We start from the raw sequence: 266821 nt of genomic DNA on the forward strand, positions 1-266821 counted from the left end.
GGGTTAAATGTCCGATGTGAAAAGGGGTCACTTATACTCTGCAGTTCTCTTCGTCTCTATTCAGTGTTTAATTGTCTGTCAGCTAATTGTTTTGATTTTATGGCCAGCAACTTACTGTTTTGGTCTGTTTGCGTTCATCACTTCGCCAGAAACATGACTCCAAAGGAACGCTGACATTGGTCAGAGTCAGAGTCTGATGTGTAAAGAGCACGGTGACCAAATTCTCAAACCACCAAACCAGGATCCTAAAGTGTAGCCTACTGCACGCTCATGTACATTAACATTCATGTTCAATGATTGTATTTGTCAATGTGCACAAGTGCAGGCTGTCACACATTGTTGGCCAGTTATTGTATATAGCTGATATACCGTCTTATTGTTTTTTTACATTGGCCTTTCCACCGAACTCTTGCAGTGTGTGCAGAAAGCAGCATTTCCGTTGCTGAGTACTTTACAAAGGAAGGAGTAAGCCTGGTGCAGCTCTCACACCATTCTCATACAAGATTGGATGGTTGGATGAAAATATTAAACTGAGGAAGGGGGACGAAGAGTGGAAAAAAAGGAATCCTACACCAACCAACATCGGACTGGCTCGCTCCTGAGAGTATGAGGGGGATTCCGAATGTTTAGCCGTGAACCAAACCTGCGACAAATCCCATAAAACACCAAGGTCCTTTTTCCTTTTTTGTAATAACAAAATCATGGTTGACCTTGCCATCCTGGCCTGTGCTGATGTCCCTGAGTCTGCCCTCATCACAAACATCCTCTGTTATTAAAATTATAATTATTTGTTTTTTCCCCTACCTTTTCTCTTTTCTTTGTCATTACTTATTAGCCGACAGCCATCCTCGTTAAAAACCTACATGTCACATCACAAACACTGGCAAAACGCAACCTCCCACTTTATTATAAACTGTATTGGTGTGCTGTACTTGTCTAAATGTCCTAATGTCTGTATGTTTTAACACCGTGCAATTGTCCTGTCTTTTGTAATGCTATATTGCACTAATATAAAAGGTAGAGTGTCTACAGACACCCAACTTTATGTAATAACTTGCAGCAGAATTTGTCTAACAGGAGAGTTGATTTAATCAGGGAAGCTGATTTGATTTGAGGCTGCGATAAGGCTACTTTGCCCACTCTTTCAGTCCTTTCAATCACACAACTGAAAACAAATCAAACAACCAAGAAACATTTCCCTTCATGAATGAGAAGAGATTCAAATACGATTTGAAATAAGCTGTCACAAAATGAATTACCCCTCTTTGGGACTTGATGGTGGATATTAAAGGAAGTGTAAGCTATTTCTTTGGAGTGAGTGAAAACTACTTGCAGTCCATCCATCAAACTAATGTGTGCTGTCGGATGTTCTCAGTTGTCTCAAATAGTTTTCTTTTTGGAAGTGTAACCCAGTCTTTTCAGTGTGTTTTAGATTTGCGTGACACTTTCAAGTCAAGGTCTTTAACTAAATAATAAATACAAAAATGACAAAAGGATGAATTGAGCTCTTTTGTCTGCTCTCTAATGGAGATTATTCTGAACTGAGATCTTTATTCTTGGCCTTTTTAAAACATTGCCAATTGAAGAGATTTCACTAAAGATTTAACTAAAGAGGAGAAATTGTGATTTTCATGCGAATGCGCCCCTGTTTTACCTTTGAGAATGCATTTTTTAAGTTTCACAGTCAAAATAATACCCCAAAGGCTGGAATATAGCCCACTTCTATCACATACGTACATTTCACCCCATCAGGGTTTAACCCTCAAATGTTCTCGTGCCAGCGCTGTTTATTATGCAAAAAATATCTCAAAATAATTCAACTTTATGACAAGTGATATGAGCCCAATTACCTCATTCCAGCTGTGGTAACAGTGTGGACTAGTGCTGCATTGCACTGTAAGGTTTGGGCACTGCAAATATCAGGATATTTGCAGAACCACAGCATGTTTCCTCTAATAAGGATTACGCACTCCGACGCACAGTATGTAAACAGCTCATCAGAAAAAAAAAAATAGCTCTTTTGATGCACTGCTAAATCATTTGTGTTAGTCCATCTTTTATTGCCCTGCAGAGATTGTAGCTGGAGTACAAGATGCTGTATAGATAGAGTTAACTCTGAAATTACAGTGCAGTCAACTGTTTGAACAAATTTGTAAATACAGAGTAATCCTTTACACTGTGTCTGTGTAAATTGTTTCAGGCAAGAATGGTCACGGCTTGAAATGGCCTCAAATAATCTCCTGTCTCAATATAATGCTGTTTGTTAATCTGTCGCTCCCTGTCTGTACTACACTACCCACAAATAAGCAACACCGGTTGCATCAGGGGGATTTAGAATGTATATTACAGCACTGCAAATCAATTGGTTGACCGCAGGCAACGCAGTTATCTGAGTGCAGCTTGACACCAATTCCAAACGCCATGCCATCTTCTTGCACGTCTCTCCCCTTTTTTGTAACCGCTCCCGCTGGGCCTGCGATCTGCATTCAGCTGTTCGGGACAGGATATGAATATTCTGAGCAGTACACACACGGCCAAAGCAAAGCGAAGCAAAGCACCCTCCAAAAACATTCTTGTTAGCCGTGGCATTTGCTAAAAGATGCCGAGAGGCAACCAGTTGTCGGAGAGCTCGCTTCTCAAAGAGACGGCCCACATTGCACACCCATGTGGCGCCTCCACCCAGGGACCCGTGTCTCTGTGTGAATGATTGACGGGTCTACAGCACTGTACCAGCAAGGCCTTTACCATGTACCATATTTGCGGTGAAAAATCGCCCCCTTCGTCCTCCCCCTTCATCTCCTCCTCCTTCTTGTTCCTTCCTAATCTGCTCTTATGGGTCTCAGCCCGTGGCGTTTTAAACCCCTTCGTCTCCAACAGCTGCTGAGGACAGGGAGGTATAGAGAGATTAAACGAGTCTTTGCAGCCCCCTGAAGGAATCCCACATGCCTCTCCGCCTCTAGCCCCTGCTAATGTCTTTGATCCACTGTGTTTTTCCAAACCAGTCAAGTCCCACTGGGTGCATGGGTATCCTACACATGCCAACCTACATACAGACGTCTTCAGACGTCATGAGTTGTTTAGTTAGGCAGATAAAAGGCGGAAAAGCTTTCAAACTCATGGCACTGGAGGAAAGCAGCGCATTGAGAGAGTCTTGCCTGTGCTCCATGCTAAGTAGAGTTTTGTCAGCCTTTTTCACTGTATATGCCGGTGCTTATGGACCTATCGCTCATGGGTGTCATTATTGAAACCAATTCAATGTTGGCCATCTCTAATAGTCATGTAAAGACCTCTCTGCACATAAATGCATCCAAGTTGAAACCTAACTTCCAGATGAGTGTGAAAATGAATATCAAGCTCTAATAATACCAACAGACGTCAACATCTACCATATTTCTGCACTATGATACATTTCTAAGAATGTTGTTAATGTATGAACATATGAAGTCTGGCTAGCAGGTAATATACAATATTGCAATCTATTCTGAAGAGATGATGTTTAAGCCACGCTATGGAACACATTTCTCCTACATACAATAGACAGAGCAAAGCCTCACTAGCTGGCGCATGATGGAAATTGAAGCAGTGCATATGAAATCTCAGGGATGCTGTAACCCTGGTAACGTTCAGAGGGAATTTGGAGGATGGGTGATAGATTATTCTCAGTGAGCATCCACTAAGCTAATACAGTCTGTCCCTCGAGTGTGTTTAATTGTCACATTTGGTCCCCATACAAGCCTCCCATGGCTTTTAATTTCAGTTTACTACTGCTGAAGTGAGCCTAGATAACTGGGAAATAATATGTGGCAATTGAGTAGTCAGTGCACTGTAAATCCTCCAATATGTGTTGTGTATATTGTCATATCTTTCATCTTAGCCTCCCTGACTACATTTGATATGATGCATTTCAAATCTTTCATTTCTGAATAATGCTTATTTTAGAAGCAATGTTGTTGATAGCCTTAATTGTGCTCTTGTAGGCTACAGATCATTTTCTTCAAGTACCCCTGGATGAACCTGTGTGCTGGAAAATAGTGCTCTGCCACATGTTGCGTGGGTGAACATGTGTAACTACAAACACTACACGGTTATGCCAGGGGTATCAGTAAGGAAGCTGGCAGTGCTACTGCTTTGTTTCATATTAGGTTCAGTACTTTTTATTGCATTATAGTTGACTCTTTACATTTTCTAAACTTTTAAAACAAAGTCTGATGTGGAAAAAGCTGTCTTAGTAGTCAGAATGCAACTGCAGGATCTCAGTATAGTTTAAACAAAATATTGGCTACCTGCAAAAACTTTAATCCAAGCAAATGAATATCAGTATTGGTTAAAAACTATATAGAAAAATATTTGTTGAAATATATAAAATATTTGTATATATTAGTTGTCAGTATGAATTTAAAACAATCATTACAATTTGCTTGAGTAGTGATGTTTACGTGTTCTGGACAGTTTGAGTGCTGTGTTTTTGAACAGGACACTCGGCTTTGTGGTCCTGAGGATTTCCCGCTATAGAGGATTACATGGACGCAAGGCCTCCCTTCATATCCTTTGAGTTAACCGGTCACAGGAACCCCTGACCTAAAGGTGCTCTCCATTTTTTGCCAGATCTCCCGATGTTAGTCCTCAGACCCCAGAGCCCCATTCGCCCAAGCTATCGTGACCATCGTTACATTGAGTGCAAAAATACATTAGCCCTTACTAGGAGCCACTAAGCTCAGCCCCATCTGCTGCTAGCAGGGGATTAATTAAAATATTCTGCATGGCCTGTTGCCTTGTTATACTTTTTGTCATCTGTTTGGCGAGGATACACAGATTTGAGCATATACATTTTTTTTCCTGAATATTCGTGTTACTAATAGGTTGCATGTATTTGTGGAGGATACAGTTTGCATTTCATTTAACTTGGGCTGGTGTAAGCAAATGAATACAGGGTGTCTAGGAAACCATTACTGAAGGATAGTGTGATTCATAAGGGGCAGTCATTTATTATAGTTTGTCGTTATGACAGAGGCCTTATGGAAGTCAGTAACAATCAGGTTTGTATATCTGAGTACATTATAAGCTCCATGTCGTTCCTGTGTATTCTGTGCTTTGTTCCACCACGCTGTGAGGAATACAATCAGTCATCATTATGTGCAGCGGCCATGTTCTGCCAAGACTCAGCACCGGTGCCTGTTTACCACTTGATGGATGTTATACAGGAGTGTGAATAGTTCTCTGCTTACTGCAATTCACTTTAAGGGTTAGGAATAGGCTGTCACACCAACAAATTGTTTCCTTTTGGTCAGTAGTGTACGCTAATGTTTGTTTGTACGATTCAAACAGCACAGTTACAAGCAAAGCAGTAAAGAAAAGGCCACGTTACAGAGAAAACACTGGTTTTGGTAAACCATCAGATCACTTTAAAGACATTTTGGGAAATAATTAATAAATGTATTTGCTTTCTCACTGATCGATGCCACTATCATATCTGTCCAATCAATATTAAGTTGGAGCTAGCAGCTAAGCTTAGCATAAGGACTGAGTGCATGGCAATCAGGTTGCCTCTGTCTAAAGGTAACAAATTCACCTGCCAGCACTTCTAAAGCTTACTAACAAGTTATATCTCGTTTGTTTTTAACCTGTACAAGAAACTGTAGTAGAAAAGAAACAGGCTAATTGTTTCTTTCTGTTTCCAGTCAGTATGCTAAGCTAACAGGCTACTCGCTCAAGCTTCTTCTCTCTGAAGTTATGGTATCATTATATCATTTGGTTTAGAGCCCATTCCCACTCCTAAAAATGCCTAAAAAGCTCAACTGGGCTGATATCAGCGTCATGCTGTTATCAGGTGTAATAATATGGCATGTTTACACACGGTTCAATAAGCAGAATCTCCAGAGTTTGCGTATAGGCTGCTTCAAAAGTACCTCCAAAGAAAACCTTCCAGCCTCCGTCAGCCATGAGGCTGGAGGAATGAAACAGGAGGGCTGACAGCGAGGATTCTGGCGGATTCAATCTCAAAGCACCTCGGGGGCATGGGCATTATTCAAATGACTTTTACGGGCTAGTGATAAGAGAACTTCAAGGGTTTCCAATTAGCACAGAGCCTTTCTCTTTGAAATCTTGTGATCAGATAATGTTGCTCTTTTTGACTGCAGTCACTTGGTCAAAAAGAAGAGGATGGTCCATTTCCTTTTTGTTGCACCCTCCACGGTTGTGGGTGTTCTTTAAGAAAAGCGTATTGGCAGCAGATCTATAAAACAAAATGTTTTTATTTTTATTTCTTTTATATTTAAATGACTGAGAAAATGGTCAGGCCGAAGGGAGAGAAATATCCTTCCGGGGGAGGGGGATGTTCTTTGAGGAGAGCAGAAACCCAATTTTACAGTGATGGAGCTCAGTATTTAGATCCATGCATCAGAATGCAAGCGTGCAATTCTAATTTGGGCTTAATTTGATTTGGTTTGGAAGTGCCACTGCTCCCCAGTGACCATGTTACTGAGCTGCCATATAGGCAGAGGATGCTCCCAGCCGGCTCCTGCAGACCTCACAAGAGTCGTTATCCTCTCAAGGAAGTTAATTCAATTAATGGCTGATTGGTTGATTGATTTTGCAAATCTAAATAGATTAAATAGTTGAGTGCATTTTTCTTTATTGTTTTTCAGCTGTTTCTTTTCGAATGGATTAAGCAGTGTCCTAGGACTTGCATGCATATATGCATCTCATGATTGACATTAGCACATTATAGCATAACTGTCATGCAGGAAACTGGAGATCAGCATTAATGTGGATGGTTTATTAACCAAAAGCATAACCATACACTTAACTATTTTATATTAGGCTCCATTTGCAAATATTGTAGAAAGCGAGAATTTAAAAAATGGTGGTATTGTTTGTAATAAAAGAAAGAAAATTGGCATTGATCTCAATCCATGGTTTTGCCGAAACAATCTTGTCTGCTGATGAGGTTAGAGCAGTGTGCCTGACTGAAGGGCTTTCTGGGGAGGATAGCAGCTCTCCTGACCAATGGAAGAGCCGGCACTCTAATGCGCACAAACCTACATACACATGGGTGATGAGTGAGGTGGAAGCATTGTATTTTAGGTGGTTTAGATATGACCTCTTGTTGATCGTGAAAATCTATAAGCTCAGCTTTTTTTTTTTTAATAAATCCTGTTGTCATATGCCTTTTAAGTAAATGCAGTACTCGGGTTGGTCATGTGCTTACATATATAGCATCATCACTGTGTGTATATGTGCCATTGTGTGTGTGTGTGTGTGTGTGTGTGTGTGTGTGTGTGTGTGTGTGTATGTGTAAATGAGCTGCTGTCTAAGTGTTAGAGATTACTCGGTTTAGTGAAAAGAGCTAATTATAGCAGACTGGGACCTGCACTCAATGCCTAGATCACACGTACACATACACACACACACACACACACACACACACACACACACACACACACACACACACACACACACACACACACACACACACTCTTTCTCTCTCCCTCACTCACTCTGTCCCATACAGACACGCAAACACACTTATACGGAGTAATTAAATAACTAATTGAGACCTGTAAGCCTTCTTCCGTGTAAAAGTGGAGCTACATTGGACATCAGCGTCACTTTGCGAGTCACATCGAAACCAATAATGCCTGCCACCTGTGGGCCCCCTCTTTGTTTGTATGGCAGGATTGCAATATGCACTGAGTGAGCCATATTAAAAGCTTTGACTGTATATAGATTCAAAACGCCTATTCAAACTCCAATTTAAAAGAGAGGCAACTTGTGTAAGCATCATAACCAACAGAGAAAATAATGAAAACCGAAGCAAGGTGCTGAACAACTCCAGCTTTCACTTGTTGTGATTATAGGATTTTATTGTGGACTGCCTTGGTAGATACTTCAGTTGGAGTATTGTTTTCTACATATGCCTGTTCAGTCTGTTCTGATGGGGAGTCTGGCCTTTGTACTCCTTGGAGACCCTGAGGCCATATGTGTTCCTCGCTTCTACAGCTGGACTGTGTCCTCTAAAAAAAAACTCTCCAAAAATACAGCAAGCTTCTCAATAAAACCTACCTATTCCCCTGGGGGAATAATCAAGATACTTTAGAAAATAATCATAAACTACAGTACAAATTATTGTAAATCCAAATGTATGATAGTCTAGAAATGTAATAAAAAAAAAGAAGCATACTGGGAGCCAGATTCAGTGTGAGCAAATACTCCTTTTTTTCCCAGTATTGGGCTACGTCTTTCTGTGTGACCTCTGTAATCCTAAAGCTGTTGACCAATCCCCAGCGTGGCTCAAAGCCCGTTCCTTCGCCCTCGGTGACAAGTCGTTTAACAACGCTGATTCTGACTGCGGCCCTCCTGTTTGCCCAGCAGCCATCGGTGTGGCCTGTCTGGAAATATCGAGGTCAGGCTAAGCCACTCGGCAGCGGTTTCTAGGGCACGACACACATCAGAACTGCGGTAGAGTTGAAATCTAGTTCAAACAGCAGCTGGGGGAGGTACGTGACGTCACCTAAGCCCCCCAAATATGAACGCTGCCGCCTCCCTCCACCCCGCCCACTTCATAACCAGCGTGTCGGCACAAATGGCTCGCCCTGGTGGGGTTATTTTCTGAAACGTGCCCATCAGTCGGACCTGCAGGAGGCTGCGTGCTGTTGGATGAGTGGTTAAGCTGCACTGTGGTATTGAACCCGTCACAATGCTATGTGATAGCACCTACAAGTGCAGGGGAGTGAAAGCGAGCAGCTGGGCTGAACCCTCTTCGGCTCCAGGGACAAGATGTGTTGTGCCTCTGTGCATTAGCCACTCAGATTGTTCGCCGATTAAAGCTCCTTATTTCCCTGCACACACTTCGATCCGACTGCAGTTTTTAAATAACACAGAATCTGCTTATTTTTTCATGAGCAGGAGTTCTTACGCTGTCAGCTTTTTTTATGGTAACATAAAGTGTTATGTAAGGAACTTAACTAGAAAGAAATATGGTCTTCTCCCTTGCTGCTATTGCCATTTTTTTTTACGAGAAAATGAAATGGCTTGACACTTGTAAAATGCCAAAATGTGACTACCAGCCGGAGGTGGAAATAGAGAACACACTGTGGCGTCAGGCCTTAAGGGACAGCAGCTCACAGGTTATTATCACCCTGTGAAAGGTTACAAATCAATACTTGTCATGACAGCAAAATCCTCTTTTTTCAAATACTGCTCGACTATAAAATGAGAATCTCTAATCTTTTCTTTCTACCCTCCTCCTTCAAAGATTTGTACACTATAATCTGACAGAGAGCCTCGGGATATTTTTTTCTTCTTTTTGAGACAGTATGTGGATTTTTGGATTTGTGATATAACTACAGTCTTGGTACAATATAACCAGGACACTGACAAAGCAGATCTGGTGATTATCTGACAGTATCCGGGAGAGTGTGTCAGATGTGTTAACATACAGGAAGAGGTATAATTTAGACATCATCATTTCGGGAGGACAACCAGAATTATGAATATTGATTTTTCATTTTTCTATCGAGTAGTTTTCCCCCTTTGCATCTTTCTGTCACACTCCACATCGAGCCCCACCAGGTTGGATTAGAGCAATGATTTTAATCATCATTTATCTTTTTTTTTGTGGTTTCATTAAACTCATCACCTGGTTTGTAAAATGTCAGAAAATGGTGAACAATTTTACCAAATTTGGTCTTTCATTAAAAAATACAATTAACAAAATGAATGCTCCTCAAAATGAATATTCGTGGCAACAAGTATATATCGATATTTCCTTTACCCAATTGCAAATATGCAGAGACTGCTATAACATTGTACTGAGAATGACTTTTACGTCTTCAGTGTCTGTCATCTCCTTCATGTTCATGTCCTTTAGCCCTTCCCCTCTCTTTCTCTCCACCTCCATTGTTGCCAGAGCCACACTATCATCTCTGGAGGAGCCTCTGACATATGGGAGGTGATCACGTTTAAATGACTTATCTCACTCAGATGAAATCTTGCTGCACAAGGATTTTCGTCTTAACACAGCGCAAGGATTTGCTTGCCTGTACAGTTGATGCTATGTTCCCCGCCTTTGCATTTCCTTTCTATCTGTCTCACTGTAAATTCGCTGAGATTCTTTTATCGCCCTCCATGTTCTCCATCTCATTTATCCGCTCTCTCACAGTGAAGAATGTGATGTTCTGGATGGCGCTACGTCCTGGCTCACCGAGGTTAGGCGATGTGTTTTGATGTAAGGATTTATGTCGAGCTTAGCCGGCCGGCTGCAAAAAGCAGGATTAAATGACCAATACAAGGAGGAAATATTTAAAGGTTTTAAAATGCGGCTGGGATATTTTGGACATCATTTATTTTGGGGGATATTTTCCAGTTTCTTTTAATAAACTTCCCATAGTCAGCGGAGGTGTGATGATTATAGCGTTGGTGCGCGGCTGAGAGCCAGGCCAAACTGACAGGTGTAGGAGTGTTAAGGAGAGCCTTGGACGAGTTAATTGGGATTAACCTCCTTGGCACGGAATGGGAGGCATTTTCACTGAAGGCCATCTTTATGCAGGATTCAGCCTGTGACAACAGCAGTCATTGATGGAAGGGGGTGGGGGGGGGGGGGGTGGTAGTCATGGCCGTGTGCTCTGCGACTGACAGGCAAACTGGGCAGGACTGACTGAATTCATCTTTACGGTACATTATCATTTATTATGCATGCTTCCCATATTTAAGTATATAAACTCACCTGCAAAATCGACCCCTCCCCCCCCCCACACTCAGATGTATCAGGAAATAATCAACTGTTTTTATTTTGTGCTTTTTGCTTGTGAGGGACTAGGCAAAGCCTCAACAGCTCCTTGTCCCTGTGCGTCCATCCACCCATAGCTGATGAGGCAGTGTGAGTGAGGCAGCCCGTGACTCACCTCGCCTGCCTCCTCTCCTATGAAATGTCCACAGTTACTTTCACCTGCATTCCTTCTGGCTATGGGTGCCTGTTTGAAGTTGGTGGTGCATGGGACTGTTTATGGCCAACTATTTTAGGAGGTGCCTTCCTGAATTCGTCATTATTTGGATCTGAGTGAAACATCAGTTACTAGACTGGTTGCTGGCACATGCAAAGACAATAGCATGCAAGCTAAAATAACTCTTAAGCAGTTAAAACTGCATTAATGTATGTTTTTGGCAAACAGAACACAACACATACACATTATCACCTCGTAAAGTTGACAATGGATGTGTTAGCTAGAAGTTGCCTATACGTCCAACAGACACTGAATAAATTAGCAATCTTTTTGAGTCGTGTTTTCGCCCATGTCTTGCTGTTTAGCAGCTAAATGCTCCTCTATTTTCACCAGCTGGTCGCTAGCTGTTGTCCAATGGTGGACCGGTAGCCTACAATGTATTAGTCTTTTATTCAGCTTTTCACTTCAAAGCTGTGTTAAGACCAAATGTGAATTCAAACACAGTTAGATGACATAACTGAGGTGAAGATGCATCCATGCAAGATGAAAATCTTTGGAGCAAATTGAGACTTCATGACCCTAGAATTTCTTCTCAAATGCACATAAACTAGAGGGAAAATGTGAGCGAGACAGGAGTAACATAAGGGAAAGAATGAGTTCCTGGTGAGGTCTGAGATCAACTGCCACACAAACACATACAGTTAGTTGTTAGCCAGCTTCCCCGTAACGTCTATCCAGTCAGTACATTGACTGAACATCTGGCTACTGTGGCTGAACAACGTTAAATCAAACCAGAACAGTACAGTTCAGGCCAGAAAACCAAAATAGTGCGCTAAAAGACAGAGTTGGGTGATTTGGTTCATCACCAGCAACACCATTTACATTACACATAGTTACTTAATCCACCGTTAACATGAAAACATGGCAACTTTTAGGTGATTTTTAAGCTCATCATCAACAGACAATTTGCGTTTCCAATTACATTTAACATTTATGCCAAATCAGCCTGTCAGATTAACTACTAAATTAAAAGTGTTCCATGGTCTACCAGCATTTAAACGTTAAATCCAAAGTGAGTGATTCATATGGCTCTGACTCAACCATCGTTGAATCTGAATGAGTTTTGCTTTTGGTTCTTCTGTTTTTTTCCCCCTCTGAACTGCTCTGCCCACCTGCTCTTGTGTACGCTGATAAACAGCTGTACACGCTCAAGACATCTGGCAGCTCAACAGGTTCAAACCCATATCCACTGTATACTATTCTTGTGAAGCTGAAATGCCCTAACATAAATGACCCGTTCATGCTTTCGTCATCTGTTTCTCCAACGCACAATTTGTTATAGTGATAGTGTTACATGTGATTGAACATTTGTAGTATTCTATGTCAGGTATATAACAGATGTTCATTGAGCGTTCTGTTGTTGAGCTTAGAGAGAGGGAGAGAAAAGATAGAGACCAGAGTTAAAAATAGATCAGACAACCAAGGGTAAGAAAAAGGAAAAGGTGTGCGTTATGTGTGTTTAAATTGTTGATTTAAAAAGAAAATGATAGAGCTCAGAAAGAGTAATGGTCATTTTCTATAACCTTTATGTAAAATGATGCAGGCTTTTGTGATAAATGACGTTAGCCTATCTGGCTAAAGGTTCTGACATATCAAGTATTAAAACACTATTTGTAGCAGAGTTTTGGGTTTATTAAAATATTAATGAAATGTTGGAAACTTCTGTGTAAATGGATGATTTCAATATTGACGATGAAGCCTTGGTGCCTTTAGAGATTTGAAGGGTTGATTAAAATGTCATGAAATATGAAAATGTAAAACCCTGGAGGTTGTAGACGTGGTGGAATATTTTGCAGGATGACTGTTTTGACCCCTTCCAACGTGATATTTGAAGTGTTGTCTTAGCCACCAGTTTTCTCTGAGGATATACTTTCCCTGTTGAACTTGGAACGGGCCTCTGCATATTTCTGAAAGAAAAATACATTGGACGTATGTTTTTCTAGAAGTAATGTAGTGTAGGTCATTATATTCGTCGTAGAACGCGGGGTTATGTTGTTTTTGCATTTAAGATACTGGCTGTAACATTAGGTATGTTTACATTTAGATGATTTCTCAGTGATTCAAAAAGCCAAGTTGTTTCGGTTTGTGCTTCCAATTTTTCTACATATGAAAAAAAAAAAGATATTTTTCATTTTTCACCGTATTTCATTTTGGATGATGGTAATGAAGACAAAGCAGCAGTAAACATGTCATCTACCACCAGCGATGCGTTTACCCCCTGGGCTGTGTAGGGAGAGCTGTTTTTCAAGGAACTGAACATAGTGGGAATCCTGCAGAGTACAGTGGTAGCCCTGCACATGCTTTACAATTGAAATACCTCTGAATCTCTCTCTGCGGGGGATATTTGACCTTTAAATAGAAAACCCCCTCAAGTCCAATCAGTGCCTTTTGTTTTGAAAAGCATTGTGCGACTTATGGTAGTGAGGTTCATCACTCACCTCAGGTTGTACTACCACTTGGTCAGAGAGTGTTGCATGGATAAACACACAAACAAGCAATGAATGGACACCTGTACATCGTCCCTGTCTGGGTGTTAGAGTGGTGTCAACACACGTCAGGAAAATAATTGCTGCTGCGTCCTCACAGCTCTCTCCCTGGATGCCCGTATTGAGAAGTACTACAAACGAATACATAAGATGCTCTGATAACAGAAATAAAACGGGACATTCCAGCAGAAGTAGTAACATGATACAACAGAAAAATGAATACATTGATCTAAATATATACATTAGATACAAACATAATGCTGCAGTGATTTTTGTGTTTTTTGTTTTTCTCCTACTTAAAGTGAAATGTATTGGTTGTCCCCCTTCTGCCTTAGTGGGTCACGTTCCCATCCATGTACCTGTCACTCATCCTGATGAGTTGTGTGTTGAGACCGTGTGTAGCCAAGGGCTGAGGTAACCTCTATAAATAACAGACACTGAAGCCAACACTGAAACTGCAATAAAAAATAAATAAATCAAAGCTCGTCATATTTTTCAAGCAGTTTAGTTTTCTTCATTCTTCACTTTCAACACTGTTGTTGACATGGCTCCCTTGTGATGTGGCCTTTGCACTTCTCCTTAACCAGCATATATAGTTCTGGTGTGTTTTTCTCTGTATGAAGACCAAAACCAGGTCTGTAGCCAATGCTTGATATGTTACTCCTCTGTGCCATAGATCTCCATTGTTGTCCAAAAACATAAAAACACATCAATGAGCCACACAGTTGCACTATTGTTCCTTTATTACAATGAATACACACACTGTAGTCTATTTAAATTGATCCTGCGGGTACCTAATGTACCTAAAGTACTCGTTTAGCACATTTCAAATAAACCAACTTCAATTTAATACATTTGATAACAAATGAGCATTTCTCAAAAACAGGTAAATGCTGTTTTCAGCATGTCACACATGTGCTACAATAACTCAATATCAAGAAATATGACTGACTTACCTCATTTATGTAACAAGCAGCTTTATTGGAAGAAACTTCACACAGCAAACAAATTATAATGTTGCATGTTGGCTTAATAGGGACATTTACCCTAATGAACTGTGGAAGTTCCATGGTGATAACTATTAGTTAAATACCTTATTCACCTGTAACTTCATGCAAATATATAATTTTACAACACATATGTTTTAAAGGTCGTCTTCTCAAAATCAGTTTTTTTTGTCATATTCTGAGCCAGAGATCTCAGCTTCAGTAGCAAGTACATACACCAAACTTTCCAATTTCATTCCTATCTATATTCTACGTAGTTGTGTGTTGATATATCATTCATAGCCTGATTTATATGATATTTTATTTATAAAAAACATGGCCAAAATACATATTTTGTTTAGGGCTGTTGGCATTATTTTCTTATAGAGTGAGGCAAAGAGAAATCCAAAATTCCCTCAGCACAAAATGTTGTTTCCAACATGTTGACAAAATGAAACTTTATCCAGTGTTAAGATTCTGGAAATATCTGCAAATTAGCTAATTAGATTTAGTGAGATAATAGATAATTTGCATATTCAATCATAACGTTTCAGAACAATTGTAAAACAGAAGAATAACTGTTTTAATATAAGTAATCAACTGGGGAAGTTTCATGATGATATCTGTTGGTTAAATGTGTCCCCTATTCACCTGTGTCTCCCCTGAATCCACCACTGAAAATAGTCCTCAACAAGAGTACTGTGTAGAGGGCATCCGTGACCTGTTTTTTAAGATTTACGTCTTCAGTTGGAACGAATGGGGTGACTAAACTGTTTATATATATACAGTGTCACCTTGTTACAAGGCAATGAATAACATTCAGCTACACTTCTATGTGGGTTGTGAGAGTTGTCAACAAAAAGCGCACATGTAATTACACATGCTGTGATGCTTTCTCTGGATGTGTGTTTGTAACTGTGCTCCTATAGAGGTATTGTGGGTGTCGAGTGTGTATTTGCATGTATCCGTGTGTGTTTGCGGATGAGTGAATGACGAGCGAGCTAGTGAATGGGAAAAAGAGTGAAAAAGCAAGTGCCCGAGCGAGGGACTTGGTTGAGTGTGTGGGTAAGCGAGATGAGTGTGTGAGTGAGTGATTCATTATTATTGATGCAGTGTGTTTTCTCTCGGTGTTGCTGTAAGTGTGGCTGCAGTGTGGTTAGTGTTGTCTCGCAGCCAAAGGTCTGCAATCCGGTATAATAGAGCATGTTGTTGCAGTAACCGGTGCAACAGTCTTAGTAGCTGCTGCTCTCAGCCTCACTACACGCTGCAGTGATCTCTGCTCACACTCCTCTCTTCTGAGAGACGCTCTGGGAGATCTTCGCCACGGATGAAGGGGCAGGAGGTGCACCAACCAGGGCAGAGCGTCGTTCCGTTACCTGACTCCTGCGACTCTAATGGGGGAGTTTATACAGCTTTCCTGACACTGGTTTGAGGGAAAATGCTTCATTGCTGCTCGATATGCAAAGTGGACTGGTAAAGTGCCAAACTGTATTTCAGTATTGTTCGGGTGAACACAGCATATCTTCAGTCTTGGGTGTTTCTTCTTTTTCCCACTTAAATGCACTCTACTGTTATTTTAGGCATCATAACAGAGCTGTATTTTACATTCTTATCTGTTCATATATAATTTGATACAGTAGTATTACGTACAGTTCTACAGGGTCACAGCATGTATCCTTGATCTATTTTTTAAAGTTTTTTTGGGGACATTTTCGCCTTTTTATTGTACAGTAAAGATACAGACAGGAAATGGGGAGGAGGCGGTCGTCGGCTGAGATAGGACCAGCGACTTTGTGGTTTACGTGGCATGTGCCGTAACCAATCGGCTACCACGGCTCTCTAAATGATCTTAATTCTTAATTTTGAAATGCAAGTTTTCGTGTTTCCATTTGAATTATGCTCACAGTTTATTGCAGTCATTTAACATCTTTATGATCTTTTTTCTCCAACTAATTATTCCACTGGGCCTTTGTTAGTTGTTGTTTGTTGACCTTTGTTCCAAACACAGCACAGAATGGAAAGTATCACTTGAAAGCTAGAAATGTCAGTTTGTTGACCCAGCAACTATTTCAGCCGGTTACAGATATATTATGGTTAATTTGTGCACAGGACAATAAAATCACAATTAGTTTGATATGAACTTCGGAAAGCATTTTGACACAGAATGTTTATATGATTTATATTGGAAGCAAGTTGTGTGATCTCTTACTGGTCAATATGAAAGTGAGGAATGATTACACAGCAAACAAAACCTTTTTCAATGTATATGCATGCACTCCTGATTAACAGACTTGAAAAATTGTGAACCTATCCTTTACGTATCCTATTCTTTCTCCCGTCTGCTTGCGACTCAGTGTTGAACGGTTCAAAGGTCTGGTGCCCATACAGTCCGGTGATTGAGCCACCCATGCATTGATGGGCTGCCATGTTGCATAATTTAGCTCTCAGTTTTCGAGGACGGCTTTTTAGGTATTTATCTAATAGTAAAATGTACACTGCAATGTACACAATATTGTACTCGTAAGTCTGTATATATTATAGAGTGTAATATGGAATTACTTTGTTTGTGAACTCAAATTCTGATCTGAGATAAATGGCAAGAATGGCACTTCAATGTTCAATGATCAGTTTAAAAAAGCACATGCAGTAACATTGAAGTAGTAGCTATAGTCATATTCCAGCTTTCCTGGTCATCCCTCTTGATGTGTTTTTTTCCATTAAAAAAACCAAAACATCTTCTCTGAAAACCACATCATGACCAGCTTTGACATGGTAATGAATGTTTGAGAGATGGGGATCTTATATATTCCTTTCATCCTCTCACGTCTTTGCTGGATCACACATCACAGGCGCGTTGGGTGTGATCAGGGGGAAGACCTCTGAGTCGCTGGGAGGATTCACATTCAGCCTCCCTCCAGAGCTACATGCTCCCTACATCTCTAGAGGCCTCTGTGGTGCAGAGGAGAAGCCAGCCGCCTTTGAGATATGAGCTGCAGCCTTCCTCTGGCCCTTTTTAAAGCTCGGACATTGTACACACAGACCCATTTGTTTGGCCCTGCTCTATAAAAAAGTGCTGTGTGTTTTCACCTTGTTTTTTATGGTTTGTGTCCTCAGCATGGGGCAGCGTAGCGAGGACAGTGCTTAGAAAAACACTCCCTTTCCTTGTGCTATATTGCACTTGGCATGCGAAAGCACAGAATTTGAAGCTGGAGATACTAAAGCCGAGTGTGGTGGGGGTTAAGAGCATATTCCACAAGAGTAAATACCTCACATTCCAAGCGAGGAAAATATGTGGTACTGCACTGAGAAATGCTCATTTGCCATGCTGCAGGAGCCACGTTTGATGACTCTGCGACATTAGCAAGATAAGCCGACTAATTAGTGTTTAACACCTGAGCTCCAACGTTCCGTTTCTTCCAGCCACGATGCAGCAGCAGCAGAAGAAATCAGAGCTGCCTCTCTCTGCCAGTGTGTTGAATGTTTTCACACCCATAGAGGGCAGCTGTGCTCTCCACATTCTCCCCTCTCGGACTAATAGAGTAACATGCACAGAGAGAGGGAGAGATAACAAGTTGTAGAGGTGCTGTGTGTTTCTGTGCGACTGGCCTGGCAAGCTCAGAAATGTCCATTTCTTCCATGTTGTTTATGGCTTCAACCTATTGGAGTGTGTGTGTGTGTGTGTGTGTGTGTGTGAAGCAGCATGCAAGTCCCTAATGAAGTCAGGCATCTGCCAGAGACGATACACAAGCTTGTTTTGATGCTGAACTCTCTTATACCCACTTTGTGTCACCCTCTGTCTCCCCATATCTGAATCGTTCTCACTTAAAAGCTTTTTAAAAGCCATCAACATGGCGCGGCCTGCAATGCCGAAGAGCAACCATTGATTACCACTTGCCTTAAATGACTTGGGGTAGTGAATCATAAGAACAGTGAATGGTTGGTCCCTAACACTGAGGCATTCAATGCAGGCTCCTTGCAGAGCATGGCAACAGCTGAGCTGTTGTTCTCTGGCAACACAGTTGGTTCAGGAAAAAGACTCTTGTAGATGTAATATGTTTTTGTCAAGCAGCCGAGGAAGAGAAAGAGAGAGAGACAGAGCGTAAGCTGGCATGAAATCAGCCCTCTATAGCTGTAGTCCGGGTCCTTGCACACACTGGATTGTAATAAACGAAACAATTTCACATTAACACTCAAGGCCCGCCATTAATGGGCACAGCTTTGGCCAGCAGACGATATTACTTACACACACATGTGCGCGCACACTCTTAGTGCCCACTGTCTCTCCACTGACTGTTTAATTCCGCGGCTGATAATTATAACTGTTATCTGTTGCCTCTGAAAAATTATCGAGCTTGTCAGCACCAATTAATTTGCTCTGTATCATAAATTAAGTGGAGCGGGCTGTGTTTTATCCCCGTCTTGCTGGAGTAAATGGAGGCAGTTTTTCCAGAGGCTAAGTCTGCTTTACTGTACTCTACGTCACACGTGACAGACTTTTGTTCTGCCTCTCCGTAGTTTAAAAGCCTGGAGAAAATGAGTCGGAGATAAATTAGCTACAGTGAAATGTGTGTGCAAAACTGGAATGAGGATGCGTCATCTAATCTGAGCGTTGGAGCTGTGGGTTTACATGCAAATAAATAAACTGTTCCCTTGTTAGCCACATATATAGAGCAAGAACAATACCTATAACTGTCTGTTTTATGATCTATGTCACGGAAAGTGTGAAACTATGAAAAACTATGAAACTATGAAACTATGGCAGAATGATCGCTTCATTCTGCCTTGTGTTGTTGTCCAAAACCTAAGCTGCAGGAAGCATTCATCAGCAACCAATCTCCTGCCCAATGTCGTCGCTACATGTCCTGCATGCCTGTTGCTGCAACAGGATGAATCGTGTTCCTCAAATCAGCCATTGAACAGCAGGAGAACCATGTGGCTACCTGCAGGAAAGAAAAAACATGATTTATGGGGTCCTATTGCGTATTGTACTCAGACACCGCGTTGTGCATCCATCCACATCCGTCTCTGACAATAGCTGTCAATCAAAAAGTGATAATGCTTACTTCCATGTACATGCTGAGTGCCTCTAGTTGGGAGGGGACAACAATCCTGACCTTTTGAAACCTCAAAAATGCTCAAATTGTTTCACGTGTACAGTGTCTATCTCAGGGTTTCGCACATCAGGACAACTCAACGTACATGTCTGATTACTTGCTGTGCCACCTCCAACATGGAGGATTAAGACCTATAGTGAGTGTAACAACTTATCCCATTCTCCCAACTTTGTGGGTCTATTTAGAAACGAGACTGATAGATTAGTTTATTGCAGCTATATTTGTGTCAGTGTACATGTCAACCCGGTTTCACTCCCAACTCTTCAAATACTGACGGTTGTTCAGTTTCCCTCTGCGTTTGATACTGATGCACAGGGATTCCAACTCACTCCATGTCTGCCTGCAAACCAAGTTTCTTTCGGGATAATGATCAAGTTGAAGTTAAAGCCGAGATACCAGAGAGCATTGACAAGTACGTCTCTCAGATGTACACCCTATGAAATAGAAATCCCATTCACTTTAGAGTAGAGTTTTTGGGCTTATTAAAGTGAGCATCTGCGTGGATAATAAAAGTGCATGGTGCAAAACTTAAGCTACAATTTTGGGTCAAAGTTCAAAAAGTTTAACTAGATGTGAAAATTTGTTTGGGATTTACTTTGCCCATGCAAGTCAGTAATATGGCGATTATGTTAGCTTGAATGGATTCCCCTGTGAAATGTTAAGGTTTTAAATGCTGGTGTGACCTTATCTTGAATCTAGAATTGGTGCAGTCAACTAGCACAGACCCGTCTAGCATCGTAGTTGCCGAATATTTAACAATACGTCAGATATCTTTTAAATGTGTGCTTCTTTTGGGTTGAGAGTGAGTGAGCAGTCTTGAATGATTTTAGATGGATAAACAACCACAACCCTTGTTTCAAGAGAGAAGGAGAGCGCTGATGCTGTTTGACAGCAGCACAGTCAGCCTGCCACAAAACTCCCTCACGAGGGAGAAGCCAGAGATGTGGAAGTCCACTACTGCTACTCAAATCCCTATCAACATTTCCATTATCCCTCTTTATGTACTTATTCCTTCTCTCCTTTTTCCCCACCATTGTTTCCTTTTCTATCTCTTTTCCTCTACTCCTGTCTCCTCTACCCTCCCTTCCCACCTTCTCTTATTTCCCATCCCATCTTCTGGAAGCCTAATAAAGGCCATTTAAATTGGATGTAACTTATGTGACTGACGACACCAACAAAACTGAAAGTCAAAATATTAATTCAAACAGACGCGAGTGTCACATCCTGGCTGTTGTGGGGAGATGCTGGGCTGTTAGCGGCATAGTGACTGGAATAAGCAGGTCTAAGTGTGCGTGCGCATGCTGGTGTGGTCCTGTATCCAAACTTGTGAAGCTCATTATCTGAGCAATGTGCTATGATTTCCGGAAAAAGGCTTGACAGCTGCTGCGAGACATCACCTACCACACTTTCTCTACATTTTGGTCCGCTTTGCTACTCGGCAAAGGAAGGCATTGTTGAAGACTAAAACTTCACAGCTCACTTTGAGCAGCTTGGCCCATTTTACCTCTGCCATCTTCCTGTTCCTGCTTTCTTATTGCCTCCTCTTTGTGTTTCCTTCTCGACAGCGCTCGGCCGGTTCTCTGCCACAAACTAATAAAACCCCAAATCCCATTATTATATCATTTGATGAGCAGAGCAGCCTCAGTCAGTTTATCCACCTGCTGCAGTACAGAGCTGATATGATTTGGCACTATGTGGTTTGTTTATCTTTATGTAATAGTTTGGGCTATTTATGCAGCTTCAACTTTGGAAGCTGCCACTATGAATACCAATCTGTGTTGCTTTGCAGCACCGCTGCCTCTGCATGGGTATTTACCGCTCCTGGATGGGTCCCAGACTCAGATATATGGCTGAAGGCTTAAATAGATGTCAGAAAGGTCTGCACTTGCACTTCTATTGGGAGAATTCAATGTGGTGTAAGTTTGTTGGGTGTGAAAAAAGAGGTGAGGTGAAGTGGAGCCGATGATATAAATGGACCGAAATGCTCTGAATCTGCAAAATATTTGGGACATGATACGGCATTGCTGCCCCTTTTTTGTGCAATTTAAAAATACAACTTGCCTGCCTCTCTTTTGTGATAGTATGGATTTTGCAAGGGAAGTCAATAAGGAATAATGTCTTTTACCTGAGTTCAGCTCATCTTTGTACTAATATTTTGTAAATGTATGTATTTGACTATCACGGCTGCTGCGTCCGAGTGTTTCCAATTCCAAATTCCAATCAGCAGGGGTGACATGGCAATTAAATATTGAATCTTAAACGTAGGAAGCCAGACAGCCTGGGAGCAAAACGAGGGTTGGGTGTGAGTGTGAGAATGAGTGTGTGTGTGTGTGTGTGTGTGTGTGTGTGTAAAAACGCAAGGACAATGCAGTTGGTTTTTGTTTGCATTTTTAAGTGGCACAGATAGAGGGTCAGTGCGGGAAAGAGATTCCATTGAGTATTAAATCCGACTGAATGGGTTTACATTCTGTCATAGTGCTCCAGTTTTCATAACAGTGTTGAATCATCATTTCCATTCCTCTCATTTGTTCCATCTTTTGTCTCAGGCAGCAGACTTGGCAACTATTGTTTGACACATTGCCTGTGTCAGAGAAAGCTGTGTTGGTGTGTGTGTGTGTGTGTGTGTGTGTGTGGGAGAGTTGCGACTGCTAATCCATAAACTATAATAGGAGACTGCGGCTTTTAATGCCATATCAAGTGGAAGTGTCCACATCTCTCTTTGCCTGTGTCCATTTTACATCAGATTGGAGGTTAAATGGAAAACATAACAGTACTTTAATTTGGCTGCTGTCGCATTGATTCAAAATAAGTAAAAGCATTAATTTGGACAATCATGCATTTTGTGTTTGTATCATGTGTTGGGATTTGTGAGGCCTTCGAGTCAGGAGATGATGCTTAAAGAACTATGTTAATTTAAGAGCAGAAAAATGAAATGAGTGTTTCGAGGATTTTCAGCAACAGCAGCAATAGGCTTTTTATTAATCCGTGCGCCGAGGATAAATGAATATTTTATGTCTGAGGAAGGAGCAGGAGACAATAGGTCATAAAGTCAAACGTAGACGTACCTGTATTAAATCTGTTCTATTGTTGAAAGATTGGATCCACTGTCTACAGAGAGTCATTTCTACACCGAAGGAAATCACGGCCGGAACTTTTTAACTTCAAAACCATTGAATCCAGCCTTTGAGGCACTTTCACTAGTTCCCATTATGCCTCAGCTGAATTATTTTTTAGGAAAATCAATTCCATCAAGGTGAGCTTTGGAAGAGGTGCTTTAGTATTAACATTCACAAGAATATCAATCAGCCAGCTACTGTGAGTGGGTGAAAAGACGAGGGAACAAAAGTTCTGATGGTTTTTCTGTCACCCCAGAGGGGCTTCAATTTTAATTCTGGTTGTTTCTCCTCACGGACATCCAGTAAGATGAAAAGGTAAATATTCTCTTGTCTGTGTGTTAAAAATGAAGGTAGAGCCAGGGGAGTGTTTGCTTAGCTTAGCTAAAACTCACGAGACACGGGTTAAAAGAGCTAGCCCGCTGAAACCCCCGGACTTATTGATTGTACGCTTCAGTTTTTGTACGAAACAGGATAATGTGTTGTGTGAGCTTATTTTGTTACTGTTGGTCAGAACAATGCTAGCTTAATGCTTAGCTAAGCTAAGCTAAGCTAAGCTTCTGGCGGCAGCTTCCTTTTTTAGCATACAGCTATGAGGAAACAACAATCCTCTAAAATACACATATTTTCCCAACATGTGGAATTTTTGCTTTTATACTGTCATATCATCAAAAAAACTGATCTTAAGTACACTATAGTTAAGCTAAAAATGAAAGGTGATAAGTCCCACTTTTGTATCACAGAGAAATAGCAAAGTTAATTTACATCATTTACAAATTGTGGCCTGGATTTAGTCATTAGCCCTCTAACACATGTCCATGTGGGAACGAGAGCCTTCTGGACAGAATCACATCTGTCAACTCCCTCCCTACTGTGTGTGTGTGTGTGAGGAGTGCCGTCATTGATAAAGAAGCCAGATCTCCCGGCAAATGACTTCCACGCTACGTCATCTGTCAGTATCAATTAACCTCCAGCCGCTAAGTCTGAAGAGGTCTGAAGCCAAGCTCTGCCGAAGCCAGGAGCCGCAGACAGTGAAGATAATCAGGGGAGGTGTTGCTGAAAGGCCAGAGAAGGAGACATGCTGCAGGTTTGAATCCTGTGGCACATGGGAATATCAGTGCCGTGAATGTGGAAGATTATCTGTCTAGTAATCCGTCTCAGTGGTGTCTTTTTATTTGGCCTGTAAATTCACACAGTTTAAAAATGGCCGCTGACTGTGTGCTATTTGTTAGTCTCCACCACCACCACTTGTGTTCCTATGGTAACAGAGAATGTACCCTCTGGCACTTCAAAATAGTGTTTATGTTTTAGCTCTGCCACTGATGTGCCCGGTGGATCTGGATCGGAAATGTCTACAACTAAACGAGCTACAGCTATGAAACTAAAGGACCGGCAGCGTGAAGAAATGACTTCAAGTCAATTGACAGGGATGTTGTCCTTTTGGTGTGAGTGCAAATCTTATTTACAATACATTTTTATGAATCTCGGACATTCAGTTTTTAAGATCCGTCAAGATTCTTTTTACGGAACACTAACTTTTCTCTTTTTACTCAACTGACTACAATCTGGGACACACAGATCATTTTGTAGTCTGTTATCAGTGACGGGAGGCTCGCCACTGGGCCAATCTCCCGAAGACTGGGCCAAAATATGGCCCTGCCGGCCTGCCTCCCCTCCTCCTATATTATCTTCACCCAAGCCTCTGTTCCCAGCAGGTGATCAGACACACGTACATAATGTGTGGGGGTTGCACTGTGTCTATGTACAGTACTTAACACACTGAATTTACAGGTATTTGTGCAATTTATTTTCATTTTCTACTGATTATTTTGTTGATTAGTTGATAAAGTATTTCTTCTTCGAGAAATTGTAGTTGTAATTCATTACACCACTCATTATTGGAATACAAATTATAGAGTAATTTCTTACTCCCCTCTGACATCACATACCACACCCTTCCACAGCATCACAACTTAGAGCTGAAGGAATGTTACGTTAGTCGATCTAAACTGTGTTTTGCAGTAATGTCTTTATAGGCAGGTGTTGGTCCAGCGCACTCTGACTACTGAATCAAATTCCTGCCTCTTCTGTGTTTGTGCTGTGTGGTGTTCTGTTCCTGTTTGTCTTAATCCAGTTTCTGTTTCAACTTCCTCAAAGACACTGTACGTTAGAACAAAGTCTTAAGTTCTCTGTCAGACGAGCAGGGGCCGCCTGGAGGTTTCTGCCTGGTCGCCTTCCAAGTGCCCACCAGACTGTAACCAAGGCTCGGGCTTGGGAGTGGAGACTGTGTGTATGTGTGTGGTGGGGAGGCGGGCTCCTCCGACCCCTCAGAGCTCCATCTGGACTGTGGGGGGGGGGGGGGGCTGTCATTTAGGAGTACAGGGCCTGAGCGGGGGAGCAAATTGCTTTTTAATCGATCATATTCCTAGTAAAAGCCACTCCCAGCAGCCACTTGCCTACTTTCCATTCTATTTATGGAAGCTGCCTGCCCCTGTCTTGTGTGTGTGTGTGTGTGAGGGAGGGAGAGGGAGAGACAGCAAAAAGAGAAAGTTAGGGTGAGTTTTGTTGACTGCTTCACGTCAGTAAAAACCGAATCATGTTTTCCACTCTTCTTTTAAGTCGAGCCTTGTTCGTGGATGTATTTTTTCTCATTAAAATCAGAGAACTACAAGGACCTTGCAATACTCATGTGGTTATGGATGACATGAAGGCTGATAGCAAGCTGTTCCTTTGTATCTGCATAAGGCGGCGCTTCCAGGGCAGTGAAACATGAGCATCAGACACTGCTCTATTAACAACACAAGGAGCAACCTCCCCACCATTAGACACTGCAGAGCGACAGTCAAACATGTCATGTGCTTTCATAGAAGCCCAACAATGCTGTAATGTGATCGTTTTCCCAGCTCCACTTCCTTGCATCTATTTTCAGTCTGATGCCCAGTGTCTCACACTAACAAGCGCTACTGTGAAGCGTGCATGGGTAATAAATTATGACTCAGCCCAATGCTGCCGCTGATTGTTGGATCCATTTTCTAAGATGCTGTTGTTTCCAACTAATCTGGCCCTTGGGGCTCTTGAAAAAGGAAGTTTAAGTCTGTATTTGCTTGCAACAATTTTTTTTGTCCTTTTCATAAAGCACTGAATCACTCCCTTTGTAAAAACAAAACAAAAAAAACTAATGGGTGTCACATAAAAGATCTTGCAGAATGAGCAATACCAATGAATAAGGCCTTCGCTTACAAGCACTCCTGTCACTTCTGCTTTGCAGGCCTCCCAGGATTTGTAAGTCCGCTGAAAATTAGTTCCTGGGTGTGCTTCTCTTTCTCTGCAGTGCAGTACGACTGTTTAATCTTTGTAGGAGTTGCAAAGACAGGACCTAAATTAGAGGATACAACAGTTATGAAATCTCTTCTAATTGTTTTGAGCCGTATATGTTTTTTTACAGTGCTGAAAGCACACCGCAACTAATGAAAATGTTAAATGAAGAACACGACGGCACCAATTTCACAACACATAAACTGCTGCCAATAAAATGGGAAAATTGTGAAACAATTGCTTCGTATGGTGTCAAAGTGACGGAGATTGCCGAGGATTTCTTCTTTTGCTTGTGTTTTACTTATGTTTTCTGTAGTTGCAGTGCGTGTTGAGCTCTCGGGGTTTCTGTTGCATTTTATTTCATTGTTATGGATGTCTGCAGCATCTGCCGTGGATTCAATCTAACTGTGGCCTTGGCAGTGAAGAGAGACAGAGAGAGAGGAAGGAGGGATGGAGAGGTATGTCAGGTACCCAGCTGGAGGTCCTGCATCCTCTCTGTCAGTATCTCGTCGTGGTCTCGGCCCCTGACCACACGGGACATGAGCCTCGCTGCCTCATGCTGCTGTCTGGCTCTGCTGTTGTCCTCATGTACCACTCAGCGCTTTTATTCAGGCAGTTCTTTGTTCTTTACTGCTCATCGTCCCTTACGGTGTTTTTAGGCGTTTAACATCTGCCGGGAAAGTAATATATTATGATATGTGTAAATTAGTGAAGAAGTTAAGTTTAAACAGGCAGAAATGGCCATTTATTTATTTTCTATTCATAGCCTAAGTGCTGCCTTTAAAAGAATATGATGCAGATGTAGATCTAAGATATAAATGTGTCTAATCTTAAGATGTAACAAACAGAACAGGCAGAAATAAACTATTAGCTTTTGTGCCAATAGGTCACGACAGAGATAGTTTTGCTGAATTTAGTCGACATCTTGTGTTTAACCTAGGATTTGCAATGTACATACGGTGTAATGTATAAGAAATATGCTCAAGCCATACTTTATTTAAAAAAAATCCCTGTGGGCCATTTAAAAATGTGCAGCGGGCCGCAGTTGCTCAGCAGCTTTAGGATGTAAAAAGTGCAGTGAAACCTACCTCACCCTGCCTAAAGCCAACAGTAAAACAATGAACTGGCTTAACTAAATCAAAGCGTTAGCTTTGATTCACTGCTTTTTAAAATGAATTCCAAATGTGAAAGAAGTATCCCAATGGTCATGGACATTTTCAAACCACACCTGCAGCATAATTCTCAGTATTTCCAAACACAGGGGGTTTTAACGCGCTGTCCTATCCGAGCACACTCATTGTGTAGAGTGAACCCGCCTCCAGCTTGATTGTTGGTTTTAACTGCGATTGTAATTGAGAGAGAGAGTCACCATCGTAATCAGTTGGTGACCTTTTTATTTTACCCATCAAAAAGCCTCAGTCACTGTTCTATGCTATTGATTTGTGTTTGTCCCATAGGTGTGCTGTGCAATAATATGACTTAATTTCACTATCCCGTTACATTTGTATTTAGTATTGATCCTGACTTATATTATATATTATATGTATATTTAAATTGAGAAGAAAACGACAACACTTTTACTAGAATTTAATTGGATAGATATTCCTGTTTTCATTGTCCATACAGTAGTTTCCTTGTTTTTGTTAGTAGTTAGGTAGTTATATTCCCCACAGGTGTTTTGGACTGCTCACCAAATAGCAGACATGGAAACTTGACTTTGATTCTCAAGAGCAAGGAAGTGGCTACAGTTGGATACTTTTTACATGAAAGAGTCTTTGCCATAAAGTTAACACACCTGCATGCTTAGTTACATTAATACAGTTGGAATCTTCCTCTATTTAACGGGAAAGTTTGACATTTTGGGAAATACGCTACTTTACTTTCTGGTCAAGAGTTGGATGGGAAGATTAACGTAGTTTAGCCCAAATACTGAAAACAGGGGGGGGGGGGGGCAGCTAGCCTGGCTCCTTCCAAAGGTAAGAAAACCCACATACCAGCACCTATAAGGCTCACTAATAAACATGTTGTACCTTGTTTGTTTAATCCAAAACTGGAATCTGAAAATGACAATGTTACGTTTTTATTGGGGACTATATACCAGAATCTTTCTTGGCCAGTTGCCAGGCAACCAGCAGGCTCCAGGACGTTACTGGTCTCACTGAACCAGCTCTTGGCCCCTTTTCCAGTCTTTGTGCTGAGTTTAGTTAGCGGACTGCTGGGGGGAGATATGTATGAGAGTGATATCAATCTTCTCATCCTTCTCTCAGCCAGAAAACAAATAAGCATATTTCCCAAAATGTCAACATTTCCTTTTATTACTTATATTTACCGGGGTGACACGGTTTTCTAAAAGGTATTCTCTCTGTTTTTCAGGTGTAGCATCTTAAGTGTTGTGGCTCTGCTGTGATAAATGTCAGCCGGTCCTGATATTTGTATGGGTCTTTCTCCTCAACCGAAGGTGAGTTCATCCTCTTGTGTTGTGGTTCACTGTTACCAGTGGATTTATTGAACTGGTGCTACACTAACTACTCAAACACACATATCATCTGCAATAATGCTGAAAGTCCCCAGAAAGCTGTAAAAGACAGCACATCAAGAGTCATAGTAATGGATTACAGTCACAACATGTGGTTTAATGACTGGGGAAGAGACAACTTTGGTGTCATGTGTTATAGTGTGGTACATTCATGGGTGAATTTCTAAACTTTTGAGATGTAGTTGATTTCTAGCTTGGATTATCTGAGTTGCTATTACCTGTTTTGGCACGATGGATCCCTGTCTGCCATTGAGAATGCAGCGAATCAGTTGGTTCCTTGTGCTGCCCTACTTAACATCCAGATTAAAGACAGTGTGTAGGATTTGGTGGCAACTAGTGGTGTGGTTACAGATTGCAACCGAATGAATTGCCCCCTGTAGAAACGCTGCCTGCCGGGCAGCCATCTTCAGAGGCCCTCCATCCCCTAATATCTACTTTAAGAGCAACAGAAGTCAGATGGTTGCTGGCTGTTTGGCCTTCTGCGGTTCACCTGACTGCAGTTTCACAAGTGTGTCGGAGAACTACGGTGGCCTTCAGGTAACCGAAAAACATGAAAAACATGAAACATGGCAGTGCAACATGGCGGGCTCCGTGGAAGAAGACCTGTTTCTATGTAGATATGACGAGCACATTCTCAGCTTCAGGTGAATACACACTAATGACAACATAGCTATGCATTTTATATTCCATTTCTGCTAATAGATCCCAAGAATTACTACACACTGGTCCTTTTTAAAGCAAAAGACACAATCTCCACCTTTCTATTGCATATTGGGATTTCTTACAGCGAAGTAACTAACTGCTGTATGCGCCCAAGATCTTTTCAACAACTTTCCAGGGTTGCCCTTGCTTTCACTGTCTTCCAAAGTGCTGATGTTCTTCTTTCAAAGAGTAAAAGTTTGGTTGCCACCTGACAAACAATTCAAGCCTTGATGTTGGTTGCCCGGGAGCTGTAAACTGAAGTTGAACCTATTTATGGAAGCTCTGTTTCCAAAAAAAGAAGAAAAAAAAGTTCAGCAAAACAGTCAGCCTTTTCTTTGGTCACTTTGACAAGAGGACTCTCTTTAGCCGTTGATTTACAAGAACGCTGAGTCGCTACATTATGTTGTTCCTTTTTGCTACTGAGGTAAATCTTGTGTCTGGCAGCTAAAGCCGGTCATTTACGTAGTTTGGCTGACAAAAAAGTGGATCCCCACTCCAGCTCGTGTTTTGTTTCTGCCTCGGTTTTGTACTTTTTGTTTGATGGGACTGAGCTGCGCTGGCTGCTCTTGAGGGAGCAGTACATCACCAGAGCTGCATCTACGCACCTCGACCAGGAGTGACGGCCTGGCCTCGGATGAGATGTCAGCTTTAAAATTTGACATGAGGGCTGGATTTAAAGACCTGCAAAAAAAAAAATCCTACAAAATGGTGAAGACAGCCAGGCTCTGACATGCAGTTATTGAAAGCACTGGTAGGGGAGATTAAGCCGACTCCACCACCTCCCTCGGGCTATGATTCTCCCCCGGATGGTGCCTTCCCTGATATTCCTCTGAGAGGCAGAGCTGCTCGGACAGAACCACACTCCCATTCACTATCAAATGCTGCCTCACTGTCTGTTAGCATTTTAAAGTTCAGTACAGCTAAAAGCACAAATGTTGTTAGTTTGCTTATTATCTCATATTTGTTTTTCTACCTCTCCAAAGCCCTAAAGATCCTGTCTTTAGGATTAACCAAGGTGGGAGTAAGTGGCCATCTGTGGATGGCTGTAAGAGGGGTCAAATCACGGACATGCCCGCAATTGCTCCTTAAGCAGCCTACTGCTCAACCAGGTGTCAATCCATGGATGATGCTGGAGAACTTTTTGAATTAAAGCCTGGTCAAATTATTGTTATTCCTTTCTCTCGTTACATGACTTACTTTGCAAAATAAGGTTGTGATTTCTGAACCTAATTGTTTGAATATGACTCCATCTTACTCAGGTGAGTAATGTTTAGTAACATCTTCTATTTTACTCTCTGAACGATCAAGCAGAGCAATCACTTTCTTATATCCATATTATATTGACTTTTTCATAGTTATAAAATAAATAATATTGCTCGTTGTGACCTTTGAAGCTCTTGTTAAGAGTGGCCAACACACAGCTGCTGTTTGAATGTGAGTGTTGTATGTTTCATCACAGTTGTATGGCATCTTACCCAGGGACATTTTTCTCTTTAAATACCATGTTCAGTGTGCCCTTTCTCAGGAAAACGTCCGCCGCAGCCCTTCAGTTCTAGATAATGTTGAAATCAGGGATTAACAGGTTCAGCTTGAAACCCGTACCAAATAAATGCTAGTCAGAAAAGGTCAAGTGCACCAACATAAGCACAGTGCTGCGGTGTTCCATCCACATTCCTCACAATTTTTTCCCTAAATCCTTGGGCTTCCAAAATGACATCGGTTTAATTAACTCTCTGGAGCTTCAATAAGAAATGGACATTTTAATAGAATGGAAGCGCATATTAATCGACTGGCAAGGGACCAATTATGTCACTGTGAATGCATGCGTTGTGATTAAACTCTCATCTTCTCAGGTTTAATGTAGTTCAACTTCAAAATATAAAATATATAAATATAGGAAATATAAAATATAGGAAAGCAACTTGTTAAGTATCATAGATGAATATATTTCAGACTTTTATTAGCAAATTTATTGTACATTTAAAAAGAAAATGTAATATGGCATTCAAAAAGTGACTGCTAACTAACAGCAAGGCAAAAATACGCAAAATTCGACCAAACTTCTATAGTCTTCTCATGTGGAGTCGGCCTGTAGATTGTTAGCCATCTGTGGGTTTGTGCCACTGAGTTGAAAGTGGCAGTAAGTACAAACTTACCCACACCTTCATCTTGTCCAGGAGACCACCCAGCTGGGCTCTGAGAGACAGACCTCTAGTTAGCGGCCACAGGAACTGAGATTCAGCCAGCACGAACCCCAGCGCCACGAGTCTAACCTTTGTAAAGGCATCAACAGAAAGTTTGCTGATCCGGCGGGGCGTCCGGCCCGTCGGATCAGACCCCTGGTGCTGTGGTTTGTACAGGCCAAACTCGAGCAATGACTCTCCAGGTGCAAGACAGGACGGGCTGGAGCCAGCTGGTCGTCTTTGACATAACATCAACACTGTAACCTCTTCACTTTCTGTAGATAATGTCAGTTCATTTTTTAAATGTTTTGAACACATATTACACATTGTACCTCAGTTTCGGATACATCAAGTCCAGTTATACCTGTAGCTAATATTGAGCAGAACAATGTGATGCTAACAGTAGCTTGCCGGACTTTCAGTTCCCGCTGGGGTCACCCTTGCTTATTTTTATAAAAGTAATCACAGAATGACATACAAAAAGTTGGCTCAGCTCTGTCCTGCTCTTCAGCTGAATGGAAACAAAAATCGTTCCATAAAGTTTTGAAGATACTTTCCATGAGAGTGGTGTTGAATGTGCAGAGGAGGACTTTTAATAAGGCAGCTTCAGCCAGGAGTCGCACAGACTGTCTCCAAGGGCCAGCAGGCCCATAGCCATGAACCACCAGCTTTCTCACTAATGCTCCACTTTATTCTCTTTCTCTCTCTGTTTCTCTCTCTCTCACTGACACCTTTGATGATCTCCCGTTTTGCTTTTGTGTTTTGAAGAGGTACCACTGGCCCGCAGCCCAGTGATCCGCATTGGCCTGTTTTCAAAATAATTAAGATAGATGAGAATTTGTTAAAGCTAATCATGCTCTTTGATTTTATTTTATTTTGGTCCCCTTCCTGCCTATTTCACATTACATTTTTTTTTACATGATAAATAAGAACCATTACACAAAATAATTGCTACCAAGTGACATTTAGACCATGTCACCTTTTTAAAATAATTTCTTGTCATCCAGTCTCTCAACTTGATAAAGTCTTTAGATGTTGTTTATCACTCATTTTGATTTATTAAGTGTAAGAATGAGCCGGAGGCCACTGTTTATCATTTCAAGCACTGAAGGCATATTAATGAGCCAGGAAAAACGACTTTAAGAAGTTAATGTACAACAAGTGAGAAGAGCTTTTTTATGACTGGATCTGGCACCGTGAATTGATTGAGACAGCGGGTAAAATGGGTTTGCAGCCGTGCAGTTAACTCTAGTCCACAGTTGAATTTGCAATCTTTTTAGGAAATTACAGGTTGTAATGATAAAGCCTTCAAGTTCTTCCTGGCTATATTTACCACAGTAATGAGTCTAACGCGACTTGTAACATGCCATTTCCAACATTTTATCTGCGGAAAAGAACCTACAGTGCAAAAGAGGTTTTAAGAAGATTGCACGTTTGACCTCAGAAATAAAGGAGAGTGGAGCTGTAGGTGTGGCTGGTGTAAAGCTGATAGTTGCAGAGGCTCCAGACATGGATGTGGTCGGGTTTACAAGTCTGAACCAAGGTTCCTGTGTATTTGCCACACAGTCAACCTGCCACTTTGAATAAACTCCCTTTCTGTCACTGGCACCACATTAGTAGGACTATAGAAATGCTTTGGGACCAAATGGCCCTTTCAGTGGAATTATATTGTGTAGCATTGAGGCATATGTTTATAGCTGCTCTCAGTAATAATTACATCCTCCAGAGTTGTGCACTAAGCTCTAGGGGCCTTGCTTTGTGGGGGACAATGATGGGTGTTTCTATATAAATGATCCCAAATTATGGTGCGACCCCAGGAGGACCGCTGTCTTTAGTTTGGTACATTACCACACTTTCTTTGACTGTGTTGCAGCTTTTGTCTTGTAGTATTGGTATGGAGAGTTGGAGAGATTGTTAGTCTGGTGGCAGAAAAGATCACCGTAAAACCTGACTGTGTTTCTAATTTATTCTTCCTTCAGGGCTTTCTTCAGGCAGCAATAATAATAAAACGGAGCAAATAAATTGGTTATGAATACAGATATAGAAAATGGGTTGCAGTGAAAATAATCCAGCTATAATTTTCCAACAGATCAAGAGCATTAAAAGTCTGCTAAAGTATTGTGAGCTGTGCGCACATATAGGGGGTCTAAAACAACAGTTGTTTTTGTACATGTATAGAAAAAGTACAGTATTTTGTGGAAAATGTCAAGTAAGAAGTGGAAAATATGAATAAAGAAAGCTTCCTGTTAGCTCAGACTGCATAATTAACTATTAGCATACACCTATATTTCAATAAGACGATGGAAAGCGGTTTTATATGACGCAGTCCATATCAATAATGCATGCTTATGACTGTTCAAAGAAGATTGCAAAGTTATGTCAGACAAGGCTGTGGTGACATGTGTTAACTTGACATGTGGGTGTCAGCTGATTGAGGTTGCAGACTAAGGGCTTTGGATGGAAAATGCGTCACGTTGAGAAAAATCACAAACAGGTGTGCAGAGTCTCTTCAATGATCAAGTGTGATTTAAAGCAAGATATTTATATATATATATATATATATATATATATATATATATATATATATATATATTTATGTATATATTTTATCTCTGTCTGTCTGTGAGTATGTCCTTCTCTTATCACGGGAACCAGATATATAAAGTATTCTAGCTATGGTTCTCGTGGGGTTAAGCAATCGTTCCGCTCACTGGGTTCAGAGGGTTGTCTGGTAACCGCAAGGTCGACGGTTCAATCCTTGGCTGGGACGTGTCCTGTGTCGAAGTGTCCCTGAGCAAGACACTGAACCCCAAACGGCTCCCCGGGCGCCTGTCATGGGCAGCCCACTGCTCCCTATATATAGGGATGGGTCAAATGCAGAGACACCCCTATACACATAGTATAATAAAAAAACAAAACAGGCTTGTACTCCGAATGGCCACGCCCCGAACGGGCACTGCACTTGTACTTAATAAATCCTCTGTTGCAGGAGTATTCGATTAAAATTCAGTTCCAGTTAAAGAGAATTTCCTCATACAAAGGTCCGGAACATCACAAAAATGGCTAATTTGCGTTATGATTTAGTGCCATAATTATTGAAGTGGCCAACAGTTGTATTACCGTCTGTATGTAGTCAACAACTGACTGTCAAATCAAAAAAATAAAGTTAAATTGAATAATATCTAAACAATAAATACATAACAGAAAGCTTTAGAAAAATGTATTTAACTCATTTGTTCTTGCAGCATTAAATTCATTAAATTCAGGTGTGAAGTGATGAAGCCAAGATGTCCATATTATTCTCATCTTCTGAAAAGAGAGAATTGATGGGAGGTAGTGCAGCATTGCCCTTGCTGTGGTGTTGTGAGACTGTATTTGGATGCGTGGCGGTGAAGCAGCAGAGGGTGGCAGCGGCAGAGAACCGGCGAGCGTGACTAATCTGGGATTCGCCTGTGTGGTGTGTACGGCTGGCCGTCCTTCATGCCTCACGCCTGCCTGATGGGGGCCGCACACCCACTGACTCACACGCCAATAGAGGGAGGGTACGGTACAATTTGGAAGGTAGCATTATAGATCGCAGTGCATTATCACCACATATAGTGTAGTTTAGACTTTCATTAAGGGGTCCAGCAGGTCGTCTAGAAAGTTTGAGGTGCTTTTAGTGACACTTGTATTTTTCGTTTCTTCTTTATAGTTGGTACAAAGTCATGAAAATGCATCTGCTTTTCTGCTCTGGTTGCTATAACTAATGTATTTGCACATGATTCGGGTATATCTGTCTTTGTGCTTGTGTCCCCATGTCCTCACAGACAGCAAGGTTGTCCCTCTCAAAGCAGGCTATGGGATCACAGTTTACTGCCATTGTAGCAGCAATTCTTCGGTGCACTTTTTGTAGCTTGACCAGATGCTCCACAAAAACACATTTGCCAGTTTTCGTAGGTTGTTGGCAAGCTGGTGAGGGATTGTGTTGAACCTGTTTGTCTGTGATGCCCTCCAGGTGAGTCCATTATCCACAAAAGTATCATTTAAATGTTGTAAGATAATTTGAGATGATTCATTTTAAAAATGTATGTTTTAATGCCATCCGTTAGATTAGATTCATTATACCAAGTCTGTAACCCCTTTTGACTGCACAGCCTCCACTTTATATAAATTCACTATTATAGTACAGCCCTACAGAGACCTGCTAATTCTGTTTTAGTGTCGCAGTTTTCATTTTGACTGTCATTACAGAAATGACAAAAATGATGAATGAGCACTCTGAACACAAATCCTCGGCTTCTTATGTGCCAAAGGAGAGAAATTGGGAACGTACAGTGCTCTGTATTAATAGGATTGCTTTGTTCTTATTCAGCTACAATGAGAGAAATTAAAGTTGTCTTCTTCTGAATTGCCTCCCCGCTGGCTTGAGCTCCTCCATGTTTTACACCGGTTTGGGGCTACTAATATAATCATTGCTTGTATGTGAAAGGGAAAATAAACCCAATTCAATCCAACTGAATCAAAACTTTTGGCACAAACTGTTATTGTTGCCAGAGACACTTTGTAGTGCACAGAGAAACAACAGACAGGTAACAAAGATCCACGGCTCAGTTCAAATCTAGGAAGACAGTTACCTGGTTCATTTAATCTTCTGCCTTTAAAACATTTTGTTTGTCTTTTCTTATTTTGTTAACATATAGGTTATAATAAACAATATTTTATATTAATAGCATAAAACAGTATGTGCAAACCCACCAACAGAAGCTCTAAACTACACCATACAAAATTCACCAGTATAGAGAAACAGCATTGAGCTAACTTTAATGGCATTGAGACATCTTTTAATTCTCAAATATGTTTTCACCATATTATATAACATACATATGGCAGCATTCATTAGAGTTTTGTTTCTGGCCACCTGATGAATGTAAGTCTCATATTTTCTCCTCTTTCTACTTCGTTTGGTCAGAAAAATAAACGGTAATAGCAAAGGTGCGGGTCATAAAACCAAAACAATGAGAAGGAAGATGTAGACCTGAGGGACACTGATCTGATCTGCTGAGTGTGATGATGATTCTCTTGTCACTACGATTGACATCCTTAAGTCGTTTAATCCATTGATAATATAAAACGAATATAAACTTTAGCTGTAGATTACAACTTTATATCCATCATATTAGGGGGATCAAACTGAGTGACTGCGTTACTTGATGAATTATTTAATGAAATGCCATTTTTTTCTTCTGTATCAGTCAGTCACCCACTTAATTAAGCGTACGAGGAATTCTCAAAGTAAACACACGGATGTCTGTAGAAAAGGAAAACGTGTGAATGAGTTTGTTGCTTTTTCTTGGTCTCTTTTAAAACTTCTACGAGGACGCCGATAGCTCCATATGTTCCTCTTTTTCACTGTTTCTCAGAAGACAGAACAACTGATTGAAGCCAGGACAGAATAACGCTCTCTGTGCTAACCCTGTCCATGTCGTGCTCCAGATACAGCCAGCGACCTTAATGCTTCTTTATATGTGAAATCTATATCACAGCTGAACACTGTGTGCTTTCATCTCTCACTACAGGCCTGCGTGTGTGTGTCCGTGTGTTATAAATGTACTCTTATCGTGGGTATAATTAGCCTGTACAGTATGTTTGCTCGAGCATATACACTGTATTTAAATGTGTGAATATGCAGTGTGTGTTGGGTATCATTTGTTTCTTTTAATATATATGTGCTTTCAAATGTGTGTGTGTGTGTGTGTTTGTGAGAAGGAGGAAAGGGGAAGGAAGGGAGTTCAGCCTGCTGTTCTCTGGCTGCAGAAACACTGTACTGGAATGTTAATTGGTATGACTGGTCTGCCTCACAGATAACACACAAGGCCGCTTTTAATAATCCAAAGATCAGGATGTCCCACTGTCTCGCCCCGCTGAGACAAGAGAGGAAGAAGAGGGTGTGTGTGGATGAGCATGGATGTCTGTTGGAATCCCTCCTTCTCCTTTCCTGCCTCTCACCCATGCATCTTGTTGCCTCATAACAAAAAAAAAACAGAAATATTGAGCGTGTGGTGGTTCATGTGGAGACTCAAAGCGCATGTATTATTAAGACTGGAGCGTCGCGGTTTTGAAGTTATGCTAATGAGAAGCCTTTTGGTGCAACAAATCTAACTGTCACTTGAATCATTTCTCTGCCCGTCCCTCCTCTTCTCCCCCTTCTCATCCGTTCTTTTTCTTCTCCGTCTCATATCCGTTCAAGGGCGCAGCGTTGGCATGAAACCCTGCACATGCTGTTTAAGGGAGGTGACGGTAGATTAGACTACCGCTACAGAAAGTCAACACAGACCTGTGACTGGAGGCTTCTCCTCCCACATGCAGCCTATAATAAAGAGCTCATTTTAATTTTCACCTCCTCCTCTTTGACATATATACATTTCTCATACAGAAAGCATTAAAGAAATAGAGATCTGTTTGGATGCTCTGTATGTATGCACAAACCCATAACCACTCACAATCCTCCCATTGCTCCGGAACGGAACAGAATCACAGCATCTAACTCTAAAAATAAACATGATGAATCTTTATGATTCTGAGTGGTATCTATCATATAATACTGGTGACATCGTGGCAGAAGAATTTGCATCTGTGTGATGCTGCATGAGTGTTCGTGTGTATTAATATTGAACCAATAACCCAGTAGACACCAAGTAGAGACTCTGATATTGTGAAATGAAGCACACTGAGAATTGCAACACATTACAAGTATTCACTGTATGTACCCCAGACTTTTATTACACTTAACCGCTTCAGGATGATGCAACTACTGCTACTGAATTATTCATGAATACTTCTGATTGAATCGAACAACCGCATCATATATATCAGAAAAGGTTGATGTTGACTGCCTGAAAGTTATTGTTTAAAAAGAAAAAAAATCTACAAAACAATAGGTTTGTGCAGGGATGCCAGGATCCGTGAAATACTGCATAGTTGTACCTCTGTGTTCTAGTTAAAACCCTGGAGACAGAGAATGGACTGTAAACAGGATAGATTTTTTTTGCAGATGCCAGAGAGCAGGGAGTCCCAAGAGAGCAGAAACCGGAATCTACGAAAAACCTGAAACCGGCTCAATATGTGAAAAGGTCTAATCTTTTAAATGTTTCTAATACGTAGGAAACAGCATTGTACCTTTTAGATTTGATGTGTTTGTTCTGTCTGAAGCTGCTGCCAGCGATGACACCCTGAGTCTTCTGGTGTGTGGTTACAGATAGTCAGGGTTGCATCCAAATGTAGCACAAATTGTAACCGCATTTTCATGTGTCCATTCACTGCTGTTATGCTATATTAGGCGTTGGTCTATCGAGATAAACAGTGGGAGGCACTAATTCTCCAATCAGGTGCCATTACACCAGTGCAGAAGAAGAGATGATATTAATTAAAAGAGTGCCAGCTAAATTTTAAAAGCAAAAATCATGATACAATTGTAAAGTTTATGTTTTTACACTGTTTACGTTGAGGAAGGTTACAGTCTCCTCATAGTTCCACACAGATCTGATGGTTTTCATCTCTTCAGAGGAGTAAAAGCATTATTGGACATTTAAGTTACATGCTTCATGCATGTCATGGTGCATTTATTTCTGTTTCCATTGCACTTGGTTACATTTAGATTTTATTGATACATCAATTAAGACAATTTGTGGATACGATATTTGCACGTTCTGGACCTATGATTAGCATCTCTGTTTTACTGTAGGATATTCTTAAAGATCCACTTGTGGAGACAATGGTGTGCACGGTCACAGCTTAAAATAAAAAGTTTTCATACAATCCTACATAGTGTGTAACGTGCAACAGGAACAAACGTACCAATCACCCCCCACATACAGCCAGATTCCTGGGCTTCAATAGTCAGTCTGTAGTCTAGTCATGGTGGTTCCTATATCATTACACTTCACACTGTGTAACTCTCCCCACACCCAGAGGCAGAATGCAAGGAGTTGAAATAACAACAAAATAAATTGTGTTTGGATACTGCAACCTTCCAGCGCTTCCCGTGTCAATAAGCTTTCCCACATTAGATTTGGTGAGCTCCACAGGTTGTTCTGAAGCACCGGAACTGACTGCTCTTATTGATTTATGTGAACGATGGCCAGGGATTATACTGTTGTAAACACAGTCTAAACTTGAGGCATGGATGAGGCGTGCCTCGATTGTAAGTAATAACTAAAAATAGCTGGTGCTTGTTCACAGATGCTGAGGTGCAATCTGTGTGTTTGTGCGTAATTATTTGTTCATTCAGTGTTATTTTATCCTACTTTATCTTTGTGAGACCAATATGCAATATTAATTGTAATTCGCTTCAACTTGTCTTAAATTGCTGCTAAACTCAATTTGGAGAATTCTCCTGTCCCATGACGAGACAGCTGAATGCCGTTTATGACACGTTCCCACAAAGCTGATCATAAAATTCTTTGGAAAGCTATTGAGGGCAAAGTATATAAATTTTAGTCCATTAGTATCGCATTTAAAAACCCTCTTTAAAATTATATAGCTTTTTACCCATTCCAGATGTCCATAAAACAGAGGGATATATAGAACGTTGTTGTTGTTATTGTCTTCATTTATTTTAGGGGTAGTATTTAGTTTCAGGTTAAAGGAATATTGCTTATGTGAGTTTGAGTGTGAGCTGAAAAGACGGATGCCACTCACCTGTTTATATATTAAGTACAGATCAGACGGCTAGCTTTGTTTAGCAAAAAGATTGGAAACATGGGAAAAGAGCTAGCCTGGATCAGTCCAAAGTAGGAATGTGTTAATCATTAATCATAGTGTTACAGTCATTTGTGAGTGTTAGCTTGGTGCTCTGTCCAAGGGTAACAAAATCCATCTACCAGCATCTCTGCCCCCTCTCCCCCGTATCCAATCTGTGTGCTAAGCTAAGCTAACCGGCTGCTGGCTGCCTCATATGTAGCTAATGGACAGACACGAGACCGGTGTCGACCTTCTCATAACTCTCATCAAGAAAGCAGATAAGCTTCTTTCTCATAATGTCAAACTATTTTTATTAACTGACATCGTTATGGCGGCATCAGTTACCGCAAGGACATGAAGGTACATTCGTCGATCTGCATGTAAATATACAGGTGTGTGAGTGTGTGTTTGTGCGATGTGAAATTGGCAGTTCTTTGTCACCCTCTCATAGCTGTAATTGCAGAGAATAGAGAAGGAGGCCCCCTCAAGTACATGACCTCTGATTTCAACAAGCTCAACACGGAGGTGACCTGCAGACATATCCTCAATTATGTAGTGGAAACAACACAACAATGCAGATGAAGTGCACTTTATACGTTAGGGCACGCATATGGGTCGAGAATGACTTTCACACTGCCATGATGATGTATCATGTGACTCACTGCAGTTTGGCTACACACCTTAAAATATTAGATGTAGATGTATTCTTTTGTATTAATGTATTTACTTATTTACATGAAAGGAACTGACCAATACAAGCACAGTTTTACTAAGCAGCACCACTGTTGCAGTCAGTTGGTTATGTGCTTCAATGAAGGATATCTTAACAGATACAGAGGGAGGTGAGAGTATTTTTAGTCTATTCCTTCCCCCTGATAAATTCTTCAGTTATTTTCTGCTGTCTGATTTCTGGCTCGATGCCTTTTTTTTTAAACAGACAAGGGAGGATCAAAATGTCAAACCGTGACGTTTTCCAGGCAGGAGCTGATTTTGTTTGATTGCTGACGGGTGACAATTTCTCCCTTCACTGACTCCCAGTATGGGCCCACAGTGAGACCTCCGGGCTCCAGAGAGACCACACATGGAGGTGGAAAGGGGAGGTGGAGTCTCTGCCTTACAGTCATTGATCTCTGTCATCCTTTTCAGGTCGCGTGTAGGCTGTTGGTTTCAACGCTTCCAACCACAGGGAATACACAATCCGACTGTCTGCCAGAGGTTGCAACCAAGATTGTATTGGACCCATCTCACACAGTGTGACATGCAATGAACATTGAAGATTGGTGCTATTGCACAGTGTATAGGGGCCATCTCTGAGGTTATATTGGTCAGATTTAGCCTTAAAGGTCGATCTGCGTTATTTTAGTAGAGAAAAAAGCAGTGACGCAGATTTCCATCTAAGTTATCAGTGGTAACCACCATATGAGTGCAGTGTAAAGTTGCGGTGGGACTAAAATACATTCTCAGTTAAACAATTAGCTAAGCAATTATTTTTCATTGATTAGTCTGTTCGTTTGATCAAACTCCGTAAGGCATCGCTAACGTTAGCTGCAGTAGACGACAATGGCTGCTCGCCAAACAGTAGAAAACTGTGCATTTCTGCAGATGTAGGTTCTGCTTGTTGGCCAAATATTTTGATAAATTGCTGGTATTACCTCCCTTACTTTTGAGGGTTTTTTGAGGGTTTTTTGATACAACGAGAGTTCTCAGCATCTACTGGAGTAGAATGTAGCCACACTTCAGATCTTTTTCTTCTCTCTGCCATGATGTGCGTCTCCCGCTGTACTGAGCCGGAGTCGGTGTGTGTGTCAGAGTGAAGCATGACTCCACCCCTGAAAGACAGACACAGAGACAGAGACAGGAGGTTTACAACGCGTTTTTTGTAAGCGAAGATCTCACTCTGTAACTTCTAAAGGACCGATAGAAGAACCGTTAACCTGGATATCGGGGGGTTCATCCCTATTGATGACATCATCAGGGTTATTTTGTCAGACTTGACAAAGGTAATTTAGAGCCACCAAAGGCATTATAAAACTGTTATCACAGGCTGAGTAGTACTGCCAATGACGAGTAATGTGATCTTATGTGTAAAAATTGGTGGAGGACAAAAAAGGAATTACCACAGACAACCAGTGTTGTGATGCATCGTATCCATTTCAGTGGTAATATCCAATATATGTAGAAAGGCCAGATGATTTCTGTTCTCCACAGTCAGATGATTTAGAAAAGTTAGAGTGCAGGAATGGCTGCTGTGAGTTAAATAGAGTAAATGAGACTCGGGTTCTCTGACTAAAAGACCCCTCTCTCATCCTCTCTCGTCCTCTCTCCTTCCCTCTCATCCTCTCTCCTTCTCTCTCCTTCTCTTCTTTTCTCTGAATAAGGGAAGCGGAGCCTGGCCAGGGTTGACCACTCCTTCTGTTCCTCCTCACCTTCATTGTCCTCCCTTTATTCTCTCGTTAAACACCACTGACGGCATCACCGCTCACATAGATCCCCCCTCTGTTCTCCTTGTCCCTAAAGACCGGGAGTGGCCACTGAACAACCGGGTCGTCAAAAGAAGAGGAAAACAAAGTTCGGAAGTATTAGTGTTACTTCCCCTCATCTCCAGGGATACAAAGGGAGAATCAATAGTTTTTCATTAACCTGTCTTCCTCCCTGTAAACGAGCAGGTATGGCCTCGGGTGCCACAGTAAATGCTTATAGTGTTGGGGTGGGGGGGGGTATATTGCTCTCTGTTTCACACAGTACACACCCGTCCAAACGTACATATTTTTACCTGAATCTATCTCTCTCTCTCTCTCTTTCCCGCTCTACCAATTCAAGTCACTTTCATTGAGAAGTGCCGAACCGAACCGGTTTAGCTCATTTTCATTTTCAACCAAAGTTTATGCATTCCAACCATTCTGAGATCATGAATTCATGAAGAAATACATTTTATACATTGACTTAACAGCTTTTATCTACCACAAAGACATCAAATGATGACAGTAGAATGAAGTGAATTAATATATCTCAAAGATCTTTTAGTATTTCTCTGAAGTGCAGATGGAATTAAACCGAATTTAGTCTTGTGATTACAAGCCAGATTTTTGGTAGAGATATTTTCACAACCAAATGTGAATCTTTGCCTATCATCTATAATGACGTAAAAGCAAAAATAAAAACAACAAGACAAGATAGTAACAAACCATCAAACCTAGCTTGGAACAGTGTCTTCATCGAGCTTTGTGTGTTGCTTTCTCATCGAGTACATTCCTCCTCCTCTCCCTGACAGATCTACAGTATCTCACATCTCTGTCTCTAGACACAATGTAGCCAGTGTTTGGGAATGACCTTGCTCCTTGCACGGTGCCAACCTCCACTCTGTAATAGATTAATCTCTCGTTTCCCATGCGGGGTTGCACACTGTGTCCGATGTGTTGCATACACAAGGTGAGACTGTGCTGCTTTATTTTGTATATTCTCTGTTAATGTTGTGTGTTCAGCTCAAGGCTCTCCAAGGAGCGAGCGGCACGTGTTCGAGAACGGCATCTGTCGTGGGGAAGTGGTGTGTTTTGTTCATGCACACCTGCCGTAGTTGTTGCAGCTGGCATCGTCAACAAGTGCTGAGGTGCAGCAGAATGGGTTTCATCTGTGTATGCATGGCCACCCCTGCTTTTCCTGTCATCTGCCTTGTAAGCACGTCTCTACTGAGGCCATACAAATTGTGAGTGCTGAACAGGAGCTGGCCAGATTCCCATGTCTGTTCCATAAAAGTGAGGAGAACAAAATAAAACAGTGAATCTCACTATGTTGAGAAGCCAAACCATGGAAGTGATGCAGAGGCCGAATCATTTCTCACGGAGAGCAAGTGGTGCAATAATGAGTTCAAATCATCCAAGATGGAGAGCTGATTCAGAGGAGGTGATTATCTCAGCCAATGAAGGCTGAAATTGAGCAAATGATTAGGAATGAATACATTATTGATGCTTATACACGTGTGTGCAATGCAGGGAGTTATGCTGCTTGTACAAAACCTTAGTCTCAGACCACAAAGGCAACCGCAACAACAAGGGATCAGGGAACCTCCTTTGACATGGAGCCCACAAGTCAATAGAGAAGGAAGCTACACTGACTCGTCCAGCCTTCAAAATCTAACCAACATGTTGAATATTTTGCCAATCAACTAGATTCTTTGAATAGAAGATAACCTCTGAATGAGATTGGTGACCTGCCACAGTGGCTGGTAGAGCAGACAGATTCACTGGCCGCATCCGAAATTGATCAGCATTTGGCTGGTGGTCATTTGCTGCCCTGAAGGGGAGATGAAGGCAGGATGACTGCCATGGCATCGCCTGGATCCAGATGGCTCAAGACAGAAGGGGATGGATGCAAGCACTTTATCAGCAGCCTATGTTCCATGAGCCACTCAAAGGCTCAAGTACAAACAAAGGCAACTCTCGGTGTGCCAAAGTTTCACCATTCATTTCACTTTGTGCACTGCTGCCTGTTTGACAATAGAACAGTGTCCGTTGAATGGTTGCGGAGTGTTACTTTGTCATATTGCCATGGGGAATAAATTATCTTTCAGAAGTACATTGTGCATCCTTTATCCCATTTTAAGGGCAGTTTGGGAGACATTTATTGAACTATAAAGTAACACATTGTCTGAAAAGTAATTTGTTCTGCTGATTTTTACTACTTAATTTCGTCATCACACGCTTCACTTATTTCCCACTGGTGTAAACGGCTAATAGTGTGTACAGAGGAACAGTTGGTTTCCCAACACACCTCTCATCTACAATACTGGTCAATGTTCATGTTGAACACAGATTTCAATTTTTTTTTTTTGAAAGTTGCATGGTGCCAACATGAATATTCGACATATCAACAAGTACATTGAGAAGAGATTTCAATGTTAAAAGATGTTCTAATTACCTGCTTACTCTTTGTAATCAAGGCAAGGCAAGTTTATTTATGCATTTCATACAAAAGCCTTGCTTACATATATCACAATATTTCACAATGTAATGAATCATAAACCTGTATCGTGATACGTATTGTTGCACCAGATTTCTTGTCAATACACAGCCCTATTACACAGTTCCATTGCATGAAATGCGAGAAGCTGTTGTGTTTGTCTGTATTAGCTGTAGCTGTAATGACCCTGAGACTAATTCCTGTATGTTTACAGTGCGTGGTGTTTACAGTGACTCATGTTTCTATTTTAAGTGTCTGATCCCATGCAGCGTGGAGACCCAAGGAGTCTCCTTGTTTTAAGGTATTTTGGCAGAAAGAAGGGTGGAGCAGCCTGACTCGATGGGGCATCTTCGGGGATCACATGCAGCATGAACTCACCTCACAGCTCCCAGAGAGATCAAGCCGGTGTGAACCAGACTGCACATCAGTATGGGTAATCAGACTTCTCCAGTCATGCGCCATACTGCTCTGTGCGGTGCTGTGCCCTGGAGGATGCCCCAAAATAAGACGCCTGAGTGTGGAAAACAAGCGCGGGCGTCTGCTAATGCATGCCAGATTCAACCTCGCTCGACTGATGCTGCGAATCTGAATCATTGCAACCTCCGTTGTTTCACACACCCTCTGTGATCTTAACGCTAATTAGGAGTTCTTTGTTTGTATCAACTTACGTTTGGGATTTACGCAGTCTGAGAAGTTGCAGATTTAACTGTCAGCACTTTGATCAAAGTGATTAGAATGAGGCCTCCTGTCTAAGCAAGCATGCTCTCACTCCTTCCCAGCTAAGACATTCAGACACGAGTCTAGTTTTTGTTTTGTTTTGGTGAACCCTACAGCTGCCGTCTCTCAACCAGCGGAAGAGCCTCACAGTAACGGGCCATTCTCGCTGTGGGCGTCAACTGTGATGAGGATGCTGTACATACATCATTTTGTAATTGGATGGCCGTGTCCTTAGTTTGCCTTTATTTCCCCAGACAGTTCTGTAATTGCCATTCCCCAAATGCTCTTTGATTACTGCTACCGTGTCGGGCAGCTATGTGCTATTGATTCCATGTCAGGAATCATTTGGCTCGTTTACTCTGCAAAACAATACAATCCCAAATTCCAGAGCATATTGTCTGCCTGTTGTTTTTGAAAGCATGAAGCATGTCAATCTTTGTTCTGATTTGATTGTGGTAATACGATACAACGATGAAAGCTGAAAATCTGTGTTTGAACATTATCTTTGTCATCAGGAGCGAGAATCAGCTCATGTGATTGGTTCTGTGTGAAACTTGAATGACGTGTTATCTCTGCTCTGTTAGACCTATTTCACTGCCATTTGCGCCACACAGACGCCCTGATCAATACAGTACATTGTGTGTGTAATCACGTTTCTTGTAAAACATTGTCACAGCACTAAAAAAAGAGCTTTCCAAATCCAAATGTGGCAAATGGCCTCCTTAAGATTCTGTCAATACTCACTATGCACCTGTTAAGTGTAAATCTTTGATTTCTAGCTTTGTTTTCTGCCGTTTGGTTTTCCCTTAGGGTTTTTCACAGATGTTGCTGGGATGCATGCAGCATTTCTCATCGTCCACAAGCGTGTGGCGGGTTATCCTTGTTTATGAATGAGGGCGGACATGCAGTAGTTCAATCAATGCCTCTTAACGTCTGGGGCTAATTTCTGTCTTTCTCCTCCACCTTCTCCTCTTCCGCCTCCTGTGGGTTTTCTCCTCTTCCTCCTCCTGCCTGTGCAGGATAACAGTGGCTTTGCTAATACACACACAGAGTAATCCAGCTATTGGCCATACTTCGGTGAAGGTCTTATTTGGATTATGCTGTTTACGCGTATCTTTGATACTCTGTCGAGTCTCACCGTAGCTAAAAATATACCAATTATTGCAGTCCATCCTTCCCTATTTGAATGTGTAGTGGTAACCTATAACAAATAAGTAGAAGAAAATAGAGACTTACACTGTAATATGTACAGAGTCGACTACATTTTCTAAATGCATCAAGTGTGCCTTAACACAGTGATGTTGTTAATAAAGGTACGCACAAGATTCCAACTTTCTTAATTAGCTATAACGTGTGTGAAGCTTCACCTTGATTAAGGTCATCTTGAAGCTTCAGATTTAACTCTGAAGGTAGACTTTTGCAAGCTACACATTGCTAAGTATGTTTGATGCAGTAATTGCCCTGTCTCCCAGAAATTGACACTAATTTGCAGCAGCATAAATATTCCAAATACCTATGACATTTCTTTTTAACATAATGAATATGAATAAGGCATAAGGAAAAGTTTTAATGAATTTATCCACAAGTTCTACAATGTTCTTACAGAAAATCACATTCACTGGTAATGTAGTTTTCAGATACTTTCAGTTTGTTCTTGCAACATGTGAGGAAGCCTGACTGGTGTGGAAAGTGGTAGGAGGCGGATTCAAGAAACTTCGTACATAAAAAGAAACAGTTAACTTGGCTAAACTGAATAAAACTCAACTGATACTAAAGGTAACTTAGCTTAACATAACATCCCGTGCACACAACTACACACTGATGTCTATCCCCTGTGACAGCCAGATGTATTTGCTTAAATAGAGCCTTGCATCAGCAGGATCTAGTTCGCACTATGGACGCAGACGACACTAATTATATCAAGTAGAAAACACTTTTAGATAGTTAACTATTTGTTATACAATTGTAACCATACATAACGGATCACAACTAAGCTAAATGCGGCCTTCACATAATCCCCCCCATACTACATACCATGACATCAGCGCTGACGTCATCCAGTGTATAAATAGAGGAAATGGTTGAGCACATCCTCCTTTAATGAAATGCAGAACTGAATTACAAACGAACCCGGTATAGTGTCTTCAGTTACAGTTCATGATGGAACTATGGAATTCTGTGCGGTGCAAAAAGTAAGAATTTCCTCGATTCAAATGACGTTTCCAATGAACATAACCAGCAATTACAGTACATTTACACCAAATCTGTATTGCCTATTTTCACATGCCAAAAGGCAAATATTGTGTAACGATGAGTCCATGTGAACACTTTTCCAGAAAGGAGTCAAACAGCTGCTACTATACCGATTGATGAAGCCAACAATGTAACAGACTCCTTGTCTAAAAAGGGGTAAAAGCAATTATTACTATTTTTGACAGTAAAAAGTAAAACTTGAGTTTGCTTGAGGAATATGCTGCAGCAACAACCGGTAAAGGAAAATAAACACCAAACAATGAGTCAGTTCTATAATCATGTCAAACACGGGTCCATTTTGTTTAAATGGAGTTCCTATAAAACGGTCACTGCTGAATTAGGCTTGTAACTGGGAGCAATACACACTGTTCAACATTCATTAGCTTAATTCATCTCAAGCTTACTTGGGATCTTGGTAACCTCAGACTGCATTTGTGTTAATTTATTCACTTTGAGTGTAACTCCATTAATTCTGTGTGCGTGCGTGTGCGTGCGCATGTTTATATTTGTTGCCAGGGCGCCAGTCCCTTTGGAAAGAGCAGTGAAGCATTTTATTCCAGGAGGGGGCAATGCTCTGACCCCAGAGGGGAGCCGAGGCAGTGCTGGGTCAATCGAGATGTACCACCTCAGCTGCACAATCTGACAGACATAATGAAGCTATTTGTAATGGTATTCGCTCCCTTCAGTTACGGCCCTGTTATCAGTGGCCAAGCAAGCTCGCTGCAGCAGGGCCGAGGCCAGCTCATCAGTACACCGCTCCGTGTCTTCTGGGCGCCGAACAAATGATCACATTAGGCTGACTAGATTGTGGCTGCAAGACTGTTTGTTACAATACCAGATAGATTATTTGTAAAGAACATTGCTGTCAGCGTTATAGTCAATCAAGTGGTAAATGACACCATATGGGGATGTCTTTCAAAGGAATATTTAGCCATCTGGGGTAAAACACTTTGCTTTCTTGCGTAGAGTTAAAGGTGCAGTGTGTAGGATTAGTCGTCATCTAGCAGGGAGGTTGCAGAATGCAACAAACTGAAACTTCTCCCGTGTGCCAAGCATGTAGGAGGACTATGGTGGCCGACACTAAAATGTGAAAATGTGAATGGCCCTAATAGAGCCAGAGTTTGGTTTGCCCGTTCTGGGTTACTGTAGAAACCTGCCAGCTCTGTGAAGAGGATCAGCTCATTCTAAGGAAAAGAAAATACAACGATTCTTCTTTTCAGGTGATTATACACTAAAGAAAACAGACCTATTAATATGATATTCCATTTCTGCCAATAGTTACCCCTAAATGCTACACACTGTTGTTTTAAATGAAAAGTCTCACGTACATTCAGCAAATATGAAGCCACAGTGAGCAGCTGATTAGCTTAGTGCAAATACTGGAAATGGGGAAACATTTAGTATGGTAGCACACAAGTAATATTGGGTCAAAATAAGACAGTTTATTACGTCATTATTGTTATGACCACAACAGGCTATGAAATGTTCCTGTTGTCTGTTTTCATCACCACTGACCGGGTTTATAGTCGTGTGTTCAGGCCTTTGTAACTTTAAATTACGGTCGCTCTACTGTTTATTTTTACTACTGTATATTACCTCACTTGCTGGGACCGAATACAAAAATGTCGACATTCAGCGTAACCGTGGTTTGCAGAAACGTACACATTTTGGGTTTTCTCCAACACATTTATCATGCCGGGAGATTGTTGAAAGTGAAGAAATAATCTGCTTTTCAGTAACTCATATCTAGCAAAGTCAACTCCACTGAAAACCTTCTCACTGCGATCCCCACTCTGTCAGTAAATAAAATAACTTGAACATGGCGCTTGCATGTTGGTAGTCTCCTATTCAATAGTGAGAAAGCTTATGATACAACCATAATGTAATTATTAGATCAAATTTAAAGTCTAAGTGCTTTGCTGCTTTGAAAGGATGTTTTATCTCTCAAGAATACGATTCAATATGTAATAGCTTTGAATACTCTGCGATGCTTAGGAAGTATTGATTCACATCAACAACCCCCCTAACCCCTTACAGTTTGAGATTTGAATGTTTGTGTGTTTCCGATATTCGGTTCTTTTTCTCTTGTGAGGTCTTTGCCTACCTTCATGAGGCTGTGCACATCTTTGAGATTAATTGCAGTTCCCAGATCGCCAGCCGAGGAACCACTTTTTATTCACCCAGATAGCGCCGTGAGATTCTTCCGGGCTTTGCACAGATTAAGAGGACATTACCTCGAAATGAGGGAGAGAAAATACGGGTTTTTAAATACTCACTGGAGAGCCTCAGTTTTATGGTCTTTTATTTTGGCAATTTAACTTTTGCCTATGTTTGTCCACGGACAGGCTTCGCATACTTCATATACAGGCTTTCACCCGCACTGACACCTCCGCTCCAGAGAAGATGCACTTTGTGCTTTAGAGGTTACCTGCCTGGCTTACAGGAGTTGTTGAGACGGGAGAGTGTCACAGTAAAAACAGCTGCACTCTCTGGGCCTTCATCTCCCGCGGTTGAGAACTCGCAGTAATGCGCCACAGATGGAGTACAGTAAGATGTTTTTGATCTTCACACTGACAAATTCACTGATACACTTCTTTTTGCCGCATCGATTTGTTTTTGTTGAAGACTGTTCAATTTAGGAGGAATTTCTGTCATGCACTGATGGGGAAGTTTTTTATTCGATTCAGTGCTCGAGGTAACTTGAGGTCTTTCCCATCAATGTCAGTGGGTGTTGGCAGCAGACATTATGCCCGCCTCTCTCTCTCTCTCTCTCTCTCTCTCTCTCTCTCTCTCTCTCTCGCTCTCTCTCTCTCGCTCTTATTCACTTCTCTTTGCTTCTCGGTCTCTCCTCTCTTTTTGCGCTCTGTTGTTTGTCAGCGTTGATGCATGTTTGTCATATGATGCCTATCGCGCAGCAGCGGCCAGTTTTCTATCCGGCCCGATAAAGCTGCAAACACCAGCCAGAGAGCACAACAAAGGAAGGATGCAAATCCTGACAAAAGACATTTTTTTTGGATAGATCCCTCTGACTCTGGTAAACACTATCAACAATAGCCTTTTTGTAAACAAAATGGCCGGTAGTAGCTTTTCAACAGAACAGAGTGATGCTTTCTTCCAGAATAGTTAATGATTCAGTTTGGTAAACAAGGATTTAATTGTCTCTGTGTGCAAAGCCCTGACACTTGATGTTAAATTATAGCTATAAAACTCTGGGCAACACTGAGGTGCATCTCACTGCCAAGCTGGCATAGACTGTGGGACCTATTCAATTCAAATCTAGACTGGATGGAGGTAAGGCATAGTCACATTAATTTGAGGCATCTCAGAAGGGAAGAGCATACCACTTATATTGGTTTTAATTGTATTATTTTAATTGGAGGTTTGTGATTTCATCTCAGAAATGTGAAAAACCTGTGCTATAATAGACATTTTTGACGGCAGTGACATTTCGATTCAGCGGGTTAGATTGATTTGGGGTATGACCCTGCGAACACATTCAAAGTTAAAAAGGGAGTAGATGCAGGATATGATCTGAGACTTTTTCATCAATAATGGAAAGAGCAGAGCAGAGCAGGCAGGACTGTGCTGAGGAGTGAGGAGTGATGGATTGTGGCTCCCTGTCTTGCAGAGTGACGGCTCAGAGGCAGCGTGTGTTACCCTTCCATCAGCACCGCGCTTTCTCATTGGCCTTCCTACTTCCTGCCACGGCCCCAGCATACACATTGAGAGAAAATATCGATACAATATATATGAGAACGTCTTTACAGGTTTTCCACAGTTTTCCTCCCCTCCATCACCTTCCACCTCTGCGGAGTGTGCAAAGCAACATAACGATGAGCACAGACGAGGCAGGCTGAAGTTGGGGCGGTCGTCACAAATGCTTTATAAAGCACATCTCAACGAGCCTTCGGAGCTCATGTTGTAGCCAGAAATGTTGGGATTGATTCTTTAACTTTCCGTATTGGACAATTGGGGAAAGTAACACCGGTACTGTTGAGGAAGCCTGTTGAGTATTTCCATTTACTGCCCCTTTGTCTGACAGCTATTGTTAGTTGTTGTTTTTGGGGGGGGGTGAGCAAAGATTAGAAAAATATCCGTTTTTCTTCTGTTGTATCAGATGAATCACTCTCTTAGATGAGAGGATTGATATCTCTATATCTTTAAAGCAAATCTAAAACTACAGCCAGTTAGCTTAGTTTAGGATAAAGATTAGAAACGATCTCCAAATCGTCCAAAAGTAAAAACCAGCCTACCAGCCTACGGCTAAAATTCACTCAATAACATGTTTTATCTTGTTCGTTTGAGCCATTCAAAGAAAAGTGTGAAATTGTAAAAACAGTAATGTGCCAGTCAGTGGTGGACTCAGGCTGTCTGCAGGGCAGGAGGTTTTCCAGCATCTAGGGCAGCCTTTATGACACAGCAGCTTGTTTTCTACACTGCAAGGAGACGCTTTTGCTATGCTTTTTGGACGTAGCCAGGTTAGCTGTTGAGAAGTTAAGCTAACCGACCACCAGTGGTAGCTTCCTACTTAATGTACAGACATAGAGTGCTATCTTCTTATTGAACTCTCTGCAGGAAAGCGATTACACATATTTCCAAACATGTTGTTGAATTGATACTTTCACTTGAGTATTAGAAGTAGAGAGAGCTGTTATTTCAGCAGGTCTTCATATAGGCCACCACACAGCATGTGGTAATTGTGGTACCAACTACATTACAATAATCCCAAATGAAATCTGTCACGGTGCCCATTTCCTTTTCAACTCTTCTTTGAGTCCACTTTCTTTGAGTACCTTCATATTTGCATTGCAATAGATTGATAGATGCAATAGAGGAGAATATGCAGAAGTTAAATAATTGAATCAAAGACTGTGTATTTACGTCTGGAAGTGTCGTGAGAGGGCATGTGGCCTTGTGGTGTAATCATATGTGACCAAAACAATAGACAAGGGCCTCATGTGAGAGGCCGTTTCGGTTGGTGTGTTCCTCTAGTCTCCAGTGGCCAGTTTCACTCCAGTTGAGCCACCTTTCCGTTCCAAATTCAGGAAACTGGGCCTTACACTCTGGTTTCCAAAAGTAGCCCCTTTAGTTTACCAGAAATGTGGTAGTGGCCAATTACAGTTGGCTGAATTCCCTTCCTGCCCCGAGGGAAAGTGCAGTCGTTTCAAGAGCCGAACCGTCACTCAGTCACTGTTGGAGGCTTCAGCTGATTAGTAATTGAGTTCTCAGTCCAGAGCTTTCTGAAGTTTGTTAGATGTAGATGTTATATTTTGAGATGCAATTACCACTTCCTTTTTTGGAGCAGAAGTTAATTATTGAGGCTGACTTTATGACGTGAGATGTAACTGTCAGTGTCCACAACACTGATGACCTTCATGCTGGAAGTCCACTCCACACACACACACACACACACACACACACACACACACACACACACACACACACACACACACACACACACACACACACACACACACACGCAGTTTCAAGCCTCACTTCGCATGAATGGCTGTGTTGTTGTTGTTGTGTTTTTTCGCCAGTTAACTGCAATTAGACTTAGGATTGTCAACAATTAATCAGTTGTTCTCCCCTGGAGTTTTTATCCGCTCGCTACTGGTCACAATATGTCCTTCTTAATTACACAGTAATGGGCATAACCAAAGTGTTTATTGTTGTGTAATGAACTGTGGCTTATTGCGAAAAAAAACAACAAGAAAGGGAGACAAAGTGGAAAGCATCTCGGTCACCTTTAATTCAGAGTTGTTAGCAGGGATGTAGTGCGTCACTTAAACACACTTCGAGTCGATTTTCAGCCTTTTTCACTTGCAGAATATCTTTTATCAAACATTTTAGACTTAGATAAATGTGAATAGCATAAAGCTTCTGTATATATGATTTTAAGTCAGGGTCCATTTAGGGAACTGTCTGTAAATTAATGCTTCTCTGACAGTGTAATCAATTTCTGTCCATATCAGCGTTTGCATTGTGATTTCTTCAGTTCATGGTTGAACATTTTTTACATATATATTCAGTAATAGGAGTTTAACTTGCTCGGTGTGACGGTGCTTCTCCTCACCTCCGCTGCAAATAGAGGCAGCTGATAACATCCCAGAACAATGTTTGATCTCCTCACGGCTTTGACATCTGCAACACACACACACACACACACCTGTCTCCTTCTCTTCCCATCTCACCGTCCCTCCTTCCCACTTCTCATTCTCTGATATCCCAGATAAAGTCTTCCGCTGTCTTTGTGGATACCGATGAGAGCCGAGGGTTTCGTCAGGCTGCGGTGGAACCTATTACATAATTGACGAGTGCAGGGTTGATGCTGCCCGTCATGCGCAAATCCCAGCATGGATCTTTTATTCAAAGCAACAGCGTGTAAAAAAACCCTCCTCCTTAGCCAGTCTCTGTTGTTCCCTCAGGGAGACTGATCCTCCATATGTTTCATACAATGCGGAGGGTGATGGGGTTGAATTCACAACCACCAGCCCTGGGTTGGACCTGCACACACACTAAAATCTATTCTCTCAGCTTTAATCAATCATCACCTGAATCTTATCGTTCAATCCTTCTAAAACCGAGATTATCCGATATGTCAAAGTGTTATCATTTAAGGGATTTACGTTACCTACCATTCATCAAGCTGTGACAGGATTTGTTTTGGGTTGGTGCTATTAATCATTTTCAAGGAATAAGGTGTCGGCTTTTTTTCCACCAAGATTGGATGACTTCCTTTATAAGCTACTTTCAACGGCAGAACATTACGTTCGTTACGTGGAAAATGATGATGACTGATTGAAACAGCGGAGAGAAGAGAAGCAGAGACTCGCAGAGCGACACATTTCTCTTACGACATCGATGTAAACCTGCAGTGGATACGCCACAAGTTACCTGGCACGTTTATGTCCCTCAGCTGACAGAGTTATAATATCTCTGTGTTAGAGGGGACACGAGTGAGCTCAAGCAGCAAACTGAGATGGTTCAGGTGTAACAGATTTCTCACTGCGCCAGAGGTCTTATTAACCCCTCTGCTCTGATCAAGGCGTCAGAGAGGTAGCTCTGTATACAGCAGGTTATTGGTTATTACTGCTGTCTTGGGTGACAACCTGACACAATGGAGGTGGGCTGGAATGAATTGCTTCCGTCTATGTTGTCATCAGCATGACGATCAATGAATGACATACTGATACTCTACCTACAGGACAAACATCTAGAGACGCTGATGCACAACATAACAATATTTAAAACAACATTTTAGAAATTGACTACATTAGAGCTGCATGAAAAACTAAATACCAAGCAGCAACGCACATAATCTCCAATTAAACACTTGCAGGTATTCGGTATGACCAACACATTTGTTCGGATGTGCATTGTTTCGTCTGATATGGCTTCAAAGACACAGATCTATTTTTGTAATCTGACCTTTCTGGTTTGTATTGCATTGTCTCATTGGTAATTGTAGCAGAACTGCAAATTACAATTAATTGTGAGATTGCAGATGGTTACATGTAATTGACTTTATAGCAAAATAATACAAACATTTATCTCACTTCATCAGTTAATCCTCAGGTGGTTTAGCCAAAGAAGCACCACAAGTTATTAAGAGCTACATTTCGAAGTGGAATAACAAAGAAGGAAGCTTGAAAACGATGTCACTGTTTTTCGCTGTACATGTATTATCGTGGTAATTATGATCTTGGAAAGTTAGCAGGCTAGTTTAACTGAATAACTGCAGGCTGGTTTGCCACTAGCTTCACATCATTCTCTGTTATTAATTAAGTCAAAATGAATTACGCCAGTCGATCTATAACAACTTCAATTGACTTCACTTCTGTAAAAATAGTCACATTCAGACTACTGACTTCAGTTGAACAATTTAACAAGCTAATGGGTTTCTGCAGGCAGTTTCAAACCATTGTGGTGAGCCTAATCGAGTCTGTATGCACCATTGTGGGATATGATTCGACTCTAAACAGAGGGGGGGGGGGCTTTTGTCTCCCAGCATCTCAAAAGACTGTGGTATGAATAATATCAATATTTTTTTCTCTCTGGAGAATCTATTATCAACTCCAGTCACAAGGTCAAGGAGTGCTGTGGGGCAGGATGCTTCCCCATGTTGGGTTTGTGATGTGCGAGTCATCATTAGGTGATGAAACCAAGGTCGTGGCTTGCGGATTGCATTACTCATCACAGTCTGCCTGTAATGAATCTGTGACAAATTCAACTTTCAAAGCAAGCCGCTTGAATATGTACGAAATCCTACTCTGCACAGTCCAAAGAACAAACAGGCCAATCAATGTCTCATCCTTCTCCTTTGTGCCCTTCAAACTTCTCAGTGATCTCTGTTACTTTGTTTTGGCAGGAAATCGTTCTCTCTTTGCCAGGCCATTTTTTTCAATCACACTTTCTTTATTAACATCTTGAGAGGTGGAACGTTCTGATGGGGCTGGATGCTTTCTTTCTACCTTCAATGAAAGAAGCGTGAAACAAGGTCAGCTCTCTGGGATCGGTGCTAAAAACTGAACCATTCTGGGTTTTTTTGGGTGACGCAAGCCTGCCTGTTTGTCTGGACTAATGATGATGGACTGTAATTTTTCTCTTGGAATCCACAATTAACTACTGCTCTCTGCAAACACAGCCTGCACACACAGGAGGAGCATTTGCAGTACAATGTGTCTTAGCTCTGCTTTCAGCTGAGCAATTACCTGGAAATACAGAGCTGTCAGGGGATTCTGTCGGAGCACAGAGTGCTCCAAACCAGCTGCAATAGGTTGCAACTTTCTCTGTTTTTATTAGACTGCATACTGGGGAGAGCCAGGTGGGAAAAGCAAAGCAAAAGACAAGAGAGAATGTATGACATTGAATATGAGTCATGTGTTAACCTGAGGCACAACAATACTGTACGCTGTTCACAGTGGGGCTTCCTTGTGGCTCAGTAGGCTGGTATACATGCTAAAGATGCTTTCATCACCTCTGTTCAATTGCTTTTTGTGCGCAACTCTGAATACCTTTTTGTTTTTAATTCATTAAGACGGAGTACTACGTTTACATTTTTTTGTTTTATCCTGTAGTCAACCAACAGTCAACGGTGGTTTCTTTTATAGGAATAGTTTTTGGGAAATGTTCCTATAATATTTCATCATAGTCATTTTGGAAAGCCGTGTCAAACAACCGGCTTCGTCATTTTGCTTGGAGGACTTGCTGGAGATTGATCCTCATGCGCCGTAGTATTACGTAGTTAGTGTATCCACTTACATCTTATTTCCACATTCACATTTAGCATTAAATAGACATAGTTGCCTGAACAATTATTCAGGTTGCTCACTGCAGCCGCAGGTAAATTACGTTTTGCTAATCCAGGCTCTTGTCATCTCCCGCCTGGACTACTGCAACTCACTACTTGCCCCGGCGTCGGCCATCAGACCTCTGGAGCTTATCGAGAAAGCTGCAACTCGTCTGGTATTCAATCACCCTAAGTTCTCCCACACAACTTCCCTTCTCCGTTCTCTACACTGGCTCCCTGTAAGAGCTTGCATCTTAAGACTCTGGTGCTAGCCTACAGGGCAGTGAAAGGAACAGCTCCTTCCTATCTCCAGGCCATGGTCAAGCCCTACACCCCCGCCCGACCACTTCGCTCTGCTGCCTCGGGGCGATTGGTTGCCCCGTCGCTCAGAGGTCCCTGCGGCCGATCGACCCGGTCACGGCTTTTTTCCGTCCTGGCTCCACAGTGGTGGAATGAACTCCCCACTGACGTCAGGACAGCAGAGTCACTGCCCATCTTTCGGCGCAGGCTGAAAACTCACCTCTTCAAGAAGTGCTACCCGGAGCCTTCCACTCAGCACTTATTGTATTCGTATTAGTTTGTTGTTGCACTTATTGTATTCGTTTGTTTCTGCACTGTACGTTTGCTCTGGTTTATGCTCTTAGATGCTTGTTTAAAAAAGGAGATGCACTTATGACTTCTGGTGACTAGTAGTTCTCTTGAATACCGATGTTGAATACACTTATTGTAAGTCGCTTTGGATAAAAGCGTCTGCTAAATGACTATAATGTAATGTAATGAAAAATATATATTTTAAAATCATTGTGAATTGAAACAAAACCAAACTACTTGGTTATATTTATGCAACAACATTACTTAGTTATGTTGGATAAAAGATCATGGTTTGGCTTAAAATGTGTTTGTTACATTTCGCCTGAAACGTTAAATGTTTAACGTAACATTAAAATAAGTCAACATTGACCTATGTTTTTACATGACCAGCTGCCTTCTGGGTGACAGTACAGTGTTTCCCATACATATTTGTGAGACCGGTTGCATGTATACGCATAGAATGTATAAAATGACATCTCTCTGCATGCAGGGACGCTCATGAGCAATGTCTGCTTATCCAATCGGTCATTTATATGTGACTGCGGTTCTTCTATGTGAGTGTGCAGAGGCACTGACAGCTGAAGAAAGACCTTCATCAGTGTAGCAGACAGTCAGCCCTTCAGTCAGTCAGTCAGCGAGCAAACCCTCACTCTGCATTCATTATTAATCACAGAATTACACTGGGGTGCTCTCCAAACGATGTGGGTCAAAGGGGGACAAGTCTTCTTAGAATATGCAATTGTCTGCATAATGCCCAGCAGGTGAGGTATGAGGCGCTGATATGAAACGCAAATATTGCACGAAGGCTCTGCAGTTATTACTGTCAAATGACAACGGTGGTATCAGGGGCAGTGCTGAAAAATGTCAACACAGAACCAAGAGCGGAGAAAAAGAATCTGACTGGGTGCTGTGTAAATAAATCTGATTGGATGTGGGTATTGGGAGTATGACATTCTATCAGCTTGAGACATGGCCACTGATTCTTTTTCATATCTTCATTTACCCACGGAAGTGCTATGTTGAACATTCACAACAATGTCTTGTTATCCACATTTTAGTCCTCAGACCTGCACAACACAGGTCCCTGAAGCAATATGACTCCCAATATTTGAGCAACGTGTCAGCACTGTGTCAGATTTGGTCATTTACCGACACCTCTTGAGCCACAGGAACCCTCGACTGTCGCCCACAATAATCACAGACTCCCACTTCTGACCTCTGATCAGCTCCACAGGATCAGGAAGGTAAAATGGCAGTAGCTGAGGGTGGCGGGAGCATCATTCATTAATCTCTTGACAATCAATCTCATCGTTCCAAAACCAGCTTCTTGACCTGCCGTCCCGTCGAACCAAAGCAAAAAACCCCGAGAGCCAAATCGAGAGTATCGCATCACATTAGGTAGAATGAAATGTGTAATAATCAAGCCGCTGCTGTAAACTGTGACTGTGTGTCGAGATAATCCCCATTCAGGAGCAAGGTAAAGGCTCGTCCAAAACCAGAGACGGAGAGAGACAAGGTGATAACTAATGCAGCCAGGCTTAGCTTCACCTTTGATGTTTGTACCAGAAATCCAAGGTGCTCAGAGCCTATCTGTCCTTGAAGTAAACACACCCAGGAATCCCTGGAGAGGGAGAAATATTCTAATCCGAGAGCCAGCTTAAAAATTGACTTTGTATTGATTTTTTGTTTTTGTTTTTCGAACTCACTGTGGGTGTCTTCTGATCATGGTTAATGAAACATTACATGGTTTCACTCCTCCTCTGATGCATATTTGGCCCGAAGTCAGAGCTGCATCTGGAGATACTTATCCTGTGGAGAGCTGACTATACACTAAAAGTTAAAGCAGTAGTTCATGTTTCTGATCTAAAGCAGACATTCATCCAGTTCAAACTCAGTGGGCATTTGCTTCTTCAGGCTTCACAGGGATGGTCTTAGTTTCAGTTCAGGACAATATGAATGTAACAAATAAATAAGATCGTTAGAATTAACTTTCATTTACTCTATAAAGTAACTTTTGCTCTTGAACATCATTATCAAGAATCAGTCTGAACCCCAGTTAAACCTACGCATAACAGCTAGTAATTTGGAATGAACTGCTGTTGACCTCATTTTGGGAATTGTTGTTTTTTAAATAAATATTCCACCAGAGTGTTGCCTGAAGTATGAGGCAATTTTTATGGAACAATTACATCTTATTAAACCCATATTCATGAAATGAAAGTTGGCTTGTGAGGAAGCGTGTGTAAGGGCGCGTTTGATTTCATCATCAGTGACACCTTCAAGGGTGCAGTCGATCCAGCGGTTTTGCTGCCAGGCTTTTGTTTCTGCAGCCATCAAAGAGCCACCGGACAGGTTGGTGTGTGTGGCAGAATGATTCATCCCATGGTATGAAGCATCAAAACCAATTTGTGCTGCAGTATTGGACACTGGTCTCTTTTTTTGTGTGTGTGTGCCTGTGATGTCTATGTTTCTGAGGTGGTGCAGTGTGAATACTAAGGTCAGGCTGACATATTGGTTTGTTGAAGGTATCGAGTAAGTGTTGCCTCCTTGTTAATAATCAGATATTGGCCGGACAAAAGCTGATAAGTAGACTAGATCTTTACGTGAAGCTCCTAGGTGGAAATTATTCTTTTTTTGTAGCAGCAGTAATAGCTGTTGTATCTTTTGTTGCATATAATTGCATATTTGTATAATTATCCTGAGTTTCCTTGGAGAATATTAGAGTCTAGAGAAATATTGACTGGATGTTCGGGATTTTGGACATCAGCCAACAGCACATGAACATGCCTGACTGAAGAAATATGTATTAAGCAGGGACTTTAAAGGTTGACACAGATGTAGCTGGGGAGCCAGGTGTGTCCTGTTCATAAGGGGCTAAGAGTTCACAGATGTATTTTGGGGCTTTAACTACTTTAGCCTTTGATGCAATATGTTTTTTTTTGCCTCGATGCCGGCGACAGCTGTGGCTGGAGGCATTATGTTTTGGTGTTGTATGTCCGGTCTGTTCTCGAGAATGTGATATGTCAGGAGCATCTTGAGCAAATTTCTTCAAATTTGGCACAAATGTCCTCTTGCACTCAAGTATGAACCGATTAGAACTGTGACCTCAGAAAACACATTTTGGGCCATAACTCAATAACTCATACGACAATGTCACATAAATGTCTATTTAGATTCAATTATGAAGTATTGACATTTTGGATGGACATGGATGCACACTGCAAAGTGACTGGTTGGCGGAGGCGTACAACCTCGAGGCAGTATTTCTAGTTTGAGTGATTAAAGCAGGACTATACAACCCCTGTAAACATCACAAACTATGGTCAGGCTTAAAAAGCACTCCCAGATATTTAGCCACAGGTTTAACATTTATTGACAGACTGTCACGGTTATTACGGATCAGCCGAATGGAGTTGGGTGTGTCGAGTAAAAGGATCTCTGATTTTTTTTGTAGTTTCGTAGCAAAAACGGTTGGACATTCAACAGTTAATGAGGGTGACAACACTGCTATTATCGGCAGCAGGGTGTCGTAGGCATGAAAATGAAAATCACGCCTCTTTTCCACTGCAGATACTAGAAGGTGGTGTTAAATCCCTGCAGACCACAACTTGCACGTGTCATGCGCAAACCTACCATTTTTAAATGGCCAAGCTACCGTCAATAGCGGCAGCATTTTATTTGCGAAAAATGGCCCCAGAAGGAAGCATTTACACATAAAGCAGTCTTGGACCTAAAACGGAGCCTTGTGGTACACCACAAGTGATCGGCAGGAGAGGATGAAACAACAGCTATTGTATATATTATACTACATGTCTTTGTTTTACATAAGAGCCCTTCAGTAACAATGCAGCGTCATCGGGTTGGCTCAATACTTACGTCTTTGTTTTTTTGTATCCACAGATCTCCCCTGGCGGACTGAACAAACGAGTCGACTATAACCGAGCTTCGCCTATCCCCAGCGTACTTGTGGTCTGACAGCACTCGCCGACATCAAAGGTACACCAGCCTCTCTCTCTCTCTCTACACCTCTAGCCTCCTTTAATCACTTTGTTCAGCTCATCACTGCAGTAATTACATTTCCTGACAGTTTTTTTTGAGACTTCACTTTCTCTGTCATATCTCCTCGAGGGAGCTTCACTTTACTTCTCTTCACTTTGTCGCTGAAGTGCCTTGTATGATTTTTATTTCAATACATTCAGGAGCTTTTTCCTCCAGGAAATGTGCTCTGATTTCAATAATTCTCACAGTTGAATCAGCTCAGGTAAATGTCAGTTGAAAGACGGCCTTGGTTCTCTTCACAGTTTTTAGTATTTTTTACAGCTGAACAGGAGAGGATGTTTGTTCTGGTCCAGTTTCTAAAGCCTGTTTGAAGTCTGTCACCTGTTGAAGATACAACCTGAGCGCCTAACTGCAATTTGGATGTCTTATTTGCTGCAAAAGACTTGTTCTTTTTGTCGCATGCCTTCGCTGTACTTTAAACTAGGAGACACTCTTTTGTGCCTTTTCTCTCTTTAAGAAGTAGGTCACAGAGTACACTAGAAATAGTGACTGATGTTCATGTCTATCAAAGCGTTGTGCATTGCTTTTAGCGTGTTTAAAGTAACGTCTGTGTTGCTTCTTTAATCATCTTCTCACAGTCAAGTACCAACTTTTATCTCATAAATATCCAGAGGTTACTTTACTAATTAATGTTAAACTCCCTGATCAAGGATTGGGGTAAAACCTCAAAATGTAATGCAATATTACAATTTTCATTGGAAGAGAAGGCATGAAAAACAGACAGCTGTTTGCAGAAGCTTTGCACAGCCCAGTATTTTGTAGCATATTTCTGTTATGGTGAAGTATACGAGTATCTATTAGTCTTAATGGAATGTTCCATCTCTTCAAAGAGACTAACAAAGGCATGTATGTGCTTGTGTGTATGTGCGTGTATATCTGTTTGTGTGTGTTTGTCAGTGTTCCTCCGCATATGATTCAAAGGATGAAATAAAATATGGTAGGGTAAACATTTTCCACATTTCTTTTCTTCTGGCTGTGAAAGGGATCAGCTATGGGCTCCACACATCACTCGCTAAGCTTTGCTTATCCTGGCATCACTCAGCAATACCCCTTTGGGAATTAACACTCACTATAATGTTCCTCAAAGCAACGACGACTGGAATACTTAATTGGTGGGAGGTTTATTCCTGGTGACAGTGCATTTCATTTTTATGTGTTGCATCTTGTTAAACCTATAGTCACTAATATCAGTCCAGCGCTACTGAGAATATTAGATTTTAATTGGAAATGACAATCATCTTCCAGTAACCATTCATTATATCGCAGCCTGGCGAATATGGTGATATTAGCTTATACTCCGGGGTAAAGCTGCCGCTTGTGTTTTGTGTCATACTTTCAAAAAGACTGTTGAAGGCTTGGCTTGGCTACAGTTGTTAAAACCATTTTGAAACATCATAACAGGTATGTGCAGCTGTCGTGTCTGTCATCCAGTGATGGTGTTTTTCTTTATATATAAGACTAATTCGATATGACTTTCATGTTCAAGAGAAGCACTTTTAAAGAGTCGCAAAACTCGTGGAAAAACTTCCTGTTGGTGAGCAGAATTTCCCAACACAGCAGATTGACATTATGATGAATCACTTCACTGTCAGTCACTCTCTGTAAGAGCTTTGACATATTCTCTCAAGAGCCTTGAAATGAATGGCTCTGGAATGACAGTTTAAAGCAGTGCAATACCCCCTGAAATCACCAATCTACCTTCTGACTTTGTGACTGTATAATCCTCAACAGCCAACGCGGGTAGATTGAAGACCACCACTTCCACACGCGACGCAGCAGGCAAAGGAGCAGGTGTTTCTAAGTACCTAATTGTGCCACTGAGAGCTGCATCCTCAGATGGGCACATGATAGGTTTAGACAAGGAATTAATTTGAGCCGCAATTACAGCCTCTGGAAAGGGGCAAATTGGACGGCGAGTGGGGAAGGAAGGACCCCACCACCCACCTATAGTCCCTAATCAGGTGAATGCTTCTAACTCAATATCGGGCACTGATGGTCACACTCAATTATCCTCATCCTAAACCTCCCAATCTGTTCCCCCATCCCCCTAATAATCCAATCTCAAACCCCTCAAAACACGCTGCTACTTCTGATCTGGACGGCCTCCTCAGTAGCTGTCGTCCTCTTTTGTCTCCGCTTTGACTCCTGATATAAGATTAAAGTCAAAGCAATAGTTTGTATTTGGTAATTATGGCAATTTGCTTTCTTGCTAAGAGTTGGATGAAGATGTTGATACCCTTCTCATATGTGTCCTCTAAATATGAATATATTGCACAGCTTAGCATAAAGAAAGGAAAACACTAAACTGCCTGTATCCAGTTGTCATGAAACCAGCACCTCTGAAGCTCTAAACCATAAATTGACATTTTTAGAAGTGGTTGTAGGCAAATGATGTCGGTCATTCCAGCTTTCTCTGGTCAGAGTGCATTCATGCTACTCAAGGCGGAAAAGTTTCCATACACACAAAACAAGAATTTCCTCTTGTCAATGGGGGAATCATGGTCTCAGTTCAGGGCATTAGATAGGACATTGTTCTCCCTTGAAGCTCTATTTTTATGTTCCAGTTGTGGTGTCATAGTGAGAAAACCAGACGCCTATCTGCTGGCTCATTTAAAGCTGTTCTTGAGAAAAACAGCCTTTAAATGCTTGCCAGTTTATTACAGAGAGGATATGATGGCATAGTGTCTTGTCATTGGAAGATTTGTTTTAGGGGAGTCCAATGGACCTGATGAATAAGGAGCCATGGATTTATTACTGGATTTTCCAGCGAGCCTTTGAAGTGTGCGAATGCTGCATCTCATCTGCGGATCCACACACTGGCCGTGTGTGTGTGTGTGTGGATATATTTATTACTGGGCTATTTTTAGAGCTCACGATTTGTGCTGAAGTGCATAAAAGCCACGCAATAGCGCAAGTGAAGCAGCCAGTGCTGTGCTTCGTCCTCAACACATGGAATATGAGACTGTTTTTCCTTTTTAATTAAAGATGTTTACACCTAAAGAGTAGTGCAGTCTAACACACTTACCTTTGTGTCATTTATTAAACATTTTCCTTTTTAAAATTCTTAACTCTTTGATCAGTGAGCTTCCCCTCCACTCATAAAGAGGCATCCACCAATGACTTTCCTGCCCTCTGAGTTGTACTCTGATATGTTTCCATGACATAAAGTAAAGTAAGTCGTTCCAGTGTGTAATTGAGGATGGGGTTAAACGTGCAGACCTCGGCTATGTTTTCATCCCTTCTGACGCAGACCATTAGCAAACATCTGCTGAACCCAACCTTAAAAAAGCAGGGCTGTCATGGGGGCAGAGGGGAATTCTTCAGAGGCCCCTCCCTGTGCTATTTTAAGTAGGGCCAGAAGTTGGCGTTTAATGATAAGCTGTGTGCGTAGCTCACATGCCTGCCATTTTATTCCATTTAGGACTCAGGAAGCAACGGCCACATTGCCCCCCCAACTCTCCAGGGGTGGGAATCACTAGACTCTGTCCTCAAGTATGTCCAATCAACATGGCATTCATGGTACCCTGTTGCTTTCAGTTATCTCAAGTAGTGGACAGCTTTGGAAATAGACAAGGATGCTATTTTTGCTAGCAGTCATTGCCCAGCAGTGTTTCCATTTTGAGGCTAAGTCACCAGCTGATGACTGTAAAATCATTCCAGTCAGACACATTTTAGGGAGAACAGTGTTTCGAAATGGTACATTGCTGATTTGATAGTGAAAAAAACTGGCTAAATAATGAGAGATCATGTTCCCATACAGAGGTAAAGCAACCTAAGGAACCTTTTCTTTCATTCACACGGGTATGGAGTTACGCTTTTAAAACACAGGCTCCTTAGCATATATTCCTTTGTGATGAAGAGTGAAGGAAGAGTTGTGTCAGACGAGACTCCACTCCAGATAAATAAATGATCAGCGCTCAACAAACATCAAAGAGAGATTGTGTGCTTCAAAGGGAATAAAGGCCTCACTTTCACCAGGTCCTATATTGAAGAATGAATCCTGCGTATGCACACACACACTGTATAATCCGACCTGTTTAAGATTCTAATGGTTGCATCTGCATTGATCATCCCCCGCCGAGCCAAACCACCCTTCCTGAATCTTTGTCTGTTTCAGTGGCAAGATCAGCTGGAAAATACCCACAATGCTTTAATGCAACGTGTCTCCTGACTTATTTGCCATTTCTTGGTTTTAGTAAAGTACCTTCTCTCTTCAACCTTCTGATGTCTAAAAGAGCAGTTCTGACATGTTTGTTCTAAAGCCCTAAATATTGGACAGAAGGATTGTCCTCACCACAGTGTTTTTTTTTTTTTTAAATGATGCTGACTGGCACAAGTTCACCCTGGATTGTGATTTTTCTTCAGCTTGACAAACATGTCTTTCACTCTCTGATAGAGCAGTCCAGTCCAAGGCCAGAATATTATGTTACATCCACATACAAAACACATCGCTCCTGCTGTACCTGTGAAAAATGTTGCTTGTAAAGAGAAATGTTTTGTAAAATAGACGTGTCCTGATTAACCCACTCAGGGGCCCCGTGGCAAAAATTAGCCCCTGGTTCCTTCTTCCCTATGCAGTATGTATTCTATCCTCACGCAAACATGTCAATTAAATGCAAATTAAATTTTAATATGCACCATACGCCGTTGGCATTGTTTGCTTTTACAAAATGTTGTCATTGAACATAATCCACAGTTTTACTCGTCATTTCTGTCGAAAATTTAATTTAGTGGTAAATATTTTCAAACAGATATTTGATGAATTCAATTATTACAACTTGACTGACGTACAGTGAACTTTGGGATTTGGGATCCGCGGTAAAAACTGTCATGTACTTTGAGTCATGAAGATTTATGAAAAAATGTACATAGATGATCGTGTACTAATTTTCAAATACTTTTTGCACCTGTCTTATCCGACTTGGGTCAAACACAACCCAGTCAGAAGAAGCATATGTTGCTTGTTGCTTTTTGTTTTAACCTCTGTTTTTTTCTCTTTTGTCATCCCTTTGTTTTTCTTTCTCCTCTCTCCCAGCTCTCCGTTCTTCTTGCTGTCTCACCCTTCTGCTTCTGTTAGAGTGGGGGATGTCTGTTTTCTAACACCTCTCAGCCTGCTTATCTACTAGGTCTGTATTGCTGCGGTGTGGTATTTCCAACTCCATTCGTTATTCTGCCATCAAACCCCCTTGATATCACGCCACTATCAGTTATGGATATCTGAGTGTGTGTGACAGTGATACGCATTGCGGCTTGCAACTGTCATCTAGAAATCATGATTGTTGATGATAGGCAGTGTATGTGTGTGTGGTACCAAGCCCGAGTGTCCGTATGGGTGGCTGTGGGAAGCTTGCATGTGTTGGATTCGTGCCTGCAACAGTGCTTGTGTGTCAGTCTGCGTTATGGCTCTGTGCATGACTATATCCAATGACAGTGCCATTCCTCCACGCTGGCTATGATTGTTCATTTGTTAGGGGTGACATCATTCCCTTCCGCCTTTTGGATGTCCAAAAACAAGACTCTTTGTTTTTGTGAGTGTGCACTGTGCCGTTTCATTCCCTTTGTTGTAATTTGTGAATCATGTTTCCATTTTGCTGCGCTGATGTTACAGCAGAACTGAATTGAATTGTACATGTGGTGGCAGGATTGTCTTAATTACAAGAAAGGCTACAACTTGTGAAAGCAAAAAACATAATTGGCACCCAGCAGAGCATCCTCATTAATGTCTTTGTTATGCGGGGCTTGGAGTATCAGAGACTTCCCCATGTCGTCACCCTCTGTGGGGAGAATTTGAGCTTGTCTCTTCTGGGTATTGGCTCAAGAAAGCATAGTCGAACTTAAACTAATTTGACTATAACAGACTTTCTGTACTATGACGCTGCCTCCCCAGTCACCCAGTCAGCCATCCTAATTGTTCCATTTTGATATGTGACGTTGGTCTTTTGATCATGATCATCATACAAAGTGTGTGCTGTGTGCCAAATCACCAAAGTCCCATCTTAGCCCACTTGTATTTGACTTTGAACTTGCCGCAGCCTGTTGATGCCACTCGGCCTCGCCCGTTGGGTCGGGTTGTCTATAATGACCTGGTGCCCCCTCCTCCCCCTTCTCTTCCCTCCATGGAAGATTTGTACAACTGCGACTCAACACTAGGACATGGAGGACTATGATGTTCGCTCGGCCGCCAGCATCCTGGCCTCCGTGAAAGAGCAGGAGGCGCGTTTTGAGCAGCTGACCCGAGCCCTTGAGGAGGAGCGTCGCCACGTCAACCTGCAGCTAGACCGCTCCAACGTTCCTCCCAACCCCCCTACCAGCCAACCGCTAGCATGGCAGCAGGTGGTGATGCAGGTAAATGATGCCAGCATGCTGGCCAACCCCCCCCCGTCATTTTTAACCAACTTGTGACTGCCTCACTGCCTACCTCTCTAAAGCAACATTCTCCTGCCCCCGCCTTCAATCGGACCAAAATCATTCCATCGCCATGCTTGCTCACGGTCTTTGCTTTTCATCATTGGTGGGACTCAATAATCTCTCTCTGTTCAACTTCTCTGTGATTTGGAACACTTGTTCCTGTTTGTCTGAACCCACTGACCTGGATGTTGTCAAATATTCTGCTCTGTGGTGACTCATCTTTAAAAATGAGCTGATGAGATTCAGCCTCTCGTTCTGTCTTCCTTCGCCTCCTCCTTCTACGCCACAGCTTACCATTCAATCCCATCTCATTTTGCCCGCTGGTCTTTGATATTGTCTTGTGGTGCTGATGATTGGATGTGGCATTTCGCCCAGCTCTGGACAGTGTCTGGGGGACACTAGAGTCCTGGCCAGGGCTCCTGACAATACTGGCTGATTATGCGGAAGCAGGAAATGTAAGATGTAGAAATGAGACAACTGTAATCCCCTAAAAATGTCAGCAATCACAAATGGCTCATTGATTTACACAAGAAAGAAAGAAACCCTCTCAGGCTGTACACATGTTTTACTAACCTGAATTTGAAAGCACAATTTGGCGATGCAGCACCTGTAGCACTTGGGTACGTCACCTTTAATCACAGTAAAGGAGGCAGTCTCATGTATTATTGATATAGCAGGACTTGCAGAGATGAAACTGCTCTGCCTACATTTGCCTGCGGTTGTATTTGCCTGCATTCACATTTTGTCAACAGTCGTGTCAGTGTTCATTTGTAAAGGGCTCGCTGCCAATTTGGCCTCCATGAAGGGATAATGAAGAGGATGCAGGGAAGGTATAGCAGGGTAAAGTAAACTCGTCATCCCCTCCCCCACCACAGGGGGTAATCTGCTGCTTTTCTTCAAAAAATCCTGTGAAATACTGAAAGTAGAAAGCCACCATTGTCTCCATACAATCAAGCTCCCAGGAAGAGGGGTGAAAGGGCCTTGAAGCAAATTTGACATAGTGGCAAAACCGTGGAATTAACTGTAACTCAGTGGATATATACAGTATATATACAGTATATATATATATATATATATATATTTTTAAATGTAGAAATCATTATTTAAATCATTAAGTCCTACAAGTTGTAAAATACCAAATCCAGCATTATTTTCTTCCGTCCGTTCATGCGAACGAGTGCTTGATCGAGCGACTGATATGCTTGTTTGAAGGAAACACTAGTGCACTCGCTCTATGGGCCCATTTGTGCGGAAGCAGTACAGAAGATCCACATTTTAAACTCAGAAGTTGAACTTTTGTGGCTAAATGCGCCACTGAGCAACTTCCATAGGAATGAGAGAGGCCCCTCCTCAAACCTTGTATCAAATTGTCCTTATACATCGATGCCTACAATATGCGTCCTTTTGAATGCAAGCTGTCCTAAGAAGTGTCCAATTTTCTTCTTTTACCTTTTCTTTCTATGTAGCATTACTTTTGACAACAATGTTGAGGAGTTTGAGAAGAACCTGTGCAGTTCTCAGCTGCTCCAACAGTTGAGGGTCTGCGGTGGTCCCACAGAATAAATCAACTTCATCAACTGTGGCTGTATTGTAAAATGTGATGTTAGTTGCTCAAACTAAGGCAACCTAAACAGAACACATAATGTTAGTCTACAATGGTGTCCGTTGTGCTGGTGACTCGTGTCGTGGTTGCTCGTAGTGATGGCAGCCGTTGAAAACAGGAGCAGAATATTTAGGTGTCCTCAGTCGTCAATTGTACTTTAATCAATTTCAAATACATACCCATCTGTCTTTATGATCTACGCCCGACATTTAGGTAAGTTGCTACGAGCAACCTCAGATGCGTTCGGTTGAAAGTCACCTGTTAACACAGCTGGCAGACACTGAGTCACTATGACCTGCCTCCGCATTAATGGAGGTGCCGCTAGCTTACTGATTCGTCTATATGTGTGTGTGTGTGTGTGTGTGTGTGTGTGTGTGTAAGACAGAGTGAGATATCCTCCCCTCCTCATAAACTGGTCAATGATTTAGGGGACAGGGCTTAACATGACAGGCAGTGAATTAACCCTCTCTCTCTCTCTCTCTCTCTCTCTCTCTCTCTCTCTCTCTCTCTCTCTCTCTCTCTCTCTCTCTCTCTCGTGCTATCACTCCCAGATCAGACTCATAGATAACCCCCACCCTGCCTATTTGCCACTAGGGAGTCAATTGGGCATAACAGAGCACCGCCTCATTTTACATCACTTTGAAATGTCATTCAGTCACCAGGCATTAGACTTTCGGCTTAATCATAAACACCTATGAATGCCAAAGCAAATTGGACATTGGGGTGGGGGGGAGGGGGTTTGATCAGTGTCTGCTCTGGGTCAAACAGCTTTGGGGTATGTGTGCTCAGTCTTTAGCCAGAAGGTGCAGTGTTGTGTGTAAATGTCTGTGTGTGCTGCATCGTGAGACTCCATTCATATACTGAGGTTGTATGAGTGATGAGAAATGCATCAGGTTGTTCTCTTTCTTGTTTCTTTCCTTGCTTAGTTTCTACCACACACTCGCACATACTCCCCAGGCTGCATGATGGATTAAAACGGATCATGGATCAGTAACTGAGGGCTCAGATTCACAACCCAAGGGCCAGACTCAATGAGGCCTGCCATTATTTAAAGTTGGGGCCAGAAAAGGAAAAGTGGACTAAGTATGATAAATGAAATCAGATTCAAATAGATGTCTAATGAGAGTGATAAGCCACTGATCTAAATAGCGCTTTGCTGCAAGGTGCTCATTTCCTTACTCTTTAATCTGCCATCATCATTGAGATCAGTATTGTCAGTGTTTTAACACAGGCGACCCAGAGAGACAGAGCGGGCCGAGTGGGTAGCGAATAAACACGAGAAAAACAGTCTTCAGTTCACAGAGCTTGATGCAGATTACTTCACACATATCAGCACATCACTTCATGATTGGTCTCTTCAAACAGTGCTCTGAAACTCTCGACACTTCTTGCATTTTTTCATCCAGGCTCAGTTTCTTGAGTTTGACACTGCAGGCTCCTCTGTCCAGACCAGCCTGGGTGTGGAGTGAGGCATGGGCCTGGCATGCAGCCCAATGACGCAAATAAATCATTCACTGATGGTTTGACAGTATTATACAGAAATATAGCAGTCATTTCCTCTTCAAATTTAAAGTCAAGAAGATTTGTAGCCTCTCGAGGAGTTGAGTTTGGTGACAAATCTTCTGGCTAATGTTCATGTGAACATAAATTTGTAGCATAATAGGAAATAGCTTTTAGCCAATCCAACGGCGTGGCTCCAGGGATCGCAATGTTGGTTGGTCCACCACTTTGGTTCCAACTGAAATGTGAAATATGGTGAAATCTCAGCAAATACTGGACTGCCATGCAATTTTGTACACCTATTCATGGTCCTCAGAGGATGATATCTACTGACTTTGTTGATCCCCTGATTTTCCTCTAACACCACCATGAGGTTGACATTTTGTATGCCTCCGTGCTGGCGCCAGCTGTGGCCGGAGACACTGGGTCCCTGGCTTTTGATTTGTATTTGTCCAAGGCTTGGTTATTACAAAATACCTGCAAATGACATTTGCATCAGCCTCAGCTATACATTGAGTTTAGTGATGATTAGCAAATCTTAGTATGCTATTACGCTAATCTAAATCCATGAAAAGGGCATTTGTGGGCATTTTGCCATGCTGAAGTTAGCATTCAGTTTAAATCATCACTGTGCCTTAGCACAGACTCATACACTGCTACAATAGTGTGGCTGGACACTCTTTGTTGTGTTGAACCATTACGGTTGAAGCTTTTCATGAGTTCCATGCTGTTTTCTTTGGCTAAAAATGCAACATATTCTCTGTTTTCTATGATTTACATTTGTCCTACAGAGAGTCGAGACAACATAATAGTCCCAAACACAAATAAATCAGCCTCTGATATGAACACAAGTCACCTTGTTTAGCTGGAGAGCACACAACTAAATAGGATCAAAGAATATTGTGGCTCAGCGGGTTTCAAATATAATTTTCAGATTTTTGATTTGGCCCTGCATGATGTTAACACAGGCTACACAAAGGTAGATCACCACAAGGCACTTTGACCATTGTATTGGGACAATAAGTGTGGGAGAGGTTCATGTAAACAGCACTGCCCTACTTTCTAAGACCTTATTAATTCAATTCTGATCCTCATTCACTTCAATACTACACTTTATGAATTGCAGCCAAGGAAGAGAATTAGAGTGGTTACACTGCGCCGTCCTGTGAGAAACATCAGAACAATGCTGTCGGACACTCCATTAGCTTTTCTGATTAAATTATCAGAAGAGATTCAGTGACACGGACCGAGGCGCCTTTCAATCTGCATCCTTCGACAGCCCCAACATGTGGCCACTCACATGCTAAGATCATACCCTTTCTTCATTTGATATTGCGTTGGCCTGTGGTAATTGATTTTTGCCTGAAGGAGCGTATCGCAGAGAGGCTCTGAAAGGTCAAATGGTGCATGGTGACAGTTGTCTGTGTGGAGAAAGGCAGACAGCGCTCAGACAACCACGTCTGGTTGCAAAAGGTGACCTCATTTCATATACACCAGACGCCTAATCTATCTACCCACGGCCACTGCCCGGCACGTGCACAGATTCCATTTTGTGGTGCATACAATCATCTGGCTGCATTGACAAGCAAACTCGGGGTAATTTCTCGCACTATGGGTGTCATTAAATGTTGGTGTTTGGTATTTAGATGCCATATTCAGTGGGCTTCTAGGATTGCAGAGGCACATCATTCCCTTGTGCAAATGTTGTGGGAAGTTTTCAAAGGCGTGTGAGCTTTTTAGAGCGGGAACAGTGCAGCCTTTGATCTGTGCTGCTGTCTGTGGTGAAGAGGTACAGGCCCCGGCCCTGCGATGGCACAACAGCACTCTACCAACAATCGCTCCAGCCGCCCTCCACCCACTTTCATCCCCACAGCCCCCCCAGCCCTGTCTCGGCACAATGGAAACAAAGGGCCGAGGGTGCTATAGCGACAGAAGATCCATCCTTCCACTGGCAGGGCCCGGGAGCCCCTGTACCCTCGTAAATCACCTGCTTAACAATGAGCCTTAGTTAACCCCCTTCCCTCCTCGATCTTCCCCTGTCTTCATCCCTCGCCGTGCCATCAGGAACTTTCTCTCCTCCCATAAACACCCTAATTACCTTGGTGTGAAAATGCCTCCTTTGTTTATCTTTGTATGCCACACAATTCCCGTGCCAAGCAAGCTACACCACTTTTCTCTGATATTGTAGCTTCATGGAGCAGCCTGCAGAAAAGTCACCTTTAAAGTCTGATGTTGGTGCTGGTTTTCCATGTTTCCCGATGGAGCACCTAATCGTGCTATGTAGCAGTTTAAAGGTTACTTGGTCCTCTGGTGTTAAGGCTTACCATTTTTTTGTTTTAATTGATCAAAGAGTCTGTGGCTGGTTGTCCGTCACAATACTGATTTCCAGGTCCAGACTTTCCTTAATTTCCTTAAGTGACTTCTTGAGCTCAACTGTCATTGCTTTTTGTCAGGGACCCATGCATGATGTCCAGTGAGGCTGTGTTTCAGTGCGTTCGATCTTTGTCTGTAGTAACATGTTTGTTTCTTTGTCTTCAGCCTTGTCTTGTGCCCGGTGACATGTGTGAATTGATTTTGAACTAATGTTACACAACGTGCCACAACGTCACACTACTTCTTCTCAGGGTCATAACTAGCAGAGCTTGTCTTTATGTTAATATTATTATTAATAAAAACAAAATATTCAGACTTTTCCTTAAGTGTCAAAAGAAAACATTCTTGAGCAGCAAATATTTCTGGTTGTGGTGGAAGTCCTTTATTTCTAATCTTTATTCATGTGCGACCCCTGAACATCATGACATATTTTCCTGTGACTCCTTGTCACGGGTCGCATGTCTATAATTTATGAGTACTTCAGTCAAAGAGTATTTTTTTCTTCTCTGATTGTTTCATCTGAATATTTTTCAGAAGCCTGAAGAGGTAAAGCAATACAGTATTTTATATGAAATATGCAAAGATTGGAGAAAAGTCTAAAAGATAAACATCATTTTTCTTATTTTTTACCTGTCAAAGAAATCCTGTGCAGATCCAGAAGCCCAGGTTGGGAAACAGACCTGGGGCTCTGGTGGAAAAGTGGATTGTCCAACAATCGTGGGCCTGTGTAGGTCTCTAAAGGCAATGCAATCCATTTACAAATCTAATAAATGTTTTAAACATTTAAAGGGCTAACCCCACTTGCTTCTTGTTAAACTTAAGCAGAGCTCCCATTTATGTTCTAGGTTATCTTTTATTCAATCCACTTCAACATTAGGAGTCAAGATTGAGGCGATGGCCCATGAATCACACTGCTAACTGCTCAAGGTGGGGAGTGAGTGTCAGCTTGGTCCTGGGTCTAACATGGAAGGACAGGAATTTTTACTCAAGGTTGAGGTTGGGCAGACAAACAGGGAGAAAGAGGTTTGAAGTGGGGGGCAGCCGAAAAGCCTTTTGTACTATGGGCTATTTATATTCCTCTGGGGTGGCTCAAACATCCATCCTTCAAATCAGCCCCAACGCTGTTGGACTTAATGCCTGTCCTGGTGCACCTCCCTGCCATTTGATCACAATCCATTAAACCATTATGCTCACTAAAAGCACTAAGAGGGGTATCTGAACACTGCTCCCATTTCCTTCACCAGACAAGGTATACTCTCTGTGTACTCGCATAGGTGAACAGAGAGGCTCCATAACTTTGAAGGGCACTGCCTCAGTCTGAAAGTTTCTGCAAAATGTACTGAAAGATGACCATGGTATTCTGAATAGACTGTTTACTTGGTCTAGTCTAAGTTCAGGGACTAAATTGTAGCCCATGTGTTTACAATAAAGCCCCTCACCTTCACAGCGCCACCAGAGGAATGTGACCTCACCCTTCCCAGTGTCCAGCAGGATAACCAAACAGGGCTAGATGCTGACCCCTTTCAACTGGCACACAACTCAATTGAAAACAGATTTTGTAGCATAGGGCTGGAGGTGTTCTTCAAAGCCTTGATTTAATTATCCTCATGAGTTTAACATACTCCTGCGACAATTTTACTACATGACTTACAAGCATATAAATACTCATCAAATGAGGAACAGAATCGGCAGCCTTGTTTTGGGAGGTGTGCAGGAGTAAATTCTGACTTTATTGGACAGAACATTCCTCGGGACTACAAATTCCTTAATGGCAAAAAGGGACTTAGTGCTGGAGGTTTCATTTCAATTTCATTCCAGTGTGTTCTGCTCTCGACAGCATTAACTGCAAAACTGTTTCCCATGTTGTTGTCACTCAACAAATACATGCAAATACATTAGATGGCCTTCAGATCTATTGTTAATTTAAAAAAAATGCAAGTAGACATAAGTGAAAAGTGTTTGGATATCAGAGTTGCATTCACAATTCCTGCAAAGCTCAAACTCTGCATTTAAAAAATACAGCTAAGGCAGACCAATCAGCTAGTCTGAAATAGTCCCCTAAAGACCCACAAACTAAATAATAGATGAATCAACTCAGAAGGGGCAGCTGTAACCCACAGCTTGGTACTTTACCTCAAATCTAAGTCCTTGATTTAATGCTTACAGAAGGAAACATCGGGGTATTTGCAAGTTCCAGTAAATCCTCTCTCTTCAACCTGCCTGTGCATTGGAGAGATTATCAGCACGCGAATCATTTGCATCAGGCGTATGTGCAGCAACAGTAGGTGGTATACCGATGGACTGTATATAAGAAGCAGACGTAGTCATCGTGACGACACACATTGGTTTGTGGACTGCCGTTTTGAAGCCTTGAGTTCGACGATTTCGCCGTCACCATCTTAGATTACGGACGTCGCCATGTTGTTTTTTTCGCAACCAATGAACTGAAGTTACCATATTTGGAATGCAGAGGAGTGACGTAGAGATGCCGTTTACGTCTCTGGTAGCGGCAGCGACCTGTCAATCACAGTACGCCCGCCCTAAAGCATACCCCTCTTTATGGTCTGTTTTACTCTAAAAGGGACCATCATTTACTAAATGAGCATCATGCTGTATTGAATAAGACTTGAAACAAGCAGTTGAGACCATAAACTCAAGTTTACAATGTTTACTGAGGGAATAATTCAAGTGATAAAAAAACTATTTTCTCATAGACTTCTATACAATCGGACTTCTTTTTGCAGCCGGAGGAGTCGCCCCCTGCTGGTCCGTAGAGAGAATGCAAGTTTAGAGACCCTTCCGCATTGGCTTCACTCGGCAGAGCTGGAGGTTGCCGCCTGGGTATACCAGTCAGAAGCAGTCAGAAGCACACACACATCTATTGACTTTGCACTGTGGCTGACTGTATGAGCTCTGCCATGGCCCACAGGCTGATTCACATTTCACTGTTGGAAAGACTGTAAGAAGACAACATCACAGAGTCTGGAATTTACAAACCTTTGCTGTTTTGTGCCTTAGAGTTGCACACACACTTTGTCAAAAGATCATGTAAATTGTGATAAGTTGAAGTCAGGCTGTGGGGCCCTCTTCATATTTTGGTGCAGTTGAAGACAGGGATATGTTGTGTGATGTGAACTGTCTGAGTGTCTCAGAGTGATTCTCTCAGAGAGTGATGGTTAATAGCGCAGGAATGTGTGAATAGACGGGCACTGCTCTCAACAGTCCTCTCTCCAAGGGCCTCATTCAAGCTGAATAATGGCATATATACCAAGCACATATGCCATATATGGTAAAAAAAACATTCTCAAGTTGAATCTCAATTATAAATGCAGATGGCCGTCATCCCTTTTGTCTATTCATTTCCAAGCAAAATGACACGACAAACAGGATTCCTGAAGCTGGTTATCAGATGCAGTGGCTGACTAACTGCCAAGAAACTGTGGATCATCAGCCAACATGTAAACATACTCCGAGGCATATGAAAAATTGAGTTTTACCTCTGAAAGGAGTACCAGTTAGATTGCCCATCTGTCAACGAGAAATCTCGAAAAATACAAAAAGAGTCACTCGTGAAAATTGGCGTGAAGGTGGGTTATCAGGTCATGGAACAACTAATTAAGTATGATCATTTATTTTATGTGTAAAAGTTGATGATTTGCTGCATGTCAGGCTCAGACTGGTTCAGATTCTGTTGTTTGTCCCTCATTCAGAGTCCTAATTATGCGTGACAAGATGAAAAAACTAAGAAAATCCAGTCATAGTTGAATTAAAAACGTTGCTGTGCAATCACAGTATAGCGACATGAAAACAGAAAATAGAACCTTTTGATCTAAAGTGATGCCATTTAAACAGAGCTTTATGTCCCTTAATGAAGGGAAAATTGCCTTTTTGCAAGACAAAAGCCCCCAATAGATTGGACTCTAATCCTCTGCATCGCTGAGTAGCCATTTTGCGAGGGGAAAATAAAATAAAACATGATAGTAAGACTCATTAGATGAGGGCTTTCTTAGCAAGCTGTGCCATTGTTAGAATAAACAGCAGTCAGCCTGTAACAGAGCACATCATCCTGGTGCTGTAGCTTCTATTGTTTTGTCAAGGCCCTTACACTTTGCAGTGATTGCCTTAAAGAACTTAGAGCAGCAAAGTCAGTATTATCTTTAAAATCACTTTTCTCAGTAGACCTGCTTTGTGTATCGTGTAATATTCGTTTGAACTTACTGACCTCTTTGTTAAAGTTTGAAGGTAAAGTAGGGTTTCCAAAGAAATGTATTCTTAGAGAAACTTTTGAAGTACTGTTCAAAATGAGATGCCATTAAAGTCTCCTTTGAAACTGAAGATTATAAAAACATTATTTTTTTTTTGTACCGAAATGCCATATAATATATACCACAAGCTGCTCCTGCCTTCATTCTACTTTTTGGAAATACTTTTGCTCCTCGCTCTTTCTCTCTGTGTTTTCTATACATCTGGCATCTTGAATGGAAGTAAAAAAACATGATTTTAACAGATGCAGCTTTATTGGAGGTGTCTGGCTGTCAAAGCACGCCTTGTTGCTGAACATTAACCTTTCTACCATCTGTTTCACGCCATACGTCCTGACAGAGCAGAGCTGACTTTTGGAGCTTTGATTGCAACTCCTGGATTATTCATACACCTTGTACATTTATGGTACACGGCCCGGGCGTGGGTTGGCTATACTCAAGAGAATATTGCTTTTTTTTCTGACAGTAGCAGGTATTTCTGGAAGCTGTATGTATCACCATCCTGTGATGTTGAACTCATTCCAGGAATTATTTTGAAAGGACATGTTGAATATACTGTTTTGGATATTTAGTTCACCTCAAACTGTCCTGTTTTTATTTTTTGTGTGTTTTTACCTGTCTGCATATGAAAAGAACAACAGCATTTCGTTCTTTTAGTTCCCTGGATGGCAGTGTCTGTTGGCAACTTTGTTTCAGACTGAAATATCTCAACAACTATTTGATGGATTGCCATGAAAGTTTGTACAGACATTAATGGTCCCCGGGAGATGAATCCTAATTGAAGATCCCCTGATTTCCTTCTCTTGTACCGTGATGAGTTTGACATTTGTGGTTTTGAGTTAAATGTTTTGACAACTATTGAATGGATCGCCATGACATTTGCTGTCCCCCTCGGGATGAATTGTAAAAACTTTGGTGATCCATTAACTTTCCATCCAGCAGCATCATGACATGAAGAACAAACCACCTAATGACATTCCCATCAGCTGTGCTCTGTGTTTAATGATAAATAGTAACATTTTAACATGCTAAACTAAGATGGTGAAGGGAAACAGTACACCCACGAAGAATTAGCATATTTCCATTGTAAACATGTCAAGCATATAGTGGTGCTTTGAGCCAAACGCTAAGTACAGCTCACCTCACTGCTATGTGGCAGTAGACTTATTGTGTTCTTTGAGTCTAGATGGTTTGAGATTTGGCAAATGTTCCATAAAACAATAATCACAACATAAAACTATGAATTGGACACCGGCAAAACACACACGCACAGAGGAAATAAAGAGTACCGCTTCCTTTCTAATCTGCTCCCATGAGTATACCAAAGCACTTAATGGATTTTTAAACAGGGTTATGAAACTCACTCAGTGCTTAAATGGCTTAAATGGAATGTGATATTGCAAATCACATAAGAGAAAGCAATGCACCGTCATTTAAATTATAAACCTTTTGTTTAAAACCGCTTTTTGGAGGTAATGTTTGTTGGATGAATTCTTAATGGTATTGTTGAAAGTAAATAGTAAATGTAATGGTGCATGGCGGGCAAGTTCTTTCATTAAGAACAAATGGAGCAGTAACATTCACATGAAATACCAGGCTTGTGGAATGCGAAACCTCAGCCATTTCCCCTCCGTTTGGGATTTCGCCTTTCTCTGTTTTCTTTTTTTAAGTCGAGTCATTCTTTTCCTCCTTCTTCCTTTTTTGTAACTCCAAACGTCTCTCAAAGTTGTCCTTAGTTAAGCTTCAATTTACGTTAGTAGATTAACATTCCTTGACAGTCTTGGTCACAGTCATAGATATTTGAATGTGAATTCTTCCACGTACGTCCCACCCCTCCCTTATATCAAGTGCAGTGAGAGGAACGGGACAAAGAGGTGGAGAAAGGGAGCTGTGTGTGTGTGTGTAGGGTGTAAAAATGTGCAGCGTATTGGGTGCCTTTGCCTCAAAAGGGCCAACTTTTGTTTTTTTGTGTGTGAGCCCCTTTCCCCCCCACACCTCCTCTTCTTTTTCCTCGTCTCTCTCTGTCTATGCCAACAAGGGGGAGGGGTCGATGGATTGACAGACGCAGCTGGAGTGCATAGAGGGAACTGGTCCCACCCCACTAAAGATGCCAGACATAGACCCAATGAGAGAGAGAGAGGAGAGAGAGAGAGAGAGAGAGAGAGAGAGAGAGAGAGAGAGAGAGAGAGAGAGAGAGAGAGAGAGAGAGAGAGAGAGAGAGAGAGAGAGCTGCTACTTCCAGCTCATGCTGCCTGTCTGGGAACCCCCCCCCCCCCCCTCAGCCCCTGAGGTTTTTGTTCTCTCTCTGGCTAACTTTTTTTGTTGAGTGAGCGTGTGTGCGTGCAAATGCACACAGTTTGGTTGAGCTCCATTCCTATTCTTGGATCTCTGCTTTCGTTAGCGAGGGGCCTTTCTGCTGTGGGTAACGGCCTCCTTTGCCCCTCCATCTCTTTCCATTCCCTACATAAGTACAGCATCTCTGGAAAAGAGAAAGCTGGGTCCCTTTTTTTCAGCTGTGCAAGACAAGCCTGAAATAGCCAGGATTGCACTGGATGTAGGTTGATTTTACTTTCAAAATAAAAGCATGACTGCTTCATCAAAAGAGCCAGTAGCAGCTCACATTTGTGAACCATTCTGCTTTCATGCCCTATGTGATATATATATATGTATATATATAAAATGTGCAGAGTATTGGGTGCCTTTGCTTCAAAAGGGCCAACTTTGGTTTGTGTGAGATATGTGATATATACTGTATATATACTGTATATATACAAAATATATATGTTTCACTGAATATACTTGGTAGGAGTCCTTTAGACAACTTGATTACTTTATTATAGTATAGGTCTATGTGTTACCTGTAGACCTTCAATATGGCCAATAGCAATATGCCACTGTTTTTGGGAGAATAACCTGGGCTTATGCTTATAGTAATGAAAAAGTCACTTTCGAGAAGCAGCAGCAGTTTTGTACAAAATCAAAAGTATGACTATACCTGTGCGATAACCTAAAACAGACCCTTTTTCGTCGGCCATATTTTCGGTTACACACGACCTACTAGGCTATTAGCTACTACAGTATATTAACAGCTATTACATAATTTGGAAATCTTTGCTCGGTTATCTTGTGGAATATGGTAGTATGGTTGATAAGACATGGATTATGGTTGTTTCAAATGCAAGCCAACCCTACACATCCGTAAAGCTGACTTTTTGCTGACATGCGTAATACTTGCGCTCTTATTGTGAAAGGCACAGCGCCCCACTTCCGGTACTCCTGTCGCTAACTCCGTCTGGCTCGACACAGCTGAGCAGAGGATGGCTGCCTGCGTCTGAGCTGCTGCCTCTGCGCTCACAGAGGGAAAACTCAACGTCAATAGACAAGGAAAGCGCGAGGAGACGAGAGGAGGAGAGGAGGGAAAGGAGTTTTCCAAGACCAGGAAATAGTTGTCACACATTTATTTCCCCGGGAGGTTTTTAATTCTTGTCTGGAACGAAAGGGGGGATTTTTAGACCATGCCTGCTGAAGTGAAACAGGTTAGTGTTGCTGTGTCTGCCGGTCTCCTCTCATCGTATCTTCAGCCTCTGTGACTCTTCTTGTCTTTCTCCTCCTCCCAATTGTTCCACTCATTGTTTGGATTTTGTTGCATTCCTAACATTTTTTCATGGATCATCACTCTCTGTGTCTTTTATACTGTTTTAAAAAAAAAAAAAATGTTTAACCCTTCCCGAGTTCAACACATGAGAGCAGCTATTCTCAGATTTATCGATGTCCTTCAGAAGGATAGTGCGTGTGAGCGTGTAATAATGTGTGTGCACGTATGGATGTGTGCATGTGTGTATGCAATATGCATGAATGGAGGCGGCTGCATGACATCAGATACAGTAAGGACGAGTAAGTACTGCTACCACTTAGTGACCATTTCATACTGTACGTAGTCATGACCATGAGATATGTTTAGTGGTGGTCCTGTGTGTGTGTGTGTGTGTGTGTTTGATGGGCTTGTCTCGCAGGAATGCAGTGCTTTGACTTATGAGTTCCCTGACACATTCATGGGCTCAGACGTGTCAGTGCCACCTATAAGAGCGGCTGGTGTGATCATTGGGCATGCAGTGAAGTATTGAAAGTTTGTCCCTGATCAACGCCAGCGAACGCTCTGAATGAGCCCAGGATTTACAGCCTCCTTATGGGCTGCAGTGCTCAATGTGTGAGAGACATGGCATTAAAGTCTTTTGTCTTCCACTTGCACAGATTCCGCAGGAATGTGCTTTTGTTAGCTCTTGCGAGTGTGTTGCTGTGTCTGTGTGGGTGTGTGCGTATACCAGACCATGATGTGCATACATTATTGGAAGTGTTTCCTGTGTTTGAAGCGCATCCACAGGCATCCTACACCATCGCAACGCCCCCCCCCCCCCCCTCCGCCGAGCTTGGCAGCGCTCAGAAGCACAAAAAAAAGGAGGAAGAAGACAGACATCCAAAAAAGAAAAAAAAAATCTGATTGAATAAGGTCAACTTCCCATCAGCGCCGCTCTCCTCCGCTGGGCTGAGAGGGGTGGAGTTACACATTCCCTGTTTGGCAGACAAAAACATTCTGTCAGCTCTCCACGTTGCTCTGATAATAATACATTAACAGTTGCCCCCGTGGATGAGTGCCACCAGATAACTGAAAGGAGCCTCGGCCAAAAAGAGAAGCCGTTTTTTTTCTCTCTCTCTCTCCCTCACACACTCTCAGCTCTTTCCATCCCTTGGTTTTGATACGTTTGAAGGCTGTGCACCAAGCGGGAGAGTCGATGGATCAGAAGCAGGGCAGCAAATGTTGCCCGTTGGAATCCTTGCTTGGATTATGTGAATGGGATGCAATGCATGTCAACAACCTCGCGTCCGTGACCCCCTTTAAGACCGAGATAGTTGGCGTGCTTGGGGGCAGGACGTGACCTTTTTTAACTCCGCTGGACATTCCTCAGCTAGGGAGCACCTGCTTGGGCAGCACTGTGTGGGAAAGGGGGTTCAACGTGTGTCAAAGTCACACTTACCCATATATGGATCAATGTGGATCAATGTGTCCATGTTTGTTTTTTTTGTTTTGGTTGTCATTCTTCTTGCTTTTGCTCAGTTATTGCTGTTGGGACGATAGAAGAATAGATTGGAACAGACGTTGAACCTCTTCTAGCTGCCACGTCTTGCAGTGATATTCCATGCTGTACTCTATATATGTCCTTCAGGGGGTCCAATAGCTTAAACTCAGAAGAATGTAGATATCAAGGGGGGAGAGATGCTGATCTGGCGTGACCTCATCTTAATGCTGCAGCAGAGCTTACGGTAAATGAGTTTTAGCCCACTGAAGATTACTGCATAGCCCTCAATTAGTGGGGGAGTCTGCACCAGACCACGTCTGAGTTAAATATAAATGCTCCTTTTTATTTTAAAACTCAACAGCAGCAGTGTATTGCCCCCAAATCCTCCGAATTTAGTTGCAGCATCTTCCGCTCATGAAAAATAGAAGAATAAATTTGTCGTGAAGGAGAAAGGAAAACATTATGAATAATCCAGTATAAGTCATCATTTTTGCCAAGGTCTATAAAAAAAAAAAAAAAAACGACTTTACTTTCCCCCCGGAAACTAGAAGGACCCGTCTGAGTAACGAAATCATTCATCAGTGATTCAGAAAAAGACTAAAGGAGGTCTTGTCTTCAGACTGACGGTTACTGCCAGATTCCTGACAGCCAGCGGGGGCTTTCAGCTCCCCTCCTCTCCGATGCTATTTGATTTCTTACCAAAATTAAAAACTTTGTTTTTTCTTCTGCGGGGCTGTTTTCATTCGACAGCTCGATCTTCCCCTGCATACTCCTTCCCGTTCGTTTCCTCAGGCTCCCCCTTTGTGACCGCAGAGGATGTTGTGCAGATCAATATTTGAAGACATGTAGAGCATGAGGAGGGGCTTTGTTTGGGGGAGTGGAGGCCATACAAGAATAATGCCAATGACCGGAAAACATAGCTAACAGAGTGCAGGATGGGAGAAGAGAGGGGGGGGGTCATGAGTGCTGTTGTGTTGTGAAGGCGAGAGGGTTTTCGGTAGAGGCGTGATCATATGGTGGTAGGTGGCTGGTGACACCAGATGGCCCTCCCACCACACAGCCGGGCCATACTCCCCATGTTTCCCATACCGTTCCCATGACCGCCTTTACGGCCTGACCCGTGACACAACACGGCTTGACATGTCACATTATCTGCCACACCGCCCACCGCACGCCTGCCGGCCATCCTACCCGGCCGGCTTCTCTCGCTGGATGCCTGTTTTTGGTTTTAAGTAACCTGAACTGTATCACCATGTGAGCAGCTGAGACCATGTATGTATCTTCACCGCTTCAGCGTATAACAGCTCAGTCTAATAGTTTGCAAATACTTCTTTGTGTATTTGTTCAACTTCCTTGAAGTACCAAACAGATGTATTTTGGCAAAATAGCGTCATCATGCGCGGTATTGTAACTTGTCATTGTCACTATGAAGATTCTCGTTACATTGCCATCTCTTCAGAATATTTGATCGGTTTGCTACTGTCTACTCCAAGGCTGCTCCCTCTTTGATGATTAGTCAATTAAATTATTTATTACCAAGAAACTCATTAGTTAAACACAAGATTTATAGTAGTCCAAATATGTGAAATAGTAGTTCAGTTGTTCGATTCTTTCTGGAGAAACTCAGTTTTGACAGATATGATGATTTAAATCAACTAATGGATGAGATGACAGTGTTGGTCAGCTAAGAATTTATTTGCTTGAGGACAGCCCTAGAATATTATTCTCTAATGGAATATTAAGCAAAAATGTCAAACATTTACCCCGGCTTCTGAAATGTAAGTATTTGATGCATTTCTCTGATTCATGTATTGGAAATTGAATTAATTTTTTTTGACAATTCACAGACTAAGCAATTAATTGATTCATGGTAGCGGCTAATTTATTTACTAATTATTTTCATTATCGACTAATCAGCAGATTATGTTCTTGATAATCCATTAATTGTTTTATCAATGGACTGTAAAAATGCTCTTTACAATTTATACAGAACCCTAATACATACAGTATGTATACTGCTTGTTTTATCCGACCAGCCGTCTTAAATCAGAAGGCCTTAACGATCATAACGGGCGAAGAAAACCAATATTCACATCTGAGAAGTGTGAATCAGTGAATTTATGGCCTTGTTGACCTTAAAAATGATTTTGTTCATTTATTAGTCGGCCACAATTTCAGCTCTAAACCAGATTATTTACAAGAATCCAAAACATTGACAGTAAAAATAATTATTGCACCCCTATTTTACAATGCATATTGTGATAGTCATATACCATACACCACACTAATCCAGACAGCTGGTCCACCAAGTGGCTTCAAACAAACACTAAGAAATATGTGAAATATTTAACCGCGGGAAGTATTACACTTTACTATACATAGTCCACTGTACATTCTTGCTCCGTATCACATGAACACACCCTCAGGTATCTGGTGTTTACTCTGTGGTCGTGTTCTGTGGGGAGCATTAGGGGTCTATGCCCCCCCCCCCCCCCCCCCCGCTTTGGCTTCCCCTCTATCTGTCCTAACCCATTTGGCTGGCTGACAGTGTGACCGACGCGGGCCCATGCGCTCGCTCGCTCACTGTCTGACCACTGGCGAGGACCATAATGCTCTCTCAGCTTTCATCATCACGGTGATGGAATTAAAAAAAAAAGGGTGAGTGGCAGTAAATTGGAAGGCTTGAGGGAGGTTTGGAGACGGATGCTTTCATGCTGCTATGTTTGGAAACGGCAGAGGGGAGAAGAAGCGGCGCATTAATGAGATGGCAGCTCATTATCTTGCTGGAGCTGTTGGTTGTTTCTTTTACCTATTCAGCATTACAGCGCGCCGGTTATCAAAAAATGTGTGCAGGGTGCAGAGTATGAAACATGGATGGATGCAAATATTCATGCACGTCCTTGAAGACGTTACATTGTGTTTCCCTGCTTTACATTTTGCGTAATGTCCAATCACTTGTTAATGACTTGAGTGTGTGCGTTTCCTGCTGCCAAATACATTAAATCCTCCAGAGGTGAGGTGTGAAGATGGTGTCAGCCCACTCTTTCTTCAACACACAAATGCACACACACACACACACACACACACTTTAGGCTACAAAGGAACATCAATTGGATCCCCGACTTATTTACTCACTGTTTGTCTGCAGGCTACGGACAGGATAGCCCCGTTTATAAGGGAGTGGGATTCATGGTTTCCTTGGCTGTGTCCAATAAACACTTTTCTATCTGTGCTGCTGGAAGCCAGCAACAAGATCCATGTTTTTTCGATCAGGTAGATAAGAAAAGACACTTGCCTCAGAGAAAGCAGAGGCGGCTCAGTCACACAGGCTGACCAGAAAGCTGCGGAAGTAGAACTCGCTACACTTGAAATAAAGCTGCGCTTGCAGCCACATCAGGGCTGTAATCGTTGTAGTGACAATATTTACATGATGCTCTCCTATCCTATTAATGGTGTGATTACATAATGGCAATTACACAACATGAGAGATATAAACAGCACTCTCCTGTCAGGTCTGATTATCCTCGATGCTGTCAAACAGGAGTGGACTGAGCAGGAACGCTGATCAAGTTTTTATGCGTTAATTTGAATGGCTAGTATGATTATAAGTTAGCTATTAACAACATTTTACACACATTTTCAAGTTGCTCCCTGGGGTTTTTAGAGGGTTTTAGGTGCTGTGCTGCCATTGGGGCATGGGAGGCTGGGGATTTTCAAGACGTGAACATTGTACCGATGAATTGCAGCAGGATGCTCTCCACGCTGCAAACTTGAATATTAAGATACTGTATGTCGAAGGAACCACACAGTCAACAACTCGCAGCTAATGCATGGGGAGGAAGTGTATGGATGACCCATAAACAGGTGTCTAGTGTATTATGATGCAGGACAGTGAGGGTACAGCCATTTCACAAAGGAGGCGTGAAGATCTAGCGATGCACGTTCAATGTAATATCTATTTTTCAAATTTCCATTGCAGTTAATCAATAGGCCTACAGAAAAAAACGCCGTTGGGACTGAGGGTCACTTCTTCTTAATGACCCAATGTGCTGTCACTTTGACCTGTGCAGTGTGTCTGTGCTCGTGTGTGTGCATGTGCACATTCTCCGGTGCATAAACTTGTGTTGTGTGTGTGTTTCCATGTGTCATTACTGCAGTTGGCTTTCCTGCAGGGACTGCGGTTAAAGCTGCAGATGTGACGTTTTTTTTGGGCAGCACCATGGACAAATAACGACCCCGGTGATCCTTAAAGTTGGTGATTGATGACACCGTGGGCGGCAAATTCTAATTTCCCCAGCATCGTAGAAAAGCAGCTGGTGAAGTGATTGTTGATGTTTTGAGGTGCTGGAGCTGAAGTTGATCCAAATTGACGGCCAGACTGGACCGTACCTGTCACGTACTATTTTGATAGGAAAGATTAAATTTCCCCCAGAGGAAGAAAATAATCGTCCGAGTTCATTGCATGGACTGTAGCAACAGAAACATTACTCAAGATAGCCCATATGATTAATGGATTAACCGATAAGATATGTGCCATTTGTCTTGAATGGAACATAAGACCATTAAGTGTCCATGAAGAACGTACGTAGGGAAGTTCTTTCCTCTTAGTCCTTCCTTCCTATTCCCTCTCTTTTCCTGCGCTCCAGGCTGGGAACACTGGTGCCACCCAGACCTTCAGTCCGAGAAGGGTCTGGTTCTGGGGCCTTTACAAAAGAACCGAGGCTTCTTTTACAGTTATGTATAGTTCCTATAGGCTCCACCCCCTCTGTCCTGCAGCTGGGGACCTCTTCGAGGGGCCCTGAGGGGGAAGGTCAAAGTCCTCATAGAGCTTCCCTCAACCAGAAACGCAGGAACAAACGCCTCCCTACTTCTCCCTTTCTCTTTTTAACCCCCTCCGATACCATCCAGATTGTACTACGTGCAGCACAGCCGTGGGGGCTGGAGGAGATGGCCCAGGCTCCTTTTTGGGTGTTTAGTCTGGAACTTTCTTTTGAGGGATTAGCCCACTTCCTGTCTCTGGGCCGGCCACGAGAAGCAGTCGGGATGCCGCGGAGAGCATCGATCCTCCATCATCACACCATCTGTCTCATGCAGCCTTTTGGGATTAATGATTCCCTCTGACAGCTCTTTAGTAGGGCTCTATCAGCTCCAGCTGACCATTCAGATTACGCTGACATGTGGCAGTGCGAGGAGCTCGCATGAGGCATCTCCGGTTTATTTAGTTTAACTGCTGTAAGGAGTCATCACAGTCTTGGGTGTTTGAGATCTGAAAGCCATGGCTGATATTTTTCAATGGAAGCTACCAGCTGCATGTTTCACTTACTGTTATCAAACATTTTATTTGTTCAGCGCACTAATTCTGTCACAAAGCTGGGGAGATGTCGTGTCCCACTGTGCAGTGTATATTTATATATATGAAGTCTGTGTAAATTCACCGCACTGTCAAGTTTCTGATTGACACATCAGATGACATTCATCAGCAGTTGTTGCAGTTGTATTGGCCAGAAACGCTCTCTAATTGCAATGTAGACGTTCTATTGAATCGAGGTATATTATCCAGATTTATCAAGTTACTGCATTTATGCCATCTGTCCCGTCCATTCTTGTGAACATACCTTGAGGGAATTTTCCACCTTGAGGGAATTTCCACCTGGACTCAAGAATGAACTGATTTAGATTTTTGTGGTCAAAGGTCAAGGTCACTGTGACCTCACTAAACAGCTTTTTGTCCATAAGTCAATCATTTATATTCTAATTATGACAATAGGATAAAATGATGAAGGGATGACATTTTGAACAGACATGGATGTAAATGTGTACTTGATGTACTACGGAGGCATACAACCGCAAGGCAGTAATTATTTTCATTTATTTTTTTATTGGGATTCTGTTGACTGGATTAACTGTGATTATTGCTCTAACAAAAGACTCGTATTGTCCCATTGTATGTGGAAAAAAACAGTATTCATCTAACCATTGTAGATCCATGTTTTGCTTACTCAGAGCTCAGTCACAAAGCCTGTAGGGAGTTTGAACTGAGGACTGGCTGTTAGTGACCCGCTGGCGGTTGAAGTGCACTGATGAGGTCTGGCACTTCATTAGAATGCTGCTCTGAACCTCGCAACGCACAATAGTGGCCGTTACTGCTGATGGCTGGGATCCAGGGAGAAAAATAAAAGAGAAGGATAGAGGGGGAGAGAGTGAGAGGGAAAGTCCAAACCACTGTAAGCCGACCGGCCTTGGGGCCACACAACCCCTGCTACACACAACCTCTGCTGTAGCAGCCACAGCTCCGGACCCAACGCTGCTTGCACACAAACATTATGCTAACCGGTGGCAAGAGTTCAGCCAAACCAGGCGCAGAACCTCCTAAAATGGGAAAGATAAACGAGTTCCTGGCATTCTCAACGCGGCCAATTCTCCACGCAGACAACGGTTTGCATAGTTCAATGGTTTCTACAATAGAGGCATCCAGACACTGGGCCGGCTGTCGTATGCCATTACATGTGATGGCACAGCATTGTTTCTCATCACCTCCTCACCTCATCTTCTCTTGATATGTGCTCAACCCATTCCCAGAAGAGCCGCCGGTGAACAATGGAGTGATGCGCCTCCTCGCACATTCCACACGGCTCTATTGAGCTGTCTAATGGACCTCTACCGCATACGTGGCCTGCGCTGGCTGCCACGGCTCCACGGAAATTTGCTATCTCGCCCCATCACACCCCCTTATATTTAATTTGTTTGGAATGTGTAATAGGCTGTGAAGTGGAGCGTGGCGCAGCGTTGATCTGTGCCAACCAGGTCCGCGGATAGGGAGGGACAGGTGCCAGCCACCAGTGGAAGGTGCTGTACTTAACACTCTGCGCGGGGCTGGAGTGTAGAATCCTGGCCCTGTGGTGGAGGCTTTTAGAGCTGCCTGCCAGTGTCCTTCTGCTCCAGCCAAACAAGCTTTTAGTTTGGTAATAAGACCTCATAGCTGTGGGTTCTTGTTCTGAAGCGGTGGGGGCAGCTAAAAGTTTTAGAGAAAAGGTTTGTGTTGGGATTCAATCGAATGCCAGTAGAGCCACAGTCGACATGAAGCACAGCACGAGTTACTTTCTTTGTGCTGTAACTCATTCCTGCACGATAAGAGGGAAATCCCACCCGGGGGCACATCAAAGGCAAACAAAATAAACCTATTTCTCGATAGGGGTCCCATTTTTATGCAGCCATTATAATCTGCTATCAGAATTGATTTGTAAATGACTTATTGCAATATTCCACATGAAGCAGCTTAAAGCTAGGGTTGGTAATCTCGAGAAACCAGCTAGAGTACGTACGACAACCCACCAAATCCACTCCTGCAAAATGATCATTATGAACGTGAACATATCGTAATGAATATTAACAACAATATGGCTATTGTTAGTACTCGCACATGGCAAGCCATCAGCTTATGGAAGACGCTGTTGCAGTGTAATGAGTGCAGGGGAAAATAGCGTGCAAGCAGATAGTAATGGCGGGATGAGAGTGTATTACAGTCCTACAACAGTCATAGAGACTCAATGTATTGACTGCTGTCTGTTGGGGTGTATTGACAATTTCAACAGATGTAAGTAACAAAAATGTTTTTGAAGAAGATGACCAACCCTAGCTTTAAATAACATGTTTGCTTTATTAGTTAATGATATACAGGGAGAGTGTCTGAGAGCGAGCACAGCCATGACCTGGTGATATAGGAGGTACATTAGCTGCTGAGCGCCACGTTTTCCATCATTATTCGCGCTTTAACAAGTCACAAAAAGGCAGACAGTGACATAAATAGCTCCAACCTCTCTGCGGCTGCCAGAGTCTGGTGTTTTATCTGTGCTTGTAGACTTTGTTAAAGAAAAATACAGCTCTGAAGGATTGATACCGCAAGTACATTGCCTCTTAAACATACCTAGTGCTGTGCTGTTTTCCTAACTGGACCTTTGCCTGCCATCGCCATTAAAACTCACATGGGTATTTATTTCCCTATGGCTGTTTTTCGTTGGTTACCGCTCTGCTTTCCTGGATCCTTAGAGATTCAAGAAAGGTCTGAATTTAACACGGTGGTTGGTCAGCAGATGTACTGAGGCATGGTTTTTTCTCTCTTTTACCTCCTTAGATTAGGACGTGTGGAAAAGAGTGCGTTAAACACCACGAAGTTCTCAAAGTTAAGCAAACAAGACCTGTTGACACAGACCTCCTTGAGTTCCCAAATTCTTTCCATCATATTCTCGGACAGTTAAGAGAGGCTTAATCCAATAAAACCCACTCTTCGCCTGTTTTGTGCTCTGCCTCTCTCGAATCCGGCTCTGAGTGTGTGTGTGTGTGTGTGTGTGTGTGTGTGTGTGTGTGTGTGTGTGTGTGAGGTGGGGGTGAGTAGGAGTGGCCAGCTGCAGCCTCTGTTGTTCAGGCCACAAGGGAACACAGGGAGTGTTTTTGGGGTCATGGAGCTGCTACATTCCAGACTCAAATGTTCAGATGGGAGCACTCATTTCTCAGTCTGCTCCAGGCCATAATCCACCTCCGCTATTGTGCATGTGTCACTTATCCACAGTCCTTCAAGCATAATGTCCCTGAAACACTGGTGCTAATTAAGGCCGCTGATGTCCGTAACTGAGCAGCAAAACATGTATCAATGCCCTCCTTGTACAGTGCAGAGGCATCACTTACCGGTGAGCCAGAAGTCACGGGAGACCAGACTGAGTGCACCCTTCCCTTCATCCTTCATGAAGCTTGAACTTCTCACGCCGCTCATGTTGTAAGTTTAACAAGGCCTTGTTATGGTCTTGCGCTGCTAATGGCGATGACAGTGAAGTGCACTGAGTGCTTTACTACCTTATATAATTACTTGCAGAAATGAACTCGGATGGTGATTTTTACAGTCAGAGAAGAATGTTATGGGGGAAATGAAACTTGACTCAAGTTCTATGGCGCTAAGTGCAAGACGCGCCGGCAATGTCATGGCGCACGACGCATTGACCATACAGCCAGGTGAAGTAGCCCAGGTGCGGTTTGTGGGAATGTGCCGATCTGATCCGGGGAGCAACTGTGATAAGAATTGCTGCTTTTCTGGAGTGTTGCTTGCAAGTAGGACCGTAGTGCATCCTGTGCACACAAGCGTGTAAGTGCACACCCTGGTGCGCGTAGGTTCTGTACACTCTGCAAACTGCCCACGCACCCATTTCAGTAATCAGGTGTCAACAGGCAAATGCCCCTGAGGCCTACAAACAGCAGCAGGGCTCAGATCTCAAGGGTGCTGGGCCCCCTGATCACCTCACAGATGAGGCCCTTATCCAGTAATGTTGCTCACTCAACCGAGAGACCTTTTATGAATGTGCCTGCCGGTCCCGTGAATCAAATACCTGACAAATAAATGTACATAATCACAGTATTGCAACATCTTGTAAATGTAATATCATTGAGCTGCACATTGATTGAACTAATCAATTGATACTAAAGGCTAAAATATAATAGTAAATACTAAAGTTGAAAATTCTCTACCATCTCAGCATTTAGCTCAGCTCCACCAGCAGTTAGAACAGCATTGGCATTGTCAACCGACTCGAGGTGACCTAAAGAATTAACATTGTCAGTGCCAGAGTACGGTTAGTGTACCCAACCATTGCGAATGTGTCCGTTTTAGTGGCTCACAAATTATTTATTTCTGATTTATTTATTAAAAACACAGTGGGTTTCAGTCTTAAATAATTCATTTGCTGCCGTATTTTTTTGTACTGCTACAGTTTTACAAATGATGAATATGCAAATATCATGTTCTGCTTTATTAGCGATGACAAATTGCCTGCATCCTCCAAAGAGTCCAGAATCATTCCAACCAGTCTCACTGAAATACGGTGTCGCAGCAGGGGGCCGAGAGTTGGCTACTAAATCTGCGGGACGGCCTTCAAAGGGAAAGCTATTGTGTCCCCTGCCACATTGTAGTGTGAAAATCACAGTGGGCACGTGCACAGAGACCGATCTGAAAATGAAAGGCCTCCCGTCCACGCTCTGCAATCTGAGGCTTGCAGGCAGCGGGACTGGCACGGTGTCCCCCAGACCTCCGACCCTGGAGCCCCACAGCCACAAGCTGCTGCCGCGCTGTACTCCGGTCTCTGTGGCAAACAAGGCCCCTGTCTTCTCTCTCCAACATACACCAACAAACCTAATTAACTACCCCTCTTGGCTGAACGCCCCTGCCTCTCCTCTGCCACCAGAGCGGTGCACTCTGTCCACGCTACTTTGAATACTCTCTCTTCCTGCGTGTTGTGATTCCCAAACTCCGGCTAACCGATGCCAGTTCACGGCACCTGATCTCTCACAGGTTTGTTTTCGAAGTCAAACTATACTAATACCAGGAACTACATGTTATGTGCGGGGTTGCCCCGTTTTGGTGTTTTTTAAAGGGTGCAGAGGTGTGCAGTGTCTGGAGGAGGTGCTGCAGAGGAAGACTTTTCACTGCAGTGAACCTCTCCAGGGAGGAGCTGGCGTCTGCTCGATGGAGTTTAAAACTAGGTTTCTTCAGCGTGTTTACTATACAGACGCAGCATCTTTCTGTGTTGATGCACATTGTGGATGCTAAGTGAATGTAACAGATGCTCCAATGTATGAATTCCTGTGTACTGTGCATATTTGGCAGTGGACTTTGCTAGCGGCAGCACTGCAGTGTTGCGCGCTGAGGTTCTGAAGTGGGTCAGCCTCTCTGTAGCGCCGGAGCTCCTGTTCGCTCTCAGAGGAGCATGTGAGAAAAAAAAAACCCAAAATGTATAGCCAGGAGAAATCTGCTATTACCGTCGCCGTGACTAGACACATTGCTGTCCGCTGTGAACACAAGACAAGCTTAAAAAAATGACATAAGATACCTGCACACTGGATTAATGCTCCCTCAGTGATTTATTCAGGAAGTTATCCATCTGTCTCTGCCATGCCTTTTCAATAGTTTATAGTGCATATGCTAGTTTGTCACTTCTCTCTGGTGTCTCAGTACATCCAATTGCTTCAAGTGAGTTCTTTTTTTTGGAATTGAGATATTGTTTTTGAGTTGCCTCTGAGCATGTTTCATAATGAAGCAATTATAAATGTGCCGCAGAATCACTGTAGTCTGTATGATTTCTTGTTTGTATGGATTTTTTTTTTCTGTCTCGAAGTTACATCGTTTGGCTTTGGGTTTCAGCTTGGCTGCTTTTGAATGATGAGCGTTTGGCTGCTCCCGGATCCTTCAGTCCTCCCTGGCAGGCAGAGCTGCCTTAATTGTTGCATGCCTCTGGAACGGGCTTCGCTAATGGGGCTGTTGGAGTCCCAATCAGTCAGTGCAGCTTTCCCCCCCCCCCCCCCCCCCCCCCCCCCCTCTAATGTCTCGGCAAGCAGGGCAGCCTTGATGATGCAACAAACGGCTTTGGTTTGGTGACGCCGCTCAGGAGGCTGTGGCCTCGAGATGACATATCTCTTTCATGCCTTCTTTCAGGCCGTCTGATGTCAAACCAGGATCCAGCAGAGATGACATTTTATGATAATGTCTGCCGGGTCTGTTCTTGTGTTTGTCGCCTGGCTGGAAACAACGGATGTGATGAAATATGACAGCCATTCCCTCAGACGGTTACAGCAACTAATTTCTCAGACAACCTAATTTAAGAAGGGGGTGGGGTTTGATGCCATTGCTGATGCCGCCGTTAAAACACTAGATCATAGCTGCTAATCCTCTTCGACATCGCTGAGCGCTCACACAGGTAAGAGGTCCTCTACAGATTGTAGTCAGGGTGGGGCTTTTCCCGTAAAACTCCGGATATTTGCATAAAAGGAGCTTATTGCTCATTCCCTGGATTCATTGCGGATTTAATCGGAATGCCGCCATCTTTTCATTGAAAGTGTCCAAGGGCTGACTCATTGTGTGTTGTCCCACAAGTCTATAGAGGCGATTTGGGAAACTGGAACAGCAGTGGTCTAATACCTCAAATGAGTCATGATCCTCTCTCTGTTGTCCTTTAGCTACTCTACAGTGCGGGGGCTACTCTTGGAGCAGCCGATGAGAGGAGGTTGAACCATTCAGACCAAACAGAGAATTATTTCACTCTGCTGGTCTTCTCTTTGCTCCCCTCTTTTGCTTAATCTTTATTTTGGCTTTCGAACAAGTGCTCTCCTGGCAAGGAAAGGGAACCTCTAATAGGGGGAGATGTGAGCACCTTGTCACCATATGGGGCTCGGAATTCCACGCAATTGCTCTCTAATCTCCACAACATGTTAGGAATTTGAAGCCCTTGTTTTTCAGGAGAAAATAGCAGTCCGCTCACCACGTGTCTTCTCTTTGGGCGTGCAGTGTGCAACCCTGTAGCACGTTGGCTTTTGAAACACGCACATGCACACTCTGACATCCACCATGTTCAGGTTGTTGGTCGTGACACGCTCCTCTTTAATGGCCTGGCTCAGGTCAAACCCTTTGTGAAACACATACAGAGAATTCACTTTCATTTATTATTTGTTTATTCGTTCATCAGTCAGAACTGAAAAAGATGTTTGATAAATAAGTCTAGTAAAAAAATAACAATTCCTTCAGAAAATTGTTGAAGTGCAGCCACATTTTATGGTAAAGTACCAAGTGGGCTGGATGTACGGATCGGGTAGGAAGTGACACGTGTTGTCATTGTTGTGTCGCGTAAATGAGCTGATAAATGATATCTTGATATGGGATTGGTGCGTAGACTCACATTCTAGTCAATACCCCATCCAGCATTTCAGGCTGTGTCGGAGGCATTTTCGATGCTGGTATCGTTATCGGAACAACTCTCGAAGTGAAGAAGTAATGTGTATCATTGCCCTGTTTCTGAGGCATCTTTGCTGCAGTTTCCCCCCCCCCCCCCCAGTTGGTGACTGTTCGGAGATTTGAAGTGGGGTGGAATGGGTCAGAACAATGTAGTGTTATTACGCATCATTTTTAAGTTCACATATTCCATATTTTCTTTTTGTTGAGGAATTTTTTATCTCTCCCTGAACATTTTTTTTCACATATTTGTTAAACATTAACACAATTATGTGGTGATTAAAATAGATTATCTGCAGACATATTTGTTGTGTGTGGAAGTAGCATGACAACGTTGCTTTCCCATGGAGCAGTCAGATACGACTTCTGTTTGCGGTACTGCCTAAAGTCAACACAGATGACTGCAGTTTATATGACTCGCCGTCACTCTTATTGTGAGATGTTATTCGTGTGGGCATCAGATCTGGAAGAGATATTTCTCAATGTTGTGTTTGTGTGGCTTTTAGGGCGGGGGTCTGTTGGCTTCTTATTACACGACACAGTAAGTTATGTGTAAACAGTGAGAGTCATCCTCCTTTTCTCCCAGTGTGCGGGGAATCATTTGCGGTGGTGTGTCGCATGAAGTTTCTCTTTGCATCCTTTGAGTCATAATCTGGAACAGGCTGTTCCCTGTTTGAAGCATTCCTCAGGTTTATCAAAGGTCTTCCGATATCATCCCTCTTCAGTCTTTGTTCACTGCATCACTGGCCTGAAAAAGTTGTTTTCATCATTTTGAGATATTGCCTGGTTCCTTCCTGAGGCCAGTGGACTAATGGGCTTTGGTCTGTGGAATCCACTCCAGTGTTTTCTCCCTCATTGGGCCATTTGCTGAGGCCCCAATGGGGCAGACAACAATAGGCTTCATATGAAATATGCACCATGACTGGGGCATTCTAGCGAGCGGTCGATCTGTTCACAGTAGTTTAGTGGTTAGATAAAAATCTCCTCCGATTGAAGAGAAAAACACAACTCCAATGCTTCCAGGGATCCGAAATAAGATTGAGTGTTCATTTTGTTATTGGATGGTGCCTGCCTGCTATCTATCTAACCACTCTCTGGCACGCAACGCTCATGGCCCTGTCTTGTCTCTCTTTGTCTCAGTCAGAATATCCGCCAAATGAAATGAGGGTCCATCCAGAGTCCTGAATTAGAAGTGAAACAATTCTTACATATCTTATTTATTCGCTGAAATTGCCATGGCAGAAAGACTGGGCCTGCAGCTCTGCCAGTCTCACTGAGGGGGCGATGCTCCACAGTGCCCAGGTGCTTGCAGTGCGCAGCTGCTCAGAGTAATTGCAGTGAAATCTGAGGAAGTCTCAGGAAGGGGAGATGGTGCAAGTCCCTTTCCTAGCTCAGCTGTCAAACCCCAACTCGCTCTGATTAAGGAGCTGCCTGCATGGCTAAGCTGATGCAGACCAGAGAAGTCAGGTGTTGAGCCAGTGCTCATAAATGCTGCAAAAACACTGCCTGCCGGCTTTGATGCCAAACCCTCTGACTCATGTGGCTGTGACGGGTTTAGGGGGGGGGAACATACTTTGAAAGAAATCGGCTCTGTGTCATATCAGAATGTGTTTTTGAAGAGGTAAAAGGTTGAGCGATAACTCCAAAAGTTTTGTTCCCAACAGGCCACAAACCATATGAGCCATCAGCATATTGATGGGTTTTCGGGGTAGAAAAGAAACCAGAATGAGTAAAAGTGAATGAGGTGATCAACGCGGGTAGTGCTTTTGTGCCGTAACCTGCCCAAATTGAAAACGTAATGGGTAGAACATGTTCAGTATCCCAGGAAGGAAACATCCCATTAGCTCAGAGTGCATAATTAGCTGGTCAGAACCCAGAATTGTACCACAATAATGGATTGTTTTGCATTGCTAACATAATAAAAAAAAAGTAATATCCAGCATGAGGGAGTATCTGCGCTGTAAACTTGTGTAAAAGGCATCCAGAAAGAATTTCATACGTGCTGATTCTTTTTGTGTGAGGGAGCTTCTGGGTTTTAAATCCGTGCTGCGTGTTAATGGTTAGTGTCACATAACAAGAACTCATTCATTCATTACCTGTGGCTAGTGCATGTAGTCCGTGGTGGCATTATCACTGCCACTAGCTGCTATAATTGCCATTGGAATTCCATGTGCCATGCTCGCAAGCATGATGCCATCAAAGGGTGACGTATAGTTAAGAGGTTTTGGGAGTTCCACGTACAGATTGACCGTTAACAGAAATGTTACTGGTTTACAGCATTTTGCATCATTTCAAAAGACTGAAAATGTCCATATGTGAGCTATCATGATATTGCAGCAGTGTGTTTTCTCCCCCACTGCTGCAGGCACATCCTCAATCCTTTATAAAGGTACAAACTGTCTTTTCGCAGTCGAAATGGACAGTGATTTATCTTTGTAACTTCGCTCAAAGACAGCTTTTTCGCGCAAGACATGTATTGACATATGTCACCTCAAGAATACAATATGTCAGTGGGTGGTGTTGTTTCCTGGACGGGTTTGCAGTGTCTCACAGACCACGCTTGTGTATGAACTTCACATTCCTGCTGAGGCTTAACGGAAGAGGACAATGCCCAGGCCACAAAAGCACAGGATGTTTGCGTGTATTGTAGTTAATGCTGTCCATGTCAGTGCAGCCCTCCAAGTCAGTTCCTACGCAGTGCTTTTGTAACCTCTGCAGAACTGTGTGAAAAGCTGACTGGGACCTTTTGAGAAACTTGCATATCTGCCTCTTTTCCAGCAGTGTAAAGCTGACAAAAAGCCCTGTGGTTATGTTCCGTTTTCCCAGAGAAAGATTTGCTTTCGATTGTGTGCCTGCTTTTCTTTTGCCAAAGCTGGGCTTCTCACAGCTCTTTCTCAAGGAGGATTATTGGGAAAGGCTGTCACTGTCCAGTCAATTTTTTTTAGGCCTGCAAATAAAAGCACTGTGGCAGTGTGTGTGTGTGTGTGTGTGTGTGAGAGAAGACAGCATTGCCCTACTGTTTGGCTGCTGTTGACAAGAATATCTTGTGAGAGAGGACATCAGTGTGTTAGCCAATATATTTACTTTGATTTGAAATTACATATTGGCCAGTCAGCCATGTCCACCTCTGATATGATTCCTCTCCGACCACACTGTTTGCATGTCTGTTATGATAATCATCAGAAGCTTTTGTGTTACAGGGCAAACTATTTTTCAGTGTGCTGTGATTTTACTCGGCAGCTTGAGAAGTCTCGGCCTGTGAAACCGGCAGTGAAAGCTCGCGCACTCTGCCTGAGGAGCTCTGAACACACCGTAAACGATTTCACGATTCTTGTTTTATTACAACATTTCATTGTCGCGTTTTGCAAATGATTTCTTTTGGAGAGATTTTCCAGCCAGTGCCGCTTTAACCATAAAACAAAAAAGTGTATGTGTGTGTGTGTGTGTCTGAGCCTGTGAAGTAGGCCTACATGTGTCATTGTAGTGAGTTATTTTTGGGCTCCACTTGAATGCTGCAGAACTCATTGCACATCATCAAGAGTTGTTGAATGCAGCCCCCCCCCGTCCCCTCCTCTTCCTCCCAACCAAACCCCCCCCCCCCTTCTGACAAAAGCTCTCCACACACAGTCAGTCTGGCTGCAGTCATCTCACACCCTACACTCTATTTTAAGCCTTCAGACAGAGGCCTCGCTCCCCCTTGAGTGGACCCCACTCTCACTGTGTGGGCCAGAGCATTGGGCCTCTGCTCACTCAAGACATGCACGCACACAGCAGCTACTTGCCAGCTGGTGCCACGGTAACAGCAGAGGTAACCTTGCTGGATGGTGCGGGCTCACTCAACCCATGCTCTAGCTGTACACTGAAAGTTTGAGGAGGACGCTCATTAGAGTTTCCATACTTACAGGAGAGTTGGGTCAGCACACAGCAGCCCATAACATGCTCTGAGCAGTTTGGGAATTTGGACTGAAATCAGCTAAACTTAGACTGATTTCCTATGGTGGTGTCATTTTGTTTGGATACTTGTACTGTATTACAAGGTAACTAACTGTTTGCTAAAGACAATTGGGTGTGTGGATGATCTCAGTCTGTTTTTCCAGGCCTTAAAGCACCCTTTACTGTAGTAATGAGAACACCAACGTTGTATAACTTCTGCAGAACTGTACCAGTTTGCCCCTCTCTCTCTCTTTATGACTTCAGGCTGCCAGGCTGGATTCCACAGTGGGCAGCCAGCAGGAAAAGCAACGAGAAACCCTGTTTCCTTCCTGTGTGCATACAGTTTTCCCAGCTCCCACATTGTGTATAATGCAATGCCAGCAATATGCCACTTAAACATTACAAAAAGACAAAGAAGTACCCAGGGTTAAGGCTGAAATGACTACAAATTGTCACAGCCTGTTGACTTGGTATAATATCAGCTTCACACTCACACAAGAGTGTTTGAAGTTGGTGTTCAGCCTTCATCAGAAGATGTTTAACCGCTCCGAATGTTGGTTACGTGCATCATTAAGGAGAAATTTAGTAAGTGAATAAATCTATAGTTTCCAAACACAAATACACCATAGTGAGTAATGTACCGCGTCCTGGTTTTAGCTTTCATCAAGTTTGCCTCGGTCATCGACCCTGGAAAGTACCTCTATTCCGGTCAATTAGGAGAGGGAGACGAGTCTAACCTGATTTGGAGTGGCTGCACGGCATCAGAATTGTGGGTAATCAGAGGGCTGGCGCAACACCGGACATCCTCTGTCTGACAGAGACAAAAACACACAAGCTCCTCAGTGTTCCTGATAATCACAGCTGGAGACAGCGAGGCGCAGTGGCTCTATCAGCTGCTGTTGCAGTAGCTTCTTCTGGTTGTGGACCAGCTTCAAGCACCACTCACTGATGTGTACGAAGATTACTGTTGTTATTTTACATAATTACTTTTCGATTACCCATGTTCCCCTGGGTTAAAATAATTGTGTTGCGGATCATTACAAATGGGAGTCTGGAGATCTCCAGAGGTCCTTGAGGAGGTTCCAGGGGGTCCCCAGCAAAATGAGCAGTAGTTTAATGTTTTCATTACTTTCTCTTAAGTATCCACAGTACAGTAAATGTGACTATTATAATCATGTATATCCTTTTCCCACTGTCATCCCATAATAGGCAGTGTGGGAACTTCACCAATTGGGTGTGACACAGAATGTAATGAGAGTCTGTAACGTGAAAACGTTAGGGCTCAAAATTTATAATGTATTCTGAGCTCTAACGTGATACAGGTTACGGGTCTATTTTACGTCTCTCATGTCTGAGGTTGGAAAAATAACTCTTTGCCTGTCTCTGCCGTTTTATTTACTGTAGATTCCTTTGACGATGTTAATTTACAGGGAAGATCTCCTAAAGTATAATTCTGGTTACAATTTGGGTGTTATTTTTTTAAACTTTTGGACATCTTTTCTAACTTTATCTTTCTTAAGGCCCAGATCTTGGAATGCGACGACATTGTGAGGCCAAAACGAGACCAACAGAACAGCAAGGTTATGTTGGTAATAGTTCTGCATCACAATTAGGACAAACACTGGAGGTCACACCTTCTAGTTGGTCTGTAAAGCATACTTGATTTTAAGGGACGGTTTGGGCAATTATATTGCCGTTGGCCTTCATTTTCTCTTCCAAAAAGATTTGGCCAACCTGAGTGTTTGTTTAAATCTGACTGCTTGGACTTCCTGTCCTGCCCAACATCTCTCAGCAATGTTGATGCCTTTCCAGATCTCAGCTGATAGCTTGCTATTATTGCCACTATGACTGCTGGTAGAAACTTAACGGTAGATATTGCTTACTGTAAGTAAGCAATATCTAGAGGCCAAATACCACACTCTGTAGAGCTGTGTGGTTTTAGGTTCAGGGGAGTTTTAGCTCATGTCCCAGAGGGCTCTGAAGGGTTGGGCTGAGCTTTCCTTCCTGTTGGGAGTCAAGTCTTTTGGATGATATCTGTCATCCAATCTACCCTGACCCATCTCTTAATAGGACAGTTTACAGTCTGTGGGCTGTCAACACTCCTCTTCCAGCTATCAGCTATTTTGGGTCAAGATCCTGTTTACTGGATTCCTAAAATCTTAAGAAGTCAGCGTTTCCTGCACAGAGCAGCAGTAGCTGAAGGAGGGGGAGGTGTTTCATCATGGGGGTAGATGGATATAGATGTTTGTGAGTGTGTATGTATTTGATTAAATGCTGGGGTGGGTGGGGGGGGGTTGCAGCCAGATGCTAGGCCTGCAGCTGGCTGGCTGAGTGGGAGGGGAGTTACATTGAAAAGCAGCGGTGCCAGCAAAGTGGGGCTTAGCCAGACACTGAGAGGAGATAATCCATATTTCATCTGCATCCTCCTCTTCCTCCCAACCACCTGCAGAGCAACACAACACGGACCCAGAGCATGAATAGTGCATGACACAGAAATAAAATTTGAGAAGTGCTATCGCTTGAGTGGAAGTAAGAGACGCCCTTTTTTATATCCAACACCTTGGGGAGCTCTTCAGAGCCCGGGAACGACTCTATTAGACGGCGAGTTTCAAAGTTGCCCCACTCACCCAAACAAAGCCCCCACCCACCCACTTGCCCATCCTTCTTATGCAGCAGTGCAGCCTGCACCTCTTCAGTTTGGATCCAGCCAAAAGGACTGCGTTCAAAACATATACTCTCCCGATCGTTCAAAATGCAGTGTTTCTGATATTTCTTTAATTCATCCAACAAATGTTTTGATGAAAAAACCCCACTTCATCGTGAGTTAGCCACGGCTTCAAAGAGGCTGTTTATTTTCATACCGTGGCTCTTCCTTAAAATGTACTCTCTGCTAATTTAGCATGCGAATAAAGGCACATACCAAAACTATATTTCAGATATATGCGTAGTCTTAAATATTCATGATCAGCTTGCAGCTTTGAAAGTAAGCTTAAAAGACTCCCTCGCTCACTCAGCCTCCCGCACACACACACACACACACACACACACACACACACACACACACACACACACACACACACAAAGCACCAGAACGAAGGCCTTGTCTGTTGTCTCTCTGTATTTACATCCCCGACTCAATATTCAGAGGAAATCAGGTAGACTTGTTTCCATTAGCTTGTAAATGAGCTGTTGTTTTTGTGGCGCTATTAATCTCTGATTAAAAATCTTAACTACAACACAATGTCAGCTGTAAACCAATACAAATCCTGTTCAAATCCAATTTAGCCCTGTATACCTCTTCTGGATGCAGTGGAATACATTAAGTGCAGATATGGCGGCTTTGCCTTTCTCACTCGACTTTATTGCTATTATGAGCCTTGTCATGAAAAATGCTCTTTGTTCACACTCAGACCTAGAAGTGTTTCACTTTCAACACTGCGAGAGCAGAGGGAGCTCTGTCGTTGTTTTGCAGGGATGTGGAGGACTTGGTTTCTGTGTACTTTGGTTGACCCCCACATCTCAGATCTGTGGTAGTGTTCCAACAGTCTGGAGCTGTGTTTGTGTAGAGGCCTGCTCCAGTCCTTGTCATTAGCTAACTGGAAACGACTGGCTGGCAGATGGAATTCTTAATCATCAAGTTAATGTTTAACATCCTAATAATGGCCTCTATGGTATTATAAGGTTAAGAATATATTTGGCCAGGAAAACATGGTCTTCTTCTGACGTGAAGGATATGACAGACAATACTACAACGCGTGTACATTATTAATGTGTAGTGGACTGTGGCTATAAGATGACTCGGAGACAAAGATCCACATTGGTGCTTTGTAGCAGCCTTTTAAAACATAGTTGTAACGTGAATTACAGAGAGCAAAAAAAGTTAGACATGATTGTACAACTTTCATCGTTCTTTTTGAACATTTGTTTTGTCCGGCACTCTGAGTTAGATGGCACTGCACTGACCTGATGTATGCTCCTATATCCACACCTATTAACTACTCGCCCACACACACACCCACACATACACACACACTACACTAGGCCTTTTTAGCAGAGCAGGACCGAGCAGATGTAATACCACATTTCTTTTCATCTGACAGAGAGGGAATAATAAATAAAGTAACTGGGCCGGTAGCTCAAGCCTCCTGATGGATTTATCCAGCTGCGCAATGGCTCCTTTATGGGACACATATACATCCAGCGTCACCTTATCTCATGACCCGTTGAAGGTTAGCAGTAAATTGGCAGGGATTTCTCTATTGCCCAGAACTCGCGGCTTGTCCTCCGCCTCTGGCTCTGACGCCACGACATTGCCCGCACAATGAGCCCAATCCTTTACCAGGCGTTTGGCACAAGGCCGTAAAAATATCCCCAGAGGGGGGTCAATCACGCTTGACTGAGTGCATATTTGAAAAGCAGTCGCAGTTATTGTGATGGACTGCGTTACCTCTGCGAGGTGTTATCTATGTGTGCTTTTCAGAGCAGAGTTCTGGCGATGGCGCATGTGCCGTAGGGTTCTGGGGCTCCTTTAGAAGGTTATGGTGGTTTCCTGTCAAGATGAGGAGTAGTTTAATTTGCTGGAAAATGTCCTAACTAGAGAATGCATTCGAGTGAAAGCATTCACGGCTTTCAGCCTTGCCTCTATTACCTCTCTTGGGGTGGTGTAGACAATTATCAGCTTGGAAGTAAATCAGTTTGGAAGTGAATACATAAAAGCACACCTTTTAGCCCAACAAGTTCATAGGGTCTGTTTTGGAGTTCGTGACATAAAACATTTTGAGAACTCTTAACTCGTCTTAAGAAATACGGCACGACTTTTGACATCCTGCCCGCTTCCTGTAGACTTCCCCGACTCACTCCATCACCCCAGTCCCAGAAGAGGACTTTTAGTAGCATTCCTAAAACAGTGAGCGCACCCTGCTAAGACTGTTAGTAGTCCTCCATTATAACTGCCTCAGGCTTTACTGTTTTCTACACAAGAGGGACAAAGACAGCCAGAAATGGGGGGGGGTTCTCTTAAATGGGACACCCTGCGGCTGCACATGCAGACATATTTTGAATAAAGGATTTTTAGGGGGACAATAAGTGTTTTGCACTAGTAGTTAGGCAGGAAGTGAAACATATGTCCCCTTTCCAACTCCCTAAATCTCCAGTAGACCTCACATGAACTGAGCTTCTGGCAAAGTCTGTCTCACAGCCTCCTCCACACACTGCAAGCCCCCCCCCACCCCTCCCCTCCCCTCCAATCACCAGGCCTCTGACAGAGTCAGGCTGACAGTGATCCAGAGGCTGACGGGAGGGGCGCTGCAAACAACCCGCCCTCCAGGAGACTCTGTTACGCCACCAGGACAAACCTACCGCCACCCTGCACTCCGCCCACCACCTGTCCACCGTGGCCAGCTACTGCTGCTCTGCCTCAACAGTGCTGGATTCTTCTTTTTCTCTTATCTCTCTAATGGTCGCACCCACTGTCCAAACAAACAAACCCTGGCCACGAGCGCTGACCCCTCTCCAAGACTCATTGTTTTAGTTTTACTCTACAGGCTCCATGTGGCTCTCCTCCTTTTGTTTTTTATTCATGATCCTCCTCCCCCTTTTCTGTCTCTTTGGCTGCTTACTGAAAATCTGCACTGCTTATTTATCCTCCTGCTGCTGGAGTTGTTGAGTGCTACCACAAATTCCATGTTGAGAGGGACGTTCTGCATGCTTCACTTCTGATGTGACTCCAGGCCTTGAATTGTGAGGAAAACATATGTGGTATGTGACTCCGTGTGTGCAAGTGTGTTTGTATGTACAGTGTGTAATTGATGGCATCTGTAAGGAATTACCAAAGGTTTCAAAACATCTCTCGGCCAATTTAAATGGGAATATCTGCCATTCCAGAGATTAAGATGGTGTCGAATGTTGCCGAGGGTTGAGCTGGGGTTTCCGTCTGTCGCTAGATAGTCGGCTCGCAGAAGGTAAATGTGGTAGCGATGTCCCGCCGGGAGGCAATCTAGCTTTAGCTGGAGGTTTTCCCTTGACTGAGGCCTCTGTCTGTTAGGGTCTGAGCCTGTCAAGCGGTCTGGCTGACTCGAGTTTTGTCTAGGCACTGGTGCAAAGGAACAAAAGGGCGCGCCTGATGGAGGGTGGCGTGGCGGGTTAGTAGGCGGAGGGGTTTCAGGAAAGAGGCAGAAAAAACAGGAGTGGAATGGGGAATGATGGAGGCGTCTGAAACCAGGAGGCCAAGCGTGAAAGAGATGAGAGGGAGAGAAGCCCAGATTTGGCTCAGGATCAGTCGCCAGCGAAGGAGAGATTAAGGTCCCATCATTCCCAGCTGCATCATCAGGACTTTGGCCCTCCCCCCTCCAGTTATTTGTGTGCTAGTTTGTGTGTGCTTTACCCCTTGAGTTGAGTTTAAGGATTTCTAAAGCACGCACATAAAGTAGACTATGTTCACCACCACACACCCCAGCACGAGGTCAGCTGGACTTCCAGTCATTCAGAGAGTTGGGATGTAACTGAGATGAGTCCTGGCTGGCCCCCGTTTTCCTTTTCACCCTGAGAGAGCATGCTGTTTGGGCCATTGCCACGCATTGTCAGCCTCTTTAGTTCCCCTTCCTCTACTTAACTTCCCCTCAGCCTCTGCTTTATCCCTCAAACAAATCTTGCTTTGGCTGGATGTTTGGATCACACGGCTGCAGTTCACAGTTGTTGTTTTTTGTACGGGTCACGCTAGTGAACTGCGTTCTCGAATGCTTCCTCTTTCTTTCTCATTCTCTTTTTCTCATGTGATTCTTCACCGGGCAGTGCTGCCGAGAGGGCAGGTGGTAGCAACAGAAGGGGCTGATGGGAAATTGGACGACCCAAGGTTAGCCAGGCGATCTTTTCTGGAGGATTAATTGTGTAAGAGCCATGTAATGATTGCTGGCATGTCTCTAGAGTGAAATCCTGTTAGTCACTGCACAGGGGTCAGGCTAAGACTGAGCATGTCGTGTATGTGTGTGTGCATCAGGAAGGAAGGTGACTCTGATGACGCCGGTATGCATGACCAGGTGGCGATCTGACAAGTTCTATTGTCTCAGCCTGAAAGTAACCGCAGGCTCCCTCCCACTGTGTTCAGTCTGAGACCCATATCTAAATTCTACTCACCGATGTTGTGAAGGGCTGAGAGGGAAAGTTGTCCTCATGTATTCACTGACAACGGGAACATGTGGTGGTGCTGTTCTTAGGAATCATTTCTTGTTGATGATTGGTTATCAGGCTCTCAATGTCTCTTCTGAGGTCTCCACCAATTTTGAAACGGTGCAGCTAAATTGAAAATAATGTGCATTTTTAGTATCGACCAAATTGCGTATGCAGCACCTTGTGTGTAGTTCCTGATATAAATGATAATATTGCCAGTTTTAGACTATATTTTATTTCAGTCATTAAGTCATGACTTTTACTATGCTAATATGTACAGTGTTAATATTTGGTGTCTAGGCTCTGACCTCATCAATCTCCGCAGTGAAACAACTAACTCGACACAGCAGGGAATAAGGAGTGACGACGATAACTGCCCACGGGGAACTTAGACTCGGGTGGATGCTGGGGCTGCAAAATGCTATATAGCAGTAGTCACGTCAACTGACAGGCATGGCAGGTGCTGGTAGTTTGGTTTCACCGTTTGGTTTGGACAACTTTTCAAAACTTTGGCTCTTTTGGGTAAATTAAGAAAATATTCACCAAGTTACTGTTTTGGTATTGAAACAGAAACTCGGGTGTCTTATATGAGCTAGTGCCCTTACTGTAAACTGGACGAGAGATGGGTGGGTCATGGTCCCCTGCCAGAATCTAATGGAGGTTTTGTGGTTGTATGGTATAACCACTAATACTGTATTCCTCCACGTTGCTGTCTTTAGCACCAATACTATCACTATAACATCAATAAAATGTCTGTGCTACGTTTACTGTACACCTTGGACACCTACTGCAGGAATGACTCATTCTCTTAACTCCAACTGAAGTTTTCTTGCCGTGATTCTGTCCCGGGGGAAGGAAAGCCCCTTATCTGCAAACACTCTCTCCCTTTCCAACATTTTAACTTTATCTCCCCATCCACTGACAACAATGTGCAGCTTATTGAACACAGATGATGAATGGGTGTGGATTGATGGCAGATAGCGGGCCGACGCTAATTGACACCCCTGTATCACTTCATCTCCCGCCTTTGTATTCCTCCTCCTACTTCTTCTTTTCTTCCAGCAGCACAGCAATCCATTACGGTTCAGATTAGTCGCTCTTAAGACGCCACATGTCCCTGCATGATCTATTGTAATGAAATATACTCCGCAGGAGAAAAGCGCAAGGGCTCTTTTCAAGGGTATTGTTTTTTTGGAGGTATTGATCGTGTTGTATGTTGTTGAGTTATGGAAGAGCACGAGTCTCTTCTCATTCTTGGCCGGACGTACTCAATGCTTTCATGTACTTTGATGTAATGTAGCTATAGAATTTTCTTTTCTTAATATAGTACAAGTACACTCCAAGCCTCATCCCTTCAGAGGTTAGCCAGTGTCAGGCCAGGAAGATGAGGTTTCATCATCCACCAACCAAGTTCTCCTCCTACTGCTAGTCAAAGCCAAATACACCAGATTGAAAAAAGTGCAGGTTGTACAAAGCCTCAGGCCTTCTTAAGAGCCAAATCCCTGTCTGTTTGAGACCTCAATCTCTCCTCTACTGCTGACTGAACAGAAGTGATCCAAATGGCAAAGCTCTGCAAGCTCTTTTCTCCTCGTCAGAAGTGGGGTCCAGCTCTTGGCGGGGCTTTTTAGGCTAGGCAAGGAGACAATCCTGTTGCTTTGTTATTTACTTGGGCTCAGGAACCTTAAAATATGTTTCTTTTGTCCGCTTTAACCCGATCCTTAACAGATAGGATTGCCTGGGTTTATAAAAGCTTGTGTTTTGTATTCTTTCCCAGGTGCTCTTAATATGTTTGTATCCTCTTTATCCAGGTTTGACTCTTGCTGACTTTCACATTTTCATGGCAGGCTGTTCAAAATAGCAATAGTTCCAGATGAACAGGTGAGGTGAGACGCTTTGCTCCATGGACGCTCGGTTACTCTTCAGCTGAGGGGCTTCTCCCTTGTTTTCCTGATCCAGCTGATTGGGAATTTTAGCCTGCAACCGTCGGATCATAAGCTCACTTGAACAACCTTGAGGTTACCACTTTTCCACTGGCTTATACAAACCATTTCCACAAGATTCGAATGTGCTGGAACCTCGTCCCCCTCCCTTACCACATTCTCTCTCGTACCCTTCTTCTACTTTATCATTCATCTCTCTGAGGTCAGCCATTAACTCACTGTGCTCCTCTCCTCCCGCTCTCAACTTATGGGTAAGCTTTACTGAATCTACTCGACTCAGAAACAGCCTGTTATTCCCCCAGGACCAGGCAGAAAGGCGTGCTAGCCCACAGCCAGACGGCTTTTAATCATTTATTTAGGGGCTGTAATGTTGAGTTCAACTCCACTCTCTCACTTAGTGCACGCAGAGACGAGAGGAAAGTGAACGAGAGACACTGAATTAAGCTTCGATCAAGAAGCTGGTTTGTCAGTAGGCCTCCAAGGACCTCTCTGTCCACTGTGTGTTTTAAACTAGTGTATGATGGTGATGTTTTTTTTTTTTTTACATGACGCTGTTTTGACAACGTTCCCTCTGAGTTCACCCGATCAAAGAAATGAAACATCATAGGAATGCAGTTAAATTGTCCCGATTTCATTAGCGGAGAGCCAAAGAGGTGGAACGTTCACAGTGATTGTGCTCAATTTGTAAGGAAGAGTTAACATACACAGTTTCTGCCTAATTCTGTACAAAGAATAAAAAGATCAATCATTTAATATGCAAGTTGGCACACATGCACATGGCTTAATTATCTTAATTGAATGCCTTTGACTATTGTCTTTCTTTAACAATATTCCGTTGTTTTTTTTATGGAGTGTTCACAAAGAGACATGACGCTAAGAAGAAATGCTTTTATGTATTTCAAAGGAAGTATGCCCCTCGCATTCTTCAAAGTGAAAAGTAGAAAAATAGTTCAACTTTAAAGGCCGCTAGATTACCTGTCAAATTGCAACAGGCAGCCCAATGAGTATCAAGGGACTCGGCAAGACCTTGGGTCTTCAGTGAGCCTTGGGTTTCTGTGTCTGACCAAAGCTGTATTCTGGTTGGTAAAGGTGCTAAATTCAAAATTCTGTGCTTTTATACCGCTGATAACGTAGCGCCCAGCTACCAGTTTCCCCTGGGCTAATGCTGTTAGCTCTGTCAGTACTGTTGCAGTTGTCTGCACTTTTCATGGCGTTAGCTCCGTTAGCCGCTAGCCACGGGCTCAGCCGTCACCATGTTGAGTCGTGTGGAGACAATGCTTCAATGCTTTTAAATTGATTGCACATTTTTTAATTACAGTAATGCTCTACACCAGTGGTCCCCAAACTACGGCCCGCGGGCCGGATGCGGCCCGCCTCCACATTTGGTCCGGCCCCCTGAACAATACCAGAGACGCGTTATGATTTTTTTTCAATCTGCACAATTAATCGAATTTTAATCAGCCAACCACCAGGGGGCGAACGAGATGAGAGCTGTCATGCGTGCACCCAGTAGAAGTAGAAGAGTAGAAGAAGTACTTGTGCTTAATTTATTTACACGCCGGCATGTTTTGTCTGTCACTACATGGTCGCGCGTTTTCAATTCCCCTGCTCTCTGTATCGCGCACGGCGGTGTTCCGCCCCGATCCGCGCGCACGATGCAACGGTCCCTAGGTCAAACGATATGTTCAGTGATGTGGCCCTCACAGGAAAAAGTTTGGGGACCCCTGCTCTACACACTCAGACTTCAGTTTTCTTACCTGTTGTTTTCATTACCGGGTGCCAAGTCATGAAGGTAATTCACATTTATGATTGAACAGAACAAGGATGTTGATGAGAGGCAACTAATCAGCGCTCACCTTTTCTGAATACCATTAGAAGGCCCTTCCCCAGCCTAGCTGTGCTGTTTAGCCTGAGGTCAGTTGTAAAGAATGTATTTTCCTCAGCACTGCAATGCTTGTGTGTAAATAAATGTGTCTCCTTCTATGCAGCAGAAAGCCTTCCCAGTCATTAACCCCAATAATGGGACTTCAGAACCTTTCTCCGAGGGTAATGACCTAACTCAGCTCGGTTCATGGTGCAAATTGACTCTAAGTTACTGGATAGAGTGGTGCAGGTAAATAGAGAACGTTTTCAGTGTCTTGGTGTTGCTGAAAGAGGTTATGCATACACCCAAATCAAGGGACTAGTTTCTTTCCAGCAGCCAGCCGGAGCACCAACCAATCAGCATCCTGTGAGGTGCGACTGACAGCTACGTTCGTACGACTGTTGATCTAAAGAACAATTGTGGCTAATAAAGAGGTTAGCGGAGATGCTGCGATAGCTTCCATTATATTAGAACTGAAAGCTTTTCTTGATGGAAAAGATGTAGCTGTTCTCGTGACTGGCTTTGGCAAGAGTTTGATTGACGGATGGTTCATCCAATCCCATGCCAAGTATTTTTGAAAGTGCCTGCCCCAACAGTTTCCAATGACGTGTTCTCATTTGGCAGATCACGTTAGGAGGCTGAAGGGTTGTAGGATTAGTCGAAAAGATCCTCAACAGAAAAAAGTGCAAACTTCTGTCTGATCAGCAGAAGGGACTGAAGATCAGTGGGGACTGTGTGGGGCTTTGAAGCCTGAGAGGAGTTGGCCAATCAGTGGGGAACTGTTTACTTGTAAGTTTCTTCCAAGAGGTGAAGAAAACAAGCTGGTCTCCCACCATAAGGCGTCGCTTGTAGTGTTTCAACCAAACACAGTGGCGAACAACACTCAAACTTTTCCTCTTGCTCTCTCCTTGGCCTTCTGTTTCTCCCTCCAGCTTTGTGTAATTGGTCGACAAAAATAGTCTGCTTGGTTCAGTTGTTTTTACTGTTTTTCTACGTGAGGTGAATTTGCAAATGGTTTAAGATATTAGGGGGGGGACGCTGAGGGAGATATTTTTGTGTTTCATAGCTTTGATCTTTTATCTTTGGATTAAGATTAATGGTTGTCAAAGGTTTAATTAAAAAAAAAAGTATTTTGGATATAAATTGGTGGGTGTTTTTTAACTTTGTGAATACAATTAAAATGTCCTTCATGTAACTAAAGGAACAGTGCACACAATACAAATGGCTTGTCAGACAGAAACACATCTTTGAGGTCAGTTAAATCTATCTAGTGCACCTGCTTCATATTTCTCCCCTTTAAAAGAAAAACTCTTTCTACTACACTGTCCTCCAACTCTTCCCCTCTCCTCCCTCTTCATTACTTTTGATTTCCTCTCCCTCTCTTGGCTCTGTGCTGTTTTTGGTTATCAATGATTGCCTCAAATGCTTCCCTTCCCCTCGCCATTACGAGAGCCGTAATGTTGTCCCACTCATGCACAGCAGCGGGCCGTGCCAGGGCGTTGCACTTCCGACCACTGACTTCATATCATCTTCCATCAGCAGGATGTGCAGCAGGAAAGACTATGTTTCTCACACATTCACACAGGGTCAGGCGGGGTGTGAGGGACTCACTTTCATCCTTAGCCCATGGACACTTCTTCTCTAAATCCATGGTCTCCCAATGAAATATGAATCAAAAGCAGTGCTCCAGGCTTTTGCTTGCCTTGAAAGAAGCTTTAACTCAATTTAAAGTCTCAAGAGGTGAGGAGTTGCTACCCTGCATTGCAGTGTTTGGATATAATATCAGGGCTAAATAAATCATGGATTGTCAGGACAAGAAACAAACTCGAACATTATTGTTGTTTTGTATATAAGCATTGTCAAGAGTGTGTGCTTACGGATGTATTGTTTAGAGTGCTGTTTCAAGCTGTTCTGTGGAAACTAGTCTTGTTACTACGTGGGTTTCTTACGGGTGTGGAGAGGTTAGTAGATGAGCTTGCACTATAGTTTATTTGCCAGTCTTTCCATGACCATTTTTTATTTACCTGACCTTATTCCTAGCATAAGTAATACTCTATTTGCTATGTGCAGATATTGATCTAATAAATAATTCTGATAACATTGGCAGCAAAGTTTCAAAAATGTCGTTATTGAACCATATATGGTTTTTTTTGCTTATTTTTGTATCATAAACACATTTCATTCATTGCTGCGTCTCAGTATATTTCTGTGCTGTTATTTTCTAGACATTATTATTTATGTTCGATGTTTCACATTGTGCATCCCCCTAGTTGCTTGAGTGTTGCATTGCAAATTGTGGGTGGCATTATATTTGATACCCTTCATTTGCAATGTTCTTATTTATGCCGGATTCTAATATAATTTGTTGCTGCAGTGGCCCAATTACAGTTCCATCTTGCCGTATGTCTAATGGAAAATAACCTGGATGTTGTGCTGTTTGTCTTGCCATCCAACAACTGAATATAAAAATCTGTTAACTCTTGATGTCTTGTCTCCGCCCCCCCCCCCCCCTCCTCCGTCTGTGCAGGAGCAGAGCCCCAGCAACGCCACATCCCTGGCTATGATGCAGGAGCCACAGGAGGTGGTGGAGGAGACGGTCACCATAGAGGAGGACCCTGGCACCCCCACCTCCCACGTCTCGGTGGTCACCTCTGATGACGGCACCACACGGCGCACAGAAACCAAGGTAAGAAAACAAAGGTGCACTCAGCCGAGTTGCAGTGTATATAATATACGTAGAGGGTGGCACTGATCCTGTAACTGAATGATGAATAAACACTTAATAAAACAGTTCTATGAACATTTGTTGACCAAGTATTTTCCAATTGAAATTCATGTCAGACGCTGTGAAAAGGTAGACTTAGAAGGTTACTGTGACCTGCAGATTAAACTGATGATTCTTCTACGATCTGCTGTACAGAGCTGATAGTCAGCCTGATACCTACTATCACACCTGAGCAGCACAGCAGCACACCTCAGAGCGGTTGTATTGTTGTGGCAAAGAGATCCCATTGTGCTCATAGCTGCAAACCCCCCCCCCCCCCCCCCCAAAGTCCCTTTGATACATTTCAATATTGCTTCAAATTATGGTTATGGATTACCGCTTCCAAAACAGCACAGCACTGTAGCTCCTCTCCCAGACTTCCACCCTGAAGAACTCTAAATCCCATAATCCTACAGCCCAAAGTGGTTTCATCTCCCTCTCACGGCTTCAATTATTTGATTATTGTGTTATTATGAGCCAACTCCCCTGGTGTTCTCCTAGTTGTGTGCTTCTTAAAAGCCCTTTTGTTGATTCGTCCTCTACTGTGTTCTGTTATTTCTTTCTGTAAGGATATCTCATCTAACGTGAAGGTGAGTGGACTTTTATACCAGTATGGCTTTTCCCACCACGCCACCATTTATATGTGTGCCCATACAGGCTACAGCAGCAGTATGCAACACATTCTGCTTCATCACAAGCCAAATAATTCTCCAGTCTATACTCTACAATACTTCTCAGTTCACTGCTTGTTGCTTCCACCTGCTGGGATGAGACCCATTCTCTCTCTGTTTTCTTATTTCTTTTGCATGGTCTTCTGTCGCTCTCTCTCGTTCCTTATTTCTCTCTTTTAAGTTCTGTCTGACAACATCCCTCATTGACATTATAGATGGTACAAAATACCAGTGCTCAGCACCAATAACACATAATACAACCCCATACGTAGTGATGTTGATATGAGATGGAGTGAGAGACAACCCAGGCTAAAACATAGTTTTTCATGCACTGGTCACACTTTTTGTTGGCTATTTTGCTTCCATAACATGTCTTCTAGTGGAAAGAAAACATCCCAAATATACATTTTGGTGTTTATTTTACTGCTTAGTTTTTTTTTGCGTCTGTAGATTTCTTATAAAGTCAAAACAGTTACTATTAGATAAAGCATAGTTTGCATATTTAACATAACATTTCTGAAAATGTTGGAAGTTTTGTGCCGATCAGGGTCATCTATTACTTAACGATTTTGACCTTGTGGTGCTTTGCAAAATGTAATCTCTGAGCTAGAAATATCTCCAGTTGCACTCACAAACACCAAACTTTACAGTTTTGATTTTTTTTTGTCTGTTCACAGTATTTTCTCATTTATTGAGTGATATAAATGGATATCCAAAATTCCGTCTGTAAAAACATTTGACTCTAACTTAACAACAAAATGAAACAAAAATATGAAACTTAAAATAACTTGTAATACACAAATGAATTAATGTAAGTAATCAACTGGGAAAGTTTCATGGCAATATTTGATAGTTCAAACCCTATTTACTTGTAGGCGTCTCCTCTTAATTGGTATCTATAATCTTGCAACTACCCTGAGGACACACTGAATCCCTGTGTCAGGAGTTACTTGTTTTTCCCCCCAGATGTAGCCTTGTGATAGTTTTTATTTTTGAATGATATGAATTACCATTTTCTTGTACATTTGCTCCCCGAAGTAATTTGCTACCACTTTACCCAGTACTGAAAAGTACATTTCAAGTGGCATCAGTAATCTGCAATTGCTCGAACTAGAATGTCCTCCTCTCGGTGTCAGGTTGGGTTTTTGAAGAATTTCAAGTGTGCGCATGTTCATTGTGTTTTGGGAGACAGTCTGCATTTCACTTCCATGTTTAAATTCATCACTCTCTGTGCATGGAGAAGAATTCCCACCAGAATCCACGCCAGACTTCCATTTGAAAAAAACCCCAAACTCTAGTGGGGTTTACAATCGCTTCCTTTTTACATCCACATTTTGAGACATACCTTCAAAATTCAGCTTATATTGCAACATTTTGCTTGGGATTTGGTTGTAAAGGTAGGCAGAGTCAACTGCTGCTGCTGCTGTAGGCTTCCAGTGGAGTGGAGAGCGCCGTGTTGAGCTCCTACTCTGGGGACTGTGAAACTGTAATTAAAAAGCCTGGTCTAATCCCTCATCAGGGAGGGCCCATTCCCCTCCAGCCTGTTTGCTGCGAGGGGATTGGCCACACACACACTCACTCACACCCACATGATTTTATGCATTCGTACGCAGACCTCCTTAGCGATAACACACGCAAGCATGTGCAGTAAAACATCACACTAATCAAGGGCTTTGCTGCTGAGGAAGCGAAGAGGAAGGACGCTCCTTGAAAGAGGCCGCCGCCCTGCCGGGAGGAAGGGATCGGGTGCCCTCTGGAAGTCACTTTGAGGAGAAAAGCAGATTCATGTTCAGGGTGAACTTCTGGAAGCCAACGTCTCCGTGGCGGCAAATGGATCCAGACCCAGCCGAGAGTTTACCCAAAGAAACCCCTCCCCTCGTCTTCCTCCCTTTCCTTCCGTATTGTCGTCCTCTCTGCATTTCCTCTCTCGAGCTTACTTTCATGTGTTGTTTTTCACCCTCTCTCCTTTTCTATCCCTCCCGTTTTCTCCTAGCAACTCACAGTTTTATTTATGTGTTTATCTGTTCTTTTGAACCAAAGTCTTGCCATACCGTGTAATGCTAACACATTCCTTTCCCTTGATGGTTATCCCCCCATCTCACTGCTGGAAGATGAAACATGGAAGCTTCTCCCATCTTCCTGATTTGCAGGCAAAAAAGTTTTTTTCTGGTGGTAAACCTGTCTCTAGCCGTTTAAATGTCAGCAATATTACTAGTTAGAATACTGAGAAAGATGCAAACAAGTTGGCACTAAGATGGAGATACTGCATTTGAAGTATTTGTCAGCGAAATGAGGCTAGACCCAGCGGACAAATCCAGTTAATGTAGGGTTTAATATGTTTTTAAATTGGAGAACAACCACAAACGGCCTTTCAATAGCAGATTAACCACTGGTTCTATTTGCATTTCCAATCAAAGTGAATTGGCCAAGTCCCTAAATGAGTCTGAGCTCAATAACATCCACGTCCGTCCTCCATTCCCAGCATGCTTTACTGCTGTCTTCCTGCTGGCACACCAGCCACGTTGGAGGAAGAGCCCAGTTGGGCCAGTGAAATCATCTTTCCTCCTTTCCTCTGGATATGAGCTCATGAGACTTGAGACAGACCACACAAACAAATAAAATCACTTTCACTGCTCTGCACACACTGGGGAGTCCGCTGTGAGTAGGTAGGAGTTAGTTGATCAGGTACAGCTGTTGTGATAAATGAGGTGCCACTGTTGAATAGAGCAGAATAAAGAACAGACACGTTTTCTACTCTCCTCCCTCAGATTGCATCCAGCTGCTGTACATGTACCTTAAAAGTCTGTGGCACTGTGGCATTTTTGAGCCATGTGCAATACAGAGCTCAAACAACCGATAATCAAATCTAATGCGGTTTACTGATCGCTTCTAGCATTGCAGCGAAACTAACTATTTCTACTTCGGCTGTCCTCGCAAAATGCTCCTTTAGGTGAGCTGAAAAATTAATCACGGACGTCACTTAAATATCTGAGTTACCACCTCATCCTCTCCCAGTATCCCCCGGGCCACCCCGTCAATTTAAACTCTCAATAAAGTGAACGTCGCAGAGGTTGTGAAACTTCTTACAGAACTGTAAAGTGGACACACTGGCTGCCTTTCCCTCCATTTTTATTAGTTTGGTAAACAGTTAAGTCCTTAGTCTAACTGCATGTGGTTGTTTCAAACACTTTTCAGTACGGCATTGCCTTTCTATGCCCGCACACGTACAAATCTGTAGTATTTCTACATGTGCACATGCTCACAAATACTCGCACTCTCCACCATTTTAGCAAGTCTCTTTTAGCCCTGTTTACCCCACTCCAGCATATTTCAAACGCCCCTTTTGAAATGCAGGTCCCTCGCCTCCCCTCACTTCCCCATAACGCCTTGTGAACTTGAGCGCACATCAAAGAGTGTTAGAAAACTGTGTGATGGCTCCCTTTGCAGCACTTGCAAATCGCCTAAAAAGCTGTGTTGGTACAAGGCTGCTGGGCATGTCAAGGCTGGGAAGCGGTAGCATTCACCGTGCTCTCCTCTCAGCTCTGACAGACTAGGACAGAATAAAATATGTTGATAAATAACTTGTTATAAAATGACCAGATCTGTAGAAAAGCATTCTGACATTATGCTCTGACGAAAAGGCTTAGATTTGTATCTGAAGCTATGTCTTTCAGGAAAATCACTAAAGCTTACCAAAAAGTTTCATAATGTTATTTAATAAATTATATATATTAGGCCTACGTAATCGCTTCATGCATGGAATGACATTCAGCCCCTGCAGTCCCCTTGTGGCCCAGAGTTAGCATTAGGACGGCTACAGACACCAGAACAGCCAGTTTGGGTTCTTAACGCTGTGAATCAAGGGGATGAAAGCGAGCTTGTTATTCTAAGGTCATACATGTGCTGTAGCTAATGTGAATCAAGCAAATGAGCTCTTTATTTGTAACTAGCGCAAAGCCGAGGCAGAATGGCATCAGAAACAAACCTAAATGACTCAGTAATTACTCTGAACATGGAAATGAACCTTGGCGTTCCTGAAATAGGCTTTGTTATGCAGCGCACAATTGGGGTGTAGGCCACTGAAGATTTCGACTTGTTTGAAGCAAGTTAATGAGGACGCCGTGTAACAGCAGATATGCCGTTTGGGCTTTTGCACCTCTGTAGCGAGGGTTAATGCTCCATTGTGGTTCCTTGATATTGTTACATGCCTGTGCGCGCTCCTGATTAAAATCTAAATCATAGCATTGATGGGAAAATAAAGAAAGCAAAATACAATTAAGAGGGCTGGTGTCGAAAATGAAACCCATCAGATTTCTTTTCTTCATTTCCCAGAGAAAACCTGAACGGCAGTCTTGCGCACGTCAAGTGGGAACGAACTGCGACACCTTGTCAGGCACGAATTGCATCAGACCTGCACCCCTGCGGATGACGATTAATTTTCATCAACCTCATTAATTTTGAAGATGAATTTATAGCCGTGGACAAAATAGCCAATTATCGTCCACAGCAGAATTCACTGGGCAGCAAATTGGTTTCTGTATGGGCGGAGAGCCCAGGGAGTGGAGTAGCTGTCTGTAATTCTCCAGTCAGACAGCCTCAGAGACAGCAGAGGAAGTCTGAGTTATTTATCTATAGGATGAAGTGAGCGATAGATGCAGGCAGGTCTGGTTGTCATAGAGTGCGATGCTCCCCTGTTCCCTTGGGGACGCAAAGGATTCAAGGTCCAGTAGAGCTGTAGCACTTCAAGATGACTCTGTTACAGCACAATCCAGGAGACTCGGTGCACTGAGACAGACACTGTGTATGTTCCATATTTTGGGTTACTACTGATTTTTTTTTTCACTTCATAATTCAAGGCAACACAAATTGATGACAAGGGCCTAACAACTTTCAATTTGATGAACAGAAAATTAGTCCCAAAAAACTATCCGCTTCACAAACCCATTATTTTATGAAACATCACTTTATGACATTTTAATGCAGCACAATGAACCATTTAGTCACACCAATTCCAAAGTTTGATTGAATTAACACACACTGAGTTTTCCTCTGGATTAGGTTTGAAATGCATGTTTTAATGTTTACAACAATAATAAAAAAATTTGCATTTATTTTCCATTTATCAAGTTTATTTGTCTGCCTCTTTCTAACACAGTGTCCTAATTGAACAGCTGGAGAGGCCAGTCTTTGTTTAGTGGAGAGCACGGTTTGCTGCATACCTGCAGCCTGAATTTAATATCACTCTGTCACGCTGATGCCACTCTGTCTGACGGGTGTGTCTGTTCCCCTCTAACAGGTGACTAAGATGGTGAAGACGGTGACCACGCGGACGGTGCGTCAGGTGCCCCTGGGGCCCGACGGCCTGCCCCTGCCTGAAGGCTCGTCCCCACTGGGCAGCTACACCGACTCCATCGACCGGCGCTACATGAAGAATGGAGGGGACCGCTTCATCACCCCTCAAGCCACCTCCACCCTGACGCGCTCCTACAACAACTCCTACAACGATTCATATGGAGAGACGCCCGAGAGCCAGTACGTCCGCCACTACGGCCTGCACGATGGCTACGCCGATTTGACTGACAACTACGGCAGCCTGTCACGGGGCGTCAACTTCCGGCCGCCGCGCTACCCTTACCTGCCCAACAGCTACCGGCCGGAGAACAGCTACACGCTGCCTATTCGCAAGGACGACTACGGCCATGTGGCCCAGCCCCAGGTGCCCATGGGTAGCAGCACTGTGGATCTGAACCGCTCGCAGCCAGAGCGCTTCCAGGCCGAGCCATATGGCCTGGAGGATGATCGCCGCAGCTTGGGCCCTGAAGAGGAGGAGCCATACGAGCTGGAGCCCGACTATTCCACCGCCAACCGCCGCACCCTGCAGGGGGCCAACCGGGGTCGCACCCACCGGGAGCCCCTTCGTGATATGCCCCGAGTCAGGTGAGGATAAATGCAAAACAACTTGAGAGAGCAAAGGTTTGCTTTTAAACAGGAAACAGATATTACACAGATGAATCTGTATAAAAGCTATTTTTATACACCAGTATAAAGTTATACTTAAAAGCCTGACAGATTGTGTCGAAGGATTCAGCCTACTGGCAGGAGATAATGTTTTTCTGAAGATGTGCAAGTTCACACAGTGTACATGTTATACTTTCTAAGTTGGACAGTGAGTTCTTATGCACAAGCGCAGGCGTTGCCTTGATATGAGAGGAGATCATCTTGTTAAGATTAGAGAGAATAAGGAATGCTTGTCTTGCTCTCGCCATGAAATAGACTACGCTACACCGAGCGCAAGTAAACAGATGTCTCTTCTCCTTGAGCATCTTGCTTGAGAAAGGAAGCGAGGAAAAAGCAGTCTTTGATTGCCATTTTCCTATAAAAGGATAGTGAACAAGTGTTTGTGTCAGAGGTAAAGAGGCGAATGATTTGAGACGTGAGCAGGGAAGGAAGGGAGGGGATGGAAGGAGAGTGGGAGAGGATGGGAAGCTTTTGTCAGTCATCTCTCAAAGCCCTGTTTTGTGCAACCTTTGTTGAGATGAGTACAACCCCTGGCTCCAGCCGACAGGAAAGAAAAGCATGTTCGCCTCCAACAATAATTGTCTCTTAATAGTTTCCAATCATTTCACTGCTGCCCAAAGGGAGGCCTGGAAAAAATGTCCACCCTGAAGTAAATTGAAGCAGAGATTTGTAGTTGATAAGTGCATTTGAAAGCAGAAGGATGTTTTTAAAGGTGCAAAATCCGAGATTGGGAGCATCTCGACTGCCTCTCAGTGGCACAACATGTCGAGTGCTGACAGAGCTAACAGTGTTTACCGGAGGGGGAACCGGAGGGTGGGTACTACGCTTCTGCAGCAACGCTGTCGGTTGGGACGACGTTATGAGCTGTAACTGCTGTACAGCTTACAGGTGGGGCATGCTCACATTTACTCACGTGCAATAAAAGCATGCATGGCCGGCCCGGCAATGTCAACAAAATAAGGAGAAGCTCGAACAACAACACACAGAATGTTAAACATAGCTCCTTTTAAGTTGTCGGTGCGTTTCTGTCAATCTCGGTGCAAAACGTGTTGGCCTGAAGCCAAATGTAAAGGAATAGAACAGAGGGGGTCTAGAGGCAGGAATGAGCAAGACAGGAAATATTGTATATCTGTGTGTGTGTGTGTGTGTGTGTGTGTGCTTTTTGTCACGGTCAAAGGTGACAGTCTAGCCTGGCCTTGCGGCTTCATGACAGCGTGTAGGTTTAGCTTTTTGACCCTTCTTAATTCAGGTTATGTACACAGTCATGCGTTCACAGTAAACTGGGTTTAAAGGCCCCTGGATTGAGGTGCATGTGGAGAAATGCAGATGCCTAATCTGATTCTGTCTCTACACTATTTTGACTTGGCTCTGACACTTACACACACACACACACACACAGTATATTTCTCTCTCTCACACACACTCTCTCTCTCTCTCTCTCTCACTCACTCACTCACTCACTCACACACACACACACACTCTCCCTCTCTCACTCACACACACACACACACTCTCCCTCTCTCACACGCACACACACACACACACACAGTATATTTCTCTCACACACACACACACTCTCTCTCACTCTCACTCTCACACACACACACACAGTATATTTCTCTCTCTCTCTCACACTCACACACACACACACTCTCTCTCTCTCTCACACTCACGCACATTTTCTGGAAAATGAGTCACTCCCCCATCCGCCTAGTGAGAGGCGCTTGCTGTGACAGGCAATTTGTAGCCTGCTTCACATGTGTCACAACACAGCCCTAACAGCCACATACACCCCTTCACACACACACACACACATAGACATGCACACACTGACAGCCGCTAACATGAACACAAACACATTATGTTTGAAGCCACTCTAGACTAGCTGCTCAGCTGCCTTTCTAATTACAGCAGGAAATATATCCCAAATATTTCCTTCGATCTCCTCTCCTCCTGCACTCAAAGCAGTTGACATCAAAACATCAGCAGAATGTAAGCATTTCTTCTTCTGACAATCAGCCCTCCCAGAGTGCCCGGGCTCTCCTGTGCACTCACACTGCAATTACTATACTTCCAAGGAGGGAGCAGAGTCTCTAAACTGCTGTAATGAATCTGGGAATTAAAGCGGTTTAATTACAGCTTATCATTGCATTGCAAGCCCTCAATTATGCTCCCAACAAAGAATGTAGACGTTTAGTGCTAAAACGGCTTCCTGCATCGGCGGCAAACACTCATTTTGACACCGCCGTCGTGTGTCAGGAATGACGATGTGTCATTTTGTGATGGACTTCTTTGGATGTGTGAGCATGCCTCATTCTTGGATTTTAGTGTCAACGTAGCTAATGTACACTAATGTCTAGCTCTAATGCAGAGGCTCCCATACAGGTCACCAGGGGTCACCGCATGGTTTCTTCAGTATGACAGTGATGTGAGTCATACGGTTTTTGGAAAGTGGTACTCAAGGCTCTCCACCAAACACCAAATTAGAATATCTTTTGGTCACAATTTCTGAATACATGTTCTGATGTCTTTGTCATGAATCTAAATGCAGATTATAGTCTATTTCAATGTCACTTAGATCGTTTCTTCTTGCTGGACCTGTTAGCCGTTTCGACGTGCTGCAGAGCATGATAGGGTGGTTATAATGCAGCACGCCTTGCATTATAATAACACTGCATAATAATGCAGTATGGAGGCATTTATTATGTATCTCAGGTTTTTCCTTTATCGCTATCTGTAATAGGGTAGTGCAAATGATTGGAACACATAGTGTTACTACATCAGAGGTAAGAGGTGGTAGTGTTTCAAGGTCCTCATGAGTATCTCTTTACCACTGTGGTACCAGACAAACACTATTTCTTTCATCTGTTGATGAGAAACGCTCGATGAAGATGGCAGGATTTGATTAAAAATCATTTGTCAAGGCACTCAAAGTAGATATTTGTCCTTCTTTTCTATTTAGAAAGAAGTATCCATTAAACTGAAATGGAATGCATGTTTATATGTTGTAGACTGCTTTTTTGAAAATCTGCATGTCTGCTTGTCAATTGGTCTTTTACAGAACTTTTTCCTTGGTCAGCGTTCATTTTTCTTGGCATAAAACCACTCAAAAAGGTGTGAAATCAAAAAAGGTTATTATTTACCTTGACATTATATTAGTGCCTTGCTTAAAGGCAGCAGGAATGAAGCTTGTAATGAACATGTCTGTTACCTTCCTCTCTCTCTCTCCTGTCCTTCCCAATCTCTGGGTGTGAGTGCATCTAACTCCCTTTCCCCCGATCCCATCCCATCCTTTATGTGTGTGTGTCTGTGTGTGTCCATAAGAACTTTTGTGTGTGTGTGTGTGTGTGTGTGTGTGTGTGTGTGTGTGTGTGTGTGTCCCCTAATGCCAGCGTGATTAATAGCTGCTTTTGAACTCTGCCAGACTACAGCGGCGTCTTTAAGCCAATCTCTAATGGCTCATCTCTCTTTGGGCGACCTGTTCCGCTGCACCTGCCCACCTGCATTCAGGGTCACTACACACACACACACACACACACACACACACACACACACACATACACACACACACACAGACATAAACTCACACATAAGTACTCACATTTACTCATCCCTTAATTGAGGGGGGGGGGTCTCATTCTAATTCAGCGGTGTCTTGTGGAAGTGATCCGGCCCTGCTGTTCATATCCAATCCCATCAAGAGACTTTCACTGGGAGCCATGTAGTCCGTTTATTATAATACTTCCCCTGTGTCATGTTTGAGGTTCCTCAGAAGCATCCCCTAAATGACTAAATTATAGAGGAAACTTCTCTTGAAAAATTGAATGTAAACAAACAGTGGTGGCAGTGGATAATGCCATCGAAACAGCCCGGGAAATTAGAAAGTGGCAAGACATAAACTCTCAAGCTTTGCTGTTTATAATCTCTCTTCTTTCTTCTCTGTCCTGCAAAGGCTCTTGTGCATCATAAAAATAATATTGCCAATAATTCAAAATGAGCAGAAATGCCTGGCAGGAGCAGTCAGCCATAAACGCCACAGAAATGCAATGTGTACATATGAGATGCAAACATCTTCTTGCGAGTGTCTAATCCCTTTCAGTTGGCCTCCTTTCATGGGCCCGCAGCAGAAGAGGGTCAGGCACGGCCGCGATTAAAGGATGATGAAAATAATTGACAGAAGATGAAGGGAAGGAAGAATAGCGAGGATGTGACAAAGTCCGGATAAATAAAACGAGCGCTGAAGTTTGCCGACATGCACGCATCCCGCGTCTACTGTATCAGTTTATCTTTTCTTCTACTCTTTGTGTCTTTGAGCAAAACAAGCGCGCACAGAAATAGCCCGAACATTTAGCAGCTCGATTAACATGAGGAGAGTGATCTGCCGTAATCGCGCTCGGCGCATCGCGGCTGCAGACGGAGAAGCCCTTTCACATCCTGTGAATACACCCCTCCCTCTACACACAATGGCGCCAATTTAAATGCAAATCCTGACATTCCCATCACTCAGCTGCACGACAAAACGCTTCACCAAAAGCCCCGGCCGCATCGGTTCAGATCCAAATGAGCCACGAGCTGCACAACTGTACATCTCATCTGTGTGTTGAAGTGTGTCTGGTGAGAGAAAGTGTGCGAGGAACATAGTGTGACAGATAATGAGAGAGAAAGTCAAAGAGAGTGAGCGATGCCGTGCACGAGATAGATGCTGGTTATGTATTCAGCTCTATTCGCAGGAGATGATGCCGAGATTGTGTACTGCCCTTTCTTTGGGAGGGTTATTCCTGCCTCCTTGCCTTTGTCATGTCCAATATCCCGCAGCTATCGAAGAGCTGGTTGATGGCCTGCGAGTGTGGGAGTGTGTGTTTGTATCTCGTGTACACAAGGAAGCATTCAGTAACCACCAGCACGTGCAAACATACTCGCAAATTTCCATCTGCTTTTCCATGCAGTCCGTCATGCAGCTCAGTGTTGTCGCCAAACCTCAGAGCTGCAGTCGTCCTCCAAAAGATGTTCTGTAATGAGGCTTATTTGGCCCCTCCTTCCACGCTGTGGTTACATGCTGCCTGTAGAGGTTTGTGGCTCTCCAACATGGTCCACAAAGCTGGAAAAAACAACTTTTAAAAGTCAAATGATAGGTTAAATGTTTTCGTCATGAGGGAACGCCTGTGTGTAAAGGCATTAGACCCGCAGAGTCACAGCTGTTCTTGACATGTGCCCACGACACCCAAAGCTCGTCCGGCGAAGTTTGCCATTCAGCGCCGGGGTTCTTTGTTCTTGCAGCGTTTGGACGCAGGGCTGTATTCAACTGCGGTGGGGCCTCACTCCATCTCTATTAATCCTCTTTCCGTCCATCTGAAGAGGGGTTTTAGTATCTTGTTACATTGCTCGGGCAGGACTTTTTCTCCCAGTTCCTTTCGTATTGATTTCCTTGGCAGTAAAATACACAAAGTCGTGCCATTAAAGCCAATATGTTACTGCAAGGTTTGTGTAAAAGAATAATCAACAGGGGAAAACACCAGAGCCTATAGGCGAGCACCCCCCCCCTCCCCAGCATGCCAGGGAAGAACTGTAAAAACACGTAATTAACATAAAACTCATTAAAATTACAGCTCGGTCTGGAATTCCCTGCCAACCGCCGGCGTTGGCCACCATTTTGTTGCACCACCAACCACCATACATCAAAGATGGTGAGAGGAGACCAGCTGAATTATGTAACGAAGATAAACAAGTCTCAAGCTGTGGGGTGGGCGGGAGGAGGGAGGATACGATAAAGGCTGTGCACAAGTACACAAGCCTAATTAAATTCCTCTCCCCATGTCATAACTTCCCCCACCAAATATTCCACCATCCTTTTATACGACTCAGTGGTTCGTGTTCAAAAAGAATCTTTCTCCAAACTAGTTTCAGAAATATTCTTTGCAACTTTTCCGCCAGTGTAAAATGTGACTCTCCTGACTCCATCCTCGGGGTTGGTCCTTAAAGTGAAAAATCGCTGCAATGATTAAAGAGTCTTAACTAAAATAAGTAGCCTGCACTGTGGCAAGTAGCAACAAATGACCTGTCATTGGAATTGAGCGCCACATTCTTTTTTTTGCTCATCACTCGAACGGAGAATTGATGAAGATGCCGTCAGAGTAAAGAACCCGAGAGAGTGTAGATCATAGGCTCAGAGAAGGGCACCCTCTATGAACCCACAAAAAGAAACTCACTTCTTCCTCCCCCAGAGGACAGCACTTATTTCCATCACGGAAAATGATCTGAATGCAGTACCCAGCCCTAACGCCAGTGATGATAATGAGGCTAATGCTAGCAGAGAGGTCCCAGAGAGATGGTCATTGCCATTTTAGCAACTGCATGCTGGTGTTCAGCTCTGTGAACAGAGGGAGCCCCGGGGGCACCGCACGTATACTCATAGTCCTCCCTGGGGGGACAGCACAGCTCTTTTCTTTGTGTTCCCTGTGGGAATTGACATCAAATCCCTTCTCTACTCTATATGGTGGCTTCCTAAAAAAATCTTCACAAGACTTTCTTTCAAAGCTTTTTCTTTGGTGTTGCCTTTGTCTCCGTTTCTTTGTGAACTGCCTGGTTTTTCTTTCTGCAATCTTTTTCTGTCTCTCAATCACTCCCTCTAAGACTTTATGTTTGTTGATGTCTGACATGTTTGCTGCTACCACCTGACAGGGAGAAATAATAAGCGGGGTGTTGCTTACCTTATCACTGTTATTGCAGGGGATTGCCACCGCGGTCCCTTTGACGGACCGGTTAATAACAGATCCAAAGCACAGATCACCAGGTGTCCCCCTCACGCTCTGTCCTTCACTCCCTCCCTTCTTTTTCCTCCATCGCCCACAACTTCCCACCTCTCAGTCACCCTGTCCTCTGCTTTTCCTTTTCTCCTCATTAGTCTCCGGCTCTCACCTCAGTTGGCTTCTCTCAAAAGTCTTTACCCCGGCTGTCTAATTCTTCTCCCAGACAAATCTGTCTGAGACGCCTTCACTTTACCTCGTCCATCTCCCTTGTGCTCACCGTCCTCTCCTCTTTCGTCTTCCAGAGGGTACCCGGACGAAGCCATTGAGCCAGAGCTGATCGACGAGCGCCACCCTTACATCCATGGCATGTATTCAGCGCCGCTGGCCCTGCCGGAGAGGGGGAGCATGGCCAGTCTGGACCGCATGGGCGGCCGACGCTCACCGTCCATTGACAGCATCCGGAAGGACCCGCGCTGGCGTGACCCAGACCTCCCCGAGGTCATCGCCATGCTGGGCCACCCCATTGACCCGGTCAAGTCCAACGCCGCCGCCTACCTGCAGCACCTGTGCTACGAAAATGACAAGATCAAGAAGGATGTGCGTCAGCTGAAGGGGATTCCTGTTCTGGTGAGCCTTCTGGACCACCCCAAACCCGAAGTCCACCGCAAGGCTAGCGGTGCCCTGCGCAACATCTCCTACGGCAAGGACAATGACAACAAGGTGGCCATCAAGATCTGTGACGGCATCCCGGCACTCGTCCGCCTGCTGAGGAAGACCAACGACATGGAAGTTCGAGAGCTCATCACCGGTAAGAACAAATATTTCCATAATAAACTCTCCAAATAATGTGATGAGGCTCATCCGAAATGACACTTAAAAAAAGCTATCTTTATTAGATTGTTAATCAATACAGATGATTTTTAAAAGTACCTAGTCATGAGGCTGCAAAACCATCTATTTAAATGTGTGATCGATTTGCCCAAGCAAATGATCGTCTCCACTTTGCTCCTGATGAAAACATTTTCTGAATGTAGCGGGAACAAACGCACTTTGGGAGATGAAATTGTTGCATGGCTGGGCAATTATAATTGTTTCCTGTCTGGGAAGGATGTGGTGGCGATATTATCATATCATGTCAAATATTTACGTCTGTAATTTTGCCTACTAACACCTTGACTTTATTTGTCTCACCCTCATCACACAAATTATTTGAAATAAAGTGCTATGGATATGTTGGATTGCATTTCACAAGTCAGAGATCATTTACAGTCGCCTTGTCAAAGGTAAAGGATTCTTATATCATAAGAAAACCGCCAGCATAGCGATGTTGCAGCCAAGGCTGCTGGCTGTGTTCTCCATTAACTGTAGGAGTCCTCTTTCTGTCTGCCTAATTAGTCCCGACTGTCTTTCTCTTAAAGCAAGTATAAAGTGCTGCTTTGAAGCCTTTTAAGCTGATATGATAGTACCTTAGTTCGCCAGTCCTTTCCAATCACTGGCAGCATACTTTCCCATCACTTATATATTCTGTCTGGGAATATACAGAGTCGGCTGCCATAATCCCATACTCTGCATAGTAATGCAGGGCTGAGTCATACTATATTAAGAAGAGTTTTCACATCATTATTTTTTGCAACAGTTCACAGTGAACTATCTTCTCATCTCCCACCATTTACATTATACGATTAATTTGTGCCCCGGCGTCCCATATGGAAAGATACAACTCTCGCTGAATTAGCATTGGATTGCGAAACTCCCCATATACGAGTGAGGGGAGATAACAAAGCTCTAATTCAAAGCTTTAATCAGCCATTCTTTTAATTCTAGTGAGGACACAATTTGAGTAAGTTGTCTGGGAGATGGCTCATTCTACCACTTGTAACAAATGTTAATGAGCTAATTAGTCGTCATATTGTAGAGCCATTTTATTTCAATGAAGGATCACACGGTTCACAGCTATACAGAATCTAGACCAAACATTGTGATATTCCATTACCTTACTATTATTACACTGCACTGTAAGCACAAAGAGATAGATATAAAGTGGAAAGATTCTCCATAGAAAAGCAGATGACTTATGAGCATTGATTAGGAAAAAGCTATTGGCTGCAGCGTGTCATGAAATATATTTTAATGCCTAAGAGGAGCTATTGATTCAAACGCCATGATGGGATTTCTTCTCCTTGACCTGGTAAATGTCAACGGGGGACTATAGTGGGGTGTGTGTGTCTTTGTGTCTTCTCAAGTGCTCAGCTAATCCCCAACATGATTGGTTTGACCTGACACACTTTGGCTGGTGTGCACGCTCCGCCATCGGAGAAGGGGCTTTTGTTTTCAGTGCACACGTATGAAAAATGAGAACTACTTTAAAGTGAGATGCTTGATCTTTTCGAAGTAGCCACTCCACGTGAAATGCGGTATATGTACTAACCCAAGGCATAAAAGGGAGTTACTGTTTAGGTAATTTTACAGTTTAAGGAAGGGAAGGTTTTGGTAGCTATCAATGGTTTCTAGCTGGATGTCATTTTGTGAAGATGTGTTGCTTTAAAGAGCGAATTCCAATATTGACAGCTGCAATCCAGAGTTATAGTGATAGCGATACCAGTCGTTTAAAAATCATGCTTGTTGAGCTGTAGTGTGCATCCATGCATAAGTGTGTGTGTGTGTGTGTGTGTGAGAAGCTTTCCTTTGCTGTGACAGAGATGTCGCGGTGAGCGATGACTGTGCCGCAGCAGAAATGATTGCCTTTACAGCACCATGTTGCTCCCCATCGTAGCTAAAAATAACCCTGCACCACAAGACAAGGAGGACAGAATGGAGGGAGGCTTTTTTATTTTTTCTCCTCACTCATTATGCACCCTCCTTCGCTCAATCTATTTCATTTTTTTTGTACTTCTTCATTCATTATATACACTCTGTCTCGAGGTTTAGGTTTCCATTGCCAGTTGCTCTGGCCCCAGTAAAAACAGGCCCGTCACAATGCAAGCTCAGCTTAGAGCCTCAGCCCATGTGGCCAGAATTGGCCGTGTTTTTCTACAATTAACTATGGGTTTTAAATATAGGCCCCTTTCCTTAGTCCATGTGTTTTAAGAGTTTTCTGTTGGAGTTTGTCAAACCACAGAGAGCTCTGTTTTCTGCGGGGGGAAACGGGTGACGTGGAAGGAACCAAGTGGTTTTATTTTCCAACACACAAGTCAGACAGACCAGTCGTTGATATTTTTAGAGCTTTGTTCCGTTCAGAGTAATTCTATTTCCCCTCCTGGTAGGCTCTGGGCTGTTTGTGCCCTCCAGCAACTCTCTCTCTCTCTCTGGAAATGTAGATTATTAAGCGGATTTGTCTCCTGTTCTTCCTGCAGGAGATGTCTGAGTTGTGTGGACTGACACTGAGGCAGGTGCTTGCTTTGTCGTTTGGATGAAAAATGCATATGGAGCAAGTTGGCAGGCCTTAAAGCTAAGAGAGATGATGTCTAGACACACATGTATATCTGTGCCAAGAATTTGAGGGCTGAGTTTAACATAATATATACAGCACTATTTAGAGGATGTGTTGGTCTAAAGAACCTAAATGTTGTCTCAGTACATTTTAGTTTTAACACCGAAGGCCTCAGGGAACTGGAACCGTATACAGGACATCAATTGTTAGCTGTGGGATTAAACAAAGCAGCAAACAATATGTTGCACAGACATTTAGTTTTAAAATGTTACTGTCTTGAAGCTATACACACTGCATTGTTATGTTATTACCTTATACATTTGTAAGGGCTGATACGTTGCCTGTTTACACATGCATCAGATATTGTACGGATCAACACGAATCATTTCAGAGAAGGGCAACATACCCGAGGCCCCCCAACATCATCCATGAAACCAGCTGCTGAGTCTATCATTGGTGTATACGTGCTGGTGTCAGTGTGTATGTATGTGAGCATATTGCACAATTTGCCTAGTCCTTCCTCTTCCTCCTTCTTTAGCACCAAGAGCTTGATGGATAGCATACGGGGTGAGCCGGAGAAGGACAGGAGGGAGGAGGCGAAGGAGGAGAACAGTAATGGGCAGAACTAAATGAATAGCCCTGCTAGAAGAGCAACATATCTGCCAGTGGTGACTGGAAAATTTAATTCGCCTCAGCTCCAGTCCCATTCCCAGTCCAGGTCCCAGTTCCTCCAGCCCCCACATCCCTCCCATGGGTCAGAGGAGAGGGGGATGTAAAAGAAAGGAACATGAATAAAAAGAGAACCAGGAGGAAACATGCGGTTAAAACTCAGCTCACAACTTGACTCTTTTGCTCCCCATCTTGTCATTTAGGTTTTAATCTAAGCGTTGTTAGGATTTGTCGTGCTCTTACAAATCAAAACTGTCTGTTTGTGAATGATTGAAGAGGCAGTTAATGATATTCAACTCACCCTCTGGCTGGATTGGATTTTACACAAAAGAAAACAAGAAAGGCAATTCACAGGTTGATGGGAAAAGAGACAGATTGTTGTTACATGCATATCGGGTTCTTCATAGCCTTTCCCTCTTAGGAATAGAAGCATAGCGTCGGCAATGTATACACGCGTTCTCAGAACTCTTTGGGGATGTTTTTGTAGCTGAATGAGTTCCGTTTACAGCAATATATCACAATCTATTTTACAACTTATTTCGCACATTCTGCTCCTCAGATGGTTTCCTTCACGACCAACTAAACCAGACTGTTTACCCCTTAAGAAGATAAAGCTCTCAGCAGATAAACAACATGAATAAACCAGATAGGAATAACATTTTAAGATCTTGAAAGCAGTTGGACTTAGTTATTGAAGGTTATGGCAAAGTCTTGGACTGTTTCTTTATGGCCCTGCAGGGAAACTTGACTTTACTGGATAGCAAACTTGTGAGAAAAGTGACAATGTAAGTTAAAATCATCCGTATTATAACTTATTTTTTCCCATGGGAAGGAACATCCTGGATGCATTAAGATCTTATTGCCAAAGCCTCCATGCAGATGGACGTGGAACACCATTTGCACTTGGTCCTCTTCTGCTCAGCAATTGCTTACTTCCAGCTATACGCGATGGATCTTTACTCAGGTCAGATTTATCATGCAAACAGAAAGATGTAACACAATGATTTTTAACCGGCTCACTGAAGTTTGACCTAAACAACTATTAGTTTTTTTAATTAAAACAAATCCATATTAAGGAGCCTTTGTCATCACACATGCACGGTATCTGCCTCAGTGGCACGAGACAGCGGGACATTCCCAATCCACCTTCCACCGACAAGCTGACAGAAGACAGCAAATAGACTAAACCTGATACAGAGTCTCCGGCCTGAAACAGTGGCGGGATGGAGATTGTCACTTCCACAGCACTCTGTCACCTTAATAAACAACGTTGTGTCTGTGGGCTGTATGCCTGTCGTTCTTGATGGATCACAGCCACCCACAAAGACATGCCTTAGCCTCCCCTCTGGCATATGTGATCAGCGTAGAGCTGACTGAATTCACGGCCTGAGCAATGTTTCAGCTGGAGTACCGGAGGTGGTTTGGCCTCCCTGGTGAAAGCCACGAGGGGGGGGGTGCACAGAGAAAGTTTGCATGGTGGAGTTGTACTTTTTCCATCCAGGCTTAGGTTTCTTAAGTAGGTACTGAGGTGTGTATGACCTTGTTAGTTATTGCAAATTGCTTTTTTTGACAAGTAATAGATAGATGCTGACATATTTTACATTTTGTATGTTTGATACGGGCTGTTTTATGATGACGTAGAAGCACTCAACACAGCTGTAAAATGAGAAAAGTTTGTGACCCGTCCGCCATCTTGTAAACAGTCGAGCCAAAACCAAGCGAGACAGCTGCGGTCGGACTCCTCGGCTCTGATTGGTTGTTTTTCTTTGGGCACAATTATCTGTGTCTGTATGTACTCCTGGCAGGATATAGTGACAATTTGAGCAAACCAACTGTGACTTTAATGCACTGTTCCTAGGTACCAAGTATTTCCCATGCACTGTATGACATTTATGTTTTCTTTATTCACCGCTTGCCTTCCGTAAGCTCACATAGCTCTTCATGTGCTGACTGCATGTTGAATGTTGCTCGTCACAGGTACAGCTGATGCTAATGGAGGTGATCAAGCCGTCAGCCTGGCAGGCAGGCAGGCAGGCATGCCATCATACACACACCACAAGAGCACATTTGTTGTTAATGTGATTCATGCCTGGGTGCTGATACTGCCTCTCGCTTTCATGCTTGTGGTTAAAATAAAGGACAAAATTGACCCTGTAAAAAAGAGAGTGGAGGAAATATGCTCCAGGGAAGGAGTGGGTGGGTTACTAAAAACAATACTTTCGGAGGGCCAAAAGTCAAATAAGACTTTAAAAGAGCAATTACGAAATAGCAAATTACATATAGTAAACTGATTAAAATAGCAAAAATCCACTTTTTAATATGACTCCCCTGCTCTTTTGCAACAACAAAAAAAAATCACATCTTGTTGTTAACTTGTTCTCATTTGGATTTCATTGTGTTGGGTCATTCATTTGCAATGAACTCATAATTCTCAATAATGAAACATTGTCTCTCTCACTCCTGCATGTATGCAGATATGTTTAAATGCATGAGCTGATACTGTGCGCCACAGAGGGTTTAGATGTTGCTTTGACTGCTGCAGCACCAGGAATAACTTTAATGAGTCAAGCTCACGTCAGCCATTGTCGGTGAGCAATGTGAAGTTTTCTGTGATACCTGTTGTTTTTGGTACCAAGAGAAAACTGTGATTAGAGTAGAAGTACACAGGACCTCTGAAGAAACTGACAGTAATGTTTGTGATATCTCGAGCTATACTTACAGGGTGTACCTCATTATTTTCAACCAAAAGAAGAAAATGAAGGGGCACTTGAAGGTAGAATCATCTAAACGCCTGAACGACAATAAACATGCAGACAATGCTAAACTAATTAACTCAACCAGTGACTCAACAACTACACACAGAAACAGACCAACAACGGTTGGTATGATATCCTGGCTGAGACCAGCCTGAACAGACACACACCTGGTTTGAACCATGGCTAGGTCTGGGTAGATAACAATAAGCAATTAAGGCAGAAAACAAACGTGTTATTAAATAATACTGGTGTAATTTCTTCAATCAGAGCTTCGATTATGTTGATGAAAGAGCATCCATATGTTTAAATAACATCTCAGCTTGTTTTCGTCCAAGTTTACCGTACCATGAAAGTGGTTGGGGGGGACAAAAAGAAAAATCAATTTGAAAATTTGTAGAGGTATGAAATTTACAGTAAACACATGAAGCACAAAATTAAACCAGCCTTCATTCAACAGTGTAATTACCTGAACATTGTTTGTTTGGAGCATAGGGGGCATTTTGCCCTGGAGTTAGCCTCTCGGGCAATGTTTACTCTCAGGTCACGTTTTCCCAACAAGCTCTGTGAATCAGATTTATTTAGTTTGTTATTAAACTTATTTACTGCACATCAGCGACCAGCTACAAAATCCATTAATAAAAAAGAAAATATGCTTTGTTCCAGATTTCGCTACAAAGTAATTTCTATCCGTAGGCCCCTTGGCATTGACAAAGAAACATTAAGTGGATAGTTTGAGGTTATTGATGGGCATACAAGGCCTGTGTCTATAGGATATATAAAGAGTACAATTATTTAGTAAAATCACAGCACATCATTCACACTGTCCAACATGCTAAATCTTCTCACTGAACTTCCAGTCCCATAAACATGATCTGTTAAGCACACAGGATTATATTAAGTTGGCTCGAGGCTTTAGTGTGTGGTCAATATCCTGCGTCGCAATAAGGTGTCTGTGTGTGAAAGTGGCCCATGGAGCCACACCTCAGCTTCCACATCTAATGGCTTCCCAGTAAGATACTGGAAGCCTGGTGGTCTGTGACGCACAGGAAGCCGGTCTAGTCACCAACCGGAACCACAGATTCCGATAGAATATGGCACTGTGATGGGCTTATGTAGCAAAGGTCATGAACCGCATTAAAATATCACAAGAACACAGTATGCGGATTAGTCTAATACGTTTTATTTTTCCTTTTTCAATGTCTTGGCGAAGGAAACCAGTTTTCTGCAGGCCCAACCACACCAGAAGGAATGGATTTATTTTTAGCCCTGGCCTGTCCGCCGAGCCTTTTATTTATGATTTAATAGAGGAAATAATGACCATCTGGAAAATGTACAGAAACCGTTTTAAGGAACTGGGCGAGACATTTTCATTGCCCTGCTAATGGTCTGTTATTGTGGGGCAAGAGGGAATCGCAGACTGTGGCTGTCTGCGTATGTATGTATGTGCACGAGTGTGTCAGGTCCTTTATGTCAGACAAAGTGCATGCGTCTTCGAGCTCTCCTGCGTGTGTTTGTTTAATCTTAATGCTGTAACTCCCAGTCGTTGTTCTCTTTGGACCGGGGTTTTTCAAACTGTGAGGCGTGGGACAGTTGAAAGAGGGGGTGTGGAGGGAGAGACGTGAGGCAAAGTTACTGTGTGAGGCTAAAAGGACAGGAGCCTGTTGGTGTTCTAAACACAGCTGAAAGTTGGCCATTGAAGTCTGGATGGCTGATTTGGACCGTTCACCAACACAGCCAGCTGTCACAGTGGTGTGACACACAGCTCATGGAGCCAATTAAGGCCCAGGGACGGCAGTAGGGGGGCTGCACAGCTGCAGGGTCCAGCATGATTTTATCATAAAAAGGGAAAGGGGGTTGGAGCGAGCAGGTCCAAAGTTGGTTGGTGGAGATTCCTTTTTTCCCCTTTCTTCCCACTTCGTTAGTTTGATATCTCTGTCCAACCAGCCTAGTCGATGTCCTTATTGTTTCATTTTATTTCCATCTCTGGGTTAGGAAGTGTAGCTTTCCTGCCCCAATGCTGCCATGCTGGCCTACCACCAATATCCTTTGTATAACTATATTATATTATAGGAGAGAATTAACGTGCATACATCCAATTAGGAAGAAATGATGCTCCTTATATTTATGTTAAACATCATATTTTCTTCATAATTAAAGTAATCCAGTGATAGTTTTCTGTACATCCATGGGTACATTGCAAACAGGAACTGTCATTAACTAATTTGGCATATTTGTAATGATGGCAATATTGTCAGACTTTGTAAACCCCAGCTTTGGAGTACCAGATCTTCAGATCAGAATGCAAGTTAAATGCCTGAATATCAAAAGAGAAAAGAAATAGTGAGATAAGTGATGAGAGACGAAGGCAGAGAGAGAGAGAGAGAGAGATCAGGACGATGGTGTATTAAAAACAGAAACTCTGTTCACATCAAACATGGACTTCAAAGTTTCTTTTTTATTTTTGTTGTAACATTTTTGTTCTCCTCAAACCAGAGTCTGCCTCGCACCAGAGCTTCTATGTGTCTTCTATGTGAAAACCCATCTGATGCTGACGCTTTATCGCAGACCTTTTATTTTTGCGGGGTTTGGCTGCCTGGCTTTGCTGCCAACAGCGTCCTCCGCTCTGCTTTGTCTGCCCGCCTCTCTTTTGTGAAACCTCAGGATGCACAGACCACAGCTCAATTTAGTTTACCTCTTTTGCAGAAGTAGCAAATAGGCTGCCTGTTAGGGAGGTGTTCAGGTAAATAGAAGATGCTTTCCCCTGCTTGGATTGTTTAGATGAGAGAATAGAGGAGGTGATGGATACACATCTGTGTGCTTTTTGCCAAAGTAGTTGAATACAGCATATGTATGCATTAAATTAAGGTCCAAGTGGTATATTATTTCAAAAGTGATACTGCATTAGTTGAGAAATAAGATTAAGCATCGTAAGGTTACTTCCTGTAACCTCACTGTTCCTATAGCGATAGCATGAGAATATCATAGAGATATCACAGTGAGTATTGTCCTCTATGAACTCTGTGTGGATTACAACATTGTGATAGTCGGCTAAGCCCTCGTGGGAAAATAATAAAACTATTACAGTGTTTTTTTTTTATAATGTTCAATATGACTTTTTCAAAAGTGGTGTACCTCCGATCTTAATGTGTTTTTGATTGTAATCCTAAAGTCTGCACTACAGTTTGTTTTGCCGCTATACAGCTGCCGTTATATTGCATCACTTTTACTCTCCTCCTCTTCCACCTTCCTCATCTTCTTCTCTCCTCTTCTATCCTCCCTATTTCTCCTTATAATCCTCTTTCCAAATCACCTATTTCTTTCCCTTTCTAGCACTATCCTCTTAATATCTCTTTTTTGATTCCCCCACAGGAACCTTGTGGAATCTGTCGTCATATGAACCCCTGAAGATGGTGATCATCAACCACGGCCTGCAGACCCTGACCAACGAGGTTATTATTCCCCACTCGGGTTGGGAGCACGAGCCAAACGAGGATTCAAAGCCCCGCGACGCCGAGTGGACCACCGTCTTCAAGAACACCTCCGGCTGCCTCAGGTAGGTTACATAGCGGCTGTGGCGGTTGCTTGCCATTCCTTGCGGTTGGCTCATCAATAGTACAGTACTGAGGCTATTGCAACAGCCCTAGATCTGATGTTTTATTGTGTCATATGCGATAGAGAGCTGTATATCTTTGCAGTTTAGGACTCGTGATTGGATACATTGGAGACATTTTACAGCTGGTTTATCAATCAAATGATGCCTATTAAAGAAGATTTAAGATTAAAGAAGCCTAAAGTGGGAATAGCACAAAGAGGAAGCAAAACAATCAAGAAGTCGGGATATGAAAAATGTGTGAATCCATGTTTGAAGGTTGAGCAGATTGTAATTTTGGACAAAACCAGCTTTAAATCAGGAAGCACACAGATAGACATGAGGCAAAATCGTGGCGACAGATGGCAGATTTATTCAGGTTAAAGTCAATTTAAGTTTACAGCATGTGGACACATTTTAGAGATCATCCTGGATTTTATCGAGGGGATCCTTAACACACACACAGCCTTGTTTTTACTATGATACCAGTCGTAGCTGGGGACAGGTGTGACGTATATGAGACTATATTCTGTTGGACCAGGGGCAGGTTTTAGTTCTTGGGTACTAAAAGAATTCACGATACGGCAGATGCTGTGCCTGTATCTGTATGTTTGTGAAGTATGCTGGATGTCTGTCTGCAGCAGATTGCTGGGTGACAAACTGGTAATGACATCCTCCAAGCTTCATCACATACAGGTAAGGTGCATTGTGTTATCACTTCAGAAGACATCTATCTACTGCATTTTGGGAAGTTGTTTTTGAAATGTTGCTCTATTCGTATCTTGTCATTCTAATATGCGCTGGGCAACTTTACAACCACTCCACCCTGAGTCCAATGAGTAGCATTAGAAGGCAACTGAACAAGCTACAGTTAAATAAGCACACAAATGAAGTTAGTCTCAAGCTTATTAAGGCTGAGAGAAGATAAATTGAGCATGCAGTGCAAATCGTTGCCTCATGACAACAAGTCAATATGTCTGATTCCTTTTTTTTTTTGCTTTTTAGAAAAGCACTCTCTCTTTTTGATGGTCAGAAAAAACAACAACATGCGCGCATCAGTGTTAATCGGGATGAAAAACATAGAATTTTGAATGAGTATGTTATTAACCCTTGTGTGTGAGCTACAGTACATTCCCATCACTGAACCCGGAACGCTGTGCTTTGAGTGTTTTCAGTGACTGCAGTCGGAACCCGGAGTTGTTCTTAGATCAGTCATCCAAAGTGGTGTTAACTTCTCCATTTCCACGGTCACATACCTCCGTGTTGAAGTGGTGAGACTCACTCGGCCATGCCGCTGACCCTGTCTGCTCCATTTGTTTTAAGAAGTGAAGGTCTGCTATAGTCCTGCGGGGCTCTAGTCTGAGATAAAAACTTGAACGTGCCCTTCGCTAAACCTCTCACATGCGTATACTGGTCTTTGCGGTCACATCGCTCTCGGCCGATGAAGCAGAGCTACCGGATGATTGTTTGGCTTGAACCTGTTCCTCAGCAGGAAACTGCTGCCTCACAAGAAAGTGCTGAATCCATTTGACCTCTGACCTGTAGTCAAACAATGTCCACAGTAATGGTCAAACATGGTCAAACATGGTCATATCCACGGTGGTGTTTTCAGATTGTTTTCTAGAAGTTAACTGTCCACACTGAAACACAAACATCTTTGTCCTATTTATTTTGTGGCAGTAACCGTAATTTATTTCTGCCACAAACATTTATACATATCATTTATAGTACAAACTACAGAACATCACATCACCATATAACATTACTGCCTCTCCAGCTTCTACTTGTGTCCGTCTTAGGTTTTATTAGCAACGTTGTTTTTTAAAAAATTTTGTTTATAGACATTACGGTCATATTGTTAAAGTTATCGTGCACTTTATTAGCAGCCATTCCACAGTTTACTGGGTGATGCAAAATCCCTGAATGTATTGTCTACCACTCTACTGTATGACCACACTGAGCGGTGAGAACCTATAGTGAACCTGTCACCACACTGGACACCAAGAAAGATAAATACAGCTTCAGCTCACAATTAAGAATCTGCTTTTTTATTCTTTTCTGACCTTTTATTGACCATTAAATGAATAATTTGCAGTTTAATTGATAATGGGAAAAATCACGAGTTGCAGCTCGACATCAAAATCTAAAAGCTTCCCTGTTTTCTAAATGACACCTGATATTCAAATTCAATGCCAGTTAAGTGTGGAGTGCACCTCAGACACGGCAAAAGGTCAGCCAAGCATGCTCTCTGCCTCGGTCTATAAATGCAGTCATCAGCTGAGGCTGACGACTTGAGTGCAAGAATCTTGAATTCCTGCTATCAACTTCCAAGTAGTTTTCCCTCTCCCAAGTATCTCCTATCTTCTACCTTCCCTGCTGAAGCAGTCATTTTGGCTTCAACTCAGACTGACAGACTAGTAAATTGTGAAACACAGAGAGTGTGCATGTGGCGTTATCGCGCCTCACGCCCGGCTGTGCTGTCTCCTCCCGGGCCGGCCAAGCCCGTCTAGACTGTAATCCAGGGCAGAGCGTCTCCTGGAGTAGACGCTGCGATGTGCTGGTTGACATCCAGAACAATATAACATCCAAATCCAGCTCAGACAGAAAGTACCAGAATGTATTTCACACATTATTGCTCTGCATCAGATGCTTTCCAGCTAGTTGTCTCTGGCTGTACAAAGTATGGAAACCTGCTTGTAATTTCAGAGCATTTTCTGCTGAGTTGAAGAGCAGCATTAACGAATCAAGAGGGAATAAATCCAAGTGCTCTGATTTAGCCGAGGAATGTCAGAGAGAAATCATGGAATTTTCCATCAGGGCCACGGTGGGAACCTTGCTCTCGCTGCCTCGTACTGCTTCTCATTGTCTTTCTCAAGATTTATTTCATTATCTCTCATGCTCTCTCTCTCTCTCTCGCTCTTTCTTTTTGTGTGTGTGTGTGTGTGTGTGTGTACTGTATGTTTTTCGTCGTCTTCCCAAACACTATATCCGAACCTTGTCACCCCTGATGCCACATATCTCTCTGCTGTCAGATATCACACAGTATCTCCCCCGTGCTGCTCACCCTCCCTCGACCCTCGACGCGGCCGCTGCTGACGGGAATACGTCTCCATGGTAACTGTGACCAAGCCCACAGTTGCCTAGACGCCGGGTTTTTGTGTGCTGGGGAGAAGTTGCTGATGTCAGGGAGAATCTGTTTACTTACACCAACAGAGACACACGGCTTGCACCTCAGTAAAGCCGGGGATAGTTTTATTATAATAGCCTCTTCTGTCGATAGGAGGCAGCTTATTTACAGTGTTTACACCGAGGGCTCAGTGAAGGGGAAACTCTGTGTGTGTGTGTGTGTGTGTGTGTGTGTGTGTGTGTGTGTGTGTGTGTGTGTGTGTGTGTGTGTGTGTGTTGTCTTTGGTGGTGTTGGGTTTGGGTATCAAGAGCTGGTTCTGGTGCCAGTACAAGAACGGGGATAACAGTGCTCTTCAATTCTACAATCGGCTGATGGGCCTCCACATGCACCAGTGCTTCCAAATGTGTCTTTCAGCTGGATATACGAGTGCAGAATTGTATTAATATAAATAATGATATAGTATAATGAAACAGAGATAGTATAATGTTAGGATGTCCAACTCAAGTAAAAACACGTGTGACTTACGCATGTTAACATAGACAGTGTTTATTTTGGTCTTTTGTCTTATCTACTTGATGGACACCCATGGTTCCCAAATGATGAATCCTAATCACTTTAGTGATCTCCTGAATTTCCATTTAGCGCCACCATGAGGTGACACTTCTATTGGATGGTTTGCCATAACATTTGGTTCCCTCCAGAATGAATTGTAATAACTTTGATGAAACCTGCAACCCTTCATCTAGCGCCATCATCAGGTCACAATTTGAATACTTTTGTTTATGATCAAATACCTGCAAAATGCCATCATGCCATATCAGCGTCTACTTTTTGATTAATGCTAATTATCAAATGTTGGCATGCTAACCTTCTCATTTAAGACGGGGATATAGTAACCGTTACACTTATTAAACACTTCCATGTTAGCATTGTCATTGTGAACGTGTTAGCACGCTATCGTTAGCATTCAGCTCAAGGCAGCACTGTTCCTTAGTATAGCCTCACAGAGCTGCTAGCATGGCTTTAGACCAGACTTGTTTTGCCTCAAACTGAATCATCGCTGATGATTGTTTTGCTTGTTAACAGGCTTTTCCAAGTTAAAAAAAAAAGCCAAGTAGAGCTTTATGGACAGGATTAACATTGGGAACAGAAACAATGGTGGAAGAAAAATTGCAACAAAAATGGCAACAAGCTGATAGAAGCAGCTTCTTTGATCAACATGACAACCTGTCCCATCAACGACTGCAGCTTCTGTGTCAACTGAAAATGAGTAATGCAATAACGAATACGATTTCAGACTGAATAACGAGTCTTTTTCATCAAGTCATTTTGACATGTCATAGAAGGAAAGGTAGAGGTGTGACTAATAACAATGACTCTGTTCTATTTCAGTGAGCTGTGACAGTAAGCCAGCATGCACGATTCCACGGCTCTGAAACTGAAGCAGCTAAATGAAATTCAGACGTCATTCATTTTATTGTTCACTCCTGTGCTTTACCAACTGTGACATGCTGAAAAGTCATATGTGAAACATGTCTGTGATTTGAGTTTCCAGCGGTGGAAATCTGCTGATAGTGGCTTTTCTGTTATTTGGCGTTTAACACATTCTAGTCTATTTTCTGGCTCAGATAATATGAGAGAATTTGAACGAGGATTAGATAAGAGGCAAAATCAGGCCCGGCATTATAGGCGGGCCCCGGGGGGGGGGTCCTGGCCCACCCACAGAGCTGCTGTGCCCCCCCCATAGAGTCAGGAGCTTGTGATGTGTGATCCCATGCTCTGTACACTGTAAACTCAAACAGAGCCTACTAAGAGGGAGCCCGTTTTTATATTTATGAACGATGCTAACAGTCAAAACCAGCAGGGGAAGGTGCGTAGAAACAGCTGTTTGCAAGTCTCTCTCTCTCTCTCTCTCTCTCTCTCTCTCTCTCTCTCTCTCTCTCTCTCTCTGTTCCTTAACTTACCTATCATTTCCCTTCTAATATAGGGCCGAAAAAATATTTACAACCCTGTTAAACAAGCAGGATAATAAACCCTTGTCCGTCTATCAATCGCTCTCCACCGCTCCTTTTCACACAGTTCTCTGGCCGGCGCTGCTGTGACATAAGCACCCAGTACAACAAACAGCGCTGTCCATGGTCCTGACAGCTGAGCGATGTAGTCACGTCATGTATTGGCCAATCATTTTGTTGTCTTTGCTATATATACATTAATATACTTGCTATATCATACTATATGTTATCCCCCCCCTGGACACCCTTACAGTCAGCTAAGCCCAAGTGGTTTATATTACTAGTACCTGTATCGCTCTGCTGGTCCGACATTACGTCCACTTCTTGGATGCGGCCAATAGCTGCGTTCCATTTCCTCGGCAGTCCAGGTACCCTGACGTATATATTAACTGTCAATGACTTCACTGTTGTATCCAGAAACTCAGACACGCATATGCTACGTATAGATAGGGAGGATGTGTTTATAATGGTATAATAAACCTGATCAATACACTCACGTGCGCCACCTGTTCTGTTTACATTGAGCCCGCTTACGGTAATCAAATGCCCACCCACAGATTTATGTCTGCCGCCGGGTCTAGGCAGAATCCATCAGGATCGATAGAACGTAACGGATACCCAACCCCAGGGTGCACACATGGTCCTGCGGCGTTGCCGTTGACCTTGCAGGACGTTAGCGGAGGACAGCCACGACTCCATCCATCTCCATCAGTCTCCATAAGTCCATCTCCAGTCTATTCGTCTCAGCTGCTCTATTGTCCTCTGATGGCCACATGACTCTGAGCGTCCTTCACACCCACACTTCATCTGATAAAGCACACGCACTATAGGCACATTCAGATCACAGTGACAGGCGGTCCGTGTCTGTGCTGTGTTTCTGCACTCGGTTGTCAAAGAAATGAGAATGTTCCTGTTTCTCTTAGAACTGCCCTATCATTGTAATATGGTATTTTGTCACCGTATTCTTCAACAAGTGTTAACATGTTTCTTTCAGTAATGTCATCGGTAGAAAAGCTATCTGCTGTTAAAGGAGGAAAATGCTTTTCCTCGACCCAGTGTTCTAAAATGTCTCTTGATCTGAAAATGTTGGGGTCTGAATCAGATGAATAACTTACTTACTGCATGTTTCAAACACATGGATGTCATACCTACCGCCTCTTAGTGGATTATGAGATTTAGTAATGATTTGTGTTAATAACAGGGACCGCAAGATTAGCTCATTTTCTTGTATACAGTACATTTTAATGTTTCACTTGTAGCGAACATCCACGGAAGGATGATAAAACTATATATTTTGATATTAATTAAATATTTGTATTAAAACTGCTACAAGCAACAACGCTACACACTACACTACATAGCTGTATTACAGTTTTAAAACAGCAACACAAGTATTAACAAGACAGTGTTTTTTTTGGGCTGAATACTACCTTGCTCACAATAACAACGTGCTGATGTTTAGCAGGTGTGCTCTAATGTTTTCATATCCACAATTATAGTTTAGGGTGTTGGGATATTAACATTTGCTAATTAGCAATAAACACAAAGTACTGCTGAGGCTTATGGGAATGTAATTTGTGTTGCAGGTGTTTGGCCATAAAACAAAGTATTGGACAAATCAACCTTTTGACGGAATGATGGTGTCAGGGGACCACCAGAGTTGTTACAATTCATCTTGAGGGGGACATGAGTTTGTGTACCAAACTTCACGGCAGTCCTTCTGATAGAGACATTTCACACAAAACCACAAGTCTCAATCTTGCGGTTGTGTTAAAGGATAAGTGGCTCACCAAATTCAGCAGTATCTTATCTTCCAATCTTCATGGCAGTCCATTTAAAAGTTGAGACATTTCAGTCTGGACCAAAGTGGTGGACTGAGCGACTGACCAGCCGGCTTTGACATCGCTACAACCAGCATAGCGTTAGCATGGCTGAAACCCCAGTTGAATATGCTGTCATTCTGCTGCTAGCATTGGTGGCATGATACATCATGGTTGCTGGTTATCGTTGTGACTTTTTTCCTGGGGTACAGCAGTCAGAACTAGCGAATTTCAGAGGAAGCCATTGGAGGTTGACTCTTAAAACAGAACTAACAAAAAGCTTCAGATTCAGACAGACAATTCAACTTAAAGCTATTTGGCTTGAGGCTTTTTGTGTGACGGGGAAGCTAACCATGCCAGAATACCTCATATGCAAAGAAAAACTATCGGATAAGAACAGAATCCATCTTGAAAAGCTAAAGCTTAGCTCAATTGACTTTTAAACACAATAAAAGACACAGATTTTACCAATTAAAACTATTATTTTATGCTAATACTGGACAATATGTCATCTAATATGTCAACTGCTGTTACTTCATGCATATCACATCTTTCACTTCACTGTTCATTTGTTTTGTTAGTTTATTAAATTGAATTCTTATAGCAGTATCTGTTGCACTGGTGTGCCTGTTATGCCGGTGGACATAAAGAATCACTGTGAAAGGGTGCCATGAAAGTTACTCACATGGAGAGAATGTGCAGTAACTCAACAACAGATGAAACACCCCCACATAGATCAATAATCATCAGCACCTATAGCCACGAAATATCACACCGCCTTATAACCTGTCCGGCGATAACAGTGCCTACCCGCACCGTCTCCACTGACAGATGCACACGTCCATAAACCTTGGACCGAGACAACTGCTCCCTGAAAGACTCCTGAAAATGAAACAGCTGACAATAAAACTCTTCAGTCTGTCTGCCCTGAAACACACTCCTGTCAAATAAATCCAAGGCGGTTGCTCCTCCGGATCCATTTACAGGGGAGGTGGTGACCGTTTTCTGACAGCTGGAGACGAATGGGTTTAGTCCATGAGCGGGTCCAGATGTCCGGTGCTGTCTGCCTGGTCTCTACCAAAAGATTCGTTTGAATTAGCACTAACTGGCGGATGGTTCTGTGGGTTTCCACTCCAAAGACGAATGGCAGAGATACTCATGCCAAGAGGATAAGAAGGTGTAAGGCAGGTTGTGTGATTGTGTTGATAGAGTTCTACTCATTGTATAGGTCAATAGGTGGAGGTGTAAATCCATTCTGACTTTGAAATCAATGATTAAAAACTCAAATGGATTGAGATGGAGTCTGTATGTGTATGTGTCACGTTTTCTAGTATAAGTCAAACACAGAGCATTATGACTTTGCAGTATTTTTGTGAAACAGGAACATTGCATAGCAGTGTTGTAGGACTGGTTATGTGTTTCTGTCCACGCAGCACTATAAAGCACCCCAGCTCTGCTTACCACCACCAGGCTGCCACTCTTCCCCAGTACTAACTGGGGGTCGGCTAATGGGATTAGGTGGGTTGGAAGCCCTCATAAATGAAGTCCCCGGTGAGGAGCAGGGAGCTCCAGCTTCCTCTTAACCCTCTTTAAAGCCTTGCCTTTCACAGTCAGTCAGACAGCCGCGCTAAGACTGCACCCGCTCTCCTGCCAGTGTGCTTATAGGAGCTGTGCTAAGGGCGCAGGCTGATGTAACGCGGATGGCAGTTCCCTTTTGTAGCAAAAATGAAATTTATATTCATCATTCTTTTAAGATTATTCCTGAAGCAGTCTGGCTTTATTACATTGTACTATCGAGGCAGACAGTGAGGATAAAGGCTACAGGCCAGAAAATCACAAGGGTTGGCTCAGACAAGTTTTAGATTGCTAATATTGGACTTTTTAATCGTCATACATCTGCCATCTGTCATCGTCCAGTCTGTCAATGTCTTCAAATGGGAATCATTAAACTTGATGACACTAGATCCTAGTAATGTTGCACGCCTAAATGAATGAACAACAACAAAAGAACTCTGATCTTTTGTGGTGCTCAGTTTTTTTAATCTGTGTTGTTAGTTTTACACCTCCTGTTTGTTACAGCCACGTTAAGCAAGCAGGATAAGAAACCTTTGTCTGTCTGTCAATCGCTCTCCACTGCTCCCTTTGTCTCAGTTCTCTGGACGGCGCTGCTGTGACATAAGAACCAACAGCGCTGTCCATGGTCCTGACACAACAGCTGCGCGATGTAGTCACATGTGCCTCTGTCACCTGTGATGTTTCGTTGAGTTACAGTTTTCATGACTGCAATGACTAAATAAGCTTGATTTTTCTTGCTACTATCCATTAATAAGCAGTACTAGTAGCAGTTGTAAATAGTGCTGCCTCTTGCTTAAGTGGTTTGTTAGATTTGGGGGATCATAAATATGTTTGAATTTAAGATATTGACTTCCTTCAAATACCATACAGGTCTTAGTATATTGTATTGTATATTCAAGAAGATACATATACGTATATACCCTCGCAATCTGAATCATCTGCTGCCAAATGGCTACAGGTTCGGTTCGCGGTGTAGTTCTATCTGGTTGATGCCGACTAACAGTGTGTGTTTCTGACTTTTTCTTTCCCTGAAGAAACGTGAGCTCGGACGGGGCAGAGGCTCGGCGCAGACTGAGGGAATGCGAGGGATTGGTGGACGCCTTGCTGCACGCTCTCCAATCAGCTGTAGGGAAGAAAGACATGGACAACAAGGTAGTGTCTGATTCACCCTAACCCACTGAAACACATGTCCGTTAAGGCAAATGATGAATACAGATGTCTCGTATTTATTGAGATGTTATTGAAGTATTATGCAGATGTACTTGTAGATGAGAACTCCTCTGTCTCTTTTCCCCCCCATAGTCTGTGGAGAACTGTGTTTGTATTATGAGGAACTTGTCCTACCACGTCCACAAAGAGGTGCCGGGGGCCGAAAGGTTCCAGGACCCCGCAGCGCTTCAGGCTCCTGGCTCAGCAGGACCACAGAGGAAGAAAAAGGATGACGCCGGCTGCTTTGGAGGCAAGAAGGCCAAAGGTGAGAAGGAGGAAAGAAAGAGACAGATAAAAAACTAATCTGAATTGTAAACTTTAGGACTTCTTCAATAAAACAAATAGAAGAAAATTAGAATGATTGGGATATTTATTGCATAACAGGTTATGATTAATTAGAAACGCTTCTTTAAAGTGTAGAACACTTTGTTTAATGATTGGTAGCAGCTGCATGTGCTGGTTTTATCGTCTTTATTGTTTCTTTTGCTTACTTGTTTTTCATGCTATTGACAAAAAGGCAAAGCAGTTATTCAAACAGCTGGATTGAATATACCAGTCTCTACTTGGTCCTCCTCTTCTTTATTGTATTTGTTTGTTGTTGGTTTTATATGAGTGCTGGGCTCATATCAATTCCCTCTGATAATGACTATGTTGTTAGAAAATGTGTAGTAATCCGTCACATCGAATGTGCATAAGGATGTCTCAAACACCGTTCTCCTGTCTCTTGAAAATAGGGTTTTTTATATTAACTGTCACAGTAACCTCTTAGCGTCAATGCAGCACTGTGATGAGACATCTCTGTAATGGGCGTGTGTCGTGCTACCGTCTGCTGCTTCAGGAGGTTTTTCCCGTTATTGATTCTCCTCAACAGATGTGCCGCGTACGCACGCGTCTTAATCAGCATTCTCCCAGGCTGTTAGCTCAACGGCACCGTTATCTCTCTACTGTACAACATTAATGACTGCCATTAATCAGTCAGCCAATGAGGTGTAACTGCCAGCCAGTGACCCTCGGCTTCTAACGACTCGTTGGAGAATCCCTCGGTACAGGGGTCAGGAGAACACACTAGCTTACATGTATACAGAGTTACAAAGACACCAATTAACCACATAAATACGTTCACACATGCACACACGCGCTTAGAATAATGAGAGGTGTTTAGATGCTGCAGACCCTGAAGGTGTTCTTTGAAAAAAAAAAAAAAAAAAAAAACGAGGCTCAGGTACAGAAACATTAAGCGTGGCTATAAAGGAACATGGAGGCGGGTGGTTAAGCAGCACTGTCGGCGATATGCTTGGCAATTTGTTACCTTAAGTAGGCTACGTTTGGCCTCCTCTTCAGTTTAATGTCACATTCAGTATTAAATATACCATTATGCTCAACACGCGCTCAGCAGCTCAAGCATTGTTTTAGCTCCTAAACAGCCTGATTCGTGGCTGTTATTTCCGTCTCTTTGAGCACATCTCTGTTCCTCCCAGGCAGTGATTTTAATGACGCTTACAGTTGGTGCTGTTGTATATGTTTCACTGTAGACTCTCTCTCCAACTCTCCTATCTGACAATGGACGCTGATTCCTTTCTTTCTTTCTTTGACTTTTCGTTCTTCTTTCTCTCATTTGCTAGCTTTTCTTCATGTCTTTTCCTATTTTTTTTTAATGTTTCTGGCTATTTGATGGCTTCCTTCTTCCCTCTCTCTTTCTATCTAAAAAGCCATCCCACTGATGCCAGCTCTTTGAGCATGCTTTCAGGAACAGCTATGGACTGCTAATAGCGTCCCATTTAGCCTCTTTTCCATCTCAGAAGTACACCTTTTTTTTTCCTCTCTTTGCTCTCTCCATCTTTCTTTTCTAGTTTTTCCCCCTTCCCCCTTTTAACCTTCCCTGTTTAGTAAAAGATGCCGTCTTTTTGTAAAACTGTTCATCGATTGCTCAGCTTCTTGACACACGCACATGTCTTTTTCACCATGCCTCTTCTCTCTTCTCCCTGCTTGGTGTTTTTTGCATTGCTGCTGCTTCCATGGCTAACTATAGAGGAATGGTTTAATCAAGGTGAGTGTCCCCCCTCAGCCCTTCTCACTTGAGCTCTCCTCACCCTCCCCCTCTCCCCCCCCCCCCCCCCCCCCTCGTCTACTCCTACCCCTGGCTGTAGAATGTAGTTAGAAGTAGTTTTGGGTGTCTTCCAAGAATCGGAGAAACTTCCAAGGACTTCCAAGAAAATTGTGGTGTTTCACTCATTCCACATGCATTCCCTCACCATACCGACCTGAGTATTACAGGCTCCACCCCTCCCAATCTTCACCGTTTGCTAGAATAATTTGTTCCTCTGAGATAGTTGAAAGGTTAAGGCGATCAAACTTGATGAAACGGGGAAGTCCATCGGGATGTAAAGTAGAGCTTGACTAATCAAATGAGTCGAAGATGCAGCAATTAAAACCTCAAACCTATTTAGTCTGAATCTATGATTGAACTGAAATGAACTGAAATGTAAAACATTTTATACTCTAATTAAAACTAACCCTGACTAGCCGGGCTGCTACTTCCTCTATCAAACTTTAGCCCTCCACCGATCCCTTTGTGTTGAGTTTCAGAATAAATGTCAAGCTCTGCTAGACTCTGTTATAGTGTGTGTGTGTATGTGTGTGTGTGTGTGTGTGTGTGTGTGTGTGTGTGTGTAGGAGGCTTTGAATGATATGGATCATCATTACTGAAACAGATTTGTATTGAAGCTGCCAATATCAAATATTTTGTGCGACAAATTGTTTTCCTTGAAATCTGGGGTTTCCCCTGCAAAAATCGAGGTTGTCATTGTAAAACACATACTTGTTTTTTACACTTCTATTAGATTTTCAAGAACCATAAACATTACTTAATTATATCAAAAAATTAAATGTAATAAGAATACATTCATTAATAATGAAAAATATAGATATATTCTCCTACAGCTAGTGATGAGTGTGAGGTTTACAAGGCTCATCTCCAAGCCTGTAGGTTCAAGACAATTCATAAAATGACCCCACTTTTAAATAGTTCTTGTTTTACCTGAATACAAGAGGTATTTTTTTCGAAGGATATACATACAGACAGTTCATTAACCATTAACCAATACTTGGTGCTATCATCCGTTTTGCCTGTAAAAAACATAGAGCTTGGGCTCCATAGCTCTCTTCCATCATATATTTAACCTCTTCCCAAAACTTCTTATTTCATTTTTTATTACATTGGTGTAACATACACGATGGAAAAATATTCCCTTGAATTGTCCACATTTCAAACACAAATCTGGGCTTTTACTATTACAGTTATCAAGCTTTTTTTGGGAGTAATATATGTGCACGTCAGCCAAAAATCTAAGGCATTTTGAGAAATACTGGCAATTGCTTTCTTGCTAAGAGCTGGGTGAAAAGATTGATACCACTAATGTCTATGCATTAACTATGAACCTAGATGCAGAAGTCAATTTGCTTAGCTTCTATAAAGATTTGAAGTGGTGGAAACAGCCAGGCTGGCTCGGTCTCATTTTTCTTACCTTAGTACAGTCGTGCTGATTCTCCCTGCGTCCAGTCTGTATGCTAACCCAAGCTAATTACTTGCTGGCTGTAGCTTCATGTTTAGTGCACAGCGACATGACAGTGATATTGATCCAGTCATCTGTCTCTCGGCGAGTAAGTGTATTTCCCAAAATGTGGATCTATTAGTTTTAGGTGCTTTCAGAAATATATAGTGGTTTTCTTTATTTTGAAGGGGTGTTAGGGCTAGTCCATCTTTTGTCTCTGTATCTCCGTCCGTGTGCATGTGAGATGACCACTAGCCGGCCGAGCTGCAATCACCCAACATCCCCTGCCACTCCATTTCCCCTCTTCCACTGCATTACAGTTACTGTAGGAAAGTGTATGTATGGGACTGTATGCGGCGTGTGTGCTCATACAGTATGTTTTCAGTATATACACAAATTCATGAACACATGTGAACATCCAGCCGAATGAATGTACAGTTTGTGTGTGCTTGAACATATCACGCTTCTAGCTCTCTGCACTGTGTAGACATGCACACATTCGTGCTTTTTGTGGGTGGGTGTGTAGACCTGGGTTTAGACCGATATGTCACTTCAGAGATGGAGAGGTTATATCATGAAAGTAATGCAGTTATGATGTAAACATGAACATGGTTACATTTAAAGACGCTGCATATAAACTACTGTTTTTTCAGCTTCAGTCGAAAAATATTTATAACAGCCTTCCGAACCCATATCGGTCCAACCCTGGTGTCAACGACATCGTCTTTTGTAAACAAGTTGTTCGAGGAAGTGGCACTGACTTCGTCTTACTCCTCTCCCCTCTACCCAGGCAGGAAGAACGGAGAGAACGACAAAAACTACGACACACTGGATCTGCCCAAGCGCTCGGAGCCCTCAAAAGGTAGGACTTTTCTGTCAAGCAAAACATCCCTCCGTTAACGCTTTCGCTCCCGAGGGAGAATGTAACAGAGGGAGCCAGTCTGGAAATAACTCGGCTTATTTAGATGTTATCCTGCAGGATGAGACAGACAGGAAACAAAGTCAGATCTTGGGACAGCAAGGCTGGTGAAGACGCGAGTGTGATTGGTTTGATTGGAGGCAGGTCAGGTGTGTAGGGCAACAAAAGCGTGCGGAGGCCTTTGACGGAGAGAGAGGCGGTCTGGCAATTTAGCTTTGTTTGATGGTTTTGTGCCTTCACTGTGACAGTCGATTGTTGGCGGCTTGTGAGAGCATTAACTCTGAAAGCCATCATTTTGTGAAATACAACAATGCACTGGGACACAAAAGGCAATAAAAAGCAGCCTCTTATTGTATTCTGAGCTCGATCAAGTTTGTAGCTAAATGGAATCCATTGTGTTATCTGTTGCATTGTACCGCGCTACAATTCATTGGTGACTACTGGTTCTAGGAGTGGGCGATGTGGACAGGATCTTCTGTCCCTGTAGATGTAATTGTATAGTACGATTGGAGCTGAAAATAAGAAGTCAAATTAATTTTGTTTCGTTTGTGGGATAAATCTGCTTCTGTTTTGATAATCCATTAGTCATTTTTCAAGCATGAATGTCAATCATTTTCTGGTTATAGCTTTTTCTGTTTGGATTTGATGATTCTCTGTTTTACATAATTGAAAATGTAATATCTTTGTGTTTTAGACTGTTGATTCAGACAAAACAAGACATTTGACGTGTCTGACATTTAATATTTCCAAACGATAACCCCCTCAAGAGCAACTTCTCATTTTTACACCTACGTTTTTGTACAGCCTAAACATACAAGATAATCTTGTGTTCATTTCAGAGGTGCTGGTAGGTGGATTTCTGTCCCCTTTGGACAGAGCCAGGCTTTCCAGTCTATGTGCTAAGCAATGCTAACCATCTGTCAGCTTTAGCTTCCTATTTACCGTATAATCAAGAGTGAGGTCAATCCTCTCTGCTATAAGGCAAACCAGCGTATTCACAAAATCAGAATCATAAACTGTTTATTGCCTGGTACGGTACACATACAAGGAATTTGGCTCGGTGATTTGGTGCGTAACAGTAACGCAGTAGGAATGCTCGACACAGAAAACAAACTGGCACAGAGACAGGAGAACACACACGGTTTGAATACACTGTGGAGGTGTCGCTGATTGGACACAGGTGGGATCAATCAAGGGCGGAGCAGACAATCACAGTGGTGGTGACCTGAAACGAAAGGAGAGGTAGGAAACACAAAATGAAACAGGAAATAATGATAACTGATAAAAGGAAAACATAACATGGGGACAGGACGAGACATAACACAATTATTCCCCAGTGAAAATAAGCGTTATTTGCAGTCTCCTAGATTATCCAAACACAGGCATCCCTATCAAGTTAGTCATATATAAATACTAATACGTCTAGTTATACTATAATCATATATATGTCATCATATGTCATATCATATATATATATAAAGCTCATGATATAGTCAACTATCTGGACTATATCTATTTTTATACACAGTCAATAGCTGATTTTAAGATTTAAATTCCTGATTATTAAGGTAGTTGATATATAGGCCTGCTATAGATTTGGGATAGCTACCTCGGTATTGATGGCGTGCAAAACCTACAGATATTCTAAACTCTATCTGAGCCGACAAGCCATAGTGCTGTTTCTGCAGCATTGGACGAAGATTACAATGTTGCAGAAATGGGATGTCGGCAACACACAAAGGTGGATAGCGAGCGGTGTTTTGTTGTTGAATGCACTGGTGTTGGGTTGAAGGGACTGTGCTTTGCTTGACCAGAGAATAGTAACTGGCTACTCTCCTGTCCTGATTTACGTACTGGTATATCTTGGTACTGGTATTATATTATATATCTACCATGTCTATAAATATTGTAGAATAACATGTGATCAGTGGTTTGAGCAGTACAGCTTATTCCCCTGCAACTGGTTCTATCAATAATGTGTGACTAAGTGTGTGTGTTTGTGCACTCATTCTCTCTTTGCTTTTTGGCACTGACACAGGCAGTTGTAACAGTCGTAAAAGCAAATTAGTATGCAGCGCACACGTCAGTGCATCCGGACGGTAATATATATATTTACTTGTGTGTGAGTCTGTATAATACCTTCCTCTGTGGAGAGGTGTGTGTGTGCGGATGTCCATATGTCTAGCGGTGTCCGTGGAATTCGTCTGCACATGTTACACATCCTTATTTGGTATTTAGAAAATCAGCACCTTCTTTAATGTCTAGTGGCAGGCACTCAAAGTCAATACCGCTTCCTGTTTGACTGTTAATTAGCAACATTAACACGGCAAAGTGGGCTCTCATTAAACTCGATCACAATTAATTGCTGTGCTTTTTCAAGTTAAGCCGATTTTGCCTATTTTTTAATCACTCCTAAAGTAAAGGAAAGCAGATGAGCTCCAAGGATGATAATTAATATTTTCCACTCACTGGGTTTTCATGGGTGAAAGCCAAGCTGGCATGCTGAGACTGTGGATCTATAGCGGTTACAATTGTGGTGCGATTACGTTACACAATGTGCTAACAACACCCTTCGGAGTTTTGTGTCCAGAGAAAGCAATTATCGTTATAGGCCTAAATGTCAAACACGGTTGAAATGTGTGTTTGTGGGTTCACGTTGGAAAGAGCACTCGGCATTTTCTCGCTCACAGACAGACAAATCATATTTGACGTTTATTAGCTCCACACACGGGCGAATAACAACAGTGAGGTGCATGGATAATAAGCTTAATCACTAGAGCGAAACCCACATTGACTTTTTAAGCACATTTATCACTTTTTCCTCTTCAGGAAACATCAGAGGTGAAAGCGCCGGTGACTGCGAGACCATAAAAGTCATCAGGATGCCTTGTTTTGTTTGTCTATGAAAATGTATGTTTGTACGTGTCAGGCACGTACACATCCCTCCGCCGGCAGCACATCCCCCGGTCATCTGTGGTGAGAGAGATAGAGAGAGTATCTCTCGTTCGGTGGCGATGGGTAAGAGAGATATGGCAGATTACATGTGTATCCCGGTCCTGATCTGATGTCAGACAGGGAGGTCAGGCTGGACCTGGCAGCGGGCAATGATTAATCTTTTTGTTTATGTCTGTGTGTGTGTGTGTGTGTGTGTGTGTGTGTGTGTGTGTGTGTGTGTGTGTGTGTGTGTGTGTGTGTGTGTGTGTGTGTGTGTGTGTGTGTGTGTATGTAAAAAGGATGAGAGAGAGAGAGAGAGAGAGAGAAAGCACAAGGCCTTGGAACTGCAAAGTTGGTTTTTTTTTAGCCCCTTCAACAAATAGCATTACATTTTTTGGAAATACACTTGTTCATCTTCCTGCCGATTCTTAGATAAAAGGATTGACACCACTCTCATGTCTGTACAGTAAATATGAAGCTACAGTCAAGAGACAGTAAGCTTAGCTTAGCATAAAGAATAATAAAAGGCCCTCAAGAGTCAAAGTATTCTTATTGTAATAATAATACCGCTGCAATTACTGGTCTGACACCCTAGATGCTACAAAATTCAATAACTTTCTTTTCAAAGTAAATATCAAGGTTGAAGGCGTACAAGCATTGACCCAGACGCGTCTGTTTAATATTAGTCAAACATCAATACCCACTCTTCTACATTCTGTTGACTATGTCTCAAAAATCAATGCTGTGTTTTTAGTAAACTTGTCTCGCCAGATTGATGATGTGATTCGTCTTTCTAGTTGATTATGTGGCCACTTTGTCGACCTTAATTGATTGAGTGAGTTACTTTGTGTATGCAGGTGCACCAGAAATGGGACCTGTTGCAGGGCACACACATCAGTAGAGATGTCCATTATTCATGCCGCCCAGAACAGAGGCAGAGACAGAGGGAGGGGTGGCTGTAACAAAAGTAATTAAGAAGTGTGAAAAGGCGCATTTCATTAAAGAGCCGTCGAGAGCGGCGCCTCCTGGGATGATGAAACATTTTCCCAACAGTTAATTGAAACCACAGCGTAAACCTTTAGATTGTAGAAAGGTCAGGTGAGGGGAGAGAGAGGGGGAGAGAGGAGAAGGCCGACCGAGTGTGTGCACCTCATCGCCTCCTTTTCTCTGAGAGTTGAGGTTAAAATGATAGGTTTCCTCCAACCTGAAGAGGAGGTTGGATAGAATATAGAAAGCGCTGTTGGCGCTCTCCTGAGAGAAACACAGTGCTTCAAAAGAATTAGCCTTTACATTTGATGCAGCCTCCATCTCTTGCCTCACCTCCTCCCTTCATGTGCTCTTTCTTACCCTCGTCCCGCTCCGCTGTATTGTCAGAGCGGTGTCACGATGCAGCAGTGCGAAGAGCCTCACATCCTCTCTCAGCATGTGGGTGTGTTTTCAATGAGCTCCAGCAACCACAGGAAATGTACATAACACAATCGGGGAAACGCATACAAAGACAATGAATACCTGACGGTGACCGACTGAGAGCAACATGAAGAATTCCTTTATTTGTTGGCTAAGAAGAAAAAAAGGTAAAATGCGAGTTGTTGGTAGAAAGCTGCCTTTCTGCTCACATTGAGTTCATATATCAGCCGACAGTCAGTGGCGCATTATAGTGATATTAATCCAGAGTATGCATATTAAACTCCTGATTGCCTTTTACCTTTGACCTCTTGGCCAGCACCACTATTATGTTTTTATACGAGGAAATAATTGGAAACTTCGTGGGAGAATGCTGTTTCCTCTGGCAGAGTTTATTCCCACCATGATGAATCTTTTTGTCATCAATGCCAGCTGCATTAAGTAGTGCTAATTAGTCATAGCTGACAACAAGGGCATTCTGACGAAGCAATAAAGGCGCTGTGTTTGAAAGGCATCAGTGCTTTCCATGACTTTGCTCTCTCTCTCTCTCTCTCTCTCTCTTTCTCCCTCTACCTCTCTTACCACTTCTCATTTCTCTTGCTCTCTGCCACTTCAGTGCTCTCTCCATCCCTGGGAGATTTACTGTGTTCCCCTTGCCTTGCACACTCCGAGCAATTGATAAAACAGCAGCGTTTACCAAGACGACAACTGTGTAACGCGTCTCGCTGCTTTGTCTTGCAAGCTGAGCATTTAATTTGCGGAGAGGTCTTAGCGTTGACAAACAACACTAGTGCGCGCTGTTATGTATTGCATTGTATAACACTCTTTGATATCATCCCACTGGAGATCTCTATTTGTAGTGTAATGAACAATGACTGCTTTGCGATTGGAGTCATCTCAGTCTCTGATGCGTCTCAGCGCTTGAAGTCTGAAAAGTCACAGGCTCAGTCGAAATAAGGAAAACTGAGCTACACTTGCATTGTTTGTCTCTGCTGTTGTGGAGGAGAAATATTTCTCTTTATCCCTACTGCAATATCTCTGTGGCTCGTAATCTGCGGCAAGAAAAACAATCGTCTTGCCCGAAGGCACGACGAATGTCCTGCCGCAGTGAGCAAATATGTTCAAGCAGATCCGTTTTTCGAGATAAAGCCTCTTTGCGTCATTAAGTGCTGCCAAGTTTGCTTCAGAGTAGCACAATTCCAATGGGAGGGGACGTTTTGCCCTGTTCTGCGTCTGCTTTGCACCCCTAGTTAAAGCAGAATATCATTAATAATTTACTTGTCATCCCAAATTCCAAGCAGGCAGTCCTATGAAGGCGCCCTTCGTTTTCATGGCTGCAGAATTCAACACCCAGATAGTGAAAGCTGACTCTTGGCCTTTCTGAGTTCCTGCTTGTTGACCACTTTTGGGGAATCACTTACCCTTTTGTTCAGAATAAACACTCAGTTGTGTCCGTCCTTCACCTCCAATTCCTCACTTCCTGCCGCCACATTTCACGGTGAAGTGAGACACCAAATGAAGACGGCTACCTCGTGAACGTGTGCAGCCGGAATGTCATATATACAAAGCGTGCACACAAACAAATAGCATGCATACAAACGTATAACACTTGTACGGACACATGCTCGCGCACAATCACACATACTTTCTCCCTCTCAGCTGCTATCTTGACACATAGTGTCCACTCCACACAGAGTTGGATCCAGACTGGCACCTTATATCACTCTCTGTCTTTTTGTTGCCTCAGTCGTTGCATTTCCTTCAGTATTTAACCTTCCTTATGCCTAATATACAGCAGTACATAGCATCACCTCTACATTTTCTTCTTTATTCTGGATGCCGTCACGTCTGGAGGGAAGACAATCCTCCTCTAAGAAAAGGAGGCCAGTGTATCACGAGGTGTGATGAGTGACTAATTGGTTTCATATTTCTGGTCCATTTCTGGTGCAACCTTCAAACGGAAAGGCAAAACTAAATGGGATGCTAAACAAACAGACCAAAAAGAGTTATTGTATCTCAGGAGACTTCCTAGTTATATTAAGGAGAAGTAAATATAAACAAAAACAAAAACATCAGACATAATCATGTTCCTGCGACTCTGCACAGGGGTACCCCAAGTGGAGATAATTGATACCTCTGAGTCAAGGCACAGATGTTATATTACCTAATTTACACTCACTTCATGGGACTCAGGCAGATTGGATAGCTATCTGATATCATAAAACCTAAATGGAATTGCAGCCAAGAAGCATTCGAGACAGATTGAAATAAGATTGTTGAGATGCATTCTAGCCAAATGTTAAAAAGATGTAAATTCATCCATTATTTCAGGTTGCATAAGTGATCTTAACTCGGCCCAACTGTGAACTACATCGGTAAATAGCCTGTAAAATAGACCCAGTGGCAATGCCACTAAAATCAAAGTCATCTTTCCTGCTGTAGCATTGAAGCAACAGCAAAAAAGCGGCTCTCGCGCTTTTATTAAGTGGAAGTTTAGCGTTAATCTGATCTCCGATCAGTGCAACCATTGCACATGACCTGCATGGTTACGCGAACGGAATTAAGCCAGCACCAGTGCCCATGAGGTATATAAAGATGGACGACATGACATCTCCCCAAAAGTGAAGCCAAATCATCTTGATCGCCCCCTGGTGGCTTGCTGCAGTATAGATCATAAATCCCGCCCCCTCCATGATGGAACATGGACCAAACAAAAAAAAAATCATGCTCATTTCACGTAGTTCTTACCCCGCTGATGTATGTTCAAGTGTTAATGTTTCTAATAATTCAGTTTAAATCAGTTATTTGATACTTTAGAATGATTGACAGCTGCTCTGAGTGATAGCGTAGTCGGAGGCTCGGGAATTATGCGCAGAGTAGGATCATCGAGAGGAGATGTAACTTAAACTTTAACACTCTATCTGCTGTTTCAAACATCTTTTGGAACATCACGTGTGTTTGTATCAGACATGCAGGTACATGTATTTACAAAGATACAGGATAATGGTTGTTACTACGGTAGCTACTGTGGTGCTAGCGCAGCAGCTAGGTGGCTCACGCTAACGAGCTTTGGCTGTCCTCAGCTCGTGATTGGCTCAATTCTGTGGCTCCATCCCCCATTCGCTACTAGACTATTCACTACTTTGACTACTGTCAAAAGTGCAAGATGGCAGCGTCGATATCCGGGATATTTTGGCTTTACTTCTGGCCAGCGGGAGGAGGTGGAGACCCATCGTCCATTTATATATACAGTCTGTCCCCTGGACTAAAGTAGGGCTGAACCAGATTAGCATCCAATGGCGGGAAAAGAAAGTTGGAGGCAATCAAATCTGGCTAACAGAGACGCATATATGTATAAACAAAGGGTTAAAGATTAGGTGTAAATATCATCTGGAAACAAGAAACTTGAAATGTGAAGATGTCATTTGAAGTAGCTTGACCTGATTGTCTTTTTGGTGCCCGGTACAGAGGGTTGATGGTGGGAGGACATAACTACTGTACCTCTCATTAGATGGAGAAAGATAAGAAAACAGTTCCTAGTAAAATTCTATCATTTGACAGTGCCTCAGTTCATTTGGGAACACGGCATGGCAACAGTGTGCATATATGCATGTGTCATGATGAAGTATTGTGTCATGTGTATATACTATATATGCTCCAGATACTAAATCCCTCACCACCTCACCTGAGATTAAAACTGCCACACCAGCTGTTGGGAGTGCCGCGGAGCCACGGCTAACCCGACACACCTCACATGCCCATGACTTTCCCAACTTAGATGTCGATAGTAAAAATAAGCACTGCACAATACAGAAAAAGAGCTAATTATGTGGATAGCCAGCGACACTTTTGCTACTGCAACCCCCCCCCCCCCCCTTTCAACTCGCCACCATCCTCTCATGAGCTGTTTCACACAGGCAGTGATGAAAAGGAGTGATAATAAGGCGAGGAGGAGCAAAAAACAAATGAAGGGAGCAAGAGGTTTATTTAAGTGGGACCACCTTGTGCTTTGTTGGAAATACAAAGAGGTTTGCATAATGCTATTCCTAGGAGGTCTCATTTCAGAGTGGCTTCTCTACACATCATTAGTAGAATGAAGTCCTTGCAGATTAGTTGGTGTGTTTGTGTGTGTTGATGCAGAGCAGCATTTATCCACCTGTGCTTGGTAAAGGATAGTCGGCAAAGGATCATTCCCAGCACTTCCTCTGTGGCAGTGCATAAACCTAGCCGCACTTCCACCCACTTCGGCATCAGTGATCAACTGTTTCTCAAGTTGTTTAAACTTTCCTAACCCCCAAGAATCTCAGTGCCCAGATCAGTGCGTCTCCTCCTACGAGGCTCTGTGGGATTCTAAAAAATGTGGGGAATCCACAGTAGCCGGCAACTTCAGGCTCTTCAGATGATTAACCATGTCATTTGCCTCCCCCAACTCCCCAAACCTGAGCAGTTGGAGCAAAGGGATAATTACGAGACAAGAACGATTCCAGGGAAGTAGGATGAAGCGCAGTGAGATTTACTTGCCAATTGGAGCCTTTGTTTGGCCCCATTTGAGGCGCAAGAGCGCTGCTTCCTGTTTCTGATAGAGACGCTTTAATCTAATTAAAAGCAGATTAATGGCGCGCTGACTAGCATCGCTGGAGCTACAGCAGAAGCTTAGTGAGGGGGAAAAATGCCCCCCCCCCCTCCAGAATTTGCCACTGTCTCTTTACTGGCAAACAGTAGATGAAATATTGGTCGTAAACAGTCTAGACTGTTGTAAACAGGAGGGCCTAAATGCACCCTAAGGACTGCTGTCCTTGTATACAGTCGAAGGAGAGGGTCAGATGGAGTAGATAAGAGTTTAGTACTGGCAGGCGTCCAATCAAACTGTCTCTCCACTGAGGTTTTACTCTCACCGTAAAATCAGTTCCATCAGGCGAGCATGATGCTTTGGATTGTATTTTAGGGATCTAACTGATGTTTATGCAGCATCACATTTGTGCGCTCGTGTAGGCAAGTGAGCAGAAGAGCGGAAAGGCCGAGGTCCCAGTACCTTCAACAACGTTCCTGTGACTAATACAACAGCCATGAAAGAGAGGAGCAGAGGAAGGGGAAGTACAAACGGTTGAAGGAGAACGATTTAAGCTTCTATTTATGTCAGCGAGCGAGAAGGGTGAGTGGGAAGAGAGCGACGTGAAACGATGTTTTTGGTGGTGAGTTTTTCGGCGTCCACAGCCAAACTGTATTTGGGATTTTAATGTGCGTTTGATTTTGATGATGGGTTCATTTAAGCCGGCGGGGGCAACTCATCTCATCCTCACTGCCTTTCATTTGACTCTTATAAGCACACAGACACACACACACACATCCAAAATCCTAATTCACACAGCTGTCCACAAACACAGTCGCACACGCACAAACTCATTAACGCACACAAATACTCTCTCACACACACACATGCACACGTTAAGTGCCCTGTGCCCTTTACCGTGAAGGTGGTATTAAGTGGCTATTAGAGGTGCTGTTGTTTGTCATCGCGTTGCACAGAGAGGTAATATTACCTGAGAAAATTGACCACAGCATGTGGTCAATTTATGTGGGTGTGTGTGTGTGTGTGTGTGTGTGTGTGTGTATATGGGGAGAAAAGCATTGACTGCCATCCTCCAAGGCGGGAGTTAATCCAGAGTATCTATCACACTTTGGCGTGCCATTTCACCGAGGGGGGTTGGCGAGGCTGGAGGGAGCGTTAAATGAGAGATGGGTGCTGACACCGACCCAGACACAGGAAATCCCTCCACCGTCAAACACCATCACAGCCGGCATTACGCATTCGATGCAGGCTCTCGGCGGAGACGGAGGTTGCATTTGTTTCGGGGTTACCGGTCTGGCTGTGGTGCACCAGGATGTTTAAATAGTCTGAATTTAAGGTGAAACACAGCCAACACCAAAAAAAACATCAGCATTTCCTCCGATTTTATCTTTTGTTCGATTGCGGTGCAGAGATAGTACATCAACACATAAAGGCGTAAATGTTTCCTGTCGCTGTTGGATTACAGAAACTATTGCTTCTTAAAATACTCATCCTCTCCTGGTGCGAAATGACCCCATCAAAAACAGCCAGAACAACTTCAATGTCCTGCCCGCCCACACAGGTCAAATGAATGGAGCTATGACAGCATTACATTACATTCTGTGGACAGAACACAGGTAGACAAAACAACAAATGAACTCAGGTGAAAGCTATTAGACCAGTTAACACACAGGGAGACAAAACAAGTGCAGAACAACTAAACCAAGAGGACCTCCAAATACAATGAGATATAAAGAAACACAACAAAGCCCCACTGTTACACAAATGGACAGATTCTCATCACATCCTTCGTCCACATTTACAGAAGATGAATGCACTGGTTAATCAATTTGTTCCACGTTTTCCAGCACATTCTAAAACTCCTTAAATGGGGAGTGTTGCTCTTATTAGTATCCCATTCACGCCGCTTTAGAATATTGACTGCTGTTATCAGAAGCTTTAAACCAAAAATTCAAGAACAAACCTTCGTGCAACTCTAATCTGTGTGTGTACATGTGTGTATGCTATACTCCTGTCCGTCACATCAGCTCATACACCCCTCCCTTCCCCCTTACCCTACATCTGCTTCAGTATGAAGCTATACTCGCCGTAGTCACAAATAGTTCAGTGATAAAAGCACTATCTACATGTCTCGGGATTATACAAAGACGGCCAATCGACTTATAAATGCTTTAGAAACAAGAGGTAAATATTTTGCAACCAAATCAAATTGTCTACAGGATATGCAATATTCAAGTCTTCATAATGCATTTAATACTTGAATTGTTTCTTTACAGGGCTTGTACAAAGGCAATAAAGTGGTGCGTGATATTACAATCCCTCCTCGTCATTGTGGAGGGTGGTTTATGGCTTTTTGCCGTTTACACCTACAGTCTATAGGCACGTCTACTTATTGTCATTTTGTATCTTTACAGTTCTCTCTGCCGTTCGGAGAATAACGCAGCGCATTGGAGTATAAACGCCTCCGTTCATGCTAGGCGCTCGCGTGCCGTCTGTGGAGGCTCGCGCTACAGCACCAAAGCTTCAGGCCTCTTATCTTCAGTCCTCATTCCAGTCACTGCCATACCTCTATTAACCACCCCTCACACACACACACACACACAAGCAGTCCACAGGATTATCTAGGCTTATTCCCAAAGGCTGGACTCCCAACCTCCAAACCCCCATCCCAAACTGTCGAGTACATCATTTAGCTTGTGGTGCAGTGCAGTTTTTTCTTTTTCTGGAAGGTTGTAGATGGCGTTTATTTTTCTTTCTTTTCCCTTTTATTACTGTCTTGTTGCCCTGACCCGATCTATGCATCTCTGTGGACTATTTACCAGTCCCATCCCCCATGCAAAATTCATAGCTCAAATCCTCTCGGTCACGATCTCCTCCTTTACTCGGTCCATCCTCCCCACCCCCCCTTCACTCCTTCTTTCCTAATTCCTCTCCCTAACTCGCATATTATTTCCTCCTTCCCTGCTCCCTGGTCACCTGTGTTCCTTTCCTTTTCTGTTCCTCTCCCCTTCTCCCCTTGTTCTCCTCCTCTTCCTCCTCTTCCTCCTCTCCTCCCATCATCCTCTGTTGATGCACACTTTCTTTGTGCAATCCCTGTCCGATGTAGGGAGATGCAGCATGTTGAGAATCAGCTGTCATTGGAATTTTTGTTGAAAGCACAACACCGCCTGGACAACTTAAGCTTGTTTTTCAGGCTCAGGTGAACAACTAAAACTGCCAGCCAGGAAAATAAGAAAACCTCCGGCCCCCACAGCTTTTCTCTGTGGGCTCCCTCTTTCTCTTTCTCTTCCTCTTCATCTCTTTCATTCTCTTCATATGTTTGTATATCTCTTTCTCCCTGGCAGGCTGTGGCCTAAGTTTCTAGTTTTGTTTGTGTCTGTGTGAGGACGTGACTCGCCTGTGTAAAGGGAGCAGACACTCAAGGTGATGCTGAAACACACTACCCCCTTACCAAATGCACACAGTCGTGCACACTGATGCGCTCCAAAGCAGATACATGCATACGCCTCTCCACTCCGAAGCACTTGAGTGTCTGAGGGAGCTGTTGCTGCTGAACGCAAACTTACACGGAGCATGGGCAGTGCTTGGCCAGCGATCGCAGCCCTCAGGCTAGCATTTTGGCCAGTTTGTTTGGAATCACGGGAATCGCAGAGAAGGTTGAGAAAGGTCTCAATTCAAAGCTACTTTGGTTTGCCAATTTGGCTTGGCCAGTCAGGTAGTCTTCAACTCATTACCTCTGAATGAGGTGCATCACCTAAATGAGCAGGTGGGCCGTGTTATGTAATGTGCAGATTGAAAAGCAGTTTGTTCCTCTTCCTTGTTTTGCTGTTTCTTGTCCAACTGTCTCACATGAACGTGGAATGGACAGATTGTTAGAGGAGATGGGGTTTCCATAGCAACCCTATTACTACAATTGTGCGCTCTTTCATTTCTACATATTGTCTGCATCCCCTCGGTAGAGGCAGCCGAGGCATTGCTGCGTTTTGTTCTCGTGGTGGAGATATGGGAGGTTATTAGAGAGAGAGAGAGACACAGGCTGAGAGAAAAGCAGAGAAAGATGGTGCGAGGCGGGAAAGAAGAAGGAGGTTCCTCTGTATCTGTTCTCCATCTGCAGGCAACTCGATAGCATAGTCCAGACATGTGTCTGCGTTGTGTGTGTGTGTGATATGTAGGGTGCGCTGCAGTCGTTCAGCCTCGTGGCCGAGTGTGTAATCTGCACATCAGTATAAGACAGGCTCTAAAGCTGCATTCACAACATTTGGGATGGAAATTTGTTTTGGGCTCCAAGTCGCTCCATCCCACAATACACTTGCCAGCGTCACAATCCCCATGGACACATAGACGTAGATCATACTTACAATACATTTTTGTACAGATTTAGCCTGCAGATTGGCATCCTGAGCCGTCTGCCTGAAGACAACACCTGGAATTCTGGGCTTAGAATATGTGTTGGGTTGTTCTGACTTTCTGTGCCTCCTTGAGCACAGATTTTTCATATAAGGGCTGAAGATAGTAATATTCTTTTTTCCCTCTGGTCTTCATGGCCGTTTGAGTAAGACGTGTGAGCTTAGACTGACAGGTTGCCATGCCATACTTGTATGCCATATCGTAGCGATGGGAAAGTGTTGTTTTCATAGTGTTGGTTTGAATTATTTTCTTGATAGCAATGCCAGATCGCCAAAGCTGAGCAGCACCTGATCCGGGCTTACACCACACTTTGACCCCCGCAGATAGACCGCTGAGTGGGCTTTTATTGTGCTTCTTTCTATACTGGTGATTCTAACTGTCTAAACAGCTGTTCAGACTGAAATCAGCCCTGTGTTATCACAATGCAGGGGGCTGCAACAGGAAGCGCAGTTTCCATGACAGATCCAAGATCACAGCACTCTGACACAGAACGTTACATACTAGCTGATCAACAAATAACTTGCTAAACAAACACGATTCATGGTTATAAATAATAAGGGCCATTTGAACACTGAATTACATAGAGTTAACTAATACGACTTGGAAAAAGTTTTACAGTTGTAATTACGACTTGTACGTTGGCACAAATGAATTATTCATACCATATTTCAGTTTATTTCAGTCGAACTGGCAATCACAATAATCCTGCAGTTAATGATTCAGTGATGATTCAGTGATGAATTGTGTATCCCAGCAGGATACACAATTATCTTGTCATGTTGTCATGTTGAGTATCATAAGCTATACTTTAACTACCTTTAACCGACTCTGAAATTGGTTACGGTGCTGTTTTTCACTGCTGTCACACATATCATGATTCACATTGGGGTGCACATGACTAGCCCAACGAATTGGTAAATAAAACTCGGAAAATGAAATTGACTTCACCCCCCCCCCCCCCCCCTGTCATTTCTTATTTTTTCCCAACTACAAGCACCTGGATCCATGACATGCACAGCTTTTACCTGTGCCAACCATCGAGGCAGCAACTGGAAAAAGTGACTTATCTTGTCAATATGTTTTTCATCCGAAGGGAAATAATATCTTCACTTGACAGAGATTCTAATATAAACCAACACCGTCACCTCAGGCTCACAAACTCTATTACATTAGCAGGAGGGACATTGGAAACAAACAACCAGAGCATTACCACTGTTGATCCACGGAGAAGCCTGGATAGCTGCGAGGCACATTCTTGAGTGAGCCACAGAAAACCTAATACAACTACGGCTCAAGACTGAGAGAGACCCCTTGGCTTTGTTTCCGTCTAAAGTTCAGGGGCTGTAGCGGGAGGGATGGAGCCTTTTCAATGCACTTTGTAAACGGAGTGCTTGGACGCTTCAGACAATTTGGCGTCGGCGTGTTTTTTGCTACCGGTGTTGATGTGTCCTCTGTGGAATAAAAGCCCACAGCAGGACTTAGCCTGCCCATCAGCACAGGAAAGAGGATGTACTCCCCTGTCACTGCAGAGGCAGCTTGCTGAAAAGGGTCCTATTGTGCTAAATGGTAGGAAACGAGCTTTCGTGGAGCAGACCTTTGGTACTGCTGGGGAGCAGGACCCCCGTTGTGACATGGAAAAGAGGAAGGGACAGGGGCATCTGTGTTGCATATTCTCCTTTTGCCTTCAGTGATATCTTCCCCCTCTCCGTCCGCTCTGTCTCTTTCCCCCAACTCCCTCTCCCGTCTCTCAAAAAAACCCATCACACCAGGACATAGTTGTGGCCCAAAGCACTGATGGGTAGCTGTCCAAGAGATGGGCCAGTTGCCACCTTCTTCCTCTCTTTGTCAACATCCAACAAACTAAGGCCAAACCACCATGTGGGTATGCTAATGTGTGGTGCCCCGGGGCTGCCCATAGAGATGCCAATCTGCAGCCAGGGGCCGACTGGGTGTGAGTGAGGAAAATGAAGCTTTGACTCCTGGACCCCGTCAGTCTGAAGGGGTGAACGACCTTTGCAGCCTGGCGGGTGCACTCTGTTTTTGGCTTCACTAGAATCCACGGCTATCGGGAGGGCTGTGGACAGAAAGAGAATTCACAGCCTCAATCACATGGTCTCCCCGTATTTTGCAAAAGAGAGTTTGTTTCAATGTAACCTGCAGCTTTTCACAGTGGTTCAGAAATTACACCAGCACAAAAAACAAATGTGAAAGTCAATTAAGTGTACTTTTCTGTGATTTATACCCAGCATTAACGTGCATCTGGGTCTGATTACATTCACGCCTGACTTTAAGATGCATTTCCAGAATACAAATGGAAGGAGATTTAACTCCGATTTAAATGCACATCACCTCCTCTAGTAATACTTATAGATACATGAATACAGTTTATAATCGACAGTAAACGTTAATTGTTCCCGTCCCCAAGGATACTGACATTCATTCTTACCAAGTGTGTTACCACCTAAACTGAGTCATTTGCATGCATTCCTCGATTGAAGCCATTCAGAAACATAATATGCTCCTTCAAGCAGCGTACAAAAAAAAAACAATATTTGCAAACACTATATGACTCAAGGCAGAAGTGTTCTCATGCCCCTGCAAACCCTGCCAATATACCTGTTTTGTTTATGTGACTCCACCGCGCACCTTTTGGTTTTTAATGAACCGGAGAGAGTCTATTATTATACCAGTGGCTTAATACTTTTAATGATGTGCTGATTTAGCCGTCTCACCCTCTGTTGCCCCAGGCACGGCCACAGAGACGCTCATTAGCGCTATAGCACTCTACCATGTGCCTGCGTGTACTATTACAAAGGCACTCTTACTTATGAACAGGTCGGGAGAGGTTGAATGTGCATGAGTTTCAGATGTGAAATGTGTGTGACCAGAGAGTTGACGACTCGGAGGATTTCCCACTGGCATTGCCTGATTTATCTATGCATGTGTTCCACAGGGGGAGAATGTGACCCTTGCGGTCAGCATATGCTCTGTAGTATTTCTCCTCTCTTTTTCTCACCTTGTCTTCCACGTCGTCTCCCGTCTCTGCCTGGAGAGACTGAACAATGAGAGTAACCGCAGAACGCTCCTACAGTCCTGCACATCACCAGCATTTCAATTAACCACAAAGTCAGGAGTCAGAGGCTGTGTGTTATTACAATGTTCCTGTGAGCGTAGAATGACTATACGTCAGAGCAAAACACTGTAACAGAGAGAAGACTGAGGATGACAGATAGGAGGGATTTATTTATTTTCTGCTATTTATTATCTTCTTTTTTTTTCTCCATCTGCCGCTCTCTTTATCTGCCTCCATCTCTCTCCGGTCCTTTCACAGTGCTGTAAAACTCCCCTATGAGTTGTAGAAAGTGATACACCATCAAGTCCCTCTGATTCGATGAAAAGTGATGTGTGCTGGAAACGGAGCGGCGAATAAATGGTGCTAGCACAGCGCCTGTGTAGAAGCACAGGAAGAGACCCCCGTACACGTTGTAGGCAGACTGGATCGATGAACATCACTTTTTGACATGCCCGAGCAAGGGCTTGGTGTGTTTTGTGGATTTGTGTGTGTGTGTACACGGACGTGTTTGCAGAGGTGTGTATCCTGTTCTGCATGAAAGCTGCCAACTATCCTAGAGGAAGGCAGATGGCTGAGAGGCCAGAGTCATTGAGGTGTTTGTCTGAGTGTGAGAGAGACGAATCTTCATATAATACATGTATGAGTGTGTGTGTGTGTCCCTTCCGAGCCAATCAGTTAATCCATTATCATTTACCAGCCTGTCACACCGCTACACCTTGGCTTTAATTGCAGCCAATAGTGAAGCTACTTGAACCGAATTAATGCTCTGCACTGAGCACCACTCAATCACTTCAACTTAACTTTGTTTCTGACCCAGTTTTCGCGCACCGCAGCAACACAAAGCCCCTTCTCTTCTGTACCCGGGTACTAATTGAGCCTTGCCTCTATTGCAGGAGTTGTCACTGTCTTCCTCTCTGCTTTGAAAAGCAACCTGCCTCTCCTCCCCTCTCACCTCATTTAGGGATGAGCTTAGATCTCCTGAACATTTTGTGCATGTGTTACAGGCTGTGCCCATTTGTGTTTGTGTGTTCATACAGGCAATTATGGGCTGTCCCTCAGCACGGGTTAGAAAGCAGAGCTCAGCAGGAGTCTTGTAAGGAGGCCACAGTTGTGTGTGATGTCTGTTTGCCACACCAACATGCAAAGCAGGGGCAATATATACAAGCTAAGCTCAGTCCAGCTAACTATGTATTCATTTATAGATTCATTTCTATTTTTGTGACGTTGACTTTGAGAGTGCTGGAACATAATACTGTCCTTAAGTATTCGTACTACTACTTAGGTACTAGTCGTGTTGATCTTGCACTCTAAACTCTACACTGTAGTCAAGACCCCCTAAACCAAGACCAATTCAAGACCAAGACCACTGTGTATCGAGACCGAAACAAGACCAAGACCAAGACAGGCTGAGACCAAGTCAAGACCAAGACCAGACCAGTGCGGGTCTCACACTGTAACCATAGCAGGGCTCAACAGTAACTTTTAAAAGAGGTTGACAAGCTGACAACCAGGCATGTTGCCGGAACTGAAAATATGTTTGCTATTTTTAGTTGCCTTATATTTTGAGTGATTCAATTACTATGCAGTTAATACATCAGATTGATAATGAAAGTCCTGTGAAGGGCGGTGTTTATCGGCCCGTCAGCGGGTGTGCCAGTTCTTGCAGCCTCCAACTCATTATGTTGTTGAGCTGCCCACTCGTGTTGCTTTGAGCTCCAGTGCTTGTCCATCTCCGTGGTTCTGATGTGCTACTCTGAACTAGGGAACTCGATGTGTCACTTTTTGAAGTCTTGTACATGCTTTGCAGTATAATTTTCCGTCCATCTCAAAGATGCCGGGGTATGCATCCAAAGACTTCACAAATTTCCTTTTTTGTCTTTCGTACAAATTCGTGTGGTTCTTTGCCAGTTTGCACATTTGTTCGTGATGTTGACGGGGTAGTTGAACTTTGAACCCCATTGTCAAACAACTTGATTCGCTTCGCCATTGTCTCTAAAAGAAACACACCGAGGCACGTGCAGCGTTACAGTATCTGCTGTAGGTTGTAACAGCAATAGTCAAATATCACTTCTGTAATTTATATTTATTTTGGGGAAAACATTTAGCTGTTTGCTGTCCCTATTTTTTACATGTTGAAAATGATTGGTTGCATTAAAACACCTACAGATTATGCAGGGGGGTGCAGGTGATACTTCTCTGTGGGTTTGTCACTATGAGAGACTTCTTTCCAATTCGATCCATTGTTGATTCGAAACTATTCATTATAGCTCCTATACATAGTACATTTTGCTAACATACAACGTTTTACGAAAAAGGATGTATTCAGTATATGTCCAGGAAGTGATCAGAACACTAACTAATCCTGAAGTGCACTTGCATACACTTCACTCTACACCACCGGATACATCCGTATTTAAATAATCTTATCACGACTGCAGTCTGTCACAGAATATGGGGCTGTAGGGTTGTCAAGGTCACGTCACATTGACGGCTCATCTCCCCTCTGAATCGTAATTCTGCCGAACAAACTGACAACTAATAGGCCCCGAAAAGCTAGCATGAGACGACTGGCGACAACAACACTACAGTATACGGTTGCAAACAGAGCTCGACCTGGCTGCTGCTTTTAGGAAAGACTTTGGGCTTTTGGTGCTGACATTAAGCCCCCACTAAGGACGAAGGAGTGAAAGCCCTGGCAGAGATATTCTCTGGCTCAACAGCGAGAAATTCCACTAAGGATAAAGGAATTAGTTTAAAGGCCCAGTGAATTTCCCTCCATTCTCATCCTCCTTTATTGTACAGTACACGTCTTTTTTTTGTCTTTTTTTGTTGTAAAATGCCATTTTCATAAGTCGCTTCAGTTGATTGCCAGACCGAGACTCCGGGCTGTACAAGATGGAGCAAAATGTGGATTTGCAGATTATATTACAAAAAAAACGGTCATAAAAGGCGCAGTCTTAGAGTGCGAGCGAACTTGGCAACAAAGGTTCAACATGGCTGACATTTTGTGCGGAGAGAGAATGTGCCTTTGGAGATGAAGTGTGTGTGTGTGTGTGTCAACAGGACTGCCTGCGAGATGGTCTCCGGTTTGCTGAGTGTGCACCCAGTAGGCCCAGAAATATGAGGAGCATGCAGAATGTTGCAGAGTTTCTGGTTCGCAGACTCTCCCCTCTTGTGTTTCCCCCCTGAGAGAAACCTATTGATGTGATTCATGGTTTCAGCACATGGTAACTTACAACCAGGGTCTTGTGCATCACGGCTCCTGCTTCTGCTCCTTCTTTGAAAATAAGTTCAAGATTTTTCAAGCGGCACCTACAGTAACATCCTCCCGACCTGCCAGTTCCGCCCACACACATTCTGGAGGAGCAGGCTTGGCGTGATCTGGGACGGCAAATGCCACAGGGTTTGAAAACCCTGCTTTTTTGAGTGTTAACAACTATGTAGCTGTGTCTGAATCTGGCAATCTCAAGAGTGTGCCCAGGCACCCGCTCTCTGCAAATTACGGGTATGAGATGTGGATTTAGAGGCACAAATGTCAGCTTGTGTACCTCTCAAGCACAGAAATGACACTCCTCACTCTTTCACTGTTATCTTTTCTTCTCGTGAAAAGAAGCAAGTCAACACAAAAAGGAGATGTTCCCTTAAGTTGCACTCTCAAAGGGTTTTGATTCATGCTTTTATAGTTTGACCCAGGTTGCACTTACATTACAAAAAAGATCTAGAAAAATGCATGGAGGGCCTAGTCAGCCCTTGTGCGTCAATGAAATAGGGTTCCTATACATCCCTGCCCACATAATACAGGGGGTTTCAAACTGAACCTTGGAAATTGTGGCCTCAGAACACATAAGAAGAAACAGTAGGTTATTCTTTATTTAATGTTCGCCTAGAGGGATAGAAGAAGGATTTGAAATTGCTTCTGTGCTATTGTAGAGGATAGGAAGGATGCTGGTGCAATGGTATTTCTGTAAAAAAGGAGATTTTAGCCACCAGTTTCAAAGCATCAGCTGACCTGTGCAGAAGTCTGTTAAGCCTCAGTGAGTAGCTGCAGATTGTGCCCCCTGTTGAAGCACTATGCCTTACTTCAGGTTTGATTCCTTACTCTGAAGACTAAATAGATTAAAAACTCACCTCTAATTGATATGAAATGAAACCTGAACATGCTTCAAATGTGCCTTCGGGATAATCAAAATAGTAAAGAATTGTTCTGGCTCAAGCTATTAAAATCTGACGAGATGTCTCCCCTACTTGTGGTGCGATGTATCCCGCAATAAAAAATGCACGACTCCCACCAGAGATGTGAATGGCTCAAAATGACCTTGACAGAAGAAACACCCTCGTTCTGAAATCCCTACCTTATAATTGAATCGTCTAGTGTGTCTTGTTGATTCCATGTAAAGCACTTAGTGACAAACCTGTCTGTGCCAAATAAGAAAAACCTCGGGTGAATATATTTGATTTGATGTGATTGGGCACCTTACTCTCTCTCTCTCCATGTGCCTGCCCTGTCTAATAGCTGGTAATGTAATTACGTTTCCATCAGTGGGAGGCCTAATGATGGACTGTGGTGGAATGTGTTATGTGCTAGTGAGATAAACCTCCCTCTCAAATACTCTGGGTTTGGTTGGATCAATAATTGATCCCACTGGTGTTCTCTTCATTTATAGTACTGAAGTATTTTCAATCATAATGCTTGAGGAAAGATTCCAGGCTCTGTTCCAGCATTTCTTAATAAAGGTCTTGCAGCCTATTGTGCAACCAAGTGGACGGACGTTTAGTCCCGTCCTCTGTGTGCTGTGGAATTTTGTACATTTTCACTGGAACTTTGCGAAATAAGCTGCAATCCAAATGTTGTGGCATTTGTCTAGGTTGTGTGCTGTTACCAGAGGCATTGTGCATTGTGGTTAAACGCAAGCTTCTTCCCCGTTTCCCCTCGCCAAAGAACTCTCCCTATGGTCTGAGATAAAACTCAGCACTACTGCTGGTACCTTCACACGTCCTAATTGGCCCGTCTGTCTTGCCAGGGAGTCTAACCAGTACATGTGTGTGTGTGTGTGTGTTTCTCTGTATCTCCCTGCAGGCTTTGAGCTGCTGTATCAGCCGGAAGTGGTGAGGCTCTACCTATCTCTGCTGACGGAGAGCCAAAACTACAACACCCTCGAGGCCGCTGCAGGGGCTCTGCAAAACCTCAGCGCTGGACAGTGGACCGTGAGTCCAGGGTTGGGGAGGGTAAAACACGTAGACACTATGTTCTTGTCCTTACTCATATATTTCATTCTCGCAACGTCTGTCCTCGTCATTGACCTTTCAGTAGCAGTAATCTTGGATTGTTATTGGAGCAAAAATACAGAGTCTGATGGGCTTGAGAGGAAGCAGAGGCGCTTTAACAAGGTGTAGACGCTCTGTCTCTGCAAACCATGAAGCCACTGTGTAGACTGAACTAACGCTTAAGGTCTGAACTGGGTAGCATCAGGTAGCTCAAACACAATCTTCAAAGCTACCTTGCTTGGTTAGATCCATTCATCATAAGTGGGATTACATGACTAGATAAGTGTTAACTAATGTAGACCAAACTTTTAGATGTTTTCCTCTGTTGATAGATGATGTGACAATCTCTAGAGCCAGGATCAGACATTTATTCCAATTACAGTGACTGTGGAGCTGCTGAGAGGCTGTCTGGCTTGCAGGCAGCAGTGAATTATCAACAGGGAAGGATAGCTGTCAGATGCCAGTTTACGAGCAGCACCTCGGGCAAGAGCGGCCACTTGTGTTCTTCAGCACAGTGCTGGCTGCATTCAGTCCACGGCAGCGTTATCACCGCAGCGCTTCTATTTACACTCCTGTGTCAGACAGTAAAAACATACCTGAGTCCTCTAAATTCATTAACGGCGTCTACCTTGAGTAAAATAAACACCTGAACTTGTATTATTATTTTAGTTCGAGCCCTGAGTCTCACAACTAGTGAGGTAACTAGTGTAATAATTCAGCAGTGATTTTCAGCTCGGGTGAGCATTTTGAGAAGAAATCCTTCTTTCGTTTGGTGTATTTTTTTTTTTCTTTCCTGTCGGAGCTGATCAGAATGTCTGGCGAGGCTCAGGAGCCTGTGGAGCAGCTAACCCATCACACTGTCTCATCTGGACAAAGCTTGCCCTTACTACTCCCTGGGAGGATACCGGAGCTGCTTCTTTAAATCCTCCTGGTTCTTTGCTACTGCTCAGTTCATGTACCACCGGATTGAGCTGTTTCTTAAAGCTTACTACTGCCACCTGGTGGCTCAGCTGTGCCCGTCCTCTGCTTAATTACATCTCTTGGGGTACCAGTGCTTAGAAGATAAACCCTTTCATGTCAAACTTAATGTTTCATGTTACAAAAAAAGGAGAAGTAAAACCTACTGATGTTTAAATTAGGACAAATTATGCCACATGTCCATTCAGAGCCCCACTGTGTAATGTTGTGAATTAGTCCAAGTTCAAGGAGCAGTGCTGAGCTCTCTTGTAGGTAGTGACTGAACGATAGGGTGTGTGTGTATGCATGGGTTGTGTGTGAGCATGAAGGCATGTATCAAAAAATGTCCTCATGGAGGATAACCTGGTGGGGCTACATCAAAAGACAAGATGTGTGGTCATGCTGGGCTGCTCCCAGGTGGGAATCTGTAGCTTGGCATGAATACCAAACAGGCAGTTACTGACGGCGTGTGCTCACTCAGCCTATAGGTCAAAAGTCGAAATTATAAAAAGCACTCACACCGTGCCCTGTTTTTCTGCCCTCCAGTGGTCCAACTACATTCGAGCCACGGTGCGTAAGGAGAAAGGTCTTCCCATCCTAGTGGAGCTGCTGCGCTCCGACTCCGACAAGGTGGTTCGAGCTGTGTCCATCGCCCTGCGCAACCTGTCCATTGACCGCCGCAACAAGGACCTGATCGGTACAACCCATTAGCAATGCAACACTCACTGATTCAAGATCCAAATTGACACAAATATAGTGGATCGTTATTCTTTGTGCTGCAACCAAAACACCAAAACGTCACCATACCGGCCTCGAAGAGATCCCATCCTAAAGTGATTCCATTGTAAGAGATAAGGGACAAAACCTGCAGTCCTCATTCTGTGAAAAAATACACTTCAGCTGTCTGATTTATTCAAATCAAGTGGGTGATCTATACACTAAATACAATCAGGTTTTGAACAGTTTTAATTCGAGCCTTGCCATTTCGACAACAGTCACTCTCCCTCTGTCTGAAACGCTCTTGTTTTTGTGCCTTTAAACGTTATTACCAGCTCTTTTCCCTGTTAACCTTATAAACAACTTTGCCTTACAGGAAGTTATGCCATGCGGGACTTGGTGAGCAACTTGCCCAGCGGCCAGCAGCGGCCAGCCAAAAACCTGGAGGAGGACACTGTGGTCGCCATCCTCAACACCATCCATGAGATTGTCACTGACAGCTCTGAAAATGCCCGCTCCCTCGCCCAGGCTCAGGCCATTGAGAAGCTGGTTGCCATCAACAGGACTAGGTAAGACGACACAGTACATCACATAACAATGTCACTTAACAACATGTAAACCAGCAGACTGTATTATTTCGATTGATTTATGGTTGTAAAGTCGGTTTGTGTTTAGGATTTATTGTATCTATTTGGCTACTTTTGACACATAGGCGGCCCCAAAAGGAATATGCACAATCATCAACACTGGCAGAACTGTTCGCCTTTTTATCACAAAATATTCCGCTCAAAGAATGCATAGTTTACCCAAACACAATTATCTTTTCTTATCAGTCTTATACTGTAGTTCAAACAAATTGTATTGCAGACAGTGAACCAAACACAAACGATACATTCATATTCATGTGAACCATGCCAGAGGTGTGGATTTATACGGAGACATCATACGTGTAATAATGAAACAATGAAATTGAATTTGCCTCGTGATCCTTTATATTAGCATTCATGGGGGATGATGTGATATGTCTCTAATGGCCCAAGCTTGGCTACCACAATACTATACTCTAACAAGCCTGAGCCCACACACACCACCGCCCACACACACATGAATTAACAGGCTTTTAGAAGTGGAGGGCAGTGTTCTAGGGGAGAACCTCTGAAGCTTCTGCTCCTCAGGTAAGAGAGTAGCCGTTCCACTAATGCCCGAGCTCTCCACAACAACCTGGCAATGGAAACTAACAGATATCTTTAAGAGGTGTCTTATATTACCGCAGTGTTAACCACTCCAAACTGAAGTGCGTCTGCACCCCACTTTTAATTCAAGAGCACTTTTCAAAGGCTCGTCCTTGTGTGGTATTGAACATACGGAGAGTCGCTCTAACTAGCATGAATATACAGCGTTGACTCACAGACCAAATAGCTTCATTTCCTCGGACACCAATGAGATTAGCTTTCTTTGAAGTGAGGCCCCCACCCACATGTAATTATTACTGGTAGCTAATGAAAGGAAATGTGCACTCATCTGGCTATGAATTCAAAACTAGAGACCCTGGAGCCTCTCAGGGGACTTGACGTCTTTGAATAAAGAGATTGATTCGCACGCTAGCATACCCAGGCGTCACTGTACCTCTTCATATATTTTCCCCTTTCTTGTGGGCCCCCCTCAGCCAATCAGCTCGCGAAACCAAGGCGGCGTCCCACGTGCTGCAGACGGTCTGGAGTTATAAGGAGCTGAGGAACGCTTTGACCAAGGACGGCTGGAACAAAAGCCACTTCCAGGTACAGAGCTGGTTCTTAAAGAATATTACTTCAACAATTACTGACACTAAATGTTTATAAGAACCACTTTACTGTTAATGAAGTATGAAGTTTTCCACTAAGAGAGTATTTGCATGACTAGAAATATTGGTAGCATCATTAGCCACTTATCATTGTGTAAAATAATTGGAGATGAAGCTACTGAGTACATTTTTCTATTCAGTATGTATGAGCTTATGGTATTTTAAATGTTTGCATCCTTCTTCTTCTCTCAGCCCACGACAACAACCACCCCTAAAGCAACCAAGAACGGCAAGCCAGGCTACGACGACACCACCCTACCCCTGATGGAGAAGAACCAAGGTCAGTTAGAGTGTGTGTGTGTGTGTGTGTGTGTGTGTTTGTGATTGTTGCTGTTTTCGCCTGTTTAGAGGACCAAGTAGGTGGAATAAGGGGGAGAAGATCCCATGGCTCCTCAGCAGAAGTCATTGTATTCACTATGAGGTCCAGTCCCTAACCAAAAGGTGAGGCTGGCGATATTCTAGATTTCAAAATCCTGTGAAAAGACCAAACGCCAAACATTTTTGTCCGTCTCTCAATACATTGTGACTTCACTACCCTGTCTGTGGCTTTCATCCCCAAGCCCATTGGTTCCTGCTGAAGACGTAACTCTTTTAAAAACAGGTCATGAACAATCATTTTTCATTTTTAAAAGATCTAAGACTTTCTGCTAAGAAAACAGCTAAGCCCTGTAGTATTTAGCAAATGCTAATCATTTTTTTGGAGAGTATGTGTCACCCAGTACAGTCAAGCTGTTTATTGATGTGTTTGTATTTGTTTCTGGACAAAAATGGAGGTCTGTAGCAAAGATGAATCAGATATATGAGACTTTGACGACACAGACAACACTTGTTTGCAGGCTAAACTAGTTTTCACAGGATTTATTGATGGTAAAAAAAAGTAGAGAATCAGATTGATGTTATGGTCTGTAAATGATGGGATAAAGTACGCAAACCTAACAGTATCACACCCGTATAGTCCTCAAAGCAGGTTTAAACAGAATTCTAACAGGAACTCGAAAACAGTGTGTGATTGTGTCCAGTTTGCTGAGGACATGTTTCTTCTCTCATGGCTCTGTTGAAGCGCTGTGCTTGCCACGATACTACTCTCATCCTCTGTGTGGGGAAGCTGGGATGGGTTATATGATGCAATAATGATGTTTCATCGGGGTCAAAAATAAAGTGCATAAAATGGGAGCTGGAGCTTTGAACAGCGTACTGCTGCTGTTTTAACCCTCAACCCTCAAAAAAGTTGGTTTTGACAGAATATAACGAAATGTTCTTGTTTTAGATGCTGAACTCTTTTGTGTTTGTGTTGTGGGTTTTAAATTGACGTAAAGGGGTCGGCGCTATTGGAAATTTCCCCACCCTTATGTAATCGTGAATAGCTGCGTCCACAGTCAAAGAACTGGGTTGGAGGTTTTCTATAACAGCAGCAGTATATGTGGGGGAGGGTGGGGGACTTGTGCAGTACATTGGCCCAACAACAAACATCTCTTTGACAGAGGAGTCAATAGCATCGCCGCAGTTTAATGTCCTGATTTTTGGCCTTGTGCCCAACTATTTTTTTGCATCCATACGTGCACATGAAACGCGGCACTCATGCCCGCCCACTCTCAGTTTGCTTTATTCAATCACTGGCCCGAGAACCATTTCCCTGAAAAGCAGCAGCGTTTTGGCTCAATGACTCAGTCTGTGTGTGCGCCATTTTTGTACAAATGGCATATGAATGCTTTTCAGGCACCAGGAAATGTGGCAGTGGTGATATGATACCTATGGATGAGCTGGGTCCAGGTAAGAGCCAGACTGCATGATCATCCTTAGCCAAAGAAGAGCTAGCTCTCCTCTAATCTCAATCCAGTGTCCGACAGTCATTTGATTCAACGTCTCTCCTACTTTAACCGTTGCCAAGATGTTATTATCATATTAAAATTCAAACCACTGAACACTCTGATCTCGCTGTGATCACTTCAGACGTGACGCTCTTTGATGCTGTATGCAAGACCCCTCTCTTGACAAGATGTTTGTACAAAGCTGGGCCTTCATTAGAAGCTGAACAGATGTGGGTGGTTCTCCACTCTTAATAAAAACACTCTTAATATCTCATATGGCAGAGCTCCTCGGCTGTGAATCTTTTCAAGTAGAGTGTCCTGTTGTTGTTGTTGTTAATATAGAACTGCAACTCTCATCATCTTTCTTTACTTTTTACTTTTTAAGAATTTTAAGTGAAGAAGTCGCTTTTTAAAGGGACTTCATCTTTTTCACACTCTTACCCAAAGACCATTGTAGGGGGAAATACAATTACAGAGCTGGGGGAGAGGGTTAATATTCCAGAGGGGAATATTCAGAAAAAAACTCATATTATTAAAATGTTGTTTTTTCAAGAAACCAAACAGCTTCACTTTGCAAGGTTGGATAAACCTCATCACACCAAATGTGTGAGTTTAATCTCAGAGAATTAACTTTTTTTTAAGTTTTTTTCTCTGAATATTACCCCTCTCCCCCAGCTTCTTAATTGTATTTATTTGTATTTATTTTTTGTGTACGCCGTCGCACTCTTAGGGTATATCATGCTGGTTTTCCTACAAGCCTCTGGGTCCATATTTATCAAGTGTCTCAGCATCCCTCCAAGGAATTGTCCTTAAAGTTAAAGTATGACTAAAAATACTCTTCTTCTAAGTAGGAATTGTATGAAGCTTCCTACATTGACTTTGAACAAGAAGAAGGACTTCCAGGAGAGAGTGCGACGTCACTCTAGTACAACTTTTCAAAAGAATATTTGATGGCACACAGTAGTTTTCTGACATTGATATCAGGGGAAATAGTGGAAAAGCAGAAAATAGTTACATGTTTATGATTTTCTACTACTGAGATGCTCGATAAATACCGGCCCTGAGCTGGAATATGTAAGAGTGCATTTTTAAAGACCGTTATGGGGACAGGGTCAAATAGCACTTGCAAATACTTCATCTGGTTTGTTTTAAACCTACTGTGGTGGTAAATAACATGAGTGCTAGAAAGTTTAGAGAATCACAAGCTAAGAATGTGCTGTTTACTTTCCTCTTCTGTGTCCAACAACTTTCAGGCACTCTTGTTAAGTGTTCCAGTGCAGAAAACCACTCAGTCAGTGACTCTGCACAGGTTAAAACAACACTATAAATGTCCCCGTTTCTTTTTAATCGTGGATGGGAGAAGAATTAACTGACCGTTGTTCTCTGACCTCATTAGATGGTTACTCCACCATTGACCAGAGGGAGAAGGACTGCAAATTGAAGACAGTTGATGGCTCAGTGGACCAGACAGAACGGGAGCCATCAAAGGTAAAGGCGCATCTCTTCTGGACTCCCGGGGGGGGGCAGGCAGGCAGAGGATGAAATAATGATGTCTCATTGAAACGTCCTCTCCTTCTGTGTCCTTTTCTTTCCCTCTCGCAACATGTTTTCTGGGGTGGTCCTCATTAAAGGCTCTTAATCCTATCGATTCTTTAAAGAGGCTGGAAGTTGTCATTCTCTGTTGATGTTGCCCGCCACAGCTCAGCACCGTGGACAGCCTCAGATCTCAGAGCCGCCAGTTAATTGAGTGTAAGCTTTCGGCGTCTGTAAAGTAATTAATCTGAGACTGATTAAAAGAACCGCCAACAAACGGTCCCCTCGACCCTTGCCGTGGCAATGACAGACTGCTGCATTATCAAGTGGTCGTCTGCCTATTATACAGCCGTCTCACCCTGCAGCCAAAGTTAGTTTCTTGTTGCACTGATCGGCTATCCAACTTCAAAGAGGAGTCGCAGGATAATGGGCTCAGAGGATGTCTGACACGTGTGGGATGACTCTCACGTACTTTTTGTAGTTTACTTTTCATCTGCTTTAGTGCAAGATGAAAAGGATTTTCCCTGTGGGATTTTAAAATGAATGCAATAAAGAGTCCATTAAAGTCAGTTTAGCATTAGTCTCTATGTGAATGGTCATATATCTGCTTCCCCATGCAGGTTAAAACTACCTCTTACAAATCTTTCCAAGGCAAAGTCTAGCTGGAAATTATCTCTGGAGCAGAGTTAATAGTACAGTTAATAATCTGGTGGTTTGGCTTTTCATCTGAATGTTGCGTTTTATTTGAAATTGGGTAAAACCAGGATCAACTGAATTGACCAATGCTGTGCTTTATCATTATGTTTTTTTTCAGGAGTTACATAGTCTCGTTTACATTCTAAAGATGGGTCTTCATGTCTCTTGTCTTTCTTTCTGTTGCAGCTCAATTATCAGTGTAGCATTGCACATCGGAGAGGAAACTAAGAGACTGTAGTTAGATATATAGCTATATGTCATCCATGTGGCATTTTGCACCGTAAACTAATAATCAAATTGTACTGTTATAAAAATGTGGGTTTATTGTATGAGCCCCAGTGTCTACTTTATCCTTCAACAGTCAAATCAACTGACATGGTAGCTAAAAATAGATCTTACTTACAGGTACCTACCCACTATTCTGATTGCATTTCCTCTAAAAGTTAAAGGTGCTGCAGCACTGATTTGTTTTCTTTAAAGGGGAACTCAACACCAGGCTGAAAAGCAACGTTTCACTTCCCTCACTGGTCGAAGTTTTAATTTCGTTGCAGCCGCAACCACACCCAACAGTGATGTCACAGTGCACTGACCACACCCTCGAGTGCACTTCTACATCATTGCATCGAGTTAAGAAGTTAAACAGGAGGAAACAGTAAAACAAGATTTTCATCCGGTGTTGGGTTGCTCTTACAGTTTAGATTTTATTTTAACTCCATTCTACATTGACATTGTGTCAGTGGAGCTGGTTGTGTTGAGCTTAAGATTGAAATGGAACCAAAACAAGTGCAAATTGTATCCAGTTTAAAGATAGAATAAAACAACTAATGTAGCAGCAAAGTATAGCAGCACAAAATAGAAACAATGGGCAGCGTCAGTACTCAACACTGACCTCAGGCTTCAACAATCCATTTTGGTTGACACCTACTCTTCATCATATTAGGTTAACTACTAAACCAAAGGTGCAGAAACCAACTGAGAAGCCACAGACAGGAGTAATCACAGCAAACAGACTTGTTTCTCTGCAGTGCACAGGCCTTCTAGCATTACTCCAAAGCTGTCTTCTAAGTCTGCCTTCTGCACTGTACTTCCCAGAGGTTGTCTGCCTGCTTAGAATGCAACTTGGCTGTTTAAACGGCTCTCTCCCCCTCTTTGATTTGCATGTTGTGGTTCACTGTTTTGAATCACTCTGAATTCTTTCCAAGCTATCCTGAAGGCAGGGGACTAACACTGGCTTCCTCTAATCCTGGATGCATGTGTATGTGTGTGTGTGTGTGAGAGTGTATTTGTGAAATGTATTGACCTCATATTGTTTTGCTGTGTTTGTTTTTTTTTTAACTCGTCCTCCTGTGGCCACAGAATGACACAAATAGGAAACACTATATCAGGACTAACAGGCCTGCAGTCAGTCTGGTGGACGCTTGTGATGTTAAGCCCCAGCCTGTTGACTCCTGGGTCTAAATGCATGCATGGTAGGTCTCAAAAAAAATAAAAGTAACCACCTTCACCTTTTGGGTTGGATTGTAGCATCCTTTGCATTGCCTGTTTGTCTTTTCCACCTGTGTTCCTTTCTACCTCACGCTGTGTCATGTCGCTGTCACCCTGCACCCAGAGCAGTCAGCTGGAGGAGTCACTTTGTTCTTTCCATGGAAATTAACATAATTCACTTGAAGTTGAACTGAAAAAAAATGTTTCGGTTCAACATTTTTTAGATTGTATTTAAGATGTATTAAATGTATACATTGTATATGAATTTATATTTACACACGCTTCCATACGTAGATTGAGGCAAAGATGGCGCTACCAGAAACTCAAAGTACAAAATAAATCACAAATGCGAAACCTCGAGGCCTGTCGAGCGTTAGATTTCTCCACGTTCAGAAGCAGTTTGCATAGGGCTGTAGTGAGAGTGACACTGAGCATTTACAGAGTTTGTGTGGTGTCTTTTCTTCTAACTTTTCTAAAAACCAGAACCACAAGATTAAAAGTGTAGGTCGTGTGTAAGCTGCTATGGTTGGCCCGTCTGTCTAACTAGATTGCCTACAATAGTAACAGAGCGTTACTTCATAAACCAAGGAGCCCACTATTAACTAACTAGTTCCTGGAGTAACAGTTTAAAGAAAGGCTAATTTCACGACCTGTGCATCCACTATATTTTATCTCCCCACTGTGTGGAAGCTGGTCCTGGATGCTGTCAGAGTTTAGAGTAGCCTAACATTTGCAGCTCTGTCCTGCTCCTCATTGTATCCAAGAAACCCCAGCCAAGCTGGTAGCATCACATTTGCCAAACACTTTGGCTAATCCTCATGCAATAAGAGCATATAACATTACTGTATGAAAATACTAACAAGTATGTAAGCTAAGCTAAATTACATTTCCATATCTGTTTTTTACCACCTTGTGGAGCTAACATTAGCTTGATTAGCAGCTGATTAGCAGCTGAAAACCATTGATTTTGTTGACTAGAAATTAAAAACTTGCGATTGCTTAAAGAATTAACGTAGTTGATTCAAAACGTATTGAGAATTTTGAGTGGTAAGCTTGAAAGGTGTAGTAATAGTAACGGAAGGGGGCGGGAGCTCAATCATAGGTCAATTGAAATTCTAACATTGCTTTCATGCGTCCCATACTTATTTTACTACAGGAACATCCAAATCTTGTCACCTGGGTGATTATTGTAACTAATAAAAAACCCTTTGTGTAACATACATACAAAGTAGAAAAGGCTTCGGCTTCTTTTTACAATTCAGCAACACCTGTCTGATTGCGATGCACACCTAGCTTCACTCGCTAGTTCCCCTGACGGCCTCTGCTGAAATTGGTGGTAAATGCTGAAGGGCAATCATTCTTCTGCACTTCAGATGGATCCGCCAGGGACTCAGTTAACACTTAATGAGAAGCAGTAGGGAGTAATAAAAACATATACGCGCACACACACACACACACACAGAGCATCTTAGCTCTATCTACATTTGATTCGAAGATAAATAATTCATGTGAGTTGATGATTTGATGATGGAAGACAACACATAAGGCAGAGATGTAATCAAGGGTGAGCTCACATCGTTACACTTTACATATATTTTGTGGTCTGAAGTAGTTCATTTGAATATTTTGTGTTAAAAGTCATGGTATAAATGACGCAAAGTGGCTTTTGATGTAACTTAGATGGTCATATTTCCGCTTCTCTTTGTGGTTGAGAGGCCTGCATCCAAGAACGGCTGAATGTCTTCTTTCTTTCAAATATTTCAAGTTCATGCATGTTAGCTGTAAGGCAACAGTTTGTTACACAAGTAACAATGAAAGACGTCTAAATTAGTAATGCCCTTATACCTGTACATACTTTATGTGAGCGACCTTACGAGGTTTGACTGAATAACCAACCTGACGCAGTGACTTTTGCAAAGCAGCAAGCTGACCTGGGTGAGCTTCAGTAGTTGTCATCATTCCTCAATCAGCAGTCTTTATCGCCTCTCTCCGCCTCCTCCTCACCGCCTCTTGCCAGACCTCACTGTCTTCCTCATCTTCTTATGTCCATCAGTGGCCATCCGTTCAATGCTTTCACCTCCATCCATTGCATTATCATAGGAAATAGGTGACTGATTTGTGGTATTCAATGTCATTTTATCACTTTAGTCAAAAGAAATATTCTGAATATTACCTATAATATTCAGAATTAACCTTCAGGTAAGTAATTCTCACTTCATTGAGCACATGCAGGATTTCAGCCAACTCATTAAGCATCTGTTTTGCTGTTTTTGCCTCCATTTGCCATCTGGGCTGACATAATTGAAGCATTTGCTGATGTGATGTAATTTGTGAAGTACAGTGATAATGCCAGCTGATTGTCTTGCTGTCTTTCATAAGAGCACAACCGGAGAGTTTTACATTAAATTCACATCCATTGATGAAAAAATGTGGTTCCTGCTCTAAATATAATACATTTTAGGATGAAATTTTTAAGGAAAGGGCTGGTGATATGGATGTTTTTGTCAACAAATCCCATGAAAAGACCAAAACCAACAATGAATTGATCCGAGTCACAAGTATTGTCTGTGTAATAAAGTCTTATTCCTCTGTACCATAGAGGTGCTAACCATGTGCTACCATGCTAAATGTGTGGTGATCTTTAGCTGAAAATAGAATCCAAAAATTGCACTATTTATGTTTGAGAAACATTTGAGTAAGGCCAAACCAAAACAATGAGCTGAAAGATGCTAAAATGCTCCAAAGAGCTGAGAGGAAGTGCAGAGTCAAGTCACTACAAACCACTCCTATCACATTTCACATAATCATTTTTTCCATTTTGAACACAAACACATTGATTAGTTCAGCTTTGCTTCTTCAGTGGGACTGACTGAGTGCTACAGTCTTAATATGAAGTATTGAGAGAAAGACTTATTGTTGGTTTTGATCTTTTAATAATGGAATTTGTTGAGAAGAAAAAGCATAGAATAGTCATTATTTGTCATGATGGATGTCATTGTTTTTTACACTGTAGCATTTTGTGCTGAAACTCTTCATAAGTTGGGATTTAAACTGTGTGGATGCTTCTTCTAATATGTTTCTCTCTTGTCCACGTGCTCCAGGCTTAAAGCAACGACACCCCAGCTAGAGAAGGATCTCTCATATCATCACTGCCATTTCACATGGAGCTCATCTTTGGAGTTGGACTTTGTACAGAAAAGAGGATTTAAAAAAAAAAAAATGATGATCAGCAACTACCCAGCAGCAGCCAACATTCTCATGCTTTTCAGAAAAAGAAAAAAAAAAAGAATAAAAAGTGACTACTCCTACTACTTTCTCAAATCTACATTCCCACTGGACTTTACAGTGTTGAGCTCTACCGGTGACCAAAAAACGGACAAAGGGCCGCTGCTGGTGAAGGAATGGACGTATGAAGGGCGAACAAAGTGAGACGAAGGAAATCGATGGAAAAGGAATGTGTGTTGGAAGGAAGTCTGTGGGAAGCTGGAATGAGTGGTTACTGCATTTCAGTTTTCACATCTGGAAGAAGTTCATGCTTCAATTTTGCCGGTTTTGGAGAATTTTACTTTCAGTTTGTTGTCAGGCTTTGGTAATTTGATGTGAACAGGTATGGACTGGTGCGTTTGAAGGTCACAGAATGTTGTTTGCAGATTGGTGTGATGGACACGAGAAGGTAAAATGAGAGAAACCGATCCTGAGAAGAACTGTAGCATAGTTGATGAACTTGTGCACCCAGCAGTCTGCTCTTGTAGACTTACAATATGTTTGGTTCACTGTGTTTATTCTTTTTTAAAGTGCACTGAGATGGTTTGAAATCAAAAGTTTTTAACAAGTGATTGATGTTCATTTATAAAGTGAGGAGTCTGCAAGTTGTGGTCCGGAGAAAAGGAAAGTGACAGAGTGTGTACATCACATGGAGTAACAGTTTCTGTTCACGCTGTATCGCAAAAGTAAGCTAAAATGGAAACCAACGGTTTCTGTTTCATCATGGTCATCATGTTGGCCCTCACTCACAGAGCTGTGGTTACTTGTGTAACCACTCATATTGTGTAGCGACGCAGTTTCACGAGTTTCCCGGCTGGTTGCTCTTTGTCAATGATGTGTATTAAAGAGGATATAAGGCATTTTGTTCATAAATGATTTGTGTTTTTGAAAAGAGAGGCGAAGGTTTGTTCTCTTGATGAAAGGGTAGATCTAAAAGCAGTTTTTATTTTTGTTGGCTTTTATATAAATGTATATTAGGTTCAAAAGGAAAAGAAATTGAAAAATGAAGGAGAAAAAAAACAAAAAAAAAAATGACCGACTTCTTAGTTGTATATTAATATCACATTGTTTGGAAGCACATCTCATTTGATAAAGGCTCACCATGTTTGTAAACAAGAAATAACCACATAACTTAAATGTGTGTCAAATATTGTGAAGTTACGCCGACGATCACCTATTTATATTTTGTATTTGTCCAAAAAAAAAGTTACAGAAAAAAAAGGTTTATCTGCAGTGTTCTTTCTAAAGGCCATGAATTACATGATGTCTGACAGCCCGTGAATCTTCTAACCAGACACTCTGGAGGGGTCAGAGGTCAGGCCAATGAGATAGACAACAGACGGCAGTGTTAATACAAGTTCTTTAGTTGTTCTTCCTGATGCATTCAGACCAAGTTACCGCTAACCCTGAACCCTACTTCACCGGTGCATCTTAAGAAATATTCAGTCGTGAGCATGAAGCAAAACTGTACAGATGTTTATATTCTATTCTTTCCAAGTGCCAGTTTTTTTGTGGTGTCATTTGGATATTAACTAATTAATTCATGTGCAAGAAGAGAGTACGGGAAGACGAGTGGATCTGGATGTTTAGGGCAAAATAAAAGAGTTACATCACACTGTACAAAAACAAAACATCAAGTTTGGTCATATAGTATATATTTTTACAACGTGTTAGGGTGGGCAGTTGAGATGAAGAAAAGCAGAGAGATACAGAATCATATTGATGTTTTTCTCTTGCTTGGTGAGACTGCAAACTACATCCAGTGATGGTGTGTTTAGTCTCCTTTCCAGCCTCAGTCTGTCAGAGAGACAGAAAGAGAATCCAATCCAAGTTGGCATCACTCATGCGTCATCAAGGCGAATGGCATGTGCCTGCGTTGAAGTCTGATTTTTCTTTGTGACGTATGTGACTTTATGAAGCTTGCATATTTTACACAGTGTTTACAAAGATGTATGTTGTGGTAAAAATCAATAAACTACAAAAAAAACGTACTGTATAGATATTAATTTCAGAGGTTAAAAAAAAAAATTATAATGATACCCAGCATCCCTTGTGTGTGTCCTCAGAAGTGTGTGCTTTCATTGGACAATACTGAACCCTAACAACAAAGACCCGAATGACTGTCTATTCCTCACTGCACTTTGCAGTACCACAACCAAAGGATCTGGAGTTGTATTTACATGCATTCATAACAGGGGGGGGGGTTTGGTTTTGTGGATGTACAACACATTGTAAATTCCCCAAATAAAGAGCCAAGCAACTGTGCTGTAAAAGAAATGCAGGACACGGACACACATCGAATCAAACAAACCTACCTGTGTAGATATAACTGATTCAAGACCGTCAAAATAAAGTAACTGTTCTACTCAGTAGCAGATGTGTTTGTACCTATCATGTGCCTTAACCTTTTCCATGGTAGATAAAAATAAGTGTGTTTTATATATAACTTTATTCCTCCCTTTCAACTGCCATCTCTCCATTCTGTCTGTTCACCTCTTCCCCCTTCCTCCCTTTTACCTTCACTCAAGTCACTCATTCATTCATTCTGCCCCCCCCCCCCCCCCCCCCAACCCCTTGTAGGATAGACTGTTGGTGGGTTTCTGCATTGTATTACATTGTATTATAAACTTTTAAAAAGATAGTCATTCGAATAATGGTTTTGATTTCCTAGAGGAGTAAAGTTGTTAATGCTTTCGTAGCGAGCAGAAGCGATGCCACAGTGACAGAATGTATTATGTTAATTTTACTAATACCCAGAGGCAAATATTACGCTTGTTAAACATAACGGAAAAATACTGGTTTGTAGAGTATACATTTGGTGTGTTTTCAATAAATCATGCCTGGAAAGAAATTGTTGCATGGCTCTGTGTCTTGTTTTATATTTAGTTTGTATGTAATGATAGTCATGACAGCACCCCCTGTAGGCTGCAGTGCTCATTACAACCATCACAGAAATGTATAGGGTCAGTTCATCCTAATAACAAAAATGGAGTCTAATTTGTGATGCTCACAGTGAACAATTCACACTGGAACTACTTATTTTCTCTTTTAACCAAGGACATATCCTGATGAAAAGTGTGGACTGGTTTTTCCAAAGTAATGCGTTTCTGGAAAAAAAGATGTTGCTGTTGGTATTGATTTTCCGATGAGATGACCACCACAAATGGAATTGGATTTAATCTCCTTTGGATTGGGGTGACAGCAGAAATCTCAGAGATGCATATCTCAAAACCTGTACAAAGTAAACCAAAGCCATCTGCATTTACCACTGGGGGTAACTGATAAAACAACTGAGCTCCAGTCGGTTCCACTACAATTTTGAGGTACTTGTACTGTACTCTACTTAAAGTTCTACTCCATTAAATCTCAGAGGCAAATATTGCACATTTGACATCCACTACATTTATTTGATAACTTATTGGATTTAAATTAAAAATATATTTAATTATAAAATAAACATATAAATGATGATATTATCATACCAATAAGAATGTACTTATTGGTAGAGGGAAACTCACAAGTTACTCAGCAGTATACTGTATGAATTGATCAAAATATAACAAATGAAAATTAGCCCCAATTATCAGATGCAATATTCAGGCTATGTACACATTCATGCAGAAATAATTAGAATATAATAATATAACATACATTATTTCGAAACTCACCATTCTGCATTATGAGTACATTTTGGTACTTCCCGTAAATGTTGATGCTTTTATTTTTGTCCTTTTACGTAAGTAAATTTTTTAATGCAGGACGTTTACTTGTAACTATTTGTAAGTATTTCTGCACTGTGGTATTGCTTCTTATACTAAAGTAAAAGATCTGAGTACTTGTTCCACCGCTATTTAGAGTTGTCATAGCACTACGTGATTCTGCATGAGAGATAGCGTCGCAGTTGTCAGGGACCTGGAAGCCAATGTTACATTGCTGTCATTGCATGAACTTCGGTTATCTACAGGAAATACTGATACATTTTTGCCAGAAGTCTACATATGTGAGGTGGCAGTGACAAAACAATTATCTTATAAAATCATTTTCAACAATATTTATACATTTCCTTTATACACATAAACTTTAAGTTCTACCCTAATAATATGTAAGAATTATTCCACTACATGTATTGAGATTTAAACTTTTAATTTAGTATCAACAACTGTTATTTATTTACTCATGTTTCTATTGAATAATAATAAAAAGGTTTAATTTCGAGTAAACCGTAGGACCCATTTCTTATCAGGCAATAATCTAGGCAGCACATACCCAGCCTGGGTCCTTTTCATAACAACAACATGGCTGCCCTCTGTAGAGGCAGACACCGGTGGAAAAGGACTAATTCTTTGCATGTTTTGACAAGAAACCTGACAGGTAACACTATTTTATTCAAACATGTATTTTGTGTGGATATGGAGGACGAAACGGTCTCGTGTTAATAGTTGTACTTGTCTCTGTCAGCGAACAACTAAGTTACAAACCAGCAGCTCTGATGTAACTCTGGTGTGGTTTAACTAACTGGTGGATCTGCTGCTTATTTTTATCCTGTTAATTAGTGTAAATGCCACATTCACCTGGTGTCCTCGGCCTCCCAGGACATCTTTACTCTAATAAGTAGACTACATTTGAAAACGCGTTTCTTCCGGTGGACCACGTCCACCCTTTTCACTACTCTAGAGGTCTGCCAGAGGAGATATGGCACTATACTGTATGCATACACATATACTAATAGGTTCATAACTATACTATTTACATCAGTTTTTACTGTCTACTATTCATCATCCAATGTGCTCGTACAGGGAACTACGACTATGACCTGGTTGTTATTGGTGGTGGTTCAGGAGGCCTTGCTTGTTCCAAAGAAGGTGATATTATCTTGAGTTCCTGCATTTATGCTTCTGCACGTTGATGTCTTTCTAATAACACACTGACAATATAACTGCATTCACAGCAGCACAGTTGGGACAGAAAGTTGCTGTCCTAGATTATGTGGAGCCATCTGTTCAAGGTAAAATACATTGTGCCAGATAGTTACAAAAATGACAGTTTGTTGTTTGATTTTTAAGACAGAAATTGCTAATATATTTTCTAAATGTTTTTTCAAACAGGTACCAAGTGGGGTCTTGGTGGCACGTGTGTTAATGTTGGCTGCATTCCTAAGAAGCTCATGCACCAGGCTGCTCTGCTCGGCACCGCAGTCAAAGATGCTAAGAAGTATGGCTGGCAGATCCCAGGGCCCATCTGTCATGACTGGTAGGTCAATCAAATGTTTGTTGAAGGGAAACATAACCCTGATCAATCTAACAGATCCGATGTGTATGAGCAGCCAAACAGCACCATCTAGTGCAGTAGGACAAAAATGCTACTTGTGGTTGTAAAAGGAATATGTATTGACTTTTACCTACTCACTTAATTACTACTATTGAATACTCTTACTAGCTGCATGTATGTATTGAATGATGCATTGAAAGCTAAAAACACAATTCATAAGAGAATATGAGCTCACGGGCCAGACCAAAGATGTCAGTTATGTGAAAAGTGCTTTGCCGGTGCTCTGATAGGCCAAGTAATTAGCTAAAATGATAGTTTGTCCAATTCTAAATTGAATGTATATGGTGTTAAAAACAACAACATTATTTCCATGTTGATTTCAGTTAACTATGCCTGTTGTTTTCCAGGGCCACCATGGCAGAGGCTATTCAAAACCACGTCAGGTCTCTGAACTGGGGTCACAGAGTTCAGCTCCAGGACAAGTAAGGGACACCAGCTCTGCTCGCTCACTAGTTTTCCTTGATACGCTTTCACAAACACGGAATTTCCATAAAGCAATGGATTATTGATACGTTCTTGTACATTTTCGCTCATTTGTATGACATGAGCTATTGCTGAAGGCGGTACGTTTCTGAAGGATCGGTCGTCAGCGGCCACGTGTTGATTGAGTGGCTGGCTGGAGGGCAAACAGGTGTTAACCTCTGTGTGAATGTGGCAAAGCTCAACATAAAATGTTTTCATTCCAGTCAGATAATTAGCTTGGACTCCACATATTAGTAATCCTCCTAATATGAGTTTTTTTTTTCTTCTTTTAATTAACAATTAGCCTTACAGCCTAACAGTTAGTACATGGCTACTCAGAATAGCAGTTACTATTATTATCTTCTCTGTGCAACTAAATCATGTTTTTGTTCGTATCTCTTGAGTTACCTTAGTTGCATAGCATTTCAGCTGATTAAAAAGATAAAATGTAGAGGGCATATAGTGGGAATTAGCAGGAAATAATTGAGAGAAATGGTGATGGGGGATCAGTTACTGTAGTTGATCTGCACTACTACTGTCGGTTAGTGCACTTCCAGGAGCAACCAGCTGTTCATTCTGTGTCTTGCAGGAAGGTGAAGTATCTGAACATCAAAGGAAGTCTGGTGGATGAACACACAGTCAAAGGACTAACTAAAGCAGGGAAAGAGGTGGGCGGCTCGTCTATTTATTCATTTATTCAATCGGTCCCAAACTGATGATTGGATTTCAATTTCAATCAAAAATGTATGAGGTACTTTATAAATAATGTGTATTATACCTGTTTATATGTGCATCATTAGATATTTACAGAAGCCCTGAGAGGAAAATAAGAACAAAGATCTGGCGGTTAATTTCTTAAGTTATTGTTCATGTGTTTATGACTTAAGAACAGGTAAAAATAAAATGGTTTTGCCAGAATCATTTTTGTAAGTGTTTGTTGTAATACTCATTTCGTCCACAAGAGGCTGCAGTCATGTTTTAAACAAGAGTAACGGCTAAAAGAAAGACATGACCGTAATGTAACACATCTTGCTATCTTGTGTTCAGAGTGCATGGAGAAGTTAACCTCACCTGGAAGAAAACATGAAAGCCTTTTAGTCGTATTTAGAACATGAGGTCGTGGTGCGCTGCAGCCTCTTGTTATCCAAATAAGTATTACAACAACAAACACACCTGGCATAACTTTTATTTATGCAATATATAAATTCAACACCTCCATACCTACCGAGTGCTACTTGTTTCCATTATAACCGGGATGCAGAGTACTGTTGAGACCACTTGCTTTCATTTGACATTTCCTTGTTTTTTTGAAGAATATGAACAAAAGCTGTTACTTCACGTTTCCCTCCGCTCTCATACAGATGACCCTGACTGCCAAGAACATTGTGATCGCCACAGGTGGACGGCCCAATTACCCCACACAGGTACGTAACATTGCCCCCTCCACACATTTTCCTCTGCCAGCATGTGTTGTTTGATGGATTGGTTACCAGGTACACCAAACAAAGGAGAAAGAGGAGCCAAAACCTCTGAAGTGATGTAAAATGTGGTTTGTACGCATCGCACTATGGCACACATACTGTACAAGCCTTAACAGATGAAAGATTGCAGGTTTTAGAGAGCGAACGGTTTGTTTTGTTCACAGTTGGTTGATAGGTTGATAGTTCTGCTCACAGCTTTAACTCTTGTTACAGATCCCAGGAGCAATGGAGCACGGCATCACCAGCGACGACATCTTCTGGCTGAAAAAGTCACCCGGTAAAACGTGAGGACACCCTCCACCTACCGACACACATCTTCTATTAAATCAGTGCCCTCTACTTCTGATGCTATGCTGTGATCATGGTCTGCATGCAGTGTCAGCTACGCCACAATGCTGGAAGTAAAAAGTGATTTTGGTGATTTTACATCAATGCAAATATTTAGCTGTTTATATATTGATATCACCCATAAATGCATGCAACTTAGTGTGTGTAGGATTGTTGGCATCGTTCGTACACAATGAGCTACAAGGGAAACGGAACCTCTAACCTCTGCAGTATTAATGCCTTGCTTTAACTCGCCGCGCTGACACGACACGTCCCACTGTCACGCACTGTAATCATTCATCAGTGACACGGAGTTTGTTTTTCTCCCTTCCTGTCAGCCTGTCTTCGCCTCATGATTCCGATTAGCAGCGTGCATCCTGACCTTTACAGAACAAGCCCTTTAATCCAGCCATTTAGCCGCTGTCATCACCTGGTTAATTGGTCTTTCCCCGATGTTTCCTCTTGGCACAACGTGCAGACGGTGACTGGTGGTTGTGGGATACCTGGGTTGTGGTTGTTTGCTTCTCGGTGACAGATGAGCGGAAATAATTATTCCGATACGTTAGCTTCATATGTATCTATGCTGCCTGCACCCAGGGGAAGTTTTTGGATTATATAATTTTTTATAAAATGCAGATTTTGTTTGCTTTGGCTTATGATCCACGCTTATGTTTTTGGAAATGAGCAGAAAGCACTGTATTCAATGTTTTCATTTTTAAGAACATCAGTTCCTTCTATTGTTTTAATGCTGAAATGTGCGGTATTCCTATGTAGCAAATGTTTAGTAATATGTATGCTATTCAACTTTCTGACCACTTGGTGGCAATGCAAAATCACTTATAGACAACAAATGAACAGTGTGCACTGAAGCCATCCTTAAAAACAATTAGCACTGTAACATTCACCCATTCAACAAAACACCTGTGTATACGAAGCAGAATTATCCACTTGAGCTCAGGAAGTCCTTTGATATAAGCGTGTGATGGTTAGTGGAGTCCTCTACCTCCCCGCAGGCTGTATGAGGTTAGCATTAGCTTCAGCTTCCTCTGTGAGGGTAAAGCACACACTCTGGCCAGAGCTGGAGATTGTTGTTGTGCTGCCGAGCTTTCAGCTGTGCAGGTGAGGTCCAAGAGGCTGTTTCTGCCGGCAGGGCTGGTTGCTGGAGGGGGTCTAGGCGAGTGATGGGTGTCTAATGGGTCTTGGAACACAAACACACCCGAGTGACAGATTTGGCCCCGGGACCCGAAGCCCAGAGCTGGCTGCCGTCATCATCATCAGGAGAAAGCAGTGAGCGCGTGCCAGCAGGGCTGTGATACTGGTCCAGGGATAGGCCAGCACACGAATGAGTTGGAGCAGAATGAGGGCTTGTGTTGTGGCGGACAAGGGCCGCACTCCCCGGGAATATCTTTGCAAAGCACCACATATGGCTGCACCATAACTTCCCAGCTGCTGTAGAGAAACAAAACATTCACATATGATGCACTCGTGTGCCGGTGTTATACCATGAACAGTGTAGCAAAATGTCCCACGCTAGCCAACGTGCTCGCAACAGTTGCACTCTACTGTTGCAAGCTACACAGCAGCCCTGGCTGCCACACATAGACCGCTCTCCTAACTGGCAGATTACATTGGCCTGACAATTATTTCCAGTAACTTAGTATCATGTCGTAAAGAGCGAGGAACTTGTTTTCTTTCCAAGAGTTTCCTCTAAATCCATTGGATTTTACAGCAATGTATAATGCCCTGTTCATTATTTAGTGCAATAGATTGGTCCAATAAATGTCTTTTATGAAACTCTTATATCAGTCAGTTGATTGTCTTTCATACTCACACAGAGAAATACACTGAAATAGAAGTGTATAAGTGGGCTCATTGAAAGGCATGCAGAGCTCATAAATATTCCACGGCGACACGCAAATCATTTCGAATAATCTTTTGTTTGTTTGTGTGTTCTTTTTCAAATTCTATGGACAAAATAAACTTATTGGTTGTTTAAGATTTAATGGATAAAAGGCTGGTTCATCCTCATTGTTTCATTGTCTTGCAGTCTTTGTAGTTTTGGCCAGACTACAACAAGCAACATTAGACAGAAGTATCTAAGTTGGACTGACATTAAGCCTTGGCAACAAAACCCCCACATGCTCGACAGATACACAGGAGGAATATCTAAATGTAGTGTTTATCGGTGACGGGGCTCCTGAAGAACTACCCAAGGTTAACACGCTGCCACCAGACAGTCAATAGACCCCCCCCCCCCCCGCTTTCCCTCCCATTCGCTCCCTTTATTAGACGCACGGATAGCTTTCATGCTTGTGATACTTCCTTTGATCTAGCACGGCAGTTTGTATGAAACATAGACCAACAATGTAAGTGGGGAACAGGAAATGGATTGATGTTGCTAGATGTTGCTACATTTTTGTGCAGCTTCTAATATGAAAATTGTTAAAGCAACAGTGTATGCCTAATAGTATAGGTATGTGTGGTACATAACCTGGATATAATTGTGACCTTTCCTCTTTAGATATCTGGCCTGTGAACAAAGTTACTGAATGTTTCAAAAAATTCTACAAATGCTGTATTCGAATATATATATTTTTACATTATTCAACTAAAAATATGGACGCAAAACAAAGCAGATGTCTAGATACACAAAGAAACGACAACAAACTATCACCATGTAAATAGATCATAAGTTCGTTCATTCTTGAATAAGCTCCATTTATTCATCGGAAGCTACAGAGTTGGTTCTGTAATTTGATTTCCAAGAAGTGCAGAAAGCGTCCCCATATTTATTTTTTTATATCTGTAAATGGCTTTTTTGTAGCATCCGTCCATTTGTCTACGACCAGGCCAGCTTGAAGCCTTCTTGCCCCCTCAATGTCACCATTATTGAGTGGGGTCAAAAGATCTATAGCGTCATCTTTTAGATGACAAATGTAGCAGCTGTACAGACTCAGACCAATGTACAATGAGTAGGAAGGCGGCGAGGGAAAACGGGACAGTTCCTCAGTGATGAAAGTGTAGAATCAGGATAAAGCTCTTTGCCTAATCTTCTTTAAGCCACTTCACAATGTGCGCTAAGTGCAGCTGTGCATTACACAGACACAGAGAACGAGGGCACCGGGGCTTTTAGTGGTTTGTGTTAGCATGGACAAGGGCAGGATGTGCCTCAGGCAGCCCGAGCTGTCAGGTGGAGCAGACCTAAGGGGAGGAGGTCTAGGTTGGAGAGGTAAAAACAAGAATGAGAAGGGCCTCATCCGTGTGGCTGACGGGCATCACTCAGCCGGCTGATGTGTGGACTTGAGCCCTGAACATGGCACACTCCATCTTTAGGGATTAGCCTTAACGCTGGCAATTAGCCCTCCTCAACGCTACAGATCTCAGGGCTGGATTAGAAGTGTGATTCACCTGGACCACACACACACACACACTCACTGCAAGTGCACACACCTTTTACTGTCCCCTGTTTTTTTACATTTTCTTCACACGTCTTCACCTCCCTCTGAGGTTTTGTAATTCATCGCCTCTCTAATTCTAGGATTTCAAAGTAAACATTTTCAATTTTGGACTCGCTTTATTTTATTTGGCAAAAACATGTTCTGCACAAATGACGACATTTATTTTTGTTGTATTATTATATAGTATATTAACAGCTTCGCTTAATTTGTGTTTTGCAGGCTTGTGGTTGGAGCCAGCTGTATCCTTTGTTTGCCAGAGAGCTTGTAAATGGAGCCCCTGTATAATTTCCGCCGGTTATCACTAGAGATATAGTACAATTATTAATAAAAGCCTTGGCATCTGACCAGTTTCAAATAGTTTTTATGAATAACTCTTAGTCTTAAACTCAGAGTGCCATATCTGCAGTACTACACTGAGATCTTCAGAGGTTTTCAGTGTGAGATGCATCATGTACCGGCCGTTTGGTAAACCATGATAAGATAAGATACCTTTTTATACCAAGTGTTCTTTGTTTACATGCTGCGTGACTGTCATTTCTCCTTTTTAAACTACTTTCTTGTTGTCTAAGAGTGCCAGTCTGTATGTGTTATGGCCACAAATCAAGTGCTACCATACGTGCAAATCAAGAAAGGTAGTGTAATCCTCAACCTGGTGCTGCTCAGACGTGGCTCTGGAGTGTGCAGGCTTCCTCACCGGCATTGGTTTGGACACCACAGTGATGGTCCGCAGCATCGCCCTCCGGGGGTTTGATCAGGTATTGCTTCCTGAACAACAGTCTGCATATTCTGCATAATCATGATTCTTTTTTTTTTTTGGTCATGTCTGAAAGTGTATACTGTCTTTCGGGTTTATGCAGCAAATGGCAGGTCTAGTCACAGACTACATGGACGCATATGGGACCAAGTTTGCATGGAAGTGTGTTCCAAAGAGTGTGGAGAAGCTTTCCTCAGGAGCCCTGCAGGTGACCTGGACCGACACCCACACGGGCGACGAACACAAGGACGCTTACGACTCTGTGTTATGGGCAGTAGGTGAGTCTGTGCATGTCGCTGTGTGTGTGTGTGTGTGGGTCAGTTCACTGAAACCTGAAACAAGCCTGAATACATGTGATAGTGTTGAATGGAACATTTAAGTAATATGCTTAAGAAATCCCGCCCCCCCCCCCCCCCCCCTCCCTCCACCTGGAGGCCACAGGGTCAAGTTTAAATAGAGAGCAACATGTTGAAGTGGTAGAGGCTCATTGTGTTGCTTCTGGACACTTGAGTAGAGGACGTGCCAAAGCTTGAGACTTGGACAGAAGTCAGACTTAAGTCACAAGAGTGAGGGCTCAATACTTGACCTGTACTGTGCGTGATAGAATCCAAGAGCAGCACAAATGAATAAGACTGTGTCAGGCATTTCTGACATAAACTCACACCTTGAATATTACACCTGTTACATAGCTTTGAATGTCTTTGGCTAGTCTCAGTTGACTTGAGACTTGAGTTGGACTTCCCTCAAAAGACCAAAAGAACAACAGACTGATGCTCAAGCCTCAATCCGGTACAGTCCCTAAAATTATGAAACAACTTTGCCAGTCTTTTATAATCCAGATTCTAAAATGCCTGAATTCTGACAAACTCAACTTTGCAAGTTGATAGAGAATCAATCCAGTTCAAAGTACAGTAGTTAACCCATCATCCCCTACTGTTAAAACCTCTCTAGGTATTACATGTCAATACACCGGTCGCATTGTTCCCCATGTATTTGTCTGAATGAAAACAGCGGTATGACTATTCTCCCTGCTGCCATCAATTTAATTGTCCTCCTCAATAGAGAGCAGTGTCAGCAGATAGCGGAGGAATCAAGGCTGAAAACAAAGTAATAAAGCCTGAGTGATGGGAATGGCCAGGGGAAGTGTTAATCACCCACCGCTGGCTCTCTGGTTGGAGAGAGGCAGGACTGGGCAGGATGCACCCAGGCACAGGGTCACCACGTTCCCCTCTTTGTTCTCCCACTCTGGGCCTTCCTGCCCATGCCAGCCCTGCGGAAACCAACCCCGCATCTGTCACTGCCATCCCTGCCCGTGGCCCTCTGCCTGCCATTACCCGCCAGCATGCTCATCTGTCCATTCTCTATTCTATCTTTTCACTTCTCCCGTTCCACCAGCAGCACGGGTAACAATGGAGGGAACTTCTCTCAGGGCCACTGCCGTCGGCCTATTTGTGTTTCCAAGACGCCACAAATGCTCCTGAAAATCTGGCTAGCAGGCTTTTCCAGTGCACAGACGGTCACTTTGAGTGTTGTGAGGAGGGTGAGAGGGTCCCCTCATGCCCTATGCGTGCGACAGCGACAAGGATGTGCGTGACCCTGCAGTTGAGATGACGTTCGTTCTTTCCTCCCGCGGCTGAATTCCCACATCGTCTCAGCGTTAGAGTGCTGGTGAGAATGATATTTGCATTGACTGCATGTATCAGGAGGTATTCTGACTTGCGTGAGAGACTCAACAAAGCACAGGACATTTTGGGATCTGGCAAATTATTTTTAATTCCCCTCCACTGTGCACCAATCTATGAAGTATTGTAACCTGTTTTTATTCGCTTTCATATTACATTTTACACTTAATGCGGCACATTATTTGTTTTTGTAGTTATTCGTTTGTCCCCACGGCATCATCAGCTTCTTTAGTTCCTTGGCCTTATATAACATATGAAGTCATAACATCAGCAGTATTGTTGTTGGTGCTACTAGCTAAAACCTTGCGTGCACCCAGCTATATCTATGACAGCTTTTGTTCCCATACAGTTCAGTGAGAACCTGTACCAGCGTGGCCTCTGCTCTTTGATGTGTGCATGCAGGAGTTATGAGTACAAGGCCACTTCCCTTCACGGTGACCTTACACTAGTGGCCAGGCAGGGTCGCAGGCCTCTGTGGAGTTATTAAAGGCCAGAGGGGACCGGGGGACAGTATCACCACTGTGTGCCACATCCTTCTCCACGGCGCTGCCTCCCTCCACCTTTCCCCTGCTCCTTCCTGGCCTCATGGCCGCTCCCCTGTCCAGGTGTGCCAGCAGAAACACACCAGGAAACAGAACATTTCCACGCTTCCTGTCTACATGGGCACATTACTCTTCCTCCTCTCTGAGCTCTACAGTACTGAAGGATGTCGTTTGAAAACATTTCCTAGTTCTTTTTTAAAGACTTTTGACCGTCTCAGTTTCATAAGTTACTGATGACCCTGAATGTTGCGCTCCCTGTCTGTATGACCCCGTGGGTTTGCAAACACTACATTGCAGTGCAATTGGGAAATATATTTGAAGTGAAAATAGACTTTTATATTATTCCTATTATCGAGATTCTTTGGCAGGAACATGGTTTCTGCAAGTCAATGAGTATCATCACATATACGGTAACACTATAAGCATTCACAACCAAATACTGGCTGAACGGTAGTAAAACTGAACATCCAGAAATAGATAGAACGCACATTTTTGTTATCACGGCATAGCATAGGTGTTTGTGTATGATGAATCAAATAAGTGTGTTACATGCAAGTTCAAAGGGAGTTTTTCTATTTTGAATGCATTTCCCCCTTTTGCTTAAGAGCCAACATCAATGACCAGTCAAAAACACTGTGTGTCTGAAAATGTTGTTTTTAATATTTTAATATTTAACATTTAATATTGATCGTCAAACAAGCATTTAGGTTTTGGAAAAGACACCTTTCGCTGTTTGCTATATAAATGTATTTAATTAGAGTTTAAGTCAAAAGCTCATTTGATGGACAGTGCTGACAACACAAACTAAAAGTTGTCATTACATTTTGACTCAAATGTAGCTAAATTCTGATTGGTGCACAGAGGTAAATTATATAATATAACTGAGGCCCGCCCACTTTAAACCAGTGTGAAAAACATATGCACGGAAATATCTTCTATGAAATAACCAAGCTGCTCTTACTTTGGCCTGAAATACCGTGTTGTTGCCGGATCACATCGCTCAGAGTGAAAAGCTGCTTGAGGAAGTATGTTTCAGGGCCTTTACACTGAGTAGAATGACATACAGTACTCATGTTGTGGTGATCTAGAAGCAGGCTGCAAGCAGAACTTAGAAGTGATGATGGTGACTGTAAGTTAAGGTTGTGGTTTCACACATCGCATTTGTAGAAAGTAAGGAACAATGGTGATACTAAACCAAACTGTCTATAGAATAAATACAGTGCTTTCCACATTCCCTTGACATTTACACATTTGTTTGTACAGCTAGTGAGCTCTTTATCGATGTTCATCTTAAAATCTTTTTTGGCCTGAAATAGAACACAATCAATTTTTGGCATCCTCTACGATCTATTCCCAGAAAACAAAAAAAAACAGTCCGCCCCCCCCCTTTCACATTGCTCTCTCTTTTGTCTTTGTTCATTTGATTGATCAGATAAGCCTTCAGCTCTCATTTCAACTTGTGGCGGGTTGTTGTGGCTAATTAGCCTAGCAGTCTAGAGGCTTCCTCTTAATGTCACAACAAGCTTTGTTCAGAATCAGATTGGCCTATCTGTAGTGCCACAGTGTGTGTGTGTGTGTGCCTGCTTTAACCATGTCCCTTATCAGCCACTGTTGTGTCCTCGCCGTACAATGGAGCTGTGGCCATTGCTACAGTACAGCAGTGACTGGAGCTACAGACAGGAAGGCCAGATACGTGAAGAGAAAGTCTATACTTACCAGTCAGATTGTACCGATGTGGTTTTTTTTAGGCTAATACTGATATTTTGGCAATAATTGATGCTGAAATGAATATCATGTATTTAATGTCTCAGCTGTCTTATCAGAGAGGTAAAGCCTTAAACCATCCTTCACAGGCTGGTTTAAAATGTGTTCATTCTTCACACTTGAAATACTGGTTTGACCAAAAAAGGTCCACTTACTAAATTTCTCCTGGAGCTTTCACCCACACATCATACAGATAAGAACATTCAATTTAAAAATAGAAAGAGCTAAATTCCGCTATAGTTTACTAGAAATTAGGCCAAAGAGAGAATGAGGTCTTGCTTTTGGGAATTGGTTATGACTAACTTCCCCTCTCTCCTCCTCCTCTGTGCTCCCCATCGCCTTTAACCACCCATGCTGTGGAGCACTAGACAGGTCCCTGTAGCCCCCCCCCCCCCGGTCTGAGAAGAGGGGGAGGACGTTGTTCTCCGGCTCCAGCCAGGAAAAAGGGTCTCGGGGGTTTGTTATTTTTGCTGTCCGATAGCATCTACATGGGTAGCTCAGGGCCGGGTGTTTATTATGCTACCCAGGCAGGTTGTGTGGAGCTATGGAGAGGAGGGGGAGCGAGTGGTCCATGCCCCATCACCATAGAGACTCTGTGTCGACAGCATTAGTCAGCCGTCCCCCAGGAAGTGTCAGAAATCACACCTTTGGGTGTCCCGGGGGGGTCCATGGGATCCCGATTCCCAGCTGCTCATCAGTTGCTCCTCCTCTCTCTCAGCTGGCCAGATGTTGCTGTTGTTTTCTAATTCAATAATTCAGAATTAGGGTTTGACCTTCGTTTGTATTTTAAGTCCAACGCTGGTATTGTGGTTTTCAAGATTAGAAGATGTAACCAGAGGAAAGCAGCAAATCCTCACATTTGAGAGGCTGGTGTCAGCGAATGTTTGGCATTGTTAACCACCCTAGCTACAAAGCTTTAGGAACGACAACGTCAGCCCGCCACTTCTAAACCCATTCATGGTCATGGCATTAGTGATCCTCTGACTTTTCATGTAGCACCACCATGAGGTCAAAATGTTAATTTGTCCAATACTACGATGGTTTATGACCAAATACCTGCAAAACTAATGACCATCAGCCTCGGCTTAGTTTTGTGTTTTGCACTAATTAGCGGTTGTTAGCATGCTAACAGGATAAACCAAGCTAGTGAGCAACATTATTACTGCTCAGCGTCAGTCATTGTTATCATGTTAGTCTGTTGTCATTAGCGTTTTGCTCAAAGCGACAGCTTCACAGAGCCAGCTAGCATGGCTGTAGACTCTTAGTTGTTGCTGACTAAAGGGTAACAATTAGTTGATGAGCAGAATTGATCTGAGACTTGAATTAATCTTTTTGTATTTGCAATAGTTAATTTGAGTTTTTTTGTCAGGGTGGAAAAGCTGTTAACATGCATCCAGTATGCTCAACACTGTTTTTGAAGTGTCACTGCAGAATTTACATCACGATTGTCCCCCATGAAGGTGAATCAGGGAACTTAATTGTTTTAATTAATTCCTCACTCCTTGTACTCCAGCTGCATGCTACTGGATAAGGAACACTGTACAGATAACCCCCTTTAGCAGTATCTAGGCTTTTGGAAATTCTGTCGGCGTTGGTGGCACATGCCTCAAAAAAAACTTAATATTCTCCTTGTGTTGTTTCCTTCCATCGACTTTAGGCAGAGCCCCTGAAACCAAAGCCCTGGGTCTGGACAAGCTTGGCGTGGAACTCAAAAAGGAGACGGGGAAAATAATTTTGGGCTCTGACGAATCCACCTCGGTGCCAAATATCTATGCTTTTGGTGACATCGGCGAGGTAGGCGTTGTCAACAGACACCACACTGACTGCAGAAACAGCGCTAATAACAGTCATAAAAAACACTCGTAGTATGTAGTTATTATAAGTTTCGACGGTAAAATAGAATACTGTGACAGGCTGTAAGTCTCAACCTTCACAGTCACCGTAGATGCTTTTCCAAGTTTTGAGCTGATGAGGGTCACAAAATATATAAACGGCCAAAAAAAATAACCATTATCTTGAAAGTTGGACATTTATTTGTGCACACATACAAGACATATGACCCACCAGCAAGTACTTTGCAGAAGACTCAGTATAAAGTGAAGCCTTCGTGTAATCACTGGCATCAGTGTGTTCCAGGCTGAACCAGCCATGTTAATACTAGTTATACCTGCTGCATGTAATGTCAGTGTTGTTTTTTTCACCACGACCAGCTGTGTGCTTCCTTCCTGCCTCCCAGGCCTCATGACACCCACACTTACTCTCTTTGATTGACAGTTTGCTTTGATGAGTTGTGCTTCACCCCAATGTCTGTCAGCTTTCCACAGCAACAGGGAGGCTTTTTTGATTTTTTCTTTCCTTTTTAAAGCAGGAGGAGGATTGATATCTCAATTTGTCCAGTTGCTTTGTTGTTGGGTTTTTTTCCTCTCAGAGAAGAGTGCCAAGAAATGCATTATGTGTGACGCATGTCAGTTACTGGAATACCAGAGCACACATCTCATACATGCAGAGGTGCAGGAATTGGTTTGGACAACAGGATGTGCAGTGGTAATTTAACAGGTTTTAGTCATGCCTTTAGAATTGCCCCGCAGCCCTACTGTTTCCTGCACCATTCAGTTGTGTAGGTGTGTGTCTGTGTGTGTGTGTGCGCGTGTGTGCGCGTGTGTTTCTCTATTTTGGCAGACATCCAGAACAATAAAGACAAAACACAGACGCAGAGATTTTTGAAAGTGTGCTCGACTGTTTAAATGTTTCGCACTTGCCACTTTTGTCAGTCACTGACTTATGGCCCACCTTTACACGATTTCTGCACGGAGTATTAATGTGTGTTGTCTGAACTCTTTGAAGTAACATCGGATGACTACATGGTTTAAACTTCAGACTTTTGGTGCTTATAGCAAAGTAAAGACATTTCTAAGAAGCAGTCCTATAGAGCGTTTGTCTTTGAGGTCAACATTTATAGAAGTAAATTAAATTGTGTCTTGTTTTAGGGTCGTCCTGAATTGACCCCAACGGCCATTAAAGCGGGAAAGCTTCTCGCCCGTAGATTGACTGGGCACAGCACTGAACTCATGAACTATGACAATGTAAGACACACACACACACACACACACACACACACACACTCAGTGTTCCTCTGGCTTTTTGAGACTATTGGTTTGTGTTTCATTTGTGCTTTGAGTCGCTGATTACCTGATACGCTGATTACATTATTATTAATGTAGGTTTTATTATCATGTTATTATTATAGAGTATCTTTATATTCACATGGGGTCAGGGGGGATTTCTTAGTATGATACACTAAGTGTAAATGTATGTATTTCTATGATACATTCAAAGCCCCCTGCACAGTATTACAATACAAATAAAAAGTAATCGGTACTCCATAATGCATGCATGAAAAGGGACTGAAACAAATGTTTAACTATCATGATACAGAATTTTCTGTCAAACAACTCATTGATTGATTCTCTAAATGTTTCAGCTGAAGCTTGAAGTGCTGTGTGTGTGTGTTTGTGTGTGTCAGGTGCCCACCACTGTGTTCACCCCCCTTGAGTACGGCTGTGTGGGTCTGTCTGAGGAGGAGGCTGAGAAGAGGCATGGGAAGGACGGCATAGAGGTACGATAGATGTGTCGCTATAGTTCTTCAGAATAGACATGTAGCATTTTGAATCAAAGCCCTCCATATTATGTCCACATTTCAACTTTAAAATGCAATGAAACAAATCTGGAATATTTACTGTTACAGTATATAGAAAATATTGTGGTAAAAAAATATGTTCATAATGTTTTAATTACACACCAGGAAAGCCTACATTAAATAGGAGGAGGATGCCTTGTTACACGTTGCCATATGATTCAACGAGACATGTTCTAGGTAACAGGATAAAGTAGACAGCAGTGTTAGGGGGGAAAAGTAAACCTTACATTGTATTTTTTGTCTAAAAGGGTACTTTGTAGGTGGCCTGTAAAAGTCCTTGACTTACTGCGAGGTTAATTAAACAGCTTATCTCAGTATATATATAGAGGGAATTATGTATATTATCAGAAATAGCACACTCTTTAAAATATTACAGTACAGAACTGGTGAAGTCTCCAGTTGTGACTGTAACTTTGTTGTATTATGTGTTTAGTTTATTTACCCAGAAATGACATGCCACACATGCACAAAGGCAGTGTTAGTGGCTCGTTACTGCCGTCAAACTGCATCAAAAACACAATGTCCCATAACCGCTGAACAAACATTGACACGCACATACAGTGCAGAACAGCAAGCAGCTCTGTATTTCTACATGCTCGCGTACGTGAGCGGTGTGCCAGATGCTAGCGAACACCTGCACGAGGTCGTCGATAAACGGTTTAGGCGGCGAGGTGGGGCTCCTGGCTGTGACTGACAGGCGAGCAGGAGGTCTGATTGAGGTGTGTATGAGGTGATGACAGGCACGCTTAGATCTGAGCAGGAACTGTAGCTACAGCCCCCCCCGACAGCTGCGTGGCCCTCCCAACTTGTGTCGGCACGTTGGCCCCTAGAATACAACACAATACACACACTTTCTGTGAGGAGTTAGAAATCAATCCCTATCATGAGCATGCATCCACGTTTTTATTCAGATTTCATATAGTGTGTTTGAGTTAGTGCTCATAAGGCATTGCAGCTTGGTAGTGAGAGATAGTCATACGAAATGTGTGGGCCATGACCTGATACTAGCTTAAACATATTTGTATTACGCTATTGTAAAAGAACAATTCATCTCTAAAATGAATAGGCTTCTAATCTGCTTGTAAAACTAAATCTTATATTATCATTTTTTGATTTCCATCCTGATGTTCTTTCGGTTACTATTCTCAGTAAAAGTGAATATGTCACTTTTAAAAAATAGCAGAAGGGATCATCGTCACTGCTGCAGATTTGTTTTTGCACATTTTCACAATTTCTCCAGTGAAAGTGATCTATGTTCTATGTGTGTGTAGGTCTACCATGCTTTCTACAAGCCTCTGGAATTCATTGTTGCAGAGCGTGATGCCAGCCAGTGTTACTTAAAGGTAGGTTTAAACTGCAGACTAAACTGTGCTGTGACTCTTTATGAGTTTTTTGTTTTAGCTGATTTTGTTGGCATTTTATGCACCATATCATTTAGTTCATTGCACTATAAATATTTGTGTGAGATGCACTTTTTGTGCATGCAGATTCACCTTATGCTGCCACGCCTATTTTTTCACTTCTTCCAACATGGCTCCCTCTAACTATTACCGAATCGGTGGTTCTTGATTTCATTTACTATTATTATTATTATTATTATTATTATTATTATTATTATTATTATTATTATTATTATTATTATTTGTGAACACCCCATGGTTAAACATGCAGTGCTGACTTGTGTCCACCCCTTCTGGCAGTGAGTAATTACAAAAACACAGCCAGCAGCTCCTCACAGCTCCACAAAGTCTTTTTGGATAAACCGATCACATATTGGGAATCTGAATGGTTACTTTCTTGCATGAAAAACTATTCAAACTTAATAATAGCACTTTTTTGAAATCTTAAAAATGAATTTGTTATGGCAATAAAAGGATGATAAAGCGGATGATGCTAAGCAAAGTAATATTACTTCCACTAAATGGAAGTAATATTTCAAAATGAAGCAATGCAGAAGTTAGTTCAGGCAATGAATAAGGTAAATTGTTGAAGGACAGGAGTCGTGCCTCCTGCAGCAGGTTAGTGGGGTTCAGACTGCTGCCGGAAGGATGTTTGGAGACTCGATACATTTATAGTCTTAAAGGTTTAACCATAATCCTGCCAACTGTTGATTTGTCCATCTGTTGCTTTGGAATCCGATTGTTCTGCTCTATGGTTATTTTTTGACAGCCAAAAGCAGATGAGGCCTCTGCTCCTTGACTTGAATTCAGTGTTCTACCTCCGTAGGTGGTTTGTGAGCGGGGTGGGGAGCAGAAGATCCTGGGTTTGCACTTCACCGGTCCAAACGCGGGAGAAGTCACACAGGGCTTTGCTCTGGGCTTCCAGTAAGTTTAATAAATCCTAGATTTTACTTTAAATACATTTGGTGTTTTTACTGCATGCATGCCCTATGGAACAACCATCCAAACAATGATGGTGTTGAGTTGATGTGTTTTAACTCTTTGAGAGTCACCAAGATGTGCAGAATGGAATATTTCTGTACCCTGATAACGTTTTCTCACTCATGCATGCATTTAGTGAGCGATACATTTCAGTTTATATCTTACAGCAAACATTAAACTTTAAAATGTTACACACAAACAATTGGAAATACATACATTTTAGTTGAGTTTTAAACTGCTTTTACTTCCTTTGCCATATGATGGGATGCCTGCTTGGAGGACCACAAAGGCAGAGTTAACTTCATCACTGAGAGAGTTGTTTTTCTCTCCCATAATATAAAGTACTAATGATAACAAAGCCTATGCCTTGTAATACGTAGTCTCTGATCTCAAATTCACCAATATTGACTTAATGGATAGAAGATCATGAGTACAGCTGTCAGTCATGAGAGAATGTGAGTTAAAGCAATGTGAATGACCTCCCTGTGTGTGTGTGTGTGTGTGTGTGTCTCAGGTGTGGAGCAACATATTCCCACCTGTTGCAGACGGTGGGCATCCATCCAACCTGTGCCGAGGAGGTGATCAAGGTCAACATCACAAAGCGGTCCGGCTTGGACGCCACGGTAACCGGCTGCTGAGGTTAAGCACCTCGGTCTCTGAACACTAGTGAGCACACAAGGTCCCTCTGTAGCAGTAGAAAGAAGGTAGCCTGGGTTTCTCCTGCTCTCTCTCCCTTTGTATGCCTCCGTAATGGTCCTCAGTTTCACACTGCTCTCTCTGGGAACAGGGTCTCTGCCCAGGTTAGTGTCACTTACACGTCATGTTATAACCAAGACGATGATTATACCGTATACGTGCATGTTGTGAGCGTATCCTCTAAAAGCACAAAGTTGTGGATCAGGTAAGTGAGAGTCGTGGCCGCAGCGCAAGCGTCTTTTAAATAAACAGACTCATCAATCAGGCTTAAGGCCTGTGCTCAGGAATCGTACGAGAACCGTGGAGCAAACCCTTACGTTTTTCTGAATATATATATATATATATATATATTCTGCAAATATTGTTGTTTCTCTGGCTGTACTTCCTGTCCATTAGTCTTGGAGGTGACACATACCATACACCCCCACAAACCCCCTCCCCCAATGACACTGATGGATGGCCCCAGGGCCGTCGCTGCAACACCGCCCCATTTCCCATGGACACACACAAACAGTCGGTGGGCCGCTTGTCAGTCAGGCAGCTCAGACCTGGCCAGGGAGCCCCGGCTTGTTTAGGCCCCAGCAGACCCCAGACCCCTTCCTTTTCCTCCGTGCTCTTCTCCGTCCAAATGCATGAAAAAACAGAGTGGGACTACAAATATTTGCTGTCACAAGCTGTGTGGATGCCACGGGGAAACTCTACCTGTTGATAACAGTGCTTTGAGAGCTCTACTATAGCTGTATTACTCATCGTCACCCAAAGGTGGCACTATTGCCCTCCAATTCATCCGTTTCTTCTGAGCCAAGAATGGAAGACGGGATAAAAAAAACAAGCCTGAATGCGTTCAGGTTGCACATTTAATCCCCTTTAATCCCTATAAAAGATATGTGCTCTTGGATGATGTTTGAAAGCAGACTGGCTTTATTGGTGCCAAACTGATAAGGGTTATCTGTTGTGTATTTACATTGATGGCAGGTTAGGCCTAAAGAGCCATCACACTTGAAGATAAGGCACGTTGTTTATATCAATAAAGCAGTAATAGCCCCCTGCAGTTTGCCAAAGTGCTCAAGTGTTCAACCTGCTGACTGAACTGGACATCTTGGGTTTATTATGTAGACGACGACGATGAGGAGGAGGAGGAGGAGGAGGAGGAGGAGGAGGCTGTCGATAAAGTGGGTTGCTACAGAAATCAGGGGACCTAAGAGGAGACTGCTGGATGTAGTTTATTTTTATTTGAAGTCTAATCTGCCCAGTCTGATTAATTATTTCGATGAGGGGAGTGACAGTGTGCCAGGAGATGGAGAGAGGAAAAAAAAAGAGAGAGAGAGAGAGAGAGAGAGAGAGAGAGGTACCAGGTTTATTTGGACCTGGGCCAGAGGAGAGAGAGCTGAGTTTCAGCCCCGGTGAGGGAGGGAAGGGGGATTCCTGTGTGCTCTGTTCAGGGCTGAGGTGCTGACTGAAGGACCCTGACCTCCGCTCAGCAGGAACAGCTTGACTCTATCACTCGGAGCACAGAGGGCTCACATGCTGCGGCGCTGCACGGCAGGGGCCTGGGGGGGGGGGGCGCAGGGTGGGGAGGGCCGGGGGGTGGTAGGATGGCAAGGAGACGGACAGACCCAACCAGCCAACCAACACAACACCGAGCGGTAGCGCTGTGTTTGCCCAGGGTAATTGAGTCGATGTTCCTGTGCTTAACGAGCCACTTCAGAGACCTCAGGGTGGGCCCAAGGCAACATGAGGGAAGTTATTGAGGCCATCAGTGTAACTGTAATGTCTGTTTGCTTTTTACCCTCCACTTCCCTCCTGCGTTTTCTCATCTGCGCTATATCTTGTTCACAGTATGGCTGCTCACACACACAAAATCAAAATTTTTGTAATGACATATCCGTCTAATTTGACTATCTGTTCATTTTTGTGGAGCAGTCACTCCAGGCCCAAGCTTTGACCAGTTAGCCTCCGCTGTGCCCCATGGGGGGGGTCAGGGTTCAACTTTCAGGTCGACCAGTTAATGATGGCCTGCACTAAAACCCAAAACTGGGGAGTGCAGGCCGGATGTCACCTGGCCGCCAACTTAAGCAGTTGTAAATAGAGAAGTGTAATTTTCCTTTAAAGCTTTGTTATACATAATTTATATGTAAAGTAATAACACTTTGGAATGCAAAATTAAAGTAACGATGCCCACTGACTGAGTTGTCTGAGTTTGTATGCTCGCTAGCATCTGTATTGTGTATTCATGTGTATGAACTTATAAATGTGCTTATTTTATTTTCATGCCAAGAATTAGAAGAGAAGATCAATTACTGCTCTCGCATCTATACAGTTAATATTAAAGTACAGCCAGGTCCAGGTTAGCTAAGCTTAGCATAAAGACAAACGGGGAACTGACTTCTGCTGTTAGACTGATATTAGCCATACAGACACAAGCGTGGTAGCAATCTTTTCCTCTAACTGTCAGCAGGAAAATGTATGTATTTCTCAAAATGTTGAACTCTTCCTTTCATAAAGACAATTTGTTACAAATTGAGGGGGGAAATTCCTTCTTCACAGCATTATAAGGGCATCCAAAAAACAAATCCAGAGAGCCACTGACGGTGTCAATGTAAACATGCATCTGCACTGGTTTATCTTAATATATGCTACATGGCTAACTCTTATATTAAGCAGTGTCACAAGGGGTGGTCACACTTTGACCCGGAGTCGTCTCTGCTGACAGGCAGCTCTGCTATGCAGCCCTGTCACTCAACCCTCTGCACCAACAATGGCAGAAATTCCACTGTGTTTGTTTGGTTAAGGACAGAGCTCTCTGAAACCCCTGAACCTCCTCAGGATCCACAGCAGCCTCACTCACCCTGAGAATGAGGCTGGTGTCAGTCCCAACCCAGACAGCGGGAGTAAAGTTCACCCGCCAACTCAAGAATAGCCAGTCCCATTAAGCAATTGTGTCTCTTCTGTCCCACCACAATGGAGCAAACAGGCTAAATCCACCTTGAAATGCACTTAGTAGAACATGTCAACATGTCAGGGTGCGCTCGGTTCTATGCTCCGTCTTAATCCAGCCCATTGAACACTGACAGTTGTCTGTGAATCAGACATTCACAAGGCCTTTGTCACTTCAGGTCTTGAGCCCTAGCAGCAGAACCTTCAGACACACGTTAAAACACATGCTGGGTATACAGACCCGCAGCCGGAGCATAAGCCTCAGGTGGAGGAGAAACCGATACATAACTTATGTAAACATTTGTGAAAAAATGAAGCTAGGAACAGAAAGGGCTCAACCTTGGCGAGGATTATCCCTGAGAAATGAATAGGGGCCAATTATGACTGCTCTGTTGTACTGCCAGTACCTGGCTCAAGAGCTGTCAGCCTGAGATGCCTGTAGGGCCTGGATGGGTGCGGTGGCTGGGGAGGGTCCTCAGGAGGCTCGATGTAGAAAAAGGGCCCTCAGACTGGTAAGCCAAGGTGAGTCTCCCAACTAGATTTTGGTGCTTTCCCCCCCTCATCCGGCCTCCCAAGTTCAAGACAATTAGCTCAAAGAACCCGCTGAATCCATGCACTGAGCCTAATGGTATATAGGCTCATGGAAAGGGCCATGGGAACAAGGGTGTCGAGATGAGATTGTGTGCTTTTTCTTTCATTTCCCGTACAAATTTACAGACGCCACTTTCTTCTGTGGAGATTCCTCAGTCCAAATACACATTTTAATCTTGACTCTGTGTTGTGACTGAGTCCGGAGTCCTAATACTCCCCACCAGGAATGTCAAGGTTGTCTCGTTTGTTTCAAAGACTACATATTTGATTTTGTTGTACTGTAGCTATACTACAAAGATTCAGTCATTGAGTTTCCTCCCCTCTTGACCTCTCATTCAACCACACACATTAAGAAAAGGGTAGATGAGGTCAGCTCTTGTCAGAGTGGGGTCCTGTTGGTAGCCCAGTAGAGGCGAGGGCCTGTGAAATGAGCTTATCTGACCCCTGATAAGAACAGGATACCCTCATGATTGGTCCAGATTCAATACACATGGCTGCTACAGCGGCTTTTATCTGAGGAGAAGTGGGTGTTTGAAAAACAGCTAGATGTAGCACTGCGGTTAGGTTTGGCCTATCCCGACCGGTCCAGCCAACCACAGCCTTACGCAAAATACCAGCGCCTGTGGCCAACAGTAAAAAGGATACGCTACAATGTCGTTCTGATCCCAAGACGTCACGAAGAGAGCAATTACGATCAGTAACCTCAGCTCCTAAATCATTTAGTCAGGTCTTTTGCCACACGGGAAGCTGTTTTATTACCTCTGGAAGCAGCACAGCGATTTATTGAGCTGATGTCTGATGATGGCATACAACAAAGGGACAGTGTTTGTGTGTCTATGCATGCCAATAACACACCCTGATGTTTGGCTCTAAAGAAGACATGTCTGGCACACAATTTGGACTTGCATGGATTATGATTATGTTGTTGCACCTCTAACAACCTCTTAACCATTGTCTGTTTTATCAGCTCTGCTATTTTTTCATCAAAACAGGAAAGCTGTGTGATAAAGCCAACTGAAAGCTACTTTGATCAGAATAAGTCAAGCCAGGTTTAAGAACTGTAATAATATTTTATAGCAAGAAAATGAGGAATCACATTTCACTGGAGGGATGCATTTCCATTAGGTAAGCATTATTTAAAAGAATTAGGCCTGGCTTATTTGGTTATCTTCCTTTATGAAACTAAAAATCGGATAACACTCATTTATGATTGATAGCTTTAGCATTCAAAACCTCACATTAATCAAACCCTGGTATTGATGGAGATAATGAGGCTCTGCACCGAAAATAACAAGCTTCATTGCACTTCCTAAAGGTTCTGCCAAACACTAGCCGAGCAGAGAGCATCAGTATCACTAACTTGACAGTTTCCCTGTGTCTGCTCTGGGGCTCTGGTGTTATCAGTCTGAGTCACATCACATAAATCAAAGTACCTTCCAGTGCCATGATGGCTTCCTACTCTGCAACCAAAACATCTGGCAGGAGATGTACTGTAAGGAACTGCCTGAGCCTGATCTGAGCACATAGCTGGCACGGATTGCAATTCTTGCCGATGCCCCCAATCCATAAACCTGCAAATACACACACACACACACACCATCTTGTTACGTGATGCAGCCTTTGCCCTCCAGCTGCTGTCGATGCCTCTCTGATTGATTCTGTCTTTCCTGTTTAGCCATTAAAAGCTCTGTGTGGTGGGACGAGCAACTTGTGAATGAATCACAAACACACATTCTGCATGCGCTGTGTATCTGCTAGCCTTGCTTCTGGCGCTCACAGTTATGCCGGCCTGTGTTTATTTGTTGGTCACTGATCTGATGAGAGATGGCTTGCGTGGTATGTGTGTGTGTGTGTGTGTGTGAGAGTGGGGGCAGGTGGGAATGTGGATGCGTGGGTGTGGCGGCAACGTGAGCTCTCTTGTGTAAGGCCTGTATTTGGATGTCCACACATACTGCATGTCTGAATAGCATGGTGTGGGTATACCGTGAGCCTGCGTTCAGTACACATGAACATTCCCTAAAAATAACGCTGTGGAGAGCTATACGTCTGCTCTGTCTTTCCAAAACAAATTTTCACATGGTTGTGTAACAGGAGTGTCACTGTCACAGCCTAACTATGGTACACACAGACCAATATATATATATATATATATATATATATATATATATATATATATGTAACCTTAGAAATTAGCCTTCACAAAGTAACCTTTGGCCTTAATGTCATCCTGTATGACAAATGAAGTAGCAGCAGCAACATGAAGAGTGGTCATTAGTGTATGTCGAGGCAGCTACTGGAAGAAGAGACGCGGCTCGACTCACTGATCTGAGTTGTGTCCACCCAACGGCATTTTTAGACCGTCTTAAGCGTGACTCTTTTTACGTGCCAATGGTGGAAAGATGGCCCCTTATGGCAAAACTGAACATTTTTGATCTTAGACTGATGTAAAGGTGTACTTGTTGAAAAATGTGTTTTCTCAAATAGTCAAACACCTCCTGCTTACTACTATTTTTTTTCCCCATTGAACGCAGTGAACCACTAGTCTACTTTTATAGATCATATTTAAAATGAATGCACAAGTGTGACAGCACCTGTTTAAAACATAAACTTTAACCAAATCTCAATCAATGCTACGATCTCCATTGATTTACAGTATTTTAAAGTATACATGCAATTGAACCTTGTATGTATACTTTCCTTTATACTGGAAACAAATATAATTACTTGCATGTGACATTGAAACAAATTGTTTTATCACATGTACGTGTACTTGTACGTGTGTTTGTATAAAAGATGTGTAATTGGTGTCTTGGATTAACTATTAAAAAACGCTTACTCTTGAGTGTATTGGGGTCAGAGATAATAATTTATCCTTGCCTGCTACTCCCAGTGGACATGACCATGAAAAACAGCTTCATCATTAAGGAGGAGTTTCAAAAACAAACTGATAAGAATATTAACTTTAGACACTGGGAGCCTCCCCTTCTTCACTGTTCCAAGGGAGGATGCTTTAGTGGTGCTGATAGTGCCTGTGTGTCCTTCCCGCTACATACTGATTCATTTAAGTTGTGTTTGGTCTAAGCCTCAAAGTGACAGGCCAGTCACTCCTCGCCCTCCCTGAGATCTCTCCATTCACACCTGCAAAGATGCCCAAGGAAAACATGAGCCGCGGAGACCTCACCATCCCATGTTATGATACCTGTACCAGTATCTTCTCCGTCTGTTCTGATAACTCAATGCTTACTCATCCACTGACACATAGACAACTCAGGGAGACGTACAGTTGCACTTACACATTCATTTGTCCAACTTAGTGCCATACTTAAAGGAGACCTTGAAAGTTGGGTTTTTTTTTCTTATTACCATGTCAAAAAACGTTAACACGGTGCAAATCATGTCAACATATTGTATTTTGATCAAGGGGTAGGTCTGCAAAAAATGGAAATGCTTGTTTGTATTTACAAACTTGTTCATTCCTTGCCTGAAGGAAAAAGTTAATACCACTTCACTGAGGGTTGTCAAGAGGGATTCTGGGAAATTTATGAAATTACTAATTTATGTATGAAGGAGTGGGTAAATCAAGTTGAGGAATTTCATGAACAACACATAAAAGTAAATATAAGATAAAAATAACAGGCACATCACATGAAAAAAAGACACTTGCCTTTGTTGCTGCTGTATTGTAAGCCTACTTTCAACTCAAAGTCTTCAGTGAACTGTATGGACACATCAACAACAAAAATACTGAAATACTGAAATATAAGGACCAGGTCCTTCTGATGAAGCATTCTTCTCCTTATCATTTTATTATAAAATGGCGTTGGCAAGAGTTAAATCAACATGTATCCATGTTAAATTTATTAAAACATATCTTGAAAATGATTTCTTCACCATTCCTTTATGGAGTATATAGACATTTTGGGAAATATGATTTTTGGCTTTCTACTTGAGAGTTAGATGAAAATGTATACCTCTCTCATGTCTGAACAAAGTAAGTCAGCACTTCACCTGAAGTGTCGAACTATTCCTTTGAGGAACCTTTTGGGACATTTTTGCTTGAATAAAGGTCCATCCAACAAAATCTCATTGAATACACAAACCCGTTAAGGTTAGTTTAAAAAGCCTCCAGAAAGATTCAGTGTATTTGTATCATTGTATCTTGGTGTGTATCTTATGTCACTTTAATGCCTGGTATGTCAGTAAAAAGAAAATTCCACATGCTCGTCACTTTGTACACTAGCGCTCGGTGTCCACACTATATTCATTACTTTATGTAAAAGCACTGTCTAGTGTTCCTCCCTGGACTTTTGCCCTCCACGGCATACGGTGCAGCCCTCTACCTCTCCATGATGAGAGTGGAGTCTGGTGAATGAGTAGAAGCAGGCTGCACCGTAGCACTCCCATCCATTTCTACCTCTCTGCTCAGGCTGACCCACAGTCTTTCTAATTTGGTGATGAGCTGTAAAGTGACCTGCCTGCCCCCACGACCGGGTGGCTGGAGCGAGAGTGGGAATCCAGGGATTTCCTTACCACGCAGTCTCTTGGGTTGGATGGATGATACTGTATACACACCCCAACCCTATCACCCTCTCCTCCTGCTCCTCCTCCTCCTCCTCCTCCTCGGACCCACAGCGAGACCAAGGCTCTAGCTTTCAAGTGCACCCTGGCATTGTTCCACACGCCCTCCCTGCCCCTGGGTAAGTTGAGATGCCAGGAATAATTAATGATGATGTAGGCCATGGTATCTGTCCAGGCAGGGCAGCAGACACGTTCTCCCACCTCCTGCTGAGAGGTTACTGTCCTGCCATCTCCATTTGCACTAATTGGTTTAAACTCACTGCTACTCTACAACTGAGACTCACCCTTTTCATGTAGGTCATTATGTGCTTATGTTTTCATTAAGCTCATTAGTTAATTAGATACACTGGTAAGCATCCTTCTCTCTAAATCCCAAACATTGTATGTGTCATTTAGTATAATTTGAGTATATGTCTCCCTCCCTTCTTTCTGAAGTTAAATGAGGGCTATCCTTTTTTTGTTGCTTGGAGATTATTTAGGTTTTTAACCCAATGCACTCAAAATGCTGTTCACCTTCTCCCACTGAGCTACCTGTACCCCTCATTGTTTCATTTCAGAGTGCAGGGGGACTGGCTGACTCTAATCCATGGCCACAGAAGAGGTTTAAAACACTCTGGTTTCATCTAATCTTCCAGCCCAGACCTAGCCGAGCTTGAAACCCGCTTTCTCCATGATAGGAATGGACAAATAAAGGTCTCTCCCAGCACTCCCATGAAAGGGGTCTGTGTGCTCTGTGGATTAGGGCCCTGTGTTTTCTCTGTCTCTCTTTCTCCATTAGACTGAAAAGGATGAAAAAATAAAGACTCTCCTGTTCTTGCAGTATTGTATGGCTTTGAGAGTTCTATCATTCAGTTCTGATGTTTTTTTTAGGTAGTCAGAGTGTTCAGAATAGCATTATAGAAGTAGTCGGAATATAAAAGAGCATACATGTCAGGTGTTAGTACTCCCAACGTTTTTTGAGTCAGAATTTTCCAAGTCTTCTCTTTACTTCAATAGAAAACAGACATGTTAAGTGACAATCGAACAACAGTCACCATAATCTGATTTGAATTGTATATTAGAGTGCTGTCTTGCTCTTTTTATTATTTACTTTCATTCTTATTTTTGTTAATCTATTTAATGTTTTAATTGCCCAATATGTTACCTTTGAGTCACCTCAAAACACACTCACAGGCAGGTGATAAGAGAGAGAAGAGAGAGAGAGAGAGAGAGAGAGAGAGAGAGAGAGAGAGAGAGAGAGAGAGAGAGAGAGAGAGAGAGAGAGAGAGAGCGCTCCAGAGAGACTGCTGCGTTTTCTGTACAGGCACTTTCATGGCCAGCTCATCTCTTCTAAATAGAGGTCCTTCATGTCCGGCGCATGTTTTGTATCCTCTCCTCTCAAAGCTTCTGACAACTGCCCAAATCACCGATGTGTCACTGAAATGGTATTTTCTGAAGTTTTGTTGAAGCTATTTTTTTACTGATCCGTCACAACTGTACCCAGCGATAACGCCTATCACGTAAAAACAAGGTGTACGCGGCGTTTGTAGGTGTTTGTTGTTGGTAGTTGCTAGCTTGTTGCTAACCTTCTTAGAAACAACATGAGACTAGCAACTTAAGCTAACGTTAATGGATTATATTCATACCTTTTCTGCTTTTAGCCAAGCATTTACGTGCATGCCCTTGCTTCAGAATAGTAACGTTAACTAATGAACATACAGCCACCGAGAGCTAGCAAACAAGTCCAATAAAAGACCACGTTAATGTGTAAAATGCTTCAGTTAAAACTAACTGCACAAGTTTAGCTAAACATTGTTGTGTGGAAGGTGCTTGTGGATCAAATCAAATGTGATGCCTCTCACCATTATTATTATTATATATTATATATTATTATATATGTGCAAAGCACATAAACTGCCTATGTTTAGTCAGTTACTCTTTAGTGTGACCGTTTATACTGTAGATAAGCTCATGAGATGTCATGGATGTAGCTGTAACCCTCATTTCTTTTGGAAGTGATTGTTGGAAAACTCAGAGTAGATACAAAACAATTACTGGATTTGTTAACATTAGATGAAGTATTTTAAGCATATTAAAACATTTTTGCTATTTTCTCTTGAACTTCTGCACTCACTGTTAATGAAGCAGGCTGGCACACATATCCTATAATCTGTCTGTTATGTGTATTTAGTTTTAAATATTTTCTACTATGATTAATATTAAGTTGTATTATCTATCATATTCAAAAAGCCATTTTAAAGGTGGAGGTATCCACTCCATGAGTGCATTTTGTTTGTAAAATTGATCATAGAGCTCCTATATCCAGCTTCCAGTGTCTCCCATGAGAATGCACACATGCTTACTTAGTAATGTTGTCTGTGCAGCTTTGTTCAGTTGAAGGAGCGTTTTAAATTTGGTATCAGAGTTCTGGCTGACCTCCGGAAAGTAAACAGAGACAAATAGTTAGCACTCTGTCAAACATTTCACCATCCATTACTTAGTCAGTCACTCATCACACCCCTGAAGATGACTAACAGTTGTAACACTGGGGGGGGGGGGGGGGGGGGGGGATGTGTGGGGGATGTGCTGCTCGACAAAGTGTAACATCTCATTGTTTTCCTTGTTCTTTGTTCCCCTGTTGCCTGAAGTCTTATTGAGATTATGGCACAATAAACTTTTTACTTGTGTTCATATTTTTAGCTGTATGGACAAAATCCCCGTTGGTCCGAAGCCCATCACAGCTGTATACTGTTTGGAGATGTATGATGATGATGATGATGATGACGATGACGACACTTGAGCTGTCGACTCTCTTGTGTCTCTTTATCCTATGGAGGAAATGGGTGATAATGCAAACAGATAAGGCTCCTGGTACCTGTTGACCACAGTCGGGACCTCCTAAAACTGGACCCTCTGACACAGTGCTCCATCAGTGCCTGCCTCAATGACAACCACAAGGCATTGAGCTCTTATCTGCAATGGCCCCTGCTTAGCATTCACGCCATTCACGCGAACAATGCCACCTCTTTCCCGCTCAGTGGATCTGTGACTGACAGTGGGTGTTGGTGCACTTGTGTCTGACTTCAACCTCAATGTGACGCTGGTCTGTTTATCCAGTCCAGATAACCCCACCAAGACACAATAAAGGGCGTGTGTCTTCCTCGCCACTTCCCATGTTGTTTGTCTAACTGGACTTTTATAATGGACCTCGCTCTCTATTTGGCACGTTGGTTTCCTCCTCAGAGGGATCTGTATTAGTTGGGGGGAGGGTCAGGGCAGAAAGGCTGACTGATGATCATAGAGCCAGCTCGCTGACCAGCTAGCGAAGTGGAAGTGGCCCCTTGGCGAGAAGGTGAAAAGCAGGGAAACCGCAGATAAGACCGTTGCCTGTGATTATAGAATGACTAATGGCTGAGGTATGATGTAGCAGCAATGGCCGGATTTCAGGTCTTTCAAAAGGTTTTACAGAAAAGAACTACTACTGGTGTGAAAGGTTACAACGTTGGCTTTTCATTGGAAGGTCTATCTTGAATGCAGCTTTTGAGTTATGTGTAATCTACTTCAGTTTTCATCATGCAGCTCAGATCTCATATTTGATGAGGCTGATATCAGCAGGGGATCTCGGGATCCCATGCCTCCATAATGGCCCCTGTGAAGCAGGGGGCATTATAAAGCTCCTATAATAAACCCCTGTGATCAGTATAGCCCTCCCTCCCTGCTCTTATTTATGAATGGCAGAATTTGACAAGGGGGCAGCTTAGGTGGGTAGCTGCCGATCACATGATACCAGCACTAAAGAGCCAAGCGAGGAATGTGGACAGGACTCCCCCCTCACCTCTAGTCAAAAAAAAAAAATAACTTTGATGCCCCATATCATAACGAATACCCTCTCTATCCCTTCCCTCCCCAAGCCCTCATATGTCCAGCAATGTCGAGGAGGGGAACGGGTGCTGCAGTCGGGACGGACGGACGGGGGGGGGGGGCATAGATAGTGGCTGCGTTTGATCTGAAGGTCGCCAGCCCCTTGCTGGTGTTGAGAGATCCTTGGCATACGAAGCTGGCTCTTATTTAATAACATGAAGGGGAAGCGGACCTTTCTCTCATAATTAGGCCTAATTACCCAGTAGGTGTGGACAGACGGCCCAAGAAGAGACAAACTGCCTTTATCCATGGACTTAGAGTCAGATTACCCCGGAGCTGTCTTATCTGTTACGGGGCCAGCAGGAGCCTCAATCCTCCTCTCCTGCCTCTTCCCACTGGCTCCCATATCCAGCTCAGGTATATTAATCAGTCAGGCTGATTTATTACGCCCTGTCCAAGAGACACAGGTTTAATTAGGCCGAGCTAGTTACTGAGATTTTTCCTGTGGACATGTTTAATAAGACAGTTCACTGACCTATTGGGTCATTATCTATTGCTCGATCACTATATGAAAGCTCCTTAGGTTGATTAAAACCTAAATAGAACAAGTTACTCATCCTTGAGGCTCTATGACCAGAGGATCGCATCGCAGCTACTTATACTGTCGCTTCTCCAGCAAGTATCCTCGCATTCACTAGCGGCGTCATTTAAGCTTGACAAGTGACCGGCTCGACTGTTTGCTCGACTGCCTCTCTCTCTGTTAGCAAGGAACAATTTAAGGGTCCTCGCAGATAGATTAGAGTGACATCCTGGCACCTTCTTGTTTGTTTACAGTATCTGTCTCCCCCTTCCTGAGCTGCCTGCATGTTTGTATTTGGGTTTGTGGGTGACTCACTCGCAGCCACCACAACAGACCCATTGTTGTGGGCAACTCCGATTCACTGGAAATGCTGACGCCTGGAAAACAGAAGGAACAATCCAACCGAGGAAGTAGTGGCAGGGGAAAGTGGCCATGTTACTCCTCTTTTAGATACTAGTTTGGTTATATAGTCCCCCAAGTAACATAGCCCCCAACTGTTGTCTGTGATTGACAGTGAGCTGTGATTGGAAAGTCCTCCAGCCACTAGTTTTGGGACAATGAAACCAGACAGTTTCAGGCTGCTGGGTCTGTGACTCACAGCTTCATGCAGGCCTGCTGCAAGAGGACAAGGGACGCTTAATCCACCTGTTACCAGAGTGAGCCTCACCTTGTCACACACTCTCACAGTCACAGGACTCTGGCTCAGGAATGCAGTGTTACCCATCCATTCACAGCTTAACTGAGAGACCCTCACAAAAAAACACTGTTGACGTTTTTTTGCCATTTTTTTCAAACCACACAATAACAAGTTTGGACAGTTGTCGGCTGAAGGGTTTCCTGCTGGTTTAGTTCAGAGATATGAGTGATACCTAAATGGTCAATGTCTTGAGTCCATCAGACTGCAGCGTTATGGCCTTAATTAGGCAGGCTGGTCAGAGGTCTCTGTCTCTCCGCTTCACAGATTCACATGGACAATTTAACCACTAACCTCCTGAAATGAGTTGCTCCTGAATGCCTCAGGCTCCAGTTTCAGCATCTACTGATTGCAGGGAGCAAGGGTTATGATAAGTAAAAGTGGAGGGGGTGACTGTGTGTGTGTGTGTGTGTGTGTGTGTGTGTGTGTTTATGTCTGGTGGGGGTGAGGTTGTGCTCATTAACTCAGGAGGCCTAAAACATGAAGTTACCCATATTGTGCTGTAATACTTTTTGTGGAATCTGCTTGTCTGTTCAAATACAAAGCTTTAGTCAGCAGACAGTTAGCTTAGCATAAACACTGAAAACGGGGCTGTTTCTTGGCGTGGAGCAGAGACTTCCTGGAGTCTGCTAGTTGTTTTTTTTGTACAGATTAATTAAGATATACAGTATATAGTTTGTTAATTGGTGAGATTTTTGTGGATTTTTTGACCGAGCCAGGTTAGCTGTTTCCCCGTGTTTCCATGCTTTATGCTATTTTTATTTATGCTAAGCTAATCGTCTCCTGGCTCCAGCTTCCTATTAAAGATTATCAATCTGCTCATCTTACTCAAGAAGGCAAATAAGAGTATTCCACTAAATGTCAAAGTATTCCTGAAAGGTAAAGCCAGCTTCAGCGTATTACTGTGCACGTCTTTACTTCTGGAACTTTTAGCAGTGTGAGTTGGCAAACATGCAATTGCAAGTAACCAGGTAGAGCAATGATTTGTGTGGCGAGGGAGCAATTTTACTGTGAAGTCTCAGGCGTAGAAGCCAGTAAAACCTGCAAGACTCTTCATTTAGATTGGTAGGTTAATTGTTCAATTGTATTTAAGTGGGTGCTCGTTTTAAAAAGTCATTGTCGAGCAATTGTTTCCCGTAACACTGAGAAAGCGGGGTTGTAATAAACATTGTCTAATTAAAATAAACTGACTATGCCGCCTGGCATAGACAGGTTAAAGACACCTGTTATTCTCAACATGATAAGCAGAATTTAGATGGATATTAGATATCTAAAGTCAATCACTAAGAGTCACTCACATGTATGTACTGCAATTTAATGTTGACACATCATTTCCTTGCAGCATACCTGCGGTCGGTTGGGTTTCCTCAGCAGCCCAGCCTACAAACGACATAAAAGCCTGAGCTGTTACTTCTGCCTCTGGGACAACGGCCGTTGATCACAAGAGGAGTGAGAAGCATGAATCTCCGTCTGTTTACTGTAATTAAGCTGTCAGGGGTCGTGATTTATGACGTATTGAGTAAGAGAGGTGTTATCAGGTAGACTCGAAGGAGGAAGACGGAGAGAGAGAGAGAGAGAGAGAGAGCGCCACAGGGTTTGTAGCTACTAACAATAGAGCAAATGCAGACGGTGCATTAAACGCAACTGTCTGCTCTGTGTGAGAGAACAGCTTCAAGGCAAAATGGAGCTACTCTCTGACGATCTTTGCTCAGTAATTGTGCAAAAACAAAATGAGATTACTACTTTTCTGATGCATGTAGATTTTAGGCCTACTTTTAACTTTCTTTGTAACCGGATTTCAAAGTAACATTTAGTCATTTCTGCTGAAAAGGCACAGAACTGTTGAACAGTCTCGTTGGAGACATGCTGTCGGGAACAGAAAACTCATCTCTCAGCTCATTGTTCTTGTCTGTTTCGGGTTGGTGTCCTGACACAGGTTCGCGGCCTCCTTGCAGCCACACATTGATTGCATGACCCAGGGATGTTTCGTCCTGCTCCGTCCCCCATCTACACCCTGAGGGGGGCTGGCGGGCCCCTCAACACCCTCCATTTTAGCTGCCACGGAGGGGACACTCCCCTCCTGTTTTCTGGGTGAGTCATTTATCTCAGCATTATATATTCTGGCTCTTCACCTTCCTCAAACAGTGAAGATTGTTTGTTTATCTACAGTATAGAAGTAGATACCAAGTCAACTAACCACGATTCACTTAATATATTAAAACAGGCACAGATTTTGGATGTTCGAGAGCAGCTATTAAAGCACCACGCACCAACATTTGAAATATTGTAAAAAGAGCAAATATTGCAGATTTTGGTATTGGTGTAGGTGAGAGCAGGTCAATGATGAGTCATATTTTGTGTCATACAAGCAACCTACTACACTGCATTCTGTTTGGTTTTCCAGGTCAGGGAAGGGTGCCATCCATATGTGGAACCTAAACACCAGGAGAGCTGAGAAGATTGCAGAAGGTCATTCTGGTAGCTCGGTGGTCTGGGTCAGCACCCTGCAGCAGACAGATACCCTCATCAGGTGAGGACAGTTCAGATGTCTTACTCATCCTTCCCTTACTGTTTCTATCAGAGCATTTGGAAATGTAAGATATTATTTATCACTTTAGATGATGTTAACTTCAGATTTGATGGTTTTCTTTTCAACTAAGCTTTGAAACACATTTGTTGAGATGAAACATGTTTTGAAACATGCAAAGAACTGCAGCTTTTGTCTGTTTTCGTTCTTTCCATTGATGGAGCAGTCAGGGACGGGACATGCAGGTCTGTCTGTGGGATCTGAGCGAAGGTCGTAGTGAGGTGATGGACTCTGTGTGGACCGGCAGTGTTGGGTTCTGTCAGTGCTCCATGCTGGAGACGAGCCCTGGGATGCGCCTGCTGGCCTTCGCTGGACAACAGACAGAAGAGGTCAGAACATCAGGAATAGTATAGTAATAATAGTAATAACTCTAAATAGTCTTTAGGTTTGGATGCTAGTGTGAATCCAGTGCATGCTGGGATGTGCTCTAGCCCCCTGCAACCTCGAAAAGAATAAGTGCAACAAAAAAATGGATGCCGCAAATGTCACTTATCAAGATGGGATTTTAGTATTTCCTGTGGAATTTTACTCTGCAATGTTTAGATTAATGGCTTATGATAATATATAATATAAATACAATACATAGTCATGCTTATTTGTTACATTTTTATCATGTGTACTGTTGCAGTTTTTGATTCAGACTAAGGACAGACGGTCTGAAATGGATACATTCTATATAATACTATTTATAAATGACTTTTTATGGTTTTAAGGTTTGTTTATCTCTAAATATTTAAGGAGGGATTTCTGGGATTTCCAGATCAAAGTTTCCAATGGCACATGTTGTCCTATATTCAGCGGAAACATCCTTGCATTTAGGTGTGAGGTGGGATGGTTAATTGGTCACAGACTGATGAGAATCAAAAATGCCAACCTGTATGAACCTGAGCAGACTTGCTCTTGCTAGTTTGCGGAGTTGACTTTAAGTGTTCACACATATTTGTGGCTTATAGTACTGTTTAGTAGTTCCAAAGCAATAGTTTGTCACATCAAACCCCTGTCATGTTTTCCTATTACCACACTGTGATCATTTGCAAGTGTTCTGATCCATAAATATGAAATGGCTTTCATTCAATCAGGTGGCCAATGTCATACTTTTAGCCGATCTTCACTGAATGTGTCGAGAGTCAACGTGACGTGAGCATGCAGTTTGCAGCCAGGACTTGCAGACGGCAATCTAAACAGCACCATTCACAAACCGGCATTCATGTCATGAGTCAGCAGACACATAGCAAGAATAGGAACTTAATACCAGCCACCAGCTTAATGTCAGTTCATTTTGGCTGTGGCTAGTAACATGCCATTCAGTGAATCTGTTTGTCTAAAACTCAAAACTCTCCAAAGTGGCTGTTTTTAATCTTTAACTGGTGGATTAAAAAGGGAAATCTCAGTGGTAGGTTGCTTAGTTGATGCTCAACACCCACAAGCCTGAAGGGTTTTGTGTGGATTGAGGCAGGATGGGGAGAGGTCAGCCAGCGATTCAGCCATCTTTTATTGCCTCTAGATTCATGTTACTTGCTCTGCTGTGGAGGAGCCACACTTGAAAGGGACAGAGCAGTCACCTGATCCAGCCAAACGTGCCTCTGCTAACCCCAGTCCAGCAGGCCAGGCACCAGGGCGCCTGTGACTCCCAGCACCTCAATAATGCTATTGTCCCAACAGACACAGACAGACAGAAACACACACACCCATACAAGTTAGATTAAAACAGGCCGCAGACGATTTTGTCATTTGGTCTCCACACCCCATTCCACAGACATAACTGACCACGACAGATGCTTATCATGTACCTGCAAATAAAACACCCACATAAATGAATCCCCTCAAGAAATAATACATATGCACTTGCCACAAAACATACACAATGGTGTGATTTAGTGCCATGTGCAAAATGCAGGTAGGTCAATAAGAACTTCCTATTTCAGGTGGTTTTACTGTTTACTGCTCAGAGCGAGATTCCTGGCAGCAGATTGCTGCCACGGCAGAAACATTAATTAACAGTGCGGGTGTTTTATTTATGGGCACTGGGATGCCACACAAGAACAGTGAACACCTGAGGCACAGAGAAGCCCTTAAAGGCCCTCTTTGTTAGGCACGCAAAGGTAAACACGCAGGACAGATGTGGCCTAGCGCTAAAATACAGATGTCTCCCTTAAAGGGCTGTTTAATCTGAGGCCTAATGAGGATGAATATGCGGATCATCAGCGCGGAGGAAGTCGAGGGAATGAGTTTTGGTAGTGATGTGTGGTACACACATACAAAGGCACACACTTTATCATTGGCTTCATTAGGCTGTGTATTTTATCAGAATCAGTGCCAATGTGTGCAGGAAAACACCATTCATGTCACGGGGTCGGGCTTTAGCAGGATTTATTATAGACAGTGGGGCGGCCGCTCTGCTCTGATGGATGGTACTGTACTGCTGGTTGGAGGCACTCTGATCTGCGGAAGTCCTGAAGCACAATGACAGATGCAGATTGCTGCTTTATTTGAATTCAGAAGACAAACAAATCATGACTTGGCCTTGTTTTGAAAACGAAACCACCGGAGAGTATTAGCATGATACAAGTTACCCAAATTAAAGCTGTGCCAAACAGTATAGCATGTTATTGGACTACAGAGGTCTGGTAAGCTCAATTTTTCCTAACGCCACACCGCTAATTTTCTTTTAATTTTTCAAACTTGTAGTCTTCTGGACTAACCTCAAGTGACGTCATTTGAAGTAATTTATCAGACTCCACACAGCTCTCTCTGGAGTCTCAAAAAGCTTTAAAGGTTCTCTGTACAAAGTTCAGAACATTAATGCAGTCACTTCCCCTCCAGGTTAACACTGTTAGCTCTGTTAGCACCGTTGCCGTTGTTTGCACTGTTAGCGATTGTAGCACCGTTAGCTGGCTCAGCTCAGCTGTCACCATGTTAAGAGCCGTATGGAGGCAATACATATGCTTTGAATTTTTTCTGTATTTGATGTGTAAAGTTGATGGGGCTCTTCTCTAATGTTAGCATGCTAACATGCTAAACTAAGATAACAACATTGGCAAACATTATACCTGCTAATCATCAGCATGTTAGCATTGTCATTGTTAGCATGCATTTAGCTGAAAGCACTGCTGTGTCTCAGTACTTTACAGCCTTACAGAGCTAGCATGAACGTAGAATGGGGATGTGAACAGGTTAGCTATCTCTAGTGCGTCTTATGTTGTAATCATCTTGTGTTTCCTTCAGATCAAGATCATTGAACTACCCAGCAAGACCCCAGTCTGCAGCCTGGTACCAGACGCTAAGCTGGGGATGGTCATGTGTATCAAATTGTGGCAGGTAAGCACCAGGCAGTCAAATATATTTTCATCAAAAGTTCTTGCAGTGTTTTTAACTTAAAAAAGTAGCACTGTCCCGCTACAGCTCAAGTTCAACTAGTTCAGCTTGGTAGCCATTGTCTTACATTTAAAACAAGGAGGAAAGGAAAGCTTTTCTCTACATACCTGCTTTTTTTCTGGTTGGCCATCAGCCCATGACAAGACACAATAATAGAAAAGTCAACAAAAAGGCACATGAGAGACGTGGCCCATGATTTACCGCCCAACAACTTGTCCTGGGCCATTTTTCCCAAGCGTTTCTTCTCTGCTGGCACTGAGTCCCAACACTGTAATTAGAGCGTTTGGAAGGGCTGTGGGGTTCACAGCCATATATCAGCCTGCAGCTGCACATCCAATCTGATCCGAGCAACAAAAAAAAAGGTTGCTTTCTGTTTTGTAAATGCTGTCGAAAAAGTTTTATTTTCCAGCCATTAAGGAGACCCTGTAATTATTTTCATGGTTAATTATTAACTCTTTGGGTTTGGGGCTTTGGGGGACGGGCTGGGTTTTTAGATTTATGCAAGATGTTTGAGTACATTTTATGGACTGTACAGTTTACAGGCAACAGAAATCAAAACACAGCGTATCATTTTGAAGCCAGGGTGAGTCGAGTTGCTGGCCCGTGCACATTCAGTATTCCTGTAATCCAAATCAGAGATAATGTATTTTAGTATGTTATCTACAAAAGCCATAAAGCTGACATTGTGTTTGGGAAATTATTATAGAGACAAGTAGACAAGTTAGAGTCTCACAATGCATGCTGACATTATTTTCCACCACACTGACATTGTGTTTTTCTTTGATTTCACTGTTACACCCACCTTTCATCATCTGATTTATGAACTACTGCTGGTTCAGCGTTGAGTGCCAGGAAACATAATGATCAATTATGTCATTATAAATGATATAATATCATTGTAATACAGCGCAGGCAGCTGTTTGACTTCAAAGCCGAAGGGCTTAGGTGATTCTAAATCATCCCAGTCTGATTCCTTTCAAAGCTGAGGCATGTTCATCAGCTACACTGACTGAGCGACTCGAAGCAGTCCAAGCAGTGGGAAGTGACTGAAAACCCCGTCTGTGTGTGCGCTTGTGAGTGCGTGTAAAACTGCTTTCTCTCACACACACACACACACAGAGTCTTGAAACTCTACCCACACATTTTGTCTGCCAGTCATAAGAAAAATGCTCACTTGTCTTTCACATGAAATGCTCATATGCTACCCGCTGTTTCCTGAACCTCACACAGCAGGAGGCAACAGCTGAAACCGTCATCCTCTCTCTCCACCCCGTCTCTCTCCATCACACACACACACACCAGGATGAAGCCACTGGCAATTATCTCCTCTCTCTGTCTTTCCTCTCACCATCTCTCCCTCTTTTCTTCCCACCGTTGAGGCGAGAAGTGATTATCCTCCATTATTTCCAAGACGAACTCACCAACAGATTTATTGTCGGCCTTTAAGCCCTCTCTGCTGGAGTTTCTGGAAAAAGATTAAATGCAGTGTTTAAACTGCATTTTCTCCTCAGATCACCTTCCCTTTTGCAAGATCCCACCCAGCCCTTATAGTTCATGTGCTGTCTAAAAGGTGACGGAGCTTATTATCTATTTTCTCTGAATCTGACTGGCTGGGAAGTGCTGAAGCACTTAAGTGGAGGGAGAGAGTACCCCCACATGTGGGACTGCCCTGGCCAGGGGGACAGTATTGATGTATGATGTGCAAGGCTTTTAATGTGAACAGAGGCTGGCGGGGAAAAGGAAATGTTCCTATACAGATATCCATCACTCTCAGCTCATCACCTTGCTGCCTAGTTGCTATGACATCATGGTGGACCGGGTCTAAAACCAGAGGAAACGATCGGTTCCTTATGTTGAAGCAGTGCCGGCCTCAGGCCTGTGGCGGCCACATCAGCAAACAGGCTGTTGTTCTCTGGGTTGTTCAAGGAAATGACTTACAAGTGTTTGTGGAATATACAATACATTCAGGATATCGCCCACATACTTCTCTCTAACTGCTTTTAGATTTTGTTTATTTATGTTTTTTTTTATTGTATTAGTTTATTTGGCAGGAACAGCACTCGTTAATTTACAGGGGGAAAAAAACTGTAAATGAGCCAGAATTAGCCTAAAAGCCTAATAATCACCTGTTTGTCCTGGCCAGATGTTAAATATCCATCCTAGAAATAGAATATGAAATTAAATGACACATCCTTTTAAATTGAATATATACAATATGATAAATATACACATAATAGCGCAACACATATCCACTAATATAAAATGCATCACTAGCTTGGAGACAAGCAGGATGTATTCCTGGATGCCTTTACTGTTAATGTGTTTGCTGTTTGTGTCAATACATAACTATCTCTGTATGATAATTAATCCAGTATTAGAGTACTTGCATAAGGGCTCTATTCTGCTCACAGGCCTCATAGATATTATTTTGCCCGTGTGAAAGATTTCAAAATTATCACTTTTTAAGAATAAGTTTCTCAAAATTAAGATTTAACTTCAGTTTAATAACTGGTACAAAGTCTATCTCTCTTGTCCAATAATGCTGTGACAATGCGTTCTCTATTTGCTTTAGATGTCAGGTCATGCACAACCTAATAATCATGTTGCAGTCAAATGTAGTTCATCTCAAAGGCTTCAAATGATGACGTGTGGAGGCAAATTGGGCATTGATTGAGTCTATTGATTGATTGACTGAAGTGGGATTGAGATTTGTATAAATTAAGAAAAAGAGCTGAAATTATTAGTAATTTAACCAATTACTTGTTGACGAAAAGTCAACTGGTAACTGTTTTGATGATCTTTTTATTCTTGAAGTCCTTTTTCAAAGATAGAATGCTAAATGTCACCTTGTTCCATCTTCTCAATTGAAAGCATATGTTTGTCTTATGCGACTGTAAATTGAATATCTTTAAGTTTTGGACTGCTTGTCAGACAAAACAAGCAATCTGAAGGTGAGACTTTAATTGCGATGGTCATTTTTCACTTTTATCTGGCACTTTATAGACCGAATCAGTAATTGTTACCAGTTAACCGATAATGAAAATAATCCTTTGTTTCAGCCTTAATAGAAAACGTGAGTATGGAGTTAAATTCTGTGTGTGCATTTCATTTGTCTTGAGCTGGAACCTCAGAGGAACTAACGCTGATTTAGATCTAATAGCTCAGCAATCATAGTTATTTGTTGTTCTTATTTGTTAGAGCTTGTTTCAGTGCCTCCATAGGTTGCGTGGGTATTTTAAGTTGCCTCAGCAGCATGGGGAATTTAAACCTCTCCACCAAATGAGATTGTTGTAGAAGAAGACAGAAGGAAGGAAATGACTTGATGTTCAAAAGCCCCTGTTATCGTGACTCTTCTTGAGGACATGTTGATGATCTAACTGCACCATAGGGGTCGGAACCAACTGAGTGACCATCAGACTAGACAAACATTAAGAGATAGGGCCTTCAGCCTACTGGCTTAAAAAGGGTTGCATTTTAAAAAATGCCTGTAATTGTTCCAAATACATTTAAACATACATTATGTAAGGCATGGCGAGGCAAGTGTATTTGTATAGCACATTACAACAACAAGGCAATTCAAAGTGCTTCACATAAAACCATTAAAAGCATAAAAACACAAGGCATGTACACAGATGCATCACATTTTCATATGCTTCATAAATCCAATAGAAATGACATAGGACAACATGTCTATTAACAAGTTGGAGCCCAACGACCCAGCGTCATTTCTCCTCCGCCTCGTCAGCCGGCTTCCATCCGTCTGTCTTTCTAGCTGTTCTATGGTGATGAATCTCCTCCCAGAGCCCCAGCCCCACTCCAGCAGAGAGCCCTCTTGTAGAAAGGCCTTTGGAGGATATAATGAATTAGGTGTCTACCCAGGGTTCCCCGACCTCCGACCCATGACATCATCAATCAAGGCGGTCCTACACTTAAGAGAAACGGTGGGCCCCAAGCCTGGAAAGCTTAGCCCGGGCCCTGCCGGCAAGCAGCGGCCACTGATTTTCACTTGTTTTTATTTGTTTTCACAATCCCTTAGTGTTCGTCCTCGCTGATGTGTTTGGAAGGGATACACGACTCTGTCTATAATTTGTTTAAAGCTGGAAGAAGAGAAATATAGAGCGTTAAGTGAGAAGAGGACTTGAAGATGGATGAAAAAAATGGCAGACGTGGCCCCCTCGCACATATGGAAAACATTTCTTTCCCTCCTCACTTCTGCAGGGCACGGTGCTTTTGCTGGGGGCCTGATGGTATTTTTGTGCATTCATAAGTCTTCCGACATGTATTCCGTCGCTCTACAGGCCACGGTCTTTAAAGCTGGGAAAAGTTGAATTGTTGTTTGAATAACACTCCGGCCATATACATGGAGGCTTGGTACTTCCACCACCGTCTCCATATACTGTATGTGCACAGAAGAAGTTTGGGAATTCGGTAAAACGGGACAGAGGTTTGAGCTCACCAGTTGTCTGTTTATCCATTCCTCCTTCTCTTCTCTCTCCTTCAGTCCTTCCTTTCCTCCCTGCAGCAATGCAAAGATATATGAAGCCCCCAGTTTGTATCAGTTAACCTTCATGTTCTCCTTCACAGAGGTGATTTACAATCTGTGGCTTCCAACAGTTTGAAGGCACAGCTTCTTCATTCTTTTTTAATTTTATACTGCTTACTCTTCTCTTTATATATTCATACAACTTTTTGTATAGATTTTGTGTTAGGTGAAGGTTGCTCTCTATATATTTAACAGAGGTAATCGGGTTTAGGTTTTACGTTTGTGCACCTGGTTTTATTTCATGGGATTTGAAAGATTTACTCCGATGATTTCACCGGTTGTAAACATAGCGGCTGGATCTGAAAAGTCCTCGATTTGTGTTGATTTTTTGGGACGCAAGAAGGAATCTGCGAAATTTTGATAATTGAAAAAATAATTTCTTTAATAATTAAAATAAATGTTAGTTGCAGCTCTAATGCTGTACCGTAGTAAGTATTTCAGTTTTTTAAGTTTTACATATTAAAATAAACAATCAAAAATAATCTCTGTTCAAATTTGATATATATATATATATAAATCATTATAATGGTATAAAAAAGTCCAAAATACTGATGAAAAAAAATAGGTACAGATAAAATATACCTAAAACAAAACAATGCACATTATATATATATATATATATATATATATAGATATTTATATATATGTGTGTGTGTATCTAAAATAAAATGTACTGTAACTGCCGTATTTTATTATAGTGATTTTATAATAAATGTCAAATTAAAACGCCACACTAAACGGTGGCCAATACATTTGGGTTTTAAATGATTTAAATAAGTCAAGTTTTAAGAGGGTTTTGCAGTCTGTTACTGCAGTATATGTATCAGTGCTGGCAGAGAGTCCTTCGGCTCAGAAATATAGATGAGGAGCAAAGTGAGGAGCGGTGTAATGGAGTGTTGGAAAGAGAGAGCAGCAGCCTGATGAATGGAGCCCACAGCGTCTTTCCCAGTGTCAACAGGAGCTTCCAAAATGATAACCTCTGCTCCGCTCAGCTTCCAGCACTACACAGCGGTTTCTGTGGTTTCTTTACTCCAGAGATCTCATCTGACATCTTACCTCACATTACTCTTAGTGTCCTCACATCCCATCTCACTGTCTCTCCTCTTTCTTTATCATCCTCCCTCACTCCCAGCCAGACTCGGGTCAGGGACCGCTCCTGGTGGCTGGATACGAGGACGGTTCCCTGTTGCTGTGGGACGTAACCCAGAGGTCCATGCTGAGCCAAGCCAAAGCCCATCCTGAGCCCATCATGTGCCTGACCTTTGACATCAAGCGTCTGAGGGGCGTATCTGGCTCCTCTGAGAACAAACTCTCCTCCTGGATGCTGGACAGACAGAACAACCTGCAGGTCAGCAGAGGACAGGCTAAGAGAGAACAGTAGTGTTGTACAGCCTAATGTTTCCCAAACTTTAGCCTAGACAGCCCTGTCATATGAACTACTATACCTCTTCATCCACATCACCCCTCAGGATTTTAGAATGACTATAAACTAACAGATGTCAATACACAGTAAGGTTGGATGAGCATTCCTATGGAGGCTCATTATTCAGTGGATATCGATTTAAATATCAATAGATTTTGCATACAATTTGAAATATCAATGTTTGGATCCACTTGTTCAAGTTTGCATTCATACTACTACCGTGCAGCGGCCAAAGCTCCACATTGAACGATTCATCCCGAATTTTAACCAATTATCTATTACTTTATTATTTACTATTTTAACCATCTATCAGTGACTTTTAGCTCACAATTTTAACTATTTATCCATTACTTTTAGCAAACTATTTCAACCATTTATACATTATCATAGATAACTATTTTAACCATTTATCTAATACTTTTAGGTAACTATTTCAACCATGTATACAATGTATTTACCTAAACAGTTTATCCATTACATTAAGCTAACTGTTGCTAACTACTTTTCTTGCTTACTTACTTTTTTTAATTGTATCAGAATACTTTCTTTCAAATTAGTTGTAGTTATTCTTCTTTTCAATGAAGATTTTAAATGTGTACAATGTTCAAGTGTGCCTTGACAACTGCAGAATTACCTTCTGGGGTTCTCGTGTCCGTGTCCTGGTTGGGTAACTGTTATAATGTTCATTCGGCCTCCTGAAGTGTCCCTGGTTAAGGTCCTTAACTGCTACCTGCTAACTAATTGTTGCACAAGAGCATCTGCTAAATACCATGAAATATAATAGAAAGGTAATGATGGAGATGGGACGAGAGAAGAGTTGCCTTTCTCTAGGCTCTCTTGGAAAACATCAGGGGCCAAAGAGGAAGAGGCTCAGTAGGGCTCCGGGGGCCATAAATCAGCTGCTGGTTACACAGCGTTGGCAGGGCCAGGGGCCAAGGGCCGGGCTAGGGCTGTCACTCCAAACTCAAACCACCCACAATCATACACACTGACACAATCACACATCAGGCGTGGATATAAATAGTTCTGGATGACAAACGTATCACAAAAATAAATTCTCACACACACACACACACATTGGTAAACTTTACAGTAAAGCCCATGCCAGAGCATCTTCTGCCACGCCGAAAGAGACACATCAGCTTTGTACCCTAATTCATTTTACATAACAGCCAGCGCTTCAGAGACTTGAACGCCTCATTTGAAGCTGTATTTTCTCTTGATTTCATGAGCAAAAGCGAATGCTCACATTTTGCAGCCAACCCCCATGAATCAGAGCCGAGGGGAACCTGAGGCACACGTAGTACTCTCCTGCACGGTGAAGGGGTATTATTCTTTCCAAGGCGTTTTACAAATGAATGCTTGAATTAGAAATATTTGCAAAGCCCCATTTTTTTTTTGTTCACCGTAAATATGCGTCTCGAAAAACACTACAAAGGATTTGATTCAATATACCAAAACAGGAGGAGAGTAGTTATTTGGTTTATTTTGCCGAAGCAACAAAATATTGATTCAGCATGTAATCCAGGATGAGGATAACAGGACAAAAAGCACAAGGAGAGGGAAAAGATCCAACAGGGGCTTTTAAATTATCCTGAAGTGCAGCTCAGTGTGACGTCCAGACAGCTATCCTCAGTTCTTCCCACAAAAGTATTTTTGTGTGGCAGCAGTATGGAGACGGCAGGACCTGCCGGGTGGCGGACCCGGGCCCTGGGTCCTGACGGACGACCCGTGAGAGGTAATAAAAATATCAAAACCTCGGAGGCCCCTTAACCAAACAAAAAACACATCTGCAGTAAAGGGAACAGTAGTTCACAGTGGGAGGCTGCAATAAAGGCTGAGGAGGCTATAAGTGCCACAGCATCCCACTTCCCACAAATTACCTCTGCGATACCATTGAATACAGTGGAACTGGCTGGCAAGGAAGATAGATGCTTTTCTTTTGTGAAGAGGAGGAGAAGCTGAATGTGACACAACACAGCGCCGTTATGATTTAGTGAAGCCTGAGGGGCTGTGAAGTGAGCTTATCAAGCCCAGATAAAGACAGACAGCCTTAGGAATGGAGGTTAATGTATTACACATGGCTCCCAGAGGCCTTTATCTCCTGTTTGACCTGGCCGGCCTTGCATCTTTTCATCGTAATAAGGCATCATCTTCAGCCTTTTTTTCCCCCTCTTTTTCCTTCTCGCGCACATTTTTGGGAACGTGTCGTGGCTGAGATGATGAGGGCGTGGGTGTTAGGGTTTACAAGCTGTTAAGCCAGATGGACATATATTTAGGCGGCCACTCAAATGTATTGACAAGTGCAGCGGCGTGTTCCTCCAGGTGAAAGAGAACGACGGAGGTTTGCGGACTGGAGAAAGAGAAAGCCGGTGTAGACAAAGGGAGGTTAGAGGTGTAAATCAAGCATGGTGACAGCAGAGACTGATGACAGTTCCCTACAGGTGGGACTCCTGCCCCTCGTCTTCACCACAATGTAAAATATCCCCCCCCCCCCCCAGCAGTCAGCCAATCCTGACATGACCTTTCAGGTCCAACCTCAGTCTGATGTTGAACTGATGTATGTATCCGCTACTGTCATGAGAATTCTCTTCAGCAACCCCCGCCTCCCCTCCCCCCGCTCCTCTTCTCTTCTTTTTTTTTCTGAATGGGACTGCTAGCCTGTTTGACACATCCATCTCCTGTCAGCCAACGCCAAGCTCTGACAGGCAAGGTGACAAAAGGCTGTAATCTCCCCGCTGCCGAGTGTGATTCAGGGACAGGGTGTGTCAGAAATACCTGCGAAAAAAAAGCCTCCCAGCCGCTAGGCTCAAGTGAGTGAGCGATGATGGGACGTTTCAGTAGATGAGCGTGAACGCCAAGATTCGTGCCAAGACGGAGGAGGAAAGACGGGGAAGAGAAGTTGGAGCAAGGCTTGAGTGAGATCTGCCGAGTGAACGCTCCTTTTGAACGTCTCCTCTGTCGGTGAGATGCTACAAAAAGAGAATGCCGAAGTGTGAGTTTGTGTTGGATCTGTCGTAGGCCACAGAGAGTCTAGTGGGCCCAGCTGCTGAGCAGAGCTGGTAGCCTCCTGACAGCTGAGGATGCTGGCGTTAAGACAGCAAGCCTGCTCTGTGTGTGTGTGTGTGTGTGTGTGTGTGTGTGTGTGTGTGTGTGTGTGTGTGTGTGTGTGTGTGTGTGTGTGTGTGTGTGTGTGTGTGTGTGTGTGTGTGTGTGTGTGTGTGTGTGTGTGTGTGTGTGTTGGTGAGCTTGCATGCTGTAACACAGGCCAGGAAGGAGTGTTCAAACAAAATGATGAAGCCCAAAGATGGATTGTGTCTATGATGAGATAGTAAGTCAGGAAGGAAGGGGAAGAAAAATGGGGTGTCAAGTAAAATAAGCCTGCAGTCCCTGCTTAGAGCCAATGGATTTCATCACAGATTGAGACCTGGTTATTGGCAGCGCTTAAGTCAGCAGCGTTTTCCTTGGTATTCGTTCAGCAATGGTGTGGCCCGATAGCAAGAACAACAATACCGCTGCTGGAGAGCATGGAACTGAAATGACAGCACAATTTAGACTTTTCTTTTAAAAAACAAAAGACAAGTTATCCCAACATTAAAGTGTGACATATTCATGGTCTGCAAGGCGTTGTCATTTCCATTATCCATTCATCTTTTGGTTGTTTTCTCAATTCATCGATTAGTCATTTAGTCTATAAAATCATCGCGTGTTACTAGAGCCCAAGGCGATGTTTGCTTGTTTTGTCCCACCAATAGTACAAAATAGGAAATACGCAAAAGTTTGTTGTTGTCTCTGCCACGCTCATGTCTCATTGATGAATATGAACAGTGAGCTTAGCTTAACGCAAAGACGGGAAACAGGGAACAGGTAGCCTGGCTGTGTCCTAAATGTCAAGCTATTACTTAAGAAAAGAACTCAAATTCTTAATCAGTTTTTAAAATAATTTTCTGTTTGATTGTTCCGACTCTAGTGTCATTCTATTTCTAAAAACAAATGTTTCTTGTGCTGCAGTGTTAATCAGAACTATGTGTGACCAAAACTAATATTACTCTCAGTCAGCAACTAAAATAGATTTTAATTATGTATTAATGTGTTGATCATCTTTGTAATTGATTGATATAAAAAAAATGCAGATTGTAATTTTCAAGGTGTTTCAAATGTATTTTTTGGTCCAACTAACAATCCAACATATATTCTATTTACAATCATTTATAACCATATAAAGCAGAAGAACCAGCACATTTGTATTTTTTATCAAATAAATGACTTAAAATTAAAAAGAAAATTCCATAAATTGTCGGTAAATATTTTTCTGTTGATCAACTAATTAATTAATCATGAAATATGTGTGCGTGCTGATCACTTGCAGCTTAAGAACCAACATAGCTGCCATTCATTTAATGTTTTAGCTCAGGTTAACTTTTTTTCCTCAACATTTTTATTTTGACCGTCTCAGACTGCAGAAAGTAAAAACAATTAGCCAGCCAGCCCCGCTGAATGACCATAACTACATCATTAGCCATTTACGGCTTACAATTGACCCTTTAATGAAACAAATGCCTTTTCCTGACACAAACTATGGGAAGCAAAACAAACAAAAACAGACACTTAAACCCATCATTATCAGGCCTCTAATGCGGACCAGATGGAGAGAGGTAGGGGCATACCAACTTCTTGAGGTAATAACAAAGCTCCAAACAATCTTTCACCCTCCGGGTTTCTTTGTATCAGTGTATCTGGCTTGTTTGGTCTAACCAGGCACACTTACTTTCGCACTAGCGGTACCAGCGATGATGGTTTGCTAAACAAAAAACAAAAAGAAATCCCATCACTTTCTGTTCTGAACTTTCTCGCTCTGTTTTGATCAATGACATTCCTCCCTGCTCTCTCTCTCTCTCTCCCTTGCATTCCACTTTATCCGTTTGGGCTGCGAGTACCTGGCTTATATCTTCCACATGCAGCCTGTGGATGGTTCCTGCCCCGAACAGGAGCATGCAGATAAATTCTCCACCGTCTCCTCCCAACCCAAGGCCATTAGTCTCCCTAGACACAGCTTATGAAGTCAATTATACGCTGTCCAGTTTGATTTCAGCTCCTAGATCCAGATGTTTGTGTCCCATCTACAGGTCCAGCAGAGATCCCCAGTCTGCAGGAAGAGCACGTTCGCTCCCCAGGAATGCCCACCTCAGCAGGCCCTTTAGATAGTGATCTTTGCCGTCATTCATTATAATATGTCAGAATGTTGCCCCTTTAGAGAGATTGATACAGTCCTAAGACACTGTAAATCACAGGGAGAGGGAGCTGTGGCTAATCTTTAGCAGGCAGACGTTACAACAGTGTATTTATCGGGTCTCTTCTCCCGCTGACCAGACCTTTCAGTGTGAATGTAATTCATCAGAGGCGCTTAAAGCAACACGGCATCTGCAAACAAGCATTTCAGCGAGAGGGTCTCTCTCTCTCTCTCTCTCTGTCTCTCTCTCTCTCTCTCTCTTTCTTTCTTTATTGCAAACTGTGACAAAGGTAACTCAAGCCCCGCTTCCAGAATAGGCCCCCCTAACTCCAAACCAAATAGTGGGACGCAGAGAGATCTACTCGCGGCCCTCGTGCCGTAATGTTTTATGGCCGATGATTGAGTCCCAGGAGTCTCCAGCCAGGTTCAACAAGACATCCAGCCTCACACTTGGACCTCAGTCATCAGATCAGCTGATAGACTCTCCCGGTCGGTGTTTGCGTTGGCCTCGGTTTCCTAGACGGCAGTGATTAATCGACTTACTGACCTAATTATTATTTTTGTGTCCTTATTTGCGTGAACAATATGTTCATTTGGTTTTCGGTTTCACTAACAATTATCACAAAAGACGCTGCCACTCAGCATCCTTGGTGTTTGCAAAGTGTTTGTAATGTGTGTTTGCTACTTGGTTCTAACCTGCAAAGACCTGCTAAGATCCTTTTCCTCTTTGTGGTTTTATAGCTCCAGGACTATGTGACCCTGGTCAACCCTGGGGTTTCCCAGATGTGTGTCAGGGGGGACGGTAAACTTCTGGCGTCAGCGGGCTGGGACCATCGGGTGCGGATATTCTGGTGGAAGAAGCTGCGGCCACTGGCAGTGCTTCAATACCACACTGACATGGTGCTAAGCGTGGCCTTCTCTGACCACCAGGACCCCAGACAAAGACTGCTGGCTGCTGGATCCAAGGACCATCGGATCAGCCTGTGGTCAATATTCAACGAGGGAGCAGACACTGGCTGAGCACATGAGCTCTGGAAGGACATATGGACTTTTATTCAATACTTTCTACTGATGTTGATGTGACACCAAATGGTGTTAGTAGCCAATAATACAGTAATAGTCCAGTTCAAATGGTGTGATAACTGGACAAATGGACTGTTAATATATTTAGCTAAAACTGATTTTATTTAGTCCTCATATGAACTAAGATTACGTCATTTCATGAGTACGTTCACAGGCTCATCGTACTATTCTCTCCTCAATAAATCCAAATGCCGTTTATCAAACAATGTGTACAGTTAACATCATAAATATTGAGGTCAATATGTGGAACATAAGAACTGCACAACTTTGTGAACTTTTTTTTTTTTTACACAGCGTGTGTCTCGAATAGGATTTCCTTTAATTGTGAGGCCATGTTGAAATATTCGATATATTTCAAATAGTGGAATAGTCATTTGCTGACTTTGTCAGTTTGCTGAAGCCTTTTGTGACGCTCCGTGCAGCTATGTTGTTGTGTTGACTTATCTGATAGGAGATTTGCTCCACTGGACCTGAATTTGAGGCATACAACGCACCTGAGCAGCTATGTAATCTTGTGTTGTTATTCTAGCAGGTCTTAGCTTAACACACAGGCCCCTCCAGCCTGACCTGAGCTGTTTGTCAAACAAGGTTAATCACAGCAGGGGCATGAAGAACAGAGCTCTGTTGGTTTAGTGGTGGTGCTGATCAGCAGATGCTCTCCTTCTCCTTCATGAGCTGGTTTTCTTCTCTCAATTTACTCTTTGTTAATCATAAAGATCAGGAACTGAAGAAATCCATCGGTGTAGACATCAAACTGAGATTCAAATAAGTAAAAAAGACATGTTTCAATGTCCTCTGCAAGAGGAATCTGCAGAATTTCCATTTCAGAACAAGACAATTGTTAACATTTACTTTACACGTAATACAGATGTCTCTGTAAGAAACGGACATTTGTCATGAACACGGCCACGGTTCTTGTTGTGAAAGTCCCAGAGAAAATAGAGAGGTGGTGTTTTTCTGTCCGCTGCCTCTAATAATACCTCTGTGAGTCAATGAGCAGCATGGGAGCTCCTGTGTTGCAACACTGTACCGAGAGGCCGGGGGCCGGGGCTTCAAACGCTTGACGTTCTGCCTCATGAAGGCTTTTGTCTCCTGGGATGACCCCAAGTTGGGAAGCTCATCATGCTGTACAGGAAAGGCCTGAGAAATCAAAGAGCCAGACGAGCATAATGGCCACAAATCATTAGTGAACAGAGGAAAGAGAAGGTCATTTGCTCGACAAGCTGCCTCGCGGTGACGTTACAGTCATTGAAAAATGTGCCGTTTTGGTTGATTTTCTTGCTTGTATTCGAACCTGTGAGTTGTGCTTTTACTTGTTTAAAACCCGTTGTTATATATTCTTTTAAATAAATAGCTGTGGCTTGCTTCTGTTTCCAAGTGCCTGGTTTTAATGGCATGTTTCCCTTGATCCCTGCGGAGCTCCAGCTATACCTTTTGTGTCTGACCCCACTGGTGACATCTTGCATTCATAACAGCTTCCTAACTCTCCTGTTGGCTTTGAACAAACACTAGAAGTGGCGTGGGCCAGCTTCCGTCCATTCTCTGATAAATCAAATGCTGTGTTCATTGGTGCAGATGTCCGCTGAATGGAGCAGACAGCAACCCACAGGCCTTAGAAGTGCCCGGTGAGGTGGTGGTGGACCTCGTAAATCACTTCATAATGGATCATTTAGGAAGTCAATAAATGGACAGGGAGACCGTCTGCACAATAGGCCCCGTGCTTCACTTATCACCTAACGTGTGTGTCCCTTGGCCTTCAAGGTCAGAGGTCAGCCTGGTTTTGGGATAGGACATAATCCTTCGGGTTGTGTTGGTGTGTGTGTGTGTGTGTGGTTGATGCTGTCACTCCCCGAGCCTTTGGGTGTATTCGTTGATATGTAAGTCGTAACACCGAGTTTGATTATTTATAAAACATAAATGGTTATAAAGAGAATGATCTGAGGAAAATTCTGTTTTAGCCAAAACCAATGTTCCGCCTCACGGTTGAGTGGGTTTTATTTATTTTTTCAAATGTGACTTAATACAAACGTATCGAGGCTCGTGCCCAGTGGTGCCGATGTGTTTTGATGTTCTGCATAAAATGTCCGTCAGCAGCCTCATGCACACCATAAACTGTAGTACCTTTAGTATCGGGCCAAATATGAAACATGTGTTCTGTTGTTCAGGACCTGGCTCTGATTGGTTTACCTGGCTTTTTTTTTTTTTTTAAATAACTGTCCCCAGATACGTCAGGCTGGGAGGCGAGACTCAGCAGCAGAAATGTACACAGAGGCGAAGCGAAGGAACCGAGAGCCTCGATAGGCCTGTCACAGCAGATGTTCCAGATGCAGCCGAGTGTCAAATGATGCCTCAGGTCGCATTATCATCCATCCTCTGTCTCCTCATACTTTACTGGCAAGTCTTTGGCACCATTTCTCTTGGAGCCTGAGACATATGGGCACATGAATGCAACTGGGCCTATACGCCGGCTGCTCTTTTCCTCGGTGTTAAATGAAGGATACATTGGAATATTTTGCTAGAAAATGGCCTCGGCCTGTTGAAAGCAAAGCCATAGCCTATTAAGGTGCGCGTGTAGAAATGTAATAGGGGGAAAGATTTGCCGAAACAGGCATCATACTGAGAATAGACGGTATTGAGGTGCAATTCATTATACATCCTCCAGCAGGAGCAATTTCTCTGATTGCCATTTTGAAAATAAATCACTACATTTATTAAATTTGCATGGATTAAAGTATCTGTAATCTCAGCCTATTAAAGTACATCTTTAAACAAATCTTTACTCAATAAAACAAAGCTTCATTGAGGTGAAAAAGACTAAAGATGCCCTGTGTTCCTCATGTTCTTACTTTCAGATCCCTTCCAACTGTATAGGCAGGGTTACAAAATGAGGGCGGCTTCAGGCTTCAATGTCAAGTCTCCCCAGACTGATGCATACTACACCAGGGACACCATTTATTAAGAGAGCAACATATGAAGAACATTTTCATTGCTGGATAGGGATTGGTACAAAATTGGACAACTGTTAATAGTGCAGGTGGTGAGAGAAAATGAGAAGGCTGTGTCTTTATTGCAGTGGTGAGATGTACTTTTCTAACGCACTCTACGTGAATACAAATCTGAGATGCTTGTAGCATTAAATATACTCAAGTATAGTTCTTTACACTTATAAATATTGTAATTTAGTTTCTGTATGTTATAGCCTATAGCCTAGTAGATACAGATAGTACTTGCAAAACGAGTTTATAAAATGTAATGTATTGTTACACATTAAAATACCCACTAACAGGATACATAGGCCATTAAAATTAAGTCCACCTTGACAAACCGACACTGAAAAGCTGCCTAATGCATAATGTAAAGATATAATATATTACAGAACTGACAGGGATAATTTTTTCTTAATACTGAATACTTCCTTTTGATACAATAAGTTGATTTTGATTTGTACGGGATATTTTTATACTTTTATTAATCTCAATATTGCTATTTGTTCTCTGATCTGACTGCTTCCTCCACAACTGCTTGATCGTCACCTCACTGTACTAATGAACGTGTGTTACAGTGTTTTCTTGCTTTGCCAGCTGACCACTGTGCAGCCCTGACAAAGGAACGTGGATCCTCAGCGGTGCTTGGACACTAGAAGTCACATAACTGGTTTTATGCCCTGCAGCCTACAGAGAGTAACTCATTTAAACGTAGTTTACATATTAAGCGAGATGCTTTTTGACCGAAGTATATTGGTGGAAACTAAAAACTTAATTAAATTGCTTCAATACAATCGATGGTATAGTTTTCCTATTGTGGCCACTGGCATGCGGTCACTGTTGTTCTTGACTAAACTACTAGTCTCATTGACGTTTCCTCTTGTGTTGTGAAACCTATACTTAGTCCGCATATCGCCTTTTGACCCTTCCTCCCCGCGTGTTACCCTTCCCCAACCCCCCACGAGCTCCGTCGGTGCGGTGATAAACCCAGTGTATCTCGTCTCGTGGTGCTTCTGGGCTTCCGACGGGCTGCTCCTCAGCACCTGCAGGCCGGCGTCGGTCCCCACCAGGCGGCTTCCTGGCCAGACTAAACAGGGATAGGAAACGTAGACTTTGTGTGGACATACAGCATTTTTGAAAACATTGGAGACATTTTTGTAGATTCATTATTTGGCTTAATTATGAAACGACGTGAGAAGAGAAAAACTATGTAATAGCTTACCCAATATAGCCTGTTGGAGATAAATAGCAAACCAATCACACTGTATAATATGCATATTGAAAATATACACAATTTGAATCCCTCTGAACTTTTGATAAATTGATGCAAAATGGAGGATTAATTAGCTAGAGTGAAATTGACACACTATCAGCTAACATTATTGATATTTTTCATATAGCAGCTTTCAGGCTATCCTAAAACCACTTGTTATGACGTTGTTGGCTTCATAATACAGTTCCCTTATAAATGCTTTAGTCATCGCCCAAACAAACAAAAAATACGACCAATTAGTCTGCGTTTAAATGAGTGGAAACATTATTTAACCTTTGACACCTTTACAAGCCATTAAACAGTCAGAGGTCAGGCGCCCCCAGGCATCCTTTTCCCTGCTCTCCACTCAATGGCAGCTGGGTTCAAGGAGAAAAAAATACATTATTGAAATGAATCATTAGGGTACGTTTCCCTTTGTATCGTGACAGGCACAGATCCTAAAGCAGACTCTCCCCCCAACGAGATTAACCTTGACAACAAAGCATTCCTCATAGGACTTCAAAAAGGAGATGGAAATGGATGCACAAGATAGGAGATGGTGACATTCTTAAAATATCACCCGACTGTCACATTAAATATGACCAATGATATCCTTTTGTGGAGAGAGGAAATGTAAGATGCTGTCTTTTTTCATTTTGTATGACATGACATGCGTTCTTATTATCTTGGAAGTTGAAAACACACATTTTCAGAATTAAACATTTTTTAACAAAATTATTTGCACATATAATACATGCCTTTTTCTTACTGGGAATTTGTTTAAAGTGTTTCAGTTATGCAGCTTCAATGGCCTCTTGCTTTAGATTGTGTTCATTAATCAGTGGAGGATGTGATTCTATTTGTCTGTAATGTGATTACAGCTACTTCAAACGGTTTATCAAAACTAAGGGAAATGTGTGTAGAAGTATCGGAAGTCTGGTCAATGAGTGAATGTATGCCCGTATATTCTTTCTAGAACCAGGTGCAGATTTCAACATTTGAACTATAGTGCAGTCTGATGTTTAGACAGCCTCCGAGTCCTGACTTCTAATGGAACAACGGACACCTCAACCCAATTCAACGGCAAATCCGGTTGCTGAAACCAGAACAATGCTATCAGTGAGGTAAGCTTTTTTTTTTTTTGTAACCCTCCCCCTTCAGCAGTGAGACACCAGACAGAGGTTTGAATGGAAGTTTTGCTCAAAGAAAGTTTTTTTTTATGAATTACAAGAATTTAATGTTTATTTTACAGGTACAGAACAGTCATTCTGCTTCATTTATTTACTTTGAATTGCTGCAAGTCAGTGCCATGGTACAAGCTTCTCAGAGCGGCTCAAGATGTTCAGAACGTTTCAAAAATCAAATCTTTTTTTTTTTTTTTTCTTTTCAAAAAACAAAAACATTTGGGTGTGTTCGACACCCCCTCTGATGAGCTCAACATGCAAACATCTCGTCTACCTAGAAGGTTGATGGACTATATAACATATGGCTTTTTTTTTTTTAAAGCAATAAAAACAAGGTAAATCAAAAAGTGCATCCAACACAAAAAAAAGAATTCATTTCCAGTCTGTGATGAAAGGTATTGTCTGTGTTAAGGAGAGGTCCCTCCTGTCTCCTCTGTTTGCTGGCTCAATGTCTGCACCGCTCAGGTAGGAGGTGCCCCGGCGTGGAACTATTGCCATTTGGGTTCAAAGAGTAGACCTCTTCAAGGACTCAGAGCAGGTGCCCGTGCTTCACGCAAAGATGCATTTCCTTTAAATAAATACGTCGGGGTTTATCCAGCAGCGTTTCAGCCCGTGAACACACCCCGCAGGTTGCGTAAGCCATCAACAGACAGGACTGTGTTGCCTTTCCTGCCTGTTTCCATTCCAACAGTGAGCGCCGTTAGCCCTGGTAGACAGCAGTCATTATCTGGGCCCGTAGTCATAGTTAGAGGGGCCGCTGGTGGCTGAGTACATGTTAGCTGTGGCTGGGTTCATGTGGTGGTGGTGGTACGTGTGTCCTCTAATGCTGGGTAAAGGGTAGGGTGACGGCCTGGTCTTGGCTCCCAGGTAGTGTTCATAGGTGGTGGGGTATTTGTACGGGTGGTGGTGCAGGGTGTCCGGGGGTAGACCGTGGGGGTCTGAGCGAAGGTCGTGGGGAGGGCTGGGTCGGCCACTGGTGAGTGAGACGCCGTGAAGGCCTCCTGGGACGGGCAAGGCGGGGCTGAGGACCCGGGACATCAGTTGGTGAGCCGGGTCGGCGTGTATGGGCGTGCCGCTGGGGTCTCGCTCGTACTCCCGCCTACTGTCCTCTGTGCAGGAAGAGACATGAGAACAGTCAGGGCTAGCCAATATTTACGAGGTTATGTATACTTTCCTAAACAGTGCGTGTGTTCAGTTCTGTGCTCCGCACTGACTGCTCATACTGATACCCGTGTTTTTGGGGTTGGATGGAGCAAGTAACAATTTACACAGTACAGTGATACATTGTAAATTCTCATTTCACGATTGTAATACGTACAAAATGAGCAGTATTTATTACATTATTCGCATGTTGAAAGCAGTGTTTAGATCACTGATAAAGGTCTGCAGTGAAACCCAGATAAATGTAAATATGAATATGTTATTGTTAAGAATATTGATGCAATAAAATTATGCTTTTCACTCAAACTGTTGCAGAATACATTCCAAATAGGAAGCGTCCATCAAAACATAAGATTCCTTCAGATGCGTTCAAAGTTTTTTTAAAGCCAAGGTGAGACTCAAATGATTATTATTAAATTAAAACATCATGTCAAGAAAATCATTATTTTTTTTTTAGGAAGCTGTTAAGCACTTATATAATAGCATAACAATCTCTTATTATGTTGGCAGTGGATGACATTGACTGGCTGGTATTTGACGGTTTAATTAAAAGTACCTAATTCTGCAAATGCACCACTGTGCTTAAGTTCAGGATCAGTTTAACAGAAAATGAGGTGAAATATGCCAACAATTGACATTAAAAACATTTCCTCTAAAGGCTGAATAACTTAATGTGACTATTTTGTTTCATGTTTGATAGCAGGCATGGGTTTTGAAATGAAACAGAGTGAGCTGCGGACCTTTTTCTGTGCCGTTCTGTTGAGGAGGAGATGACATTGGGTTTCTTGTTCTGGCAAAGGCACTCATCATTGGCAGAGAGCCTGGCCTGTGATTCCTGGGCCTGGAGCAGGGAGAATGGATTCGGTTACATACTCATTTAATGAATGTCAAAACGCACAGTTTCTTTATTATATGTTCAAATGATGAATGCACATATTAAGAGTTTACACTGTTGCATGTACTGAGCATTTGCACATTGACAAGTTAATAAAAAATTCCCATAAACTTCAGTTTAATGGCTTCAGAAAAAAGAAAGTAATTTCCAGAGCTGGATGAGCAGCATTTGGAACATGTCTTTGCACTAAGCCTGCGTATACCAGATGGGTGAGGTTTACTCTATTGTTACGATTACGAGTGGACGGTAATTTGTCAGTGACAAGAACGCATTGTCGAGTGACGTTCAAACAATATCCAGTGATTTCTTAACTTCATGGAACTTATTGTGTTTTCTATGAGGCAATCTCCACCCATCTGGCACCTGTGTGGGATAACACACACCGCAAATCTATTTTGCAAATGCTCTCTGGTTCTGTTAAGTGTATTTATATCACGTGGAAACATTCCAATAAGACTATTGTTTGAGTGTAAATGCTCACCAGTCCTCTGGATCACAGTCCCTGAAGCCCTTTGCAAAGGGATTGCTGGCTATCTTCAGCTGTGTGATCTGAAATCCAGAGCACATCATCAAATGTCATTTCCATTTCCACAAGTCGTTGCATTTGATTTCTATTAGAAAGGACAGCAGTGATTGACTCATGATGGACCGACATTTTAGATGGAAAATCCCTTCTGTCTTTAAAAAAATAAATAAAAAATCACATTTGTCTTTAATAAAATATGTGAGTAAATGGTTTCAAGTCTGCTGTTAAGAGGGACATTATCACGTTCAGTCAGTGTTATTTAAAACACACCTGAATTAATGTAAGTTATTGCAGAGCATATTGTGGACTAACACTTATGTAACATTTACAGCTGCATAGTGTCTCATTTGTAGATTCCCATACAGGCACAGCAGCGCTAAGTATTCATTTACTACATTGATTATCATCATTTCTTAACGTTTCAAATTAAATTCTGCTAATTTATGTAATTTTGTCTCCAATTGAGTCACGTTATAAAGCCCATAATTAACCCACTGGAACTACCCACCGGGGCTTATAGTGTAACATTCATTTCTGTAACATCAAACGCAATATATTTATACATAGACTCTTCAACATAGTACTTCTAAATTGCGGATATAACCCGAATTGTGTTCGAAGGTTTCACTCGTTACGAGTCGTCCTGAACAACAGCTGAATGCACCGATGTGTCAATTTATTAAACAGACGCCGAGCCTGATGGGAAACAGAGCAGGGGCGACGAGGAAATGGACGCACAGTTGTGCGCACAGAGCAGAGGCAACGTGTGCGCGCCAAAAGCGAGCAATGGAAGAGATTGCGCTACATAACTGTACACAATTCATTAATTCGTTAATGTGTTTGCACAAGGTAGCGAGGCAAGCACAAATCAGATTATTTATAACGATAACATTTGAGTTGAAGTGACCTTGTTATAGGCCTATGATGTTATGGTAATATTTTGTATCATGTATCAGTGTACCCATAATGCTTAAACCAAATGTCTTGTTTATGTCACAATCTATGGACTCGGGTCACGTCCCACATACAGTATATAGCTGCACAGCACCCCATGCGTGAGCTTCGTGTAGTTAATGAAGGCTTCTTACCCGGTGGTTCTGGTACGCTGTGACCGCTGTGAAGCGGGTTTCCTCAAAAACAAAGGTTTTGTAATTCTCCTCGGCATATTTCTCGCTGTCCTTGCGGGGGTCCACATAAACCACGTGAAACCTGGGCTGGTAGCGGTGCATGGAGTTCAGAATAATCTGTAAAAAAACAGAGGATTCATCAGCACTCATAAAGAATCATAATGCAACACATGCACAGAAGGACTAAAGGCTCAGCTCCGCGAGTCAGACTATTTTCCATCAGTTTTATTATTGGGTTATAATAAACATGAATACGATCGAGCAAATTAATTGTCAGATTAAATACAATGATTTGTAATATCTCTAACACCAAACAGGCAGTTTAAACCTATTGAAAATTATCTTATTTACTAAATATCAAAATTTTGTGAACCACCTCTAAGATCCACGTATTTGTGGATATAGATTTGGTAAATGGCATTTATTGCAGAAATTACTTACTTGCTTGTATTTAATGTGCAGGAGTGTGATTAGAAATATGTCAATGACATTTATCTTAACATGTAAAAGCCACGTCCAGCACAATTGTCATTTAAATGTACAACATCTTTCTTTACCCCCATCTATATACCCCAGAACTCGAAGATCTCCCGTTGTCTTTCTCATTTCACAACTAACCCAATGATTGCAGCGACAGACAGAAACACCCAGACAGAGGGGAAGATCAAGCGGGAAGGGCTGAAAAATGTTTCCAGTGGTGAAATATTCCACTTCCATGCCGTTATTTTTGGAGTGAAGCCTGATGCGCGGTGCCATTTTTGTGGGTTGAAAATAGGCTATCGGCAACATCCGACTATTGGTAAAAAATATCAAAGTTTACAACTGTCAAATCGCTTGTATCTGTATAATGAGCGCGAATACTGTTGATCATCCAGTAATACAATTTCTGTTGGGACTTATTGTCTCTAAATGATGAGTTTAAAGTTAATGCAGTCACAACTTTATGGTGTTTTTTGGCCTCTTAAGGTGTCGAAAAACTCTTACACTCTTACTATGGTGCTAAGTAATGCTGCTCTTACATGACGTCAGTTAAATCGCTGTATATTCTATCATTATTTACAATAGTGATTGCCGTTGGTATATGACAATTGTTCTTACGGGAACTTTGGTCTCACATACTGTATATTTGTTGTGGTCTTGTCAGTTTCTGTTCCATGCTCTCCAGTCGTGTACTCACATGGCCGTTGTCATCCAGCAGGTTGTTTGTGAGTTTGAGTTTATCAAAAGAGACAATCTGCTTCATCCACTGGGCGCCCTTGGCCGGAGAGTCCGGGTGGTAGTGGACCCTGCCCGGTGTGGCGGGGTCAGCTTTACCGGCAACCAGCCACGATGAGCTGTGGAAGGCATACCTGATCGGAAAGAAAGTTCATTAGACGCAAGGTTCCAACTGTCCGATTTTATTTACTGAAATAAAAGTCGCCTATAAAATGCATACAAAATGCCCATGCACGTGTTGACATGAGGTTATACAGAAATTACAATAGGCTTCGTGATAGGGAAAAATATGACAGTGACTGTGTCTCTAATGTCAGCATATCATCATCATATTTTGGGCATGAATCAGTTAATTGAAGAAATCTTGATAAATGCTCCAGTATAAATCTGTACAGTAATAAAGCCTATATGCATTCGTAAATTCATGCATACAATTATTACTAGGCTACATCAATTTCTCCTTCCAATCAATGTATTCCTTTTTACGGTCCTATAGCGACAGATGTGTGTTGCAGTTATCTGAAGACATCCAGCAAGTTACCTGTAACGTTTGTCGTCTACCGGCAGGAAGTCCATCAGGAGCATGTAGTCTGACATGGGATCCATCCCAAATATTTTCACTTGGAAAGTTGGAAACATTCTCCTGGTTAAGACAAAAAAACAAACACGAGGCGATTGTTAAATGTATAAGCTTTAAATGGTTGCTATTGCTGCTTGCATGTTTTTTGGGGGGTTAATCTGCGTGAACGGTGGTGTAGGCCTATAACTGATTTAATTATTTGAGATTCGTCAGAGGAGCCAACAAATGTGTTGCCAAAGTATTATTCCAAAAAAAAAAAGCTGCATGTTTGCAGAGAGACAAGCTGCTCCAGGCCCACAGAGCTTAATTTGTCCCGAGCTGGAGGCAACAAAAAGACGACATAAAGTGATTCAGTCCGTGCGTAATAAAACTCTCCCCTCCTCATCTGAAGGGAACGTTGGGTTTGTTGCCCTTTTTGCTCCGCTTTTGTAACTTCTTACAAGACGCTTTACCTTCTCTTCTGCTGTTTTGACGACTTCCAGACACACGAAGGCCTATACACACACAGCCTAGTGGAAATGCTTACACGCGCGCAGATGGGCGTTATTTGGGAAGGCGAGGTGTGGCACTAGAACCGAGTCGTTTTATCGGGGAGGAAAAATAATTTCCTGAATTGTATTTGTATGAGAAAAAATACGACTGGAAATATTTAGAGGTACTGACCTCTATTCATTATTTACCACTTATTTGACCCAAGAAATGTTGGATTCAACCTCATCCAGGTTACTGTGTAGGGCAGATCCATATCCCCAAGAACATCGGTTGAAAGTTGAGTAATCCACCGAGTCAGTGAAAGGGATCTTAAAATCAACGCTCAATTAACGTCAGTGTTGTGGCTAGGTGAGGCTGAAGGAGCTTCTAAAGTACTCTGCTGCGGATCTCCTTTCTCCTGCGAGACAGCGCAGAGCGGGGGACTCAACCCTCACTTTAAGGATTAAATCAATTATCTTGTGCCTCGATATGTTACTATAAGACAGAAAAACTCAGGACGACATTTGGAGACGTTTACACGCGCCATTGCGTTTACTGCTTGAAAATGACATTATACGTAATAGTGTAACATTTGATCGGCTTTCCAAAAGGGTCAGAGGTCAACGCTGGGATAAATATTGTCCTGCTTAGAAGCAGGCGACAGAATCAAGTATAAATCCAGATATATTTTTTTCTAAAGTTAGTAAATTAAAAGGCCAAAATCTCACATCAGATATATGTTTTTAAGTGCTCATAATCTGTTTTATTATTTTATTTAATAACCCAATCAAATCATTTGTGTGTATTCCTGCAATTTATGGTTCGAAAATTGATTTTTGTTGTCAGACTGATGAGGATAGGCAGGGAAGCAGACAGACACTAAGGAAATAAGAAAAAGGGTAAACACGTGTCGAGGCGAATAAAAACAAGACTGCAACACTGTACTGAGCTTGTGCAGGAGCTGATCCCGCTCACACATGTAAAGACTCCCATAGATAAACGGCTACAATGTTCCGTAGAACAGCGGTGCGTAAAATTAAGACTGACGGTGAAGGAAAGCAGCTGAGAGCCACAGTTATTCTTATTGGGTCTATAAAACGCAGCACATCAGCATGGTGTTTACAGCCGATACAAACATTTAACACGGCACACATGGAAGCCTCTATGCGTTTGACCTCGTCTTTAAAACACATCCAGCAGCAGGCCTGAACTGCTCACCTGCACAGCTTATAATGAAATAAACTGAATAAAGACAAACAGTCCAAATATTATGTCAGTGTTCATTCATTTAATTCATCCGCTGTATAAATACATATTTATAAAGTTTTATGTGCAAGAAGCAATACGATGATTTCTGTTAAGTGCATAATGTAATACAGTTTTACCAGTCTGGACCCTAAAATATGTAATTTGAAGTAAGACAAACAACAACAGTTGAACAGCAAAAAGTTAGAAAAAAATGGTTCAGTATGAACTCCAGAAGAAGAAAAACATTTGATATATATTTTTTAGGAAACTCCTTTATCCTCATTTTGGTGTGAAGTATTTGCAATATCTATTTTTCTTAAACACTCAAATTAAATCGAATCTGATTTGCGTCAGTAGCATATAAATACTCAAACATATTGACATTTTATATAGAAAGGCGCAGAATATCGAGTAATATTTGTTACAATAAAGCTACTGTACTCTGTATTATTTATTCGGTCTACCCGAATGTTCATAAGAAGAATTGCAACTTCACAGCGGATCATTTGTGCTCACCTGCCAGCCTTGGTAACGATCATCTCCGTGCCCAGGTGATTAAACTCGTCCCATAAAGCTTTCATCTCCAGCTGGACGTTAATGTTGGCAACTTTGGGGTTCTTCTTCACTATAGTTTTGCCGTTCGGTGTGGAGTTGGCGGACGACGAGGAGCAGTTGGGAGTCCCGCCGTCACTCGACGGGGCCTGGCCCGGGTTAGAGCCCGGGTAGTTGTAGTTGTGCTGGGCGGCCGGGCAGGGCTCGAAGTGGGACTCATGCTGGCTGTAGGGGTCCCCGGGGGACGGAGAGAGGTGGTAGCCCCCCGGCGTGTTGAGGCTGCTCAGGCTGCTCGTCGTGAAGGCTGCAACATCGCAAAAATGGGACAGCTGCGTCAGCCACGGACTGGATATGGCTGAAATCATCCCAAAAAACTGGATTTACTGAATTTGCCGTGCACTTTAAATCGGTTAGAACACAGATAGTAAACACAGTAGCAGGACTCCAGATGAAGATGTCACGCACAAATGCCCCCCTTTCGGTTTAAAAGTTTCCGTCTCGGCTGCTCAATAATCCCTGAGGTTGGATCCACTGCCAGCATGCTACTGCCTGATCTAAAATAGCGAACGTCCGAATAGTGACGAAATGTTTCCCAAAACTGCGATGCTCGCGTAGAATCGCTGAACTACTCACAAACAAGCTTCGAGTGCGTGTGAATGAGTTTTATGCTTTGGATCGATTGCGCTCTGGGCGGCCTCTGTTGTGCGCTGCTGCAGTGTGTTACACTGCAACCCAGTCTCCTCTCTTATCTGACGCAGAGGGCCTCCCCTTTGCGATAAAACCGGTTCTTATTTCTATTTAGATAAGGAACTGCAGGTAATGTGCCTTTTCCTCGCCCTGGGACGAGACTGATTGACAGAGAAGTGCGCCCCTTTTTAATGGGCTTTCCGGCACCCATTTAACTTTTGGATAAGGGTATCGCCCACATCACCCCCGTTAGCAAACAATAGAGGATCTGGTCGGCAGAGTGGAGTTTAAACGGTTTACAAGGTAAACACACGTTGATTTGCATGAACAAACAAACAGGCATGTGACAGTTGCTTCCTCGTTATTGGACAGATCGATCTATGGAATGGATTATACACCCCCCTCTGATCTGGATATTCTTATAATGGTCTGTTTACGCACAGGGTGCCCGTGTAAACCCTCCTCCTCTTGGCTTCGTTTTCAATAAATGTGATCCTGTCCACGAATTAAAGTTGACTTTTTTGTACAATGCTTTGGGGTTTTGAAATGGGAAACTTTTTTTTCCACTCTGCCTGCAGAATTCTCCCTGATGGTGATTATACTAAGAATGCATTTGCATAATTTTTCATAGTGGGCCAACTGTGTCAGAATGTTTTTTTCTTTTTTAAACAATTATTTCATTCATGCAACGCTACCATATGTGGTTTTGCGCATTACCTTCAATTGTGCCTTTTAACAATGTCGATTAACCATGCAGATTTCAGAGACGTATACATGCTACAGCAGCTCTATAGGCATCAACAAAGTGATTTACCTTCCATTTCCCGAGTGACAGTGCTGTAGTGCATTTTAAAGGAACTGTGGTTGCGCAGGTCTGGCTTGTCCAGGCCGGTGCTCTGTTTGTCAGACGCTGCGTTTCCTGCTTGCTCTGCAACCGAAATCAGAGAGGCAATACTGAAAGCATTAGCCTTTGGAGAGAGAGGACCGCCGTCGTCCATAGGCAAGGGGTCGAGTCGCGAAAAGTCTTCCTTCCTCCTCCGCTTTCCAACCGCACAGAAAGCAGGAGAAGGCTGTGCACAACGGAGAGGAACATGCGCTAAAAATGTGGGTTTTCACATTCCGCCACCAGCGCTCCGTTTGTGCCAGCGTCTGGAGTAGACTGTTCTTAAAGTATTGCCGCGGCTATTGTAAAGACGCGGAACGCTCTCCGGTTCTCAGATTCAGTTGATGAAGCTCTAAACACGTCCCGGTGCCAAAACATAGTTCATCCTCAGAGAATAGATATAGAGAGCTTCCCTCCTTTCTCCTCCGGTCGGTGGCTGGGTGGTGTCATCTGAGTCCTGCCTCGAGGAGAAGCGACTGCTGCTACGAGAATGTCAAAAGGGAGCGAGATCCACGCCTCCCCAGCACCAGCAGAAAAAAAAAAGTGTCAGCGCTCTGCACTGGATGTTTTATTTCAATAACACATTGTGTCAGTCATTTGAATTCAACTCCAACGTCATTACAATGTCCGGCTTCAGAGTGCACTACTTTTCCAGTAAATGATGGGCCTGTACGCGTTCGCATATTTCAGCTGTCGAAAGCCCAGATAGAGCTGCTCCTGCCCCGAGTTTGCCTGGAACACCAGCGGCTGCAGTGCGAGTCCTTTACGCAAGAGTTCACTCTGAAAATGTTGTTTTCTTTAGACATGGTTGGTAAAAACGTAGAGGAATAGAATCTGTTGAGGTGTTTTCTGAGTTAATCAACACACACAAAGAAGAATATTCTTTTTATTCAAGCAAATAAGAAAATATGGATGAAAGAAATGTAATCAAGTGACAATCGGTGATTATATTACATCATTTAACAAATGATTCGCTAGACATTCAGGTGATAGGTTGTATATCGTGCTACACATAGAAAAACGCAGGCATTTCAACGAGCAAAGCGCCTTCGGTGCAGTCAGTAAACAGATAATTAACACACGTGGCACTTCAGACCGGAGCTGGACTTGACCTCTCCGCCTTGCGCATCCACTATCGCCTTGTTGGCTCTCAGCTTATCGAGGTTCAGCTTTAATGTGCACCGACCAAAGATGTGTTTTGTTGTTGCGACCGGATAGTCTAATTTACACCGGAGTCATTGAATTAAGCGGGAAGGCAGCAGCGCAGGCTTTTAATGGGATAAAGCAGTTAGGGGATTAACCCAGGGCTATTTGTTTTGGATGTTTCTCCATGGGAGGCAGGGAGCATAAATAGACTGCTGCAATATGTTGTTTATGGCAAATGAATGAATAGATAGATCGGTGGATAAATAGATAGAGATAGAGAGATATGGATGGATAGATGGATGAAAAGATGCGACTAAACTCCAATGTGGCCTCTGCGCATTACCTTATAAAATAAATCATGGCTCAGTCAAAGTCAGTGTAAACCTCCACCCGGCCTTCTTTTAAATCAGATATGATGCCATCGATACCGACTCACTTCATCATTGCCAAGTCGGAAGCCTCCTTTGTAAATACTCAGGTGATAACAGACAAAATACAGGAGCAGATCAGAATTGGAAGAGACAGTGTTGGAATTCGCTCACAGACCTCAGCAGCGGACGCACTTTTAGGTGCAATATTACACGGAAAAAATAAACTCTATAACAGCAAGCACGTTCTAACGCTACATATGAATAGCTTATACTTCAGCTCTATAATAACTTTTTTCTTTAGCATTCAAGCAGCTTTAACAGGTATATAGCTTTATTATTTACGTTTTTAACGCACATGTTTGACTTTATTAGACATCTCTTTAAGCGCTACAGACTGTATATACCCTGCAGATTTTAGGACGTACAACCAGATCAGACCTGACAACAAAATGAGCAAAGTATAGCCCACAGTGAGCAGCCCTCACTGATTAGAGGATACGGACTGAACACCGGCTTCACCGTTTCTCGGTTGACTGATGGATACGATACAGAGCAGCGTCAGCAATCTGTACAGTCACATCTCTCTTTATCTGCTGCTCAATCCTATTGTGTGCGCGTTTTTGTAACATTTGCATTCACATTGTAGAGACTCCTAATTACTGTAACACATATTTAAAACGTTTGAAAATTGTAGGTCTTACTTTAGTCCACATAGATGGACTTAGCCTGGGTGATTATGACGTTAATCATGTTGCTGAGGTCTTTTTAAAGTTGATACAATTGGAAAGTTTGGTATGAATTTGTAATAGAACACCCTTAATAAAAATGGCTTGTAGGTCACAGAAGTGCCTAAACGCCCGATGCCCCTGCTTATGCCTTCCAGTGGCAACATATTATGTTGCTGTTTGATGTTTATTAGTGTTTCCGCAAAATAAAGTTTCCTATTTTTAAGAGTTGAAACGTTGGAAGTATTTATTTGACACGGGAAAATAGTGCACCCTCATCACGCGTTATTCTCTGCGTTATATTAGCGTATATCCCTGCAGCACTGCTCTTGTCTCGGGACGGCACAGTGAGACAGAAGGTTATCTGACAGGCTACTATGTAGGGATGACAGGGGCCATAGAAGGCAAAGCTGGCTCCTCCAGCCAGATGCCGCGTGCTTTTACGCACTTGAATGAGCACATACACACACCTGTTTGATAGAAACATATCACAAATCAATCTGCATTTCTTTCTTAGTAATATTCATTGACACATGTTGACAAGCATACAGCGACACAAAGCACAGACCCCCTTCATGTTGGTTTTCTTCCTGTTGTCTTTTACATGAGAATCGAAGGCTTCTGTCCCACATGTTCCAGGACAGGCCTGTGTTTACCTGTTGCAGCAACATGATGGAAAATCACCAAATCAAAACAAAAAATAAATAAACTCCCGTCCATGTCTCATTAAATGACACAGAGCTCGTGGATATCAAGGCTCGGCGGCTGCTATTTATGTTATTATTAATCAGAAATGTAACTAGGTCATCAGTATATCTGTAAGGCCTTGTTGGGGCGCGCTCTTCTTCTTCTATCTCGTTCTGCTCCCCCCCATCTCCTTCCCTCAGACGCACACTAATACAGCGCCGGATCTCCGTTGATGCTTTTATGCTCGTGTCGTGGAGATATTTATTTCCCCAGTCTTTAATTTAATGAGCCTGTCTGTGCCACAATTAGGCTAGTAAAATTATTAATTACAAGCTCACATAATTTAACAGATAATAAATCACGGGTTATTCCACCCATCATAAAAAAAAAAAACAATTTTCACATTCATGTTGTGTGACAGAAGCAAGAACGAGGCCGCGCACTCCACGTATAAAACCCCATCCTCTCTAAATATTAGTCTAAAACCCTGAATAAGAGGGAGAGGAAGTGAGCAGTTGACCGCTGACAGCAGAGGGCCCGGCTCGGGGTGTCCCCTCTCTCTGCGGGGCTGTAGGAAATGTACGGAGAGATGCAGGTATGCAGGAGGAAGTATTCAAAAAGGTGCCTCAACTATCTTTAGGGCCTCCGGCTGGTGGTCGTCACGAGGCACAAAATACATATAAAAATCCTTTGCATATTTAGAAGAAAATTGAATTAAAAAGACTCTCCTTAAACAAGTTGTCAATAAGTATTTAATTTACACCTCATGAATAAACGGAAATGATAAATTGGGTAATCTTATCGGTAATTATTTAAATAAAAGACAATTAAATAACGCTTCCATTATATATGTAACATGTATAAAGGCAATCAACTAAAAACCCTCGGAGGCTATATTATTGTATATATTCCATAATTCTATAATTTCTCATAATATTCCTACAGAGAACTGTAGTGGATATAACCATTAACAGGCCCTTTAAATAACAGAAATAATCGCAACTATTATTCTAGTTATTGAAGTAGAGTAAAATGCAAAACACATATTCTAACGTGTTTTCTCTTCTTGTGCAGGTGAAAGCAAGCTGCTCAAAGCACCAGCAGTGGTCTAATTTTGTCGGTTGACTAAATTTGTGAAAACCTTCATTCACTATGAAACATATCAATGTGCTTTCCCGACATGAAATATCCACATCATCGCGAATACTTATTTGAGTTTTTCAGTAAAAACGTCCAAACAATTGACCACAGTGATGAATATTTGTCCGATGTCTATCAGTATTTATTTTCCCCTATTTGTAATTTAATTTCTATCGTCTGTCGCTGAGTGGTTAGTTGGATGTTTTGACTTTTTAACGTGGCGTTGGTTGCTTGCCATCATGAATAAATACACAATTGCTCTAATTGTGTATAAGGTTGTTATTATATGCCAATATGCACACTAATACAAGAGATGATTACAGAGCAAACTAAGTTTATTTGTGCACGCAAGTGCGAGTTTGCAACGTGCTAGTAAATACAGGTTGGAGTTTGTTCTCACATTGTATACAGATGGTTGCACATCCACGTCTTCCTCCGTCAGTCATGCGTGAAGGTGTCAGTTAAGTAAATTGCAATAGATACAGTAATAATACAAACATCACAGCGAAGCTACATATGCCTAAAATAATATATGAGTAATGATAAGATACTTAAATACCATAAAATCACAATACAATCATTTTGAGATCTAGTCTGGTTGTATGATGTTTTAAAAGTCAGACCTTTATGATAGCAATGGTGCGAATACTGAGATTCATTTGACTCTTGTGTATGTTAACTTCTTGTAAATGTTACAGGGATTTTCTCTATTTCTGATAAAAATAAATACAATAAAAAATGGACCCAAACACATTTCCTTGTTGGCATATAAATGTGGTTTTCCTGTTCAGCCCTGCTGTCTTTGTATTTTGGGGGTCATCATAAAAAGGACATGTGCATAAAAACACAATGGAAATGAACACAATGGCCGACCAAAGGTTAAAATCATGATTCCCTAGTGTCTGTCCGAGCCAAATTCCAACATTTATTCCCACACACAATTGTTAAAACATGGGAAAACAGGCTGCACTTCACCTTTTAATATTATTCATTAAAAGAATCGAAGAGGAAGCCCAGACGTCTTTTAGAAAGAGCATTACTGCACCATAATGGAATATCATGCTTTTTACATAACAACAAGCTTCATCAAATGTTCCTCTTTTGACTTTTTGTTTTCCACAGTTGATTTATACATTACGGCCCACACTGTGAAATGTTTTATGCTTGCAACCCAGTTTTTCGTCTTTGTCTTTATTGATTCTGAGGTTTGATGACTCCACTACCTGGTCTATTTGTCCAAACCGCCGTGCAGAAATAAAAAGAAACAAAGAGAGAAAAGCACAATTTTCACTTTCTCCCTTTGCAGTTGTCTGGGAAGATGTGTGCCACTGCTATTTGTTTATTTTTGGAAGGAAGGTCCTCTCTCCGCATGTCTTCTCTGAGTTAACGAATATAGGCCTGACAGCTGCCAACTGTGCCCTTCAACAGCCTCTGTGCTGCCTGGCCGATGAAGCCTTGACGCACTGCTCCCCTCAGCCACACCACACCTGAAGCAACACTGTTGTTATCATTAAGTTCTCATCCAACTACTAGGTGATTACTTACTAAGTTACTCACTATTATTAAGACAGTCTTATAGTCTTACATATGAAATCAAAGTGTATTTCTTTATTTCGTCAGGACAGGAAAATGGCAGGGAATGCCTTGGGTTGTGTGTATTTACAGTATGCATGGCAGTTATACAACTCTGAATATTCCTTTCTTATCGGTATTTATCAAGTTGAATTTCTCATGGAGAAACTGAGAGAGAGCAAAACTGTTTGGAATGTGTGTGTAAGACATAAGAAGGGCGGGGGGGGGTTGGTTGGAGTCAGATCCCTTTTCAAAATCACTTCTTCTCTTTCCCTCCCGTCTTTGTTTTAAAACTGGGATGCTTTTAGCTTTTGAAAAGTATCCTTTCCCTATCTGTTGCGCGGCGGCCCCAGTCGTCATCACCTTGCCTCTCCCCGCAGCCCTATTGGAGCGCCGGTAAATAGCTGGCATTCCTGCCACAAAGAACCGATGATGTGGACTTGGGGCCTCCGTGATCTCCCCAAATTAATTAAGGCCTTTCTTCTCCCCGAGCAGGATCTGTGGCCTTTGTCTCGCCAATACATCTTAAGCCCGGTATTAAATACAAGGGCAGAGTCTATACGCTCATTATAAATCTGTCACTGCCTGCTTTGCTCTTCTCGGCCTGGCCCGTGAGCCTAAAGAGGCTTCGGTGTAGCAGAGAAGCCATCCTGCAGTCTGGCTCTCGCCCATTGCCTCCTCCTTATCTGCCGCCCCTCCATGCTCCCCACTGGCTTGGTATTTATTTGAATATGAGAAGGTCTGCTTGTTGTTTCTGGCAAAAGGGGGCTTGAGGCTGAGACCCCCTCCCCACTACCTCATGCCCCTCAACCCCCCCCCACAACTTCTCTCGTCCCTGCAACGCTCGCCCCATCTGTCCCTCCTAAGTCACCCTGGTTTGTTCACTCTTCACCAGCCTCTGCTTTCATGAACTTGAACCACAGACCTCTAGTCAAAGGCCATTACAAACAGGCCCACTGTGCATGTGTGTGTGTGTGTGTGTGTGTGTGTGTGTGTCTGTGTTTAAGTGCATGTGTGCATATCCTATTAACTGCTTTCTTTTTCTAGCAGAAATTAATAACTGTTAGCAGAGGTAGTGTGCAGGCCAGCGGGGTGGCCAGAGTCTGCTTCTTTTCTTCCAAAAACTCAGCTGAGTGAATATTTCCTTTCAAGTCAGTAAATGCACCTTTTTTCTTTAGAGGCTGATCCTGTTTCTTCCAGTCTTCCTTTTCCTCATTTTTTGCTTTCCCGATTGCTTCGTCCCTTCGGCCCATCTGAAGAAAGGCCCCCACCTAAGGGGTCAGTAAGATGACGAGTCCTCCAGTTCGTCTCCAATTTGAAACGCTGAAGGTGTTTAGTGGGGTTTTAACATGGCGATTCGTTCTGTGACAGCAGGATCAGGATCGCCTCTTACCAGCAGCAGGAAGCGGATAACATGTCCATTAGAGAAACCCCCACACCAACCCTAAACAGTGAAATTAGGGGATCAGAGGCGTGCAGAGATTTGACCTTGAGGAATGCCAATACCACACCCCGGGCTGAAAATGTGCAGCGGAGGAGACAGGAAAATGAGCTACAATGCGGCGTATTGTTTGGGCGTACCAGAGATTTGGGTTGAGGGGGACTATCGGGCCTTCCTGTGCTCCTCTTCCAAGATGAAGAAGCAGGAAGTCACACAGGAGGTAAACAATGTGCAGAATGTAGCTGATACCAAGGACTGGAATTCACACCCCCATCATTCCTGCTGGCATGGCTCCGGGCCAGTTGATAATGGACACAGCGCCCACCAAACACCCGGATTCCATGTTGGAAATATTGCCCCACCGTAGAAGATGTTTACATTCAGCGTGGCTCAGGGTGAAATGACCTGCAGACTTCGCTCGGTGATGGTTTAGCTTGGATCCGCCATATCTCAGGTCGTAGGCTGTGCTTCAGGTCACAGATCTTGCTCTGTGCGTCTTGTCACTCAGTCATTTGGAGGATCTGTCAAAAGCAGCCTCCACCAATCAGAGCGAGCACTGGACTGTCTGATACTGATTACAGCGATTCATCATGTCAGGCTCTCCCTGCCACCACATGTTTGTTTTGATCTCTTCCTCTCCAGCACGGTGACAGTGAAAGATGAGGGACCATGTGGCAGGTCCGGCACTGTGCCATGGAAAACCGGAGCACAAGAAGCCCCTCTGGGTCCCAGCACCGGGCTCTGTGCACTGGTCACGGCCCCGGCTCGGAGCTCCATGTCGGGACTCGGAAACAGCGAGCTCATAGGGAGTGGGGTAGATTTGACCGGCTGGCTAATTGCAGACCCAAAAGTGTAACTTTAGGTGATAGGGGGATTAAGGCATGTTGACTTGTGTTCACTGGGGGGTTAAACTGACACTCAGTTCCCCCAGAGCGGACAGTTCCTGAAACCCCCTGGAGTTGGCTGGGGGGTCTGGGTCACATTAAGGGGTACTGCGTGGCCTGCTAGGGCATGACCACATGACCAGTTCCTCTAAAACAAGCACTGCTGTGTCCATAATGTCAAACACTTCCTCCTTCTACATCCATTAGCCAGCACTGGAGGTGGCTAAAGGATCATTTGAGAGCCGAAGGAAAACAAAGGGTACAGAGATTACATGGCCCTTGTATAATGAAAAAGTTCCCTCGTCTATTGTACTGAAGTAGTCAAAGAATTTACTCAAGGAAATATTGATACGCTTTTCTGTTTGCATGAAGTAGCATTTTTTCATTGTTGGAAATGAAAATGTGTTATTATATTGTTACTGGTATAAATAGTAAATGCAATCAGAAGAAATCTCACACTGTAACATTTCTGGCTACATTTAAAATACACTGTTTACACCCCTAAATAAAAACCACATTTGATAGAAGTTGATGTATAGTACAGATTTTACTTTTAGCTTTTGCATGCATGAGTGGACTTTATTATTACATTTAAAGCTAATCTTGGTTGCAATTCTAGATATATTTGAACCAAATGAACTAAGATGTACAATACTTTTAAAATTGTTTGTTATGTATCAGTATGAAAATATATATTTCAAAAGAAAATGTAGGTCACATTAGTAGACAAAGGCTGCATTCTAACATGTATACAACATCATTTGTGGAAGTATCACACATCTTCCAGAATATTTACCAGTACTTTATTTTATTGAGCAAATCATGAACAACACATAAAACTGGAAAATGGCTTGTATAAATGAAGCCTACATATACATTAAATATAAAAACCTGATTTACTTTGCAGTCATGTGACATATAAATTAATTCCTAAATAATGTATTTTTTTTAATTTTAAAATAACAAAATCCCCCTTATTGTTACAACTGATATTAAAATGAAATCAGAATGACATATTGTTGTGTTTGTTCTAAAAAATAAAAAACAAAAGTTTTAGCAATAAAAAGGGACAATAGAACCAATGAGCAAAAAAAGCTGTTAACCTCAAGAAACAGATATTTTATCATCCAAAGTCCTGATGACACAAATCCCAGAGAGACTTCTGGTTTCACAATAAAACGCCCAATACTCTTCTGATCCTCTCGATAACCCGAGTGGTGTCTGACACAGTTTTAAATGTCTTTATTTACAATCACACTGTTCTTTCACAGGTATTCCACGGGCCCCTATCGTCCTCTCCCGCACTGTAAAATATGGGTGGACCCTCTGACAGATGAGCCAAGTAGCACAGACGAGCAGGAATCTTTCTCGTCATGCGTGTTAGAGCAACCTCCCATGCGGCTTACGTTGAGCGGGCCTAAACATTGGAGGGAACTGGATGTGGAAAAAAATATCCCCTGTGTTTGGGTCTGATTTCTTAGCTCATTAATCTTGACTGTAGTCGTACAGTGCCTCTCGCAGGCTGGCATGTTTTCAGCCAGCTTGAATGTAATGATATTTATTAGAACATGTCCTCGCTTGCAGTATGTCTCTTACCGTATCTGACATCATTGTCCTAGATACCGAGCTGTGTTTACATATGACTAAGGCAAAGAGGGTTGGACATCTATATTGTTCACTTTGTGTGTTTTTTTTTCTCTTTTTGTAAAGATTATTTTTTTTATTTAACCTTTTTTGTCTTGTTGAAACCTAAAATCCTTTTGCCAACCTGCTCATAAAATCAACACGATTTCAAACGTGCATTAAACAGCTGTGTGCATAAGCAAAACTAATACTACAATTACATTAAATCAAAAATCCCCATAAGAACAAGACTAGTTTTAACACACTATGCTATAAAAATATGAAGTCCTTTCGTCCTGTTGAAACCTAAAACCCTTTTTGCAACATAATATCAAACTCCTAAATAGCTATTTTAAAAAAATAGCTATTTATATAAGTAAACAAACAAACAAAATGACATTATTTGTTGGTGTAAAAGCTAGAAATATGGCCCTCACTATAACATACTAAATAGCGTATACTGTAAACAGGCAAGATACTATTTTAGTAACAGACATTTATTTGTCTGTGATCAGTTGAGAACCATCATCTTATTTGTCACAAATGAACTTATTAAAATCAGGGGACGACATTTAAAAAACAAACAACTGACGACAACAAATACAATGCATGCATACTATTTATCAAAGGTTATTCCTCTACTGTCTGCAAAAAGAAATCACTGCCTACTGCTTCATGCAGCAGTTTGAGAATGTTTGACTGGAGAGATGGTATGACTGAATGTGTGTGTATCTGTGTGTGTGTCTCTCTGTTACAGGCCTTGGAAAAAGCAGTAGCTCCCCTGTGTGGTTTGCTGGTGTAAGAACACCTGGCACTGCAGGGGGAGAGGTGGGCATTTGGGTTCCAAGACATGACCTGCACGGCTCCACTGGCACAGCAAGAGGTAAGACTTTTAATCCTGTGATGAGGCACTGGCATTAATACATTGCTACGACTAATGTACCTGCCACTTAATCTTCACAATCTAGACCCAGTTAGTGTCCAAATATTGGATGCAATTCCTCCTCCATGTTTAATTAACCCTCAGCCTGAGCTCTTGTTGTTGAAAAACACACCTAGAAAAGCCTCTGTCATCACCTGTGACTCTCCATGTGACTTATGACAACAACTTCCCCAATACACACACCCACCCACACACATGCCTGCATACTTCCACATCCACACATGAATTACGAGAGCTGAAAACAATTACTCAACTTCTTGTTTTCCAGTATCCGTGTCTTTTAAGTTTCTGTGATTTTTAGCGAACATGACATACAGTTACAAGCAGAAATACGCACATGCGAGTTAAGATACTTGCTCACACACACACACACACACACACACACACACACACACACACACACACACACTCACAGTTATTTGGTTAGAGGCCGTTTGGTTCAAGTTGATGTTTGGGGTGAGCCGTGATATTGCGTAGCTTCAGAGGCGGCCTAATGCAGGATCAGGTGTCTCCGTCCATATCGGATGCCTGCGCGGAGTGGATGGATAGCTTCAGATGGCATTTGTCCTCTCTGGACACTGGACCCTTCACAACCCCTCCACCTTCCAAATATTTACCTGACATGTCTCCGTGGGTGGTGGCCTATCTAAAGAAACATGTATACACACATTCACATTGATGGATTTTTTTTAGCATACAGATAAACACACTGGGGTTTTACTGATTTGTGTTTTGAAAGCCGATATGGATGCTTTTCATTCCAGTATTTTACCTCGTACCAAAATGTGTAGAAAATACTGCAAATATTTCAGAAAATGACCATTGTGAATGTCATAAATCCTTTGAAATAGCATGTAGGTCATCATGGGAGTCCATAACTGCCCACTATAAATTCAAATGAGTTTCCAATTCATCATTTTCACTGGCTGATAGATGCATTTACCTTTTACACAGGTCCATTCCCGTTTCACGCCTCATTGGTGTCGGCACTTTGAAGTTGTCGGCTGCTTGTTTACTGATGCAAATTAGCAGGTAAGGGACCTTCAGAGGAGCAGAGAGCGTGGCAGCTTCGTGGGTGGTGGGCCCTCCGTCTAACACCGCTCCCCAACTCATCTTCTCCCATCCATTCCCCTCTCTATCTCTACACCCCCCCCCCCCGTGAAGGAATGCTTTCAGCTGGACTCACCTGGTTGAAGGGCCTGAGTCAGGCCTGTGGAGGTTCAGGTGAGTGGAGCTCAGAGAGGCTCAAACTATACTGCTCTGCTGGGGTAGCTTGGCATCCCGGTGCTAAAATGTATGACTGTTCATTGTTATATTTTAGCTACATATCCTCTCTGTTCTGTGAAAACTTTGAATGTCCAAATTGGTGATTTAGTTGTTTTTTTCTGATAAATGGAAGAATTAAATGTTCCTTCATAGATTGAGAAAAAATTCCACTCACTACAGTAAGTCAAGCATTTCAAAATCATGGTCTTCATAGTGCAACAATTCAAGTTATGTTTTATTTCTCTAATGTATACAATTTCTTTTGAACCCGAAGCATATTTCCCTACAAAAATCCTTGATCCCTACCATTAATCTCCTCTAATTTACCAATTTACAATGAATTTACATCATGATTAAGAAAATAGGTGGTTGGAATAGCTTGATGATAACTTAATGTGATGTAGATTCCCTGTCAGGAATAATTTCACTGTCTTGAATCATTCATTTGCCTCTAATTCATGGTAGAAATGAACTACGAAAAGACCTTTCGTTTAATACATTCATACC

At 42.7% G+C, this 266821-nt stretch overlaps 4 protein-coding genes across 5 annotated transcripts; 3 read left to right on the plus strand and 1 right to left on the minus strand.

Annotated features, from left to right (window-relative positions):
- The first annotated feature begins 81599 nt into the window (after positions 1-81599).
- On the plus strand, positions 81600-185799 carry arvcfb (ARVCF delta catenin family member b). The gene is made up of 15 exons (XM_079160447.1): positions 81600-81706; positions 113437-113595; positions 119641-120281; positions 127411-127916; positions 137333-137516; positions 147121-147238; positions 147389-147560; positions 151637-151708; positions 173231-173358; positions 174922-175072; positions 175469-175661; positions 176759-176870; positions 177125-177212; positions 180137-180228; positions 185556-185799. The coding sequence occupies exons 1-15, from the start codon at positions 81686-81688 to the stop codon at positions 185559-185561; spliced, it is 2643 nt and encodes an 880-aa protein (XP_079016573.1). The 5' UTR covers positions 81600-81685; the 3' UTR covers positions 185562-185799.
- Positions 185800-189998: 4199 nt separating this feature from the next.
- Positions 189999-209828, plus strand: txnrd2.2 (thioredoxin reductase 2, tandem duplicate 2). Its single transcript, XM_079160933.1, has 17 exons — positions 189999-190089; positions 190515-190580; positions 190667-190723; positions 190824-190968; positions 191394-191468; positions 192098-192176; positions 192870-192932; positions 193203-193273; positions 196994-197013; positions 197438-197529; positions 197632-197806; positions 203174-203310; positions 204504-204599; positions 205040-205132; positions 206485-206556; positions 207440-207537; positions 208109-209828. Exons 1-17 carry the CDS (start codon positions 190014-190016, stop codon positions 208230-208232), a joined length of 1539 nt encoding a protein of 512 aa, XP_079017059.1. The 5' UTR covers positions 189999-190013; the 3' UTR covers positions 208233-209828.
- Positions 209829-222871: 13043 nt separating this feature from the next.
- Positions 222872-241522, plus strand: gnb1l (guanine nucleotide binding protein (G protein), beta polypeptide 1-like). 2 transcript variants are annotated; one of them, XM_079160563.1, is made up of 7 exons: positions 222872-222959; positions 223447-223601; positions 223915-224040; positions 224264-224426; positions 227323-227415; positions 233148-233363; positions 239410-241522. In XM_079160563.1, the coding sequence occupies exons 2-7, from the start codon at positions 223492-223494 to the stop codon at positions 239686-239688; spliced, it is 987 nt and encodes a 328-aa protein (XP_079016689.1). In that variant the 5' UTR covers positions 222872-222959; positions 223447-223491; the 3' UTR covers positions 239689-241522. The 2 variants fall into 2 exon arrangements, with proteins under 2 accessions (XP_079016689.1, XP_079016690.1); XM_079160564.1 differs by lacking the exon at positions 222872-222959 and having other exon boundaries at positions 223368-223601.
- A 3783-nt stretch (positions 241523-245305) lies between these two features.
- On the minus strand, positions 245306-254655 carry tbx1 (T-box transcription factor 1). The gene is made up of 8 exons (XM_079160970.1): positions 254448-254655; positions 252911-253301; positions 250637-250738; positions 250058-250229; positions 248842-248997; positions 247709-247776; positions 247073-247173; positions 245306-246280 (listed from the first exon to the last, which is right to left on the minus strand). Exons 1-8 carry the CDS (start codon positions 254629-254631, stop codon positions 245895-245897), a joined length of 1560 nt encoding a protein of 519 aa, XP_079017096.1. The 5' UTR covers positions 254632-254655; the 3' UTR covers positions 245306-245894.
- Positions 254656-266821: the final 12166 nt, after the last annotated feature.

Source organism: Pholis gunnellus (assembly GCF_910591455.1).
Source record: "Pholis gunnellus genome assembly, chromosome: 6".
NCBI lineage: Eukaryota > Metazoa > Chordata > Actinopteri > Perciformes > Pholidae > Pholis > Pholis gunnellus.

Excerpts from the sequence above, each read along its gene's own strand:
- tbx1 (XM_079160970.1), bottom strand. The coding sequence starts at position 254,631 with ATGGACGACGGCGGTCCTCTCTCTCCAAAGGCTAATGCTTTCAGTATT. Across the intron at positions 250,739-252,910 it reads ATCGTTACCAAGGCTGGCAG|GAGAATGTTTCCAACTTTCC; the intron begins GTGAGCACAAAT and ends TGTCTTAACCAG. Across the intron at positions 248,998-250,057 it reads TGCTGGATGACAACGGCCAT|ATTATTCTGAACTCCATGCA; the intron begins GTGAGTACACGA and ends GTTTTTTTACAG.
- txnrd2.2 (XM_079160933.1), top strand. The coding sequence starts at position 190,014 with ATGGCTGCCCTCTGTAGAGGCAGACACCGGTGGAAAAGGACTAATTCT. Across the intron at positions 190,090-190,514 it reads TTTGACAAGAAACCTGACAG|GGAACTACGACTATGACCTG; the intron begins GTAACACTATTT and ends GTGCTCGTACAG. Across the intron at positions 197,014-197,437 it reads GCTTGTGGTTGGAGCCAGCT|ACGTGGCTCTGGAGTGTGCA; the intron begins GTATCCTTTGTT and ends GGTGCTGCTCAG.
- arvcfb (XM_079160447.1), top strand. The coding sequence starts at position 81,686 with ATGCCTGCTGAAGTGAAACAG. Across the intron at positions 113,596-119,640 it reads CACGGCGCACAGAAACCAAG|GTGACTAAGATGGTGAAGAC; the intron begins GTAAGAAAACAA and ends CCCCTCTAACAG. Across the intron at positions 175,662-176,758 it reads GTTGCCATCAACAGGACTAG|CCAATCAGCTCGCGAAACCA; the intron begins GTAAGACGACAC and ends GGCCCCCCTCAG.
- gnb1l (XM_079160563.1), top strand. The coding sequence starts at position 223,492 with ATGTTTCGTCCTGCTCCGTCCCCCATCTACACCCTGAGGGGGGCTGGC. Across the intron at positions 224,427-227,322 it reads CTGGACAACAGACAGAAGAG|ATCAAGATCATTGAACTACC; the intron begins GTCAGAACATCA and ends TGTTTCCTTCAG. Across the intron at positions 233,364-239,409 it reads ACAGACAGAACAACCTGCAG|CTCCAGGACTATGTGACCCT; the intron begins GTCAGCAGAGGA and ends GTGGTTTTATAG.